The sequence below is a fragment of the Hypanus sabinus genome, chromosome 2 (assembly GCF_030144855.1).
Source record: "Hypanus sabinus isolate sHypSab1 chromosome 2, sHypSab1.hap1, whole genome shotgun sequence".
Taxonomy (NCBI): domain Eukaryota; kingdom Metazoa; phylum Chordata; class Chondrichthyes; order Myliobatiformes; family Dasyatidae; genus Hypanus; species Hypanus sabinus.
In genome coordinates, this window is record NC_082707.1 from 156621661 (window position 1) to 156910018 (window position 288358).

At 40.6% G+C, this 288358-nt stretch overlaps 1 protein-coding gene across 1 annotated transcript; it reads left to right on the forward strand.

Moving 5' to 3' along the window:
* The first annotated feature begins 32760 nt into the window (after positions 1 to 32760).
* On the forward strand, positions 32761 to 34670 carry otx2b (orthodenticle homeobox 2b). The gene is made up of 3 exons (XM_059990521.1): positions 32761 to 32857; positions 33287 to 33438; positions 34047 to 34670. Exons 1-3 carry the CDS (start codon positions 32761 to 32763, stop codon positions 34668 to 34670), a joined length of 873 nt encoding a protein of 290 aa, XP_059846504.1.
* The last annotated feature ends 253688 nt before the right edge of the window (positions 34671 to 288358 follow it).

A 288358-nucleotide genomic window follows, 5' to 3' on the forward strand; every position in this document is an offset into this window, starting at 1 on the left:
CGAGACCCTTCGTTAGGACTAACTGAAAGAAAAGATAGTAAGGGATTTGAAAATAGGAGGGGGAGGGGGAAATCTGAAATGATAGGAGAAGACACGAGGGGGTGGGGTGAAGCTAAGAGCTGGAAAATTGATTGGCAAAAGGGATACAGAGCTGGAGAAGGGAAAGGATCATGGGATGGGAAGCCTAGGGAGAAAGAAAGGGGCAGGGGAGCACCAGAGGGACATGGAGATCAGGCAAAGAGTGATGGGTAGAGAGAGAAAAAAAAGGGGAGGGGGAAAATAGATAAATCGGGGATGGGGTAAGAAGGGGAGGAGGGGCATTAACAGAAGTTAGAGAAATCAATGTTCATGCCATCAGGTTGGAGGCTACCCAAACGGTATGTGTGTTGGTTGTTCCTCCAGTCTCAGTATAGCTTCATCATGGAGGCCATGGATAGACAAATCAGAATGGGAATGGGACATGGAATCTACTTGTGCTGCAGGAAAACAAATTCTGACAAAATAATTGGAATGAATATAAGGTAACCTGATACTAATTGTGGCAAAGGTACCTTTAGTGGAATAGCCAGCTCTGAATGACAAAGTAACACAAAGAAATAGATTGTTTTCAAGAAACACAAGGATAACCAGCCATTACCAGACTCCCTGATAAGATTGAAGTATCCCTTCCTGGTTTGGTCATATGTGAATCACAGACTCTTCTAACTTTCCCTGTAGGCCCAAGATACCCCAGCCCTTTCTTTTCCTGTAGTTGTATTTGGATAAAAGCAGAGTCCTATGCCACAACTGCCAGGTTTAGAAACCTGGATTGATTAGGAATATCCTAAGCATAATCAAGAGGCATTGTTCAGCACAGGGAATCACTGGGAGATATTGTAAGGAGTTCCTGGGAATTCCAATTTGCGTAATGTAGGCTAAATTGGACAAAAATCAGAATGGCATGCTGGACTGTTCTGATCCTTTATTTTCAGCAAAGCTGCTCTAGAAGATGTTATAGAGCAATGTGGTGAGGCAGAAAGTACTGCAGGCATTCAGCATGCATGGAGGAAGGAAATTAGCCAGAAAGGTGAAAGATTCTGGTGTAAAGGTACAGAGCTCAAGGTAAAATTTCAAGCACAGTACAGTGTAGGTAAATATATAACTATGATTGAAGGAATAAAGGCATAGACTATTTTCTAAATGGGGAGCAAATTCAGAAATCAGAGGGGCAAAGGGATTTGGGAGTCCGAGAGCAGGGTTCCCTGAAGGTTGACTTGCGGGCTGAGTTGGTAGGAAGGAAGGCAAGTGCAATGTCATCATTCGTTATAAAAGGAAAGAAGTAATGCTGAGGCTTTATAAGGTATTAGTCAGACCATATTATGGTATTGCATGTAGGTTAGGGCCCCATATCTAAGAAGGGATTGCTATCATTGAAGAGGGTCCAAAGAAGGTTTACAAGAATAATCCTGGGAATGAAAGTGTTAATGTTATAAGCGATCTGGGCCTGCACTTGCTGGATTTTAAAATAATGAGGGGAATCTCTTTGAAATCTACTGAATATCGAAAGGCCTGGATAGAGTGGATGTGAAGAGGATGTTTCCAGTAGTGGGAGAGTCTAGAACCAGGCGCACAGCTTCAAAATAGATAGCACCCTTTAAGAACAGAGATGAAGATGAATTTCTTTAGCCAGAGAGTGGCGAATCTGTGGAATTCATTGTCACAACTGTCCAGTTCATTGGGTACATCTAAAGTGGAGGTGGTAGGTTCTTGATTAGTAAGGGAATCAAAGGTTACGGGGAGAAGGCAGGAGAATGACTTTGAGGGAAAATAAATCACCCACGATTGAAAGGCAGAGCAGATGTGATGAATCGAATGACCTAATTCTGCTCCTATAATTTTCAGTCTTATGGTCTTATGGTAACAATTAATTTATTTACAAAGTAATAACATTTCTTGAAAACATTTTTGAAAATAAATTATGTAATGAGAAATATGAACCTATAAATGTTGAAAATATCATGTTTACAAGATTTATCAGATTGAATGTAACACAGGAAGCAATCTGCAGAGATTAGTCATCTGATCATTTCCCACTTCCAGGTGCTTATAAAGAATGAATAAAAAATTCTCCTGTTGGTATATCCTGGCACTCTTAAGGAGAAGGACTTTAAACCTTTCTCTGAAATATTCAGCTGGCATTTAAAAAAAAACTACAGTAGGTCCTACTGGCATTACAAAATATTATTTTTCAAGTTATATTTCATAATGTATATTTAGTTCCTTCTTCAGGTACTTCACTGATGTTTGATTTGGTTCATGCATTCAACCCAGCCACACTGCACATCTATTCCATAAATTCAGTAGCTTCTGTGTAAGGAAGTTGAATTGAACTCTGCCTCTGTATTGATTTAATCGTGGGCTGTGATTGCATCACCAATATCCCATTTTGGCAACCATTAAAATCCTAATTGTGATGCTGCCTCACTATATTTATCTTTGAAAGTTCATATTGATCAAAGCATCATAGGTTAATTTATTATTAAAGTATACAACTCTGAAATTCTTCTTCTTCAGGCAGTCACAAAACCAAGAAAGAAAAGAAAGGCAGCACGATCATCAGCCCCCAAATCGCCCCTCCACACACAAGAAAACAAACAAAAACAGAATGGGTGCATTGATCCCAAATCTCCCTCCCCACATTAAAAAACAAGAAAGGTCAGGTGAAAAACACAGAATATAAAAACTATAAGACTGAAAATGTCTATAGTCCAGGTGCACATCCAAAGCACAGAAAACCTGGGCAACAATCTCTGGCACAGTGGCAGGCTCTCCCCTCTCCAGTAGCTGAGCAAATCAAAGACAAGCAGCCGGTGTTCACCTTCTGATGCTTTAATCGGTGAAATGGAGTCAATCATCAGCTTGTGTCCCGTCCCACAGTCTGCCTGCCACAAGGTTCGTGCACGCTGTCTCCATTTCCTGGAATCCTCTTGGAGACTGCAGAGCGCTGAAACAACAAAACAATCTCCAAAGTTTTGCATTTTCCTCGATGTTTCAATCTCCCTTGTCATTTTAATTGGCAAACAATGGAAGCTTTAATCAGGGAAATAGAGTCGAACATCAGCTCGCACCCCATCCTGCAGCCTGCCCCCCCCCCCCCATGAGGTGCATGCGCTGCCTCTGCCTCCTAGAACCCTCTCGGAGACTGCAGGCCGCTGGAATACCTAAACAATCCCCAAACAGCAAATCCAACAGTTCCAGAATCACAACCGAGACAAGACAAAAATAAATGTAAAAGACATAAAAGAAGTGAAATATATGGTTTCATGACGTATCTAGAAGATGTCGACCAAAGGATGCAGGCACTATATTGACCAGGAGATAGCCATGTTACTTAGAGTTAATAGGGCTGGCAACATCTTACCAGAAGGTGTTTTTATGATTTTCTTCCTAGAAATAGCTCGGTAAACATTGCAGAGACACCATAATCCTGAGGAAAGCTGCAGCAAGAAACCTCCACAACTCAATGCCAGGGAAGTTACTGATGAACAGCAGATGTACATATAGATATTTCCTCAAATTATTGTTCATAATTTTCCAGTTACTTGTGTTGAGCAGACTGACAAATGACCCCCAGATTTAGCAACCAGTATTGACTCAGAATAGTGACAATTCCTCCCCCCTCCACAGATGTTGCTCGACCCCCTGAGTTCCTCCAGCAGTTTGTTTTTGTGCTCCATATTCCACCATCTGCACTCTCTTGTTTCTCTACTGCTGAAAGCTCATACAAGAAAGCCAGGGAGCACTGCTGACAATGACTTCAATCAAAGCATTTGTGTTCGTTACAAATACAGAAGATATGCGCTGTCTGTGTATCTTGTAAACTAACTATGCTGTCAGTTCTCAGCGTTAGTCCTTCAACCTGCTAAGTAACAAGGTAAAATAGAGAGAAACACACAGTCATTCATTGTACACGGGGTCAAAACTAATTTTTACTAGTATTACCTGCTATCATATTTGAATTCTGCTAAAATTAAGTATAATTTCCCCTAAAATAGATGTAAAAGGACATGCCAACTTGTCCACAAAAGTGAAATCAGTGTGTGGCAAGTAGAAATTTTGTGATTGGTCCTCCTAAAGCAGAATTACAGGACTAAATGTCCAAAGCCTGGGATGTCCCGATAGCATGAGAACAATACCCATGACAAAATACATGAAGGTTAATACTTCTTGAAGAATTATGTACAAGAAAACATGTCTTTTAGAAATGTTAAAGGTTTTGGGGAAAGAGCCAATAAGTTGTAAGTGCAGACAAACATTGTAAAGGTAGGAGGGAAAATGCATAATTGGGGTTAAAAGTATGTGGACCCTTTAACAAATTACACTATAAATCACTAGCCTTTGGAACTGGCAGAGCCTCAAGCTGTAATTTACAGAAATGTAAAAAATAGAGTAAAGGGCAACAACTTCACCACATTTGTGAAATGTTAAATTAATACGTAATTCAAAGTTAACATGCTCTAAATTTAATTTAGATACAGACTATGCAGTTAGGACATCTTCCCCCCAACTATCTTTTGTAATCTGTTTTATGGAAACATAATGAATATTATGATATTTCCCATTTAAAAGTAATGTTTCCTGAAATGTTAGGAAGCCATCCCACAACTCAGCCTTCTGTTTTATGTTGTGAAATCATGATGATTGTTGCCATTGATAAATAATGTAAGTGTATGTCTGAATGACAATACCCCAAGAATTAAAATTCTGGAGATAGATTAATATATTGTAAAGTTGTACATAAGGTTTCTCAGCTTTCTGATTATCCAGGCACCTTAACTGTGTGCTATGTTACATGTCACACTCCAACTGCTTGCTTATTCTCTGAGTTTTATTTGAAGTATTTACCTCCTTTGTAAACTTTGATTTAATATATCAAAACATTTGACATCTTATTCACCAATTACAATGGGAAATATGAAACATGAATGATAAATTCTGCTTGCCAATATTGCTTTGAGCTCCCACTCGTGATCTGTGACACTAGTATAAACCATTTCAGGAGGAATAGCACGCTACAATTAAAAACAATCTGCCTGTGGCTTTGTTCAGTGTCAACTATAAAGACAGAGATGGCCAAGCTCGTGTAAAGGCAACTTTTCATGTTGCCTTGAATTTCTGCCACATTGATCCTGTTGATGTCAAAGGAACAGATGCCATACGTATATACGTTTGAAGGAAAGGTTGGCAATATGTCACAGTATAAAGCAAAAACCATATGTAGGATGGATTATACATCAATGCATTATGATAGCATCAAGCAGACAGCTGCTCTACTCCAATAATGATCAAACCAAATGATAAATCCGAATGATTTTTTCCTTAAAATAAGTAAATTTCACATGAATCAGCATAATTTATGAAAATGCTTATGCAAATTAGTTCACTTGAAATTTGGAAGTTTCTGTGTCTAGCTTGTTGAAGTGAATTGGAGCATTAAACATTAATTTTAAATCATTAACAAAAATAAAATTACAGATTAAGATGTGCCAGATTAAGGGACGATGCAATGTTTTATGTGTGATCTAATTATCACTATATGATCAGTTAATGAATAATATGGCACTTACAGTCCAATTAAGCTGATGTAACAGCATTTAGCTTATTTTCCCATTTGAAAAAGCCAAGAAGAGATCATTGTTAAGGACCATCTTGTGTTTGCTGGATGAAGTCCCAATTACTTCTTGCTGTTTTATATGTGTATTACTGTTGCTATGGAGCTCACTAAAACTAGTTACGCTGCATATAGCTCTCTGCTTGGAGTAAATGTTGTACAGTTCATGGACTATGGCAGTTTGTGACTTTCATTACTTAGTTTAGAACAGAAGAATCAAGCAGTGTCAGCAATCCACCTGATTACATTCCAAGTCTCCATTATTGGACATTGTATTAGTCACTTCATTTTCCACATTTCCTCCCGTAGCTAAAGCCAGATGTTTTGGAAAGGCACTTTGAATTGTTTCCATTAGGTCTATTGCAAGCTGCATAGAGTAGCTTAATAATGGGGCCACCATCCTGAAAGCAGGTGGAGGGGGTCAAGTAAATAGAGCCTGCATGATTTTTCACATAATCAGAATAAAAAAGGTTTCCTTTTCTTTCTTAGTCTGAATCCAGTTCCTAAGGACTCATCAAAAATAATCACTTGCATGCTGATTAATTATATAGTTTGTACAACTATTAAAAGCCTATGTTTTGCATTAAAAAAAGAACAGATTTTAAAGGAAGCAGCAACATTAGTGAATATAATCTAGAATGCTGCCCGAATCAACAATGTCTATCAGAACAAAAATCTGGCATTTAAATTAATTCTGAATAATTTTCCACTCCTCCTATTGTTGCTTTACATTTATGATCTTTCTTTGAATTTAAGTATGGTCAAGTGACCATAGGCATGACAATAAAAACTTTATCACAACCTTGTGGTACACAAGGGTTAAGTAGACTCTGCTGCCAAGAAGGAAGCACTGGATGATATAATCTTTGTGGAACATGTGATTTTAGTTTTAAACTGTTCTTCAGTCTCATTCACACACACACACACACACACACACACACACACACACACACACACACACACACACACACACACACACACACACACACACACACACACACACACGGAGTTTAATTTGCGTAATTTAGAATCTTAGGTATTTGTACTATTTAAGATTTTAATTAGTGTAAAACTGATAAAAAACAGCTGGATCTATAATTGTCATTTCAAAACAGTGGGCTTCTTGGGCAAGGTCGAGTTATTAGAATCCTTATTTACACCCCCAGGACCTTTTTGTTCCATTGGGGGTGTCTATCATTTGCCATTAAGTGTACATGTTTAGAAATTGCATGCAGAGTATCAGCAGTCTTGTCTGAGATTCCCCACTATCCCAGCCAAGCTAGTACTGCCCATGCATTTTCTTCATCATTTCAGTGAGTTCTGTATGTGAGCCAGCACATTCTTAAGCAAATGATCCAGTAAGCATGGTTACTGGCTCCTGAGCGCAGGCTGTCTGAGTGTCAGCTCTTGCTACTTAGCGGGAGTTTTTGAGTAACTGAAAGCACGAGTTCAGGTTATCAGCTTGATCAGAGTTGTTGGGGTAAATTGCAGTTTCATTTAGGTAGCTGATGCATTCAAGGAAGAAGCCATGTTCTTTAAATCTTCGGACTGGAATTGTTGACGCCTCAGGTACTCTGGCTTTACAATGAACGACTGCTGTGTTGACTTTGTCTAATTATAGGGGAGTGGCAACAGAAGCAATGATGGGCAGCGTCACACTTGGTGGGATAGTTGAGAAAGTCTGCCACAGCCACGGAGAGCGAGACAAGACAGGCCTATGACTGACATAAAAATGGCTCTTCACTTGGCAAAAAATGTAGACAAATTGGCAGTGTTGCATGATGTTGCTTTGCTTTTAACTGGGACTTTGACTGATGAAACAATTGCCAAAATGTCTGTCAGATTTAAACGGTTGATATACAGTGCTGGTTGGCATTAGTGGCTGAAGTGAAAGATAAATATAATGGTAATGATTCTAAAATATCAAAGGATAATATTAATGAGTAAAATCTCACTACAATTAAAGCCACCTTTGACAGGTAAATGTATTCATATCTATAATCACTATCCAGAAGTGATTAATTAAAAAATAAGAATAAAAGCTGAATTGAAGGAATAAAAGAACACAATTTGTTGAAAGGTATATCTGTGTCTTTAAGCACACATTGACTGGGCACCACAGCAACAATCTAAGATTATAGGAATGTTCTTTGAGTAGAGACAATCTACATCAATGAACAATGTAAGTCCAATCTGACTTCCCAAGATCATGTACAATGCAGTATTAATCTGCCACTACGTACAAGTGTCGGATTAGTCAGTGCAGTTGGACAACGTTGGACCAATCTCTGATCATGAGCCATGTGGTATCAGTCTGCAACTATACTGCGTATGAGCAATCTATCACTCATAAGACTCCAGGTTTAGTCTGTGATAGTAAATGCTGTAGGAGAAATCTATCCCTATGTGCAGTGTAGGATCAATATGTAAGTATTAAAGACCAGTCTTTGAAAGTGCACCAATCTGTGACTATAAATAGTGTTGAACCAATTTCTAACTTTAATGTAGGATCAATCACCTATGTGTGATCAACTACAACTATGGGGGTCATAGGATTAACCATGCATATTGTACAATTGGCATTTTGTAATGAAAAGTGTTATCCAAGTAGCAACTACACTCCATGCCACATTATTAGGTGCACCTCGACACCTGCTTATTAATGCAGATACGTAATCAGCCAATCATGTGGTAGCAACTCAATGCATAGAAGCATGCAGACATGGTTCAGTTGTTGTTCATGAGAATGGGGAAGAAATATAAGTGACTTTGACCATGAAATGATTGTTGATGCCAGATGGGGTGGTTTGAGTATCTCAGAAACTGCTGAAAATAGTCTCTAGAGTTCACAGAAATTGGTGTGAAAATAAAAAAACATTCAGTGAGTGGCAGCTCTGTGGAGAAAAACAGCTTGTTAATGAGAGAGGTCAGAGACGAATGGCTAGAATGGTTCAAGCAGACAGGAAGGTGACAGAACTCAAATAACCAAAGTTACAATAGTGCTGTGCAGAAGAGCATCTCTGAATGCACAACAGGCCAAACGTTGAACTGGATGGGCTACTGCAGCAGAAGACCATGAAAATACACAGTGGCCAAATTTTTAGGCACAGGAGGTGCCCAATAAAGGAAATCAGAACAACAGGTTTCAGGACATATGCCAGTGATATTAATCCTGATTCTGGTTCTGATAAAGTGGTCACTGAGTGTATATATCTGTAATAAAAGCAGCAAACAACAAAGCAGATGTATCTTTGGTGTAGGATCAATCTGTGCATATAAATAGTGTAAGATCATTGTAGGACTATGTACAGTGCAGAATTCAGATGTGACAGTGATTCAAGAGCAATGGTAATAGAATATACTGCAGAATCATTCTGTGACTATGTACATAATTTGTGATGATGTTCTAGATCAATTTGTGACTACATGCAGTATGGATAGGCTGACAGTAGCATATGAAGATGCAGAGAATACAATAATAATCAAGTGCAGAGTCAGACCATACTATGACCATAAATACTGCCTGAACAAATCAGAGCTATGTATACTCCTTCATAAATTTATTACTGTGGTACAGTGGAATTAGTCTGTAAGGGTAAGATCAATCCTTGAGAATGAACACAGTAGAATTAACCAGTACCAATGCAGAACGTAGGATCAATCAGCAACTGTGAATACTGCATCAATCTTGACACTGCACAGTTCCTAGTGGATTGCCACAGGGATCAGCGGGGCCTCAAGTATTTATGATTTTTATTAATGACCTGGATTAGGTTCTGTACCCACAGTTGTCATTGATACCAAGATACGTGGGTTAGCAAACAGGGAGAAAGACTCAAGGAGTCTTCAAAGGAATATAGGTGAATTAAATGAATGGAGAAGTTAGCAATGGAGCACAATATAGGAAAATGTCAGATTATCCACTTTCGAAGGCAGGATGAAAAAGCCAGCTATCATTTAAATAGAGTGATACCATAAAACATAGCCGTACAAAATATTTTGGGGAATATACTTTCACTGGCAGTACAGAAAAGGCTCTCTGTGGCCATTGTTGGTATAAAGGGATTAATGTATTAGGAATGATCAAACAATTTGAGCCTATAGTAATTTCAGAAGAATGAGAGGCAATCTTATTGAAACATAAAATTTTGAGAAGGATTGATAGGGTGGATGTTGAGAGTATGTTTCACACAATAGGTGTGGATAGAGTAACAAGTGTAACTCTTGTTAAAGAATCGAGAGTTAGGATAGGAGAAGAAGGAATTTCTTCTTTCAAATGACAGTGACTCATTGGAAATCTTCATCTCAGAAAGCTGTGGAAGGAGGGTCATTAAATATATCCGGAATGAAGAGTGATGGACATTTGAATTGCAAGGGCTCATGATATGAGGAGGAATCCAAGGGTGAATCAGTAATGATCTTACAGGATGGAGAAGCAGGCACGGGGAACCGATTGGCCTACTCCTGCTCCTGTTGCTTATATTCCTTTCTTCACTGTAAGGTCCATGCTGCTATGAAGATTTTACCATTAAGATGTGATAATGAGCAGCATGAAGACAAATGGTACAAAATGAGCTTCTGTTTGCTTCAAGCTGCTCTGCTATTTAGCAAGAACATGTTTACTACCACAACATCCTTTACCAACATCATCCCAATATCCATTGATATCTAAAATGGTGTCAATCTCTTTTCTGAATGAAAGCATTGACAACATCCACAATCCTCCTGAGTGGAGAATTCAAAAGTGAAGAAACTTATGAATGAAGAAACTTCTCCTCATTTCTGTACTAATTGGCCTACCCTTTATTTTGAGATTGTAAGCTTTAGTTGTTACCTCCTCAACCTGGGAAAACATCCTTCTTCTATCTATGCTTTCAAGGCCTTTAAAAAATCTGAAGCTTTCATTGCGGTCTTCTCTCATTCTTTTAAATTCTAAACAACAGAGGTCCAGCATTTGTCTGTCATATGAAATATCACTCTTCATATGACAGATCTACCATTCCTGGAGCCAATCTAGTGAATCGTCACTGCACTCCATATTTTATTCAGGTAAGAAGACTTGACTTCTACAGCCCTATACCAATCTCTGACTGTGACTGCTCCAGGATTAAGCTGTGGGAAGAGTACGGTGGGAATACTGTTGTAGACTTTCCAGGATCAATGAATACTTTAGTATCAATCTGTGACTGAAAACTACAGAAATAATATATGAGAATGTGTAGCATGGCATCAATCTGCTATTGTCCCTCAACTTGAGCCCTTCTTTTACAATCAGTTCTGTACTTTATACGTTTGTAATTTGACGTCTGAGTACAATGATTTCCGTGCCTATCAATACTGAAGGATCAACTTGTGACTATGTATACTGAAGGATAAATCCAGGACTACAAACACAGTAGAACCTAAATGTCTGGAACCAGTCTATGTTTGTGTGTAATTTAAGGTCCTTCTGCAACGATGAATACTTTAGAAATAATTTAGCATCAACTGGTGATGCCACAGTTCTGCATCAAGTGAGCTCTAAATACTTTAGGATTAATCTGTAACTATGAATATCATAAGATTTACAGTAACTACTGTATATACAGTATTGGATTCATTATCAGTTGAGCAAGCTGAGTTATCAACCTGTAAATACATAAAATGTAGAATCAGTCTCTGATTGCAAATACAGTAGGACTGATTTATGACCATGTGGAGTATAGAATTAATCTGTAGTTTTGTACTCGATAGGATCAATCTGTGACAATGTACATGGTAGGATTTATCAATGACAATGCACAGTGTATAATCAATCTGCCACTAACTACTCCAGGTTCAGTGTGAGACAAGGAAGACTGCAGCATCAATCTGTGAGTATGAATGTACCAGGATGAGTTCGCCACTATTAATACCGTCCATCTGTGGCTATGTACGCAGGATCAATTTGCTACTATGGGTAGCAACCACAAAATCTGCAGAACTGAGACTATAAATTCTGTAGAATCAATCTACAACAGTTCATTCTGTGACCATAAACTGTACAAAATCAATCTGTGAGACAGACCATATTATAATCAACATGTGAGTATTTGTTGTTCATGATCAGTTTGCCTCCATAAAAGTGGTAAGATCAATCTGTCACTCTGTCTACGTACAGTGCAGGATCAATCTAGACTAGGACAACACATAACCAAGATAAGTGAGATGTGACCATATAGACTGTAGTTTGAGTCTGGCTATAAATAGTCTCAGATCATTGTGATAAAAAGCAGCGTTATCAACATGTGACCATGTACAGTATGGAGTCAATCTATTACAGTATAGTCTAGCATCAGTCTGCAACTTTGTTCCGTGCAGGGTTGAACTCTGACCCTGCATTCCTCAGAGTGAAATCTGCCACTATGAACAGTGTAACTTAAACTGTGAATTTAAATTTAAAAGATCAATTGTTAAATTAAAGAGGAGGTAGTGACGATGTTTTGGGCCGAAACCCTTCATCGGGAGAGATGAAGGAGAGACGTTTCAGCCCGAAACGTCGTCACTACCTCCTCCCATAGATGCTGTCTGGCTTGCTGAGTTCTGCCAGCATTTTGTGCTTTTATTTTTTTCTAGCATCTGCAGATTCACTCGTGTTAACTTAAAGTGTTGGATGATCTGTGACTTCATATTATAAGATCTACCTGCAGTTATACGTACTGTCAGACTCATCTGCGACCATGTCCCAGTGTAGGATTAACTTGTGACCAGAAATGTACATCTTGGAATCAAAGTGTGATCACGTAGTATGTCAGATAAACTTATGTCAATGAGAGATCAAACTGTATTTATAAATAACATTATTGGCTCAATCCACAATAGTGTACATTGTTCTTTCAACCTTTGGCGATGAGGAGCATGCCATCAATTTAACACTAGAAATAGTATTAGATCAACCAATAACAACATACACTAGTAGATGAATCTACTTCTATATAGTGTGTCAATTTAGTTTGTGAATAGGAACAAGGGAGGATTAATCTGTGCCTGTGTTTATTCCATTTAATCTGAGATAAGTAATATCATCAAAGAAACCTGGAAACACTGAGAAATGAAACACAAGTAGGCCATTTGTCCCTTTCAGCTGTTCTGTCACTCAAAATCATCATGGATGATCTTCTGACTTAATGACATTTGAGGTCTCTTGATGTTTTTGCATTCAGCAATCTATCTACTTCAGTCTTAATTATATTCAGAAACTAGATCTCCACTGTTTTCTGTTCTCCTCATCTCAGTCCTCATTCCAGAACCCCATCCGGTGAACTATCCTCCCTTCTTCCAGTCTATTAAGCCATGTGAGAACTTTGTTTTCAATGAGATCACCTCTCTTTGTTTAAACTCTGGTGATTGCAATCTCATTTACACAAGAGTCTTGCCATCCTAGAGATCATTCTGGTGAAATTTAATGCACTCCTTCAAGGACAAGTTTATCCTTTCTTAGATTAGGAGACTGAAACTGCCATCTGTGATCTTGTACAATGTAAGGTCTTTTCATTATTATGAATACACTAGAACCAATTTTCTAACAATAATTAGCATAGGATCTAATTAAGGTTATATCCAGTATAAAGTCAATCTGTGATTGTGAATAGTGTTGCATCAGTCTGTGACCTTGAGAACTTCAATCAATCTGCAACTTTAAGTGATGTAGGAACACTCAATAGTCTTTCAATGCCAGGTGATTCATTTGACTGTGGACATTTAAGATCAGTATGAACCGCAGTGGTTTACTCAGCAATAACATATATTGAGGATTAGCCTAGGAGTGCTACAGAATCATTCAGAGTGGGGTCATTATTGAAATGATCAATCTCTGACTATAAACAACGTAAAATCAATTTATGACCTTTACAGTTTCAATTAGTCCAGCATCAGATCAATCCATTATAATGTATATTGTAAGACCAATTTCTGACTATGCACAGTTAAATTAATCTAAGGCCCTGACCAATGTAACCATTCAACAACACTGAAAGTAACTTTGGAAAATGAATGCTGTGGGATCAATCTGTAATCAAGATTGTTTACAATGTAAGATCTTTAACTATGTGTAGGATAAATCTGCAACTCTGAGTAGCCTGTTGTTATAATCTGTGTAAGATCATCACACTGGACATTGAAGAATCAATCTGCAAATATGATTACTCTAAGATCAGTCTGTAACTATGAACAGCACAGAATCAATCTGTGACTAAAAAATGCCAGATAAATTTGTCACCTTGGACATTCTGGGATCAATCTGTTCCGATGAAAACAGTATTGTGTTCTGAATTCTACAATAATTGAGTTCAGCAAAAGTTTTGCCTTAGTATGACAAGGAATAGTTCAAGAATAATCTCTGAGTCACTGAGCCTCATTAATAAACATTTTGCAACAAGTATATGTGACATTTGTTTTGCCAGAAAAATTTGTAGATCTAAACATTAGAAGAAAATTAAACAGATACTCAGCAGGTCAGATAGCATCTGTGGTGAAAGAAAGGGTATTAACCTGAACTATTAATTCCATCTATCTCTGCACAATTATTATCTGATCTGCTAAGTGTCACCAACATTTCCTGTTTTTTTTTCAGTTAAGAGCAGCTACATGTTCGATATTTAAACATCAGTAGGTTGCATAATGGCATTCTGAGATTGGAACTTGGTAATATCTTGCCTGTGTCCTTGTTGTTTCTTTGGTGCAGAATGTTAACTCATCCTACATAAAATGTAAGGGCAGGTAGGCAGGTGGGCAGCCAGCATGTGTGGAAGCACAATCTAGTCTGATAAAAATGCATGCTGAATTATTATCAACCCAAATTCGGCTGCAAAAAAAAAGGACTTCCAGAAGATCTTTGACAACTTAACACTTGAAGATTTGTGTATATAAGTTCATAGGCTATATTCTTTAACTTGAATAATGTTAAAAGAAGAAGAAATTAAAAAAAAATAGTTACTATTGAAACATTTACATGATGTGTTGATGAACGTTATAACCACAATTTTAATAGTTAATAATCATAATCACAGGCAGCAGAGTAACTTGCCAGTGCTCACCAGGATGCCTGCCTAAGCTAGTCCCATTTCCTGCCTTAGGCCCGCATCCCTCTAAATCCATGTACCTGTCCAAATGTTTCTTTTTAATGTTGTAATTGTTCCTGCCTCTGCCACCTTGTTACTGCCTTGTTCATTCCATACACAGCCTACTCTCTGTGTGAGAAACGTTCTCTTCAGATCGCCTTTAAATCCTTCTCCACTTGCCTTAAATCTATGCCCTCTAGTTTTATACTCTCCTACTCTCAGAAAAGGACAGTGACTATCTATCCTGTCTATGCCCAAAATGACCTCTATAAGGTCACACCTCAACATCCTTTGCTCCATGGAAAATAGTCCCAGCTAATCGAGTCACCTTATAACTCAGGCCTTCCAGTGCAAGCAACATCCCTCTGAACCTTTTCTGCACCTTCTCTAGCTTAATCATGCCCTTCCAGCAGCATGTCCCTGAGCTTAGTCTCTCCAGTACCTTGTGAAATTGCAACATGATGTCCCAAATCTTGTAGTCAGGGCCCTAACCAATAAAGGCAAGCATGCTCTGCACCACCTTCTCTGTCTCCAGTGCCACCCTTATCCCTTTGATTAACAACACTCCTGGAGCCCTGTCGTTCACTGTGTATGTATGTCCTGCCTGGTTTAACTTCCCAAAATCAATTACTTCACACTTGTCCGATTTAAATTCCATTTGTCACTCCCTTGCCTACTTTCCCAGTTGATCCAGATCATGTTGTAAGCTTAGACAACCTCCTTCACTGTCCACTCTACCGTCAATTTTGCGGTCACCTACAAACTTGCTAATAACATCACCTGTTTTGTATTCCAAATTGTTAATCGATATGAAAAACGAGATCCAGCGAAACCCCCTGTGTGGGACCACTGGTCACAGGCCTGCAGTCTAAGAAACAACCCCTACTACCATTACCATCCTGCACATCCTACCTTCAAGCTAACTTTGCACCCCAGCTCTCTCTGGGCTCCATGAGACCTAACTTTCAAATTTGAGGGACACAATTTCTCATGCAAAATTCCATGTTAACTATCTCTCATCAATCCATGCCTTGCCAAATACAAATATATCCTGTTCCTCAGAATCCCCTCCAATAACTTTCCCACCAGTTCACAGTCTATAGTACCTGACTTATCCTTCAGCCCTACAAATAAAGGCACAAAGTTAGCCTCCCTGCAGTCTGCCAGTATCTCACCTGTGGTTAACAAACTTCTGCTGGGTACCCAACAATTTTTTCCCTTGCTTCCCACACTATCCACAATGAAACTTTTGTTCAGCTTATGGTGTTCTTCATTGCCCCAAACTATTTGTAAACTGAACAAAAATAACAGAATGTATTATTGTTGCATTTTATACCATGCACATATGTAAATGTAAATCTGTGACAGTGAACTATGTAGAAATTATCAAAACCATAATCGGCATGGGAAAGAATTATGCCTGAGAATAGTTAAGTTATAATATGTGACTGCTTTTAACATTAAGGAAACTTACATCAATCTGCAAAACATGAGCAATTTGTGGACTTAAAAGTAAGCTAAACAGATTGTTGAATTAATCTGCAATAATAGATTTTAATATGTACAGTTGCACTTAAGAGCAAACTATAGCCACGAACAATATATAATATTAATCTTATTATAGTGGTTAATGCCTACTTCACTAGAGACATTACCCCATTTAAAATTTCAAACAATAAATTGACCTACTTATATTTCCAAGACAAATTTTGAGATTTCTTATTATTTTCTGACTGGAACACAAACCATATTTCCTCTGAAAAATACTTAATTGTGTATGTCACTATGTAGTTAAATAATGTAACATAAAATGGATTGTGAAGTATGAAATCTGATCACCATATAGAGCCAGTATCCAAATTGGCACTAATGAATCCATCCGATGCATAATAAGGATAACCATTTAGCAAGGCAAGCTAAGGATACACTTGTTGTTCCTAAATTAAACTAATATGGTCAATAAAACTGTTCTCATATAATTCCTGAGACATTCAATTTCCTTAAAATATGCTGAACAAAGCATCTGCAAGTAAAATAAAACAAAGACTCTTATGTAAAGTATTTTCGAGTAACATAGTATTACTTCGAGTGAACTAACTGGATTAGCAGTAAAGAATTTGTAAATCTGGACAAAGTCGAAGTAGGAGGTTCAAAATTCCTTTCTAACGATAGAATCATGAAGTCTTCAAGAGTTATAATATATTTTGCCAGAATGTGAAAACCTGTCCAAAGTACCAGTTTGGTGAATTCAGGAGTCTGCAGGAACAAGCTCTTAACAAGCAGAAGCGTAAATACTCTTGTATGTTTAAATGGAGTTATTATTCTCCTGTTTTCCTGATATACCCAAAGAAAGAATATAGTATTTCAGATTTACTCTGAAATTTGTTGTTTATGTTCTGATGAGTAAACCATGTTTAAAAAATATCCATGATTTAAAATAAATTCTTAATTCAGTCTTTCCAAATGTTAGACTATTAACACAGTAATTTCATCCTGAAAATTACAACACTGGTGTAATTTCAGGAATTTTATCTTGCTTCACATGAAAATTCATTTCATCCCTAAAGTAGGATTTTGCTTTAGTATGCCTCAGAACTTGATAACTTATAGTATAAATTTTATATTTAGATACAATAATTTACTTGAGTAGCTTTCAACATCTGAGGAGATGTTTAAGAATATATTATTATTGCATGCCATAAATAAGACTGGCACAAAATATTAATGCAGCATTTTATACTTGTAAAATGCTTTGCACATTTACTTTGAAAGTAAATATTCTGTATAAATCACATTTTCATTGTGTCATTGAAGTTTTCTCATGTGGCAGTTTCATATTTTGTGAATACAAAATTGATTAACCTTCAAACTATAATAGATGTAATGATAACAACTATACATTTTCATTTACAGCATTAAATATAATTTTAATAGGGAATCTTTTGGAATGAAACACATAATGATATTGATTCTCTAGATTTAATTGGCAAGATCAATGATAAACCTACTGATTGGGAAGAAGCTATAAAAAGTTAATTTTAAGCTGAAATATACAATATCCAAAAGATTTATTGAAAAAAATTATAGATAGATGCATATTTGGCTCTTAATGAATAGATGTAATAATTTTTGTGCTGTATGCATGCATTTTGCCAACTAATTGAAATTGTTGTTTTGGGTGTGTTCACACTATCTGGCTGAAGAAAAAATTGGAAAAAGAAGTAATATTAATGTCATTTATTAAAAATCAATGTCTGAAAACTATTATCCTGTGCATTCAATAAGACTTATGAAAGTTAGAAATAATGAAATGTCTTTTTTAAAGAACATGTAATTGTTTCTGGCTGTAGCATTATTTTGGTTTCTCAAAATTATGCCAGTGATGTGGGTAAATAAAAATATATAAAAACTTCTACAAAAATTAGAAAGATCTCTGGCAAATTGTACTTGTAGAATTAAAAATATGCCCAAATATATCCAAACTCTTCCAACTTTCAGCAATACCGCAAATCTGATTTTTTGTATGATGCAAGCCATATTCAAGGATACCAGCTGCAATTTTTTTTGGAAGACTTATAAGGCACAAATATCAGTATGCAGAAAGATTTGGTTTGGTGGCCTCACAATGTCCTAAAAGACACCTATTTATTTTTCATCTATTTTTTTAACATTACATTTGCAAATGCATTTGAAGAGAAATGCAACCTTTTATTTGCAGGAAACCTATGATATTTAATGTATTTGTAGCAATTGTGCATCATAATATGAGATAATATAAGTGACTCCAAAGATTTGACAAGACAAAGTGGGACATAGTTTAGAAGTGTTTCAGTTTTAGCCAACGGGTATTATATCAAACCGTGATGTTAAAATCTGGTTGTGTTTACCTTAAAGATTACAACTTAAGTTTCTCAAGGTCGTTCGCATGAGCCAGGGGGACACTGGGAGAGAGATTTATTAAACGTAAGATCAAATCAAAATTACAAATGTATTGGTTCTCCAATCATGAGATCACCAGTTTATTGCAGGAATTATAGATGAATGAACTAGTCCAAGTCCAATAGCCCTCCCATATGCTTTGTTTCTGAAACAACTATACCATTTGATTTTCCGTAAATGAAAATGAAGGGGAAAGTCATTGCCTTCAAACTGGTCATCTGAGCCCCCTGCAGGCGTCCCTTACCGTGATGTCCTAGGCATAACCATTTCCAGCTGTATGAAAGACATTCTCTCCATCAGAGGTAGAAGTGTTCACTAATGAATGCACAATTCCATATAAAAGTCACCAGGTAATGCAATACTCTGCACCCAAGACAACCTGGGCTGATAGGCAAATAGCACTCAACCAAATGAGTGTGACACATTGACTACCTAGTAAAAGAAAGGGAATATAGCCATTTCCTCATAGTCAATACCTGGGGGCCACTGTTGACCAGAAAGGAAGTGGACCAGCAAGATCAAAGTAGTGCAGCCATTAGTGTAACACTATTACAGCAGCAGCTCCGGGGGTTCATTTCCACTGCTGTCTGTAAGGAGTTCGTTTGTCCCTTTTGTAACTGTGTGGGTTTCCTCCTGGTGCTCCGGTTTCATCCCACCTTCCAAGGATGAATGAGTTAGTAGGTGTAATTGGGCAGCACGTGCTTGTTGGGCCAGAAGGGCCGGTTACTGAGCTGCGTCTCTAAATAAATAAGATCAATCCTGCCCATCTCTTCTCTCCAAACCCTTCATAACCACTTGGCTGGACATGTAACCGTGAAAATGGGAAAAGGGGAAATGAAAGGCTGTGATGAATAACTCTTGATGCAAGGGGAATGGGGGTATGGGAATGTTAGTTCTGGATGTGGATGAGCTAATGGATCAACTATAACTACTAAAAGGCAGGTCATGCTGAAAAGCCTAGGTGGCTAGCTCCTGCTCCTCTTTCTTAGTTCTTCAGTTCTTTGACAAGTTGGAAAATTACCTTTCAGAACAATAAAGCAGCAAGTGTTCAGTAAATGTGTTCTACAACAGTTGACGAAGATCATATACATCATGGATGTGGGTCACAATAATGGACATGACTAAGAAGTTTTAAATTAATTCTGAAGTCTATTGGGATTTTTTCACTCCTTTTCTCTGCACTTGTTTAGCAAAGATTTGTTATTTATACTGAGGGTTTTCCTGCAATACTTCAGAGGTATTCTTTATAATGGTGTGAATAATATTGAAGTCTGCAAAACAAACGCATCTTTATTTCCCAATAAGCACTAAATATTGAATGGTTGTACTAGTCAGCTAAAGTCGGAATCAGTTTGATGGAATGAATTAAACATTAGTGATTTGTGTACTGCCTGGAGTGTAGTAGTTTATTTTCCCCACAGTTACTTTACACATGTGCAAGCATGCATGCTGCATTAATTTTTTAGTAAATTATTTGTCGAGCTATTGAAATAGCCTAATTTTCTTTCCTTTCTGCTGACGCTACACGCTTATCTTAAAATGCGTGCAGGTGATGTACTCTCCTTTATGGCTGGGAAAAAAATCTTTATTTGAAATTTAGTAAATATATGTCCAATATTTTCAGGTGTGTCGCCTGTAAAAATAAGAGCAAGTTTATCAGGCAGCATTACTTGAAAATGCCTTTATGAAGCTTTTGGAAGTCGGTCGTTTCACTGCGGCGTCTGTCTTTGCAATAAATTACGTATTTCGTCGATATCTGAAACACCCTGTGATAAAGTTGCAGCACTGGGCTGCTGGAAAATTTTTAATTGCCTCATATAAACTATAAGTCCTAAATCCGTTGGATTTCGCGTCCTTCTTGTTTCCAAAATAAAGGTCCGGAATAGGTATTTGCAAGTTTTTGTTTAAATGCCTGCAATTATGCATGCGAACTAAAGGAGAATGGGTGGGGTAGAGGAGCTGGTGTGGAGCAGACCTTTATATTCTCTCCATCTGCACCATGAACGCAGTGCGGTTGCAGAAATCTATTTAGAACAGTTACTAATACCTGAAAGGGCTACTTTTTAAGGCGTGTTTCGTTCACAATATTGTACACTAGGGATTGTATTTTAAAATAATGGCGGAGGAGAATAGCATTACCATTTGCAAACAGTTGTGATGCCAATAAGGATGTACAATTAAATATTACCCAAATTTTAATTTTCACTTCATACACATCTCTATTTCAAAAAAATCACAACTATAAGCAGGTAATGGTCTTCACAATAAATCACACAAATTGTTGTTCAGCCCTATTTCCTGAGTATACTAATGAACAATGTCCTCGACCAATGATAGATCTTCATTGCCTGTATCCGAATGTAGTAGCTAAGGAGAGCTTGTATTTCTTTCCCGGCACAGTTTAGTAAGTCATATCGGTTGACAGAGGTTTCTAAACATTTTGGCTATTATAATCTCACCAGCAGCATTAGACACTTTGAATTGATTAGTTGCATTTTGAGCTATTTTAACAGAAATAAATGTTGAATCATTTCTTTATCACAATTTTGCACAGAATGCTTACACACAGTTTCTGTGAAAAGTAAATCGAACGAACTTAAATAATGAAGATTAAATTTCGACCGGATTTGTAGATGTAGTTATAACTTGTTCAGATCAATAGAGTACAACCATGCCGAAACCCTAAAGTTTAGAAATATGACTAACAAGTTATGTACGATATATGAAGATACATTTGAAATATATTATGTATACGAAAATATATACAGTAGGTCTTCATTTCCTGAAAGTCGAATTTTGTGTCAGCCGAAATCTTCGTGGATAGTTAGTGTTTTAATAGTAACCTCAAACCGATGAGGAGAAATAACTTTTGTTTTTGGGCTGCTTATAAAAGTATATTATGAATATTTTAATCATCTCTCTTCACCACTACAATTGCTAATAAACTTTGTTTCAGCAGCATGGTAATGTTACTCAGGCTCTATTTAATAATGACAAGTAATAAAAAGAGGTTTCGAGTCAATTGTGGTACTCTGGGTTTGTTTTCCTTTAAGTGCTATTGATATTCCAAGCTATTCCTGTTGCCAGATAGGATGGCAAATTCCCAGCTACAGACCACTCCAGCGACGCCTCAGACGTTGTTATTCACTGGTCAACATTGTCGGGACCTTTTTTTTATTATTAGTAGAAGTGTTGGTCACGTCAGATAGCTTTTTAAAAGTCGCTTACTATTTTAATTCAATGTGGGACAGTTTCCAGCAAAGTAACTTAGACTAGATCTGTGTTCTTCAGCCTCGAGCTGGATATGGAGGAAGATAATATAGGAGGGGATAAATAAAACCAATGTTGGGATAATGGATGTTTTCAGCAGTACCGAACATCCACGTAGAGTGAAATCATCAGGATGTGATCTGTGAGAATTCCCAAGCTCCGATTTCTGTGTTGTCCTCTCTTCTGTCTAAATTTCATCTTGTAATGCATTTCACAAGCATCACTGATAACATAGTCCGACTTAGAGTAAATCTATCTTAAAATATCAAGTTTTCTGTGCTGTTCACTCGCCTGCAACTGGCTGTGCCACTTAATTCCTCCAAACTTAACAAATCTGCACTGATTTACACCAAACCTTCCAGACTGCATTCAATGCAGTGAGAAAAGGTTTACTCTGGAGATCTGCTTTAATAAAGCTGCCTTTCAAAGTTCAAAGCAGACACGTACATACTTTACATATAAAACCTAACTTTTTATTTAAAACATTAAGGATCAGGTTTAATCATCCCAAATAAATTGATTCTATTTAGCTCATCCGTTTCAAGAATCACACGGCCTCGACTCATATTCGAAATGCTTTCCTCAAAGTTTATTACTGCCCTGGTCTTGTAAATACTGTCAAATCATTTATTTTCTAAAATCAGATTTGGCCAGCAATTACGATATTAACCTGGTATATTGAAGTTAAAACCTTCTGATGTTTGGTTGGTATGCTCAGTAATAGTGAGAATGTTTGGATAAAGTATGTAATCTTCCGCTGCATACTATTGAAATATGGCGGATTTTCAATTAAAAGCTTTCTTCAGCTCAAAAGTCAATGTTCATAATGAAGACATGTCAAAAATGAGTTACGTTTATTTTCTAATTTTAGTGCTAAAAGTCCGATCGAATGAGTCTGTAAGATACAAAGCTAAATATTCGTATAGGTTACGATCTCACGCAGTAATACTATCAAAATAAATCCCGAAGTACTACAAACAGCTGGGCGCTTTTTGGTGTTACAAGGAAAGTTAATTATTTTTGTACCAGACATCCTAGGCCGAGAAAATCACCAGATTAGCAAAATATTGTTTATTTAAAGTGCCATCAGCTAATCTGCTATTTTAAACTATTGGCGGATTTGTGGGCTGGAATTTTAATAAAGCGTCGCTCACAAAAGTGCTATCCAATTGCTACAACTTACTAATATATAACAAACCTCTGACATGTAAGTATAAAAACCAAAACGCTAGAAATCCTCGCAGGCCAGTCAGCGTCTGAGCGTCTGGAGAGATAGATAGATAGAGATAGATATATAGAGGTAGAGAGAGGGAGAGAGATGTTTCAGTCCACTGACCTATCTGAAACGTAATCTCAACAGACGCTGTCTGATCTACTAAGTATGTGCACTATTTTCTGCTTTTAATTTCAGATTTCCTGGGGTCTCAGTTGTTCTCTTTGTTAGTAAAGTGCCGTCGCTTGCTGTTTTTATTTGCACTGATTCCATGCATGTGTTATTAATAATGAACGTTAAATGTAACAAAACGAGTTACTGATGGCCCAAATTACAAATCAACTTCACCGAGATGGCCAATTAATTAAGGAGGAATGTATGCCAGTAGACTAAAATCGAGTGTTGGGTCTTTGAAAAGCTCCTCGAAGGAGTTAACTTGTTTCAAAAGAAACAAAAACAACAGTGCAAGCGAGAATGCTGGAAAATGGGAAACTGGCAAAGCAGGAGAATGAAATTGGCAAAAGGTGATAAGGCAACTGAAAACACTAGTATGGAGTAGCCGCACGCACTCAGCCTCTCTCTTACACGCACACACTCACTCACACTTGGATCTGCTTTAGATTGCTATTTTTCCACTGAGCTCGTGTTTCGTTCCTTTTTTGTGTTGGCAGCCCGCTGCTGTGAAGGGATTAAACTGTATAATTTGGAAAGCAGGCATCTGCTCCAGAGCTGTGTCAGAGGCTGATTGCAGCGCCGCGCTGTTCAGAACACAACTTTATCCCGATTAAAGCAATGAAAAATGCGTCCTGGCAGCTGATGCCACCGAGTCCCTACCTACATCTCGTATTTTGTGTGGTAATACTTTACAAGACTGTATTTTTCCTATTTACTTTCCTTGAAGACTGATACATTTTTTTTTCCGAAATATTCCTGTGAAATTTTGGGAATAATTCTTACAACTGGGGACTTCCTTCTTTTTGCTCCAGGTGAGGTGGGAGGATTTTTTTTTGTCTCTGCTAATTAAATGGCGTCTGATACTTGGACTAATTAACTAAGAAAAATACCCGTTCCATTACCGGAGGAAAAAAATGATCCTGATTTAATCCGTTTTAATGCTTCTGATCGAACGGCGTTCGATGTCTTTACGGTCCTTGAGTTCTTACTTTGACCGCCGGTGAGATGATAGCCGATTTAGACGTAAAACTATCCAGATTTTCATTGATTTATACGACTCCTCCTACTTTTCTTCAGTTCGCGAAATGCAGTCGGTCTAAAGAGTACATCTGGACCACGAAATAACAGGTGCCGGCAAATGTGATCGGATCTACTTAAGGACTGAACTATCAATTTTATTTAATGTGGGGCAGAAGATTAACATCTGTAAGAGTAAATCATCAACTGAACTACAATTGATGGCAATTGACTGGGTGTAAAGCACCGGGTAAAACGACATCTTTTCATTCTATACTTGCTAGTTTGTGACATTTCTTGTCAAATATATCAAACTGATCTGCATTCCTATGGCTATATAAGAAATGCTAGTAAATACAATATGTTGTAGCGACATAAAATCTAGTTGGAATAAATACTGTCTGGTAGATTTACAATTTTCAATAAATATACACGGTCAGTACTTTGTATGGTTTCGTTTTAACAGGTATAAACAGTGTCAATATGATTAGTTTTAAATGGTCTTAAAACGCCTCAATTGCATAGGATCCAGGTTTAAATATTTCTTCCGACTTTAATTTATTGCACTTTGTCAACAGGCTAAGAAAGTTAACTTAAGCAGTCAATCAGATCCATTACTTAGGAAACTGAACATCGGCACCATTGTCACTGGCATTGGAACCTTTCTGTTCTCACAAATACAACGTTTGAAGGCTCGCCGAAAGTAGAATTAGTTTTCTGTAGAAGATGTAATCTGCATTATGGCAGTGAAGATACTTCCAAAAGTACTTCGACAGTAAACCACTTCGGGAAGTCCAGTAAGGCGCTATATTAATGCATTACTTTGTTTTCCTTTAAAACTCTTTCTGATACAATCCATAGCTCAAAACTATGATCTAATTCTCCCAAAGCCGTGTCTGCACCTATTCCTCGACACCAGTTCGTAAAACCTTTATTCTATAATTTAAACATTCCAGTTGCCTATACTAATGTGAATAAACACACTTTTAAGAATTAGTATATTTATATTCTAATTAAACGGTTAAAGATTTTAAGTTTATAAAAAGTTCGTGAAAGTTTAAAAAAAAACAAAGACTTTTGATTATTAATTTCACCGTTCTACAGGGGAAAATATGCCCACACGGTTTCGCCGACGTAGGAACCTTTATAAAGATTTGATTCAGTTCCAATAAATTAAAGCAACACAAAAATGTATTTCAAATAAAAGTTATCCTTAAATTATCTATCAAGTGGTGACTTTTGAATTTTTAGTTAAAAAAATCATCTGCAAATGGAAACAATTTCAAAGTGATCCGTCGCACTCTAATATACATCATGGAGTAGGTGGCGATTTATAATGCAGGAACGTTAAACAGCCACAAATGCATATTTATATAAAATAGTATTTAAAAGTGTTTTCGAATGGGACATTTTGAATCCTATCAGAATAATTGTCGGTCGTGGTGGTACAGACAACACACAAAGTAACATTTCAGAATCGATTCAGTCGTGTTGTAGCTTTTGTTAAAATTTACAGTTAATAAGGAGAGGGGGCATTGGGCACGCTAAGCGAATGGATCGAAAAAGAAAGAATGATAGATTTTGGTGAAATTGGATTATAAGTCATTCGATAAAAGGTAATAGCCACTTAGATCCATATTAAATAGAATTCGATACGTTGTGGCGACTAAGTACTTAAAACATCGTTTGTAAAATGAAGGTCACAAAGTTCGTAAATGTAGAAAACACCGGAGAGTAATACAACAGTGCTGGTAAACGCACTGTTTTCCAGCTTTCATAAAATACACCAAGATGCTAAACCAAACTGTGTTGACCTCCGTTGTCATTTTAAGCATTTCAGTTGTCTATCATATAATATTTCTCTGTGCATATCGATGTTATGTAATTTGTATTTGGTGTGCCACCGTGTTGAGAACAGTATACGAACTTTATATCTAAGCGTTTACGCCTTCTGCATTTAAGCGGCAAATCTTCGAAACTTGTCTCTAGCAAAGTTTCCAGTCGCTAGTACGCCAAGTTTTGTTATTGCCTTTTGCATTGGCTCGGACCATCTGAAGTGATCTTGACCGGTGTGGCGCTGTTGTGCTTTTTATAGATTTTAAAAAATAGACGATGTTGCTCCTGCAATGACTTCGGAACTATTTCGTTACCACTGGAACATAATGCGTGTAAAAGTAAAATCGGAGGCGAGAATTCTTGGTATGGTTTGGTGGTAATTGAATGCATGGTTTTTGTCATCCTTGCCTTTTTAACATCCTTTACTCCTAACTTTGAATGTGTGTGTTTCAATCCATTTGTTATCGCTTTTATTTATTGCTAAGGAGATATGGTGAATTGCTTGTTCGAGAAACTTTCCTTTAAAGGAAAAACAATACATTAAATGGTCCTGGGAGTCGTATAGTGATCGATTCTGTACGCAGCCTTTAAAATATCCTGGTGGGTTAGGAAATGTGTTGGCGGTCTTACAGGGAATACTGAGTCGGAAATGAATCATTTCGTATGCAAAAATTATTATCAATGATACACCATGTGTAGAATCGGTGCTGAGCAGAATGCGAGAACAGCATTTGCACAGGTGGGTAATTCGACGCTTTGGTAGGTCAAATCCTCCAAATAGACAACATTTTCTTCAATGTCCTATCTCCCATGCCACTTTCTGACATTCTTCCGCCTCTTGAACAAATTGCGTGAAGTAAGCGATACTTTTTGCCTTTATTCAGAATTAATATTTGACCCCATTCAAAAATTCGATCTGTCTGTATTTAGCGTATTTGTTAACGATCATTTTCTAAACGTGAGACTTCTTTTTTCCAATCTTGTTTAGCGCCAGGAAATACGTGGGCCCACTTGCAGTTATTTAATAAGCAAGGATTCTGCAAATGGGGACCATACATAGGAATATGATAATAGTAGAATAAGGAATGGTCTGTCCTACTGCAGTTAATCAACTTAAGACTGTTATTATTTTATTAAGTGGAACTAATTTATTTTTGATCCAAATTTAAGGAGTATTTGTTCTCTGTTAGTGCTTGAACTGCTATTCTTTTATTTGTAAATGTGTCAGTCTACTTCAAAACACCTGAATTGTATCCTAGGGCACAGGTCATTTTATTAGAATGAAACTAGCAAATTCCCCTTCGTTTACCTTTTTATCTATCTCTCTATGTATCTATGTACCTACTTATCCGTGTGCCTGTGTATCAGCGTGTTTACCTCTTACTTTGCCTAACACCTGATTTACTGCGACGTAACTTTTCTAAAACGCTACCATTGTTATGTGTCCGTTAATATCTTTGTCTCTGGAGTTAACCCTCTCTTTTGCCAATCCTTAAGTGTGGTTCTCTTACCTTGCAATGAGATGTTCCATGTATATATATGAGTTCTTCACACTCTGGGTCATCACTGGTTGTTCCCTGGCGCTATTTGTACAATGACATTTGTAGCCGGATTCATTTTTCTCCCCCTCTGCGCCAGCTATCCTGAATTGTTCTACTTAATGCTTTTCTCGCCATGTTATTCCTGCTGGCCGCTCTGGTTTATCCTTTCGAGATTCCTTGCCCTTGCTGGTTCAGCTCAGAATCACTAACTTGATTGCTCCCTCTGTTCTGTTGGTTAATGCCTCACGATTATTCTCTCTCTCACCCTCCTTCCCTCCCCTCCCTGCTTTATTTCCCCTTTCCATCACACATTCTAAATTGTCCTTGTTTTCCGTCTGTCTTCGTGACTTAAACCTGATTTTTTCTTTAATCTGTTTCGTTTTGGTAATATTTATTTTAATCTTAGACTATTTACGATGATCGTGGTTTTTTTGACATGTTATTCTGACTGGCTGGCTGATGCGCACAAGTTCAGTGTGTCATCTTTATTACTTTCTTTCGCCTGGGATGCTCGTTCCTATTGCTTGATTATTTTTTTCTTACGTTCTTCCTTTGGGTTACTTCTCCCTGTTTTCCCTCTTGGAGTAGGGCTTCTCTCTTCCTGCTGCGTGTTATTTTCTCCCTGGTTCTGCTGAGATGTGTCAATCATTCTCTCTTTGCCATTGGCTGCGGAGTTTGCGTCAAAAAGTTACCAGAGAGGCGCTTTCTCAGCAAGTCTCAGAGAAGGAGAGAGAGAGAGAGATCAGTACAACTCAGCAATCTCAACCATTTTCCATTCTCAAACACCACACACCGCCTTTAAACAGGTCTAGCCTAATCTTAAAATCTAAATATTATCATAGCTGCTATTGAATCAATTTCATGCGAAAATATTTTAAGAATCGTTAATGTGAAGAGTTCTAACATATGTCTTTTATTTTTGTTTTCAGGGACAAAGGCCGCCAGGAACGTGGACGCCTGAATTTTGGGGTGTTTTACATCGACCTGAGCCCCATAAAACAGGTGACTTTTTGACAAACTGTGCTTCCTTGTTGACTCAAAACCGAGGACAATATTTTTCTACCGAAATGGAGATTTGGTGCCAGGTATTGCGCAAAACGTTTTACCGAAGGGGGAAAAAACTGCAAGTATACGCCCGGGAATGAAAACCGTTTGATATTGTCAAGCGTGCATGAGAATGCTTCTCGCTGGTTCCAAATCTTGATAAGTCTTCCGTTTCTTTTTCCATCCAAAGTGGTTGTAACTAATCTGCGATTTTGATGTTTGTTTGTTCTTATGTTTTTAGTTGGGGGGGGGTAGTGTGTGTGTGTGTGTGTGTGTGAGGGAAGATGTGTTGTTGGCGGTGGTGCTGGGGGCGGCTGACAGAATTCGCAGCTGAGCACATTCGAGTTAGGTGAAGCTTTCGCCGCTTTTTGAGTTGTCTGAAGGCTTGGATATAAATATGTTGCAATTACCGGTTTCTCCATTCCTGTGTGATTGAGCCAAATCTCTTTCATTTTCGCCTGTGTTATGCTTGCTGTTAAATCCCAGTAAATTTACCCTTCCCAATGAATGTTCAAACATAAGGATAATTGAGGAGGCGTGGATTTCTCTAGGTTCCCCTCACCCCACCCCCTTCATGTCGTTGATCAGTCCTTGCAATCACATCCTCATCTGGGGAGCGCTGGCTTGCAGATGTTTATTGTCAAAGATTTATCAGTTCAAATAAACTAGAATGAAATCGATCGCTTCCCAATTATTGACCAACAGCTTTTCTGGTAGAGGAACAGTTCAATAGTCCAGAGAAGGGTCTTTGCTGGACAGAAACCAGACTATTTTCTGCTCCACTTCGAAACAATATTTTTTACAAGTCAGAATATATTCAAGCAAAATGTTTTCAAACTTAATTTAAAAAGAAATAGGGCCTCAAGATTAGATTTTCTAACAACATTTCTAACCAAACAGTACAGAAAGTTCAGCACGTATGCAAAATGCACAGGCTTCTTCGCTCGCCTTAGTTATGGAGCCGTTTGAACGTTGCAAAAAAAAGTTTAATCGACCCTGTCCTTTTTACTAATCGCAGGAAAGTTTACAAAAATGTTTTCCATAAATGTTTCCCCATTTAACGAGACTAAGAATTAATTCGAATGGAATATTTTATTGGATTAAAATGAAGAATTTGAATTTTTTAAAAAAACGAGCATTCGCTACAAAGTTCAAACTAGAAAACTATTCGGCGTGGCTACTTGTGTGTTTCGGACAATATCTGAGAATCTGAATTTTGAAACAACATACTGCATTAAAAAAATTAACACATCCCCAGTCTCTTTTTCATTTGAATTTACCTTGTGTTATGAAGTTTTAAGCATTTCTCCATAGCTATTTGACCAGATATTACTGTTTAAATAGTTGTATCACATTTTAGACCAAATAATAAACAACGTAAACGTAGTATTCCATACCTTTATCACAAAGATATTCTGAAAATACGCTTGAAATTAACAAGTGCAAACATTTTTTTTGGAAGTCTGTAAAATTAGTATCGGCTTCCTGGTATAAATAAAACAAGAGTTCAACAAGACATGGTTCAGCCCATGTGCGCGAACACTGTGATTTACGAGGCACCTTCATAGCACTTTCGAGTCACTCATCTTGGCTGCTGAAAAATTAAATTCGAACGAACTGCACCCCTCTCAGACAAAGCTCACAAACTCACAGACACGTGCAGGCAAAGACAGCGCACGTGTGCATCTCACTTTAAGGAAGAATTTTAAGGACAATTGGCATCAGCGGCAATAATACATCAACAATTTCGATTTGTATATAACAGGCGGCAGTGAGGGGAATAGTCAGATGTGACGTAAGATAAGCAACTTACCAGTCATACTTTTAATTGAACTTTTTTTATATGGTTGAGGAGCAACCTTTGCAAGTTGCAAATAAAGCTAAATACTAAAATGTATGCCCGTTGTTTGGAGAAGTCCCACGAGTCTGGAAGTTACAAGGCCAAACCCTATACGAGGTTAATGATGTTTCTTTTAATAAACACTGTTCGACTCTCTAGCTTTGTTTCATTTCCATCAAGCATAAAATTAATCAGAACCATTGCAGCAGGGATGGCGAGAGAAAGCGTTCTTCACCATCCCAGTTTTTGCAGCGTCCTGTAATTAAAGAACGTGTGCCACCCGGATAATCTCGTTAATTTATCAAGAAAACATTTATTATAATTAATTCTGGGCCGCATGCTCGGCGGGTAATTACGATCGACCGAATGCCGAGCAACTGGTAGATAGGATTCTTGCAAAAAGTGACAGATTGTGCTGAGAAGCCGACAGATTCGGGCAGCCCTCTATAAAACTGGCCGCACTTCCCGAAGAGCCGCCAAGAGAACCGATTTCCCGTTAGCGTCAGTCTGGCAGGTAGAGTCAGTGCGACTGGCTGGAGAAGGGAGGCGCAGCTTGCTATTTCACCCCATTGATTGTTGGAGTAAAGTTTATTTTAGGTAAGAATTTACACTTGAAATTGGTGAAGTAGTTTAACCGTGTTTATCTTTAATGTTGGACTGAGACAAGGACGCCTTGTGAAATGCGACGCGCGTAGGGGATTGTTCACTCATTGATTGCGGCGACATGTAGCTTTTAAAGGAGAGGTAGATCGGTGATTTATTACTTTTTTAACCTTCATTTATTTTTGTTACGTTTAACAGGTCATATTTTAAAGCAGACCGTTTCATATTGACCAAAGTTTGTCATTACAATCCAACTTCCGCCATTTTGAAGGTGTGCACACTTCTGTTAAATAGTGCAATGTAAAGTGAGATGTAGATCACCAATATTATGCAATCGCTTTATTTTAAACACAGTAAAATATTTTCAATTTTGTTTCCACGCGGGGGTTATCTGTTACTCCTTGGGCGTGTAATCAGGTGAAAATATGTGACTTCCGCAGCTAAACAATATGCAACGACAATGTGCAAAGTTGTGCAATCAACAAGGGAACCTGGCTCTTGTTTGTGTAATCTACACTCTAAGCTCTTTATTAAATAATGTTGGATTTTACATTTAGCAGCAATACAATTAGGCGCAAATGATTTGCCTTCTCGGTGTTTTTTTTCCCTGACGTGTGAATTATTTCCTTGTTTGCTTAGCCCTATTGGCTCTGGGGCACGTAGTTTCAACAGGCACAGGGGTACCGTATTTTTATCTTAAAATACAGATAACCGGAGTCACCTATTCGATAGAGCTCGTGAAATGTTGTACTTTTGCTTCAAGGTGAATGGGTCTCTTCTTGTTCAGAAACAATCTCAACGCTCATTTATAAAACGTGTAATATGAAACTACAAACTTCATCCGTGTTCGAGCTGTAAATTATTCACAGTATCGTTTTTCGCATTGTGCCTTTGTTTTTGTCTCCCCATTGTTACCCACAGTTTGCCGATTTTACTCTTTCCCTCTTCCACCAACCCCCTCCCGCCTGCAAACACATTGTCTTTGCAAAAGGTCCCAATCAAGTTTTTTTGTTTGAGTCAATTAGCGTAATAACGGATTGATTCTAACGAATGGATCTATGCAAATTGATTTCTAACAATGTGATGTTTACATTTGAATTTGCGTCTGTGTGAGTGTGAGTGTGAATGTGTGTGTGAGTGTGAATGTGTGTGTGAGTGAGTGTGTGTGTGTGAGTGTGTGTGAGTGTGTGTGTGTGTGTGTGTGTGTGTGTGTGTGTGTGTGTCTGTATGTATGTGAGCGTGTGTGGAAGGCGTGCTGGAAGAATGGGTGTAGCACGTTTTTGGGACATATTTATCCGGTCAGCATCCCTTAGTTCAAGAGGCAGCTGGGGGTCCCCGGATGCTTTAAAGGGACAGGCTGAGATCTATAGAGGGATCAGATACTTTGAGTAATCAGAGATACAACAGCTCTTCCGGATCCGTCCTCTTACTACGCTTTTTCACTCTGAATGTAGATTTAACCCGAGGCCTTACAAAGTCACCAGAGGATCGAAGCAAACCAGAGTCCGCAATTTTTACTTATTTCTCGCACATTTGTTACTCGGACCAACTTTAGCATGATGTCGTATCTCAAGCAACCCCCATACACAGTGAATGGGCTGAGCCTCACCACATCGGGTATGGATTTGCTTCACCCTTCAGTCGGGTACCCCTGTAAGTATTGATTCACTTTTAGCTTCAATCCGTGAAAACAAACTTAAAGATTTGGCAAGATTTCGTCTTGACATAGAACGTCGAACAAAATTGACGACTTTCAGTAAAGTATATCGGCATGTTGTTTAACAGAGATTTATTTGGGAGCAGACACATTTGCACATCACATTTTCTTGAAAGCGAAGTTTCGTCACAGCAAAAAAAACTTGGTACGAGATTACTCTGCCATTTTGAAATTTTCCCGCGTACTAACTGGCCGCTCCTTCCCGCAGCGGCAAACATTAAAAGCGAGAATGGCATTAGTTGTAGACAAGAATTGAAGTAAAAGCATTTTGCTTATCGAGCGTGGGGGTGGGTAGCACAGATCGTCCCCTGAGTTTACTGTGAAGCTCCCAGTACTAGAAGATTTGGCTTGTTTTTATTTTTAAGCTACTCCGCGGAAGCAGCGGCGAGAGAGAACCACATTTACAAGGGCGCAGCTGGATGTCTTGGAGGCGCTTTTCGCCAAGACTCGCTATCCGGATATCTTCATGAGGGAAGAGGTGGCCCTGAAAATCAACTTGCCCGAATCTAGAGTGCAGGTGAGCATTAGGCAGCAACAGCCCAGAAGCACGCCAGTGCTCCTGTACCGACGCGAATCGGTTTCGTTGGGATGGAAATTCCAAGTGGGACCAGACTAAAGCAGGATCAGGGGCTGTGCCGGAGACTAGTCGTAGCTCACAGCGAACCGCCTGCTGGGACCTTGGTCTGTACTTTGCTGCAATGGATTGATGATGATCGGCCGTAAACTCGGCGAGATTATTTTGAAAGCCGAATGTCATATTGCTAGATTTCAACCTGTAAATTAAATCATTAAGGGTGAAGTTATAGCGGAACTTTTCCCCCGATATGTAAAAAAGGGAACTTGTTAATAGTTAAACAAAAATATGCGGTAAGAGATCCAAGAGAGAAAAAAAGCCTCCTTGTAGATTTCCAAACTGAATAATATTAACAAGAAAAATCTGTTTAGCGAATTGAAGAGTTACTTCAAAGCGGAATACCTACTGCAGCCACAATTAGGAAAACATTTAATAGAATATATTAGTTAAATACCGCCCGCATATGAAATCTTTATCCCACATTACTCCATTAATTTTATATTTGTTTCAGTAAAAATTATTACAATTGAACGTATTTTATTGTTTTTAAGGTATGGTTCAAAAACCGTCGAGCGAAGTGCCGCCAACAACAGCAACAACAGCAGAACGGAGGGCAGCATAAAGTTAGGCCAACGAAGAAGAAGAACTCTCCTGCTCGGGAGATGGGCTCGGAGAGCGTGGCCAGCGGCCAATTCACGCCGCCCTCCAGCACCTCGGTGACGGCCATATCGAGCAGCACCGCCCCAGTGTCAATTTGGAGCCCGGCGTCCATATCTCCGATCGCCCCAGATTGCCTCTCCACGTCCTCGTCCTGCATGCAGCGTTCCTATCCCATGACCTATACCCAGGCCTCGGGTTATACGCAGGGATATGCCGGATCCACGTCCTACTTTGGGGGAATGGACTGCGGCTCATACCTGGCCCCGATGCACCACCAGCTCCCCGCCCCAGGGACAGCGCTCAGTCCGATGGGCACAAACGCAGTCACTGCGAGCCATCTCAACCAGTCTCCGGCCTCCCTCTCTGCCCAAGGCTACCCAGCCGGCGGATTAGGTTTTAATTCCACCGATTGCTTGGATTATAAAGACCAGACAGCATCATGGAAACTCAATTTCAACGCTGACTGCTTGGATTACAAAGATCAAACGTCCTCGTGGAAGTTTCAAGTTTTGTGAAGTGCTGGGACTGTTTGAAACTGAACAAGTCATTCCCATGTTAGATCTTCGGAATGGAGAGTGCGAAACGTCATCATTCCAGTTCTTCTAGCCAACTCTGGAGGTTTAACACTTTGGAATGGACAGGACAATATTTGTGATAGTTCCAGTGTTAGCCATTTTTAAAGTTGGCTTTTAAAAGCATAAAGGACCATCAGGGCTGTGTGAATTGTGCGATTGGTTGTCACAGATGCACTACTTTATTTAAAAAAAATGTTTATTAGGGTTCCATATGTAGTCCTGAGAGACAATCAGTGTGCGTCTTATATCAGTGGTACATCTGTGTTTTTATTTGTGTTAGACTCAAAACAAGTATGATCTGCTGTACTGTATGCAAGTCTGTGAACCGCTTCATGCTGTTGAACAAGAGAGGCGGGCTGCTTTTGGGGTGATGGTGATGGTTCTGATGTTCTAAAATGGAGCCAAATACTGCTGGGGGAAAAAATACCCGCCATTGTTTGAAACGAGCGCCTTCAAACATAAACTGAACTGCGACTTCGTAATTCTGACTACAAACTTCACACGGACGCTAGAGATCTGTCACACCCTTGCCAATATCTTAAAATATGATCAGTTGTATTGATCCTGTTGTGGATCAGGTATTCAGAAATTAGCTCTATTGTTTGCATATGTTAATAGAGTGATGTTATATATGCATAAACATTAACCATACTGGAGTCGACAGATTCGTATGGCTACATTAAAGTCATTCTAGCACAATTTTGATTTGTCTTCCACGGTTCAATCACAATCAATATCCGATAAAATAGAAATCATGCGCTTGATAGCACTTACAATGAGTGTGTACAAAACTGCGCGACGTCGAGTCAGCCATTGGGGTCCATTAGTTTACCAAATAATGTCTGTTCAGGTAATCTCACTCCTTGTTCCCTCTGCACCTTTCCATACCCGCTATACCCCAGCCCCATTGCCCCATCATAAAACATAAGGGTGAGAATGTCTTTTATAGCTTGCAGCCAGTCTGTTATATTGGAGTGGCGAAAATTTGCACTGTACCAGGTCTTTATTTTCATTTTTGTTTTCCATTTTAGAGGCACAAATATAAGCTGTCTGTTTATAAATTTTAAAACGAGAGGTAAACAAATTCTTGTAGTAAATGATGCACAGGGGGAATGCCTGAATTAAGAGTGTGTATATATATTTATATATGTTATACATACTCCAACCTGCAACTTCAGAAGCTACACAGACGCTAGGCGCTTTACTTGTCTATTTTCCTTGAAAGTTCTGAAATTTTATCGATTTTTTATGTACAGGATACTTTTGTAATTAGTATTTCTTATTATGTAAAAAGAATGGGCTTTGATCTGGAAACCAGTCTCTACAATATACTTTCCTTTTTATTAGGTATTGTAAGTGTTTTCAATGTAAGTGTAGGTAAGGTAAAATGATTCATAAATTGTGCTTTTTACAAGTGATTTTTTTTTGTCCATTTCAAATATTTATTGTCCAACTAATTCATATAAATATTCGGTTATGTACAGTGTTTATTTTATGATAGATAAAAAGGTCTTGTGAAATTTCGATCATTTCTTTATAATAAATATTACTTTTGCTGCTAAACTGGTTAGTGATAACTCCCCATGTCCATTCTCAGAGTAATTCCACAAACTGTGTCCCATCCATTATTATGTTACTTCTCTGGTTTAGTTGTTCATTAAGGAGGGTTTAGTGTGACCTCCGGGTGCTAGATATACTTACTAACATGTAATAATACAGACTTAGCCTCAGTCTTGACTTACATTATGGTGACAGCACATATCAAGTGTCTGAAGGCACACTATGTAACTTGACGCAAAATCTCGTTCAAACTAAATTATAGACATTGATATATTTCCTACCATGGAACCTAATTATACCCACGCAGTACACTGCGCATACCACGTTAAAAAGGGTAAGTCTCCTTATTTCCCGTCCAAGGGTACTGCACTAACTTTCCCCAAATGAGGAAAGGATCAGGGAGTTTACAGAAATATTCCGAAAGTGTACAACTGTTACAGCAAATCTCCCTTCTCCGGCAATGTCAGCTTAGCCTGCTTCAAAATTCATAGTTTGCATCATCACTACAGTACTTCTTGAAGTAACTATATTCCAGTACCCCATCTGAAGGATGTGAATCATAAACAGTGTTCTGAAAAGATAAATATTACATATAACGTGCTTTGCAAAATATAAAATAATCATTCGGGCATGGTACTGGAACTCAAATAAGGTCATGACCTTTTCCTATTACTATACATTCTAGAGCTAGAAATCAAAGCAAATCAAACTGATTATAAATGTAATTAATTAAAGAACACTTTTCCTCCAGTTCCGCAAGTCTGCATCTGTGAAATCTTTCTCTTCCTCTCCGATTCCTGACCAGTTAACTCAGAACGTTTCTTTTTGATCTATTTCCTGGTAGTCTGGGAGATGGCGGGTGGGGAGGGGGTGGTGAGGGCCGAAAACTATCTGATTAATGCAAGTTCATAATAAAAGATGAGAACTAGAAATTAAGACTAGAGTGCACTGCAATTTTAAACTGCTCAGTTAAAACATATTCTCTGGTCGGTTTGGAGCCCTTACTGAATCAACGCAATCCGTGCATTTGGAAACATTTTACTGTCAGTCGTAGTTTCAAGTTTAAGATCGCTTTTGTAATCTTTGGAATTAGAAAAATGCGTTTAATTCGCAGAAATAATCTTGACGATCATTCTTACAAATAATCGCCAGGAGCCTGACATTCGGTGAATATAATTTACACCAGGCCTCGATCTTTAAACCAGGTCAGACAGACATACGAAGCCGACATTCAGTTTACACTGATAATTAGTTTTAAATAAAACAGTTTTATTGTTGCTGTTGTCGATACGTCAACATGATATAAATCACTGGATGCACTTTCGCAGGAACTGTCCGCTCCTATCATTATTCTTGTCATTCCTCGGCTTGCCCCATTTTCATATTTTTTTCTCCTCAAAAATTTGTCCAATTACTTTTCGGACAACAGAGTCTGCAACAACAAACTCGGAGACAGAGAGCTGGAACTTGTAATCACCTGTTGTATGACATTTCCCGATCTCCACCCTCCTTAGCCCCGCATATGTATGCACATGCTTGCGCCGCTGTTCGTGTGGTTGAATGTTGGCCAACCTTTGAAAGAATAGTTTGGGCAGGTGAGTTTCTGAATTCGTGTCCGTTTGTCTCTTCCCTTCATCTCACCCCTCTCGCCACAAGTACTCGCACTCCAATATATACTTGTAAGGCGTTGGTACATCTGGGGCTTAAGACTCTTTTTTTAACGGTATCGTATCAGCTGTGACTGACTTCCGGTTCCTTTCTGGCCTGCAACCTACAGCTCCAAAGTGTACAACAACAACCTGAATTTAGATAGCACCCATAGAGTAAGAAAATACCCCCAAGGCATTTCATCTGATCGCTTGAATGTAGAAATCCCGATGACTAGTAGATTTTGCCTTTACAGTAATCTATTAGTTATTCATGGTATATTCGACCTGCGGAACTGGGAATTTTGACATAAAATTCGCAGAAGGAGTGATATAATCGAAATTATATGATGTCGTTTTACAAATTGCCATTTCCCTCAGCTAAAACCCGTTGCTTGTATTGGAGTAAGCACTGACAATGAGGCTTTGCAATGTGCAACCTGGTGCACTCAATAAAGAGGGGTCTATTGCGTCCAATAAAACAAATACGCAGAATATTAAATAATCTTAAAGTATTCTCACAACATCTTGAATAGTTTAGTAAGTAATGATTTCAACGTCCGTGGAAAACAGATCGTAGACATGGGTTATTTAGCTGGAGGTGAATTCGTCATTGCTATTATTACATTCTACCTTGGGGCTAGATCAGGTGTAACCGTCGAGAATCTGATGACTAAACCCCACACACAAGTAATATACCTGTGTATGCGGAAATACTGGGTACCATAACTTTCCTGAATTTCGCACGGTTGACTGGTCTCGCGAGACGCAGTTTTATATATCGGATATGAGGAAATGTTCACTTATTACTCGAATCAGATTATTTCAGCCTACATAGAATTGTTCGCTTTTTGGATATCTGTCTGATATTTAGCAGGCAACACGTTTACTGAAATTACTGAAGAAATTGTAGAATATTTCGTAATTAAATGTTTATGTTTTTATGCAAGCAACGCAGGCCATGAAAATCCCCAGGTTGTATATTTGATGATGATAGCGTTACATTTGTCCATGTCTTGACTGCCTTTCCATGAATAATCAAATCTCAGGTCTTATGTAATATGTGATCAAACTGTGCTAACATTTTGCAGAAGATTCATCGCTGTGAATAACGACAGTGAAAGTAATTGGACCAATAGTCGGAGTGCTATCTTTACATGCTTGTGATCTCAGCAATTCCAGCAAACTAATGTTAACTTAGAGCAGCAACCTGTTCAAGAGTTGTCCACCGATCAGTCAGCGCTTAGACCCAGCAGGAGAGGCCAGTGTCACTACAAGGGAAGATGGAAATGTTTCCCCAGTCTCTGAAGGAACAGAAAAGCAAATTGACTTGCAAGGTAAAAACTGAGGGGTTTAAAGTGGATTTGAACATTAAATCTTCATTTTCTATCGGTGCATTTTTGGACTAAAAAGGCCAATTAACAAAAATCTAACCGAGCTCCTGTTCCCAAGCTACAGACCACTAATTCTCCCCCAGAAACATGTATCCTGGAATCTGAAGTTTTGCTTTCCCTCTCTACCCGATAGGCAATAATCGCACACCCAATTCATTGAAGAAATTACAGTGTATCTTTGAGTTCAAAGTGCACAATCACAGAAACATTCGCAGGTATGTCCAACGCTGGCTGATACAATCATAGACTGATTTGTAATGACGGGGTAGTCTAATGTCTGAGAAAATTCAGTGAACCTCAGTTGTGCATGTCTGGAAGGTAGCATGGCTTTCGATAACCTAGTCGGCTGTCATTACTATCCTTCAATTGGGGGACAACGCTGCATAAATCAAATTGTAGCGCAGAATCTGAAACGATATGTAAAAGGTAAGTTCAGCCCTCCAGCTATTGAAGTTGCCAGTCAGTGACAAGAACAGGCACTTCACTGACAGGCGGGAATGGACAGTGCGCGCACATCAGGACCTGACACGTTTGTGGAAACAATGATCCGTACCAACAACAACAAAATCATTCGGGGAATGATGAACTTCCTTTGATATTGTGGAAAACGCAAATAAATGAAAATGAACTGAAAAACGACGCGCATTCACAACACGATAATAGCAAATTGCGGTTAAAAGTTGCACTTTAAAAATCAGTTCTGTTTACGATGAAATGGAAGGGCTGCTCAGAATGTATCATCTCATTCACCTTTTCAAAAAGCCACTTGGCCAACTAAATATTCCTTAAACAGTACGTCTGTTAATCCAGACGGCGGCAGAATAGCTCATTTAATCTTATTTTCCCCACGAATATTCGACGTTAACTCTTCAATCACAAAAGTACGCAAGCACCCGCCTAACGTGTGCACGGTCTTTATATTTAAACTGGCATCACTTGGCATGTGTGGGTACCTTGCCACACCGACACACGAGCGCCTAACGGGAGATGTTCATGCATTTTAACACCATTATGTAAACACGTCATCATGCTTCAAATCTTGTCTGTATTTTATATGAAAGTACGTTACTTCCGAATTTTGCAATGATATTTGATCAAATTTTGCATGTGCGTTTAAATTAAATATATTCCGTTTTTGTTAGTGGCCCAGCCAAATTCGGCAATTTGACATTTCGGAATCAAACACATCGGCCGGTTTTGAACATTTTCGTTTAATCGGGAAACGAATATTTTAATAAATTTTATTTCCATGAACCCGATAAAGAATACTGTCCCTCCTCTCCCTCGGCACGGCGAGGAAGACGGCAATGGTCGATGGGTTGCAGCTTCGTTATCGCAATGCATCAAGGCTCTCCATTACCCAATTCCCGTCCCAGTCCTATCAGCCCGCCACAACTCGTAATCTCGGTCTGAGTTTTAAAACTATAACTCAACTGCCCGATGATCAGCGTGACTACCGAAATTATTCTCCGTCACTACAGCTCGAAAGAAACCGACGCATCTGGGGAACGATGAGAATATTGTTAACATGATGTTAGGTTGCTCAGATTTGCCGGACTAATCCACATGCAAACGCACATGACATCTATCATTTTATCCAGCAATATTTTCTAAACAAAAACAAGTACGAGGTATCGAGGTTTAATTTTCAGTCGCTCGTACAAAGAACGACACCTGTCCGTTAACAAGTTAATAACATGGACAGGCGCAGCTTACTTCATTTCTTCACGATTTCATAGCTTTAAAAGTTATGTATCAGAATAAAACTATCAGCCATTGGAATGTTATTCATCCCCAGTTATAAAACTATACAATACTCTGACTCTGAATTAAATAAATAGACTGGAAACATATATCGCCGCCCATATTTAGCGGTAGAAAAGCGTTAATTCTAACCAAATATCATAACTCCTTGTGGGGCTTTGATTCATTGCCGGTTTGCTGATATTCCGACACCGCTTTTCCATTTATTGGTGCAAACTAAATCCGTAACTGATCGAATAATCACGAGAAACGCCATAAACAAAATAACTCGCAGGCTCGTCCCGTGCAGATAATTAAGTGGACATTTCTTTTGGAGCAATCTCCCCGCAGTTGTCTAATTGCAGGATAGATCTTCGTCGAGAATCTATACAGGAGAGGGGCAGTCTTGTAATGGATTCTCGCCAGATGTGTTGTCTAAGAATTGTGTCATGGCATTTTGATGGACCGTAATCTGAATTCATCATTTAAGCATTTGCTGCCCAAATCACATAATAGTCAAAGATGTGTTACATGTCGAAGAGTGTATTTGGTTAATTGTTTGAAAGTACGAACGACTTATCAGAGCTAAAATAATGTATTTCACAGAATATTTTATAATCAAGACAAAACGGTTTCTTTCGTTTTCAGTATCTGAAAACAACGCTTTTCAGTCGAGTTGACGAGTGAAATGGGACGGCTTATTTTAACCTGCACTTGTTATCCATGTTAATTGTTTTTAATGTCCTCACGGGTCATAACTGATAGACAAGTTATTTCATTGCATTTTTATCGTTTGAGTTAGGATTGGGTAGGCAAAATGAAGAACGTGTTACCAGTGTGATTGCTATCTTAGTGATTACGATTTAACTCGCCAATCAAGAGAATTATTACTACGATTTGACAGAATTTTAGTACTTTCAATGCATAAGTATTTCGATTTCAAATGAACATCGCGAATAAGAACCCTTCACGTTACACATAACACGGGGAGCATTCTGGGCACCGGGGTCGCATCGGTTGGCCCCGCATAGTCTCGCTCATATAATTTCCAGTAAAGTTCATCTTGCTGTAAATGCACCATTTCCCCTAAGAAATTAAATTGACTTGTCACTCTAAGTGCATTTGAACAAACAAAGGTGTGGCGTCGCGAGCTATAATACATCTATAATCAATTTTGATGCGTTGTAAATTCGGAAATAACACTTTCTTTCTTGACAGTTGAAGTGTATCCCTGTCGAAGACGACGTTTTGCAGAGTGTATTGCTTACTTAAAACAACAACCCTCTTGGATGATCAAATTTTAGAAAAAAATATAACACACCCCGAAATTAACACAATGCACTTATGTTCTTACTCTATGAGATTTTACTTAAAATACAACCATGTATGTAAATCGTTGTAACCTACTTTGATGCGGATTACAAGCTTCTAATGGTGTATGGAAAAAATATTCTCTTGAACCATACAGAAAGTGGGAGTGCTTAAAAATCTGCTTGTTTATCAGTCTGCCGCAATTTAAATCCAGCGTTCTTAATCGATCTTGGATTTTATTTGTTGTTTGTGCCAGTGAATGCCCAGGTTCCCGAATAAACCCCGAAACTGGAAAGTAGGTTTTGTTTTGCTAGATGCTAGCTGGTAAACTATAACTATTAAAAAAGGATTTGATCCATAAAATAGCAAACAACGATTACACAGAATGCCTGCTGTTACACAATGTTGTTTGTACCAATTGCAGTGTCCCGAGCACGAACACAAAGGTGAATTCAACGGAATTATTTTTCAACCATCTTAATTAAAATATTACGAGCCCGATGCGGCAAAACATATTTCTTTGAAATGTATAATTTCTTAATCTATATTTAATCCGGCATCCGTGTAAATTAAATCACAAGAGATTCTGCAGATACTGGAAATCTAGAGTAACATCGGCGTAAATCCAGTGTAAATCGACGTTTTTGTGCCAATAATCAATGTTGCTTGGTTAGGAAATATTAAATCAAGAGCCTGTTTAAATTACGGATTCTTTGGTTAAAGTTTGAATAAGAAGGGCTCCGGTACTTTGTTGAGTTGAACATATATTTTTTCTCATATGGTTTACGTTTGTTACTGCGACATCGTTGACGGATGGAAACATTTGCTCAGTTAGATAACCAACAACTCTGAAACAAATGAAACAGTTTAACTCGTACTCTAATTCCTGTTAATTGTATAGATAATCTTTAGTTCATTCAAAAAGTAGATTCGATTTAAGTGACTCACTAGCTAGTGCAAAGTAATTATTATGGAGTTTGATGAAATTTAGTAAACATCAGATTATTTTCATTATATGGAATTTTAAAAGTAAAGCTGCGATCTCTGATGTGAGGTGGTGCAGTGTTTGTGCATTTGAAGGATTGGATGTTTCAGAGCGGTAAATCTGTGAGCATTGGGAGGTTTGTTTCTGCAGCGTATTCCGCCGAGACACTTCATTAACCCAATTAGGCAGGTGGATGGAGAGGGGCTCCGATCATTTACACCTTGCTAATGAAGTGTGCGACTCCTAATCTCCTTCAAACAAGATACAATCATGAAATGCTGCTCTATAAAAGAGAAATTAATTAGGTGGAACTATAGGATTAGAGCCCAGGCGCTCCCCAAAACCCAGAGTAACCTGCCTTGTTGCTTTTTGCCTTAATTTCATAGGCAAGATTTGCGGAAGAACTTGACGCGTATCTCTTGTATTTACGTTTGAACACCTAAAAATACCCGACGAGGTAAACATGCCTATAATATGTAATGCGCCAATATCTCTTGACCATACGTGTGAATAAATAATCGTGAACGTGTGCATCTTGGACTCGGTAGTATATTGGAATTTTATTTTGCTAATAATTAGAAAATAATTTGCAATTTACACTTGCTATTTTGCGTACATTAAAATACCTTGAATAAATAACTATGAGAGCTGAGTAAAATATTGGGCTGTTCTTGAAGGAGGTATACAAAATATTGAGTTGTATTACTAAAAAAGATACAGGTGATTACAGATTTATGCTCATCATTTCAAATGGTGCCACACAATGCCACACATAATTTCTATTTTGCCAGTAATTTTTTACCCATAGAAATCAAAACAGCTTACAACAGAGGGAGAGCGATATATATTTCCAGAGTGAAAATACTTATTGCAAGATTATAAGATGTATGATAACGCTTTGATGGAGATAAATCTGATTACTTGTACCACTCTGCACTGAGAAATGTTGCAACAGAACTCTGTAAAATTATGTTATTCTGTTCTGATTATTTCTATTTTAAATTTTAGATTATTGCAATTTTTAAAACATCAGTATCAAAATTATGAAATACTGTAACATTTTCATAATGATATACATTTAAAATTGATATACAAATTTCTGCTTTCCTGGTATAAATTATGAATGATCAGTTCTATAGATATTTTATTGCATGTGATATAGAATTGGTATAGACTTTTCAAAGGATATACAAGCTACTGGTCATATCAAAAGTGAATATAAATATTAATTCAGATATAATTTGGGTGAATTACATAAATTCCATGTGAAGATCAAGAAAAATATAACCAGAGGGGAAAGAATTATATATTGTTACATACGTACAATCTGTCTTAATCTGTGTTATTTCTAATATATGTTCTGTGTGTCTCTATCAAGTAGATATTTTGAATAAAATGTTAGTTAATATTAAAGCAACAACTAGGTACCTTAAAAGATAACTATCTCACATAATTAAATACAAGAAATTCTGTAGATGCTGAAAATCAACATAAAATGCAGAAGGAACTAAGCACGTCTGGGAGCATGTGTGAAGGGAAACAAACAGTCAGCATTTAAAGCTGAGAACATCAGGACTAGACATAATTAAATAACGACTTCTGTTCATTGCAATTATAATTTTTCAGCACTTTTACAATTTAAGAGAAATCTTTCAATGATTTTCAATCCATTTGGCATATATTCCATGAGGTGCTTGAATGTTGTCTTTTCAGTTATTAATTTTATTGAAAAATAACAGGTAGTAGTGGCATTACTTTTAAGCTTTTTCTGTTAAATTGAATATTTAAAACATGACAATAATAAATTATCTAGGAGTTAGAAAACCTTACCGTATGTGGTATGTTTCAAATCCCAGTTGAGCATCATAGACACATATGGATAGGAAACAAAGATATCATCTGTGAGAAGGGTTGATTATTCAGAAAGCAACTCAAACCACATGATTTTACAAAGCTATTAAGGCCACGTTTTCAGATTATCTTATTCTACTAAAATCAAACTCCAGCAACAATGTTTGGTTATGAATGCTAGCCATCCTGGCAAGAAGAGAATTCTTCTACCAATATACCAATATTCTACCAATATACATGGAAATGGTGGCTGCAGAAGTCGTTTGGAATAATGAGAGAAGAATTAAGATGATGTTGATGATTTCAGAGTCATTTTCTATTCATAAACATTATATTAATCAGTGGAACACTTAGACCAACTTAATGATTTCTGCCTCAGGAATAAATATTATATAACCACCTCATTCTTCTCTAAATTAGGAGGTGACACATTACCTAGCAACATACTCTATATTCATATAAATGAATAATTGATGTAAGATGTAATATTATTCTTGGTAGTTGAAAATGACACAGAAGCTCAAACTGAAACATTGATTTTTGATTATATCAATTGGTAGTTTCTGCCCTATGATGAAACTGAATTCCAAGTTTCTTTGAAGCATACTGACAAAATGTCAGCAATGCATGTCAAAGTTTCCATTGCAATCTTACTTGACAATTAGTAACATTTTGGTGTCACCCCTGTCACTTAGAAGGAAGTCTTCAGTCAATTTGCTTTGTGCCACATGATTTCAACCTGCAGTTGAGTATACATGAAACAACAGAGCTTACTAGGGCCAACAATATTCCAGCTGCTGACATTGTAATGTGTTCCAGGTCCCAAACTACCTCCAGCCAATCTGATCTATAATATCAGTGTAATGGGAAGTGCTATCATCAATAAGATTATCAAAGGCCAATTCCTTATCAATAACTTGTGAGCTGATAATCAATTTAGGTTTTGCTGTCACTAATTAGGACAATGAAAGCCATGCTCATCATATGAACAAAAGATACTTGAAGTAAGAATGACTGGCCTTGTCAACAAGGTAACACTTGATTAATTGTGGAATCAAGCAAACAGAAGTCAATGGAAATTAAGAAGGCATTTCTTCTTTAGGAGTGATATATTACATGTAAGAAGATGGCAAATTTTTTGAAAGTCAGTTATGTTGGCCGCTAAACATTGCTGAAGGTGCCTTCGGCCTAATTTCTTTATCAGTGCCCTGACCTCCTTTATCCCATTTTGGCTTGTTCATTGATGATTGTGCAGAGCGCAGGTCCATTTGCAGCTCTTCAGAGAGCAAAGCGGTTTGTTCCCACATACAGAAGGACCATGATATCATTTAGGAGCAGGCTTTGCCATACCAGAAAACTCCACCATTACAGTCTGATCACTTTCACTTGAACTTCATCAGCATCATTATTGCCGGATTCTTTAATAGCAGCGTATTGACTGGAAAATTATCTAACCCAGCCAGAGAAATAGAAGCAAAGTTTTTGGTAATCAGGGATTCGTCTGACATCTTAAAAACTCATCATCATCTACAAGTGTCAAATCTATTGCAATATTAAATATCCTCTATTTACCTGGATGAGGGAAGATCCAAAAAGACTTAAGAAGACTCAAGATATTCAACAGAGTTCAGGGTAAAGAAGCCTGCTTAATTGGAAATCCCCCCTTGTCCTTAAATATCAACTGTTCTGGAAGAACTGAAATAGTCAAGTAGCATCTATGGAAAGAGCAACCATTTAATTTTTCAGGTCAATGACTCTTTCCTGGAACCGTGTTTCTGTTTCGATGTTCTTCAAAAACGGCATTTCTGTTTGTTTTGAAATTCCAGCATGTGCAGTTTTACTTGTTTCCAACCATGTCTTGAATGATCACACAACACTCGACAGATTCATGTCTGTCACTGATGGGGTGAACTGAAGCATCTTGCCAATTATTCGGTGACCGATGTCTAGTGTGGGCAATATAGCTACACAGGAACACCACCACCTACATTGCACCCTCAACTTACAACCCACTCTGAACTATTTTACCATTTCTTCATTGTCAGTTGTTAAAGCAAGTTCACCAGAAGGACTGAAATTGTTTAAGGAGGTGGTCAACCATTTCTTTCTTAAAGTCACCCATGGATAGTTTTGACAGCGAGTCCCACATATTGTGTAAGATTTTTAAAAAATGTATTAAGACAGATGGGCTGAGGTAATTTCTGGTGCAGCTTGACCTATCTGTTAAATCTTCACAGGTTTCTCTCCAGCAAAAAAAATCCTTTTCCAGCAGCATGTACTTGCTTCTACAGCCACGGAGAACATTGGCAGAACTAACTAAAAGGCTTCTAATTAATCAAAAGACAACGGCAAAAATAAATTCAGGAATTATAGACCAGTGAGTCTTATTTCAGTGGTTGGTAAGTTGATGGAGAAGATCCTGAGAGGTAGGATTAATGAACATCTGGAGAGGCATAAAATGATTAGGAATAGTCAGCATGGCTTTGTCAAAGGCAGGCCATACCTTACGAGCCTGATTGAATTTTTTGAGGATGTGACTAAACACATTGATGAAGGTAGAGCAGTAGATGTGGTGTATATGGATTTCAGCAAGTCATTTGACAAGGTATCCCATGCAAGGCTTATTGAGAAAGTAAGGAGGCAGAGGATCCAAGGGGACATTGCTTTGTGGATCCAGAACTGGCTTGCCCACAGAAGGCAAAGAGTGGTTGTAGACAGGTCATATTCTGCATGGAAGCTGGTGACCAGTGGTGTGCCTCAGGGAACTGTCCTGGGACCCCTACTCTTCGTGATTTTTATAAATGACCTAGATGAGGAAGTGGAGGGATGGGTTACTAAATTTGCTGATGACACAAATGTTGGGGGCATTGTGGATTGTGTGGAGAGCTGTCAGAGGTTACAGTGGGACATTGATACGATGCAAAACTGGGCTGAGATGTGGCAGATGGAGTTCAACCCAGATATGTGTGAGGTGGTTCATTTTGGTAGGTCAAATATGATGGCAGAATATAGTATTAATGGTAAGACTCTTGGCAGTGTGGAGGATCAAAGGGGTCTTGGGGTCCGAGTTCATACGACACTCAAACACTGCTGCGCAGGTGGACTGTTTGGTTAAGAAGGTATACAGTACATTGGTTTTCATCAATCATAGGATTGAGTTTAGGAGCCAAAAGGTAAAGTTGCAGCTATATAGGACCCTGGTCAGACCCTACTTGGAGTACTGTGCTCAGTTCCGATCACCTCACTATAGGAAGGATGTGGAATCCATAGAAAGGGTGCAGAGGAGACTTACAAGGATATTGCCTGGATTGGGGAGCATGCCTTATGAGAATAGGTTGAGTGAATTTGGCCTTTTCTCCTTGGAGCAAAGGAGAATGAGAGGTGACCTGATAGAGGTGGATAAGATGAGAGGCATTGTTCATGTGAATAGTCAGAGGCTTTTTCCCAGGGCTGAAATGGATAGCACAAGAGGGTAGTTTTAAGGTGCTTGGAAGTAGGTACAGAGGAGATGTCAGAGGTAAGTTTTTTACACAAAGAGTGGTGAATGCGTGGAATGGGCTGGCAGCAATGGTGGTGCAGACAGATATGATAGGGTCTTTTAAAAAAACTCCTGGATAGGTACATGGAGCTTAGGAAAATAGAGGGCTATGGATAACCCTAGGTAACTTCTAAGGTAGGGACATGTTCTCCACAGCTTTGTGGGCCAAAGGGACTGTGTTGTTCTGTAGGCTTTCTATGTTCTAATTGCCCTAGTTATTTGCTTTCAGATAAATGGCTGATCTTGCATGAAACCATGGAACCATGAGCACTTTCCTGCTGAGGACAGGGGGCAAGTTTTGTTCTTCATGGAATCATCAATCCTCACAGTCTGTAAACTATGGCTCTGGCAGAGGTACCCTAAAGCCCCCACTGGCATCCAGATTCATGGTGCCCGTAGTCTGAACTCTCGAGGCATAAGCTTAAGGTTCCATAGCAGCAACACAGTATCAGGTAGCCTCCGTAGGGCTGGAATCTGGGGTGCTGGCCATTACGTTTGGGTGTGGAAGCAACCAAGCCCACTACCTATAGATTCTGAATTGCTTATGGAATCTTTGGCAGGGCCACTAATGAATCAGGCACTTTGCTGAGTATACGTATCAGCTGAACCATCTGCAGGAAGAGCTGTGTGATATTTTGCCCTGTACCTAATAAACTGGCCATTGAGTGTATATTTACCATCTTCTGTTGCTGTAGCCCATCCACTTCAAGGTTCGATGTGTTGAGCATTCAGAGATACTCTTCTGCACACTGCTGTTGCAATACATTGTTATTTGAGTTACTGCTGCTTTCCTGTAAGCTTGAACCAGTCTGGCCATTTTCCTCTCATCTTTCACCCAGAGAACTGCTGCTCACTGGATTTCTTTTTTTGTTTCTTGCACCATCCTCTGTAAACTCTAGAGATTGTTGTGAGTGAATATCCCAGGAGATCAGCTGTTTTTGAGATACTTAAACCACCCCATCTGACACCAAAAATCATTCCACGGTCAAAGTCACTTAACTTACATATATTCTTCATTCTCCTTTTTAGACTGAACATCAACTGAACCTCTTGACCATGTCTGCATGCTTTTAGGCTTTAAGTTGCTGCCACATGATTGGCTGATTAGATATTTGTATTAACAAGCATGTGTATAGGTGCACCTAATAAAGTGGCCACTAAGTGTATATTCATCATCAAAATTCGCTGTTCTATGACTTCCCAAGAGGCCACAGTCTTTGGATCTGAAAGGAAAAACAAATCACAAAGAAAAATAAGAATTGCTTCCTTACATCACTTATTTCTTGTGTGTATGCAGAAATAATATGGTGACGGAGAAGTGGTTATAATAAGACCAAATAGAGATGAGAATACCTTTAGTTTGGGGATGGTGGCATTGGGGCAGGAAATCTGGCTTGAGGCAGCAGATCAGCCATGATTTTATTAAAATGATTGAGTAGGTCCTAAGGGGTGTAAGTGCTAATCTTGCCATTTCTTATGCTTTTCTAATGTCCGATGATTTCAGTCTGACTACTTAATCTCAGTAATTATTTAAATATAGTGTATTCTGGTTAATTGGGATACAATGGGACCAGTACATTTTGGCCCAATTAAGCAGCTGGGCCAGTTAACTGAAGTTTCATGGAAATAGTTAAAAAGATATAAAAAAGACAAACTGAATAACAAAATATGTATTTAAATGCAGTACAGAACTAAGTAGAACAATACCAATCCTTCTACAGTACTATAAAATCTTATATTATTTGTTTTCTTTCAACTGTAATTGAACAAAATTAGCATAGATGCCTAGTGCAGATAATGGACTGCCTTCATACAATGCCTTTATAACATGGCAATGATTGCATCCTCCAAATTATTGTAACATTCAAGATGATTGTTGATACCTTTAAATTCTTCATAGTCCCTAACTTTTTGAAGTAGTGAAATTGTTTCATTTTCACTCCCGACTGTTTCTGACATCTGCAACCTAAATGCTTGAAACTGTAGTGAGCAAAACAGTTCTGAGTTGTCTAACTGCTTATTTCTTTCTCACTAACTCTCAGTGACAATAATCACTGCTTTTTGAACACAAAACATGCACCGACACTGGTTAGAAACCATTCATCAACAGTCTCCTGCCTGAATTGAGTGGCATAGTGTCCCAAATAAACTCTGGGAATCCCAGCTATTTTCTTGATTAGTTTTTGTTCTTTGAGTTGTTCCAAATAAGCAGCTGCCTCGATTAACTGATTGCCCAATTAGCTGGAATCCACTGTATATAAGGATTAAAAAAATTAACCAAAAAAAGCAGCTTTATTTGTCACATGTTCATTGAAACATTGAAATGTACAGTGAAATATTTTGTGTGCCTGCGACCAACACAGCCCGAGGATGTGCTGAGGGCAGCCTGCAAGGGTCACCGTGCTTCTGAAGACAAATTGGCATGCACATAGTTTACTAATCCTAACACGTATATCTTTGGAATGTGGGAGAATATTAAAGAACTCAGTGAAAATCCATGTGGTAACAGGTAGAATGTACAAATTCCTTACAGACAGCGGTGGAAATGAACCCAGGTCACTGGCACTGTAACAGTATTTTGATAACCGCTACACTACCATGCTGCCCGATCATGCAAGTACTGCCTTCTTGATGATGGTATGAAAATCAGGAGAGATAAAAGAAGGTGTGAGGCTGCCCTAGCAGACAAGGTGAAGGAAGAGCCCAAGGGATTTTACAGATAGACTAAGAGCAAAAGGATTGCAAGAATCAAAATTGGCACTCTGAAAGATCAGAATAGTAATTTATGCATGGAGCCAAAAGAGTTGAGGGAGATCTTAAATGAATTCTTTGCATCTGAGGAGATAAACAAAATCTATAGAAGTGAGGCAAAACAGCAATGACTTCATGGACCCCATACAGATTATAGAGGAGGAGGTGTTTGCTCTCTTGAGGCAAATTGGGGTGGATAAGTCCCCAGGGCCTGACAGGATGTTCCCTCAGATCCTGTGGAAGGTATGTAGAGAAATTGAAGGAGCCCGAGCAGAGATGTTTAAATCGTCCTTAATGACAGGTGAGGTAGCAGAGGATTGGAGGATAGCTAATGCTGTTCCACAGTTCAATTTAAGAAAGGCTCTAAAATTAAACCAGGAAACTATAAGCCAGTGAGCCTATCATCAGTAGTGGGAAAGTTATTGGAAGGTGTTCTAAGGGACCAGATATTCAGATAGATATGGACTGATTAGGAATAGTAGGCCGGACTTTGGGTGCTGATCAGTCATGTCTAACCAATCTTATTGAGTTTTTTAAGGAAGTTACCAGGAAAGTGGATGAAGGCAAGGCAGAGGATATTGTCTACATAGACTTTAGCAAGAAATTTGACAAGGCCCTGCATGGGAGCTTGGTGAAGAATGTTCAGCAGTTCAAGATAAGGTAGTAAATTGGAATAGTCATTGGCTTTGTGGGAGAAGCCAGAGACTGGAAGTAGATGGTGCCTCTCTGACTGGAGGCCTGTAACTAGTGGAGTGCCGCAGGGATCCAAAGCTCTGGATGATAATGTGTTTAACAGGATCAGCAAATTAGCAGATTACACCAAAAGTGTGGGTGTAGTGGACAGCAAGGAATAGTATCACGTCTTGCAATAGGATCGGGACCAGCTGGAAAAATGGGCCAAAAAGTGGCAGACAGAACTTTACGCAGACAAGAGCAAGGTGTTGCACTTCAGTAGGACCAACCAGGGTAGATAATACACAGTGAATGCTAGGACAATAAGGAAAGCTGTAAAACAAAGGGATCTGGGAATACAGGTCTATAATTCATTGAAAGTGGCTTCACAGGTAAATAGGGTTGTAAAGAAAGCTTTTGGCACACTGGCTTTCGTAAATCAATGTATTGAGTTCAAGAGATGGGATGTCATGTTGAAGTTGTTGATGATGTTGGCTGATTAGATATTTGCATTAATAAGCAGGTGTATTTGGTTACCTACCTACCGGAAAGATGTGAATAAGGTTGAAAGAGTACAGAGGAAATTTACAAGGATGTTGCTGGGACTGGAGGAGCTGAGTTATAAGGAAAGATTGAACAGAAAAGGACTTTATTCCTTGGAAACATAGAAGAATGAGGGGAGATTTGATAGAGGTGTACACAATTATGAGGGGGATAGATAGGGTTAATGCTTCAAGCTTTTCCACTGAGGTTATGAGGGACTATAACTAGAGGTGAAAGGTGAAAGGTTTAAGCAGAACATGAGGGGAATCTACTTCACTCAGGGTCGTGAAGGTGTGGAATGAGCTGCCAGCACAAGTGGTGCGTGCAAGATTGATTTCAACATTTAAGAGAAGTTTGGATAGGTACAAAGATGGTAGGGGTATGGAGTATTATGGTCCCAGTGTAGGTTGATGGGAATAGGCAGTTTAAATGTTTCAGCATGGACTAGATGGGCCAAAAGGCCTATTTCTGTTGTGTTCTTTTCTATGACTCTATTATGCAATGATACCTGTCCCTCACCAGTCAACTGGTATTATGCAGTTGAGACAATTACCATTTGTTATCTGTGAAATATAGGTATAACAATTCCGAATGTTTAAAGCAAATGAGTATTCAGTGCACATTTCACTTCATAGAGTTCATTGAGTGGCCATCAATCATTGGTGGAATCACCGCCACTGATAGAATATGATTTTGAAGATCGGTTACTAACTTTGTGGGACCACATTCTGACTATGATATTGTAACCCTGATGAAGCATGCAGTCAACAAAGATTATAGCTTGTGCTGGCCGCACGCGGGAATTCGGTAAATGGATGCCACAGTGTGAAGTTAGACTGCATGATTAGTTGCTAGTCACCATCAAATCTTGCTCTCAGATTTAGTCTCTTATTTCTGCTGGGTTATGAAGGATTATTAATTTAACATTATAACTACGAGAGCGAAGAGATGCCAGAAGAACATCTACTTGTTCAAAATTTGTTGGATCATGGAATGTTTTGGTATTCTGACTTGCTGAATAGACATCAGTGCATTGTTGTACAGTAAGTGGGACTAATACTTGAGGCACTATTAGGGAGTTCATGCAATAAAGTTGGACCTGGCTTGTTCTAGCAAAGAAATCCTGCACATACAATGGTCTGATATTTCTCCTATTTTGTACATAACAAAAATATATGAATCGCATGTTGTGTTGTTTTGGTGTTTATGCTTTGAAAGCACATTGTGGCAATAGAAGGGGAGTTTACATGGCACATATGGTAAGAATATAATAACCAAAAAGAAATTTATAGTATTATTATTACTTTACATACACGCTAAAACATATTAACCAAATTACTGGATCATTGAAATAAAATGCATTGTATTCAGGATGACAAATTCTTTTGGAAGTAACTTAAGCATCCATCTAGATTCTTTCTGTTAATGCCCTCTCACCTCCAGTTTAATGGTTATCTTATAATTTTGTTAAAGCCTGTAAGTATTTTCATTGTCATGTCGCCAGGTCTCCCCATGGATTGGAAGATTTAGAATACATCATTAATTAGGCTCCTTAATCTTTACTGTTGGGAAAGGGGTCAGCTTTTGTCTTTGTGCAGATATTGTGCAGGTGAATTAGGAAAGTTGTCACACGTAGCCCAGATCTTACAAGGACTGGATCCACCTTTGTTGCACATAAGAACACTGACATGCCTTGTGACATCAAAAGCTCAGGAATTGGATTTGTGGAACCAAAACTTATGAATATATTGTTAAAATTTAAGTTTTGTGCTTTACTTGACAGATTTTTTTCTATAAGCATAGCAGAATTTTATTATACTGAAAAACATGAGACTGAAATTGACCATAAAGCACTGCATCTTACTGAGCAAGGAGATTGGAGAGAGAGGCCTTAAAGGGCAATCTACCACCTTTGCCTTAGAGTGACATGATAGCGCCTATGAAATTGGATTGGCTACACCATCTGTATAAGCTGGTGTCACTGGGTTACTGATGTTTTACTGATTTTCTATGAGAACAGCCGATTCTCATAATCAAGGAATACACACAAAATGCTGGTGGAACACAGCAGGTCAGGCAGCATCTATAAGGAGAAGCACTGTCGACGTTTCGGGCCGAGACCATGTCTGTATTAATTCAGGAAACACAGTGACTTCCAGGCACATTTCTTCCCACAGTGTGTCATTCATGGAATTAAACAATACAATTGTCCATATCTTTCTTGGACACTGCATGTGGTGTTTATTAATTTTAATGCAGAAAGATTAAAGTTAAAGACATACAAAAAAACTGCAACTAAATGTAATTTACTTAATACTGAATCATTGGTTGATAAAATTAAGTCTTTCAAGTTCATAAGTAATATGCCATTTAGATATTCGTGAATGTCAAAATGATCAGTCAACCTGTCATGTTAGAGAAGACCTGACGAAGGGCCTCGGCCCGAAATGTCGACAGTGCTTCTCCTTATAGATGCTGCCTGACCTGTTGTGTTCCACCAGCATTTTGTGTGTTGTTTGAATTTCCAGCATCTGCAGATTTCCTCGTGATTGCTCATAGTCAAGGAAACTGACAGATACTGTCTGCATTGGGAAAGAGTAAGTTACCTCCCTCTCCTGGAGGAGTGAGAAGACAGTATGGATATTCAGCTTTGCTGGGAAAGCTGGCTTTCCCATGGTCTAGGGGCAGGGGTGGGCAAACTTTTTGACTTGTGGGCCACAAAAGGTTCTAAAATTTGACAGGGGGGCCGGACCAGGAGCAGATGGATGGAGTGTTTTGGTAATACACCTCATAAGAGAAAATAAAATATCATGGGATATGTAGAAAACATGTGCTTTAATTTCAATTGAAAATGAACAAATGCATTACAACAAAATATCTGTCTTTGAAGTCCCATGGTATTTAGCTATTTATTGAAATGACTTTTAAAACACTGAAAATTAAATGAATAAAATACAGCTTTTTTAATAGTAACAGTTATTATTTTAAAGCACTGAAAATTCTGTTATCCTTCAAGATATTATCATCATCACTCTCCTCCTGACTGTCTTTATTTCAAAAATGGTAGGAGATGCAGGTCTACTTGTCCTGCTCCTTCTTATTCAATTGTCCCCTGTGCCAAAACTCAACAACGACCAGCACAAAGACAGAACAATGACAGCGCGCCAGTATGCGGAGTGCATTATTTGATCTGAAGCGCATTTTTTATTTTGAGAACGTACGTGCACCTGTGCACTACTCATGTCCATCACTTAACAGAAATGACATGTAACATGTAAGGCTTATTGAAAAAAATATTTTCAAATGCATTTTTTACATAACACAACAAAGAAACTTATTTTTAATCTCAGTGGGAACAGTGTTGTTGGTCTTCCTTTTTAGCCAGCGCATCAAAGTCTGGATTTAGTTTTGTTGTGGTGATTCTCAGGATGGATCTGAAGTGTTGGTCAGTTAACTTGGATCTGTGGCTGGCTTTGTTGATGTTCATGACGCTGAACGCCTATTCACACAAATAGGTCGAGCCGAACAAAGAGTAAAGCGCAAATGTGGAGTAATACGCTGCACCTCAACAAAGGTCAATGTATATAAAGTGCGTCATCTATTGGGAAAATGCCAGAATTGCGGGGAAAAACGTTAACAAAGTTTATTAATATAATTTCATCAAGTTCTGCGGGCCGGATTAAAAAGCTTAACGGGCCGCATATGGCCCGCAGGCCGTAGTTTGCCCATGCCTGGTCTAGGGGCTGATTGGTTAGATTGTGAGACACAAGCTTACCTATCAATTATCAAACACCACTAAAGCAGATGAGAAAATTGTGCGTGACCACACATAGAGAAACATAAATCAATGCACTAAGGAATTTGTAATGGTTTGTACATTCTTAGGGAGTCAGTTAAACCCTGATGCATCAACATGATACATGGAAGGGAGTTTTCCATGTGGCTAAAGAAGTTGCATCTGTCTTCTGTGGAGTTTAGAAAAATGAGGGGTGAAAACTCTAGGATCCCAAAAAGACATGATAGGATTTTTCTACATGGGAAAACCTCAAAGGCTTATTGTTTCAAGATAAGGTTCTGGGACCTGAAATGTTAACTGTTTCTCTTCCCACAGATGCTGCCTGACCTGCTGTGTGTTTCCAGCATTTTCTGTTTTTTTATATATATACTTCAGGGCCAGGGGGAATATTGAGTCATGGGCTGCAACATTTGGATACAGAATTAAGTGCTGACCTTGGTTCCTTTGCTCTCTGAGCTGTGTAGCAACTTCACAGCAGCAACCCGACCATCAATGAATTTTATCTTACAAATGAGAAAACCAAACAATAGGCCATGTCTGTATTAATTCAGGAGACCCAGGGACTTCCAGGCACATTTCTTCCCACAGTGTGTCATTCATGGAATTAAACAATACAATTGTCCATATCTTTCTTGGACACTGCATGTGGTGTTTTTGAATTTTAATGCAGAAAGATTAAAGTTAAAGACATACAAAAAAACTGCAACTAAATGTAATTTATTTACTACTGAATCATCAGTTGATAAAATTAAGCCTTTCAAATTCATAAGTAATATGCCATTTAGATATTCGTGAATGTCAAAATGATCAGTCAACCTGTCATGTTAGAGAAGACTCTGACAGTGATTAAGAAATCAAACATTCCAAGGAACATACCGTAGTATTCCCTAAAAGACTCTTGGGATAGCAAAACAAAGTTGGGGGATGGGGAGTTAAGACTTTTGCTGAAATAAATGATTGTGTTATCCACAAAGCTGTTAATTTCAAAATTTTCTCTAAGTTAAGTTTTAAAATGATGATATAGTATGAGTAAGTTTCACATTTTGTTTAGAAATTTCAATGCATTCATTTTCTTGCAGTACTAATTCTATAGAGTCTGTGGAATAGCCATAGACATTACAGGTCTTACACATAGGTTAGACTCCTTCCTGCTGGCTAAGATATTAAAATGTATTTTTACAATTAACACATGGCAACAAAAGATATTTCTATCATGAAATCAAGCTCAAAGATTTCCTCTGAAAACAGTAAGCATTCTTATAATTAAATGTGTCATTAAACAGAAAGTTGTGCCAGTCAAGTTGAACCTTAGTTTTGTTAATTTTAATTCATTTAATTCAAATGGTGGAATTTAAACATAGATCATTCTTCTTTTCCTATCTGAAGCTGAGACTTTCACCTCGGCAAATATTCTTACTTGATATAACTGAATGGACTATTGAGACTTTACATTAAAAGTGGTATTGTGAGCAATATCTGAGTAATGACAGACATTTTATAGAAATGACCAGGAAGGAAAAGTGGGCATCTAGATGTTAAATATGAAAATTAATAGTTCAGACTAATCAGCTTCCACATTCTTGTCAACTCTAATCAGTTCCTTTTAAAAGATGATATAAAATGAAATGGCTGTTTGTAGTAAGGAGACAGCTTCTACATTTTCAGTAACACATATCTTCTCAAACAGCATTGATAGTTCTTTGAGGGTTTACAACATTAGAAGTAAATGATGTGCACATGAATGATAAACTTAAAATATCAATATTTTAAAGCTCTTTAAGGCCTTATTAGTCATTTTAGTTTTACATTATTCCAAGTAAAAGGCAAAATATCATAGTGTATTTTTTCTTCAGCATTTTCTTTCTTTAATAGATAAGTCCTTTACAATTTCTGGCATGTCTCTTTGATTGTTGGCATTCTGGCTTTCATATGGATTTAAATGTCAGTTGAATTCCCTTGGTATTAAAGACATTTTCTTAGAAGTAATAATTAATGGAAAATACTTATCCCCTACATTATTCTGCTACGCTGACATTAATGAGGCTAAAACATTGAGTTGATTTATCTTTAGAAACTTGTTTGAAAGTGGTGTGAGTAATAGGGGGTGGTATGGTAGTGTAGTGGTTAGCGTGATGTTATTACCCTGCCAGTGACCAGGATTCAGTTCTGCCACTGTGCACAAGGAGATTATACATTCTCTCCATGACCACGGTGGTTTCTCTGGGTTCTTCAGTTTCCTCCCCCATTCCAAAGGGGTATGAGCTAGTAAATTAATTTGTCATACGGGTGTAATTGTGTAGTGTGGCTCATTTGGCTGACAGGACTTGTGTTCTCGCTGTAAAAAAATTAATGGTATAAGCAAACCAATGTCCATGTCCTTTCCCAGCTCAATATCGGCAGCTCTGAGTCCTGGTCATTTTACTTGGCTACACCAGGTAGGCCTCATCTTTTACATGCCTGACACCTGACTCCCACAACAGACACAAGCTCTGTCACGAGAAGACGTTACCAGGTTAGCAGATGAAAATATTCAACAATGTGCTGAAACTTTCTTGAAAAAAATTGTACTATTGCCACTGATTCCTTGGAACCCCTGGCCCACAACTGTTCAATGTGGTGAAGGAGTACCTGGTTTAGTATTGAGGACCTTGGCTCTGAGCTTTGGGAGCACACAGGGGGCTGTCATGAATGGCAAAAGTAATGCACTAAATTTCTCCCAGTTTCATACTATGGGAGTGGAGTGGCAGGGGATGAAAATTCCATGCTAGTTATATTTAGTTCCATTCAGAAATGATTGTTAGGGGTGCTGTGGGTAGTGGACTGAAAGGCTGCTGCTGATGATGGAAGAGGTGAATATTAAATGTCTAGAACAGACCGATGAAGTGAGTGAATGAGGGCAGATAATTTCTTGTGCATCTTATTCATTTACTTGTTTAGAGATATAGCATGGTAACAGTCCTTCTGGCCCAGGAGCCTGTGCCACCCAATTACTTCCATGTGTCCAGTTACGCTACTAACCTGTACGTCTTTGGAATGTGGGAGAAAACCAGGGCCCCCAGAGGAAACCAATGCAGCCAAGGGGAGAATGTACAAACTCCTCATAGGGAGTGGCGGGAATTGGACCCAGGTCATTGGTGCTATAATTTCAAGATTGCTTAATGTCATTTCCTGCACACAAGTGTAAGGAGAACAAACTGTTACCTTGGATCCAATGCAGCACAAAAACCCACAAGAGGATAAAGAACACAATGATGATGATGATAATAATAATAATAATAAAAATTCAATAAATATATATACATAAGATACCTTATATACATAGATTGATTGTATGTCCATAAAGTGACACTAGGTTGTACATAAGGTGACTGGCAGGAAATAATAAACTAGTGGTGGAGTTAGTGGGTGGAGGTGTTGATCAGCTTTACTGCAAAGGGAAAGCAACTTTTTTTGAGTCTGGTGGACCTGGCATGGATGTAACATAGCCTCCTCCCTGATGGAAGTGGAACAAACAGTCCATGAGAAGGGTGTGTGGGATCCTTCATGATATTGCTGGCCCTCTCCCTGAACCTTTCGGTATATATGTCCTTGATGACAGGTAGGCTGGTGCGGGTGATACATTGCCAGCAATAATGTAAAAGCATTACCCTAACCACTATGCTACCATGCTGTCATATATAAAGGCAACTTAGGAGTTAGTAAACATAAATAACTGCAGAAGTGAAAGAGTTATGGAGGCAGACTGAGGTACTGAATGAAAACTCTACTTCCACTCTCTGTCAAAGTAACACATAAGAGAAAGTGACAAGAGAAACTGGGTTGGAGGAAATACAGTAGGTGGAAAATTTTACCCACCACTTGGGTTTTGGGATGACTATTCTTACTGATATATTAGTGACCTGGACTTAAAGAGCATAATTTCAAAGTCTGAAAATAAAAGAAAAAAATCAAAAATTAGCCACCAGCGAGTTGAAATGTATCAGTCTTCAGATGGGCATAAACAGATAAGTGAGATGAACAACCACATACCTGATAGAATTTAAATGAGGAGAAATGAGTTTTGACTTATTTGTGGTACAAACGACATGGAGACACAGTAACCTGATAAATGTAGGACACACAGGGGTGTATACACACATGCCGTTGAAATTGGCAGGATGTAACTGAATTGAAGAAGTTATTAATTATTTGTTTTTGTTTTAGAGGTTTAATATTGAATAACACCTAAAACACACAAGATGATGATAACGTGTGATTAGTCCAAACAAAGACTTTCCCATTAATAAATAACACTGCCTGCTTGTTCCAACTTCAGCATGCTGGCATTGCAAACAATGGCATTCATTGGCAAGGAGTGTCAGGACAGCGAGGAGGGTATTGGTGGTAAGAATGGGGGATTTTGTGGCATCAAACTAAAAGATTAGGTTTCTCTGGAATCGCTTACTGATAGCAATAAGTTCATCACAGTAGAAACATTGAGACCAAAAGACTAATGTCGTATCATACCCATCTTACACTCTTTTCTCTGTAGATTTTCCCAGCACTAGATTCAGCTTCTGATCTTGAAATCATGGTCCTGATCTTTGTTGAAGTGCATGTTGTTCTAATTGGGGAAGTGGGGGTGGTGCAGTGACTAAACTGAATGCGATATGCTTGTCTGTTTGAACCAAGTGGAAAGTCCCAATTAAAGCTAATCAGTCCCACTTAAAGGATCGTTGCACTGTGCTGAAGTACAACATGGCAGATATTCTGGTACTTCAGCCAGCTGGGAAGATGACCCTGTGTGGGCTCCATGGCTTCCGTATTTTGCGCTGAAGATCCTAGTTCAGGAGACACTGCTCTTTGCAAAGATTCAGGTTTACACTCAAAAGCTGCCGGTGGTTGAGGTCCTATGGGCCAGGAGTAACACTGTAAGTATTTCAATGATCTCACAGGCATGGTCAAATGCCATACAAGCTAACTAGTTTGTTCCTGTTCAATGTGTAAGTTCCATGCTGAAAAGGACTAGTTTTGCAATATTAGGATAAACTGATGTACCTATTCTTTCTGCCTGGCTGTGGTTGTCTCCTGCTGTCCACCATCTATTTGGCTCAATGTTGTCCTTCAAGGAAGGAAATCTATTGGATTTATTTGGTCCAGTTTATTTGCATTCAGATCTATTAATGTGTACACTTCTTAGTGTCCCTGAAATAGCCTCATAATATACTCAGTTCAGGGGAAAATAAGTATGGACAATAAATTTTAAAAATGCTGGTGGATCAGGTAGCACCTGTGGAGGGAATTGGACAGCTAACATTTCAGATCTGGATCCTTCATCTGGATCGATAAAGATGAAGTCCAAATGTAGGGTCTTGGCCAAATTTGTCAGCTGTCTGTTTCCCTCCACAGATGCGGCCTGACCTTCTGAGTTCCTCAGCATTCCGATTTTTTGAACCAGAATCCAGCATCTACAGTCCCTTGTGTCTGTGCATTAACAATAAATGCTGGACACATCCCATAAATGAACAGAAAACATCCTTTGTCCTGTAAGAGACAATGAAGGGAGTCAATGGAAGTTGTGCAATATATTGGATTTGGTGTTTGTTAATGGTGTCTGGTGGCATGATGACATTCAAAAGTTGAAAGCCTGAAGTAAATTTATTATCAAAGTATGTGTACCATGTACATCCTTGGGATTAATTTTCTCGCAGGCACTCACAGAAAAATAAAGAAACACAATCGAATCCATGAAAAGCAAGCCCAAAAACATCGAATGTGCAAAAGAGGACAAATCGTGCCAGTAGTGGAAAAACAAACACCAAGAACATGAGCTGCAGAGTCACGGTCCCTGACAGTGAGTCCAGAGGCCGCAGAGGCAGTTCCGCGCTGAGGCGTGAGGTATCTGTGCCAGTCCAGGAGCCCAGGGCGACAACTGTTTCTGAACCTGGTGGTGGGAGGCCCATGGCGCCTGCACCTCCTGCCCAATAGTACTAGTGAGAAGAGAGGGGGACAGGCTGAGCTCAGGTGAGGGGAACTTGTGGGGCAGAACACTGGTTTCTTTTTTGCTCTCAGGCCGCGGTGTGTGCCTTGCAGCAGCAGTGTTAAGTGTGGTAGTGTAGGGTAAATTTGAGCTTTAGGAATGAAGTTTGAAAACCAGTGAGGGAAGTGAATGAATGGAGCGGGATGAAGTCAGCGGAACCTGAGATTGTGCTCCATTTGATGAGATGTGGCAATTACAGGAGGATTCACTGACCTCAACTTTCTGCCTTTGTGGTAATTTAACTTCTTGCACCCATGTGGCCAGATCTTCTGCTTCTTCCTCAACTGTTATGGCTTCCCAGCACCCTCAGAGTCTTGGTTCCTGCAGATCCAGTCCACTCATTGTGCACCAGATATAGACCTCAGAGCCCACTTTAACCAAACAATGCTATTCTTCACTGCATCCCAGATCAGCTTTCCATGTGAAATGCCTGCAGGCACCTGCTCAAGGCACAGTACATCTGCCCTTAAAGAGGTGCAGGCCGGCTTTAACTAGTTCTAGCCACTCAGGATATTGGCACCCCGCTGAATCGTCCAGTGCAGTCAGCACTGTCTGGTCCCTGCAATTATTAAAATTAGCAGTCCGCACAAAGTTGGCATGCTGCCTGCATTACACCGAATATGCTTGGGTTAATTGCACATTGCAATCTCCTCTCTCCTCTTAGGGAATTATCGAATTTAGCTCCTGTAGATGTTTAATGTCACTACAAATACTCAATCTAAATCTAACTAGCTTTTTGGTTTTAGTAGAAGAATATTTACATAATTTAAGTACAATCTACTCATTTGCAGCATTTTGATGTCGTCAGTAAATTTCTTACAAACTTTTTGACAAAATGGCATTTCTCTGATGTAAAACTTAATTGAAAAGCCTTGATATTCCTCCAATGATTATGTATTTATTGTTTAATTATAGTTAGTAATACAGTACATTTGTAATGGTTCAGAGAAAAGGTCAAATACAAAAAAATTAATTAGTTTTTCAAACAATATTTTTTAATTATGAGTGATCTGTAGCCCATGTTTACATGAGAAGCTCCCAGCTGTCAGGTGTTCATTGTCTGTCACAGAAACTCTCACTAAGCCATGCTGGGCTAAGATAGGATTAGAAATGATGAACCATCATGTTCTGTAAATCTTCTCACTCATGAGCCTGTGAGGTGGATCGTGGTACACTTGATTGGCAGCATGCTCCACACGGCCAGTTTGGTCTGCTATTGGCTTATTCAATAGGACTCTGTGGTTGTATTGAATGTCACCTGCTGTGCCCAGCACGTGCTCAGCCGTCAATTTCCTCACTCGCCCCTTGTAGTGGTGCAGGTGCTCAAGCTATGAGGGGAGGCAAACCAGTCATCTGGGTGGCACGTGCAACATTTAGGGCATATGGCACCCTAGTTGTGTGTTGAGAAGGATAACTGACGCCAAGCAGAGTCATCACTAACTTTACAACAGATGGGAAGGAGCACTTCATTCAATATTCAGACAGATGTCCCCTCATTCCACCTGTCTTATAACTGGGGCAATGTACAGTCAAAAATGTATTCCTGATAATCATCCAGACAGAAAGCAAAATTATAAACTCCAGAGCAGCATAACTTTAAGATGCATATAATTGCTATGCAAAATGTCCTGTTCTAGCCATTTCAAAATGTCACTTTACCTTAGATTCAGAAATTCAATGTAACAATTGCCTAAACTAATCTGCTCTATTGCATAGTTGTAAATAAATCAACTAAATATAGAAAGGAATTTTCCTTTTAATATTTAACATATCAATGAAGACAAACCTTGTAATGAAGAAAATGCATTATAGAGGTTAATGCAATTAATTAGGAAATAAAGCAATTATAATTGTTCAAGCACAAGTACCAATAAATATTTTAAAGTATATTTTCATGTTGCTAATATTTCCATATTACTAAAATACATACATATATGCTTTGGCTATTTTAATATACATTTTAACAGTGGTCTTAACGAATTAGTTTGCTTACACATTTTTAAAGGTAGCATTCACATCGGTATTAGTTAAGCAATATATTAAAGTGAGAAATTATACAAAGCTAGCCATTCTTTGAAATCAAAATTAAGCCATCAAAATATTTAATCAAAATAACAATAATCGACGTTTTCCTCAAATTCTGTGAAAGGTACATTTTATACGATGTAGTGATTTAAAGCCTTGGACCAGCCGATTTAATTTTATTTAAAGATGATGAAAATAAAGAAATTAAGAATATTGTGACAGCTGAGAAAAGACATATGGATGGAATGGGGGTTACCCCCAGCTTAGCAGCAGAGAGCTCTCAAGGTTAATTACAGATATTAACGCTGCTGTTCTTAACATTCTCACCGTCAAGAAGCTTTCAGCTTCCAAATGACCTGGCTGCAACAATAAGACCCTCTTTAGCCCATTAACTAATTGATAAAATGTGAGTGTTTGGAATGAGTCTAATTAAATCACAGAGCTTGCAATTAGTGCCCAATTTGGTAACCGTCGGTAGATGACAAAACTATGCTGTGTCGACTGTGGATGTCATAGGAAGCTTTTATTTTAAACTAGCATATATCAAAAAGTAATAATTAGGAAATAGTTTCAGCAACAAAAAATGTGAAGACTACATGAATGTTTGCTCCAGCGGCTTGTAGGTGAAGAAGTACCAATAAGTAAGGTATATTCATTCGTGTGTGCCACTGTAGACAAGGATCCCAGATGGATTGTCAGAGCTTAGGCTGGGATGATGATGAGGCAGTGGGTAATTATTGAGTTGCAGTGCCTGAGCTGTGATTAGTGTCTGCAAGCTTTTCACTTCCCTCAGAAGAAGGATTGTTGCTGCCTGTGTTACCCTGCGTCTCTTACCAGTGCAGAACATATTTCAATCTGACAGGATCGGCTCTTCCCTTTGATTGCAATCTGTTACCTGTATGTTCCTGCAAATTAATCAGTCGTCCCGGTATGGCTGCACTATCATTTTATTCTCATAATGTAATAAATAAACACATATCAGTCTGTCAGTGTACAAAGCATAGGCAGTCATTAAATTCAATTGTGCATTTTGTTCATAATGACAAGAATAGTCTTTTCAAAGCTGGGCTTCATTTGCACAAAGCAAAACAAAAATCATTCTATTGCTTTAAACCTATTTATATGAAAATCAGTTAGGCCAGTGTTCAATATTTCAAATCTTTGAAGTGTAGAAGTTGTAAACAAGTGTTACAAATTAGATTTTGTTCCTCAACAGGTAAGTTTATTTCAAAGAATCTGCATAATTCTGCACATTTTGTCTTGCATTGTGCACAGCTAGCTACAAATTAGTACAATCACCTTGGAGCAGTACAAATGAGCTCCTCAGTTATCTCATAGGGGAATTCTAAGAACTCGCTAAAGCATTAGTCTAAGGATCTCCACAAGTAAAGAAGCGAATGACTATATCAGCATCAGGGAAGATAAAGTAAGGATATCATATTTTATGCAGTTTCGATCCGGTTGGTCACTTTCAGTCATAATACAGAAAATATTAGAATACAAAATTACTATGCACACCCTTTGAGTTTGAAAAGGCCAATATTATTGCATCACTTTTTTTTAAAGAAATAAACAATCTCTCTAGATTGATCATCTCTAAAAACAGTAGCATTGTGGATTAATAAAAAAATTGTGCCATGTTGTAAATGGGTACTTTGAAAATATTACATACATCTTGAAAAATCAACCATTACACACAATTTTGGCCCTGAGTCGATTGGCTGGAGTGTGAACCTGCAGTTTAACATTGAAACAGAAATCAGACAAGATTTTCATGGGGCTTCATTCATCCATTGCTAGCACAGGAATGGAGTAAGCTTGCCAGCATGCTAAGTTCTCGCAGACATAGTTGGGGGTTCTGGTGGATGACGTCCAGGGGGGAGTAGAGGATCATTCATCTCTTCCGACCTCATGTTCCTCTCTCTTCCTCAAAGTCTTTTCTTCTTCCTCTTCTTGAGGCTTCTGAGCTTCACCTCCTGCCCAACATACATGGAACACCATGTATGGTCTCCCATAACCACCAGACTGTCAACCACAGAGCAGGTCTCCGGTGCATAGACAACCAAGCGTTGAGTCCTCTCCTAGGTTCATCTCAACATCTTGACAAGACTGCAAATTGACACACTGGTTCATTTGAGAACTATTGCATAACTTCAGACGGTGCCACTGCACGACACCCACTTCCCAGTGGCACCAGATCAAACTGACATAGATCCACCATGCAGCACCATTGTACAACAGGCTTTTACTATGGATTAACTTCTTTGTAAAGAGATTATCATATGCACCCATTCAGTACCAATCTTAACAAAATCTAAGTGGCATCTCTGATATAACTGACATGTATCTTAGACCATCCGGGTTAAAAATGTTAAAACATAATAGCAGTACAGCTCCTTCTGGTTGGTTTGCACTGGGCTTGGCATATGATCCTTTGGCTATTGTGATAGGCTTCAATGATTTAGATAAATTTAGGTTTGGTTAGGAGACAAAGAAAATGGGCTGTGCAGTTGATAGTGGGGAAGAAAGCAAGAAACTACAGAGAAATAGTAATTGACCAGTCAGCAGGGTGTTCAGAAAAGTGGAAATGGAATTCAGTTCAATGTTCAAAGTACATTTATTATCAAAGTATGTATACATTACACAACCTTGAGATTCATCTTTTTACAGGAAGCCACAGAACAAAGGAACACCAAAAAAACCCATCAGAAAAAGACCATCGAGCACTCAATGTGCAGAGTAAAAAAAATCATGCGGACAACAAAAGCAAATAAGTGAATAGCATACAGAACTGAAGTTTTACGAAAGATGCAAAGCCAGGCATCAGTTCTATAGGTATATGAGCTAATGCATTTGATATGACCAATCAAAGCAATAGAATTTGTTATAATTAGCAGACTAGTGAAAAGGAACCTGGCAATGCCTGTCCCAAGATCCCTGATACAAGATAAAGTAGATAAGTAGAAAAAAGACATGCATCTGTAAGACTTTCCTTTGATAGGCAGAGCTCAGATTATGAGAAGAAGAAGAAGATTATGCGAGAACTATTTAAGCTGCAGTTAATTTCCTACAAATAATTCTGATCAAGACAATGAAGGAAAGATGCAATTGCATTTTGCAGAATTGGGGACATCACTGGAACTAGAGAAACCTAGCCAAAGGGCAAGGTTGGATGTGCTGTGATTTCTTTGTAATAGAGATGGCTAAGGGGAGATTTCTATGTGTTTGGGTGGTGTTGGTGATGATGTTGGTGACATTGTGTGTAAAGGAAGAACATAGTCCTCCCCCACCCCCCAGTGGAGGGAGGGCTGATGAGGAGGAGAAATGGGATATGAGTTGGTATGGTCAAAAATCAGAAACATAGTCTTAAAGTAAGCTGTAGAAAATTAAAGAGAAGATGACAAGAAATATTTTCCCTCAAAGTACGATGAGTGATAGAGGCTTAAATATTGCAAGGATTATAAAATTTTTGAGTATGCTATTTAAGTGATGTTCTCTAAAATATTTCAAGCCTAGTATTAGAAAGAGTAAAACACACGAATTGCTTGAGGAACTCAGGAGGTCAGACAATATCTATGGAAAGGAATAAAGAGTTGATGTTTCAGGCCAAGCCCAGCCATCAAGTAGAAAGTGAGATTGTGGGATAACAGTTTCCATGGACTTATGTGTTGAATGGCCTCCTTCTGGGGTTCAATGATTCTATCTTTTATTTCATCTTTACATTTCTTTTTAGTATCACATGAAGTGATGATTGATTCTAAAGCTACATTGTATTACCATACCTAACAGGCATTGTGAGATACCAGTGTTCAAACTAGTCACTCAGTAATGGTGACTGACAGCCACTATGAACACACTAGAAATGAGAATTGCAATTGTCATATAAATAAAGATGTCAATTAGCAAGGATAATTCAGAGTTCAGTCTATGGTCTCTTGCAACTCTAGCTTCTCTTTTTCACTGCCATTTGAGTTCCTTAGTTTAATTACAGGTTTGTGGTTACATTGCAAAAAAGTATTATCCCTTATGTTAATCATTTTTCCTACCTGGCAAGTTTCTACCGATCATTCTTCAGAAAAAAATTGCTCAACTCAAAAATTCGAGGACACCAGGATTGGGTTCTGGGGGAAGTGGTTAGGTCTTCATTGCAACAATCCAGTCAGTAGTATGTATCCAGTTCTTTGGCTCCTTACCTGTTTGGGAGTGGGAGATTAAGTTTTATTGACAATCAGCAGCTCTTAGCAAGATGATTCACTCACTGTAGACACCAATGAAACTTGAAAAAGAAATTAACTTGGTCCAGACTAAGCTCTCACATCCTCTTAATGGCTAAGTAGGATGAAAGGGTCATGAATTCTACCAGGAAACCTTGCATGGAATATTTGATGCCAACTCAGTGGACTTGCTAGAAGAAGATGCCACATATTGATAAGGAGCATTGGAAACATAAATGCAGTTCATGGAACCCAGGAAAGGCCTGACCTACAGCTGAAGCACTGTGTTGTCTTTCTCGATGTTGTAAACAACCAGAATGAAGACACAATTCCTTGTGGGTCAGAAAGATTGTGTGAACTCCCAAATTAAGTTATGAGTTTCAGACATTGAGATGTCAATAATATGCTTCCTGGAGCATTAAGATAAATGGCAGTGGTGACTTTGACAGCCATACACATTACTGCTCATGCCTTGCGTTGTATTGTGGTCGCACCTTTGCTGGTAGACTTGATAAAGTGAAGATGCCTAGGCTGTTGCACCTCAGTAAACTTCAGCTTGGAGAAGATCTCCCTGATATAGATACAGATTTGAATTTCTACGCATGCTCTCATCCTCCTTCTCTCAGAAAACTTCTGTTCTGTGCGGTGTGTTTGGGTCCTTTTCCTCATTATCAAGACCAAAAGACCATGCATGATTGCAGTAATGCCATTTGGAAGCATCAAAAACTTCTCAGAACTCAGATATAAGCCACAGTGGCAAGAAAAACACATACTGAAGTTAACTGACAACTTCAACTGACAAAGCAGTAACCAACCCATGAGTAGCGGATGAACTGCTTAAAATACCATGGTAGACTCCTGGCAGTGTGTTTAAGTTATTATATGCTGAGCATGATGAGTCATCACTTGAGCAGCCCAACTTCCCCTACAAAAATTCATAATTTTATCTAAATATTTGAAATGTCATGTGGAATAATCCCATTATGCTTCCTGAACACCTACAGATGAGATTGATTTAAGATATTGGGTGATGCATATCTAACAGAGAATCAATGCATTGACTAGGTGCTGAGGCACCAATGCTAGACTTGTTAGTTGGAACCATATTCTCAACCAATGTCGCTAATGCTTTTGAATTTTTTTTTGTATTTGCATTTCTCTTTGTATCCCAAGGCACATGTCTATTTTGCCACTGATGCTCCCACTATGTAATCAAACACTGTAGAGTCTCAAAATGATAAGTTTGATTCTACTGTGACTTATTCTTTACATGCTGCAGCAGTATTTAAATACTGCAGGTCGTGATAACAAATTCCAAGGAAAGCAAACAGGATGTCATATAACAAATATGACTCAAATCTCCAATTATTTGGAAACAAAAAAAAATTGCTGCTGTCATTTACTACAATTAATGTGGAACCTTTGCAATGTAATTATCTAAATTAGTCAAAATATATCAGGTGATGCACTGCAAAACTTCATGAAATAAAGTATATTTTCTGTATATATTTATACAATAGCTGTGACAGAAGTTATGTATTGAAATATAGGTTCTGAGTGTGAAACTGCACTTTGGATGAATGAGATTGTGGTGAATGGCACAGGAGGGGTGTTTGAGGTTCACCTCTCTAACAGTTGCCACAAAAACTTCAGGTTTCGAGCAGAGAGAGATTTGACGTCCTCTGATCCATTGTTGCTTTCTACCAGAACTAAGGTGCATGTGTAAGCATGTAGATATGTTCATGCGAACGTGTCTATGCATGTGTACATTTACTGTGTCTGTTTGTGTGTGTGTGCGTGCGTGTGTTTATGTGTGTGTGTGTGGTAAGAGAGAATAGATAAAGCAACATACAGACTCTACAACCAACTTTCATTAGGTATATAATTGAAACGACAATTTAAGTTTATACATGTAGATTCTCATTAGTAACACAAAAGCAAAATTATAAATTAGATTTAAATCACACTTGTTATCTGAAATTCTGACCAATATGCACTATTAGCACAATTGTTACTTCCAGTGCAAATTCCAAGTTAATGCACATCATAAGATTGGCAACTCTTCTGTCACAGTAATATTTAAAATCTACCTAGAGTATATCCCTCGAATGGTTCTTAGGGCAAATTACAGGTTAAGTAGTTAGTTGGAGATTGAGCACACAATGTATAAATTACAGGGAAATGTTTACATAAGTCAAAAATCTTTCAGGATTATTTGGATAATAGGTGAAAAATATATACGAGCTATTATATTTGTTGAGCCAGACAAAAGAAGTATTCCTTTTCCTGACACTCTCAATTACTGAACCTGCATTCTCATTACATTGATGGGATAAAATACCATCAAACAATTGTATTGTATAACCAATTGTATTTTACAATTGTATTGTAAAACCTATGAGATTTTTAGAGAATTATAAAGGTGGTACAACATGAAGAAATATCTTTCAGTTCTTTATTTCATTATGTTAGTCTACAGCAATTGTAAGCACAAGTCACAATCAACAAATACAAAATCAACGATTTCATAGCACATATTAATGGACAAGGTTTTAGAACAATTTATCTCTCAGAATGTTTGATTTTGTCAACAATTCCATAGGAGATTTGTAAGATATAGCAACTCTCTCTCAGTCAACATACCTTAGAAATCAAGGAAAATTCCAACATATTGAACATTCTTTATTTACCACGTGGAACATAGAAACATAGAAAACCTACAGCACAATACAGGCCCTTCGGCCCACAATGCTGAGCGGAACATGTCCTTACCTGAGAAATTACCTGGGGTTACACATAGCCCTCTGTTTTTCTAAGCTCCATGTACCTACCCAGCAGTCTCTTGAAAGATCCTATCGTATCTGCCTCCACCATCATCACCGGCAGCCCATTCCACACACTCACCACTCTCCGTGTAAAAACTTACTCCTGACATCTCCTCTGTACCTACTTCCAAGCACCTTAAAACTGTGCCCTCTCATGTTAGCCATTTCATCCCCAGGAAGAAGCCTCTGACTATCCACACAATTAATGCCTCTCATCATCTTATACACCTCTATCAGGTCACATCTCATCCTCCGTCACTCCAAGGAGAAAAGGAGTTCACTCAACCTATTCTCATAAGGTATGCTCCCTAATCCAGGGAACATCCTTGTAAATCTCCTCTGCACCCTTTCTATAGTTTCCACATTCTTCCTGTAGTGAGGGGACCAGGACTAAGCACAGTACTCGGAGCGGGGTCTAACCAGGGTCCTATATAGTTGTAACATTACCTTTCTGCTCTTGAACTCAATCCCACAGTTGATGAAGGCCAATGCTTTCTGAACCACACAGTCAACCTGTGCAGCAGCTTTGAGTGCCCTATGGACTTGGAGCCCAAGGTCCCTCTGATCCTCCACACTGCCAAGAGTCTTACCATTCTGCCATTCTATATTCTGTCATCATATGTAACCTACCAAACTGAACCGCCTCATACTTATCTGGGTTGAATGCCATCTGCCATTTGTCAGCCCAGTTTTGCATCCTATCAATGTCCCACTGTAACAACAGCCCTCCACACTATCTACAATGCCCCCAACCTTTGTGTCATGATGGACATTTTACCATCCTATTTTTACTCACTGTCCAACTTCTTCCACCTACAACAAAAATCCTCTGATTTTTCAGTTGTATTGACAACCTCATAGAGGTCTTTTACAGCAAAAGGTCATTTAAAATATCCTGCAGGGCAGTCCAAGTGAATGGTTTTATCCAGCATTGACCACCAAGTAATTATATTTAATAAATGTTAACCTTGATTAGATTCATATCAAGATTGATGAATGAGTAATGCAAAATATTGTAAGAAACAGTTGGAACCAAGATTGGTTATTAGATAAAATTTATCAACCTCTTCACTTCATCCCCATCTCTGAGTCACTGTGGAGGCTCCTTTGTATTTCAGAAACATGCACAATCATGTCCTTCATTAAATTAGTGTTTATGGAAGCTCTTCAGATGTGCAGGATGATATTTCATCAAGCAGGAATTTGTTGCTAATGGATCCTAACCATCTAAACTCGGTTACAGCCTCTAAGACATAATTGTTGATGTTGAAGGAGGAGATGCTGAGACTAGGCAACGGTTTTGTTCAGACTCATGGAGAACTACATGTTCTAACATACATGGGGAAAATGAGTGGATGAGGTGCTGTAGGTGTTCCTCTCAAGCTTAATATTCATCACAACATCAACAAGGAGAATGTTTTTGAGAAGGACTGTACACACTTTTGGTTTTGTCCTGAGCCTGCTGGGGTTAAATAGTTTTCCATTTGTCCTTGTGAAGCAGTAAATTCCAATGATGTGTTGAGTAAAGGCTCCAGGTTTGGAGCAAGGTTGTAACCTGACTGCTCTTCATATGTTGCTCTACTGTTTTGAATGGTAGGACTTGATGAAAGCAAAAAGCTCTGGGAAAGGGCCATTATAAATCTTTCCAGCATCAAACACACTGTGCCTGTATTCATATCAAGGCATATGGCCGCAATGCTCAGCAATTTTGTCTGTTCTCTGAATTTCTCCTGTATTTGCTATGAGGAAAGATTCCATCACGATTTCATTGCCTTCAAACTGTTACAGATTAAGGCAAATGAGCAGGTTTAACAAAGAAGGTGCTGGACATTTCATCTGATCCAGAATCAGAATCAGATTTATTATCACTGGCATGTGACGTGAAATTTGTTAATTTAGCTTCAGCAGTTCAATGCAATACATAATCTAGCAGAGAGAAAAAATAATAGTAATAAATAAAATAAAACCTACTATTAATAAATAAACAAGTAAAATCAATGATGTATATTGAATAGATTTTTTAAAAATGTGCAGAAACAGAAATAAATGTATATTTAAAAAAAAGTGAGGTGGTGTCCAGAGCTTCAATGTCCATTTAGGAATTGGATGGCAGAGGGGAAGAAGTTGTTCCTGAATCACTGAGTGTGTGCCTTCAGGCTTCTGTATCTCCTTCCTGATGGTAACAGTGAGAAAAGGGCATGACCTGGGTGCTAGAGGTCCATAATAATAGACGCTGCCTTTCTGAGATACCGCTCCCTAAAGATGTCCTGGGTACTTTGTAGGCTAGTACCCGAGATGGAGCTGACTAGATTTACAACCTTCTGCAGCTTCTTTCGGTCCTGTGCAGTAGCCCCTCCATACCAGACAGTGATGCAGCCTGTCAGAATGCTCTCCACGGTACAGCTATAGAAGTTTTTGAGACATGACATGAAATTAACAGAAATAAAAACCTATTGCTTCAGAAAATTGCAATGCTGCCCCAGTAGCCCATATGTCAGTTGTTGGGCAACATATTTCTAACGCAGATATGTAGTAAAGAACGGGGAAGTTTTATCCCTAGAATCAGGTAAGCTCAGAACCAGGAACAAGAGGACACCATGTGCTAAAAGAGACAGTAAATCTGAAACCTGACACCAACTCACACTGATTCCTGTATTTTATCCATCCTTCTCAGGAAATCCCATTGAGAGAACTAGGCTGGTGAGTTCATTTGGGTAATCACTCATTAAATGCAATATTAACAAAAGGTTGGGATGTTAATGGAATGTGTACAGATTTCCCAAGCTTCCAGCAAAACCAAATCTAGAGCACAGCCGCAATGGGTAGGAATTGAAAGGCAAATTTGTCCGTAAATTCTGCAATCTCACAATTGCTTTCTTGAAAGATTCTATGAAAATGTATCACTGGAAGATTATTTAACAAATATTAGAATTTTCCATAAGTTCATGATCAATGGTACTCACTCTCCAGGCTAGAAATGCAATAAACACAGGGGATTCTGCAGATCACCACAGACAAAATGCTGGAGGAACTCTGTAAGTCAGACAGCATTTATGGAAATGAATAGATTGTTGCTGGAAGTCCAGAGTAATACGTACAAAGTGCAGATCAGACAGCATCTATGAAAAGGAATAAGCAGACAATGTTTTGGGTTGAGACCCCTCACCTTGCATTTCATGACTTTCATTTACCACATAATTCAGGGCAATGTTTATGTTACAATTCTGTAGATCAAAAGGAGGAGAATAATGACAAAGAGCCTCAAAAACCACAGAAGTTATTTGCACCACACTGGATTTACAAACAAATTTTTATAACATTAATGACTCAGGAGTCTCCAAGAATTGCAGCATGCTGGAGCAAAACTGTTGCCTGCTAGTCTTAATGATCTTCAATCCATAAAATTTCATGCTTGTAATATCCCTTTAGATAGAGCAGCTGAAGATAAATTAGATGAGTCCCCCATGATGCTGACTTGGTCAAATTGTTCAAAATTCCTAGAAGTGGTACAGTAATACCTTGTATGTGTCAAAGTAGCTCTGAGAAACATGCTGTACAAAATTTCAAATCTATTACCTTTTATTGGGCACTCTCTCCCAAGGAATTATACAGCAGTTGAAAAATTAAAGATCTCATAGGAATAACAAAAGTGCATAAACCATTTTATGTTTTGAAGAAAGGTGACTGGATCTAGGAATTCCATCATACTTTTGATGCGTAAAAGCAAAATTGCTTTTCATATGTCAAAAACAGGATCACTCAATAATTACAAGAAACATGGGATTGATATCTGCTTCATTTTAACAGCTTTAGCCAGACACAGCTGTATCAAGTGTAGCATTATAATTTGGCATCATGGTCTCACTATAAAATAGGGCATTTAAGGATATCATATATCTTCTTCAAAAAATTTGCTAGTTTAGAACATATGACCTAGTTTAGCTTGTAAATCAAAAGTTGTTTGGTATATGAAAAATAATTTTTCTGTTTTACTTTATCTGTATTATGAGTATAAGTCTACATCAGGGCTTGAAGTGAATATCTCAAAGATAGCCTAACCTGTGCTATTCACTGACTTGTGCAATCAATCCAGTTCTATATCCTTCTGGTATGCAATGAAAATATGTGTACAGGTCAAAAATAGATTTAAATGGAGTAATTTTAAATATGTAAAAGTAACCCAATTTAATCCAAAATCATAATTTCTGGAAACTTTCCAGTAAATACTGTGAATGGTGAATCAAACACTTCTGCCTGAAAATGGATATGTATTTGCAACTTGCTATATTAGGGCATCAGTAGTCCAATTCAGAAAATAAGTGCTTTGAGGTTGACTCACTGAACTAAGGGTTGGTTGCAGAAGGGTAATATTGTCTGGATTTGAGGTAGTGCACACCAGATCTGAAACATGTTCCCAATGTCTTAAATACAATAGCTTGTCACAATTTCTTAAGCTGCTCCTGTGACAGTTCAAGTCATCAGATCTTTTCTCAGCAGTGGATAAGAAAGATTTTGACTAGAAAATATTCCAGAATACCAATATTTGCATTTATATCATCTTTCTTGACTCGCAGGTCCATATTACATTGGACAAGATATCAGATTTGAGCTTTTCTTGCCTTTGTGACAATATATCTAAAGTTTAAGTTTGCCGGTGTGTCTGATTAGGTCCTGATGAAGGGTCTCAGCCTGAAATGTTGAATGTTTATTCCCATCCAGAGATCCTGCGTGACCTGCTCAGTGCCCCCAGCACATTGTGTATATATTGCTTCAGATTTCCAGCATCTGTGGTACCTCTTGTGTCTCTGATTAGGTCATCCCTTCTATGGTTTAGTAGCTAACGAAGCTAACTATGCTCTAATTATAAAACTATTGACACCCACTTTGAAATGGATTTCATCAAATAATTAACCTTAATTCACTTTTCTGATTTGCACATCAGGAAAGAATGTTGAATTTGTGGAGTATCCATATAACTGTTTTTAAAAGTACCTGCCATGATTGGCAGCCAACACACCAAGTTTGTGCACAGAGAGGCTTGGAGCAATATCAGGCCCAACGAAACATGGGCCAACAGTATCCTTGAGCATGACTTTACATGGAGCTCAGTATCCCACCCTTTCCTGCATGCAAGTGGTAACCCAACACCTGCAGACCCAATTATCATAATTGTTTCTTTTAAGCTCTTTTCTTCTGTTATAACATGGGCATCTTCTCCATTACAGACTTGTCTTCCTGTAGCACTTACTATGCTGCTAGAGGAGAAACAACGATGTAGGTAAGGTGAGCGAGGGGGTCCTGCTTAGAGAGTTCAGGGAGTTAGGAGTGAAGCTGAAAGGCAGGACCTCCAGGGTGACAATCTTGGGATTGCTACCTGTGCCTCGTGCGAGTGAGGTGAAGAATAGAATGATTATGCACATTTATACGAGGCTGAGAGCATGGTGCAGGAAGGAAGGGTTCAGGTTTTTGGATAATTGGTCTTTGTTCCAGGGACGTTGAGATCTGTTTCGAAGGGACGGTCTACATCTGAACTGGAAGGGTACTAACATTCTTGCAGGAATGTTTGCCAGTGCTGCTCGGGGGGGTTTAAACTGTGCAGGGGGCAGGGATCCAGAATACGAGAGAAGATGATATGATGAAGGATAAGGGACAGGTGGGGAATACATGTTTCCCAAATATTAATTGTGTAAAGGAGAAAGGTGAGACAGAACATGTGTTGGAAAAGTACAGAGGGTTGGTCAGAAGGAGCATGGGGTTAAATGTGTAGAATGTTTGGGTGATCTTGAGAAGGTCATCAAAATTCAAGGTACAATTAGCCCGATGGAAGTTCAAGGAGCTGGGTTAGGTACAATAGACAGTGTTTTAAGCAAAGAGAGGAGGAATGGGCTAAGAATTCTATACTTGAATGCGCATAGTGTCAGAAATAAAACAGATGAGCTTGAAGCTCAGATGAAAATGGGGAACTACGATATTGTTGGGATAATGGAGACATGGCTGCAAGGGGATCAGGCCTGGGAATTGTGTGTACCAGGGTATACGTGCTATCATAGAGACAGAAATATGGGAAGAGGGGGTGGGGTGGCGCTGTTGGTGAGGAATGAGATTCAGTCCTTAGCAAGGGGTGACTTAGGAACAGGGGAAGTAGAGTCTGTGCGGATTGAGCTGAGGAACAGTAAGGGTAAAAAGACCCTAATGGGTGTTGTGTACAGGCCCCCAAACAGTAGCATGGATATTGGGTACAAGTTGATTAGGGAGTTAACATTGGCATGTGCTAAAGGTAATGCAGTCGTTATGGGAGATTTCAACATGCAGGTGAACTGGGAGAATCAGGTAGGTGCTGGACCTCAGGATAGGGAGTTTGTGGAGTGTCTGAGGGATGTATTTTTGGAACAGCTTGTGCTTGAGCCAACCAGGAATGAGGCTATTTTGGACTTGGTGATGTGTAATGAACAGGAATTGATAAGTGATCTTGAAGTAAAGGAGCCATTAGGAAGTAGTGATCATAACATGATAAGTTTTTATCTACAATTTGAGAGGGATAAGGGCAGATCAGAGGTGTCAGTGTTGCAATTAAATAAAGGAGACTACGGAGCCATGAGGGAAGAGCTGGCCAAAGTTAAATGGGCAGATGCCCTGGCAGAAAAGACAGTGGATCAGCAGTGGCAGATATTCTTGGGGATAATACAAAAGATGCAAAAGCAGTTCATTCCAATGAGAAGGAAGGATTCAAAGAGGGGGAAGGGGCCACAGTGGTTGACAAAGGAAGTCAGAGATTGTATAGCATTAAAGAAAAGGAAGTATGACAGGACTAAGATGAGTGGGAATACAGATGATTGGGAAAGTTTTAAGGAACAGCAGATCTTAACTAAAAAAGCAATACGGAGAGAGAAAATCAGGTATGAGCTCAGTCTAGCCAGGAATATAAAAGGGGATAGCAAAAGCTTTTTTAGCTATGTGAAGAGAAAGAAGATAGTTAAGAACAATGTTGGCCCCTTGAAGAATGAATTGGGAGAAATGGTTATGGGAAACAGGGAAATGGCAACAGAATTTAATGCGTACTTTAGATCTTTCTTCACCAGGGAGGACACAAGCAATCTCCCAGATGTATGGATGGGCCAGGGTCATAAGATATCAGAGGAATTGAAACAGATTGACATTAGGAAAGAAACTGTGATGAATAGACTGATAGGATTGAAGGCTAATAAATCCCTGGGTCCAGATGGTCTGCATCCGAGGGTTCTAAAAGAGGTGGCTCAGGAAATTGCGGATGCATTGGTAATCATTTTCCAATGTTCCTTAGATTCAGGATCAGTTCCTGAAGATTGGAGAGTGGCTAATGTTATCCCACTTTTCAAGAAGGGAGGGAAGGAGAAAACGGAGAACTATCGCCCTGTTAGCCTAACGTCAGTCGTGGGGAAGATGCTTGAGTCCATTATTAAGGACAAAATAGTGGCATATCTTGATGGCAGTAATAGGATTAGGCCGAGCTAGCATGGATTTACCAAGGGCAAATCATGCTTGACTAATCTGTTGGAGTTTTTTGAGGGTGTAACAAGGATGTTAGACGAGGGTAAGCCAGTGGATGTAGTGTACCTAGATTTTCAGAAGGCATTCGATAAGCTGCCACATAGGGGATTGGTGAGTAAAATCAGAGCTCATGGCATTGGGGGCAGGGTTTCAACATGGATAGAAAACTGGTTGGCAGATAGAAAGCAAAGGGTAGCAGTTAATGGGTGTTTCTCAGACTGGCTGGAGGTGACTAATGGGGTACCACAGGGCTCTGTATTGGGACCACAGCTCTTTACGATTTATGTCAACGATTTAGATGAGGGCATTGAAAACTATATCAGCAAGTTTGCTGATGATACTAAACTGGGTGGCAGTGTGACATGCGAAGAGGACGTCAGGAGAATACAGGGAGACTTGGATAGGCTGGGTGAGTGTGCAGATACTTGGCAGATGTCATTCAATGTGAATAAATGTGAAGTTATCCACTTTGGAAGCAGGAACAAGAGGGCAGAGTATTGTCTGAACGGTGTAGAGTTAGGTAAGGGAGAAATGCAAAGAGACATAGGAGTCCTAGTTCACCAGTCAATGAAGGTGAATGAGCAAGTGCAACAGGCAGTGAAGAGGGCAAATGGAATGTTGGCCTTTATTACAAGGGGAATTGAGTACAAGAGCAAGGATGTCCTTTTGCATTTGTACAGGGCCCTGGTGAGACCACACCTGGAATATTGTGTACAGTTTTGGTCTCCAGGTTTAAGGAAGGACATTCTGGCAATTGAGGAAGTGCAGCGTAGATTCACTAGGTTGGTTCCTGGGATGGCAGGGCTGTCTTACGCAGAGAGATTGGAGAGATTGGGCTTGTACACACTGGAATTGAGGAGATTGAGAGGGGATCTGATTGAAACGTTTAAGATAATTAAAGGATTTGATAGGATTGAGGCAGGAAATATGTTCCAGATGTTGGGAGAGTCCAGTACCAGAGGGCATGGATTGAGAATAAGAGGTCAGTTATTTAAAACAGAGTTGAGGAAGAGCTTCTTCTCCCAGAGAGTTGTGGAGGTGTGGAATGCATTGCCTTGGAAGACGGTGGAGGCCAGTTCTCTGGATGCTTTCAAGAAGGAGCTGGATAGATATCTGATGGATAGGGGAATCAAGGGATATGGGGACAGGGCAGGGACTGGGTATTGATAGTGAATGATCAGCCATGATCTCAGAATGGCGGTGCAGACTCGAGGGGCCGAATGGTCTACTTCTGCACCTATTGTCTATTGTCTAAACCACACCTGTTCTTCCATCTCTCTCACCAGCTGCATGTTGTGAAGCTTTCCCACCAGTCAGGGGTTTTAAACCGTCTTTTCAGGCAATGGACTGACTCACTTGCCTTTCAACGTACTGCATTTGCTTCTCACAATGTGGTCTCCTGCACCTTGGGATTGTTCACAAGAAAGACACCAAGCTTGCTTGCCATATTAATTCCTCATTCCAATCCCATTCCAAACTCTCTGTCTTTGCTTTCTGTGATTGTTCTAATGAAGCACACCATGGTTGGCAAACCATGGACACTTTACAGCCGTCTGAAGTTGGCACTGCATCCAACTATTTCAAGGAAACATTAGTTCCAGGATTTGCATTTATCATTTTGAGCTTATGCAACTTTTTTCTCCTCTGGTAATTTCAGATAAAGGAAATTACCTGATAATCTGTTTTAACTATATTGATTAATGCCAATTATTGGGCAGGACACCAAAGAGAAATCCTATACTTTTCCTCCCATTGCCTCCACTGATCCCGAAGAGACTGGATCCCAGTTCATCATCTCATCAGGAAGGCGGAACCTCTGCTACAAAAAGCTCACCATCAGTGCCTTCATGTCTCGAGAATAGACATGGAATTCGTGAGTGTGCTGAGACCGTTACAAGGCTTGATAAGACTATTACAAGCCCTGATAAGACCATTGCAACTGTGCAAAATGCCACTACTACATTATTATGATGCATTATATTTCAATAAAACCACAAGGAATCAGATGGAAGTGGTGCTATTACAAGGCCAAATTTTCTAGCTCTGTCCCTGAAAGAAACTAATCAGTAGTATACACTCAGTTGCCAATTATTAGGTACATACTGTATTACAGTACCTACAGTAGGTACCTAATTAATTGGCCATTGAGCGCACACACGTGGTTTTTGCTGCTGTAAACCATTCACTTCAAGGTTGATGTATTGTACATTCAGAGATGCTCTTCTGCAGTCACTGTTGTAATGGTTATTTGAGCCATCCTGTCAGCTTGAACTAATCTGGCCATTTTCCTTTGATCTCTTATTAACAAGATGCTTTCACCCACAGAACCGCTGCTCACTGGATGTGTTTTGTTTTTTTTTTTGCATCATTTTTGTAAACTCTAGAGACTGTTGTGTAAAAATCCCAAAAGATCAGCCGTTTCCAAGATATTCAAATCACCCAGTCTGGCACCATGGTCAAAGTCATTTAGATCTCATTTCTTTCCCCCAGTCTGATGTTTGATATGAGCATCAACTGAGCCTCTTGACCATGTCTGCATATTTTTATGCATTGAGTTGCTGCCACATGATTGACTGGTTAGATGTCTGCATTAATGAACATGTGTACCTATTAAAACAGCCACTGAGTCTGGTCTCATATCCATAAAAGAGATAGAAAAGTACTCTCTTCCAGGGTTTTCACTACTATTTGTATAATTGTATGAAAATTGTCCTGAAAACAATTGTTCTAGCCCCAGGTAGTACCATGCTGTTGCTTTCATAAAGAATTATGGAACAATTATGGTACGTCATTCTAAATAATATCATCTGTGTTCTGTTCTAAGCAACCCCTTATTTTGGGACTGATTCCTGGTTCTAGACACTCCAGTTGGTAAAAACTTAATTTCCACATCTACTTTGTCAAATCCTATGAACTTCTGTGCATTTCAAAGAGATTACCATTAGAACATATGAGTCTGTAAATTTCTTGTCTTGAGACAGTGATAGAATGGGTCCCTATCGTGGATTCTCTATGCACTCTTAGTGGTTGTTCAGTTGTACAGCTTAGCCTGGATTTTGCATGGAGATAACGTCACAGCCACCTAGATTTCTAGAGTAAATCTGAGTATCGCTAAAGACTGCACATGCATGATTAAACAGAGAAAAAGAGAACTGCGGTATTTCTCTACAAACCTCACTGCCCCAGTACCTGACTTTGGTGCAGAGGATTGACAGATGCAAAGCTGTTCTTTTTACACACTGGATACCTATTAAATAGTTAAAGATTGTCCATTCAAAGGAATTGGATTCTCAATAGCATGGTGAATAAGAATTATTGCTAAACAAGCTGCCCAGAACTGAAAATTTATTTATTTTGACGATTCATTCCTTCATTGTTTTTGGACATACGGAAAGATTAATGTGAGTTTTTGTTTACACTTTGTTTTATCATAATGTTGAAAACATTTTGCTTCAATTGCTCAGTTCCTTAAAGAATCCATAAGTGTGTATCAAGTACGCATTTTATCTTGAACATTTTCAAACACAAAACTGTTCATCTGCCAGAACTGGGCTGAGGGGAGATTTTCTCCTTAATCCATCTGATCCACCTTCATCAGTTCAAAACGTTGATGATGAAGGTTTTATTTTTAATTAAAACTTGTATTTCGTGATTTTTCAAAATCCTATTCTAGAGGACAGATTAAAATCACCATATCATTTGTCATGAGTACCTTGCCACTAACAAACCAAAGAACCATCTGATTTACTAGCGACTAACATCCTATTATCATAATAGACGGGAGGGGTGGGGGCACTTTTATTATTCTGAAATTCCACTTTGCTGATCATTTGTAGGAATATTTTGTCTTGCAACCAGTTTCAGAAAAAAAGCAGTCACTTCTGTCCCTCTTCATACGTGAGTGAAATAAGTACTCTATATGAGAATAATTTTAGTTCTTCAGAAAAAAATAAGGTTATGGTACTGGAAAGCAGGAGATCAGAATTTGCAGTGCTTTTGTAAAAATTCTGTAGCATAATATTTTGAAGGCAAGTCACTGAGAAAGGTAATTTCATTGATTAGATGGATCCTCTCAAGCTAAAACTCTGTGATACCACACTCAGTAGCTAAAATGTCATATTGGTGAACTGTAGAACAAAATATAGAAAAAAGATTTTCTGATTTAATACTCAATTTTCTGCTACTATCAAACATGGAAAAAAACAAAATAGTTTCAATAATTACAATGCCTATGCTGCTTACTTAAAAGATATTGAAAATGGCTAAGCTATTTATATTTCTGTTATCTTTATATTTATTTTAAAAGTTCTTCAATTTGAAGTTACTACTCCTTTTGGTTGTTACATTGAAATTGTGCACTATAAAACTTCCAGTTACAGCGTAATCTAACCCTCTTTAATTTTTTTATGTTCCATTAATGGCTATGTTGAGTGGCATTCAATATAAAGTACACTTCATTACAAAATGCAAAGTGCTTGGTTCCCAAGACCATGTTATAATGGAGGTTTGTTCCTATTCTGCCTTCTTCAGAAAATGATGTGAAACTTTGAGGTTGTTTGGCACAGAAATGAGAAAATCTGCACGGAGCTACTCAAGGAATAGTTATTAAAACTAAAATAAATGTCTTCTATTATCCTGATATCCCCATCCTTTGGGATTTTGACAGTTATCACAAATGCAATTGCGAAACATTCACTTCTCAAAATTGTTAATCGCTGGTAGCAAGATGTTTGCTTTGTGAGTTTCTCCTTAGTACCATTCACTGCCGTTGGGACTGGTTTACTTTGAACATTCTATCTTATTGTGAATCTAACTCCACATTCGCAAATCAAGAAGTTGTGTCCTTGCCATTTCCAATTATCCTAAGTTTAAACCATTTCAGAAGCAATTTTTGTTCAGCTGTTGTGGATAGTGCATTATCCTTCCTGCTTTTGCATTTCTTCTTCATCCTTCCCGCCCTTCTTTCCTCTTCCCTCTTCAGCAGGTTTCCATTTTAGGTACTGATGCCCATTGACAGGCATACTATCACTGGCTTTATATCACAACTACTTTTTTGTGGCTAAAAGTGCAAATGCTACTGAATAAGAGAGTTGTACAGTAAAGAAGGGCACTGATTCCATGTCAGAGTTACTCCATCAGAACTTGCTGGAATTTAGAAGAAAGGGAGGAAGACCTCATTGAAAACTTTCAAGTGTTGAAAGGCCTAGTCAGATGGATGTAGAGAGAATGTTTCCTATAGCGGGGAATTCTAGGACCAGAGGGCCTCAGAATAGAAAGATGTCCTTTTAGAACAGAGATGAAGAGGAATTTCTTAGCTAGAGGGTGGTGAATATATGAAATTCATTGATGTAGAAGGCTGTGGAGGCCAAGTCTTTGTGTATATTTAAAACAGAGGTTGACAGGTTTTTGGTTAGTCAGGGCATTGAAAGTCACAGGGAGAAGGCAGGAGAATGGGGTTGGTAGGGATAATAAATCAGCCATGATGGAATGGCAGAGCAGACTCGATGGGCCTACTTCATATAGCCTGCTTCTCTCCTTGTTGTCTTAAGGTCTAACTTGAAATGAGAATGAATGGAAACAACAAAAAATAAAGAAAGGGTTAAAATTAATATTAAAGTAAAATATATTGTCACTTAAGTGCAATTTAAGAAGCATGTTATAAATTCTGATGACAAATTTTATTTCTGAGAAAGCTTGATAATATTACGTTTTCAAAGAATCTAGAAATTACACTTAAGCCATAACAAATTTGGACCAAAATTAAAACATAACTTCCCCTCAAAGTTGGAAATGGTAAACTTTCAAAGTAATTTCACTTAAAAGGTTCTAGTAATTAAGCAGCACTGATAGGACCAGAACTTGATTCACAAAAATTCCAATAAACAAAGGTATTATTATACTATAATTGTATGTTTCTTTAATGTCATATTACCTAATATTTAGATTAAGATCTGATGATATGAATTCTCATTCTCTACCTTTTGTAGATCAATACACTATGTTAAAGAACTTTTCCCTGTGGCTTCCTATGTTAAGTATTCAAGCTGCAAATTCACAGTGAAGGTATGAGACTGCATATTTTCTGAAATTCCTTCAATTTGTCGCGTAGTCCTCTTGGATAAGGAGGAATGTGCTTCACAGATGTCTGACACAAAGTGACTTGATTGTTATATTCCTAATGTTACAATATGTCTGTTTAATTGTAATGATCACTTAATATTTAAGAAAAAAATCTGAAATTCCTAAAATGACTGACTATTAAGATGCTAGGAGATAAAGGCATATACATTAGTTCTCAGTTAATGCTTTTATATAGATCATTCTAAACTGTTTGGTATAATATGTGGTTATTCAGGAAAAGAAACTCTTCTTGCTTAAATTATTGGCATGAAATGGAGGTTAAATGTTTTATATTATAAATCCAGCTTCCTAAGATATTATTTAAATGATTAAAGAATATATTTAGAGTTGCAACGTTTGGAAAAAAAATGATTTTACATTGATTTTTCAAGCTTTTTTCAAAGTAAAGCATAGGTGAAGTATTTGAAATTTATTAATGGGATTTATTTTTCCTACAGTTATATTTTAATAATTTCATTAATTAATCAAATCTGTACACTGTGATGGATTTGTTTTCCTTCGTCTGGTGAGAGAATTTGTTTTAATCTCTTTCCAGTTTGCCTGATAAATTATATCTGGCTATTATTACTTTGCTACATAAATAATCCATTGGTACAAAGCACATTCCCCAATTTTTTGAGCCAAACATACTATGGATTTGCTGTTATTCTGGAATTCTTTGTCAATAAATCCTATTGCACAGCACAAGAAGCAGAATTTAAAATGTATAAATGATCCAACATTGTATTAAGGTAATGCCATTCAAAATCTAGAAACAATTCTATTGTGTTAAACAAAATGGTACTCCTTTTGAAATCTTCTTTAGATAGGAGATTAATGAAATTATTAGTTGTCCTCGTGGACACCAGTCTTCTGTTGTGGCAAAGGTAACTGGCTGGAGCAGGTCAAGGTTGGAGGTTTCCTTATCAAAGCCATGCTGCTGGATCCCAGCCTATTCCTTGCTTTATTTCCATCTAACCCCTGACACTTGATTGCACAAAAGGCTTTTTTAACTAATATCATCTTTTTACAGATTTTAATGTAATAAAATTACCTCACAAAATAGTAAAGTTTACCAAAGGTATCATTTTCTACCCGTTCTCTGAATACACTGGATAAGAATGCAGCAATTTCAGCAAAAATCCAAGCCACTCAGATCTAATCACTGTTTAAGCCGGAGCTTTGTTCAACTGTATCTCCAGTATGGCTTGAGATGTAAATGAAATGCAAAGAAGAACAAATCTTTAAATTCTATCATAGCAGTCCCTTAGCCATTTGATGCTGTAGTCTTATCAGTCAATTAAATGCATACTAAACTTTAGTGGCAGCATCAGTTGAACAGTATGGTCTAATGGTGGCTGCAATCCCACGCATTAACCAAACAAAAACTGCTTTCATTGAGTTACAGCAGACTTAATATGAGACCAAGTAAGGTCAAACCCAGCCAGCTTTACTGACTAAATCCTGAAGATCTATTCTCATTTCTACAGAAGGATCTCCTAAGCAGTTTTGGATGCTCTTTATGATACATTGATCCAAACAGGCTTCCGTTAAAACTTTGATGCTTTTATTTTTAAACTCAATAGCTTCCAAGCACTGTGTTACTCCTCAAAAGTGGCGATTCAGCTTTCAAGCATTAAATGGTTTTTGTTTTCTTTCATCTGCACGTGTTCTTCTGAAAAGTAGGCGGAATGAGTCTTCTGTATTGAACATCATTTCCTTGGTAAAGTCAGCAAAATCCAACTTGTTATTTTGTCCTAAGGTTGTGCTGTCTGTGTAATGAGCTTTCAAACAGATATTTGCAGAAGCAGGCCCACGCTCTGTTAATTGTTTATATTTTGGGAGGCTGCTGTCTTTGTGGTGCGGGTTTTTTCATGAATTCTATTATAATTGTTTTTGTTTTGTGGTTGTCTGCAAGAAGATGAATCTCAAGGTTGTATACAGTATACATACATTGAAAATAAATATATTTTGAACTTTGAACTTCAATTAGGGATGTGTGATATCCAGGCCTTTAATTTCAATTATTGAGGAGTATAAATCATTCTCCTGGATGAGGCAGTAAGTAGATAGATGTATAACATTTACACATACTGGGATCAGGATGAACTTTCACACTTTTCCATCTCCTCTGGCAAATGGAAATAATAGTTGAACATATGGTATATGATATGCAAACAGTTCACTTGAAGAAGTTTGCTGTAGGACATAAATAGTCCTCTTGCATTCGATATTTGCAAAACTCCTGACAGTTCAGAACCTGAATCATTTGATGTTCTCTTCCTTACCAACTACCTTTATTAATCTGCATTTGCCTCTGCAAATCTAGAGCTGAAACCTTCATTTGTTGTCTCTCCAGAATCAGCTATTCTAAAGCCGGGTCAGCACCCTGACCTCCAGCCTCCTTCGTACCATTTTATCGAAACCTCTAATGTCTATATCCTAGCAAATCTTGCTCCCCATCATTGACATGCAGAGATTTTGATCTTCCATTTTAAGATTAGCAGGACAGTGATCGAATGCGAAGTAAATAGATGATGGTGCTTTCTAACTGAGCAGAAATATCAGGAGATAACCAACATGCTGCATTTTCAGGCAGCTTGATGGATACAAATGGACTCATACGTTGGTCCTGAATATAGAATGAATGGAAATATTTTTGTGAGGTTGATATCATTAAGGTCCTGGGGAGGATACAGAACAGAGAAGGGCAGCTGTAAGTGAGATGTAGGCTACAGTCATGTTCTTTGTAGGGCTGGAGACATTGGGGGCTTTGATGAGCCTATCAGTGTCACAAGCCAACAGTAACATTTCACCATGAAGACATAATGAAAACTTCAAAGAGAAATTTTAACCAAGCACAGCTAAAGGCACTCGAGAGCTATAACTTTGACATGTGTTGGTAAGGACCCAAGCAAATGGTGCATATGTAGAATTCAGCAAAAGGATTTGATATCCCAACATTTTTAGATCATGCTTTGCGGAACTGCTTTGCGCATGGACTGGCAAATGAGAGAATTTCAGGCGAGATTCTATCTCCAACCTTCTCTAACAGAGAAGCGGTGGGATCAAGTCTCATCAGGAGACTTGGGTACCAAAATGAGGTGAGCGTAGATAACTTCACTCACCTCAAAATGAACTGATTCCACCTACGGACTCACTTTCAATAACTCCAGAATTAATTTTCTCAATATTTTTATTACTTATTTATTATTATTATTTGAATTTACACAGTTTGGCTTTTTCACTTTGGTTGTTTGTTTGTCTTTGTGTGTAGATTTTCATTGATTCTTTAGCGTTTCTTTGTGCCTACAGTGAATGCCCACAAGAAAATGAATCTCAGGATGATGTAGAAACATAGAAAGCCTACAGCACAATACAGGCCCTTCGGCCCACAAAGTTGTGCCAAACACATTCCTACCTTAGAAATTACTAGGCTTACCTATAGCCCTCTATTTTACTAAGCTCCATGCACCTATCTAAAAGCCTCTTAAAAGACCTTATCTTATCCACTTCCACCACCGTTGCTGGCAGCCCATTCCATGCACTCACCACTCTCTAAGTAAAAAACTTACCCCTGACATTTGCTCTGTACCTACTCTCCAGCGCCTTAAACCTGTGTCCTCTTGTGGCAACCATTTCAGCCCTGGGAAAAAGCCTCTGATTATCCACTCGATCAATGCCCCTCATCATCTTGTACACCTCTATCAGGTTGTCTCTCATCCTCCTTCCCTCCAAGGAGAAAAGGCCAAGTTCACTCAACCTATTGTCATAAGGCATGTACCCCAATCCAGGCAGAGTCCTTGTTAATTTCCTCTGCACCTTTTCTATGGCTTCCACATCCAAGTACCCATGACTTATGAATACTTTGATAATAAGTTAACTTTGAACTTTGAAAAGTTAAGCTGCAACTACAGTGGAGAACTGATGGAGTGCTTCACCATCAGGTGATTTTCTGAAAGTAATATTAAAACCATCTCTCCTCTCTAGCAGATAAGCAAGATTTCAAGGCACCCTTTAAGAAAAAGTGCAGGGCATTTATCAGTGGGGTCTTCTTCACACATATTCCTCATGCAAGATCACAAAATACATTAGCTAATAATTATCACATTACTATTTGTGAGAACACAGCATGCTGTTGCTTTTTTAGACTACATTTCAAACAGACTTCATTAGCTGAGAAGGATGTTGTAACAAGCTGATGATATATAAAAGACCCTACATCAATACCACCATTTATTTTCCTTAAGTTCTGAGTTGTCAATGAAATCAACCAGTTGACACGAGAACAGCCCTCAGTTTTGGACTACCATTTATTGCTAAGTTCAAGAATACAGTAGTGTTAATTTTTGTCGGAAGTGTTTTAGGATTTATTTGTATGTACATTAGTGGCTCCTTTCATTGGCTTGGATTTTGCAGTCAGCATTATACAAAGTCGACTTGTGATGTATTCCAAAATTAATTCAGACCAAAACCAATATAATTATCTCAGTGGGGACTTCTGGAAACATAGGGATGAATCTGTGATGGTACAAAGCTGCATCATGTAAGAGCACCCTTGCTTATGGACTTGAACCATTTGCAAACAATACCTGATGATGGCTATAGAAGTAAGAGTGTTAGGGGTGTTGAACAGCTAGTGATTTAATGTTCAATTTGTATCATTTATGTTGGGCTTCTGTCTGCTCTTAACTCAATCCATCTTCTCCACTTTGAGTTGTCATGGGCTGGTGATTCTGAGAAGTCATTGAGGATGTTGCTTCCTTTTAAAAGGAGACCTTCTGCCCATCCTTGAATAATTTACCCTATCCACCCAGTAATGTCACTTCACAACAGAGCACAGTAAAGAGTACTTGTTGCAGGCATGTAAGTGACGTGGCTGCATAATATAGCTGACCAAGCCTCAATTAAGCAGATGTTGGCCTGGGTCAAGGCACTGATATTGGTTTGCTCATCCATCGTATGACAAGACAATAAGGAATGGACCAATATGGAACCCTTGGAAATTCTCTGAACCATCCAGGCGATCAAAACATCTCCAAGTTGTGATCTCTCTGGCTTCTCACAAACAACTAACTCAAGTAAAAGGTAACTGCCCCAGTACTAACCATGGTGACGGGATAGTGGCATGATTAATATCTAGCTCATAAGATATGGAGCAATGAGTTTGAAGTGAACTGAGGTTGGTGATGGATATAATTAAAATTGATCGCAATGCATCTGTAATTTTTGTCTGAAGCAACTTGGACATCCCCCGGATCATGGAAGATGCTATATAACTGCAAGTCTATCATTTTTCTTTTTATGTATTTTAACAGTAACTTGCTGATTTGAACAGTGGCAATTTGCACTGGGCTACTGTGGAAATATAATCAAACTTGTAACGTTTTCATTTCTGTTTCCCACTGAGAAAAAAGATCCATTTTTATTGGCACCTGCTGTAGCTTGTCATTAAATTACATGCGGCAAGCAGCAGTAAGTGGCACAAGGAGTTCCAATGTGAAAAGGGGGATATTATCAGTTTTAGCACCTAGTGAGGTCTCCACTTACTGGTACTGGCCACGTAATGACACTGATAAGAGGGGAAAGCAAAATGGAATAAGATCTTGTCCTTGTCATCAACTTTCACAGGATATCTTTCTTTTGCAGTGAAATGAAGACTCACAATTTGGCTGTGTGTTGCAAGTTCAATGTATGTAATGAGGGATAATATGTATTCAACATGAAGTTCAACATGGGTGAACATATTTGTAGTATGTGTTGCGATTTCTCTTCTCCACCGCATGAGGAAGAACACTATCACGTGATGCCCACATACAGCAGGAATGTACAGAGTGGGGAGGACCAGATGTCCATCAATGTGAAATGCTGACCTGCTAAATTGCAAGTCATGCCATGTGTTAAACATGCAGGGAGAACCAAGAGATGAGCAGCAGGAGCAGCTCTAGCAAACCCAGGAAGGCCCTCCAGAGGATTAAACCAAGTATGGTAGGGGCGTGGGAAGCAGAACACCATGTGAGAAAGTGGAGGCACTGAGAGGAATGGGGACTGACAGTGGGACAACAGCGATAACAACACCTTAAATTTTGCGACAGCTGTAGTTAAGAATATGTACGGACCTGGTGTGGGAGAGTATTAAATTTGAGCAGGGCAAATTACGATAGTATTAGACATGAAATTGGTAGCATTAACTGGGAGCAAATGTTAGTTGGGCAAATCCATATATGACATGTGTTTAAAGTCATATACCTGTTGTACTCTGCGTAGCTGGTCTTTAAACACCCTCCATTAGGAGGGTGCTTAAAGACCAACTGCACAGAGGACAGGACAGGTATGATCCAGTAAGAAGGAAGGACAAGGATGGCAAGATAAGTTCTTTGGCTTAAAGAGAATCCCAACATACTCTATGCATACACTCAGAGCAATGAGCAAGTAGGAGTACTCAAGGAAAAAGCAGGGAACAAGAAGCAGAGGATGTGAGTGAGGTCCGAAATGAGTACTTTGCATTAGTATTTACCAAGGAAAAGTACATGGAGGACAGAGAGATCAGTGTGGAGTGTGCTAATGTTCATTTTGAGATTAAAAAATAGACAATGTGGGATATCTTAAAGAACATCAAGGTAGATAAGTTGCCAGGGTCTGATGGGATATAGTCAGGTCACTGGGAGAGACAAGAGATCAGCTTGCTGGGGCCTTGACCAATACCATTATATCCTCACTAGTCACGGGCAAAGAGCTAATGCTGTTCCATTATTCAAGATTTGAAACAGAGAAATCTTGATAACTACAGTCCCATGAATCTCACATCAGCGATAGGGAACTTGCTGGAGAGGACTGTTAGGGATAGGATTTATGAGTATTGGAAGAACCATGGGCTAATTAGGGACAGTCAGCGTGGCTTTGTGTGGGCAAGTTGTTTCTTACTAACTTGACTGAGTTTCCAAGGAGGTGAAGAAGGTAGAGCTGTGGATGTAGTTTACATGGATTTTAGTAAGGTGTTTGATAAGGTCTCTCGTGGGAGGCTCATTAGATTAAGATGGCTGGGATAAACAGTGACCTGGCCATTTGGATTCAGAATTGGCTTCCCCATTGAAGACAAAGTGTAGTCATCCATGCAACAACGTATACTAAACTAATTCTGGCCGGAGGTCTGCAAATAGTAGTGTTCTGCAGGGATCTATTTCCTGGGGCCTCTGCAGTTTGTGATATAAAAAAGTGACCTTGACGTGTGTGTTAGAAAGTTTGAAAATTGGTGGTGCTGTGGATAGCATAGGAAACTGACAAAGGATACATTGGGATATGTATCAGTTGCGGATATGGGCAGAGGAAATGGCAGATGGAGATTAACCTAGCCAAATTTAAAGCATTGCAGTTTAACAGATCAAATATAAGGTGACAGTACACTATTAATAGAAAGACTGTGTCGATGTGCAGAGGAATCTTGAGGTGCAGGTTCAAAGCTCTCTGAAAGTAACTAAACAGGTTGATATGGTGGTAAGGAAACTATATGGAACAATAGCTTGCATTAGTCAAGGAAATGGGTACAAGAGTTAGGAAATTATGTTACAGCTTCTCTTTAGTTAGGCTGCATTTAGGGTATTGCATTCAGTTCTGGTGCCCCATTATAAGAATTGAATTGAGGCTTTGGAGAGGATGTAGAAGAGGTTTACCAGGATGCTTCTTGGATTAGAAGGCATGTGCTTTGGGGAGAAGTTGGACAAACTTGGGTTGTTTTCTAAGGAGCAATGCAAGCTGAAGGGAGATTTGATGGAAGTGTTTAAGATTGTGAGAGGCATAAATAGGTAGACTGCTTTTATTTTTTTCCTATGGTTGAAATGCTAATATCAGATGGCATGTATTTAAAGTGAGAGGGGTTCAAATGAGATGTGTGGGGCAAGTGTTTTGGTGGGTGCCTGAAATTCATTGTCTAGGGTGGTGGTAAAAGCAAATTCAACAGGAGTATTCAAGAGGTTCTTAGATACGGTCATGATTGCACAGGAAGTGGAAAGATATGAAGATAGTGTAAGCAGAAGAGATTAGTTTAGTTGGGCATTTGATTACTAATTAAATTTGTTTGGTATAACATTGTGTGCTGAAGGACCTGTTCTTGTGCTGTTCCATGAGAAGTTGGCCACCTGTATTACTTAGAATAGTCGTTAGTCATAGAATCATTTATGGCTCAGAAGAAGACTATTCAGCCCATTGAATTTTGCTGGTTTCTTACAGAAAACTCCCATTGTTCCTATTCCACAATCTTCCTACAAAGCTCTGCAAATTATTATCTTGTGATTACATCTTGAAAACCCATTGTTGCCACACTCACAGGCAGTGAGTTCCAGATTGTTATTATTGTCCATATTAAAAAGAATAATTTCCTCGAATCCCCTTGCATATTTTGTCCCATGGTCCTTGCAATTTCAGCAAATGGGAACGGCTTCTTTCTATTTTCTCCATCAAGATTTTGTATACCTCTATAATATTTCTTATCTTCTTTGCACAAAGGAGTATAAACATGATTTCTCTAGTCTAACGTTATGGATGAAATCCCTCAACCCTGGAATGATTCCAGTAATATTTATCTGTATTCTAACTGCATTCTCTGCATCCTTCTTAAAAGGAGGTGGTCAGAATAGTGAACAATACTCCAAATCGCCTACCTGGTGTTTGATAAAGATTCACCATAAGCCTTCCTTCTTTTGTACTTTATGAATCCCAGTATCCTACATGTTTTATGAAACACTTTCTCAAAACTTCCAATGATTTAAGCACAAATACATCTAGATTATTCCAGTCTTATACTCACAAATTAGTTGTTAATTATAATTCTCAAGCCAACATTTAATAGAAATCAGTGGTTCCAGTCCCCTTTAAGAGTCTGTGAAACCTGCCTAGAGTTCATGGAATTTATGTTGACCTCAGCCATTGGTTCCTAGATATGTGCACATCGATAACCATTCTTTTATAGTGAGGGTTAACATTGGGCACACACATCAATGGAGATGCATCTCAGTCTGTGAATATGCACATTGATTTTGACTATGCACATGCTCAGGAAAATAAGAAGCTGCAGATACTAGTGGACTCAGCCCAGTACATCCTGGGCACATCCCTCCCCGCAATCAGTAGTGTCTGCACTGCCTTGAGAAGGCAACATCAATCATCAAAGATCCTCACCATCAAGCCATGCCATTTTCTCACAGCTACCATTGGAAAGGAAGTACAGAAGCCTGAAGTCCCATGCCACTAAGTTCAAGAACAGCTACTTCTGTTCAAACATTTGGATTTTGAAACGACCAGCACCAATCACTACCTCTGTGTAGCAAGGCTATGAGCATTTGGCACTACACTGATGTTTATGCTTTTTCTTGTGAATATTGCATACCTGGGTGCTGTGTGTCTGTGATGCTGCTGCAAATAAATTTTTCATTGTGCCTGTGCATGCATGTACAATGTGCGTATGACTGAATACTTGATTTTGACTATGAGGTGGATCTCAGCTTGTTAACATGCATATGCATAGGCATCATCCATGTCCTGCAGCTCAGCGAGTGAAGTTGTGATGATCTTGGTTCTGGAGCTGAGCTTCCATAGAATGAACAGTTTCACATAAAGATTAGTTACACTTTAGTGGGAAGCTTGTTGGTGATGACAAGGTTGGGAAGAAGTATTCAGAGTGATGACATGACTTTCCATGACTCCAGTCTGCCCTGAGGCTGGTGGAGGATTTGGTATCGAGAAGTTGTGCAAGACTACAGCTTGCTTACTATCACAAGGCAAATATACAATGGAGGCACATTTCCAATTGTCCCCATGTTTGAGACTGATAGCAAAGGCTTTTGTGAGGACATGAAACTCCTTGTATAGTGATTTTGATGTTGCTGCACAGTGAGGATTATGCTCATTGTGTTCTAGATGGAAGGGATTCACATGGTGAACTGGGGAGCAGCTCTTTGGTCATTGGAAGGCGTTAGTTGTAGGTGTCCCAGTGATTATTGACACAGATGGCAAGAAGACATCTTTGCAGATAATACAGGTAGATTGGTCTCTTTCTTGAAGATGGCAACATTCTGAACTTGTAACTTAAGTTCCCCTCTACTCAAGTTTTCCACCCAAAACCGCTTTGCTCCTGGCCATCAAACCTACCCTGGTAGAGATCCCAAGTTTTACAATCCCTATTTCTGAGATCTTGTTGATTACAGCTGGCATATAGCCTTGTCGATCAGGAATGGTAGCAAGGTGGACAGAATAGTTTGCTGTGAAATGGTATCAATGACTGAGTCAAGCTTGAGAAGAACTTTGACATTTTTTTTTTCCCGTGGACCCTGGTTGCTTCTCTGTGTTTCCTGAGTTCACCTCCATTCTTGTCTCTCAGTGAGGCTGGGCCCTTGGTTTTACGGGCTGTGGATGCCTTTGACAGTGGTAAAAAAATCACTGCATGTCATAGATCCTTGCCTTCCTGCACTCTGGGAAAAGAGTATCTTCAAGTGGGTAAAATTGAAGTAAATAAGGCCAAGCAATGCAATTCCCTGTCTATTAGTTTGAATTAGCTGCACATTTCTTCTGAGATTTTCAACTGTTTCTTCTCATCAAACTCTCCAAACATGTGCTGCTTAAGTAAACAAGTTATACAACGCAGACCCTTTGGCCCACCATATTTACATCCACAATTAAGCGCTCATTTATACCAATCCCACCTCTCCTTGCATATCCCCCTTCTACAGTTGTCAGTTAACAAACAAGGGAAGAAAGTATAGTACCTGGGGAACATGCAAACTCCGCACAGACAGCACTTAATGATCAGGATTTAATCCAGGTTTCTGAAGTTGTAAGCAACAGCACTAACTGCTGCACCACTGTGCCATCTCTGTAAGTCACTACACTACACAGAAGATAGAATATTATAGCACAGCACAGGCCCTTTGGCCTGTGATGTTGTGCTGACTTTTTAGCCTACTCTAAGATCAATCTAACCCTTCCTTCTTACATGGCCTTCCATTGTTCTATCATCCTTGTGCCTATCCAAGAGTTTCTTAAATGCCTTTAATATGTCTGCCTCAATCACCCCTAGCTGGCTGTTCATGCACCCACCACCGTGTGTAAAAACTTATGTCTAACATCCCTCCTATAATTTCCTCCAATCACTGTAAAATTATGCCCATGTATTAACCATTTCCAGCCTGGAGAGAAGTCTCTGGCTAAGAGGACACCAGGACATTCTGGATCTTGAATAGTTATGATGCCAAACATTGTCTCGTCCAAAATTCGGAAATTACCAAGGATGCTCTAACATCAGAGCAGGCAGCATTGTCCAGAAGAATCCAGACAAAGGGTTGAGGATAACACATTAAATGTCCTTTTCCCTCCACAGATGCTGCCTGACCTACCGGGTTCATCCAGAATCCAGCATCTGCAATCTCTGGTGTGTCCATTTTGCACTATTGTTTCTGAATGGATTGTGTGCACAACTCTGCCTTCAACCAGCTCTTAAACTTTAGCACACCGATTCTGCACATTTTGTCGTGAAAACTGGAGGATGAAACTCACTCCCCCAAGTTTTTTTTTGATTAGTACAGTAATTATAATATTGAATCATTATATATTGTGAGAAAGGAATTGGCATTTTCCTACTTTCTTGCATCATCTACTTCGATTGAAAGTACTTGTATTTATGTTGTATTCTGAAAGTAACACAATATTGCAGATAATGACCGTAGCCCACAAGGAGTTACTTGGGAGAAAGATGATCTTTAAAGTTTGTTTAGTAACGACAGAGAGAGGGCATTCTGGAGCTTGGAACGCTGGCAGCTCCATCAGATGCACTGCTTTTACTTAATGGCTGTAGGGTTTCGGGAAAACTGCGGTGGGCTTTCAGTAGACGCTCCACGCCTTTTTATTCCACGGCCTCACAACCAGAGGGAGAGCGAAAGCACACTCACAGATTGACCCAAAACAAAACTCCCACATTCCGCAACGGATTTAATATGTTGGCTGCACAAACAAACACAAGCACGCAAGGCAGCAGAACGCACCTAATAAAGTGCACCCGATAGCGACAAACAATACCGTATGCCACCGTAGGCCATCATTTTGCAGCAGAGTTTGTGTCAGAGGAGAAAGGCCGGCGCTCTCCTTCTCAAAGTTGCAGGAAAAAATCTACCCCTAGATACAAAGCAAACGCTGGCTTAAAAAATCGCAGTGGAAAGCTAACAGACCGGCCATCAATGGTCTCACAGTGCTATCAGTGTGAAGGTAAGTCATGTAAGCAGCGCTTTCCATTTCCCTCCCAATTAATTTCCTTTGATGCTCTCTAATGATCTTCGGTTACACGGCTTGGAAAAAGCCAGCGGTCACCCGATCGCCACAGATCTCCTTGACTGCCGCCTCACAACAACGTTTTCTTCTTTCTCGCCGTTCCACACACCTCAGATGATCTCACAGTAAATCCTGTCAGATACCCACCACACAGAAAGTGTTGTGATATCAGATGTGAAGAATGCCACCAAGGGCTTTGTACGGGGGGGGGGGGGGGGTAGAGGAGGGGAACAGCACCAAAGCCGGGTAAACAATAACGGTCTTGTCTGCTAATGCCCGCTCTACAGCTGAGTGGAAATGCTACTTCCAGCGCTAATCTACAAACAGAATTAAACTTGTTGAAAGACGCCAGATAAACAGAATTGCCGCTTTCCATATATAAAAAAAGAAAACTTGCTTTGTAGCTGGCCACCTAATAGAATAAAATTGTTTTCGAATAGCTTTGGTAGATTTTTGAATAGGATTAAAATCGACCAAAATGCAGCACCTTGTGAGTGCACTGGTGCGGCGGCAGCCTATAGTTTAATGAGAAGCCACCTTGAAGTAAGCCGGATATTTAAGAAATCAACCCATTACACTCCAGCACTGATTTCCACTGGGGACAAAAAGAAATAAATGTTTATGTTTCTAAGTGTACGCTGATGTTTGGTCCTGTATTATGTTAACGTTCAAATAATCCAGTATCAGCAATGTTGAAAAATCTTGACTTCGACAGTTACATTTGCACGCAAGCTGCTTAAGAATTATACAACATTAAATATGACTTCAAGTTGTGAATGGGTAAGAATTGTCTCCAATTTAACCCCAGAATGATTGAAATTGCTCTATTCAGCAATAAACCTGCAACCACTCACGAGATTTCTCCACTTTTATTCTCCCAGGCTGAGTACTCGGCTCATCGTTGTGCAATGCAAAATTGAATTCTTGTGTTTCATATGATCTGTAAAACCAAAACCATTTATTTCCACTCATTCAAAGCTATCTGTTCCTTCTTCTATTTCTCCCTCTTGCCACACTTAGATTTGGATTTTGGCTCCATTGAAATGCCATTGATCTGAAAAGTTAGCTTTATATCTCTCTTCACAGATGCTGCCTGACCTGCTGAGTAGTTTCGACAGTGTCTGTTTCCAGATTTCCAGTAACCACAGTTCTTTGCTTTTCAATATGGCATTTTTAAAGCTGTTGTCATCATCTCCTTAAACCTCCAGTTGATTAAAAACCGTATTGCTGTCACCATTTTCTGCAGAGTCCTGTTCCCCTACAACTCCTTCCTTCCTGACTTCCACTGACTCTCTGTCCTTCAGCATCCATGGTTTAAAATCTTTGTCCAAGGCCATTGCTCTAGATCTGTGACCTTCGCCTGCCTTTAAATCAACATGCTTCCTCAGCCACTCAGGAAATGGAATACTTTGTAAATCCCTTCCTCACTGTTTCCCCTTTAGTTAAAGATGATTCTGTTGTCTTTATCCCATTGTCTAGAATTCTTGATTTATGATCCCTCTGTTCCTACAGAAGTTTCCTAACAAGTTTCCTTTGTTCATGCATGGAATTATATTCCTGAACACTTGATATAGCTAGAAACAATTTGGGTGCTGGGATTAACTTCTCAAGTTCACAAAATCAGGTTTATTACCACTGACAAGGCATGGTGGAGTAGAGTGCCAGTGACTGGAGTTCAATTCTTGCTGCTGGCTGTAAGCAGTTTGTACATCCCTCCCATGATGGTGTGGGTTTCCTCTGGATGTTCCAGTTTCTTCCTATACTCAAACGGCATACGGGTTAGGATTGGTAGTTGTGGGCATGCTATGTTGAAGCAGGAGGCATGGTGACACTTGCAGGTTACCCCCAGCCCGTGATCAGGTTGTGTTGCTCATTGATGTAAAATTACGCATTTCACTGTATGTTTCAAAGTTCTGATATACAAATAAAGCTAATTGCTTTATCTCTTTATACATGTATGACATGTTGTTTTGCAGCAGTACAGTGTGAGACATAAAATTGCAATGAGTTACAAAAATAAATGAATAATACACAAGATGAATAATGAGGTCATGTTCATGGGTTTCCTGGGGTTGTGCTGGTTGATCTATAACCCTTTGCAGGATTTTTTGATCTTGTGGAGCCTTCATAGCAAGCAGTAATGTGACCAGTCAGAATGCTTGCCGGCATAAAGTACTGTGCAAAGGTCTTAGGTGCACATAGTTGGTATGACATGTTGTAGCTTCCTCCGCATTTGTGAGACCCATTATCAATTGGGGGACTTCTTCATCGAACATCTCCGCTCCAGCCGCCAAAAGCGAAACTTCCCAGTGGCTCAACATTTTAATTCCATTTCCCATTCCAGCATGTTGGTCCAAGGCCTCCTTTTGTGCCACAATGAGACCACCTTCAGAGTTGAAGATCAACACCTTATATTCCACCTGGGAGCCTCCAACCTGATGGCATGAATATCCATTTCTCCCTCCAATAAAGAAAAATTTCCTTCCCCCTCCCCTATTCTTCCTTTCCCCACTCTGGGCTCTTTCCTTTTCTCACTTGCTTCACATCTCCCCCAGACCTCCCCCTTGGTCCTCTCCTCCTCCCTTTGTCCTATGGTCCACTCTTCTCTCCTACCAGATTCCTTCCTCTCCAGCCATTTACCTTTCCTACCCACCTGGCTTCACCTATCACTTCTAGCTGTCCTCCTTCCCCTCCTTCGACCTTTTTATTCTGGCATCTTCCCCCTTCCTTCTCCACCCGAAACATCAATTCTCCATTCATTTCCATAGATGTGGTCTGTCTTGCTGATTTCCTCAGCATTTTGTGTGTGATGCTTTGGATTTCCAGCATCTGCAGAATTTCTCATGTTTATATATAGCTAGGGTGCCTAAGACTTTTTACAGTATTGTACTAATTTTATGTATTGCACTGTACTGCTGCCATGAAAGAACTACATTTCATGACATATGTGAGTGATGATAAATCTGAATGGGACTCTATTGTGGACTGAGAGTGGGAAGGGGGCAGAGAGAAGAGAATCATGGTTGTGAAAAGGGAAAGGAGAGGTAAGGGAGAAGGAAGCTCCAGAGAGTCATTCTGTAATCATCAATAAACCAGTTGCTTGAAATCAAATGATCTTACCTGGTTTCTCAGGGCCGTACATGTCTGTACCTGCACCAATCCCTGCCCTGGCACTCCATCAATGCCTTCGGTCTGACACTCCTCCTGCGGCACTCCACCCTCATTCTCAATATTCTTTGCTCCCGCCAGATTTACAAACTCGCTCTCAACTCCATATTGACAATACAGTACTTAGCTACCCTACATGTGCCTGAGACTTTCACACAATACTGTGCATCAGTGGAAATTTACAATTGTGGTTTATGCTCATATAGCGATCTCCCTCTCTTCTGTGGACAGTCAATTTTTAATACCTTTGTTTTGCTTTTCGTGTTTTGCATCCAGCTTTCTTGACAACTTAACTAATGTGACAGTGAGAACCAAACTCTAACCATTCCATCAGTACAGAGGTATCCCCTGCACTCTGTACTAATTTATCAGTGTCTTACATTTATGATTTCTCATTCCGATTTCCTCAATAATGGAACCATTTCTACATCTAATATATCAAAGAATCTATATTAACACATCAGATTATTATTGAAACACTCAACAGTCTTCTCTTCTTTAGAGTATAGAACATGTTTTCTGTACTTCCTGTAAGATATATTCTCTCAGTAAGTCCCAGTAAATCCTTTTGGGATGCCTTTTTGTACTTCTTATCATATGGAGTCCAAACTTCTCCAAAATCAAGATTCCAAGTGGAATCTAATCAAGATTCTATGTGATAATAATATAATTCCAATCTAATTTATAGTCATAGAATCATACAGCACAGAGGTCCACCATATTTCTGTTGATCACTGTAATCTTCATGCCAACATTATGTTGACAAGGCTTTTGACAAGGTCCCACACAGGAGATTAGTGTGCAAACTTAAAGTACACAGTATTGGGGGTATGGTATTGATGTGGATAGAGAATTGGTTGGCAGACAGGAAGCAAAGAGTGGGAGTAAATGAGACCTTTTCAGAATGGCAGGCAGTGACTAGTGAGGTACCGCAAGACTCAGTGCTGGGACCCCAGTTGTTTACAATATATATTAATGATTTAGACGAGGTAATTAAATGCAGCATCTCCAAGTTTGCGGATGACTCGAAGCTGGGCGGTGGTGTTAGCTGTGAGGAGGATGCAAGGTGACTTGGATAGGTTAGGTGAGTGGGCAAATTCATGGCAGATGCAATTTAATGTGGATAAATGTGAGGTTATCCACTTTGGTTGCAAGAACAGGAAAACAGATTATTATCTGAACGGCGGCCAGTTAGGAAAAGGGGAGGTGCAAAGAGACCTGGGTGTCATTGTACACCAGTTATTGAAAGTGGGTATGCAGGTACAGCAGGCGTTGAAAAAGGCAAATGGTATGTTGGCATTCATAGCAAAAGGATTTGAGTACAGGAGCAGGGAGGTTCTACTGCAGTTGTACAAGGCCTTGGTGAGACCGCACCTAGAGTACTGTGTGCAGTTTTGGTCACCTAATCTGAGGAAAGACATTCTTGCCATAGAGGGAGTACAGAGAAGGTTCACCAGATTGATTCCTGGGATGGCAGGACTTTCATATGAAGAAAGACTGGATCGACTAGGCTTATACTCGCTGGAATTTAGAAGATTGAGGGGGATCTTATTGAAATGTATAAAATTCTAAAGGGATTGGACAGTCACAGTTTAAGGATAAAGGGGAAGCCTTTTAGGACCAAGATGAGGAGAAACATCTTCACACAGAGAGTGGTGAATCTGTGGAATTTTCTGCCACAGGAAACAGTTGAGGTCGGTTCATTGGCTACATTTAAGAGGAAGTTAGATATGGCCCTTGTGGCTAAAGGGATCGGGGGTATGGAGAGAAAGCAGGTACAGGGTTGTGAGTTGGATGATCAGCCATGATCATACTGAATGGCCGAATGGCCTACTCCTGCACTTATTTTCTATGTTTCTATGTATTCATCTCTCCTAATCCCATTTACCAACACTTTCTTCACTGCCTTTTATGCCTATCGAAAAGACAGATATTCAGAGGGGGTGGGGTGGCTCTATTGGTAAAAAATGAAATCAAATCTTTAGAAAGAGGTGACATGGGATTGGAAGATAATCGAATCTCTATTCGTAGAGAAACTGCAAAGGAAGAAAGGACCCTGATGGGAGTTATATACAGGCTTCTGAACAGTAGCCAGGAGGCGGGGTACAAATTGTGACAGGAGATAGAAATAACATGTAAAAAGGGCAATGTTATGATAGTCATGGAAGATTTCAATATGCAGGTAGATTGGGAAAATCTGGTAGTGTCGGATCCCAAGCGAAAAAATTCATTGGATGCCTACAAAATAGCTTTTTTAAAGCAGCTTGTGGTTGGGCCCTCTCAGGGAAAGGCAATTCTGGACTGATTTTGTGTAATGAACCAGATTTGATTAGTGAGCTTAAGGTAAAGAAATATTTAGGGACAAGAGATTATAATATGATAGAATTCATCCTGCATTTTGAGAGGGAGAAGCTAAAACTGGGTGGATCAGCATTACAGTTGAGTAAAAAACTGTAAAACAAAGGGATCTGGGAGTACAGATCTATAATTCCTTGAAAGTGGCATCACAGACAGGGTCAGAAAGAGAGCTTTGGGCACATAGTCCTACATAAATCAGAGCACTCAGGAGGTGGAATATTATGTTGACATGACACTGATGGGGACACATTTGGAGTATTACGTGCATTTCTAGTCACCAACGTACAGGAAAAATATCAATATGGTTGAAAGACTAAGGAGAAAATTTACAAGGAATTTGCTGGGATTTGAGGGCCTGAATTATAAGGAAAGGTTCCCAGGAGCTTAGAAGAATGGACGGAAGATTTGATAGAAATATACGTTATTGTGAGGGCTGTAAATAGGGTAAATGCAAGCAGGCTTTTTTCCACTGAGGTTAGGTGAGACTAGAACTAGAGGTAACAGGTTAAGGGTGAAAGGTGAAATATTTAAGGAGAACCTGAGGTGTGACATCTTCACTCAGAGGGTGGTGCATCTATGAAATGAGCTGACAGCTGAACTGATGGATGCAAGTTTGATTGCAAACTTTAAGAGAAGTTTGGATAAACCCATGGTTGAAAGGGGTATGGAGGTTTATGGTCCAGGTGTGGATCAATGGGACATGACAGAATAACAGTTTGGCACAGACTAGATGGGCCAAAGAGCCCATTTCTGTGCTGTTGTGCTCCATGACTCAGACTCTAAAGGTAATTACTGAGACATGAGAGAGGAGGTGATCAAAGTTGATTGGAAGGAGACCCTAGCAAGTATGACAATAGAGCAGTAACGGCAGGAGTTTCTGGGAGTAATTCAGAAGGTCAGAATCATAATCAGGTTTATTATCACTGAAGTATATGGAATTGTTGTTTTGTAGCAGCAGTACAGTGCATGTACTGTACTGATGGGATGTTTTGTTGAAGTTGTATAGACATTGGTTAGGCTTAATTTGGAGTATTGTGTGTAGTTTTGGTCACCTACCTACAGGAAAGATGAAAACAAGGTTGAAAGAGTACAGAGAAAATTTACAAGAATGTTGCCAGGTCGGAAGGACCTGAGTTACAAGGAAAGATTGAATAGGTTAGGGTTGTATTCTTTAAAATATAGAAGATGGAGAGGAGATTTGACAGAGTTATACAAAATTATGATGGATATAGACAGGATAAATGCAATAGGCTTTTTCCATTGAGGTAGGGCGGGTCTATAATGAGATCATGGCTTAAGGGGGAAAGGTGAGAAGTTTAAGGGAAACATGAGGAGAAACTTCTTCATTCAGAAGGTCATGAGAGCGTGGAATGAGCAACCAGCACAAGTAGTCCATGCAAGCTCAATTTCAATGTATAAGGGAAAGTTGGATAGATACAGTACATAGATAGTAGAGATATGGAGAGCTACGATGCTGGTGCAGGTTGTTAAGAGTAGGCTGTTTAAATGGGCTAGATGGGCCAAAGGACTGTTTCTGTGCTGTACTTCTCTATGACTCTACAATTCCCTTCATTTATTTGGGACATTGTGCCACTTAATTAGACAGGAGACAGTTGCTGAACAAATTCCAACTAATGTCAGTCACTTGTATTGGTGTAGCTGTTAGACACTACATCATTCTTAGAGCAAACTCTCTTTAAAATAGCATCAGTTGCATGTGCTTGTGTTCAGAAAAGAGTGATTTTTGTCACTGATAGCTGGTTAGAAATACACAGGAAGACAATTTGGAATTGTTTAGCTCACTGTAGTTTCAAGCATTCCAGCTTGGAGATGCCACAAATGGCTGGGTGTGAAAATAAACCATCTCACTACTTCAACATGTTAGGAACTACGAAGTTCTTGGGATTATCAGCAATCATGTTGAAAGTCACAATGAAAGTGAAGATTTGGAACATGTAATTGTCAAAAGCATTGTACGAAGGCAGTCCATATCTGCACCGATTTTGCTCATTTACAATCAATCAAAAGAACACAGCAGCATGCTCTGGATGAATTCCTTCGCCAATAACTATTGGAGACTAATACAGTTTTATAGTACTGTAGTAGTATTCTAATTTATTTTGTATTTCATTTAAATGTATAATTTGTTTCTCAGTTTGTGTTTTTTATCCATGAAACTTCAGCTAATTGGGGCAACTGGGGTAAAATGTACTGGTCCAAATGTGTCCTTATTAACCAGAATCTACTGTAAATAAATAAATAAACAAACAAACAAATAAATAGATAAATAAATAGTGCGAAAAGAGAGCAAAATAATGAGGTAGTGTTCCTGGGTTCATGGACTGTTCAAAACTCTAATGATGGAAGGGAAGAAGCCATTCCTAAAACGCTGAGTGTGCTTCTTCAGGCTCTTGTGCCTGATGATACAGGAGAACCACCACTACTATTACCACCATGATAAGACCATTAGAGCATAAGACTTTGGTCTATTTTATCATGTTTCCCTAAGTACCCAAAACCTCATCCTTACTAATGGACTTCAACATCTTCCCAACCATTGATGTCCGGCTACTGGCCTATAATTTCCTTTCTTCTGCCTTCCCTTCTTAAAGAGTGGAGTGACATATGCAATTTTCTAGTTCTCTGTAACCATCCCAGAATCTAGTGATTCTTGAAAGATTTTTACTAATGTCTCCATAATCTCTTCAGCCACCTCTTTCAGTACCCTGGGGCATAGTCCATTTGGTCCAGGTGACTTACCTACCTTATTATCTTTCAGCTTCCCAAGCACCTTCTCCTTAGTAACAGCAACTATACTCATTTATGTCCACTGACACTTCCAAATTACTGCTAGTATCTTCCACAGTGAAGACTAATGCAAAACATTTAATATGTTTTTCTGCCATTTCTTTGTCTCCCATACTACCTCTCCAGCATAATTTTTCAGCAGTCCAATATCAACTCTCGTCTCAGTTTTACTCTCTATATACCTGAAAAAGTCTTTGGTTATACTCTTTTATATTATTGGCTAGTTTACCATCATATGTCATCTTTTCTTTCCTTATGGTTCTTTTAATTGCCTTCTGTTGGATTTTAAAAGCTTCCCAATCCTCTAACTTCCCAGATTTCTGCTGTGCTATATGCGCTCTCTTTTGCTTTTATGCTGTCTTTATTTTCCTTGTCAGCCATGGTTGCGCCAACATCTCTTTAGAATAATTCTTCATTTTTGGGATGAATCTATCCTGTGCCTTCCAAATTGCATTCAGAAACTCCAGCCTTTACTGTTCTGCCGTCATCCCTGCTAATGTTTTCTTCAATCAACTTTGGCCAGCTCCGCTCTCATGCCTCTGTAATTTCCTTTACTCCAGTGTAACACTGATGTAAACATGAGGAAATATGCAGATGCTGGAAATTCAAGCAACACACACAAAATGCTGGTGGAACACAGCACGTCAGGATCTGTTGTGTGTCCTGACAAAGGGTCTCGGCCCAAAACGTCGACAGTGCTTCTCCTTATAGATGCTGCCTGGCCTGCTGTGTTCCACCAGCATTTTGTGTGTGTTGCTTATAACACTGATGTGTCTGACTTCATCTTCTCCCTCTCAAACTGCAGGGGGATTTCTATCATATTATGCTCACTGTTTCCTAAGCGTTCCATTACCTTAAGCTCCCTAATAAAATTTGCTTCATTACACAACAAGCAATCCAGAGTTGCCTTTCCCCAGTGGCCCCAAACACAAGCTGCTCTAAAAATCCATTTATAGGCATTCTACAAATTCCTTCTCTTGCAATCCAGCACCAACCTGATCTCTCCATCTATCTGAATATTGAAATCCTCCATGATTAACATAACATCGTCCTTTTTACATCCCGTTGTAATTTGTGTCCCACACCCTAGCTACTGTTCATTGGCTTGCGTATAACTCCCACGAACATAGTTTTACTCTTAGGTTTTCTTACATCTACCCACAAGAATTCTACATCTTTTGATCCTGTGTCATCCCTTTCCAAGTATTTGATCATAGTAGTGAGAAGAGAGTGGGTTCTGGATGCAGAAGGGCCCTCATAATGAATGCCACTTTCTTGAGGCATCACTATTTAAACCATAAAACATAAGAGAAAAATTAGACCATTTAGCCCATTGAGTTTGCTCCGCCATTCAATCATGGCTGACCCTTTTTTCTCCTCCTCAGACCCACTCCCTGGACTTCTCCCCATAACCTTTGATGCCATGGCCAATCAAGAATCTACCAATCTCTTCCTCTTAAATACACCCAATGACCTGGCCTCCACAGCTGCCAGTAATAACAAATTCCACAAATTCACCATCTTCTGGCTAAAAAAATTACTCTGCATCTCTGTTTTATATGGGTGCCCCTCTACCCTGAGGCTGTGCCCTCTTGTCCTAAACTCCCTCACTATGGGAAACATCCTTTCAACATCTACTCTGTCAAGGCCTTTCAACATTCGAAAGGTTTCAATGAGATTTCCCCTCATCCTTCTGAATTCCAGCGAGTACAGGCCCAGAGCCATCGAATGTTCCTTCCATTCCTGGAATCATCCTTGTGAACCTCCTCTGGACCCTCTCCAATGCCAGCACATCTTTTCTGAGATGAGGGGCCCAAAACTGTTCACAATACCCAAGGTGAGGCCTCACCAGTGCCTTATAAAGCCTCAGCATCACATCCCTGATGGTATATTGTAGACTTCTTGAAATTAATGCTAACACTGTATTTGTCTTCCTCACCACCAACTCCATCTGCAAGTTAACTTTTAAGATGTTCTATACAAGGACTCCCAAGCAGACTATCTTGTCCTGTATCACCAAGTACTCCATAACCTTATCCTTAACAATTGACTCTAACATCTTCCGAACCACTGAGGTCAGGCTAACTGGTCTAAAACTTCCTTTCTGCTTCCTCCCTCCTTTCTTAGAGTGAAGTGACATTTGCAATACTCCAGTCCTCCGGAACTATGCCAGAGTTCCGAGAATCCTGAAAGATCATTACTAATGCCTTCACAATCTCTACCGCTACCTCTTTCCAAACCCTGGGGTGTAGTTCATCTGATCTGGGTGACTTATGCACCTGCAGGTCTTTCATCTTTTTGTGCACCTTCTCCCTAGTGTCTTCCACTGTGTAGACTGATGCAAAATACTCATTTATTTCACCTGCCATCTCCTTGTCCCCTGTTATGATTATTTCTGGCTTCATTTTCTAGTGGTTTTATTTCCACTCTTATCTCTCTTTTATTTTTTATATACTTGAAAAAGCTTTTTCTATCCACCTTGATATTGTTCACTAACTTACTTTCATATTTCATCTTTTCCTTCCTAATGATTCTTTTAGTTGCATTCTGTAGGTCTTTTAAAAGCTTCCCAATCCTCTATCTTCCCACTAATTTTTGCTTTGTTGTATGCCCTCTCATTGCTTGTACATTCCCTTGTCAGCCACAGTTGTACTATTTTGCCATTTGAGTATTTCTTCAGTTTTGGAATACATCTGTTCTGCACCATCCTCATTTTTCCCGGAAACACACACCATTGCTGCTCTGTTGTCATCCGTGCCAGCAGCTCCTTCCAGTTTACTGTGGTGAACTCCTCTCTCATCCCACTGTAATTTCCCCAACTCCACTGAAATACGGCTACATCAGACTTTACTTTCTCCCTATCAAATTTGAAGTTGAACTCAATCATACTATGACCACTGACCCCTAAGGGTGCCTTTTCCTTAAACTCACTAATTGCCTCTGGTTCATTACATAACACCCAATCCAGTACAGCTGATCCCCTAGTAAGCTCTAGAAAGCCATCTCAGAGGCATTCAACAAATTCACTCTCTTGAGATCCATTCCTAATCTGATTTTCCCAATCGACCTGCATGTTAAAATCTCCCATGACTATCATAAAGTTTCCCTTTTAAGACGCCTTTTCTACTTCCCATTGTAATCTGTAGTCCACATTCCAGCTACTGTTTGCAGGCTGTTATATTACTGCCACCAGGGTTCTTTTACCCTTGCAATTTCTTAACTCAACCCACAAGGTTTCAACATCTTCTGATCCTATGTCACATCTTCCTAATGATTTGATTCCATTCTTTACCAGCAGAACTACACTACCCACTCTGCCTGCCTTCCTATCCCTCCAATACAATGTGTAACCTTGGACATTTAGCTTCCAAGTACAACCATCCTTCAGCCATGATTCAGTGATGGTCACAACATCTTACCCAATAATCTGTAAAAGTGCAACAAAATCATGTGCCTATGAGTACTGTATTGGCTACCTTTTTTGATTCTGCATCCCTAATGCACTGATACTCATCCTGTAGGCTGCAATTTTGTCCTATCATCTGCCTGCCCTTCCTGAGACTGACTGCATGCTATCTTTGCATTTTTACCATCTGTCCTATCCTGAGTCCCTTCACTCCGATTCCCATACCCTTGCCAAATTAGTTTAAACCCTCCCTGACAGCTCTAACAAGCCTGCCCATGAGAATATTGGTATCCCTCAAGTTCAGGTGCTTTAGTGCAGGTCATACCTCCCACAGAAAAGATCCCAATGATCCAAGAACCTGAAGCCCTGCCCCTTGCACCAGCTTCTCAGCCATGCATTTATCTGGCAAATCATCCTATTTCTACCCTCACTTTTTGAAAAAGTCCTTAATGGTAGGAAGGTTAGTGTCCATGATGGAGCTGGCTGCGCTTGCAATCCTTGGCATCTCCATACCAGATGGTGGTGTAACCAGTTAAAATTCTCTACATAGTACAGCTAGAGGAATTTGTTAGAGCCTTTGGTGACATACCAAATCTCAAACTCCTAATGAAATATGTTAGGTCCAGGATAGATCTTCAGAGATGTTGACAGCAAGAACATGAAGCTGCTCACCCTTTCCACTGCTGACACTTTGATGAGAACTATTGTGTGTTTTCCTGATTTCCTCTTCCTGAAGTCCACAATTAGTTTATTGGTCTTACGAAGTTGGGTGAAAGTCAACAAGCCAATCTGCACTCAGTGGCCACTTGATTTGGGACAGGAGTGAAGCCCCATGGGGTCCTCCGCTGTTGTAGACTATTTACTTCAAGGTATGTGTTGTGGGTTCAGACATGCTCTTGTGCACACCACTGGTGTAACATGTGGTTTTTTTGGAGTTACTGTCACCTTCCTGTCATCTCCAGCCAGTCTGGCCATTTTCCTCTGACTCTCACATTAGTAAAGCATTTTCACCCACAGAATTGCCACTCACTGGATGTTCCTTTGTTCTCACACCACTCCCTGTAACCTTTAGAGAATGTTATGCATGAAAATCCCAGGCGATCAGAAGATTCTGGGATCCTCAAACCATGAGTGTAAGAATGAAGAGAGCAGTGGGCTAAGCACACATCATTGAGGTGTGTCGGAGTCGTTTGTCAACAAGGAGTTCCAATCTACATTGACTGTGGTCACCCAATGAGGAAGTCATGGATCCTTTTGCAGAGGGAGGTACAAGGGCCCCGGTTTTGAAGCTTGTTGATTAGTACTAAGGGGATGATGGTGTTGAATGCTGAGCTACAATACTAGCGTGGCTAGAAGAATATCTGATTAGCAGAAGACAAAGAGTGGGCGTAAAGGGGGCCTTTTCTGGTTGGCTGCCAGTGACTAGTGGTATCCCATAGGATTTGGTGTTTGATTTGCTGCTTTTCATGTTATAAGTTAATGATCTTGATGAAAGAATTAATAGCTTTCTGGACAAGTTTGAGAATACTGCACAGATCAGTGGGGGGAGGTGGTGGCAAGTAGTGTTGAAGAAGCAGGAAATCTGCAGAATGACTTGATCAGGTAATGGCCAAGGAAGTGGCAGATGGAATACTGTGCAGGGAAATGTGTGTAATGCACTTTGGTGGAAGGAATAAAGGCATAGCCTACACAAAGTACACTGCAGATGCTGTGGTCAAATCAACGTAAAACACGTTGATTCAGCAGGAATTCAGCAGGTCGGGCAGTCCTGACGAAGGGTCTTGGCCCAAAACGTTGACTGTTTATTTTCAAGGCATAGACTATTTTCTAAACAGGGACCAATTCAGAAATCAGAGCTGCAAAGGGACTTGGGAGTCATAGTGCAGGGGTCCCTGAAAGATAAGTCACCAGTTAGGAATGCAGATGCAATCTTAGCCTTAATTTTGAGAGAACTAGAATATAAAAATGAAGATATAATGCAGAGACTTTAGAAGGCATTGATCAGACCACAGCTGGAGTACTGTGAGCCCTTTTGTGTCACAATGTATGCTGGCAATATCAGAACCCAAGTGCAGAGGAAAGACAGACTCCAATATAGAGACAGTGATGAGAGTTTATTCATAATAATTCCAAAAGAACACCAGTGGCTCACCCCAGCGACATTACGAGAAATAACATTCTCAAAGCTAGGACTCTGCAATTAGTGCTAATCAGTATCCACTTAAATAATACAGGTAACATGCAGTCTCTGTGCCTATCAAAATAAATGTAACAAGTTGATGCACCATCAATAACTCACTCTGAGACGTAAAGGTGAGGCTTTTATTGACTGGAAGAAGGAACAAGCAGTGAGTGACCATCATACTACATCCTGGAGACTGAGAGGCCGGGCTCAGGCCTCAATCGCTTTTATACCGGGGTCTGTGGGAGAAGCCACAGGAGCAGTCAGCAGGGGGGGGGGGGGGGCGGGGGAGGTGTCCAGACAGGTATATATAGTTCACCACAAAAGTTTAAACAGAAAGCACCAGGAGACCATGTTACAAAGAGAGAGTTGCTCAAGATAAACACAAGGAACTCTGAACAATTAACAACTCTCGTCAAGCAACAATTAACCAATCCAGGTCCTCTGAAAACCTCAGAGCTCAACACTCTCCGGCGCCCCACACGTCCAAAGAGCTCGTTACAGTGCCACCCTACCCCATGACCAGGGAGAGCTGAAAACTCAAGATCCAGGGCAATTCGAGAGACTGCAGGAAGGAGTAATGGGAAACTTTGAGAGGGGTTCCTGTGACACCTGGAGATTGGGACCCTCCAGAGACTGAGGGACCAGGGAATCCCGAGAGACTGAGAGACCAGGGAACCCCGAGAGACTGGGAGACCAGGGAACCCCGAGAAACTGAAAGACTAGGGAACCCCGAGAGACTGAGAGTCTGGGGGACCCTCCAGAGACTGAGGGACCAGGAAACCTCGAGAGACTGAGGGTCTGGGGAACCCTGAGAGACTGAGAGTCTGGGGACCCTCCAGAGACTGAGGGACCAGGGAACCCCGAGAGACTGAGAGTCTGGGGAACCCTGAGAGACTGAGTCTGGGGGACCCTCCAGAGACTGAGGGACCAGGAAACCTCGAGAGACTGAGGGTCTGGGGAACCCTGAGAGACTGAGAGTCTGGGGACCCTCCAGAGACTGAGGGACCAGGGAACCCCGAGAGACTGAGGGACCAGGGAACCTCGAGAGACTGAGAGTCTGGGGAACCCTGAGAGACTGAGAGTCTGAGGAACCCTGAGAGACTGAGAGTCTGAGGACCCTCCAGAGACTGAGGGACCAGGGAACCCCGAGAGACTGAGGGACCAGGGAACCTCGAGAGACTGAGAGTCTGGGGACCCTCCAGAGACTGAGGGACCAGGGAACCCCGAGAGACTGAGGGGACCAGGGAACCTCGAGAGACTGAGAGTCTGGGGAACCCTGAGAGACTGAGAGTCTGGGGACCCTCCAGAGACTGAGAGATTGGGACCCTCCAGAGACTGAGGGACCAGGGAACCCCAAGAGATTGAGCGACCAGGGAACCTCGAGAGACTGAGAGTCTGGGGACCCTCCAGAGACTGAGGGACCAGGGAACCCCGAGAGACTGAGGGACCAGGGAACCTCGAGAGACTGAGAGTCTGGGGAACCCTGAGAGACTGAGAGTCTGGGGAACCCTGAGAGACTGAGAGTCTGAGGACCCTCCAGAGACTGAGGGACCAGGGAACCCCAAGAGATTGAGCGACCAGGGAACCTCGAGAGACTGAGAGTCTGGGGACCCTCCAGAGACAGAGGGACCAGGGAACCTCGAGAGACTGAGAGTCTGGGGAACCCTGAGAGACTGAGAGTCTGAGGACCCTCCAGAGACTGAGGGACCAGGGAACCCCAAGAGATTGAGCGACCAGGGAACCTCGAGAGACTGAGAGTCTGGGGAACCCTGAGAGACTGAGAGTCTGAGGAACCCTGAGAGACTGAGAGTCTGAGGACCCTCCAGAGACTGAGGGACCAGGGAACCCCGAGAGACTGAGGGACCAGGGAACCTCGAGAGACTGAGAGTCTGGGGACCCTCCAGAGACTGAGGGACCAGGGAACCCCGAGAGACTGAGGGACCAGGGAACCTCGAGAGACTGAGAGTCTGGGGAACCCTGAGAGACTGAGAGTCTGGGGAACCCTGAGAGACTGAGAGTCTGGGGACCCTCCAGAGACTGTGAGATTGGGACCCTCCAGAGACTGAGGGACCAGGGAACCCCAAGAGACTGAGCGACCAGGGAACCTCGAGAGACTGAGAGTCTGGGGACCCTCCAGAGACAGAGGGACCAGGGAACCTCGAGAGACTGAGAGTCTGGGGAACCCTGAGAGACTGAGAGTCTGGGGACCCTCCAGAGACAGAGGGACCAGGGAACCTCGAGAGACTGAGAGTCTGGGGAACCCTGAGAGACTCTGGGGACCCTCCAGAGACTGAGGGACCAGGGAACCCCGAGAGACTGAGGGACCAGGGAACCTCGAGAGACTGAGAGTCTGGGGACCCTCCAGAGACTGAGGGACCAGGGAACCCCGAGAGACTGAGGGGACCAGGGAACCTCGAGAGACTGAGAGTCTGGGGAACCCTGAGAGACTGAGAGTCTGGGGACCCTCCAGAGACTGAGAGATTGGGACCCTCCAGAGACTGAGGGACCAGGGAACCCCAAGAGATTGAGCGACCAGGGAACCTCGAGAGACTGAGAGTCTGGGGACCCTCCAGAGACTGAGGGACCAGGGAACCCTGAGAGACTGAGGGACCAGGGAACCTCGAGAGACTGAGAGTCTGGGGAACCCTGAGAGACTGAGAGTCTGGGGAACCCTGAGAGACTGAGAGTCTGAGGACCCTCCAGAGACTGAGGGACCAGGGAACCCCAAGAGATTGAGCGACCAGGGAACCTCGAGAGACTGAGAGTCTGGGGACCCTCCAGAGACAGAGGGACCAGGGAACCTCGAGAGACTGAGAGTCTGGGGAACCCTGAGAGACTGAGAGTCTGGGGACCCTCCAGAGACTGAGGGACCAGGGAACCCCAAGAGATTGAGCGACCAGGGAACCTCGAGAGACTGAGAGTCTGGGGAACCCTGAGAGACTGAGAGTCTGAGGAACCCTGAGAGACTGAGAGTCTGAGGACCCTCCAGAGACTGAGGGACCAGGGAACCCCGAGAGACTGAGGGACCAGGGAACCTCGAGAGACTGAGAGTCTGGGGACCCTCCAGAGACTGAGGGACCAGGGAACCCCGAGAGACTGAGGGGACCAGGGAACCTCGAGAGACTGAGAGTCTGGGGAACCCTGAGAGACTGAGAGTCTGGGGACCCTCCAGAGACTGAGAGATTGGGACCCTCCAGAGACTGAGGGACCAGGGAACCCCAAGAGATTGAGCGACCAGGGAACCTCGAGAGACTGAGAGTCTGGGGACCCTCCAGAGACTGAGGGACCAGGGAACCCCGAGAGACTGAGGGACCAGGGAACCTCGAGAGACTGAGAGTCTGGGGAACCCTGAGAGACTGAGAGTCTGGGGAACCCTGAGAGACTGAGAGTCTGAGGACCCTCCAGAGACTGAGGGACCAGGGAACCCCAAGAGATTGAGCGACCAGGGAACCTCGAGAGACTGAGAGTCTGGGGACCCTCCAGAGACAGAGGGACCAGGGAACCTCGAGAGACTGAGAGTCTGGGGAACCCTGAGAGACTGAGAGTCTGAGGACCCTCCAGAGACTGAGGGACCAGGGAACCCCAAGAGATTGAGCGACCAGGGAACCTCGAGAGACTGAGAGTCTGGGGAACCCTGAGAGACTGAGAGTCTGAGGAACCCTGAGAGACTGAGAGTCTGAGGACCCTCCAGAGACTGAGGGACCAGGGAACCCCGAGAGACTGAGGGACCAGGGAACCTCGAGAGACTGAGAGTCTGGGGACCCTCCAGAGACTGAGGGACCAGGGAACCCCGAGAGACTGAGGGACCAGGGAACCTCGAGAGACTGAGAGTCTGGGGAACCCTGAGAGACTGAGAGTCTGGGGAACCCTGAGAGACTGAGAGTCTGGGGACCCTCCAGAGACTGTGAGATTGGGACCCTCCAGAGACTGAGGGACCAGGGAACCCCAAGAGATTGAGCGACCAGGGAACCTCGAGAGACTGAGAGTCTGGGGACCCTCCAGAGACTGAGGGACCAGGGAACCCCGAGAGACTGAGGGACCAGGGAACCTCGAGAGACTGAGAGTCTGGGGAACCCTGAGAGACTGAGAGTCTGGGGAACCCTGAGAGACTGAGAGTCTGAGGACCCTCCAGAGACTGAGGGACCAGGGAACCCCAAGAGATTGAGCGACCAGGGAACCTCGAGAGACTGAGAGTCTGGGGACCCTCCAGAGACAGAGGGACCAGGGAACCTCGAGAGACTGAGAGTCTGGGGAACCCTGAGAGACTGAGAGTCTGAGGACCCTCCAGAGACTGAGGGACCAGGGAACCCCAAGAGACTGAGCGACCAGGGAACCTCGAGAGACTGAGAGTCTGGGGACCCTCCAGAGACAGAGGGACCAGGGAACCTCGAGAGACTGAGAGTCTGGGGAACCCTGAGAGACTGAGAGTCTGGGGACCCTCCAGAGACAGAGGGACCAGGGAACCCTGAGAGACTGAGAGTCTGGGGAACCCTGAGAGACTGAGAGTCTGAGGACCCTCCAGAGACTGAGGGACCAGGGAACCCCGAGAGACTGAGGGACCAGGGAACCTCGAGAGACTGAGAGTCTGGGGACCCTCCAGAGACTGAGGGACCAGGGAACCCCGAGAGACTGAGGGGACCAGGGAACCTCGAGAGACTGAGAGTCTGGGGAACCCTGAGAGACTGAGAGTCTGGGGACCCTCCAGAGACTGAGAGATTGGGACCCTCCAGAGACTGAGGGACCAGGGAACCCCAAGAGATTGAGCGACCAGGGAACCTCGAGAGACTGAGAGTCTGGGGACCCTCCAGAGACTGAGGGACCAGGGAACCCCGAGAGACTGAGGGACCAGGGAACCTCGAGAGACTGAGAGTCTGGGGAACCCTGAGAGACTGAGAGTCTGGGGAACCCTGAGAGACTGAGAGTCTGAGGACCCTCCAGAGACTGAGGGACCAGGGAACCCCAAGAGATTGAGCGACCAGGGAACCTCGAGAGACTGAGAGTCTGGGGACCCTCCAGAGACAGAGGGACCAGGGAACCTCGAGAGACTGAGAGTCTGGGGAACCCTGAGAGACTGAGAGTCTGAGGACCCTCCAGAGACTGAGGGACCAGGGAACCCCAAGAGACAGAGGGACCAGGGAACCTCGAGAGACTGAGAGTCTGGGGAACCCTGAGAGACTGAGAGTCTGGGGACCCTCCAGAGACAGAGGGACCAGGGAACCTCGAGAGACTGAGAGTCTGGGGAACCCTGAGAGACTCTGGGGACCCTCCAGAGACTGAGGGACCAGGGAACCCCGAGAGACTGAGGGACCAGGGAACCCCGAGAGACTGAGAGACCAAGGAACTTTGAGGGAGACCAAAGAACCTTGAGCAGGCCTAGGGACCTCAAGCATGTCTGGGAACCTCTAGAGTCTAGGAGAACTTCGACTGGGGCCTGGGAATCTTGAGAAGGGCCCTGAGATGGAGGCCTGGGAGTCCTCGAGACAGAGAGAACATGAGAAAAACCATGGAAAGACTGAAAATACTTGGAGACCTTGAAGTCTTTGGGAAACCTGGAGAAATTTGACCGCCTTGATAGCCTTGAAATGTGATGACAATAAGAACCTTGAGAACCCAGGACACAGACTGGGATGCTTAGACCCAGAAAATGCCTTGAGATTCGGAAAGCTGAGTCCTTGAAAACATGAAACTCAAAATCTAAAGCAGGATCCTGGAAGTGTTTTACACCACAATTTTCCCAAGACAATTAGGATACAGAAAGCTGTACTCTCAATTTGACAGACTTATACAGCATATGCAGGTTCTTTTTATCACTGAGCTTGTCCATTCACATCAGGTCTGATGACTTTACTCAGCCTATGGCCAAAACAAGTAACAGAAGATACAGAAAGAAGAGTTGACGGGTATCCTTCAAGGACATCGGGTCTTGATTTACTAAAATTAGTGGGAGTGGAGAGTGAACAGGTATGAGAGTTGGAAGACGCCAAACTCAGGGGACATTGCAGGGGAGGGGGAGGGAATGGAAAAAGAAAATAAAATCTTGTAAAGCAAAAAGTAAAGCTCAAAGTCTTAGAAATGTGCTTTTTTTGGAAGTTGTGCAACATATTGAGCGTAGAAAGATGAGGGGGGACTTGATAGAGGTATTTAAAATTATGAGGAGGATAGAGTTGACTTTTTCTATTGAAAGTAGGGGAGATTCAAATAAGGGGCCATGAGTTGAGAGTCAGGGGGCAGAAGTTTAGGGGTAACATGAGGGTGAATTTCTTTACTCAGAGAGTGGTAGCTGTGTGGAATGAGCTTCCAGTAGAAGTGGTAGAGGCAGGTTCGATATTGTCATTTAAACTAAAATTGGATGGGTATAGGGACAGGAAAAGAATGGAGGGTTATGGGCTGAGTGTAGGTCAGTGGGACTAGGTGAGAGTAAGCATTCAGCACGGACTAGAAGGTTCGAGATGTTCTATTTCCATGCTGTAATTGTTATATGGTTATATGAGAACCCAAGTGCAGAGGAAAGACAATTAGATGCAGAGACAGCGACAGGAGTTTATTCATAATAATTCCTAAAAAACATTCACAAAATGCTGTTGGAACGCAGCAGGCCAGGCAGCATCTATAGGGAGAAGCTCTTACTATCTTTCCTTTCAGTTAGTCCTGACGAAGGGTCTCAGCCCGAAATGTCGACAGTTCTTCTCCCTATAGATGCTGCCTGGCCTGCTGTGTTGCACCAGCATTTTGTGAGTGTTGTTGTTTGAATTTCCAGCATCTGCAGATTTCCTCGTGTTTGCCAAAAAAACATTAGTGACTCCGCTGAGCAACACTGTGAAAAGTAACATTTTCAAAACTAGGGCCCTGCAATTAGCGCTAATCAGCATCCTCTTAAATAATACAAATAACACAAATTACTTGAGCCTATGAAAATAAACTTCAGCTTAAACAGTTTAAACTGAAAGCACCAGGAGACTGCTTTACAAAGAGCAAGTTGCTTGAGGAAAACACAAGGAACCCTAAAAGATTAACAGCTCTTATTAAACAACAATTAACCAGTTCGAGTGCTCTAGAAATCTCGGCATCCTGCCTTCTCCGGGAACCCCCACAGGCCCAAAGGGATCATTACATGTTTGAGCCCCATTTCTGAGGAAGGATGTTGGAGATGGTCTTGAGGTTATTTACAAGAATGATCCCGGGCATGAAAGTGTTAATGTATGAGGAGCGTTTGATGGCTCTGGGCCTAAACTTGCTGAGTTTAGAAGATTGAGGGGGGATCTTATTGGAACCTTCTGCATATAGTAAGCCTGGATAGAGAAGAAGTGGAGAGAATGCTTCCCAGTATTGGGAGGATTTAGGACCAGAGGGCAAAGCTTTAGAATAAATGAATAAAAGAATATAAATGCTACGGAGGCCAAATTAGTGGATATAGTTAAAGTGGAGGATGATAATTTTTGATTAGTAAGGATGTCAAAAGATGGCGCTAAGATGGTAGTGCGATATTAATACCCAGCAGCCTCTCCGGACTCTGGATTGGGGATTGCCAAACGTTAAGTGGATTTTCTAGTGTAGTCTGTTTTGTCATGTGCGTTTGTGATATCATTCTGGAGGAACGTTGTCTCATTTTTTAACTGCATTGCATTTGTGTTTTCTAAATGACAATACACTGAAACTGAACTGAACTGAACTAAGATGAGAGGTATCAGTGTTCTATAAGGGAAGTGATTGTGGGATTAGAATAAAATTAAACTCGTTAAACTTGTTGTTGCAAAAGATACAGGGAGAAGGCAGAAGAATGGGATTCAGCAGGAAATGCAAAGCAGCCACAATCAAATTGTGGAGCAGACTTGACAGGCTGAATCACCTAATTCTGCCCCTATGTCTTAGACTTTTATAGCACAATGGAAGAACCTTCACCAGAAGAATTGCAGTGATTCAAGGTGGTACTCACCACCACAATCTCAATGAAGATGGACAATAAATGTTGGCCTTCTCAGCCATGAAGAGATGGGTAACAAAATTCCACCTAAAGCTTAGCTGAGTATCTACTTTTAACCCTAGGATTACAATTTCTGGACTGTATCAGGCCATATCTATTCTGAGACCTCTCTCCTGACCCTGCATGTAATGACCAGAGTTATGTACACAATGCAATCTATTATTATTAAAAATCTTTTCAATTTCCAAATAAGTGATGTCTATTTCATTACTCTGATGCATCCTGAATTTGCTCAGATTTCACTCTTCACACTCAATCTCAGTTGCCACTTGCACACAGTACAATATAGTGTTTCGTTGTCTGTGTTGTCACCTCTTGGATGTATTTCCAATTTTAAATCTACTCTGCTTGTTCAGGTGAACATGAAAAATCAATATAAAATTTAAAGGAGGTCATTGAATTCTTCAAGGGACCTGGCAGGGTACTCCCACCAATCAATTCCATTTAGCTTTCCCTCAGGGCTATTTGTAAAATCTTCTTGTTTTGGTTTTGGTTCCCTTTTTCATCTGCATAACTGTGACAACACTTCCTTGGTAATGAAGTGGCATTAAAGATAAAGATGATCTTTATTTGTCACCTGCACATCGAAACTGACAGTGAAATGCATTGTTTGTGTCAAGTTAAACCTGCCAGGATTGTGCTCGGCGGCCCACAAGTGTGGTCATATTCTCGGTACCAGCAACTTACTAACCCTGGCTGTACACCTTTGGAACATGGGAGCAAACCCGTATTCTTATGGAGAGAACACACAAACTGCTCAGAGTCTCTGGTGGGAATTGAACTGGCCCTGTAATAGCGTTATGTTAACAACTACGCTATCACACTACTACAAGGATGTCTATAGCCAAAGGGTGCATAAGTTTGATGCAGCTTTGTTTTAGAAACTTTCTTATGGTCCCATACAATTACAAGCTCTTATGAATGAACAACTGGAAGAACCAAGATTTTACTCATCCTGCACCATTTCTTTGTGAAGTAATAGCCGGCTATTGCTTAGACTAGAGGCACCAGCCTAAATGCTGACAGCAACTCTTCTTTCTAACAGTCAGCCTCATAAAGGGATGGAATGTGAAAATGTCCATTGTAATTCACTATTTAAGCTCACGAGACCAGCGACGATGATGAATGTATGAAAGATACACATTTTAGATTCCACAACGGTGAAATGTTAGAACTGTCTTTAGGAATCATAGCTTACTGTAGGCAGTAAAAGGTCACAGAGTAGTGGAAGCAGAGTCGCTGACCGCACTTAGGAGGCATCTAGACAAGCACTCGAAACACCTTGGCATTGACGAATACAGGCCAAATGATCAGATTAAAATGCAAGGGTGCCCACTAGTCAGCATGGATACAATGGGCCAAATGGCCTATTTCCAAGTGGTACAGACTTCCACTCACTGTTCAGTGATCTGTGGGGCAAGTTCCTTGAGAAATCGCTGGCTTGGCTGAGTGGATGCTCCATTCAGAGTGCCACTGTCTGTTGACATAGACTATCCACATGATGAACAACTGGAAGAAGTGAGCTAAGGAAATGCGCCCTCACAGAAAATACTTCGTTTCATTCACTGTATGTCTCCAACATTTTTGTACTTACCATCACAAATATAAGAAACATTATATTAATGGAAGTCACAGACACACGTCAAATCCACGTTTGGCTTTTAATGAAAAGTAATCACAATAAAGAGACAAATAGTGATTACTATCTTCATGGTTACGTCTAACATATCCGAAGCACATGATGGATTTAATTGTATTTGAGTTACCTGGTGAGATAAACCCTGCAATAAATTTCATATCCCACTGGTGCTCATCTTGTGTAATTATCTGTTGCACTTTAATAGTGTGGTATCATTTGAATTAAATATCTAATGAGCATGCATGTTGATGTTAGTTGTGTTGGTAAAATATATTAATAAAACATGTGCTTAAATTTCCAAGTAGTTTTTTTTAAATTTTAGGATACCTAGATTTCATCAACGTATGAAAGGCAATAGATTTAAAGTCCCTTATATATATAGATATTTGCACATCCAGTTAAAAGTCCAGTTTGTGGAATAAAATCTGTGTTGGAAGTGTTGGTTCTTAATGATTCACCATGCTGGTCCAATGAGGATTACTCATATGATGCAAATTTAAAAATAAGATGTGTGTATGTGTCCACAGCATTTCTTTCATCCCGCATACACGCGTGGAAAAATGTGTACAAGCCAAACTGCGGCAAATCTCTGACACCTAACATTTTTTTTCAAAAAAAGAGGTTGTCAAAATTTTTGACTGTCATGCCCTCTACTGGCTGTAAACAAAAGTGCATCGAAATATTGACAATTTAGTTGGCAGTCTTGATTATTTTTTGTGCCCTGGGAGTTCTATTGTTCTCTCTGAAAACTGATTAACTGTGAATCTGCCATCCACTTGACATTTCAGGTGATCAAAAAAAACTCTTAGGCCTCAATAAGCATTTTGTGATTCGGGTGGTGAAATGAGTTTGTGTATTCAGGGAGTGCAGGAGTCTGCTTGCACTCAGTAGATAATCAGTAGTGTGTTTTGACTGAAACTCTCTCCCCAGTAAAAGTCACAGGTGTCACCCTTTTGAAAAAAGTATGTGAAGAATAGACACTGTGGTTGGGGCATGGAGAGTCCAGGGATTTCATCAAGATATACTTACGGTGAGTATTAAATGTCTCAGGTGTGTAATGCTTCCATTAGAATATGGAACCTTATTAATGGTGTTACAGGGAAACATTATCCTGCCAGCACTGAGGGGGTCATTCTTAATCAGCCCGAGAACAGCAGAGAGGTGAAAGTGTGATATTGTGCTTTTCTTCGTGTGGACAGCAAAGCCAGGCAATATTTATCATTCATATGCATGTACAATGAGGGAAATGCCATGGATCATTCTGTGAAACCATGCTATTTAATCACATAAGCATAGGATGTAACTTGTCAATTTGCCTAGCAGGCAGTTAGGTAATGTCGATCTTGCCCAGACCTAACTTAGGCAAAATACATCAAAACTGAAGATTCAAAATATGAAACATTGCCATATAGTGACTCCCAAAAACAATCCTGAATATTAAGCAATAAATACAGATTGCATATATGGACCATTGCTCTATTTATATTGCAGTGATTTCCACATTTTAAACCAGAAGGAAAGTAAAAATTTAAATATATGAGTTATATCAAGCAGTTAGGAAAGCAAAGAATGGACCCTGTGGTAGGGGCATGGAGAGTCCAGGGATTTCATCAAGATATACTTAAGATGTACCGAAGAAGTTTTTTAAAAGTTTCCCACCCATATCTTACTCAAGCGATTCCATCAACACAAGGCACTATGTGACATTTTCTTCCCACATTGTGTGTGTTATCAGTGACAATGCATGAAAATCTGAACCAACATCCGCAATGCAGGTTAAAATGCAAATCACTGAAGGCAATTATGACAAATCTCCCTGAAGATCTGACAAGACACGTTCCAACAGAAGAGCAAGAAATTATGTTATTTAACCTCAAGCGAGAAAACAATGATCAGCGTGTGAAAAGCTTTGTAACTGGAAATGATACAAGGATGAAGTGAGACCATTAGAAGTGGAATTAGTTTATTATTGTTACATGTGCCAAGGTTCAGTGTGAAGCTTGTCTTGTATACTGTTCATGCAGGTTAATTCAATGCACAGTGCATTGAGATAACACAAGCTGAAACAACAACAGAATGCAGAATTAAGTGCAACGGCTACGGAGGGAGTGCAATCCAGAGAGACAATAAAGTGGAAGATCATAACAAAGTAGTTTGTGAGGTCAAGAGTCCACCTTGTCATTCAAGGGAACAATTTAATATCCTTAGGGGTAGAATCTGTCTTTGAGCCTGGTGGCACGTGCTTTCAGGATTTTGTTACTTCTGGCCGGGTGGGAGAGGGGAGAAGGGAGAATGCCCAGAATGGGTGGGGTCATTGATTCAACTGACTGCTTTACTGAGGCATAAAGAAATACAGACATAGTCCATGGAGGGGACTGTAACATGCTAAGCTGCATTCACAACTCCACTGCTTCTTGAGGTTGTGTGCACAGCAGTGACCATACCAAGCTATTATGCATCCAGATAGGATGCTTTCTATGGTGCTTTGATGAAAATTGGTAAGGGTCAATGAGGACATGCCAGATTTATTGTTGTTGTTGTTGAGTAGTTTGCTGAGTTGGCTTGTTAGCTTGCAGAAGTTTTGTTATCCAGCTAAGCAACATCATCAGTGCAACTTTGAATGAAGTGGTGGTAATTGTTCATCTTTTATGTGTCCTGCAATTAGTCCGTTTGGGGGTGTGTGTAGGTATATGTGCCAATTCTATTGGTTACCGAATATGTAATCCGCGATTGGTCCGTTAAAATCCTTACATGTCAGAGTTCCTGAGGAAGAGGAGGCAATGTATTTTTGAAGGTTACTTCAAAACATGTCATCCTGAAGAATATTTCATCACTGCTTCTATGGAAGTTGTGAAAAGAAGCAGTTTCATAAACTACCATCATTTTTGCAGGTTGTAATTTGCATTCAGATAACAAAACTGCTTTTAGGTATTTTAAGGTTAAGTCCAAGCAGAGAGATCATTTATAGAGACAGAATGGATAAAGCTTTTTGGTCCTGCTGCATGAACAATGAGCTTTACAAGCTCCCTTGGCATTGCAACAATGATGTGATTTTGCTGTAATATTCAGACAGCTATTTTTCCTTGCCCGAACTAGAATGACAGATCAGACTGGGACATCGAGGCTGTACAACTAATATAATGCAGGAGGACTGTATTGCCTGGGACCAGGTAGAAAAACAAGAGGAAATTTCTCTTCAATATTATCTAATACCAGTTGATATTCAATGAGGAAAGCACGTTGATTGTGTTTGTATTATTTTATCCTGTTTTTGTAAGTCATATTAAAACTCACACTATAAATGATGAACTTTGGATCAATCACTTCCAAATTCTCAAGGACTGCTGGAAAACAAGCTCTTTATCTTCATGGGGAGAAGCACTGTCGACATTTCGGGCCGAGACCCTTCGTCAAGAGTCTCGGCCCGAAACGTCGACAGCACTTCTCCCTATAGATGCTGCCTGGTCTGCTGTGTTCCACCAGCATTTTGTGTGTGTTGTTTGAATTTCCAGCATCTTCAGATTTCCTCGTGTTTGCTCTTTATCTTAATATTGCTTTGAGAGCTGAGTGAACATTATGACTGGGCCTCAAAAAGTACAAGAGAACTACCCAGGCCGTTCCCTGGAAATCTCTCACTCGGCTGGCTGTGTCAGAGCTACCACCATTGTTTGAGGTTGACCATGGATGTTGCATCCTAGCTATTTATGTGCTACACAAGCCAGGGCAGTAAAATGTGGAGAGCAAGCTTTTGCCCATTCAGCAGGCTGCCCCCTTTATGCATGTACAATGTCCTGTGTATGTTACTCAAAATGGCCTCTTTGGTTTGTTACAAGTAGGAATGCTTCTTTGTCGGGTAAGTGTTTCTCTCGCCGTTGTTTCACTTTAGAATGGCTGATATGGTAATGGTATTCATTTGTTAATCAATGGGGAATGTTATTGTGTCTTGTGATGCTGGGAACTTGGGGGAGGGGTTTTCGCGGGTTTTTTGATGGGAGGAGAGTGCGGGAGGAAGACGTCGAGGAAGGTGGACGTGCGCTGCACTGCTCGGAAGACCCCCGGGCGTGGTCCTAGGGGCGAAGACGTGAAGGTCGGAGGCAAGCGACGAGGGGTCGAATGGTTCGTTGATTGAGCTCCAACGAGTGCACTAAACAGACTGAACTTTGATAAGTTGGCGCCTTTTGTTTTTTTCCTTGTATATATATATATATATATATATATATATATATATATATATATTGTATTGCCTACTACTCTTTTAATTTTAGTAAACTCTTTAAAGTGTATTTCATAACGGTATTTGTTGTGGGTTTGATACTGTTGGTGGGCGCGAGGCATAAAACTCGATTCTCACAGCACCTGCGCGTACGGGAGGTGGGTTGGTGAGTGGCTGGATCTCCTTATTCCCCTAGCCATATACCAGACTGTTTGGTAAGTGTTGCATTTGTGGGGGCTCGTCCGGGATTGGATTGTCAGGGGCTGTGGAATCGCGCAGGCAGCAGAGCGGAGATGGACAGAGATAAGATTTTTTGTTGGTGCCAGTTTGAAGATGTACCAGTACAGTATGCATGCGTAGTGAGCGGAGTGGATTTTCGAGTTTCGGGAGACGCGATAGTGAGGGGTTTAAGTTCGGTGAAGGGTATTGGGCAGGTAGAATTGGTAGCTAGACGGTGTGGTAAAGAGGTAGAGTCTAGCTGGGTGTTGGTTCGTACGAGTGCTGAAGTCAGGACGGTGGAACTGCCGGCGACGGTCAGTGTACCGGGGGAGGAGGGGCCGTGGGGGCTCCACTCCTACAAGGATGAGGCTGAGGAGACATCGGAGGAGGAGTTAGAGCTAGAGGTGGACCACAGAGAGGTGCCCGGCACTAGTAAAGGGAGGTGGGAGGAGGGAGTCGTGACTAAGCCCCGCTCCCCAGGTAGGGTGGAAGCCTCGGAGCTGGCAGCCGCACTTAATTCCCTGGTGGGAGTGGCCGAGAGGCCACGGCTGAAGCTAGGGGTGTTCTCCGGAGCCAAGCCTATCCCGGACAGGGAGGTGGACTATGAGACCTGGATCGAGCATACGTCTTTGATGTTAGAGGAGTGGCCAGGCTCGGAGGAGGAGAAGAGGCAGCGATTGGTGGGAAGTTTGAGGGGTTTAGCAGCCAAAACCATCCGGGAGTTGAAAACTGAGAAGCCTGGAGCCTCAGTGGAGGACTGCCTAGAAGTTTTGGAGGGAGCGTTTGGGTTGTCTGGGGAACCCTGGCTGCTTTTAGCAGAGTTTCAACGCCTGGAACAATGGAGAGGGGAAAAGCTCTCCGAGTACATATTTAGGATGGAGGGGATGCTCTCGGGGCTGCGGCGCCGGTGGGGGTGGGGGGGGGGGTAGTGAAGGCGACTGACGTGGCTGGCGTGAGGATGAGTCAGGTATTCAGTGGCTCTCTGGAGGAGGACAAGGTGGCGTGGACTATCCAGCAGGCTTATAGGAAAGGTCCCCCTCCATCGTTCGGGCAACTGATTAGAGAGGTGTGAGAGGAAGAGAGAGCATTGGGGCGGAAAAGGGGCACGGGCCTACGGGAGCGATCCTCAGCGATACAGGAAGTGGTGGCTGGGTGGAGGAATGACAAACCCCCGAGGAGTAGGGAACCCCCTTTGGAGGGGAGGGACAGGGGAGTTACCTACTCTCAGGGCGATCAGTGCAGTGGATTGGGAGCAGGAGCCGTCCTGGGAGAGGAGGGGTGGCAGGCAGCATGTGCTTTAACTGTGGGAAAGAGGGGCATTTCAGGCGGGACTGTGGAAGGCCGAGGGTGTGCTATAGCTGTGGAGAGGAGGGACATTTTAGGCGGGATTGTGAGAGACAAGGAGCCCTGCGGAGGACAAGCCCCCCTATGACTAAAAAAAGGAGAGGTGTCGGGAAACTTAGGAGAGGCTCAGTGAGGGAACGGACTGGAGCCTCTGGAGGAACACGTTCCCAGAGATCAGCCGGAAGACCACCGGGTGCCCACGCCTCTATTCCGGATGGGCTGGTAGGACCCCGTGCCAGTGTGGGTCTACGGATAGGGGGAATTTACGCAAAAGCCGTTCTTGATACGGGATCGCAGGTGACCTTATTGTACCGGTCTTTCTACAATCAATATCTAAAGCATTTGCCCATAACCCCATTTGACGCCCTGCAGATTTGGGGTGTGAGCGAGGGTGACTACCCGTACAATGGGTACCTATCGGTGAGATTGGAGTTCTCGGAGGACGATGTGGGAGTGTCTGAAGCTATTGAGACGTTGGTGTTGGTGTGTCTTTGCCCGGTGGAAACCGGTGGTGCTGCCCTCCTGGTGGGGACTAACTCCCCTGTGGTGCGACGGCTCCTGGGAGCTTGTAAGGAGAAAGGGGGGAAGACTTTCTGGAGACCCTCTCGGTGCATCCAGGGTTTCGAGCAGTGTTCGAAGAAGGGGTTGCCTCTCAAGGGCTGGACCCAGAGTGTAAGCGAGGGACGGTGTGGTGTACGCAGGCGAGGCCCAAGGTGATCCGACCCAGGGAGGTAGCCCTAGTGATGGGGACCCCTAGATTCCCAGGAGTGCCGACGGGAGAAGCCCTGTTAGTAGACACCCCAGACGATCTTGAAGGGGAGACACGATTTCTGGCGGGGGTGCTGGTGAGGCCCGAAGTGCAGAGACCAGGGGTGGTACATGCAAGGCGTATAGCTATAAGTGTCAGGAACACCAGGGCAAGAGAAATCACCTTTAAGAGGGGAATGCCGCTGGCACATCTGTTCCCGGTGACGGTAATGTCTAGCGCACCAGTGAGGACCCCTAACGGGGAGGGATCGGACCATCGAAGGGAGCTGACCGCTGAAGCCTTTAACTTCGGGGATTCCCCTGTGTCGCCGGAGTGGAAACACCAGCTAGTGGAGAAGATGCTGAAGATGGAAACTGTTTTTTCTCGGGGCGAGTTTGATGTTGGCTGCGCCAAAAGCACTCGCCACACCATCCGGGTGACGGAGGACACCCCGTTCCGAGAGTGATCCCGGCGACTGGCTCCGGTAGATGTTGAGGACGTGCGACAGCACTTGTGCAAGTTGAAGGAGGCCGGAATCATAGCTGAGTCTCGAAGTCCTTATGCGTCCCCAATAGTGGTGGCAAGGAAGAAGAATGGGCGAGTGCGCATGTGTGTTGACTACAGGACGTTGAATCGGCGAACTGTCCCTGATCAATATACTGTCCCAAGAGTCGAGGATGCGTTGGCCTGCCTGAGCGGTGCGAAGTGGTTCAGTGTGCTGGATTTAAGAAGTGGGTATTACCAGATCCCGATGAGTGCGGCCGATAAAGAGAAGACCGCTTTTATCTGCCCGCTGGGGTTCTTTCAGTTCAAGCGAATGCCCTAAGGCATATCCGGAGCCCCAGCCTCCTTCCAGAGGCTCATGGAGAGAACTGTGGGGGATATGAATCTGCTGGAGGTGCTGGTGTACCTGGACGATTTGATAGTGTTTGGATCGACTTTGGAGGAACATGAGGAGAGGCTGTTGCAGGTGTTGGGCCGGCTTAATGAAGAAGGGTTGAAGCTTTCCCTGGACAAATGCCAGTTCTGCAAGTCGTTGGTCAGCTACATTGGCCATATCATTTCACAAGAGGGAGTGGCTACTGATCCAACCAAGATAGAGGCCGTGACCACCTGGCCGAGACCCCAGAAAGTGGGTGCTCTGCGCTCATTTTTGGGGTTCTGTAGCTATTACCGGCGATTTGTGAAAGGTTACGCCAAAGTGTGTCACCCGTTGACTCAGCTGTTGTGTGGCTATCCCCCGGTGGGAAAGAAAAGGAAGGGGGACCAGAGGCAGGATACTGGAGGATACTTGAACCCGGCGGAACCTTTTGGCTCGAGATGGGATGATCAACGTGAAGAGGCGTTCCGATCTTTGAAAAGGGCGCTGACCCAGGCCCCGGTGTTGGCTTTTGCTGATCCCCAGGAGCCATATGTGCTGCACACAGATGCCAGCCGAGAGGGTCTAGGGGCTGTTCTGTACCAGGAGCATGGCAAAGCATTGAGACCAGTAGCAATTGTCAGCCAAAGCTTGTCGCCATCGGAGAGAAACTATCCCACTCACAAGTTGGAGTTCCTGGCGCTGAAGTGGGCGGTGGTGGACAAGCTGGGCGATTACCTGTACGGAGCCAAGTTTGAGGTGAGAACGGATAACAGTCCCCTCACTTATATTTTGACTTCGCCGAAGCTGGATGCCACAGGACATTGGAGGCTGGCGGCCTTGTCGGTATATGATTTCAGCCTGAGGTACCGCCCTGGAAGCAAGAATGTCGATGCGGATGCTTTGTCTCGTCGGGAGCCGGGGGAGGAGGAGAGGGACGAGGAGTGGGAGAGTGTCCCTGCCCCTGGAGTGAAGGCGATGTGTCAGTTTGCTATCACCGTGAAGGCCGAGGGAAGAAGAAGGCTGGAGCGAGCCGTGGACCGTTTGGGGGTTTTTGACGACGTCATACCCCTAGCTTACTGTGACCTGACTGCACTGCGGACTAAACAGATGCCAGAACTGAGTCCGGGGGAAGTGGCAACTGCTCAGCAGAATGACCCGGGCATTGGCACAGTGTGGAGAGCGGTCGAGAAGGGGGATGGGGCGTTGGCTGAGAAGGCGAAACACCTATGCGTGCCTCTGTTGTTGAAGGAGTGGCCTCGGTTAAAATTAAAGAACAAAATCTTGTACCGGGTAACGACGCCTCCGGACCAACCCCGCCGTTGGCAACTGGTCCTGCCGGAGGAGTATCGGCAGACTGTACTCCAGGCCTTGCATGATGATTCCGGACACTTGGGGGTGGAAAAGACCTATGGATTACTCAAAGACCGGTTCCACTGGCCCCGGATGAGGGGGGACGTCGAAGAGTACTGTAGGGGATGCAGTCGTTGCATCCAGAGGAAGACCCTGCCAGGGTTGGCGGTTCCACTGTCGCACTTGCAGAGTGCGGGACCTCTGGACCTGGTATGTATGGATTTCCTGTCGATTGAGCCTGACACCAGCAACACCGCGAATGTATTAGTCATCACCGATCATTACACTCGCTATGCTCAGGCATTTCCCACCAAGGATCAGAAGGCGACGACAGTGGCGAAGGTGTTATGGGAGAAGTATTTTGTGCATTATGGCCTTCCCAGGCGAATCCATAGTGATCAGGGGCGGGACTTTGAGAGCCGCCTTATCCAGGAATTACTGACTATGCTTGGGGTTGAGAAATCCAGGACTACCCCTTACCACCCACAGGGAGACCCTCAGCCAGAGAGATTCAACAGGACCCTGTTGGATATGCTCGGGACGCTGGAGATTGGGCAGAAAAGCAGGTGGAGTCGTCATATTGGACAATTGGTTCACTGTTACAATTGTACTCGCAATGATGCTACAGGGTATTCGCCCTATTATCTGATGTTCGGGTGGGAAGCGAGGTTGCCCATTGACGTGTGTTTTGGAGGTGGAGTGGGTGAATTTCCCGGGAAGTCCCATCTAAAGTACGTGTCCGACATGAAGAGGGAGTTACAGCGGGCGTACGAGTTGGCCGAGGCGGCGGCTACCAAACAAAATCAGAAGAATAAGATGCCGTATGATCGAAAGGTGAAGTTTGTACAATTATTACCGGGCGACCGGGTCCTTTTACGGAATTTGGGACTCCCTGGTAAGCACAAGTTGGCAGATTGATGGGCGGCCAGCCCCTATGTAATAGAGAGCCAGATGCCGAACCTGCCAATTTACCGGGTGAAACCTGAGGATGGGAAAGGGCCTATCAAGGTACTCCATAGGAATCACCTGCTGCCACTGGGTCAAGCAGTGCAGGTGGATAAGGAGCCCAAGAGGGAGGTTGCGCCTAGTACAAGGACTCTGCGAGGGCGTGGAGAACGGGAAGAGCCCGCTGCTGAAGAGCGGGGACGGGTCCCTCACCCGGGAATGGCTACCGATTCAGAGGAGGATGACTCAGATGAATGGGCCCTGTTCCCATTTGCTGGTGCTCCAGTACCAGGAGAGGAGACTCCTGGCCCTTCCCATACTGAATTGGGTGAGAGGAGGGAAGGTCTTGAGGGTCAGATGGAGAGGCAGCCTACATTGGTGGGAGAGAGGGTGGAACCCAAGCGTGAGCCGGAGAGATCTCAGGTGAGGGAGGACCCCTGTGAGGAAGGGGGTGCGGGTCTGTCAGGTAAACCTGGGGTGTCCGAGACAGTGGGTTCGCAGGTGATGAGGGAGCCCAGTGGGGCAGAAGGGGTATGGAGATCTCAGAGGATTAGGCGCCCCCCGGAGCGGTTGACATATGTGGTGCCAGGAGAACCGAGTGTGATTTCTACTGCTCTGGGTAGTTATGTCACTGCTTTCTGCACCTGGGTTGGGTTTTGTGTGTTGCAAGAAGCTTTGGGGAACTCTAGTAATGCCATGAGGGCATGACATTTGCTGGTGGGGAGAGAATGTACAATGTCCTGTGTAGGTTACTCAAAATGGCCTCTTTGGTTTGTTACAAGTAGGAATGCTTCTTTGTCGGATAAGTGTTTCTCTTACCATTGTTTCACTTTAGAATGGCTGATATGGTAATTGTATTCATTTGTTAATCAATGGGGAATGTTATTGAGTCTTGTGATGCTGGGAACTTGGGGGAGGGGTTTTCGCGGGTTTTTTGGTGGGAGGAGAGTGCGGGAGGAAGACGTCGAGGAAGGTGGACGTGCGCTGCACTGCTCGGAAGACCCCCGGGCGTGGTCCTAGGTGCGAAGACGTGAAGGTCGGAGGCAAGCGACGAGGGGTCGAATGGTTCGTTGATTGAGCTCCAACGAGTGCACTAAACAGACTGAACTTTGATAAGTTGGCGCCTTTTGTTTTTTTCCTTGTATATATATATATATATATTGTATTGCCTACTACTCTTTTAATTTTAGTAAACTCTTTAAAGTGTATGTCATAACGATATTTGTTGTGGGTTTGATACTGTTGGTGGGCGCGAGGCATAAAACTTGATTCTCACAGCACCTGCGTGTACGGGAGGTGGGTTGGTGAGTGGCTGGATCCCCTTATTCCCCTAGACATATACCAGCCTGTTGGGTAAGTGTTACATGCAGATGATGAATTCAAAGGAATGGCAAAGACTAATACTGTTTGGCACCAGCGGTGTCAATGTCGAACTCAATGTAGGACTGCCTTAGGGCCTCCAGCTCCAGATTTTCCTTCAGGGTTTACTCCCAAAGCCTTCCCCGTGAATAGGCATAAGTGCAAGGCAGCAGAGGCATGGGACCAGAGTTCTCCTTCTCCTGGATGAGCTGCCAAACATGGCTGACAAGCCCCATCTGCCTGAAGCAACTGGTTTTAAGGCACCTTTGCCCTTCAGCTGTCAGGAGAGATGGTTCCAGCAGGCTCAGTAGTGAAGCCCCATGTGAAGGCCAGGAGCTGGACTTGGTTGTCAGAGGTGCCTGCCAATGGGAGCTTTTCCCTTCCAGCACACCTAGCTATAACAACCTTAAGGAACCCCAGAGTTACAGAAAATGTAGAAGTGCTGTCAAAATTAACAAAATAAAACCAAAATATAATGAGGGAAATCTGTGGTTATTCACTTTAGTGGAGAAAATTAGCAAGGCTGCATATCTCTTAAGAGGTGAGAGGCTGAAAAGTGTTGGTGTTCAGAGAGATCTGGGTTTCTTCGTACCTTGATCATAGGAAATTAATGTGCAAGCATGGTGGCTTTTATAAAAAGAGCATTTAGAGTCACAGTATGCAGACAGGCCCTTCAGCCCACAAAGTCTGTGCTGACATCAACTATTAACAGTGTTCCCATTTTATTCACCCCACCTTCTTATCAACTGCCCACATATTCTACCTCGCACCTTCACCACAACAGAGAGCAATATACTATTGACCAGCATATATTTGGGAAGTTGGTGGAAACAAAATGTGCATTAGAAACCCACAGACGTTCCACAGACGTTCCAGCGGTTAATGGACGCGGTGGGACGGGACCTGGACTTCGCGTTCATCTATTTGGATGACATCCTCATAGCCAGCGGCAGTCGTCAGGAGCATCTGTCCCACCTCCGTCAACTCTGCGCCCGACTGAGTGAGTACGGTCTTACAATCAACCCTGCCAAATGCCAGTTCGGACTCGATACCATTGACTTCCTGGGCCACAGAATTACTAAAGACGGGGCAACCCCTCTGCCCGCTAAGGTAGATGCGGTCCGCCACTTCCCCCGACCCACCACGATCAAAGGCCTTCAGGAATTCGTAGGTATGGTCAATTTCTACCGCCGCTTCCTCCCTTCAGCTGCCCGGATCATGCGCCCCCTGTTCGCCCTGATGTCGGGTCCGAGCAAGGACATTACCTGGGACGAGGAGTCCGCCGCCGCTTTCGTTCAAACGAAGGAAGCTTTGGCGGACGCCGCAATGCTAGTACATCCCAGAATGGACACCCCTACCGCCCTCACAGTGGACGCATCCAACACGGCAGTCAGTGGGGTGCTGGAGCAGCTCATCGCAGGTCGCTGGCAACCCCTGGCGTTTTTCAGCAAACACCTGCGGCCACCCGAGCTCAAGTACAGTGCTTTCGACCGGGAACTGTTGGCGCTCTACCTGGCAATCCGGCATTTCAGGTACTTCCTAGAAGGTCGGCCCTTCACCGCGTTCACGGACCACAAACCGCTTACCTTTGCGTTTACGAAAGCATCCGACCCCTGGTCATCCCGCCAGCAACGCCACCTGTCCTACATCTCTGAATACACAACGGATGTCCGGCACGTCTCGGGTAAGGACAATGTCGTGGCGGATGCGCTCTCTCGCCCTACCGTTCATGCCCTTTCCCAAGGGGTAGACTTTGAGGCACTGGCAGAGGCACAGCAGGTAGATGAGGAGATTCCGAGTTACAGGACTGCAGTCTCCGGTCTGCAGCTCCAGGACCTCCCCGTGGGCCCAGGTGAGAGGACCCTACTCTGTGACGTCGCCACCGGCCAGCCCCGTCCGGTCGTCCCGACAGCCTGGCGGCGACGTGTTTTCGACTCCATTCATAACTTGGCACATCCCTCCATCCGGACAACTGTCCGGATGGTTTCCAGCAGGTTCGTTTGGCACGGACTCCGCAAACAGGTCAGTGAATGGGCCAGAACGTGCATGCACTGCCAGACGGCCAAGGTGCAGCGGCACACCAAAGCCCCACCGCAGCAGTTCCATCCCACCCACCGGCGTTTCGACCACATTCATGTGGATATCGTGGGCCCCCTGCCAGTGTCGCGCGGAGCGCGTTACCTCCTGACTATCGTGGACCGGTTCACAAGATGGCCAGAGGCAATCCCGCTCACCGACACCACCTCCGAATCTTGCGCCCGAGCCCTGATCGCCACCTGGATATCCCGCTTTGGTGTACCAGCCCACATTACCTCCGACAGAGGCGCCCAGTTCACCTCCAGCCTGTGGTCAGCTATGGCCAGCCTTTTGGGGACTCAGCTGCACCACACAACTGCCTACCACCCACAGTCGAACGGGCTAGTGGAGCGTTTCCACCGTCACCTGAAGTCGGCCCTCATGGCCCGCCGGCGAGGAGCCAACTGGGCGGACGAGCTTCCCTGGGTCCTACTCAGCATCCGCACAGCGCCCAAGGACGACCTGCACGCCTCGTCGGCCGAGTTGGTATACGGCGCGCCCCTGGCCGTCCCCGGGGAGTTCCTACCAGCCCCGAGGGGGCAAGAGGAAGAACCCGCTGCAGTCCTGGGCAGACTTCGCGAGAAGCTCGGTAACCTGGCCCCCATACCCACTTCACAGCATGGGCGGCACCCGACCTGCGTACCCAAAGACCTACAGAACTGTAAGTTTGTGTTTGTACGAAGGGGCGGGCATCGGCCACCGCTGCAGCGGCCATACGAGGGGCCGTTTACGGTGCTCCGGAACAACGGGTCCACGTTCGTGCTGGACGTTGGGGGGAAGGAGGAGGTTTTCACGGTGGACCGCCTCAAGCCGGCCCATGTGGACCTGGCGCAACCGGCCGAGTTTCCGGCACCTCGGCGCAGAGGCCGACCTCCCAAGCAGGTTCTGGCCCAGACTGTGGACATTGGGGGGTGTATCGCCGGTTCTGGGGGGGGGTTATGTGGCGACTCATTTCCTAGCGTATCCGAACCGACTCACAATTAGATAGCCTACGGGGGTTTGCGAGCACAGAGCTTTGGAGCCTCTTCGCCATGGGGGGCCGGTTGACAGAGGCTTAAAAGTGAGGCTGAAGTTTTCGAATAAAGTTTTTTCCTTCGACTGCAGTTACCGACTCCGTGTCGTAATTTTAGCGCTACATGGAATGGGGAAACTCTGCACAAACAGCACCAGAGGTCACGATAGAAACCCGGTCACTGGAGCTTGAGTCAGCGGATTTATTATCTGTGCCTTTGCGTTTCCTGTACCCTAAAGTTCAAGAACAGGGACATCTTGCTCCAATTCTATAGTGTCTTCATGAGGTCAACCTGGAATATTGTGTACAGCTTTGGCTTTCACACTTAGGGTCCAATGAGGGCAAAGGTTCACCAGAACAATTGGCAGGTTTGTCACAGAAGAAGATGTTAAGCAGACTACGCTCACACTTCCAAAGGTTTAGAAGAATGAGAGGTGATTCCATTCAAGGGCTCAAAGTTTTATGAAGCTCGCTGTCGAATTAACGTGTCCCCTGACTGACAAATCTAGCAGCAAGGGTCCTAATCTCAAAAATGGGATCAGTGACTCAAGCGAAATATATCACAGTAGATTTTAGAACTCACAGTGAAGGCTGTGGGTGCTCAATCGTCAAGAATAGTCAAATTAGATATCAATAGAGTTTTAGCTATTAAACTAAATTAAGAGATCAGGACCAAAATCACATTTATTTTCACTGACTGACAGGACATGATATTTGTTGTTTTGTGCAAGCACATAAAAATTATTATAAACTACAAAATAAATGTAGTGCTAAATAAATAAATATTCAGGTAGCTCATGGGGTCATGGACTGTTCAGAAATCTGATGATGGAGAAGAAGCTGTTCCTAAATCATTGAGTATGAGTCTTCAGGCTCCTGTACCTCCTCCTCCTCCTCCCGAACAGTACAAATGCGAAAACTGCACGTCCTGGATGACAGGGTCGTTAATGATAGATGTTGCCTTCTTGAGTCACCGTCTCTTGAAGATGATGTTAATGTAGGGAAGTGGAGCTGAGGTAAGACATCATCCAGGATCTTATTGAACTGTTGATACAGGCTAGAATGACTAATGTAAGTTTTAACCCCAGAAATTGATGGTTCCTTTCTGCTCACAAGTGCTACCTGAGTTCCTCCAGCAGAGAGATTTTTTGTTGAAAACTGGAAAGAATAGTCCAGGTAGAGCCACACCATCACTCCGGACAATTGTATAATTCAGGGATGAAAGTGTCTTTTGGTTCACTTTACAATAATTTAGAGTAGCAAGCTAACTTCGAGGATGTGAGAAGAAACTGGTCACAGTACGAGTTTCACACAGAGAATACTGGTGTTCGAGCTCGAACCTGAGCCCCTGGAGCTGCAGGGCAGCAGCATTTAACTGCTGCACTCCCACGGTGCCCATTTTTCAGCAGATATTGGGAGGATATCTTCTGCTAGCTGCTGCATTTACAATGGATATACATTATTTTATTGAGGTTTGCGGTGGCTTTTGATGTGGAAGTTCTGATCCATATTTTAGAAAATTCTGGGAGGTGATTTTTGTGGTGGATGTTGTAGTTGTGATGAATAATTTTTGGCAACTCTCAATGAGGTTTAGGAAGTTAACTTCTATTATCCCATTCTGCAAGTGTAACCTACTGTTTATAGATGTCATAGAAGTAAGTGAGATGTACATTATGGAAACAGAACATTCATTCCACCTCATCCAAATTAACAAGTGGGTACCCTTTCTGTATTAATCACAACTCCTAGCACCTGGTCAATGGGCTTCGATCCCTAAGAGATCAAGGAGTTCATCTAGACACTTTCTAAATGCAGTACCACTCCAGGGGACCCATGAATGGCAACTGTCCAATTGGTTTTAAGAAATGTAATAGAACATTACATAACACATTGACAATGAATGTAAGAAAAAGAGGCATTGTACAGTTTATTCTTGTAAATAATATGTTATTAAAATAAAGTTTATTTTGACATGCAAAAAGTGCTTCAACCCAGCTTCACCCATTCTCTCTGGCAATCAGGTATTTCTCAGTCTTTGTGTGAAGAGGGTCCCTTCATGTCCCCTCTGAATATCTCCTCGCTTACTCCAGATCTTTGTTCTCTAGCTTGTTATGGAAAAAGATTCCTGCAGTCTACTCTACCTGCACTGTATATCCTAGAATATTTTATACCTCTGTTCATTTTTGTACTTTTTAAAATTTACTCCTCGGAGCCTACAGAGAGAGAACAGAATTCGCTTCTCCGGACTCTCTGTTTATCTGAGCAGCTCTGCCCCGGGCACCATCCAGGTGAATCTCACCTTCTCTCGCACAATCATATCTTTCATATAGCATGGTGACCAGACCTGCACGCTGCACTTCTGCTGAGGTATGACCAAGGATTTATAAAGCTGGAGTTTAACCTCCTGTATTCTTCCGAGTCGGATCTCAGGAAGCATTAAGGAAATAGGAGGCTTGGACTACAAGTCATAGACACTTGAAGGTGGCAACACTGTTAGATAGTGTGGTTAGCAAGCCATATGGGATACCAACTTTTATTGGTCGGGATATTAAATATATCGATGAACAGAATAATCCTGGGGTATAAGTCCATCTCTCCCAGGATATTGTTTATTAGGTGTGAGTGGAACTTGGTGGGGTCTCCTGCTGCTGCAGCCCATGCACTTCAAGCTTCGATGTGTTGTGGATTCAGTAATACTCTTCTGCACACCACTGTTGTAGATCATGGTTACTGTCACCTTCCTGTCAGTCTGGCCATTCTCCATTGACCTCTCTCATTAGTTTGCCCCAGAACTGCCCCTCACTGGATGTTTTTTTGTTTTTCGCACCATTCTCTGTAAACTCTAGAGACTGTTGTGTGTGGAAATCCCAGGAGATCAGCAAATTGTGAGCTAATCAAACCTCCGCGTCTGGCATCGACAATCATTCCACGGTCAAAGCCACTCTGATCACATTTCTTTCCCACTCTGACGTTTGGTCTGAAAAGCAGCTGAATATGTGAGAGACGTCTGCACGCTTTTATTCATTGAGTTGCTGCCGCATGATTGACCCATTAGACAGTTGCATTAATAAGCCAGTGTACAGATGTACTTAATAAAGTGGCCAGAGTGTAAGCAGGTATAGCGGTAAAGAAAGGATACGTCATACTTTCCTTCATCGTTCAGGTGTTGTGTACAAGAGTCAGGAAGTCATGTTGCCGCTGTGTAAACTTCGGTTCAGTTCTGTTTGCTATTGCAGGAAGGACATGCAGAACAATTTCTCTTGGATGTGACCTGGATTAGAGAGTATTAGCTCTAAGGAGAGGATGGACAAACTTGGATTATTTAGTCTGCAGTACCAGAAGCTGAGGGGTAAACGATGAGAGGTAAAGAAAGAGTAGATAGTGGTGTTGTGGGGTGTGGTGGTGGTGGTGGGGATGTAACAGTAATGGGGGTGTGGTGGTGGTGGTGGGGGCGTGACGGTGGTGGGGGGTGAGTGTGATGGGGGGGTGTAACGGGGGGTGGTGGGGGGGTGATGGTGGTGGGGGGGTAATGGTGGCGGTTGATGGTGGGGGTGTGACGGTGATGAGGGTGTGATGGTGGTGGGGGTGTGACGATGGTGGGGACGTGAGACTGTGATGGGGGTGTGACAGGGTGGTGGGGGGGTGATGGTGGGGGGTGTGATGATGGTGGGGGTGTGACGATGGTGGGGGCTTGAGACTGTGATGGGGGTGTGATGGTGGTGGGGGGTGAGTGTGATGGGGGTGTGACAGGGTGGTGGGGGGGTGATGGTGGGGGGGGTGTGACGATGGTGGGGGCTTGAGACTGTGATGGGGGGTGTGACGGTGGTGGGGGGTGAGTGTGATGGGGGGTGTGACAGGGTGGTGGGGGGGTGATGGTGGGGGGTGTGACGATGGTGGGGGTGTGATGGTGGGGGGTGTGACGATGGTGGGGGTGTGACGATGGTGGGGGCTTGAGACTGTGATGGGGGTGTGATGGTGGTGGGGGGTGAGTGTGATGGGGGGTGTGACAGGGTGGTGGGGGGGTGATGGTGGGGGGTGTGATGATGGTGGGGGCGTGAGACTGTGATGGGGGGTGTGACGGTGGTGGGGGGTGAGTGTGATGGGGGTGTGACAGGGTGGTGGGGGTGTGACGGTGGGGGTTGTGACTGTGGTGCGGTTGTGACAGTGGTGGGGGTGTGACGGTGATGATGCTTGTTGTGACGGTGGTGGGGGTTGTGATGGATGTGGGAGTGTGATGGTGGGGGTTGTGACGGTGGTGATGGGGGGTGTGACTGTTTTGGTGGGGGGTGTGACTGTTTTGGTGGGGGGGTCTGACAGTTTTGGTGGGGGGCTGTGACAGTTTTGGTGGGGGGTGTGACTGTTTTGGTGGGGGGGTGACAGTTTTGGTGGGGGGTGTGACTGTTTTGGTGGGGGGGTGACAGTTTTGGTGGGGGGTGTGATTGTTTTGGTGGGGGTGTGTGACAGTTTTGGTGGGGGTGTGACTGTTTTGGTGGGGAGTGTGACTGTTTTGGTGGGGTGTGTGTTAGTGACAGTATTGGTGGTGGGGGTTTGAGTGTGCTGTGGTGGAGGAAACAAAGTGGAATCTCTGTGACAGGATCGAGATCATGGTTTCTCAAAGGACACACATGCTACCCATGCTGTCTCCGGGAGAGTGAAGAATGCCTGTAAATCACAGGTGATGTTTCTTGAGAAGCATAAACACAAGGAGATGAATAACAATTGTAGGGAGAGAAAAGAAAACAATGCCTGAACTGCCAGACGAAGAGCACAGTGGCCTCAGGAAGCTGAGATAAAGGGAGATGCTGGAAATATGCAGCTGAACAGATAGTGTGAATGGCAAATTTCCAACCTGCTCTCACAATCATATTTTTTAAGTAGTTACATAGCACGGATACCCTTTATCATAGGTCTCTTGCAATCTTCTTAAAGTGCCCAATGCAAGCTTGAGGAACAGCAAATAACCTTACTACGTCTGGATATATTGCAACTTCTGAGACATGATTCTGCACAATTTTATATAATGAGTTTCTCTGTTTGTATCGAGCTGGCCAGTCTGGTGTCAGGGCGCCCATCTGTAACATCTATTTATTTATTTAGCGATGCAACACGGAATAGGCCCTTCTGCCCCTTCAAACTGTGTCGCCCTATCAAACCCTGACAACCCAAATTTAACCCTAAGCTAATCAGAAGGACAATTTACAATGACCGATTGCCCAGTACGCCTTCGGACTGCGGGAGAAAACCAGAGCACCTGGGGAATACCCACGCAGCGTACAGATGACGCTGGAATTAAACTCCAGACTCCGATGCCACAAGTTGTAATAGGATCGTGCTAACCGCTATGCTACCGTGGTGCCCCAAACCACTTAGATCCTCCGTCACCATTGGTGCTTCCTCTTCCTAAACTCCTAAGAAGTTGCAACGATCGCTTTCATCCCGAATTTCCGAACTGCTGTGTAGTGAATCTCACTGTGGCAGGATTCTTTGTTCCTTCTCCAGTACCTGCATTCAATGCCCAGCACCAAATGTCAGTCAGTCATTCACGACAGAGGTGAATATAACTTTTGTCACTCAGAATTGCAATTCAGTCACTCGGAAACTCACTCACTGAGTTAAAGACGGATTTTTCATATTACAGGAGTCAAGGGGTAAGTAGGACTTTGAGGCTAGCTTTTGGTATGCGATTTGTACCGCTGTGGAGACATTAATGCTGTTTTCACTGAGTTTAGGAATGATATCTTCTACTAAATGCTACAGTTGCAATATCACTGTCTTTTGCAGAGGAAATAGTTAAAGGCAGGAGACTAATGGATTTTGCATGGTGGAGGTTCAAGTTCTTCTCATTCACAACCAGGGTCTTGCTCTGCCATTTTGTCATTCATGAAGTCAGGAGGGTTTGTGCTGCACCAATCCTTGATTTCCCATCACTTCCTTCATTTCTTCATTTTAAATGATTACAAGAAGATCATAGAGAATCTTCTTTGTTTCCTTCACAATATTCCAGAATCAGTAAAGTGGTTTTAGAACTACTGTTGTCATGCAGTCGATAAAGGCTCGCCATTGGCCAGAACTCAGGAGTAAATTCTCTGAATTAATCTCATTCTATAATCAGTGCGTTTCCGAGCAGAAATTTCTACAGTGTCACCGGGGATTGCTTCTCCAGCCTATTTCCAAGCACCTCATCTGTGTTACCATTTCTACCTGTGCTACCTTGGTCACAGTTTTCTGAATAAATATGGAATAATGGATACTACAGGACTCCTGGTTTGATGTTTGATATTCTATGTGTTGTTCGCTCGCTTTTTACCGTTTGCACAATTTGTTCTTTTTTCACATGTTGGGTGTTTGTTGTTTTCTTGAACGGGCTCAATGGTGTTTCTTCATTTTGTGGCTGCTGCGGGAGGACAAATCTCACAGTTGTATTCTGTATACACACTTTCATAATTAATGTGCTTTGAATTTATTTCATCTATTATGATTTGAATATGAGTATATAACAACTTTTATCCCTCATGTTTTTAAAAATCTTCTGAATGTTCTTAATTGGTCCTTTTACAGGGTGCCTAATTGGCATTCATTTATTTCAGCTAGTCTGTCATTATTGAAACAGCAATACACTGTATATTCAATGTTAATATCTTATACCTAGAATTCTTATCACAGAACTCAAACAGATTCTGATAATTGTTTAATTCCTCAAGCAGTTCCTTGAATGCTGGCAGCATTTTCTCTACCTCATTGTGATTAGTTTCACCCTTTCAGTTACACTTTGAAATGTTCATTGACATCTTTGTACTTCTTCAAGCTGCTAATCTTCCCCGATACTCCGAGTTGTATTATTCTGTTTAAAATGTCTGGTTCAAAAACTTTCCTCATCTTTAATCCCAAGCTCGCTGGTTGCTTTTTGACAAGTTTCTGGTACAAGATCAGACTGCTGGTTTATGTTCTGAGGTGAGAGCCTTTCTGCCCCTTAATACTTGCATTGCAGCTCCTGACTCAGTCTGAGGCCTTCCGTGAGTGCGTTTGCCAAAGCTGTGGGGAGCTCATTACCACCAAGCAAAATCTGCAGCAACAACATTGCCTTCCAAAATCCCATGACGTGTTTTCATTACAGAATGAGCAATGTAAGACAAACTGAAAGATGCTGGTGGAAGTGCTTTGCTTTGATGCTGACATCAGAATAGCAGTCTGTGCTTTTGTGAATCAAGAATCACCCACTGATTTGTCCTAAGGAGAACATTTCTGAGAACTACCCCATGATCCAAGGATGATTGCATATCACAGTCCCAGAAGTTACTGCATATGACAGGGTGCTCAGAGTCACAATTTACACTTGCTTCACCCTTCTTGTACTCTTACTGTACTGTAGGAGGACAAGGGGAATGATCAACAAAGTTGATTGTGTACCACAGCAGGATTTTAGTGGAAGACAGATATATGACCAACATATTGCTTCTGTAGCTTGCAAAATCGTGTCCTTTGTGTACAACATAGAGGTGACAGGATATGCCTGGTGCAATCCAAAAACATACATTGAATATTTATACGTTACTTATAGTCTACCGTCATAGAATTGCACAGGACAGAAACAGGCCCTTCTGCCCAACTCATCCATGCTGACCAATTTGCCAATCTGAGCAAATCCTGTTGACCTGTGTTTGACCCATATCCCTTTAGTCCTTTTCTATTCATGTTTCTGTTCAAATACATTTTGAATATTGTAGTTGTACCTGACAGCTTGTTCCATACACAGACCATGCTCTATGTGAAAAAGTTGCCCCCACAGCTCCCATCTAAATTTTACCCCTCTCAACTTAAATTATTGCCCTCTGGCTTCAGACTCCACTGTCCTAGGAAATGGACTGTCATCATCTACCTTACTGTTCCCCCCATGATTCTATATACCTCAATAATGTTACCTTTCAGCCTCCTACACTACAGGAAAAAAGTCCCAGCCTAGCGAGCCTCTGCTAACCACTCAAGTGTCATTATCATGAATCTTTTCTGGACCTTTTCCAGCTTAATGACACCTTTGCAACAGCCCGCCAGCAGAACTGATCACAATATTCCAAGTGTGGTCTCTCCAATGTCTTTCACAGTTGTAACTTCTGAGAAATTCAGTTGCACATGGACCTCTCAGGCATGTGCAGACTTTGAATGGAAGACCAGATTAATTAATATTTAATATGAATCCTCCTCAGGAAACTCTCCCCAGGCCATAATCCATTTCTTTGCTCATACCGCAATGACCTCTGTACCTGTTAGACTTACAGGACACATTCTGTGGTTCACTGGTCTCTGCCTCATGCACTGTAACCTTGTAAAGCAAGGGCACCATGAATAAAATATGGGCGGCTCACTGTGCCTTGCATGTGTAAAACTGCTTTTGTAAGTCACAGGTGTTTATTTGGTCAGAGATTCATACAGCACAAACATAGGTCCATCAGATCACCGATCAATGCCAATCATGAATTACCCATTCTCACAAATCCCATTTACCAACACCGATTTACATTCTTGTCTAGATACACCACCAACCACTAAGTTGATGCGATCCAAATTTTAACCTTAAAAAAATCTTCATCTGAACTTCTCACATCTTATGCTAAACCTTTGCTCTCTAGCCCTGGCACCTCTGTTCTGGGAGAATGTTTGCTAACAACTACCATGACTACAGCCACATAATTTTGGATTTATGAGAAGTCTCCCCTATATTGCAAGGGAAGCAAACCTCGCCCATCCAATTTATTTTCATAACTGAAGCACTCCATTCCACACAACAAGCTGGTGACTTTTCCCTGCACTCTCTCCAGTGCAATCACATCTTTCCCATAGTGTGTTGACTGGAATTAGAAACAGTATTCCTAATGTTTTATAAACCTGCACTATAACCTCCCAACTCTTGCATCCTATGTGCTAGCTAATGAGAACAAATATCTCATTTGCCTTTTTTACCATCTCATCTGCTCCTTCAAGGACCCTTGGACTTGTACATCAAGATCCCTCTGTTGCTCAATACTCTGGAGAGCCCTCCCAATCATCTTATGTCCACCCTTTATTCATCTCCTGAAGCTGCATCACCTTGCATGTACCAGGATTAAATTTTATCTGTCTTTGCTCCATCCATTTTACTAATAGATCAATATTTTCCCATAGTGCCAAACTATACTCCTCACTATCAACAACACCACAAATCTTCTATGTAAATGTTCTTGAAACATCCCCCTTTTAAAGTAACTCACCTACAAGATCTGGACCCAATGACTCCAAATTCATAGGTGGTTTTACTTTCAATGCCACACTCTTCTGCTTCTGGAGAATGGCACAACATGTAATCCATTGAGAGGAATAAGCGAGGAAAACTCAGTACAGTGATAAGCAAATCTATTTCAATGAAGCAGAAATGGAGGGAAATCAAGAAGGGTTTGATGGATATAGAAAAAGCAGATTTGTCTGCCTTCTCATGGGCCTTTCTGACCACTGTACCAGTTCTGGTCATCGAAATTTCAAAATTTAAAGTAAATTTATTATTGAAGTATATACATGTCACCATATACAACCCTGAGATTTATTGGACATACTCAATAAATCCAGAATAGAATAATAACCATAATAGAATCAGTGAAAGACCACAATAACACGGGTATCAATCAGTGTGCAAAAGACAACAAACTGTGCAAGTACAAAGAGAAAGAAATGATAATAACACATAAATAAGCAATAAATATTGAGAACATGAGATGAAGAGACCTTGAAAGTGAGTACATTTCAGGGTTGGGGCATGTGGAGTTGAGTGAAGTTACCCCTTTTACTTTAAAGATCCTGATGGTTGAAGGGTAATAACTATTCCTGACCCTGAAGTGAGTCCTGAAGCTTCTGTACCTTCTTCCTGATGGCAGAAGCGAGAAGAGAGCATGCCCTTGGAGGTAGAGGTCCCTGAAAGTGGATGAAGCTTTCCTGTGACAACACTTCGTGTAGATGTACTCAATGGTGGGGAGAGCTTTACCATGATGGATTGGGCCATATCCAGTACTTTTTGTAGGATTTTCCAGTCAAGGTGGCACCAACAAACAATGAATCCTTGGGTGACATCTTTCAGACTGTCAATTATTTAACTTAGTTCAGTTTTTCTACACCTTATGCTTATTCTTTTTATTTTAGTTGCGTTTTGGAAATTCTAGGAGCCTGTGACTTACAGTTTGGAGTTCAATTGAGTGCTCTGCTATCCCCAAGAAAATTCCAGGAGAGGACCGTGAGTACGAGCTACCTCAAGCAGAAGACCAGAGATGGAGAGTGGGGCCGTGATCGACTCCATGTCTCGCCGATTGAAGTGTCGAGGTAGATTGAAACAACAAGGCAAATGTGGAGAAGACCAGGTTGGTGGTCGCTCTCAGTGGGAGAAATGACTTCAAGCTGTCACTTTCCTCGATGCTGACATTCGGAGGGGGGAGGGTTGATGTCTTTTCTTTCATGACTTCCATGATTTTTCTGTATTTCATAGCTATCTGGAGAAGACAAATCCCAGAGTTGTATTCTGCATGTATATTTTGACATTAAAATGAACTTTTGAAATTTTGGATCTTTGGTTTTTCCATATCAAGCTGTAATGCAGCCAGTCAATATGTTCTCCACCACACATCTATAGAAGTTTGTCAAAGCTTTAGATAACATGTTGAATCTTCGCAAACTCCTAAAGAAGTAGAGGCGTTGCCATGCTTTCTTCATAATTGCACTTACGTGCTGGGCCCAGAAAAGTTTGTCCAAAATAATAATTCTGAAGAATTTAAAGTTGGTGACCCTCTCCACCTCTGATACCCCGATGAGGACTGGCTCATGGATCTCCAGTTTCCTCCTCCTGAAGTCAATAGTCAGCTCCTTGGTCTTGCTGACATTGAGTAAGGGGTTGCTGTTATGGCACCATTCAGCAGATTTTCAATCTCCCTTGTATACACTGATTTGCCTCCGCAGTGGCATCATCAGCAAACTTCAATATGGCACTGGAGCTCTGTTTAGCCACACAATCATAAGTATAAAGAGAGTAGAGCAAGGAGGTAAGAACATAGCTTTTGTGGTGCACTTGCTCTGTTGGCTATTGTAGAGCAGATGTTGTTGCCAATTTGAACTGACTGGGGTCTGTAAGTGGGGAAATCGAGGATCCAGTTGCACCAGCAGGTATTGAGGCCAAGGTCTTGAAGCCCATTGATTAGTTTTGAGGGGATGATGGTATTGAGTGCTGAGCTGAAGTTGATAAAGAGCATCCTGGTGAGCACACCTTTACTGTCCAGATACTCCAGGGTTGAGTGAAGAGCCAATGAGATGGCATCTGCTGTGGATCTGTTGTTCTGGTAGGCAAATTGCAGTGGATCCAAGTCCCTTCTCAAGCAAGAGTTGATATGTTTAATCAACAACCTCTCAAAACTGTGGATGTAAGTGCTACTGAGCGATAGTCACGTTCTTCAGCACCAGCTCAATTCCCTCCTGGTTGATTCAGGTGGGTACCTCAGACTGTTAAAGTGAGAGGTAAAAGATCTCAATGAATGCTCCAGCCAGTTGATCAGCACAGGTCTTTAGTACTTGGCCAGGTACCTCCCCTGGGCCAGATGCTTTTCATAGGTTCACCTTTCTGAAGGCTATTCACATCAGCCTCAGAGACTGAAAGCGCAGGATCATCAGGGGCTGTGGGAGTTTGTGATGGTCCCTCCAAATTCCCTGGTTCCTCCAAATTTTGACAATAAGAGCAAGCATTGAGCTCATCTGGAAGCGAAGCCCTGCTGCCCCCCATGTTGCTTGATTTAACTTTATAAGAAGTAATAGTATTCAAGCTCTGTCACAAATGTCGAGCTTTCTTCGTTGATTCAAGTTTAGTTCAAGATTGCCACTTCGCCCATGAGTTGGCTTTCCAGAGATTGTACCTGACCTCTTGTAACTTTCTTAATCACTAGCCTTGGATGCCTCTGATCTGGTCCTCAGCAGATTGCTGATCTCAAGGTTTATCCAGGTTCTTCTGGTTGTGGAAAACTCTGGATGAATACTATACTATAATTCTATTCTCCAACACTTGGTTCAAAGCCTTCTCTGGCATGGTGCTTCAAGCGTTCATCTAAACATTTCTTAAACCTCATGCCTCCATTACCTTTTGAGGCACTGTATTAAGCCTTTTCATGTATGTTGCCAATGACCAAAAGATAAATATTACAAGACCCTCTCAAGATATGTAAAAGTAGTTAACATTCTATTCAAATTCACAATCAAATCTGAAATTCAATTAACAGGCCAAATGAAGGCCGCTGACAGCTGTAGCAGAACTTTGAAGAGAACCACAGAAGATAACCTTCTGCCCATGTTACATGGTACATTGGCTGAAGCTCAACTTCTGCCCTGCTGCAAGCAATAGACTCAGTTTTTAAAAATAGATTGTCATTAAACAATGATGCACCATATAATTATACAGATCGGGTGTATTTATTCTGTTCTGAATAAACCATTCTGCAAGGATCTGCAGGGGAGACTAATCTGCAACTAGTTCATGGCCCACAAGAGGGAGAATAGGACCAAATTCTCATTGCTGATGCATAAGCTACGACTGCTGTTCAATGTATGCATGGAAATGGCCACTGACAAGAACTGCTCAGGCTCGGTCTTGTCACACTCTGCAGAGATACTAGCTGGCTGGAAAACAGTTCAGGGCTTTCCGAGGTTGTGGAATGTATTGTGCAAATTAATGTTACTTAATTTATGTAAACAGACATTCTTAAATTCAAGTAGTAGTCAAATAGATTTTGTCCCATTTATTCACCACCTTCTGAGATTTATGCTGTGTATTTTTTGATAGTTCTGTTGCTTCTTCCCACAATTATTTAGAATGCTGTTTTTCTTTTACCTTCTAATATCTCAAACAAGTAGCCATTCTGAATATTAGTGGGTTACTCAATTGTTGGAGGCTAAAATCCAAGGAGAATTTAGGTTAGATGTTTAAAGAAAAATTAAAATATACATTGTTCTATAAGTGGTGTTGGAATATTATTCTTCTACATAATTGTGAGGAGTTTCAAGAGTAATAATCACAAATATTTTAAATATAAATATCAAAATGTAAACGATAGATGAAGGTTGATCAGCTGTTCACAATATTTATGTGTATTCTATAAGAAGAATGTCTTGCCTGCTTTCCAAGAGGGAAGAAGTACCTTAAAACAGAGCCACAGCCTGAAACTGGAATATTCCCAAACTTGTCACTTAGTCTTCAAAAAAGTTGGCTGAGCTTCAGCTTATAAACAAAGGCCATGGGAAGTCCAAAATTAGCCACATAAAAGAAAATTTAAAAATTAATGCAGTACCTAGAACATTTTCTGTTAAAATAGGATATAATTAATGTTTTGTGATAATATATGTTTAAACAATTATTATGTTTGTTGTCAACTATCTTACAATTTTTGGGGAAAACTTATCTTTAGAATGGGTGTTGTGAAAATTCCATGAAAATTCATGTTGCTCACCAGACAAAAAAGTGGCTTCACATCCATCTTCTGCCTTTGTGCTTTTTTTCAAATGGTAAAGTCAGTTAATCAACCCTGAACCGGCAAATCTCATTTTATTAGCGGTACTGCAATGCCAGCATTAAATACCCATCCCTAACTGACCTGACGTGGGGCTACCCCTAAAGTGGACTACATATGGACCTGACTGGGTGAGGATGGTGGTTTTGTGCTCATTGTCTTTGGGCCTAGCTTTTCTTTAAATGCAGTATTTATCAAATCGAGGGGCTGAAAATGACTATACAACACATGAAGGTGCTCTTTGAAATTTGCTCAACCATAACACAGCGGTGTTTTCACTGTTGCTACCAAAGATTTAATGTTGTACTAGGATAGGAATTACAGGAGTGACAGTAATCTTGCATCTTTTGACTGACTATCCTTAATCTGCTGTATACCTACTAGTGCAACAAATTATAACCTCCATTATCACTTAATCTCATGCCTGCTATTAACACAGAATAGAAGAAAAAGTTGCAGATCCAGTTTAGTGTACAGCAATAGAATTTCTTTAATGTTAGCAACATTTCTAAATTCAGTCATATTGCCAGCAGTTGGTTAGTACTTGGTTCAAAAAAAAATTGGGTCACACTAAATACGTTATATGTAAATGAGTATGATTCTATGCTTTCTTTAAATGTCAATTAAGAAAGGTACTAATGTTTACCTAGTTTATCATTCTAATAATATTCACATATGATAATCTGAGATAGCAGTGGTGTTTTATAATCTCCACTGTACTTCAATTGATGTTTCTTTTTACAGTATTAAACACAAGTGTGCCATTGTTTCTGAGAAGTCTCCAGCCTTCACCTGATTCCTGTGGAGTGTTGACTTCCAGTCAGAGAAAGTTCCTGAACTTAATGATTTATGGCCTTCCCCAATTAGTACTTAACAACAACAATTCATGTTTTTTTATAGTCTGAGATGAGTACGAGCCTAATAGGGCTGTGATAAAAGGGCAAAAGGCACTAGAAGAGCCAAAGGAGGATTAACAAGCTTCTCCATTTATTCTCCTTCCTAACAGCTGAACTGTTACAACTATTGACACTCTTCAAAAGCTCCCGCTCTGAACTCTGTCCAGACTCTGCAGGCTCCAATGGACATCTTCTAATGCAAACAATAGAGGAGCAAGAGCTTCCCCTGTGTGATGCCAAAACCAACAAAACCTCTTGGATCAGGTAATAAAACTTCAGCTCGCCTCTTTGAGTTTTATTTACTGGCAGCTGACAGCGCAATAGCAAGGGGTGAATTCAGCAAGAATTACACAGTCAAGGCTCCTGTCAAGCACTAGCAGGACCCTTGTCTACAAGCACCTTCATGACTGGCATTATTCTCAAAGCCCTCTTGCACTGGCCCTTGACAGCTGATGACATCACAAAGGACACTCCAGACAGATGCCTACATGGCATCCTGCAGCAGTTTAAAAGAGAGTTAGTAGTTTTAATTATGGTTGTACTATGAAAGGAAACCATGCAAGCTCCGCGGGAGACCTTTGATCAGGACCTTTTGCTAGTACAATGCCACGGAACTGTGACTATTCCTAGTAAGGGGTCCTTTTCTGGTGAATGACTCACCAGTGATCTTTGAATGTAGACAAGCTTCTACTCCTCCCTCTTCATTAGTGAGCATTTCTAAACAGCACTTGAAGATTGGGAGCATACAACTAAAAAAAATCCCTGCTGCTTTTGGTCACTATTTAGGAAGCCCTGAAGGACTCTGAGTGACTTTATTCATTAAAACAGGTTGCCATTAATTAAATGTCATAATAAAATAATTGAAAGCACCATTGTCTGAACGGCCTATTATATTTTCCACGAACAATTCCGAGTGCGATGTAAAATTGTTCACTAAGCATTGAGTAAAAATAGAAACTACACCTAATTTGAGGTGACTGCAAATTGCAGGATATTTTTGTTTTTGAAAGAAAATCACAAGTGTAAGTAAGCAACAGTAGAATATTACTAGTTATCAGAAAGGAAGCCAGTCATGTGATTTATATTCCCACAAGTTGAGAAAATATCAGAATTCGCTATTCTTGTTCTGTAATTATCCATGCCAGGTCTTTTCCTTTACACTTACTCCTAAATGCTCAAACCAAAGCAGACAGCAGAATATAAATTCACAGAAGCAATGTCAGTTTAAAATCATTATTACTTATTATGCCATTTTGCATAGAAAAATAATAGGTAAGAATAGAAATGACTTGATATTCACAACTATGCAAAACCAGATGGATTACTGCAATAATCTCCACTCAAAGGAAAAACTAAACTGGATTATTTTCCTTTTCTGAAATTCCCACCAAAGCATCTCAGATATTTATAGAACATGTTGGCATCTCACCACTGCAGACAACATGTTTACTCCATTGTATTTCAAGCAACTTCCAGCAACATTAGCGTTTGCTTCCTTTCTGAAAAGTTTCCATAATAACTCTTTGCAAAATAAGTACCCTGAAGTCTTGTTAGAGTAACATCCACATAAAGTGAAATACTGTGGGAGAGAACAAAAAGAATGACCCAACCTCTTACCATCCCCCACGTGGCTGTTTCTCTAAGCTTGCTTAACATGGGTTTAACACTAAAGGTGGACAGCTTTGGGCTTTTTCAGAGAACATATGTCAAAGGGACGAATGAAGTACTGATCTGAATTAAAGCATTTGTTAAACTGCACAGAAACCACTGCCAAGGACACCAACACAGTATGTTAATTGAGATGAATTTCACTTAAAATTCACATGATTAACTTCCTTACCTTTGTAAACATTTTCCAACTGTACTGGGAAAAAAATAGACAAAAAAAGTATAAATGTGAAATGGCACGGAACAATATATAATAGATTCAGCTCTTTTGTTATCTTTATCCTTTGGATTTAACATCAGAAACTAAAATTGCTGTGATAGTAATTAAATCCAAGTCACTTTATTAATACTAAAAATGTTAGAGAATGGTTTAAATTACAGTCTCAGTTTCCAACGGATTTTTTACCAACAGCATGGATTGCACAGCTCACACAGAAACACAAACTGGTCCTCATTTGCTTCGGAATGCTTCTTAAAGCAAAACATTTGCTACTACACTGAAGGGATAATTTTGATTTTGGATGATAATGTAGAAAGGACAGGATTGATTCAGAGAGCTATTACACATTGCTTCAAGATTTCAGTGGGAGGACCTGATCCACCTAATTAAAGTTAGACTGGGCTTCACGTGAACCAATTAGATCTTTTATTGAATTTATCTGTGAGGTAGCCGGATGCATTTGTGATTTTAATCATCTGTAGAGAATGGAGGTTGAAGTTGATTGTCCCTGTTTTCATTGGTTTTCAGTAGGTGGACTTTAAAATCGGGGCTACGTCTTTCCAATTAATAAACAGGTACAGTAACTTACATTGTGAGGCAGTTTTCCCAAGATCAAAGGACATAATTGATAGGGTCCTTGTTGCATTAGCATTTCACAAATCACTACAAACATTACTGAGAAAGAATTCCACTTCATCATGCATAGTTTGTGTCCAGCCAGAGAGCTATCATCCTATACATTAAAGCCCATCACTTGTAAGCCATCATTTTTTTTCTTATTCTGTACGAATCCAAGATACTGGTAGGAATTCAAAATCATTTGTCCAGTTGAACTGAACATTTGATCACTGGCCTACCACGGTTATGTTTCAAAAGCCTTTGCTAATGACTCTGAGTAAAATCCTCTTTTGTCGTAGGATTCAAAATCAGTGTCATCTTCCTGCTTCAATCTTCTATCTTAAGAGGAGTGGGGGCTAGGCCTGGTTCAAGGAGCTACAAGAAGAGTGACCTAGACTGAGAAATACTCTCATTGTGAGTCGCTTCCGGTAATACACCCCTTTTACTCTTCACAAACTTTGGTTAACAAAAGAACTGTGATTTTGTTTTCCTCTAAAGAACACATGATTCTTTTCTTTACCAAAGTTGTTTTCTCCCGTCAGCTGGGGCAGTTCAGCGCCACCTATTATAAATGTTGTTCCTGAAATGCATACTTTTTATAGGTGATCATTGTCCAAGATCTATGTGTAACCTTAGTCTAATGTACTGACTAATGTTTCCTCTTGTGGAAACATTTCATTTCCTGTACTGATGTTCCCTAAAAATGCCCAAGAAGCTGTTTAAAACCCAGGGCACCTCCTTTCTGAAGCCAAACTTTTGTCACCATGTGGAAAACCTTACTGGCCCCCATTGTCCTCCAACTTTACTTTTATGAAAGAGTTGGATGAAAAGGGGGAAACGAGTACTTTGTGCAATTACTTCCTGAAAGCGCAGAGGAGAATGATATTGGTTTGGGTCCTGAAAACATTAACAAGGAACAAAGGTGCAAATTCATTAGTTCCCTACACAGCAGAAAAATCATTCCTCATTCGCCCTGCAGTGATGTTGCAGTTACGTGGAACTGCCTTTATTTCGCCTGTTAGCCCCACCCTCATAGTTGGCACCTCCACAGCAGAGTGACATTTCATAAAGGAAACTATTACACCCACCATTTTACATGAGAGCTTTCAAGTCGTGGCTAGGAAATTAGTTACCTTTGCAACCTTATCCTCACATAGCAAGTAGCTTAGCTTGAAGTGATAACCTCCCTCCCCTTTGCTTGTAGCAACCCTTCAAAATCATCAGCAAAGGTTGCTCCAGCTTACACTCTGCAGTTACACTAATGAAAACGTGATTCATCTCATCAAATTCTGTCAAGTCCACTTACTCCTGCGTACAAACTAGGTATACTACAAAACTCTAAATTTCTGGTCCAAGGAAATCAGGGTTTGCCTCCAGATACTGAGAGGGCTCTTCCCCTTTTTTTCGCCTGATTCTTTCCCATCGCCAGGCACAGTATTTGGAAGAAAGTGAGGCGAGGAAGGAATACAAGTTGGCAACTGTTGATCCCATTTTCTAACTACATAAATTGGAAAAAAGCAGGGGAGTGTACGTTGGGAAAGTGTAACAATTCTTTCTCAAGTTTGATCAGTGTGACACAGTTTGCCAATTAACTTCCGTTAGGAAGTTAATTTTATACACTTTAAGTGAAATTCATCTAAATTAACATACTGTGTTGGTGTTCCTGGCAAGAGTTTCTACCACTGTTTTGTGCAATTTAACAAATGCTTTGATTTCAGAACAGTGCTTCATTCGTGGCTTTGACATATGTTCTATGAAAAAGCACAAAGCTCCAATGTTGGTGTTAAACCCATGTAAAGCAAGCTGAGATCAACAGCCACGTGGGGGATGGTGAGAGTTTGGTTCATTCTTCTTGCATTAATGAGAAGGTTTAGCCCTTTATTTGCAGTCATTTTCTTTGTTTCATTTTAGGAGCAGATAATGGTACCAAGTTGTCTGCCTGGTCATGTCATTAGAGTTCAGCAACTGCTTTCCCTGAATTACAGAACAATTTCAAAATTAGTGAAAGTTTTATTGCATGGGAAGTATGGATCCAGAAGCCAATACTAGCTTCAATTTTATATATTGTGTCTATAGACGCAAGTCTTGCGTTGTAGGCCTTCCCTTGGGCACTAGGTGGCATTCTCTTGCTCAACATTACTATTGAGTTCATTGTTTAAACTGATCACAAAATACCATTAAATGGTGAAAGCAATTATGTCCCATGGGCAAATTTCTTCATGGCACTTGCAATAAGCATGTTCAACTGCACTGCTCAGTTTTAAGAATATCTTGGATCATATTTCAAGATGATAAGAGGCAGACTTTTGAAGAGATAAGATAATGTCAAAATTCAAAATATAGTATTAAATGTCCTTCACCTGCAGTGCAATGCAAAAGTTTGGGCACCTCTGGTCAAAATTTCTGTTACTGTGAATAGCTAAGTGAGTAAAAGATGACCTGATTTCCAAAAGACAAAGTTAAAGATGACACATCTCTTTAATATTTGAAGAAAGATTACTTTTTTATTTTCATCTTTTACAGTTTTAAAATAACAAAAAGGTAAAGGGCCTGAAGCAAAAGTTTGGGCACCCTGCATGGTCAGTACTTCGTAACACTCCCTTTGGTAAGTATCACAGCTTTTAAACACTTTCTGTAGCCAGCTAAGGGTCTTTCAATTCTTGTTTGGGGGATTTTCGCCTATTCTTCCTTGCAAAAGGCTTCTAGTTCTGTGAGATTCTTGGACCATCTTGCATGCACTGTTCCTTTGAGATCTATCCATAGATTTTCGATGTTGTTTAGGTCGGGGGACTGTCAGGGCCATGGCAAAACCTTCAGCTAGTGTCTCTTGAGGTAGTCCATTGAGGATTTTGAGGTGTATTTAGGATCATTATCCAGTTGTAGAAGCCATCCTCTTTTCACCTTCAGCTTTTTTACAGACGGTGTGATGTTTGCTTCCAGAATTTTCTGGTATTTAATTGAATTCATTCTTCCCTCTACCAGTGAAATGTTCCCTGTGCCACTGTCTGCAACACAAGCCTAAAGCATGATCAATCCACCCTCGTGCTTAACAGTTGGAGAGGTGTTCTTTTCATGAAATTCTGCACCCTTTTTTCTCCAAACATACCTTTGCTCATTGCGGCCAAAAAGTTCTATTATAACTTCATCAGTGCACAGGACTTGTTTCCAAAATGCATCAGGCTTGTTTAGACATTCCTTTGCAAACTTCTGATGCTGAATTTTGTGGTGAGGATGCAGGAAAGGTTTTCTTCTGATGACTCTTCCATGAAGATATTTGTGCAGGTGTCACTGCACAGTAGAACAGTGCACCACCACTCCAGAGTCTGCTAAATCTTCCTGAAGGTCTTTTGCAGTCAAATGGGGGTTTTGATTTGCCTTTCTAGCAATCCTACGAGCAGTTCTCTTGGAAAGTTTTCAGGGTCTTCCAGACCTCAACTTGACCTCTACCATTCCTATTAACTGCCATTTGTTAATTACATTACAAACTAAGGAAACAGCTACCTCAAAACACTTTGCTGTCTTCTTAAAGCTGTCTCCTGCTTTGTGGGCATCATTTATTTTAATTTTCAGAGTGCTAGGCAGCTGCTGATTGTTGGGACAAGGTTTGAGGAGTCAGGGTATTTATGAAGCTTTGAAATTTGCATCACCTCCCTTTCCTAATGATGACTGTGAACAAGCCACAGCCCTAACAAGCTAATTAGGTCTGAGACCTTGGTAAAAGTTATCTGAAAGCTCAAATCCCTTGGGGTGGCCAAACTTTTGCATGGTGCTCCTCTCCTTTTTTTTCCACTCTAAAATTGTACAAAACAAAAATAATGCACTAATCTTGCTTAAAATGTGGAGAAGAATGTTTTATCTTCATGACTTCATGACTTTTGGAGATCAGTTAATCTTCTATTTACTTAACTATTCACAGTAACAGAAATTGACCAGGGGTGCCCAAACTTTTGTATGCCTCTGTATTTCTAGTAGGATCATTGGTCATTAAATCCAAATTCCATTTAAAAATGGGATTGTCCTCTCTTCCTCTAGATATCAGTGATATTAAAAAAAAGGCTCATCACTACAGTCATGCCAAAAATTGGTGTAATGTAAAATCACTGTTAATCCAGCACAATTAGGACTTTATCAGACCTGAGCTGACAGTTTTTGCAGACTATTGGATATTATTCCTACAAACATCTAAACATGCTTTTAATTCAATAGCTTTTAGAAATTACACATAGAATAGTAAACTGTCATGTGTAAACTCCTGGGGCCCTTTGAGTTTAAATTCAGCAAAGTAACATGGGCTCCAGGAGTTTAAATAGAGACAGTATCTTGTGCCCCAGGAGTTTAAATTGAGCTCAGTAACTGGGGTCCCATGAGATTAAATAGAGATAGTGACTGGGGTCCCATGAATTTAAATTGAGACCAATATCTGGGGCCCCATGAGATTAAATAGAGATAGTGACTGGGGTCCCATGAATTTAAATTGAGACCAGTATCTGGGGCCCCATGAGATTAAATGGAGATAGTGACTGGGGCCCCATGAATTTAAATTGAGACCTGTATCTGGGGCCCCATGAGATTAAATGGAGATAGTGACTGGGGCCCCATGAGCTTAAATGGAGACCATGACAGGGGCCCCATGAGTTTAAATGGAAACTGTGACTGGGGCCCCAGGAGTTTAAATGGAGACAGTATCTGGGGAACCAGGAGTTTAAATTGAGACAGTAACTGGGGCCCCAGGAGTTTAAATGGGGCATGGGAATGTGCCCTGGAAAATCTTGAAAGGACCACATTAGTTGTGAGCTCAGTAAAGTTACATGTGGAAAGGGAAATTGGGTGCAGCAAGTTTAAAGGGAGTACACCTGGTGTACATCACCTGGTGAGCCAGATACTGAACCACTGTCATTTCTAAATAATAGTTTAGCAGATTTTTGTAGCTTTATTGTAACAGTGAACCAAAACCTCACCCCTACTGCTCATCCTTTCTTACTTGAATATATTTAATGTTTGACATTTCCATCTCCTACTCAAATATTACACATTTCTGAGGCAGTTTTACCAGCTGCTTCTTTACTCTGGTTCCCTTTAATCACAGCATAATACAGTGTTGCTTTACTAATCTTGTTTAATCCATAACCTCATCTTTCTCTACTCCTAGATGGAACCTAATTAACTTGCGGTCACAGCTTCTTGAATGTTCCTTTGCTCATTGTCTGCTTGTTCCCCTCCATCTCATGGAATCATCCAAGCCTTTGGACTCACTTGGTGAGGAAATAGCTATATGCTGGTTGAGGATACAATTCAAAGTATACCACAAAGTAACTTCTCTAAAAATAGTTTCCCTATATGGACTGCTTTTGGACAATTAAAATCTGCCCTTCTAAGTCAACATTCAGTGCAGGTCAAAGTCACAGTTTGACAAAAAGCTACTGCAATGAAATAGGCACAGCAGCCCACTGAATCTACACCTACTATCAAGCTCACATTTACAATAATCATACATTAATTCCAACAATTTTTATTCTCTCCATATCCTTGTCAACTATCCCCAGATCCTACCTCTCACCTATACGTTAGGAGCAATTTTACAGTGGTTAATTAGCCTACCAAGCTGCACATCTGTGGGATCAGGGAGGAAACCTGCACATCTGCAGGAAATCCATGCCTTTACAAGGGCAACTCCACACAGACAGTACCTAAGGGCAGGACTGAACTGGGATCCTGGCTTTGTGAGGTGATGGCTCTCCCAACAGCCTCATTATGCTGTAATGCAACTGAGCATTTGCTGTTCCTCAGTCAATTCAGAATGGACCTCGATCACAGTGGTACAGCAGCGTAGCAGCTAGTGTAACACTATTACACTAGCTGCTCTATTGTCTATTGTCTATTGTCTATTACAGCTCAAACAACCGCCACTGTCTGTAAGCGATACAGGTTTGTTGGGCCACAAGGCCCCGTAACTGTGCCATATCTCTGAAAAAAAACTTAAAGTTTTCAAATCCTTACGCTTTCGTGCTATAATATCTATATGGAATTTCCACATGAACATTCAGCATAACTTGAAGATATTTCTGTGATTAAGCTCAGGGAAACAGAATAATAGCTCAATGTTCAGAATACATATTATTCTATTAATTCTAATATGCTGTCCCTCTCATGATATTAGCATGGACTGGCTGACTGACAGGAGACAAAGTGGGGTAATAAAGGGGGCCATTTCTGGTTGGCTGCCAGTGACTAGTTGTGTCCCCTCTGGGTCCATGTCAGTGATTTGGATGATGGAGTTGATGGCTTTGGGATTGCTGGTTTGCAAATGATACAAAGACAGATGGAGGAGCAAGTAATGTTGACGGAGTCTGCCAAAGAACTTAGATAGATTAGGAGAATAAGCACATGGAACGTAATGTGGGGAAGTGTGTGGTCATGCACTTTGGTAGAAGGGATAATGGCGTAGATTATTTTCTAAATGGGGAAAAAGATCAGAAATCAGGTGCAAAGGGTCTTGGGAGTCCTCCAGAATTCTCTAAACATGAATTTGAAAACTGAGTTGCTGGTAAGAAAGGAAAATGCAATGTCAGTATACATTTCAAGAAGACTAGAATATAAAAGCAAGGATGTAATACTGAGGCTTTATAAGGCATTGGTCAGACCACACTTTGAGTTTTGTGAGCAGTGTTGGGGACCTTAACTAAGAAAGGATGTAATGGCAGTAGAGAGGGTCCCATGTTCCCAGGAATGAAAGTGTTAACCTATCAGGAGTGTTTGGTGGCTCTGGGCCTGTCCTTGTTGGTGTTTAGAAGAATAAGGAGGGATCTCATTGAAAACTATTGGATATTGAAAAGTCTAGTTAGAGTCGATGAGGAGAGGATGTTTCCTATCGTGGGAGAGTCTAGAACCAGAGTACACAGCCTCAGAATTGAGGGATGCCCATTTAGAAAGAGATGAGGAAAAATTTCTTTAGCCAGAGGGTGGTAAATCTGTGGAGTTCATTGTTACAGAAACCTGTGGAAGCCAAGTCATTAGGTATATTTAAAGCGGACATTGATAGATTCTTGATTAATAACAGCATCAAAGGTTATGAGAAGTCAAGAGAATAAGGTTGAGAAGAACAGTAAAACAGCCATGATGGGAAGGTGGAGCAAACTCAGTGAGCTGAATGGCCTAATTCTGCTTCAATGTCTTATGGTATTCGAAGATTTAACCCATTTGCAGCCATGGTGGAATTCATAATTTACTGAAATGATTTCCATTTAAATGAAAGAGTAATACTTGTAATTTTCTACTGTGAGGTTATTACCATTTGTATTTAGTTTCAATGTTTTAAATCTTTGTAGATTTCTTTTTGAAAAGATCGCTATTTGTTTTATGATCAGTAACCAGGCATATTTCAGGCAATCAGTTCCATTCAATTAACAGTATAATCGTTCCTTATGTTGTTTGCATATTTAAACCAATCCCATTCCTTGATATTCCATGATCTCCAACCATTTATTGATAATTTATAGATTGAATCAAATTGATTGGAAACTGGCTTCTTTTTGGGATCCCAGGAGATAGCCAAGATGGATCAGCAGTCCTGGCCAAATACTTGCATCAAGTCTTTCAGCTTTTCTTTTAGCATCACAGGCTGGGTCCTGCCATCACTGAGGATAAGAATGAGCCTTCAACCTTCTCTTTCTATTACTGGATTGATTATCCATCCCAATACACAACAAAAGATAGTGGGAATGTAACACTACAAGCCGTTTCATTTATTTGTCTATTACATGCACATTTGCACTGTTTAATACACAAGCAGCCCTGTAATGCAGTTTCATTGGGGTGCCACCTCATTTTTAATTTTGCCTGTTCTTGCAGTTATTTTACAACTGTGATCTGTTATATTTAATATTTCTTGTGACCATAAATTTATGAATTAAATTCTAATTAAATAAGGAAATGAAAGGTAATCAACTGCAATATAAATAAAAATCTCTCTTTAATAGTATAAGAATTATGATCACTTTTATTATGTTGTTGCATGTTGAATATTCAAAAGCTTAAGCGTCATGCAGAATGCATCGCATTTAAAACAAGGAAAGTAGTCTGGTAGTCTGAGAGTTGTGTCCACAGCAAGACCTTACTTTTGCCCCTGTGCATGCACTTCAGTGAGTTCCATGCCTGCCGTAATGTCAAGCTTTTCTTCCATTACCTCCATCTACTATTCTATTTCTTTAGCAAGGGTTCCTGACTCCCCACTGTTGACCCCTTCTCCCAACTTCATTCCTCCTCCTCCTCCTTTTGATCATGCTGCTCTGGCCTCCTATCTGCTCTGGATCTTTTCATCTCCAACAGCCAGGACATCAACTGGATCAACTTCATCACTCCGCTAACCCATTCCAACCTCAAACCCTGTGAAAACACTGCCCTCTACTCTCTCCATATACCAATCCTAACCTCACTGTAAAACCACAGACAAGAGTGGTGTCTGTAGTACTCTCCCAAACTGACCTCTACCTTGACAGCATTTCTTGGACACCTCCTCTTACTTATCCTTTAACCAGAACCCCACTGAGAAGCATCAGGCCAATATCCCTCACACTATCATCAACCTCATCACCTCTGGAGAGCTCCCATTTACAACCTCCAACCTCATGGTTCCCATACCGCATACTGTCTGCTTCTACCTCCTACCCAAGACGTACAAACCTACCTACCTCAGTAGGCCCATTGTTTCTGACTGCTCCTGCCCCACTGAATCCTATCTTCGTACCTCAACTTCATTTTGACCCCTTGGTTCAATCCCTTTCTGCCTACATCTCTGACAATTCACATGCTCTCACTTCACTTCAATAACTGTTAGCATCCGAACCACGATATCCAATACCTGTACACTTCCTTCCCCATCATGAAGGACTTTCTTGATAATGGACCCAACCACTTCCCCTCCACCCCACCCTCCTCCTCCTCCTGGCAGAACAGGTACTCACTTTCAACTGTTCCTCTTTTGACTCGCCCCCAACATTCTCCAAACCATTCTATTCAGGACATCTGAGATGCCCTCCTTCAATGCTGTCCTCATGCAGACATGCTCCATTTCTCACACACCTTCCCCTAACACATCTACCTCTAAGATAACAGGGGTAGTGACACCTTGTCCTAGCCTACCATCCCATGAACCTCTGCATCTGACACATTATTCTCCACAAGCTCCGCCATCTCCAACACGGTTATTACTGCAATGACGCAAAGTGCTATACCTGCCGCTACATCTCCTACTTCACCACTAGTAAGAGCCCTAAGTACTCCTTCTAGGTGTGGATTCTGGGTCAGTTATTTCACCTGGTGCTCCTGGTGCAGCCCCTTCACATCAGTGAGACCTGACACAGATCGAGGGAATGATTTGTTGAGCATTTTCACTCTGTCCGCCACAACGGTAAGGATGTCCTGGCGACCACCTGTTTCATTTCTACTTCCCATTCCTACACCAAATATTTGTCCATAGTCTCCTCTATTTTCATGATGAGGCTAAACATAGTTTGGAGGAGCAAAACATCATATTCCTTCTTGGCATCCTACCTTATTGCATGAACATTGATTTCTCTTCCCACTCACTCTCTCCCTTGTTTTTCCCATGTGGTAGCCCTCTGACTGTTTCTATTCCCTTCCCTCCACCCTCGTAACCTGCCCATCACCTCCTTCTGGATCCTCATCTCCTTCCATTTATTCAATGGTCTCCTATATGATTCCTTTTTCTTCAACCCATTTCCTCTTCCATTCTCCACCTCCTAGATTCTTGCATTGTTCCCTTTCATCCCCCCTCTCCCACCCATCTATCTTCCCCCTTATCTGGACTCAACTATCCCCTGCCAGCTTGTGCTTCTCCCACTGTCCCCTCACTTCTTCATTCTGAATTCTGGTCCATTGCAGCCCTGATGAAGACTCTCAACCCAAAACAATGACTGTACATATACTCCCAGAGCTGCTGTCTAACCTGGAATTCTTCCACCATTTTGTGTGTGTTGGTAGTCTATCCATTGTTATAATTCCTCCCTTCAAAAATTCAATACATTTTACTTACTAAATCCAATATTGTCAAGGATCAAAAGAAAAACAAGGAAGTATATGAAAAAAAAACAAAAAATATTCAGGACTTAGAGAGTGAATCCCATTGTTCTAATGAAAATAGTACTAGAATTAGGTAGATTAAAGTTAAAACAAGCCATATAGTTTAGTTCATACAAGGGCTAAGCTGCGTCATTCAAAATCCTCCTTCTGGATGGTCTGAAAACAGCTCAGTGAAATCACTTTGATTTTGTATATTTTATGCTGTCTTAGTTATAACTCTGCAAATCCTACCATCTTTTAACTTACCAAAATGCGATATTTCATACTTGTCTGAGGTAATTTCCACTTGCCAGTCCTCAGTCCTCTTTCCCATTTGGTCTAGATCCTACTGTAAACTTAGATGACCTTAATCAGTACCCACTATACCATCATTTTAGTGTCATTTGCACTTTCACTTACTATGGCAACGACAGTCACACAGAGTCAGATACATTACTTCAACCCATCAAATCTATGCCAACTTAGCGCCCACCATTTCTTCTGGCAGCTCGCTCCATGCACTCACTAGCCTCTGCATGAAGAACATATCCCCTCAGGTCTTTTTTAAACCCTCACCCTCTCAACCTAAGTTGTGGACTCCCCTTCCCTGGAGAAATGATTGCCAACATCTCCCTTATCTATGCCTCACATAAGTTTAATCATTTCTAAATGGACACTCCTTGTTCTCTTACATTCCAAGGAGTAAAGACCTAGCCTGGCCAGCATCTCCCTAAACCCAGGCGCGCTAATCCTGGCAACATCCTCATAAATATTTCGTACATTCTTTCTAGTTTAACCATGCCTTTCCTATAATAGGATGGTGAAAGATGTACAGTGCTCCAAGTGTGACTTCACCAACAACTCACACAACTACAACAAAATATCCCAACTCCTGTACTCAGTGCCCTGACTGATGAAGGCCAGTGTGCTCAAAGCCCACATTACTTTCAATAAACTATGCATGTACTTTTAGTTACCTCAGTTCCATTACATTTCCTAGTGCCCCGCCATTCATTGTACAAGTCCTACACTGGTTTGACATTCCAAAGTGTATCATCTCACACTATCTGTACTGAAATCCAGTTGCCCCTCCTCAACCCATTTCACTAACTGATCAAAGTTCATTGTTACCTACGAAAATGCTGTGTCATCTACAAACTTATTGATCAAGCCTTGTGCATTCTCATCCAAATCAGGGTTTCAGTGCCAGCCCCTGAAGCACGTCATTAGTCAATTGCCTCAATTCCAATAAACAACCTTTGTCCACCAACCTCTGCTTCCTTACTCTAGACCGATTTGGAATCTACTTCTCCTTGGATTTCCTGGGACATAACCTTCCAGACCAGCCTACCTTGTGGGACCTCATTGATGGCCTTGCTAAAGTCCAAATGGATAAATTCCACTACCCCATCCTCATCCACCTTCTTAGTTATCTGGAGTTGCAGCTGAACAACCTATAGATCACTCGGGATAGCTAGGAGCTACAGAGAGGTAGCCACACTTACTTTGCAGGAGGCAGGTAGCTGAGTGACTGTTCGGAAGGGAAATCAAATAGGCAGGCATTTTGGACACTGTTAGGGGCAGATGACCTAACAGGAAAAGCTGCATAAACCAGGTATTAGAGTTTGGTACCTTGGCTCAGAAGGAAGGGAGGAGAAATAAAGTAGATTAGTGATAGGGGATTCAACAGTTAGGGGAATAGACAAAAGATTTTGTGGCGCAAACTCCAGGAAATCTGCAGATGCTGGAAATTCAAGCAACACACACAAAATGCTGGCGAAATGCAGCAGCCCAGGCAGCATCTATAGGAAGAAGTACAGTCGACATTTCAGGCCAAGACCTGACAAAACGAGGCCCGTACTTCTTCCTATGGAGGCTGCCTGGCCAGCTGCGTTCCACTAGTGTTTTGTGTGTGTTGCTTGAAAAGATTTTGTGGGTGTGAACGAGGTATCTTGATTGCATGTTGCCTCCTAGGTGCCAGGGTCAGGGACGTCTCAGATCAGGTCCAAAGCACTCTAACATGGGAAGGTGAGCAGCCAGAATTTCTGGTTCATATTGGGACAAACAGCATTGGTAGGAAAAGGGATGAGGTCCTGAAGAGCATATATAGGGAATGAGGTAGGAATCTAACAAGCAGGACCTGAGGGGTAGTAATCAATAGATTCTTGCCTTTGCCACATGTCAGGGAGGGTAAGAATAGGATGATTTGGTAGATGAATGTGTGGCTGAAGATTTGGTGCAGGGACGGGGTTTCAGATTTGAGGACCATTGGGGTCCCTTCTGGGGAAGGTATGACCTGTACAAAAGGGACGCCTGTACATCTGAACTTGTGGGGTGGGGGGGGCAATATCCTTGTGGGCAGGTTTGTTGTGGAAAGTTGAAACTAGCTTGGCAGGAGGCTGGGTACCAGTGTGAAAGGTCAGAAGATGGGGCAGTTGGTGTACAGGTGGATGCAATGTGTAGGGAGTCTGTGAGGAAGGGCGAAAATGGACAGAAATGTGTCTATTTTAATGTGAGAAATATCAGAATCAAGGGTGATTAGTTTAGAGAACGGGTCAGTGCATGGAACTCAGACATTATAGCTATTACAGAGACTAGGCTGTCAGTGGGGCAAGAATGACTCCTGGATACTCTGGGTTTAGATATTTCAAAATGAACAGAGTTAGAGATAAAAGGGGTTGGGCAGTGGAAGACAATGGAGGGATCATCTACTGAGTCAGTGTGGGTGAAAGTCAGAAACAGGAAGGGAGTAATCACTCTATTCTGTAGACCCTCCCCCAATAGTAGCACTGAGGGGTAAATCAGGAGGCAGATTTTGGAAAAGTCCAAAAATAAGCTATTTGTTGTCATGGCTGACTTCAATTTCCCTGATACTGATTGTCACCTCTTTAGTGCTAAAGGTTTAGATGGGGCAAAATTTGTTCGGTGTGTTCAAGAAGGATTCCTGACACAATCAGTGGACAGGCTGACTATAGGAGAGGCCATAACGGATCTAGAACTAGGGAATGAACCTGGTTAGGTGTCAGATCTCTCGTCAGGTGAGCATTTTGCATACAGTGACCATAACTTCTTGACCCTTACCATAGCCTTGGACAGAGGTAGGAGAAAACAATATAGAAAAGTATTTAATTGGGTAGGGTGAATTATGTTGCCATTAAGCAGCAACTTGGAAGAATAAATTGGGAATAGGTGTTCTGGGAAATGCACAACAAAAGCGTGAAGGATGCTCAGAGAGCTCTTGCATGGGGTTTTGGATAGGTTTATCCTACTAAGGCAGAGAAAAGATGAACCATGGATAACAAGAGCTGTGGAACATTCAGTCAAGTCAAGTCACTTTTATTGTCATTTCGATCACAACTGCTGGTACAGTACATAGTAAAAATGAGACAATATTTTTCAGGACCATGGTGTTACATGACAAAGTACAAAAACTAGACTGAACTACATAAAAAACAACACAGAAAAAAGCTAGACTACAGACCTACCCAGGACTGCATAAAGTGCATTAAACAGTGCAGGCATTACAATAAATAATAAACAAGACAATAGGGCTGCAAGGTGTCAGTCCAGACGCTGGGTATTGGGGAGTCTGATAGCTTGGGGGAAGAAACTGTTACATAGTCTGGTCGTGACAGCCCGAATGCTTCGGAGTCTTTTCCCAGACAGCAGGAGGGAGAAGAGATTGTATGAGGGGTGGATGGGGTCCTTCGTAATGCTGTTTGCTTTGTGGAAGCAGTATGTAGTGTAAACGTCCATAATGGTGGGAAGAGAGACCCCGATGATCTACTCAGCTGACCTCACTATCCGCTGCAGGGTGTTGCGATCCGAGATGGTGCAATTTCCAAACCAGGCAGTGATGCAGCTGCTCAGGATGCTCTCAATACAACCCCTGTAGAATGTGATGAGGATTGGGGGTGGGAGATGGACTTTCCTCAGCCTTCGTCAAGAGGAAGGAAGAAGCATACTTAGATTTAGGAAACAAGGATCAGATTGGGCTCTGTAGGGCCATGGGATAGCCAGGAAGCAGCTTAAGAGTCTTAGGAGCACTAAAAAGGGACATGAGAAGGCTTTGGCAATTAGGATTAAGGACACCCCGACATTCTAGACGTATGTAAAGAACAGGAGGATGATTACTGTGAGCATTGAACTGATCATGGATGAAAGAGGAAACGTATACGCAAGAGATTCTGCAGATGCTGGAAATCCAGAGTAACACACACAAAATGCTGGAGGAACTCAGCAGGTCAGGATGAATAAACAGTCAATGTTTCAGGCCAAGACCCTTCATCGGGACTGGAAAGAAAGGGGGAAGATATCGGAATAAAGAAGATGGAGGGAGAGGAAGGAGGACAAGCAAGAAGGCGATAGGTAAAGCCAGGTGGATAAAGGCAACAGCCTGAAGAAGAAGGAATCTGATAGGAGAGGAGAGTGGACCATGGGAGAAAGGGAAGAAGGACGGGCACCAGGGGGAGGTGAGAAGAAGAGATAAGGGGCCAGAGTGGGGAAATGAAGAAGAGGGAAGGGGAGGGGAAAAGGAAAAAAAGGGGAGAAATCAATGTTCATGCCATCAGGTAGGAGGCTACCTATGCCCTGAGAGGCTCCTTCACTCTGAGAGTGGCCTCATCTTAACCGAAGAAGAGGTCATGGAGTTAGAAGAGGAAGGGGGTTCCTTAATGAATCCTTGCTTCAGTATACATCTGCAAGTGAAACCGCAACAGCATAGAACAGGCTAATACATTGGAGCACATTGACATTAAGAAAGAAAATGTGCTGGAAATTTTGAAAGAACATTGGGGCAGAAAATTCCCCAGGGTCAGGTAGGATATACCTCGGGTTACTATGGGAAGCGAGAGGAGAGATTGCTGTGCCTTTGGCAATGATCTTTGTGTTTTCACTGGCCTCAGGAGTAGTACCAGAAGATTGGAGGATGGCAAATGTTATTCCTTTGTTCAAGAAAGGTAATAAGGATAATCCTGGGAATTATAGATCAGTGAGTCTTGCATTAGTCGTGGGCAAATTATCGAAGGCGATTCTTAGAGGCATGATTTTCGAGCATTTTGAGAAGCATAGCTGATTAGGGATTGTCAACGTGGCTTAGTGAAGGGCAGGTCGTGCCTCGTGAGTCTGATTGAATTCTTCAAAGAAATGACAAAACAAACATGAAGGTAGAGCAGTGGTTGGTGCATATGGATTTTAGTAAAGCGTTCAACAAGGTTCCCCATGGTTGGCTCGTTCAATACGTTAAGAGGCATGGGATGCAGGGAAATAGGCTGTGTGGATTCAGAACTGGCTTGCCCACAGCAGGTAGAGGGTGGTAGCAGATGAAGCACATTCTGTGAATAGTGCTGTCCTGCAGGGATCTGTTCTGGGACCCCTGTTCTTTGTGATTTTTTAAAATAAATGATTTGGATGAGGTAATGGAGGAGTGAATAAGTTTGCAGATGACACAAAAGTTGATGGTGTTGTGGCTAGTGTAAGAGGTGATTATAGATACGATGGGACATTGATTGTATGCAGAGCAAGGTTGAGAGGTGGCAGGTGGAGTTCAATCTGAAAAGGAGTGGAATCACGCACCTTGGAAGGGCAAACCTGAAGGCAGAGTGTAAGGTTAATGGCAGGATTCATAGCAGTGTGAGGGAACAGAGGGATTTTGGGGTCCACATCTATAAATCCCTCAAAGTTGCTGCATAAGTTGATAGGGTGGTTAAGAAGGTGTATTGTATGTTGGCCGTCATTAGTCAAGATTTGATTCAAAAGCCACAAGGTAATGTTTCAGCTCTATAAAACTCTGTTTAGACCATACTTGGAGTATTGTGGTCAGTTCTGGTTGCTTCATTATAGGAAGGACGCAAAACATTTAGAAAGGGTACAGAGGAAACTATGTTTTATGAGAAAAGGATGAGTAGGGCTTTTCTCTTCTGAGCAAAGGAGGATGAGAGTTGCCTTAATAGAGGTGCATAAGATGATAAGAGGCATTACTAGAGTGGACCGCTAGCGCTTTTTAGCCAGGACAGAAATGGCTAATTCAAGAAGGCATAATTTTCAGGTGGTTGGAGGAAATTATAGGGACGTCAAAAATAGGTTTACAAGGATGTTGCCTGATTGGGAGCGTGCCTTATGAGAATAGGTTGAGCGAACTTGGCCTTTTCTCCTTGGAGCGACGGAGGATGAGAGGTGACCTGATAGAGGTGTATAAGATGATGAGAGGCATCGATCATGTGGATAGTCAGAGGCTTTTTCCCAGGTCTGAAATGGTTGCCACAAGAGGACACAGGTTTAAGGTACTGGGGAGTAGGTACAAAGGAGATGTCAGGGGTAAGTTTTTTACTCAGGGAGTGGTGAGTGCGTGGAATGGGCTGCCAGCAACGGTGGTGGGGGCGGATATGATAGGGTCTTTTAAGAGGCTTTTAGATAGGTACATGGAGCTTAGGAAAATAGAGGGCTATAGGTCAGCCTAGTAACTTCTAAGGTAGGGAGATGTTCGGCACAACTTTGTGGGCCGAAGGGTGTGTATTGTGCTGTAGGTTTTCTATAGGTTTCTTTTCCACAGAGAGTAGTAATTGTGTGGAATATACAATGAGGGGTGGTGGTAAAGGCAGATACACTGGGGACATTTAAGAGACTCCTACTTAGAAAGGCACATGGATGAAAGAAAAATGGAGGAACATGTAGTAGGTTAAAGGTCAGTACAACATCATGGGGTAAAGAGTCTGTAATGGCCTGTACTGTTCCACGTTCCATATTCACTAGTTCAAATCCCACTCTGACCTCTTACCTCCCATCTGTGTACTTATCCAAATTTCTCTTAAATGTTGAAATCAAATCCACATCCACCACTTCTACTGCAACTCGTTCCACCCTTTGAGTGAAGAAGTTCCTCTTCAGTTTTCCATTAAATATTTCAACTTTCACTCTTAACCAATGGCCTCCAGTTCTAGTCTCACCCAACCTTAGTGGGAAAGCCTGTTTACATTTACCATACCTTTTAAATTTGTTCACCTCTATCAAATCTCCCCTTATTCTTCTATGCTCCAAGGAATGAAGTCCTAACCTATTCAACCTTTTCCTATAAATCAGTCGTCAAGTCCAGACAACATCTTTCTAAATTTTGTCTGTACTTATTCAATCTTAGTGATATCTTTCCTGTAGCTAGTGACCAGAACTGCAGAAAATACTCCAAATTGTGTCTTGCCAATATCCTATACAACTTAAACATAACATCCCAACTCCTGTACTCAATACTTTGATTTATGAAGGCTGAAAACTCTCTACCTACGTTTGACACTACTTTCAAGGAATTATGGATTGTATTCCTAGATCCCCCTGTTCAATCACACTCCTCAGTGCCCTATTGTTGAATGCATAAGTTCTACCCTGATTTGACCTTCCGACATGCAACACCTCACATTTGTCTGCATTAAGTTCCATATTCTATTTTATAGCCCATTTTTTCAGGTAGTCCAGATCCTGCTGCAAGATTTGATAGTATTCCTCAGTATCTACTATGCCCTCAAGAAGATTCTGGTGATTTATCTGCTGAACCACCGCTGCCCATCTGGTGAGGGTACTACCCAATATTGCTGGGGTGGGGGGAGTTCTAAGGTTTAAGCCCAGTGAAGGAATAGCAATATACAGTATTTCTCAGTCAGAATAATATACAACTTGGAACAGAAAATGTATTAATTCCCATTAATCCTGAAAGCATTTGCCTTTCTGGCACAATAGAGCACCCACAACTTGCAGGTCACACGTGTGGGAGATGATGGTGGTATTACTTGACAAGCTACTGCAGTGCATTTTGCAGTTAGTGTACAATTCAACTCTGGGCTTGTAATGGTCAAATGTTTATGGCATGCATTGTTTTCTGGATGGTGTTGTGCTTCTTGAGAGCTTTTGGAGCTACATTCTTCCAGGCAAGAGAGTGTCCCATCCCACTCTAATGGAATGACTTTGGTTGTCAATTTCAATCAAAAGTTGGAACATGCCACGTGTGTGAAGTTAATGGTGTGTGAAGTTCTCTGGGAATGTTAATATAATCAAAGATATTGATAATTATTTAACTGAAGGAAGGAATCTCCAGGACTAATTCACCACAGGGTGAACTAGATCAACATGTCATGAGGGACAATACCCCATTGCAGCCATGATGAATTAGAAAGTTAGTCTACCTTGCTAAGATTCAAGGTTGCAGAAGCATAATAAATTGGAAGGAACAAGGCTAGCCATCGAGTTAGAGTGAGGTAAAAAACAATAAGTTCCAATCTAAAACCACCCAAGGCCTCAATACAGGCAGAAGAACTGGTTGTTACCATGGTAATAAGAGATAACTGGAGCTCTAAGTTAAGGCAGCAGAATATTGAAATGAAGCTGCTTGGTCATGAAACAAGCATGAAGAAAATTTCAGTAGAAATCAGTTCCTTGCTCCTTTGTACTTGATGGGTGTCAATGACAATAACTAGGACATCACATGATTAGTGAAGTGGAAAATAGAAAGATACTCTTAGACCAGTAAAACTGACTGGTCTGAGAGTAATCTTCTTCTAAGATTTTCTTCTCTCCCTTGCTAACCTTAACTGAACAACCACAGAGGAGTTCTTTCCATAGGACCAAAATCATTCTTTAAATTTAAATTCAAAATTGCCTACCTCTTTATGGCTTGCAAAATATTGGCTAAAATAGATGTCCTGAATGTATTTTAGGAGTTCTGTGTTGTCTGTACATTAAATTAACATGGTGGTAAATTAAATCTCCCATTATTGCCCTAGCATTTTTGCACTTGTGATATGCCTGGTTTTGTTCATCTAATTTTCCCCAGACTGTTAACATCCTAGACTGTGATCGCCCCTTTTCTGTTCTTTAGCACAGCTCATAAAATCTGATTTAATGATCCTTCTAACACAGATTATCTTTTCAGCCTTCAAAATAAGCTCTATGCACATGCTCCAATTTTGACTCATCTCTAGCCATTGTCTCTGGCTGAACCATAACCCTTCCTGCCTGAGCTGAATTCTGACCCGTACATGCTCTCCATTGTAAAGGGAGCTCACTTTCATTGATACAATAACATAAAAAAACAGTTTCACTCATCTCCACTCTAGCCTTGGTCCATATTTGCTCAAACCTTACTTTGGTCAACTCTGGATTTGACTACTCCAGTTCATAACAAATCCTCAACATTGCCTGTGTTCCTAATTTCCCAGGACTTTACAATTAATATCTTCTTCTGTAAATCACTCCATGGCTTCACCCTTCTAGATCTTTATGTTCTCTTCCTACCCTTTAACCGTTCCCCCACCCCCCTCCCATCTCTATTTCTTGGTACTTGCATCATTCACTACTTGCCTTCAACTATTCCCCATGATAAGGTCTTCAAACATTCAAGTCTTCCACACTGGAAATCCTACCTTCAACTTATCTGCCTCCCCATCCACTAAATTCCACATTCATCTCTTTGCAGAAATGCATCTTACATGCTTGCTAATATTTGGCTCAGTTTCCACTTTTTGATCTAATGTTTTTAACTTTCGAGGAGAACATTATGTCCAGCAGTCCCATTCTTCCTTCTTCCTATTTCCCTCTGGTCCTACAATTTAGTCTCCCTTTCACATGTTCATCAAATCCACTTTGATTCTTTTACCACTTAGCTACAGGAGTAACTAGCTAACCTACCAACTAATCTCTGAGACAGAGGAAGAAACACGGCAAGAAGCACACATTCAAACCCAAGCTTCTAGAGCTGTTTGGTAGCAGTGCCAACTGGCACACCCATGCCCTATATAATATTTTTCCCCATTGAGAGATTTATTTATGTGTAAGTTGCTTCTGCTGATAAATCTCAAATCAGCAAAGAGAGGTCCATGAATATTCAAACATCAAGAGGCAAACAAATTACCCAAGATTTTGATTCAAACTTAATATGTGATCTTTAGGCACTTTGTTAAAAACCTATATATTATGTGAAGACAAACGAATTGGGACACCTTTGTTGTGCTGCATCTAAGAGTGGAGCAAAGAATCAGCAAGCCAACAATGGCAGAAAGGCTTGAGTGACAATTACCCTGGGACTTGAGCTTACAACAATCCCTTTAGGAGGCAGGTGCTGTGCCCTGCCACCTGTATATTAGCCTGTCGTTGAATCACCTTATTCTCAGAACCATTGAGAATGCTGATTTCTTTCCATCATGGAGTTCGAGCAATCTAGTCCTGAAAAAGTTAAAAATTACTTGTGCATGGCACCACTGGATTCTCAAGTATCTGCATTGCAAAATAAATGCAGCACTATTTTCTTCTCTGAAACCAGAGAAAACTAAAAGCAATTCAAATTTTGAAGTGAATTTATAATACCACACATGAAAAACAGCTCTATTTCCAGTGGCAGAAACTCAACAAGGGACCGATTTATCAATTCAAATGTTTTATGAGTTTTTGTAATTGAGAAAACTTTTAATAATCTGACATTTGTTAAAACCAGTTATTAGAAATTATGCTGCACAGTAGCTCTCGAAATATGAGCCAGCTTCACAATTACAAAAGTCAGTCTGCACAACCCTTTCCCATTGTATGAGGTGGCATAAACCCCATAGCGGCCTATCAGCTAACTAGCAGGCAGGGGGCTGCTCTATTCAAAGCTAGAGATACAAGCTGCAGGGCAAAAACCTGGCAGCTCCCATCTGACCCCACAATCCCCTGCTGGTGACAGCTCCAAGCTCCATAGCAAATTAGCCCTTCTCATATTACAATTGGAGAAGACAGATTCCATTAGCAGTATCTGAAATTGAGTGGAGAGCTGCAGTGTTATCTGACTTGACTCATAAGCACTGCTATTAATCACCACTATGATAGCATTTATATTTTTTAAGCTATCTGCTGCTGCTGTGATATTCTGCTACAAAGGGTTGATGAGACTTAGGAAGCCAAACAATAGAGCTTTCTGGGAAAAGCAGGGTAAATCAAGAAAGTCTATGACTTCCGCACATACTGAAGGGATTGCAGTTTACATAAATTTTCTCTCGATTGGAGACTGAGCTTTTCCACATTTTACACATGGGATTTAGTTGTCACTCAATGGTAACAGCTGTGAAAAGGTGACACAGTCCACCGTTCAGAATATTGCCTCCGCTTTTAAAGCAATTAACCCATGAACAGGAGGTACCTGACGATATCAAAAGGATTAGACTTGGAATTGCATGATTAACATTTTCTTGAACTAATAAAAAATGCAGTTGTCATATAAGAGTTGTCCATTTTATTAAGGAATTTCTCTTCACTGTTGCTGAACTGAATATGGCAGATCAAACAACATTAAATATGCCAGTTATGTATATTTCAAATTCTTGAATAAAATGTTGCTGTTTTAAAATGCTCGATACCATAATAATATTTCAGTGCACACTGCCTTATATATCAGGTAAGATAAGGAGTTCTAAATAAAGTGATGTCTTATTTCAATATGAATATTTTTAAAAACACTCATATCTGGTCAAATGGGCACGTATTCCTTTGTAACATTTATTATTTATTGAGATTGAAAATGGATGAAAATTTTAGAAGTTTTCTAGAAGTTTACTATAAAGGAAGAAAATTTGTTTAACTTAAAATCTGTTGGCCTTTCCTCTTACGTATATCACCACAGCTCAATATGGCAATGTAATATGATTCAATAATCTAAGATACCTAATTTTATTCTGTGTCCAGTAGTCAGCTCTTTGAGCTCTTTTAGTTGTGTCTATTTCAACAGAAATGTCAGTTTATTCATAAAAACGCATGGCTTAAATTAATTAGTAATATTTAAGATTTACCTCAAAAGGTGGTAAGTAAATTCAGGGAGAACCATCTTATTACAATAGTACTTTCAACATATTAAACAAGTAATCAGTGTGACTTGTCTGGAGGCCGGAATGATAAAATAGATGTTTGAATGCACGTTTCAAATACAATTACTTTCACTCCAATATATTTAACACTCAAAAACAATTTATATTCGAGAATTCATAAAGGTGAAATTGATTAAGTTTCATATCCATTTTCTTTCCAGACAAAACACACATACTAAAGTAACATTTATAAATATATAACTACTTTTATCATATGAAATGCTGAGGAATTTCTTTATTTTTGGAATAAATTTTAACACATGGATTTAAAATATTACTGAAATTTTGTCATAATATAGGTGAGATTATTTTAGCAAAATATGTATTAGTCTAGGAAATAGAAAAATCAGCGAGAACTTTAAAAAAATTATTAATCCTATTTGTTTCATTTTATCATTTTCCTATTATAAAATATCAATGAAAACTTTTAATTTTCTTTGCAGAAGATGATAAATTAAAATTCAAGAGAGACACAAGGTTTTCTTTGATTCTCTGCATTGTTTCCTAATTAATTTCCTACTCTTCATTATTTTCTTAAAAGGCTATCAATTTTTTATGATGAAGTGCTTTTAACCATTACATTTCCTTGTATTTTTCAGGGCATGTAAAAGAGAAAATAATTCAGGACATCTCCATTACATAATTCAATGGCACCTTCATTAAAGCAGGTTTATACATTTCTCTCCTGTTGACTAGATAGCCAAGTTCAACCAATCAATGACTTAAGTACAATCTCGCTTAATATAATCTGTAACAGCCATCTGTGGCACAGCAATGTTGACCAGGGAGGCTGCTATTTGATCTCAGGTCTTCCTGAGCATGGCACAACATGCTAAAGTGTCGTGCAATTGAATTGACAGTTATTTTCTTTCTTTCTTTGATTTCCTATGTAACTACATTTTTTTGAAATATACAAAACGGAGTAATTTTTAAAAATGCATTTCTATGCTGACACGTTTCAATTGAGTCTTTTGAGTGCACAGTCCCTTCAATTACGTAAAATAATCTGTTACTAGTACTTTATCTACTGGAGTACAGATGATCTAAATATCATCTTTGTAAGCTCCTTAAGATGCACTAAACTTTATTAATTGTAAACGTAATACAACATTTTTACAAATAAATTATTTTTTAATGTTTACTTTACAAATATTTACTTAAAAACGTAATTCTGTAGCTGTAAGACAAACAAAAGTCAGTTTTGTAATTACCAGCACACTTCATGGATGAAACTGTGGTAAGTTAAATTCTATTTACCGTTAGCTCTAGTTAGTTAAACCTGGGAGAGAGGTGCCTACTCTTAAAGTAATTTGTCATGTTGACCAACAAACTAACATGATTGAACATTACCTAGAACCAAACTGACAGAGCTAGAAGTACAAGTGAAAGGTTCTTAAGGTTAATTCATGTCACGCAGCAAATTAAATTTGAAAGACCCAGCTGATATTGTACAATGCCTTGTACCACTCAATCAATAGGTCAATGTTCAGTCCATTACCATAGACAGGGTTCACTTTGTATACCAGTCACAGTCTCTATTGTCAGCAGCATGAATCTGACACTTGAACTGCCATGTTCCCTGGAGGCATGTTGTTCATAAATTATTTACATTATTTGTATTCCGACATGCTCATATTTAAATCTTTCCAATGTCAAAAATAAATACATTTAAAATTAAATCAAAATGCTACAAATTTTATATAATACCAACATTACTAAAAGACCATTGTACTTACTCAAAAGCTTTAAAATATTTTCTGTTTCATGTTGCCTATGTAAAGGAAACATACCATGAGAACAGAGCGGTTAGGTACAAAATGCTTGCTGCTGGTTTTTTGTTTAAGCTAGAGGATTGTTTTAGCAAAAAGAACCCTGGATACTGGATATGCTCAGGATTAACAAAAATGCAGCTTTCAAAAAGGTGCAATATTACAATATTCTTTTAGAACATAATTGGATCGTAATTTTAAGGTGAATTCCAAAGACGCAAGAATCCAATTTAACAGTGAACATTTACAGTTACTTAGTACACCTCAAACAATCTCTGATAGTACCAAAATGAATGAATCAAAATATTATTTCTGTTCCATTCTTAACTTTACAGAAGTACATTTATAGAGGGTTGAAATCAAATTATAGAAACCATAAAAACAAAATGGAGGGAGAATCCAGCTTTTGCTTTTGAAATATTTCACTTGCTGCCAAATCCCAAATTAAAATACAGAACTTTAATATAAAACAACTATTAGTTAGAGATCTGGTAAAAGCATAACAAGCAAAGAGAATGTGATCAACAGTTATTTAACTAACGTATCACACTGTGTATAGAAATTAGTGAAAGGCCTCAGCACATTGATACTAGAAACCAATAAACCCTAAAATAAGCAAGAACAGTAGATAATATGAAATTTAACATTACATCATGTAATTCTTCAAATTTTTAATTTTAATTTTACTTTAATAACTGAGCTTGGAATGCCCTTGGTTTTAGATTAGATGTCACAGCATCAGTTTTGGTCTGCCTCTTGTGCCTTAGTAATAATACAAATGAAGCCATGTTAAAGAAACTCTGGCGATTCACATTTATATAAAAACGTTAACTCTTCAAGGATAGCACAGGACATACAAAATATTGCTATCCAGAGATTTTAAGATTTATGGCACAGAAAGAACGGGGATCAAAGAGCAAATCATATTTGTGCTACTGTTTGTTCACCGCTTGACAAGGATGGCTATTTCTTGAACAATGGGACCAAAGCCTTCAAAGAAATGTAGGTAAAATGAAAGTCTTTTGCCACGCTAGCAAAAATCCCATCTAGTACATGCATAAGATCTATTTAACTGAATGTATTTTACTTAAAAAACACTGAATAATATTCCTTGACAGTGTGGTTCATTGGAAATCAGGCCAAGCAATATTATAGGAGGTTATCAAAAAATTGAAGGTTTAGCTAATCTTCCATTGATAGTGATTTTCTTATGGAAAATTCATGATTTTTGTATATTACAATGCAATAGTTTGTTTCATGATGTGTTTTGTGAAATACAATTGAATCAGAGTAAATGAAAGATCATCATTTTAGACAATATATAGTTTTGTTCACAAGGAGAAGTGTTACAACCTCTTGTACTTTTGAACTGGCCTTACCAATAAGAAAGTAAACTAAATTCTTAGATAACATGGGTTTGAGTATCTGTTACTGAAGGTTAAATATTGATCAGAGTAATAACAGCTAATTCACAATAATTGCTCTATAAAGGTTTAAAGACTTCATCCAATTCATCCCTTCCATTGAGAACATCTACATTGAGCATTGTTGCAGGAAAGCAACATCCATCAGCAGGGACTCCCACCACCTGGGTCATGCTCTCTTCACCCTGCTGCCAACAGGAAGAAGGTACAGGAGCCTCAGGACTCACACCTCCAGGTTCAGGAACAGTTATTACTCCTTAACTATCAGGCTCTTGAACCAGTGGGGACAACTTCATTCAACTTCACTTGCCCATCTCTGAACTGTTCCCACAACTAATGAACTCACTTTCAAGGACTCTTCATCTCATGTTCTCAATATTTATTGCTTATTTATTTATTTATTTATTTATTAGTTTTTTCCTCTCTCTCTTTTGTTTTTGCACTGTTTGTTGTCTTTTGCACACTGGTTGTTTGTCCAACCTGTTGGGTGTGGTCTCTCATTGATCCTATTTTGGTTCTTGGATTTACTGTGTGTGACTGCAAGAAAATGAATCTCAGGGTTGAATATGGTGACATATACGTATGTATCATGATAATGCATTTACCTTTAGACATGTATATAAAACATTATGCATTTGGACGGAAGCGTGGCATTAAAGTTCCTATTATAAAAGGTCAGCAAGTAAATTTTGATCAAAAGTGTCATGTTTTATTCTTGGGATAATATCTTGAGATCTTTTATGTTCCCACCTCCTCACCCCTAACCAAACCATTAACTTCAATACTTCATCTAGTGAAGACTTCTTAACAAAATAGCATTTACTATTTGCTATTACAAAATAGCAATTCCAGTGTAAAAGCCTAAATTAGTGAGGACATGAGTCAGCAACAATGGTGCCTCCACTAGACCAAATCTAATGCCTTGCATTTAAATGAATGAATACATGGATGCAAACCAATATGTGTTCCCTAACTTTTAGCTCCAATTTGGTGTTTGAATTCTGTGTTGCTTTTCAAATCAATATTGAATGGTAGCAACGCTATCATCAAATGGATTGTTTATTTCAGGTTAAAAAAGCTAGAACCTACCTTTTCCTCTATTTTTAACTTTTTGTATTTAGTTTATCGATCAGAGTATATTATTACTTTTCATCTTGGCCCATTGAACTTTGTGCAGAGGCAACAATCGATCTTTCAGAAGTTATGAGAACATTCCATGCAATGTGATTAATGGGCAAAGGAGAAATGCTGTTTTCAAACCCTTATATGAGTAATTCAGAGCCATAGTTTTAGTTACTCTGTGTAGATTAAACAGCTCATAAGATTTGAAAGAAAGTGAATAAAGAATAAAAGAGGAAATAGGATTCTCAGGAAAGAAGATGCACTTCCAAATGATGCTTGTTCAAAGTACTTCACATTATGTGCAGTATCAAAGACTTGAATTAACTATGTCTCCAGCCAGTCACACCATGACCATGCATTATTGAGAGTACTGAGGCATTGTCATGTCTCGTTCATGAAAAATGCAAGAGAATCTACTCTGGCTAATTGTCGTGCCCCCTCTCAATCAACAGCAAAATGATAGAAGCTATTGTTGACAACATTATCAAGCAGCACTTTTTTGTTAATAACTTTTCAATGCTCATCACATCCTTGGTCCAAATACAGATTAAAAACCCAAAAATGGCTACACAAGGCATCATATGATCAAGTGTGGTATCAAGGAGCCCTTGAAATCAATGGACATCAAAAGTAAACACTTCCATGATCGGAGACATAATTTGCACAGAGAAAGAGAGTTATGTTGGAAGTCAGTCATCTCAACACCAGGACATCACTGCAGGAGCTCCTCAACTAGTGTCCTAGAGCCAATATCTTCAGTGTCTTCCACTTTTTACCATTCTGAGGTCAGAGGTGGGGAAGTTCACTGATCACAACTCATCAGCAAATTTAGCTGTTGATACCTGCACGAAAAAAGATTTGGACAACATTCGGGCATAGGCTCATAAATGGCATGGAACATTCATGCACAAAGTACCAGTCAATGGCTATCTCTGATAAGAGAGAGCCTAGTGAAACTCTTGATAGGTATGACTATTGACGATGTCTCTGCATTAACATCTTACGGGACATGGCTCATCAGAAACTCAGCTGGAGCTGTTAAACATTCTTTGGCTATAACAGTAGATCAGGGACGGGTACCCTGAATGAATGTACTTTCCTCCTGACATCCCAATAACCTTTCAACCATGAGACATACCTTGAGCATGATGGAATATTCTACAATGTATGAATGAGTCTCATGCCAACAACTTTTGTTATGCTAGGTAAATACAAAACATTAAACTAATTGGGGGAAAAAAAGCAAGAGAGCCAGGAATACGAGTCTAACTTCATTCTTTACTTTAAGTGAGACGCACACATATCCTGTGGTAGCAACATGGCATTTACAAGTCACTTATTTTTACATAGAACCTGTGGTAGTGTCACAGCAATAACCTTGCATTCAGTGTTAGAAAGACTAAAGAACTGACTGTGGACGTTAGAAAGGGTAAGGTGAGGGATCCTCATCTAACCCTTTCATCAGTCCTCATTGTGGAATCAGAACTGGAAAGAGTGAGTAATCTCAAGTTTCTAGATATCAGTATTTCTGAGGATCTAACCTGGTCCCAACCCACTGATGCAGTTATAAAGAAAGCAAGACAGCAGCTATATTTCATGAAGAGTTTGAAGGGATTTGGTTTGTCAACCAATACATTCAAAAACTTCAATGGTTGTATCATGGAGAGCGTTCTAACAGGCTGCATCACTGTCTGGTAAGGATGGGGGGACTACTACACAGGACCGAATGACGCTACAGAAAGGTATAAAATTAGTCAGCTCCTTCTTTAGGTACTAGCCTCCGTAGTGCCCAAGACATCTTCAAGGTGCAGTGCCTCAGAAAGGCAACGATCATTAATAAGGACCCCCATCACCCAGGCATGCCTTCTTCTCATTACTACCAGGAAGTACAGATGCCTGACGGCACATACTCAGTGATTCAGGAACAGCTTCTTCCCCTCTGCTGTATAATTCCTAAATGGACTTTAAATCCATGAACACTACCTCACTTTTTAAATATATATTATTTCTGTTTTTGCACTATTTTAATGTAGTCACTGTGCATATATATATACTTAAGGTAATTGATTTATTTACTTATTTATTTTGATATTATCATGTATTGCATTGAACTGCTGCAGCTAAGTTAACAAATCTCATGACACGTGCCAGTAATAGTAAACCTGGTTCTGAATCTTCAAGGACTGATGCCTCAAAAGAGCAGTGTCCATCATGAAGGACCCCCATCACCCAGGACATGCCTCTTGCCATGGCTACCATCAGGAAGGAGGTACAGAAGCTTGAAGGCACACGCTCAATGATTCAGGAACAGCTTCTTCCTCCCTGCCATCCGATTTCTGAATGGACACCACCTCACTACATCTTTATTTCTGTTGTTTGTACTACTTTCTAATTTAACTGTTTTATATATATCTCTATATATATATATATCTATATATATATATACTTACTGTAACTCAGTTTTTTTCTCTATTATTATGTACTGCTGATGCAAAATTAATGAATTTCACAACAAATTCCTTTGATATTAAATCTGATTCTGATTAATGAATTACTTAAATGAACAAGAATGTTTAATCAAACAATATGTTTACAGTATTACACAACTACCACCGAAATATTAAATATACAACAGCCTACAAGAAGATTAGCATTATCCTTGAATACTTTCTTGGCACACTAGCATCCATTCTAAATGTTCATTTCATCCAACATCTGCAGTGGGTACCACCCTCAAAAAGCACCGCAGTCACTGGCCCAGATTACTCCAAGAGTACCTCTGTGATATGTGGCCATTACCATCAGAGGGAAAAGGGGTTTAATGCATGAAGGTTCCCTCTATGTTGAAAACTATTCTGATTTGCAAATATATATCAACAATCCTTTATCATAACTAGTCTAAATCCTGGAATTCCCTATTCCAGACGGACTGCAGTGGTCCACGGAAAACAACTCACAACCACAATCATCTCAGCTACAACTAAGGATAAGCATTAAATGTTGATCATGTCAGAGATCCCCAGAGCCTACAAATGAATACATTTTTAAAAATCCTTGACTTTCATTGAAAATTTAAAAGCAAATAGAGGTCACCCATGTTTTTCTCTCTGAAACATTCTGCATTTTTCTCCTTTATATTTAAGATAAAGTGCACCCTTCAAATCTGTCCTTTAGTGCAATCACTGTCACACTTTTAAGCATTCTGCTGCAGTCTTTGATTTCAGCAGGCTGCCAATGTTTGATGCTGCGTAATGCATCAGCTGACACCATCACTATTACTGTGTTTGTACTTAATCCCGGCTCAGAATTCAAGTTTTCTCTGCAGAGCTCCTCAAAATTGCCCATCTACAACCTCAGCTCTCAGCTGTGCATCACAGTAGCCATTCACTAATCTCTCTTTTTCTTTAAGTCCTAGGCCACAGAATTACGCTGGTAAGCACCTTTATTAAATGGACTTAAGGTTAACATCTTGTTTATTTTGTTTCTTTCCTAATGACCAATTATTATTAAATTAGTAATGATATACTCCATCTCTTCCCTCGTTCCATTCTCTTTCCATTAGTTATGTTGAAGCTGGCAGCATGCCACTTGCTTAGGATTTAAGTAATTACCGAGTACTGTAGCATTTTTTTCCCCATAATCAGATATTTATACACTTCCTTTCTTGTAATTTAGTCAACATTTACTATGTGTATTAATTGTTTATATCTCATACAAAAGCAGTCTCCAACAAAGAAATTAATGCTTTTTGTATTATGTATGATCATCTACCCTGGCATTGTGGTGGAATTAGTGCTTTAGCTCCCTTGAACTCACGGCAGTACAAGGCCTATGCCTGAAGTAGCATTACGGAATGCTGGATGAGCTTGGGCTATGCAGCTTTAGGGCAGGTTTCTATTGTGGAGATTGGTATGTAGTAATACTAGTTTTGTTTTAGCATGAAGGAATCAGTGTAAACAGGGTATAACTCAGCCACTTTTCATCTGTCGACAACAATGCATCTTACTATCCCATGGACTGGTACAATTCATTGAACTGCTTTAATTCTTTCAGCACTAAAATACATCTCCAGTGTTCAGAAAATAAAGGCAAGCAAAAGAAAATCTGCAGATGCTGGAAATCAAAGTAATACACACAAAAAATGCTGGACGAACTCAACAGGCCAGGCACCAACTAAGGAAACTGTTGATATTTTGGGCCAAGGCTCTTCATCAGGACAATCTGAACTGTCGACTGTTTACTCTTTTCCATAGATGCTGCCTAGCCTGCTGAGTTCCTCCAACATTTTGTGGCATATTAGAGAAAATAAAGACCCTAGTTTTCATATCACCAGCAAACCATTACTTTCTTTAAATTTAAACTAATAAACAGAGTTAGCTAAATTTATAGCTGCAATTGGAGTATTTTTTTCATGATTAGCAATATATGTAAATTGCTTTTTTTGCAAAGCATTGTGATTCATAATATGAAGCTATTTTGGAAGATGAACTCTTCAAATGTAATATGAAATTGCCTAATTTTTAATAGGGTTAAAAAGTTTACAGTTAAGGATTCTCTCAAAATGATACACATATGTAAAACCCTAATTCCTAACTGATGGTAAGGAAGGAAACAAATGGACCACATTATAAACAAAGACAGAAGTCCCAAGAGGAGCCCCCTTCTTTATGTTTAGTCCACATTATGAGGCTTTTCATTACCACCATGGGTACATTTTTCCCTGAGTTATAAAGCAGGTTTCCCATAGCACCAAAATCTAAATCATAAAACTCATTAAAACTGTTAACCTGATTTATTTCATTCTTTACAGCTTTGTGAAAATATGTCCACATCATAAGCTGTACATACACTAGAAAGCTATTTCTTCATAATTCTATTTAATTGGATTAATAAAATGAAATAAATCTTAGCATATTTTACTGAATCAAAATAAGTGAAATTTGTGATTGGAAACCATATTAATCCATATTAGTCCATGCCTAATTAATCATCACTAATGCCTTAAATGAGTGCATTTTTTAAACAATACAGTAATACTTACCCCAAGCTCAAATGTAGCTGTGATCAGTTCCCCTGTTAAAATCATAAATGTTAATACCAATGATTACTCTTCTGAAAAGACAGTCCTCCAAAGGTTTAAAATCCAAATACTTGCAATGTATTTTTACTTTGACTGGATAAGACTACAAGTAATCTGCTAGGATTTAGCAGCAGGAAATGTTCTAAGTATATTTTAAATGTTTCATCTCTTTACACTGGAAAATTTAAAGGGCTATAACAATGTAAGCCTATGTTTTTCTCTGTCTAAATCTAGATAATTTTACAGAAGAACATAACTCTAATTGACATTTTGCTGCTTAGATTTCTCCAACTTTAATTACACTTAAGAGAACTGAAAAGTAAAAATCTCCAATTTGCTCAGCTTCCATATCTCAGGATATTATGTCTTGAGTCTGGGTTGAACCAACACATTATAGGTGTTGTGTTCTTTATATTAATACATACCATGGGTTTCTAACAATGAACCATATTCAGGAAAAAATAGAACTTTTATTTAACAACAACAACCACATGTGTCTTACAATGCAATGCTTCCAGATCTTTCTATCTTTTCTGCGTATGCTCAGAACGCTCTCCAATCACATTCTTACACGTGATATCACCACATCCTCCTTTTCTTAAAATAAAAAACAATTAGCAACATTGACCAGAGCAAATGCTTAATTTAACGTTTCTCCATTAATCTCTCTGGGGGTTTATGAACATGAGTAGACCTTCTAAGTAGTTCACACAGTTCTTGTGTTTCGTTGTTAAATTTCCACGTTTTGTCTGGTCTGTATCAGTTAACTGAAACTCTGAAGTTGGCTCATTCTTAAGGTCTTTGCGGTTTCTTCTTAACACTGCTGCTTCTTCTGTTTGGACAATGTATGATCGGGGTTGTACGTCTTAAGGTACTGTAGCTTTCTGTGTCCATGTGTTCATTTTGTCTTGTATCATAACTTCATCTCCTTGGTGCAGTTCAGTTAATGGATGAGAACATCTGTCAAAGTATATTTTCTGCTTTACTTTGTGTTCATCTTTCCATCTTTTCTCTTGTTCACCTCCCTCTGTTCTCAGAAGGCTCTCATATTTTGGCTGATTGGATCTCAAATGGCGTCCCATCAAGAGCTGAACAGGTGAAAATCCAGATTCAAGTGAAGTACTGTGATAGGCTAACAAAGATTTATAAAAAGATACGAAAATACAACTGCAGATGCTGTGGATCAAAGAATACGAACACAATGCTGGAAGAACTCAGCAGGTCAGGCAACATCTGTGAGAAAAGAGTAGCCAACATTTCGGGCCGAGACCCTTCATCAGGAGACGGACGAGACCAAGACCTGATGAAGGGTCTCGGCCTGAAACGTTGGCTACTCTTTTCTCACAGATGCTGCCTGACCTGCTGAGTTCTTCCAGTGTTGTGTTCATATTCAAAGATTTATAAAAATCACCTCCACTATCTTTTGCTCTGTGCATCAGTTTCTTGATAATTCCTGCCGACTTCTCAACTAATCCATTGGACTGAGGGAAAATGGACTAGATGTTGTATGAACAAAGCCCCATTCCTGAGCAAAATGTCTCATGCATTCACCATTGAATCAGTGGACCACTGTCTGGAAAAACTTCATCAGGTACACCATGTCTGGGAGAAAACAAATTACAGGCATGTAATTACATTCTCTGCCGTTGTTCTGCTCAGATCACACACTTCAAAATACAATGAGTAGTAACCTGTTTAACCTGTTATTATTAGATAATCTTTGTTGTCAGTTTCAAAAAAATCAACACCTACCCTCTGATAAGGTCTCTGAGGACCAGGATGTGGATCCAGTGGCTCCCTAGGGTTGCTAGGTTGATATTTAAGGCATATTTGACAAGAAGACACCAATTCTGCAATTTCTGGATTCATGCTGGGCCAAAACATCACTTCCTGTGCCCTTCCCTTACACTTTTCAATACCTAGGTGGCCTTCGTGAATTTTCCCAAGCATTTCTTTTCGGAGACTTTTAGGAATCACAATTTTGCTACCTTTCTACAATATCCCATCACAACAGAAAGTTCTGATCTGTGGTTCCAATATTCCTGTACTTCTCAGGTACAGTCATGCCTATTATCTGGCCATCCTTCCATCACCACTTGTATTACTTGACTGAGAATTTTGTCCTTCTCTGTCTCAAGACACAGCAGTCCCAACTTTTTGGGAGCAACAGGTACTATCTCTATAATCATATCAACAAATGCCTGAAAGTCAATAGCATCCCTGTGACTGTCTTTAGTTGTTGGATTCACAGCTCTGGAAAGTGTGCCAGCCGTGTACATGAACTTTCCAGGTGTGTATGACACATTCAATGCATATCTTTGGAATTTGATCATCATTCGCTGAATTTGCAAAGGACAGTCGCTTAAAGGTTTGTTAAACAATGCAATCAAAGGATTATGATCAGTTTCAACATCAATAGATTGCCCTGACACAAACCGATGAAATCTCTCGCAAGCAAACAGAATGCTGAGCAATTCTTTTTCAATTTGGGCATACCTTGTTTCTGGATCAGATAATGCACGAGATGCAAATGCCACTGCTAGCCATTCCTGATCATGTTTCTGGAGTAATACTGCCTCTAAGCCTGCCTGAGATGCATCACCTGAGATTTTGATGGTCTCTCAGCATTATAGAATTTCAAAGAGGTTCTTTAATGAGCACTTTCTTGAGATTTTGCCATGCCTTCTCTTGATCATAATTCCAGCTCCATTCGTTTTTCTTTTCTGTTAGCTGCCTCAATGGAGCAAGCTGCTCCGAAAGATTGGGTATGAATTTTCCCATGTATTTGACCATTCCCATAAACCTCTGAACATCCTTTTTACATTGCAGCCTGGCATATTCTCAAAAGCAGAAACTTTCAATGGATCAGGATGCACACACTCTTTGCTGATGATACCACCCACAAAGGTAAGTTCAGTCACTCCTAGCTGACATTTGTCTTTATTCAACTTCAGGTTTGCCTTGCGTGTTGCCACAAAGACTTGTCTGAGTCTGGCGTCATGCTCTTGTTTAGATGATCCCCAAACAATAATGTTATCCATGGAAGTATCCACGCCCTCAATGAGCTCATATAGCATGTGAATGGTTTTATGGTACACTTCAGGAGCTGATGCAATTCCAAATGGAAGCTGAAGAAAACAGTATCCGGCAAAAGGAGTGTTAAAGGTACACAACTTTGAACTCGGTTCATCTAGTTTAAGTTGTCAGAATCCAGAGGATGCATTTAATTCACTGCAGTACTTTGCATCAGCAAACTGTGACGTAATATCTTCACGAGCAGGCAATTTGAAATGTTCTCTTTTAATGGCTGGATTCAAGTCTCTGGGATCCAAGCAAATCCTCAGTTTTCCATTTTTCTTATCAACAATGACAAGCAAATTAATCCATTCAGACGGTTCATCAATTTTTTTTATGACTCCTAGCCGTCCCATTCTGTCAAACTCTGTTTTCAGTTGATGATGTCATGCAAAAGTACTTTTCTACACGGATGTACTATGAGTGGCACTGTGTTGTCAATTTTAATCGTGTACTTTCCTGGAAGACAACCAAGCCCTTTGAACAAGTCCTCATACTCTTTCATCATGTCACTGTATTCTGACTCTGTGTCACAGTCCAGGACTAAGACTATTTTCACCAAATTCAGTCTCTCACAGGCAGATAAACCCAGTATTGACAGTACATTCCTTGGCACCACCACAAATGAAAGCGAGTGCACAATATTTTTGGGTGATACTTTTGCCACTCATGTTCCTTTAACTGGAATGTCTGCACCTGAATACCCAGTCACTTTTATATTTGTCTTGTATAAATTTGGTCTTGGCTTTAATGCATTAAGCTCAGATTCTGCAAGAACATTTACTTGTGCTCCAGTATCAAGTTTAAACAGAATATTGCTTTAGTTCTCTTGCAATGGCATTGTCCAGTCATTCTTACTTAGTTTGTTTTCACAGAGCACATGGATATAAAACTCCTCACGTTCATTTTCAAGCACTGCATTTACTTGCTTTACTTCCTTTCTATTTCTGCAACAGCGTGAAAAATGATTACTCTTATCACGGTCGTTGCACATTTTCCCATATGCTGGGCACTGTTTTGACCGTTGCTGCCGCCCACAGTGATCACATAACGTTTTTCTCTCAGATGATGTCTTGCTCTCTGTCAGTTTTGTTGTTGTTTTATTATTTTTTCTAATATGTTGTCGCTTTCTCATGGTGTAGACTTTGCAGTTCTCAATGAAAAGTTCTTTAGCCTGTGACATCATGGTTTCCGAAGCTTTGCAGAGCATCAAAGCTTTTTCCAAGTCTAAGTCTTGTTCTCTTAACAGTCTTTCTCTCAGACCATTGTCCAGAATGCCGCAAACAATTCTGTCTTTAATGAGAGAGTCTGTCAGTTCTCCAAACTCACATGTTTTACTCCGGTGTCTCAACTCAGTAACATATTGATCAATAGTATCACCAGCTCTCTGCATACATGTAAAAATTTGTATCGCTCATACGTCACATTACACTTTGGTATACAAAATGCTTCAAATTTGTCCATTACTTATTTTTGCTTTATATTATCTCCATTTTCAAAAATAAAATGATCATATACCTCAATTGCATCGTCATCTATTAGGTGGCGTAGAAGCGCAGCTTTTGTTTTTCTCTGCTTGTCTATCTGGTTCGATTACCGATAAATATGATTCAAAATGTTGCTTAAATTTTCTCCAGTTCTCAGCTACGTTCCCAGGCAATTGAAGTGTCGATGAGGTTTGCAGCCCTTCCATTTGCAAAACTGTTAGCATACCAAAACAGTTCAAACTCTTTTCGATTATCTTCAATTCTCCCATGTTAGGTAATATATTATTCTTCCAGACCGACTTCTGATACCATGTTGTGTTCTTTATATTAATATCTACCATGGGTTTCTAATAACGAACCATATTCTAGAAGAAATAGAACTTTTATTTAACAACATCAACTACATCTCTTACAGTGCCATGCTTCCAGATCTTTCTATCTTTTCTGTATATGCTCAGAACTCTTACACATGATATCATCACATCTTCATGGGAATAAAAAACATGGAAATAACAACGAAACACAAGAACTGTGTGAATCACTTAGAAGGACTACTCGTGTTCATAAACCCCCAGAGAGACTGATAGAGAAACGTTAAATTATGCAATTGTTCTGGTCAATGCTGCTAATTGTTTTTCTTTTTAAGGAAAGGAAGATGTGGTAATATCATGTGTAAAAATATGGTTGGAGAGAGTAAGAATGTAAACTCTGTCTGCTAGTAAACTTAACTGGCAATTGTGGATAGGCATTGCTTAAGTCTCTTAATGAGCAAACACAATTTAGCACGAAAAGGTGGTATCAAAATCAAAATAGCATTATTCCTTAATAAGGTACGTTCGACAGAAGCTGGAAATCCAAAGCAACACACACAGAATGCTAGAGGTCAGGCAGCAACTATGAAAATTATAAACAAAGTCAACGTTTTAGCTCAAGAAGCCTTCTTCAGGACTGAGAAAGAAGGGGAAGACAGAATAAAAAGGAGGGGGGAGGGGAAGGAAGACAGCTAGTAGATGATGGATGAAGCCAGTGGATGGGAAAGGTATGGAGTTGGAGAGGAAGGAATCTGATAGGAGAAGAGTGGACCTTGGGAGAATGGGAAGGAGGAGGACCAGGTGGAGGTGATAGGCAGGAGTGAAGAGGTAAGAAACCAAAGTGGGAAATAGAGGAAGAGGGAAGGGGGAGGGAAAAAGCTTTTTACCGGAGGGAGAAATCGATGTTCACACCATCAGGCTACCCAGAAGGAATATGACGTTTTGCTCCTCCAGTCTGAGTGTGGCCTCATCGTGGCACAAGAGGCGCCGTGGAGCAACATGTCAGAATGGGAATGAGAAATGGAATTAAAATGGTTAGCCACAGAGAGATTCTCCTTTAGGCAGATGGAGTGGAAGTGCTCAACAGACGGTCCCCAAATTTATGACAGGTCTCAGCAATGAAGAGGAGGCCACATCGGGAGCACATTGGGATGACCCCAACAGATTCACAGGTGAAGTGTTGCCTCACTTGGAAGGACTATTTGGTGTCCTGCATGGAGGTGAGGGGGGGAGAAGAATGGGCAGGTGCAGCACTTTGACCACTTGCAAGGATAAGTGCCTGGAGGGAGATCAGTGGGGATGGACAAGTGGATAAGGAAATTGCAGAGAGAGTGATCCCTGCAGAAAGCAGAGAGAGGGGGTGAGGGGAGGTAAAGATGTGCTTAGTGGGAGGATCTCTTTGGAGATAGCAGAAGTTATGGAGAATGATATGTTGGATTGGGAGACTCATGAGGCTATTCATTATTAGTTACCTTCCAAGAACATTCTAGAAAATGACTTTATTATATTCTTACATGTGGTTTGATGAAATTTGTATGCTAATCCCCTTATTTCAGGAATGAAATAAAAGTAGCCTTTTGTATCTGCATATTCTCTTTATAAATCACAATCCAGAAGCAAAAATTCAACTATATGTAAGTCTAATATTTCATACTTGAAAATGGAAATGTTATTTGTTTCCTCAAACGTTAAAAATATACATATATACAAGTGCACATATATTCCCACAATTTAATTTTAAGAAATAGTCCAGGTCATATTTTCTTTAATTCTATAGATACTATAATGGCAAACACTTTCCTTCCAATCCAAAAAGAGCAATTTCATCCATCCTGTACTGATTGCTTCTATCCCCCTCTATGGGATTAGCCCTGTAGCACTTCTCTATTCTGTTTCCACAGTTTGACTGTCTCTCATTTCCAGTATTTTGCTGCTTCTATTACTGACTGCATTAAATTGTTTGAAAATATTGAGTATTGACCAACCAAGACTTTTGATACTAAGTGTATTGAGCAATTAAGAGTTTTAGGTATTAAATAAATCAAGGGATATGGAATTAAAAAAAGAAATGCTCTACTCCGATAAAGATTGACTATGATGTTATCAAATGGTAGAGCAGTCATAATAGGTTGACTGGCCTCATCCTGCATTTTTTCCTAATTATCCATTTCAAGTTCATTCCTTTCCTAGGAACAGTATTTTGCTCTTAGTATTAAATTACGCTTGGCATTGTTTTGCCTATGGCTTGAACATACTTTGTTCAATGTGTTGATGAACTTCTGAGCTTTCACTGACCCTGTAATTTGATATCAGCAGCTAATGATTATTTAGCACTGAGATTTTCAATCCAGGTCATTTATGTAAATTACAGTGCTTTGCTCAGTGTCCAGTGACTAGGTAATCTGTTTAGTACCTCTCTTCCTCCCATCTCTGGCACCGATTTTCCAATAAGTATTTACTGCTTCCAGCCCTTCAGTTTGTGATTTGAGGTTAACTAATAGTGTGCAAATTGGATTTTCACTTGTTGCAAATTTGCTTATGATATGGTACACCGGGTTCGTTGGATTCCTGATGATCATCAATTTTTCTCATTTCCTCTAGAATATCAAGAGTTAGTCATAGGAAATCAATGTAGGATTACTGCCACGCAAGCTTATTACTGATAATCAATCCCATTCCAACCATTGTTTTATTTATTTCATTTACTCAATACAATCATCTCATTAGCCTGTTTCTAACAAATAAGTAGCTCTTTAGCTCTTTGTATTCCTGAATGATTATCAATACCATGATTAGCTTTAGAACTCTAAGGTAAATATTGCACGATCCTGGGAATCTACTTATTTTAAACTTATTTTGATTATGTTGAACATCAGTTAAAATGAAGTCATCAGATACGCAACTGCTATTGGAACAGGCAAACTGCTTCTGCAATTTCTTAATATATAGTTTAACTTACACATATACAAATGACAAAGTTGAACAACAAAAATGACAGAACTGAAGAAAAAAATTTAACACTGTTATGTAACACTAGATCTATACTGTTTAATAGCTCTGGCCCAATTTATTTGAAATTGATAAAAGGTACAAGCTGAAATTTAACATCCAGCTATCAAAGTTATTTGAAAATCTCCCGTGCTCCTTACCATAATGTGATAAGGCCCTCAAACTTCAAGAGGCTGAGCTTTGTATACATGATTTATACCTATCTCAACCGATACCACAGTGGAATACAATTGATTCGGGTTAATTTGGCAATCAGTTAATCAGGGCAGCCGTTTAATTGGGACAACTCTTAAAGACCAAAATTAATTGAGCAAATAGAAGGGATTCCCTTTGTTTATTTGGGACACCATGCTGCTTAATTGAGGCATCAGACTGCTGCTGAGCAGTTTCTATCTAGTATCAGTCACCTGCACGTGTGACTGTTAGCCACTACACTATGCTTTAAAGTGAGCAGTTTTTAAAATAGTGTTAGGTGTGCATATTGTACTTGTGTTCAAAAAGCAGTGATTTCTGTCACTAATAGCTGGCAAGAAATAAGCAGTAAGACAATTCAGAACAGTTTTGTTCACTACAGTTTCAAGCATTCAGGTCTGGAGATGCCAGAAACAGCAAGAGCAAAAATGAAATGATTTCAACAAGTTAGGAACTACAAATAATTTGAAGGTATTGACAATCATCTTCAATGTTACAATGAAAATGAAGATTTGGAGGATGCAATCACCAATTGTATTGTATGAGGGCGGTCCATTATCTACACCAGGTGTCAAAAGAATACAGCAGCTAGTTTAGATGAATTCCTCCAATGATAAATACGTTTGTATTAGGAACTAATACACAGTTTTATAGCATGGTAGTAATATTGACAGTATTATCACTTGCTCTATATTTCATTTAAATGCATAATTTGCTACTCAGTTAAATGGTAGTTTGTCTTTTTATATAGTTTCTATGAAACTATAGCTAATTGGGGCAGCCACTTAATTGGGCCAAAATGTACTAGTCCTGATGTATCCAAATTAACCAGAATCCACAGTTTATGACTATTCTTTATGACCACAGATCACAAAACGGGATTGGGAAGGTGAGAGTAATGTCAGTAAGGTATTAAGCTCTTAATTACATTCCCTGTGATCTCCTGTATATTGAAGCTTCAGCATGGATGAAAGTCGCAGAAGACATGATTAAGTTGTTCACAATTTCCTTTGTGATTTCCACATATATCCACAGTGTGTTAACCCAGTCACTCAAATGTACATCTTCACTCATTGCAATTGTCTATACTGGCAAGATTCTAGCACATATCAGGGTTTTCAGAAGAGGAATGAAGAAAATTGCACGGGAACTTTTTCAAGCATGTTACTGATTACTTTATAGCCCTGAATGTTACCAAGTCATCCACACGGATATGAATAATCTATCTGCACTATATTGATCATTTGAATGTTTTATGGTCACTGAACCCAATTCACAATAGTTAGAAAAAAGATTTAAAAAACGTAGTTGGCATCCATCTTATCAGTTTTACCCAGTAACTGAGTAGAATTTCATACATTAAATAGTACATGGACAAAACTTTTGGCATGCCCAAAGTTCATTGACTGTTGCCATCAATGAAAGTTTGCATGTGAGCCTAGGCAAGAGACAATCAGCACCAGCAGATTTCCATCTTAGCAAAGAGACATCCCAAGGATGGTCAGGAAGAAAGGACAAGGTGAAAAAATCTGAAATGACATGGCCACTAATTCAATTGCCACATATGCTGTTTATGATTGACTGAAGAAAGATTTTTCTGGTAGGTTACTGTTCTCCTAGGAAAGCAATTAAAATTGCAGATGTTTATTAAATTGAAGGAAAATTAAATGAGATCTTTACCATTCATGAGATTCATGCATACTTTGAAAAATGGCAAGTATGCCAAACATGCAAGAAGTCCAACTAGCAGGTTCTTATAGCAACTTATAAAATCACAATTTAACAGGAATTTTTGAAACATCAAAAGAAAGTGAGAAATGAAAAGAAAAAGTAAATAAATTGAAATTAATTTGCTTTTATATAGTTTTTCACATCTATTTCAGGTTGGCACAAGGTACCTTACAGGAATGAAGTCCTTGAAAAATGTTATCAGTGCTACAATGGAGGAAATTTGACAAATGGTTTAGGCCAAACCATCTCGCAGATAACCTGTTCTCTAATGTCCAGCACAGGATAAATAATGGGGAAAGAAAAGTGGTAACTCAAAAGCTGGATAGAGCAACAGATGAAAATTTTGACCAGAAACAGAAAATGCTGTGAGGTCTGTAAGAAGAAGCAGGGATAAACTGAAATATTAACTCTTTCCTCCTCCATTGATTCTGCTTGACCTGCAGAGTATTTCTAGCATTTTAGCTGCTTTGTTCTTCATTGAAAAGGTGTTCTGGGGTCATTATTTAAGAGATTAGATGGGATTCCACTTGCACTCTCAACTTAAAGTCGAATCTGCAACAGTACCTCATTGGAATGTTAGCCTACAACGACACTCTAATTTTTTGCCATCAAGTCTCTAGTGTGGAACTTGAACCAAAATTTTCTGATTCTAATGAAAAACTGTCAATTGAAAAAAGCAAGTGAAAAAAGCCCTTTAGAATGATTCCAAATGTTGGCCACTCTGGTTCCTTTTCACCAGTTCACCCCATATAGATTCTGCCTCACTGAGATTCTGCTCCATGAAAAGCCCACTTGAATCTTCAACACCCACTCCACCAAATGTTCTTTCCAACTCAATGTTGCTGTTATGGAGTTTCATTATATAAAATGTAAAGAATGTTTGAAAAATGCTCACAATAGCAGCCTGCCTGTAACTATACCAACCAATCAGAAAAGGTACCTAGAAAATTTAAATAGTGCATTTTTTTTAAAAGTTTGTAACAAATTTAAACACATATCATTCACACTTCATTCAATCATTAATTTCTCAACAATTCAGCTTTGAGTAAAGATCAGGACTCAGTCAATGCAAACGATTAAATATGATTGTAAAATTGCTTCTTGTTTCAGAAGAATGAGAAAAACAATCACTGCTCTGAGATCTGCTGAAATGCGTGAGAGTACAAAAATTCTCAAGCCTCATCTCAAATGCATAAGAATAGAGCTCCCAATGTGGTTTAATTACATCAAAATAGAATAAGCAGCCAATGTGAAATACAGAAGATTCGGTCCACCCGTTTTGTAGTTTGTCTCTAAGCTTTTAACTTTAAATTACAAATTCCATGTTTAAAATACATTGTAGAATCTTGATGTTTAATACTTAGAGGATTGTTCAAGAAATGAGGATGAGTTCATTGTAAATGCAATATTAATGGTCACGAATTCATCTTAATAACAGTGAACCTTCCAAGCAATCATTGAAAGAATCAGACCAGCATTCTAATTCTAGTTTGTTTCAATAGGAGGAACTAAATTGCATTTATTTGTTTACATTGCAAGTCAGCTCATACATCTGAAAAAAATGCTCTGTTATTCAGTTGAAACAAATATGATGGTTAAATATATGTATGTAAATTTTCTTTCGTTATCTAAGAGATGAATTTGGATTACATCTTCGAGAAATTTTGCAAGTAAATTGAATGAAAACATCACAATAATCATGTCAGGTAACATGAAATGTGGGTGCCTGTGGTGTGAAGGCAGGCTTCTCTGCAAAAGAACTGTATACGCCAAGCAATGCATAATAACAACTTGATAATGAAATGTCAAGGATGTATAGGCTCACCCTATACTGCCACAAGCTTCAAATGGCTGCTATGTCTTCAAAACATAGCAGAGCTTGGTTAATGCTGGCACTACCGAGCCATCTTTAGTGATGGATATTGAGGCACCCCACCTGGGATACATTGTTTCCTTGCTACTCCCTGTATTTCTTCCAACTTACTGCGTAATGGGTATTTGCAACAATTTAATGGTTTTGTGGTCATCGTTAGTGACTGGCAGGTTATTCATCACAGTTAAATTCTCCAGGTTCATTGTCAGGATATGAACAGTGCTCTCAGTAAATCAGTCACTGAACCTGCACTTCACTAGCCAGAGGCTGAGAAATAGAGTCCTACAGTATGGCAGCAGGCCTGTGGGCCCAATTTGCCCAGTCCAACCAAGGTGCTCACCACATTAGTCCCATTTGCCCAGTCCAACCAAGGTGCTCACCACATTAGTCCCATTTGCCCAGTCCAACCAAGATGTCCACCATACTAGTCCCATTTGCCTATATCTTTGGTCCATATCTTTCTAAACTCCTCCTAGCCATTGTTGAGATGTGAAAATGTGAGCAAAAGAGAGGGCATATAATATAGCAAAATAGATAGGGAAGCTTTTGAAATCCAACAGGAAACTAAAAAAAATGCAATAAGAAGAGAAAAGATGAAATATGGAAGTAAGCTAGCCAATAATATAAAAAAGATACCAAAAGTTTTTTCAGATATATAAAGAGTAAAATAGAGGTGAGAATGGACATTAGATCACTGGAAAATTACTCTGGAGAGATTGTAATAGGGAAGAAAGAAATGGCAGACACACTTAATCAGTATTTTGCATCATTCTTCACTGGCAGTATGTCAGAAATTCAAGAGTGTCAGAAGGCTGAAGTGAGTGTAGTTGCTATTACTAAGAAGGAGGTGCTTGGGAATTTGGACAGTTTCTCAGGGTTCTGCAAGAGGTAGCTGAAGAGATTGTGGAGGCATTAGTAGTGCTACTTCAAGGGTCATTAGCTTCTGGAACAGTTCTGGAGGACTACGAGATTGCAAGTGTCATTGTACTCTTTGAGAAGGGAAGGAAACAAAAGACAGGAAGTCATAAGCCAGTTAGCCTGTAAGGGGAAATTTTGCCTGACCAATCTGTTGGAATTCTTTGAGGAAATAACAGGTAGGATAGACAAAGGGGAGTCAGTGGATGTTGTTTACTAGGATTTTCAGAAGGCCTATGACAAGGTGCTGCACATGAGATACATGAAAGATACTAGCATTGACAAAAGATTGACTGACTGGTAGGAGGCAAAGAACAGGAGTAAAGGGGTCTTTTCTGGTTGGCTGCTACTGACTAGTGGCACTCCATAGAAGTCAGTGTTGTGACTGCTTCTTTTCACTTTATACATACATCAATGACTTGAATGATGGAATTGATGGCTCATCCAATTGATGGACTGTGGATGATACAAAGGTAGGTGGAGGGGCCAATAGTGTCGAAAAGTAAGATTTCTGCTAAAAGACTTAGACAGATCAAGAGATTGGGCAAAGAAGTGGCAGATGGAATATATACTCAGAGGCCACTTCATTAGATACCTCCTATACCTAATAAGGTGACCACTGAGTGTATGTTTGTGGCCCAATCACTTCAAGCTTTAATGTGAGATGTTCTTTTACACACCACCATTGTAATGCATGCATATTTGAGTTACAGTGTCTTTCTTGTCAGCTTGAACCAGCCTAGCCATTCTCCTCTGACCTTTCCCATTAACAAGACATTTTCATCCACAGCACTGCCACTCACTGGATTATTTTTGTTTGTCACAGTATTCTCTGTAAGATCTAGAGCGTTGTGCATGAAAATCAGCAGTTTCTAAGATACTCAACCCACCCAGTCTGGCACCAACAATCAATCCACGGTGGAAGTTACTTTACTCACAATTCTTCCCAATTCTGATTCTTGGTCTGAACAACAACTGATGTCTGCATGCTTTCATGCATTGAATTGATGCAACATGATTGGCTGATTGGATATTTGCATTAACAAGCAGGTGAACAGGTGTACCGAATAAAATGGACACTGAGTGTAGTGTAGGGAAGTGTATGGCCATACACTTTGGTAGAAGGAATAAAAGCACAGATTATTTTCTAAGTGGGGAGAAAATTTAGAAATTGGAGGTACAAGGGGACTTGGGAGTCCTCATGCAGGATTCCCTAAAGGTTAACTTGCAGGTTGAGTTGGTGATAGGGAAGGCAAATGTAATGTCAGCATTTATTTCAAGAGGACTAGAACATAAAAGCAAGAATATAATGCTGAGGCTTTATAAGGCACTGGTCAGATTGCACTTGGAGTATTGTGAACAGTTTATTTAAGAAAGGATGTTCTGGCTCCTGAGGATCCTGAGGAGGCTTATAAGAGTGATCCCAAGAACGAAAGAATCTGAGGCGCATTTCATGGCCCTGGGAATGCACCAACTGGAGTTCAGTCGATGGGGAGGGGGGATCTCATTGAAACCCACAGGATATTGAAATGCCTAGAGTTTTGTTTTCCTATAGCGGAGTGTCTAGGAGCAGGGGGTGCAGCCTCATAATGTAAGTACATCCCTTTAGAACAGGGGTGAGGAGAAATTTCTTCAGCCAGAAGGGTGTGAGTCTGTGGAAATCGTTGCCTGGAGTCACTGGAATTTAGAAGATTGCAGAGGGATCTCATTGAAACCTACCAAATGTAGAAAGGACTAGATAGGGTGGACGTGGAAAGGATGTTTCCTATGGTGGGGGTATCCAGAACTAGAGGGCACAGCCTCAAAACTGAGGGGTGACCCTTTAGAAAAGAGCTGAGAGGAATTTCTTTAGCCAAAGAGCAGTAAATCTGTGGAATGCTCTGCAGTGGTGGAGGCCAAATCTGTGCAAATACTTACGGGGGAAGTTGTTCATTTCCTGATATGTTGAGAAGGTAGGTGTATGAGGTTGATTGGGATCTGGGATCAGCCATGATGGAATGATGGAGCAGACTCAAATGGCTGAAAGGCCTAATTCTGCTGCTATGTCTTATGGAGGCCATATCCTGTGGCATATCTTAAGTGGAGTTTCATAGATCCTTAATTATTAAGGGTGTCAAAGGTTGCAGGGAGAAGACAGGAGAATAAGGTTGAGTGGAATAATAAATCAGCTAGGCATGAAGGAATGGTAGTGTAGACTCAATGGACTGAATGGCCTAATTCTGATCCTACAGTATGTCTTCTGATCTAATGTAAGATGAGTGAAATCTAAGAACCATTCTAGTTAATGGGGAACACTGCTTGTGGCAAGCAACCCATACAATTATGTTTATTGTTCATGGATGAACTTTCCAGGAAGATGCAGTTTGCATAGCCTGCTCCTTTCCCCCTCTTCCACATACCATGTAGATGTTCAACATTCAAATAGTGTAGAGACTAAGGCTGCATTAGGCAAAGTTCTGCAGCATGTACTAGATTACTACAAATCACGAGACCTGTTATTTATTGACCTCATTATGATATTGAACTGAATTTGAATTGAAATTCAATTCAATTGAATGATCTTTATTGTCATTATACATAGGTACAATGAAACTCTGTTTGGCTTCCTCTCAGGCAATCAAACAAAGTGGTAGACAAAAACAAGACAGAATAGAAAAACAGTATGAAATACATAAGTAGCAGAAATTAAGTTGCAGCAGCACCAGAATGTCACAGTAATGCACAAAGTGCCATTAGTGCAGGTATTTGAGTCCCTGTGTGTGCTCAAAGTTTCAGTCATTGTTCTGTGGAAGTGGAGTGATGGAGGCCACAGCTCTGGGATAGAAGTTGTTCCTCAGTCTATTTGTTCTGGCTTTTAATGTCCTGAACCTTTTGCTGGACGGCAGCGGGTCAAACAGGGAGTGACTGGGGTGTGTGGTGTCTCTGGTTATGCTGATTGCTTTCCTCCTGAGTCTGCTGGAATAGATGGTGCCCAGTCCTGGGAGCTCCATCCTGACAATTCACTGGGCCACCTTCACCACGCGATGCAGGTCTTGTCGCTCAGCGGCTGTGCAGCTGGCACACCGCACTGTGGTGCTGTTGGTCCAGGTGGTATTCTAAATTCTGTTAATGTTACGTTGCCACTGTGTTGTGTTCAAATGATAATTCAAAGGGTATCTTTTGTCTCAGATACCAATGGCCAGCTGCCTGAGAGAAACAAAAGCGTCGTAACTACTCGCCAGGTTAATGCATCGGTGTGATACAAATGCAGTAAGTGGGGCCCCAGCCATGGGTACGGTGACAGTCCTTGTGAAGCCACATTGTTATTTTACCTGGTGTACTGTTGCATCATGGTTTGCAGCCAGATGGAAAGACAGGAAATGTCACAGGAAGCTTAAAACATAGAAATCTACAGCACGTTACAGGCCCTTCCACTCACAATTATGTGCTGGCCATGTAACCTACTCTAGAAACTGCCTAGAATTTCCCTAGTGCATAGCCCTCTATTTTTCTAAGCTCCATGTACCTATCTAAGAGGCTCTTAAAAGACCCTATTGTACCCGATTCCACTACTGCTGCCGGTAGTGCGTTCCACACACCCACCACTCTCAGTGTGAAAAACTTAACCCTGACATCTCCTCGGTTCCTATTTCCAAGCACCTTAAAACAATGCTCCCTCACTTTAGCCATTTCAGCGCTGGGAAAAAGCGCCTGGCTATCCGCACGATCAATACCCCTCATCATCTTATACACCTCTATCAGGTCACCTCTCATCCTCCGTCGCTCCAAGTAAAAAAGGCCAAGTACACTCAACCTGTTCTCATAAGGTACACCCTCCAATCCAGGCAACATCCTTGTACATCTCCTCTGCACTCTGTCTATAGCATCCACATCCTTCCTGTAGTGAGGTGAGCAGAACTGAGCTTAGTACTCCAAGTGGGGCCTGACCAGGGTCTTGTATGGCTGCTTCAGCTCCTCGTGGCAATCATCATATTTCCAGCCATTGGTAAAACAGTCCTTATAGCGTTCTGCAGATGGGGTTGTGGCTATAGCAAGTAGCAGATCTCAGTTGGGACTCCTTGAGGGTAACACACATGCATTAGCAGCATCATTAGTGTCTAATTTGGTAGAACTGGTTCCATATCAATATTGCACCAGGACCTGTCAACACTGCACGTGTGCTGCATTAGAACTTAAGTAATAGAAGCTGGAGGAGACTATTTGGTCCTTCACACCTACTATCCCATTCAATAGGACCACAGATAGTCTTTTATGTCAGCCTTTCTTTCCTGCACTGTCCATATCCTCATATCCATTGGCATGCCAACGTCTTTTGCAATATGGAAACCAGCATAACACCTTGCTAATATGCCCAGCAATCATAATGCCAAGTCAAGTGCTCTGTGCAGTCAAATTTTACTGTACTTAAGTTGTATTTCATTCCAAATTGTAATAAAAATATTAATAAGTAAAAATATGTAATTCTCTGTTTTAGGACAGCTTGTTAGCTCTAAATAGTTAACAAAATAGGAACTTATCAAAAGCTATCAAGTAATTTTTAAAAGACATTTGAATAGGTACATGTAGGAAAGACTAGAGGGATGTGGGGCAAACCCAAGGAAAGGAGACAAGCTGAGATTGGAATCTCAGTTGGCATTGACCAGCTGTGGCAAATGGTCTGTGCTAAATAACTCAATTTGAATAATACTGCTACTGTTGGATGTGAGGAACACCTATCTGATACAGAATACAGTATCATTCTGCTTTATAATGGACTCCATCATATAGTAAAACAGCTCATTTTCATTATGCTGGCAATGGAGAGTGTCCAGTGGATGATCACAAGAATGACCCTGGAGTGGAAGACCTAATGTATGAGAAGTATTTGATGGCTCTGGACCTGTACTCAATGGAGTTTAGAAAAATGGGAGGGATCTCATTGAAATCTAATGAATATTGAAAGGACAAGATGGAGTGGACATGGAGGGGAAGTTTCCAATAGTGGGAGAGTTTAGCACCAGATGGCACAGCCTCACAATCGAAGGATGAGGAAGAATTTCTTTAGTTAGGTGGTGAATCTGTGGAATTCATTGCCACAGAAGGCTGTGGAGGCCAAGTGTTTGGGTGTATCTACAGCGGAGGTTGACAGGTTCTTGGTTAGTAAGAGTGTCAAAGGTTACAGGGAGAAGGCAAGAGGATGGAATTGAGAGGGAAAATAAATCAGCCCTGATCTGATGGTGGAGCAGACTCAATGGCTTAAATGGCGGAGCAAACCCAATGGTGTAATTCTGCTCCTATGTCTATGCTGTCTTTTCACGGCATAGAAACACTATTTACTGATGAAGAGTGAAATACTTATTCAAATAATACCTTTTAAACAAAATAGATACCCCATGTATATGATGCAACAGTGTCATCTACTGGTAAAAGGCATGAATCCTATCCTGTTTTTTCAGCCCCACATGCTGTTATTTTCTACATCAGCTGCTTATATACTTCAAAATTCTGTGTGATCATGTGATTTTGGAGTATCATAGTAGAAAAGTAGCATAAAAAATATGGCAACCATTAGTTCCTAAACTGCATCAGTTAAGTTAGTCATGCAAATACATTATGAGAACTTAAGGAAAATTAATCAAAAAGCAGTTCCATTCACCAGGGAGAAAAGCTGTCAATCAGTTTTCAACAACTGGCAGCAACCTAAGCAAATCATTCATTCCTTTATATGCCTTTTCAGTTTCAGACTTCATAGAATGAAATTTCCAATGTAGATCATGGCATGCCATATTAACATAGATGTAAATCTACATCGAAATTCAAAATCCACAAGTTAATTGTGATTTGGCATAAATCTTGCAGGGCAAACTTTGTCCCACATCTCTTGAGTCATTGCGAGCACCAGGAGTAAGAAATTCTACCACGGCAGAACACAAAGTAAAATACTGCTGATGAAAGACCTGGAACAGTTCAGCAAATCACAGATAATCTAAGCAAGAGCACATAGATTGGCCTTTCAGCGTCTGGAGCACTTCCAGGGGACTTGGGCACCTTAGAGAAAAACACTTCCAAGCTAACTTAGTGGGGACCATTTGAATCACTAGAGAGTCTTAAGATAGCAACACTGGATTTATGCGGAGGTGACCATTCAGCCCACTGAGACTTCAGGTAGAGAAATCTGTTCAGTCCCATTCCCCTCCTCTTTTCCCAAATCTTTGAAAATTATTTTCTCTCATCCATTTCCAATATGAAAGCATGATTAACTCAACTTCTACCATCTATATAGGTGGAGTTCCAGGTCATAACTACTCTCTGTACATATGATAGCTATTTTCTGAAAAAAATATAACTGTCCCTGTGTAAATCCTAAATATTCCACAAGCAGACCATGGCAAGATACTGCATTCATTTTCCTGTGTTAATGTGAATTCTACTGACCGAATAGCTGCAGGATGTTTATTTTTAAAATTTCATTTGTTCTAATCCATTTGAAGTGCCGTTAATCTGTAATATCCTGCATAAAATGTTTAATAGGTTTTCCCTCTGACATGGGGAGTGTTTCCAGTGTTTTCTGCTGTTGTTTAATCAGTCCATTAGCTCTTTTTTTCAGAGATTTGTGATTTAAACTCACCTAATCAGGTCACAAGCAGATCTGTAAAATAAAATGCAAACCCGGGAAGAGTAGAGTAAAAGAGAAAATGTAAAGACTAATTCCTTACAATTTCATCTGAATAAACACTACAGCTTGATGGTATATTAAAAGCAAATGGTTTGTCAAAACATCAAAATCTGCTTTATTTGTACATTAATCATTGTATAATCTCTTTGAGGCACACATAAGGGAGAAAAAACCTTTTAACTAAGTGAGACCTCAAGTCTTCATTGACCTACACGTAATTATAATCCACAATCAGGCCTGCTGCTGACTTAGAAGGATTGCTGGTTTCAAATTACTCATTCTGGGTAGGATAAAAGACCAAATATTAAAAAAAAACAATTTCATTTTCAGTATTTAATAAATGATACCATTATTTTAACAAAAGATGATACTTAAATACCTTTTGACAAGATCTCTATTTAGAATTAACTAAACATTTAGTAGCTGATTATGTTTGGATTCTACTTCTCAATTCATACAAAGAGCTGCAAATAGCCACTGCTTTTAATGCTGTGTCCTTGAGTATGTAGTAAATACATTTTTTCCTCATTTTTTTCCCCCTCCTTTCCCAGAATGTTCGGCATTAGATGATAAGAGTACCAAAGAGATTATTTAGAGCGGGATGCCCTTGTTTATAAAGGAGAGTAGGAATAAGCTTGGTAGCCACAGACCAGCCAGTTTAACTTCAGTAGTGGGAATGCATTTAGAAATAATAATAATGGGAAAGGGTATTAGTCGCCTACTGTAGAGATTGTTGAATTTACAAAAAGAAGCTAGTGAAAATTAGTAAAAGGCCAGATGGCATGGAATTGAATTTCACATCATTTTGCTGCCCTGCACATTTGCAAAGTGATGCACATCTCAGCATATCACGAATGCTCATTTTTGGGAAGGGGGTACTGCAGCCTTCCCCCAGTCTTCAAAGGCAAATCTATGGAGTGGTTAACATATGACGCTCATAGCTAAAAGCAGTTAACCTTTCCCTTTCCAAAAGTGAGCACCTGTGATGTGCTGTGGAGCAGCAGAATTTGAACCAGCACAATCTGTGACCTATCACCCCGATTTATTCCCAACATAAATGTAGAGTATTTAAGTTGGATGTATATGAAAGATCGCCAAGGCATGACCCAGCCTCAAAAACAGGTCAAACAGGTCAAGGGTGAGATAGTGGACCGATTCATCAGCAGTGACACCTCACCAATAATCTGTTTCATGAATCCAAGGTCTGGTTCCAAATGATCTATTGAGTTCCATTCTCTGTCACAGCTTAGACCTTCCAGCTGGATATGTGTAGTCACAAAATTAGCTGCTCTTCTTTGTCAAAGTAGGCTTCAGAAAAAATAATGAGTTAAAAGAAAAAAAATTCAGTTGCTGGAGTGATAAGTAACACAAAGGAAGATGGGCATGATCTGTGGAGGCCAGGACACATCGCAGCTGTTAGTTACAACCCTCCTTCCATCGCGTGGTCACAAAAGCCCAGTATCCATTATAACTGGTCCCTGCTCTGCTCAGTGCACAGCTCTTTTACAATGAGTCATCAATCTAAATCAGAACTTGAATGACAGTAAAATTTTAACATCAGGGTAAAGAAAGTTATCAGATGAAGTGGTTGCAACAATTGCAACATTTAGACAGATACATGGAGGGGGAGTGTTTGGAGGTTTATGGGCTGATTGGGACTACTGAGGAGGAGGCCATGGTCAGCATGGACCAGTTGAGCCAAAGCGCCTGGCACTCTATGAAATGACACACAGTTCGTAAGTACCAGCTAATGCTCAACATCAAGAATGGAAGCGCAGAAGACACTAGTCATCCCTTAAAAACAAACTCAATTTGTCCAAAATTATAGATTCAAGTTGAACTTTACAAACATGAGCACACAATTTAGGAGACATATTTGTATAACAGCTGGTGAATGCTGCACTGCTGAAGGTTCTGTCTTTTGGATTAGCCCTTAAATCAAGGATCCATCTTCCCACTTGGATGGACTTAGGTGATCCAGTGACACCTCTGTGTAAAAGGGGAATTAGTCATTCTCTAAACCCGCATCTTAAACAGGCAATCTGACCATCACCACAAGGTAGATCAGTGATTACTTAGACTGCGGCAGGGACAAAACTGTTCAGAAGTACCTTATTGGCTGTAACACACTTAGCAGTAGCCTGAAGCTGTGAAAGGAGCAGCTCTTACATTGCTAATTCATGAAGTAGCTGAGCCCCCGCCACGTACATGAATTAACAAAGTCTGCACTGGACACATCAACACCATAGCTGCAAGAGATGCTGGCATCACAGAGTGAAATTAGGACAGCTTGTTCTGGCTGCTGTATTTTGTTCACAATATTTAACAGTTTAATTTTTACACAAGGTGCTTGACAGAAGTCCAATTATCAAAGTAAAGCGAGTAAAATGGATGGAAGAGGATGGGCAGCAGCGATACTGGGAATTAATCCTACAACAGAGGATTATTGATTTATCACAATCTTTACTACATTTTTCTGCGTACATCTTGTCAGAAACATCTAGCAAATGAACATTATTTTAGGCAACACACAGAAAATGCTGGAGGAACTCAGCAAGATAGGGACCCAAAACGGACTGGGACCATGAGCTGATACGTGAAGAAGGTCATGAATGACCCCATTTCGAAGCGTTGAGGTACACTGAAGCATTGAGGCGAATGAAGAGGGAGTCAGCGATCGTTCCCAATAGAGGCCACCGGGCCACCAATGGTCAGCAGCATTCAGATACAGCAAGGCGGTCACTCTTCATGGAAGGACTGAGTTTGTGCAGCCGCTCTCCTCATACGCTGTCGGAAAGATATTTTTAATATTCTGATATGTGATTATCGGACTGTTCTTTTCATTGGTCTCCTTCAGTTTTTCGATGTTTTCCTTCTTGTAGCTGTTACGCCTGTGCTCCCCCCCTCCTTTTTGAGAATCGCAAGATCGCTATTAAGTCAGGGCAGGAGACCCAGGAAATGAGAGAGAGACGTTTGCATTGTCCTGGCCCCAGCGATACAAAGCCACGGAACAGGTCATTGTCTCTTGGAGACGGAATTGTGTATTGAATACTGTACTTCATGGAAGCCCTCAGGCAACGTGGGCTGGTTGGGGGATGGCATCATTCCACCCTGATTGACATCTGAGACCCCGTGAGTGGGGATAAAAGAGGGTCTGGGGAACAGCCCTGGACACGCACCAGGAGAAACGCTAGAAGTCCCGTGACAGCGTTTAATAGCGACAGCCGGTGGAGGGCCCACGAGTGTCCTTTCCCGTTGCCTGGGATTGAGGCCCTACCACGGAAGGCGGTTTAGTTAAGGAAGAGATCACCACCGATGCCATTTCGAAGGATCGACATCATAAAATGGAAAACGGGCAAGTTCTAAACCGTCTCTCTCTCCAACCAAAAGCTGCAGCTTGAATGAACTTGAGTGACTTATATATTTCCATCGGACAATACATTATCCCCTAGACAACGATAGAGCTATTTCTTATTGATTATTATTATACCCGCGCTTTTAGATTTAGTATTGACGACGTATCTTATCTGTATGTTTGCATTGATATTATTTTTGTGTATTTTATCAATAAATACTGTTAAAAATAGTACCATCAGACTTCAACGGACCTCTCTATCTTTGCTGGTAAGTGACCCAGTTATGGGGTACGTAACATAGCCAATAGACAGGTGGATGATCTGCTATCTTCTGTGTGTGAGGGGGGTGTCGGGGATTTGATGCTACTGTTGCTGTTTTTTTTGCAAGTGAGAGGTGAGAGGTTGATGGGGTTTGTGAGTTTTGTTTTATTTTCCTTTTCGTGGCGGGGGAGTTGATGTCTTTTCTTTCAAAAACTTGCATGGCCTTGCTGTATTCCCTGGCTATCTGGAGAAGACAAATATCAGAGATGTATTGTACATGCACACTTTGACAATAAAATGAATTATCTGAACCTTTGAATCTTTAAACTCAGGCAGCATTTATGGAGGAGAATAAACAATCAACATTTCCGGCCAAGACCCTTCATCAGTACTGCAAAGGAAAGGGGCAGAAGCCAGAATAAGAGGGTGAGGGGAAGGGAAGGAGTACAAGCTGGCAGGTGAAACCAGGTGAGGGGTAGGTGTCTGGGTGAGGGAAGGCTGATGAAGTAAGAAACTGGCAGGTGATGGGTGGAAGAGCTAAAGGGCTAAAGAAGAGGTAGGAATCTGATAGGAGAGGACAGTGCACCATGGGAGAAAGAGAAAGAGGAGCACCACGGGGAGGTGATGGGCAAGTATAAAGAATGGGTGAGAGGGGACATACTTGGTTTGCTGCTGGAAACATAATTTGACATAAGATTATGTGACATGCCCTTGCAGCCTACAATGAAACCGTTGAATATTGTTCTGTGAAAGCAGCTAAACTGCTCACCAGAAAGCAGGCAACTAGTTAGAAGAGACTGACATTCAATGAAAATCAACGTTCAAAGTAAATTTATTATCAAAGTACATATATGTTACTATATACAAACCTGAGATTCATTTTCAGAATAGAATAATAACCATAATAGAATCATTGAAAGACCACACCAGCTGGGCATTCAACCAGTGTGCAAAAAACAACAAAAATAAATAAATAAGCAATAAATATTGGGGACATGAAATGAAGAGTTCTTGAAAGTGAATCCATAGCTTGTGGGAACATTTCAAAGATGGGGCAAGTGAAGTTGAGTGAATTTAGTTCAAAAGCCCGATGGATGAGGGGTAATAATTATTCCTGGACCTGGTGCATTGAGTTCTGGGACACGTGTACCTTCTTCCTGATGACTGTAGTGAGAAGAGTGCTTATCCTGGTTGGAGGGTATCCCTGATGATGGATGCTGCTTTCCTGCAACAATGCTTCATGTAGATGTGATCAATGGTGGGGAGGGCTTTAACTGTGATGGACTGGGCTGTATCCATTATTTTTTGTAGGGCTTTTCATTCAAAGGCATTGGGGTTTCCATACAAAGTTATGACGTAGCGCACACACGCACACACAATTCTGGCAGATTTTTATTTTATGAAAGAAAATTTTTTGTTGTTGATCAATTGTGTGAATGGACCAGAGATACAACAGTACAATGAATATTCATACACTCCTGATGATACTACAATCCAGTTAAAAATCAATATTTCTACTAGATCAAACTTTTCCTTCCCTATTCTGTAGAAAGTATACTGATCTTGAACCAAAGTAGAACAGACTATAGTTAACATTAAATAGTCCAATGCCAAAGGGAAGAGTTTCTGATACCAAGAGGTCAGTTAATATGATGGGATCCTGAAAAAGAAAGATGGAGCCCACTCAACAACGAACTTTGACTAAAAATGTAAAATTGAATAATGAGCATGGATCCTCTGATTTTGTAAGGTTTAATTAAATGGAATTAATAATTTACTTGATGATATACTGCATGTCCATCTGTATTATTAGAGGATAAAGCTCTAGTTCATCTGTTGTTGCACTATCTGACAGGTGATCAGCTCGACACTGTGTCAATGAATAGTTTCTAAACACAGAAAAAAGCACCAAGCTGTCTGGTGCTACATATAGATGCCTTAAACATCAGTATTTGCCATTCAACTCAGTGCTTTCACAGCTAAACAAAAGAAACCATTAGCTAAAACAGCCAAGGGAATTATTTGTTAGTGCTTTGACAACCACACTATCTTGTCAAACAGTAGCAAATGTCCCCAAAAACAATGAACACTGAATCAGCAATATGAGCTCTTTTATTATCCAAACATGCTACATACTCAAGGGAGTAGTACATCACATTGAGAAGGTGTAACCATTCTGACTGAGGGCAGCTGATATAGTCAGCCCCTAGTACAATACCTTCAGTCCATAATCTCATCTCGGTTGGGTAACATCTAATTGCTTTTAAATGCTATCATTTCATGTCATCAAATGTATTTTCTGAAAATTTCAGGGGTGGTGCTCAAAAACAAAGCCACACACCCTTTAAAAATATAATTCCCAAAATATCATAGCTCTGTAAATGTCTAAAATTACATTTAGTCACCGTGATTTTCATGTAAGCAAGAGAAACTGAATGAGATCGTGATTAAAAGTCTATCTAATCAAAGAGATAAAATCTACCATGTGGAAATTAAACTGGCAAGACGAAGGCAATGTCAATCTAACTGTCTGGCTCCAGCCCAGCTGAGAATAACAAGGGCCTATTTTCCTGAATCACCAGCCAAAAACAGCACTGACCCTTTTCTGCACAGCCATCTCCCTACCACTAGATGCTGCCTTTGCACTTTCGCACACAAACTAGCAAAGCAAGAGAAAGCTTATCAGCAAGAGATCAACTGAGGCAATCTTCCAAGCACCATGTAGATCAGATTTTCAAGATCAGTCCATGAACATGTCTTAGCCAAATGTTTTCTCTGGTCACTGGTTACATAAACCTGGTGAATAGCTCCAATTTTCTGTAGCTCACGGTGTTAGTAGACTTACCCAATCTCTTGTGTGCTCAGTCCTATCACTAGCAACAGTTTTGCCTTTCTCTTTCAACATACATCTGTGTTCCTCTGTTCTATGTATACTTTTGATCTCTTTAGGAAAGGGCATGCTCGTGTTGGGGGTGGCCCCAGCGACAGTCTTGGGACTAATTCCTGGAATCCTATCGAGAACAGTGAATGAAAGAAAACATTTATTCCTTGGGGTTGGGAAGAATGAGACATGATTTTGTTGAAACATTTATAAGGGGACAAGACAGGTTAGATGTTGATATGCTTCCAATAGTGAGATCATCCTGAACAGCTGTACATCTCTTTAAGGTAAGAGGAAAGTCATTTAAAACAGAGTTGCATAGGAACATCTTCTCATTGAGGGTGGTGAATCTCTGGGATTCTCTAATCTGGAGAGATGTGGAGGCAAAATTATTGGAGATTTCGAAAAAGAAGGTAGGTAATTTTTTGAAAGAATGTGGAATTCAGTGGCATGGGGAACTGGCACGGAAGAGATTAGGACTGTGACAGATCAGCCACGGCTATGTGGAATGGCAAGGAACCTTGCGAAGCCAAAAGCCCTACTTCTGCTATGATCTTATTTTCTTTATGCCCCTGTGCTTTTAAGGTCAACAAAATTGCTCGTCCACGAGAACATTACCATTCATTCCGTACACAGTAAAAATGTTTGCATCCACCCATACATCATAAGCTTGCCAACGTATCTAGCATTTCCACCATCATTCATCTTTGCTTTGCTTGTTAAGACCTGCTCCATAGTAGTAGTAGACCATTGGCCTGCTACTCCCTCAAGCAGAACATCCCACCCTCGTCACCAGTAGCTCTTCAGTATTGCTTGGATTGGAAAATGGCAGGGCTACAATGGAACTTTCCTACTAAAGCTCCCTACTAAAGCTCCCAACTAACAGCAGCTAAATGTATCAAAGCCATTGAGACATACCAAATACACTCAATTCTTAAAGATCCTGACTACATTCAGGAAAACAATCAAGAGAAACAGATTTACTCAGACACATACTGATGTAATTATTTGGTTTAGTTATTTGTTGACTGTTGTCTAACCTTCATTTATTGGTTAAAATTTATTAGGGTACACTAGAAGATTATATTTGGGTCTCAGCATGCCTCTACCCATTGGCTAACTGATTAAAGTTAGGAGTAGTCCATTGTTGACACTTTTTAGGATGAAGATAAGAAGAAAATGAAAGCTAGAAAAAAAAAACAATGAAATAAGAGTACATCTGACTAAACAAAATCAGAATTCTGTCTCCAGATTAGATAAGTGACTAAAGGATGTAGATATAGCCTTAATGGCTTTTCATAATTTTCATAAAACGGTGCTGAAAAGTAAACAGTAATGAAATCTATGATCACTTTCTACAAAAATATCAAGTTTATTCACCTTATATTCAAGATTTTTATTTGACTTTATAAATCACAACCACTATCATGCCACACCTTAAACATACTGTTTATGAGCTTTTCAATATAAAGTACTCTGAGTGAAAGATGTTCTTTCAGATAGCTTCCTATAATGGTTTTTATGTTGCTATCAAAGACAATATTATTAAAGTAATCCTACTATTCAATGAAAGAAAATGGCCTGCATTTAAAAAGAACATTTGGCATGAATCTGTGACAGGCACGTAAATCTCATCTGTCTGTCGAGGCAAAGAAGAAGTCTTCGCCATGTTCCCAAGTGGCTGTGCAACACTTGGACAGAACCCATGCTAGTCAGACAGATCCAATTACACACTTCAGTGGCCCTTACAGAAGGGCACACCAAATTGTCCTAATTTGGAACTCCTCACACTCTGCACATAAATGACACGCAACCTGATCCTCTCTGGGGCTAAGGCATATAGTTTTTAATGTACAGAGTACCAAACAATGCAAGTTAATTCAGAAAATGAGGGAGAGAAATGTGCAATGACCCATTGGTTAACAGTCTATTCCTTAGGGTCAAAGGTAATAGACCACCAGTGTGGCTAGTTACTTTGAATAAACCTGTGAACACAGAGGCTGCTTTGGATAAAAGTGGCCCAGTCCTGTCAGCCAAATGAGCTGAGAAGGGCCATCCTCAGTTATTCTGAGCACTGTGTGTGGTTTATTAAAATCTTTGTGAACCAAGATTGGTGCACCGAGTAAGCAGCTGCTTTTCTTTTCGCCATATGACGTGCACGGTGCCAGTTGAGGTGCACATTCTTGTAGCTGGCAGTATCTGCAAAATAAAGCTGCTGGATAAGTGAACACTGACAATGTTCACAATGTGTAGCAGCACACAGCCTAATATAAAAATCTCAGCTTTAGGGGGACTTGTAACTCCACTTATTAAGTATGACGTACACAGAACATCAAACTCAGACCAATACACATCAAGTTCAGGGGGACCGCAGATAATGGAATATTATTAAGAGACCTTGTCAAAATTCCACTATAGCAACTAAGGAATTTAAACTAAAATAAATCTATCTAGAATAAAATGTTAGTATCAATAGCAACAACTATTAAACTACCAGAGTGTATTTGAAAGTAATTTCCATCAAGGCAGGAAATCTAACATCTTCACCTGGTCTAACTTAACTTGTGACTCCAGACCCACAGCAATGTACTGGATTCTTAATTGCCCTTTGAAACGATCTGAAAAAATATGCATAAATTAGAAAGCATATAGGAATAGATAGTAAATTCTAAGATTATCAGCAATGTCTGCATGCCATTAAGGAGTTAAATGTGAAAAAGTTGCTGAATAATCATCATAGACGACAGTCGTCATCCTGTCAACTTTCCCATATTTCCAGCACCAAAGTGTTGCAAAATTGTTTTCTAAAAGGTTGCTTTTATTTTCATTCACATAAACCACATACTGTATTATAAACAAAACGATCAATATTGTTCTTTGTACACTGTGTTGCCATGGATATATTTTCCCAACAACTTCACTTAAAAAGTATCATGTACATAGAACATAGAACAGTACAGCACAGGAATGGGGCTTTCACACCACAATTTTGTGCCAAACTCAATAAAATTAGTCATGAAATGGCTAACTAAACTAATCCTTTCTGTTTACACTATGTCCATATTCATCCATTTTCTTCACATTCATGTGCCTATCTAAATGTCTCTTAAAAGTCCCTGATGTATCTGCCTCTATTACCATCCCAGGCAGTGCATTCCAGGCACCCCCCTACTCTTAGGGTAAAAACCTGCCCCTCACATCTCTTTTGTAATTACCCCCTCTCACCTTAAATGTGTGCCCTCTGGTATGAGATATTTCAATACTGGAAAACAGCTACTGTCTGTCTATCTGCATGCCTCTCGTAATCTTATGAACCTCTATCAGATCTCCCTTCAGCTTCTACCGCTTCGGAGAAAACAACTCAAGTTTGTCTGAGCTCTCATTATAGCTCACACCCTCTAATCCAGGTAGCATTCTGGTATGCATCTCCTGCACCCCTCCAAAACCTCGATACCCTTCCTATAATAGGGCAACTAGAACTGTATGCAATATTCCAGATGCGGCTCAACTAGAGTTTTATAAAGCTGCCACACAACTTCCTGACTTTTGAACTCAATACCTTGAGTGATAAAGACAAGCAAGCCATATGCCTTCTTAACCACCCTGTGTAGCCACTTGCAGGGAGCTATGAACTTGGATGCTAAGATCCCTCTGCTCATCAACTTTGTTAAAGGTCTCACCCTATTATTGTACTGTCTCTTTACATTTGATCTAACTAGGTGCAACACTTCGCACTTGACTGGGTTAAATTTCATTTGTCATTTTCCTGCCCATACCTGTAACTGATCTAAATTCCACTGCATTCTTTGCCAACCTTCTATCCTACCCACAACACCATCAATCATTGTATTGTCTGTAAACTTAGCAACTCACCCATCTACATTTTCATCCATGTCATTTCTCGTTTATACACCACGAACTGCAGAGGTGCCAGTACAGATCCCTGCAGAACACCACTAATCACTGATCTCCAGCTAGAGTAAGTCCCTTTGACCACCACCCTCTGTCTTCTATGAGCAAGCAACCAAACATCGTTGATCCCATGCATCTTAATCTTCTGGATGGCCCTCCCATGAGGGATCTTGTCAAATGTCTACTAAAGTCTTATAAGTAACATCCACAACTCTACCTTCATCAATCTCCCTCATCACGTTGTCCAAAAACTCAGTCAAATTAGAAAGACACAACTTGCCCTGCACAAAGCCATGCTGATTCTAACTATCCATAAGATTTTCCTTTAAACCTGCATTGGTCTGCTCTATGTGAGCCCCTGTCACAATGGTACCACAATATGTTCAGCAAGGCAGGCTTCTGTTTAGATGTTGCAATTTTGTTAACAATCACAATGCAACTCAATTGTCTCTCTGCTGGCTGTTTCCAATGATACAACAATTTCAACTGTTCTTTTAAATGTGAGTTGTGCTTCAGTTAAGAGCTGTTTTTGAGTGCTTTCTTGTAAGATTTCACAGACTAAGTGATCTCTCAATGCATCATTAAGCCTATCACTGAATTGACAATGCACAGACAATTTCTTCAAATCAGCCACATAAACTGAAATGGACTTCCTTTTCCCTTGATTCCACTTATGAAACCCTCAGCATTCTGCAATCAACAATGGTTTCAGTTCCTAATGTTCCTGCATTACATTCATGATATCAGCAAAGCTCATTTCAGCTGGCTTGATTAGAGAAGTTAAATGTCTAAGCAAACTGTATGCCTTTCCACCTATAGCATTCAGCAACACTGACACTTGTTTCTCATCGGCTGTTCCATTTGCTTCAAAATGCTGTTCAATTCATGCAGTACACATCATTCAGATATCTGTTGTGCAATTGAACATATCTATCTATCTGATGTAGCTAGTCATTTCTGCTTTTTGTCATTTTTATTACCATCACCCAGTACTCACTGTTTATGAACCAATAGTTGCATATGTTGCTTGTTAATTTTGTCCATTTTCTGCCTTTTTAAAAAAAACTCGATAGTCTCTCTCCCCTTCCAAAGAAAAAAAAAACTTGCTCCGCTTCCACAAGTTGGTAGTCATCTTGATTTCTCTTTAAAACTTCCTCGTAGCTACTGTTATGTTTTGTAACTCCAGAAACTAATCAAAAGAAAACACAGGAGCCCAGAATAACCTGTGTACTTAGTTTTTCTTCAGTGAGGTGCTCACATATGATGTGGTGGTGCAACGACGTGTTCTTACATATAACTTGTAAACAAACAAAGAATGCTTAATCAAGCAATATATTTACAATATTACTTAACTATTACTGAAATATTAAATTCACTACAACTACCTCCTCCTTTACTTTGAAATGCCCTATCATATTAATACTCTTGGCACTGATCTCCCTATCCTTCACGTCCCTTTTCTTGTAAAATACTGATATTCTCATTAAGGTCCTCACCCACATCCTTCGCATCCAAACAAATGTTCTCCCTTTTATCCCTGAGTGATCCCACCCTCTCTCTACTTATTCTCTTGCTCCTGAAGTATGTTTCAAATGCCTTGAGGTTCTCTTTAATCCGACTTATCAAGGATTTCCCATGGCCCCTCCTAACCTTCCTAATTCCCTTCTTGTTCTTTTCTGGCTTCTTTATAATCCTCCAGGGCTCTTTTTGATTCTAGCTTCCTAAAGGCTGATTTATACTTGTGCGTATGGGTTACACTGCAGCCTACGCCGTAACCCTGATTTTTCACCTCTGCGTCGCTCTACGCTGTAGCGAACATGCGTTGGTGTGTGCCAAAACGCTAGTTGGTGGTGGAGTTTCTATGTCACTGTTTTGAGTTTCCTTGTGAGAGACATGGACAAGGAAATGCATTTCAAACATTTTTGCATGTTGGCAGGTAGATTTGACGATTTGGTTCATCTATTTCGCATCAGTGTATGCACTGTGTACAAACATGGCGGAGAAGAAGCAACCGGAAATGCGTAGGAGGAAATGCGATGCTACCAAGCGGACCAATCACAGTTGTTGTGGTCTGTGTTGCCACAACGCGTGAGTAACTTTTCTGGAGAGGTGAACATCACCCTACGGCGTAGGGTACAGCGTAGGTACTGTGTAGGGTATGTGTTTCCTACAGCATCGATGCAATGCACAAGTATAAATCAGCCTTAAGTTTTGCAAACTTTTCCTTTTTCTTCGTGGCCAAATTCATCACCTCCCTTGACAGCCAAGGTTCTCTTACCTTGCCATCCTTGTTCTTCCTTCTGACTGAAACATACCTGTTGTCTACTGTGTGCAGTTGGTTTTTAAAACCCTTCCACATGTCAGATGTGGACTTGCCCAAAAACAGCTGTTCCCAATGATCACTCCCTAATTCCTGCTTAATGCTCTCATAATTTGCCCTGCTCCAGTTTAATACTCTCCTGCAGGGTCCATACCTACCCTTCGCTTGGGTGCTCCAGTGCTCTGCAGTCTCCGAGAGGGTGCTGGGAGCAAAGGCAGTATGCACGAATCTTGTAGCAGGCAGGCTGCAGGACAGGGCCCAAGCTGATGTTAGACTCCTTTTTACTGATGATTAAGGCAATGAGGGAGATTGAAGCATCAAAGTGAGTGCAGAGGGTGAGCACTGGTTGCTTGCCTTTTGATCAGAAAGCGTGCCACTGTGCCTGGAGAATTTTTGTCCAGGTTTTTTCTGCGTTTTGGAATTGTACTTTGGACTACAGACTTTTTTTTCTAGTCTTATAGTTTTTATATTCTGCATTTTTTCACTCAATCTTCTCAGATTTTTTTTGTGCAAGGAGGGGTATTAGGAGGTCAATGTGCCTGATCTGTTTTGTTCAGTTTTTTGTGCAGGAAATGGGATTTAGGAGTCGATTAGCCTGATCGGTTTTGTTTGTTTTTCTTGTGCAAGAGGAGGGATTTGGGGGTCGAAGTGCCTGATCCATTTTTTTCATTTTTGTATGGGAGGGGAAATTGGTGGTTGATATGCCTGACCCATTTTGTTCATTTTTTTGTGTGGCAGGAGAGATTTCGAGGTCGACGTGCATGATCCATTTTCGTTCATTGTTTTGGGGAGAGGTGCGGCTTGGGGGTTGATGATCGTGCTGCCTTTCTGTTCTTTCTTGGCATTATGGCTATACGGAGAATTGAAGAATTTCAGAGTTGTATCATTTGATAATAGATGAACCTTTGAACCTTTGTAGTACAATTCCATTGGAGTGATTGCACCCTCCCTATTTTTGAGTACTACCCATATGGATTCTGTGGACATCGATTATGTCCCCCCCTAAGTGCAGCAGTGAGTTTGTCCCTGATTAATAGTGCAAATTCTGCCCTCCCTTTTACCTCCCTCTCTATCTTTTCTAAAACATTGAAACAGTGGGGCATTAATCATCCATTCCTATCCCTCTCTCTGTAACGTAATATACGTTGAGAGCACAGAGGCATCAACTTGCCAGTTAATCTCTAAGCCAGTCTACTCCATCTCTTTGGATGAAGAAATCCTGCTCTTTCCTTTCATTCAGAATTCCTTGCAGAACAGCTAACCTACTTGCAAGCACTGAAAGCTGAAAATGCTGGAGATGCTCAGCAGGTTAGGCAGCATCCATGGAGTTAGAAACAGAAATAGCATCTCAGGTTGACAATCGTTCCTCAAGATTCTTCTATTGTTGATGAATTCACTGTTGCTTCCAGGGAGAATTTGATTTTGTTGGAAAAGGATAAGAGAATAAAGACACACAGGCCAGAATGAGAGTGGGAGTGGGATGGACATGGAAAGTAGGGAGAAGTTAGTGTAATGTGGAAGGAGAAGTGAGTAAACACATGGTGGGTGTGAGAATGGGTGGGAGAAGGGTAAGGGCTTGTTCTGCTGTTGTTGTTTTGGTTTTTTTTGTTGTTAATGTTGCTTGTCTTCTGCTGAACATTATGGGCATGCTACATTGGTGCTGGAATGTGTGGCGACATTGCGGGCTGCCCCCGACACACCCTTCTATTGGTTGTTCATGCAAATGACACATTTCACCACAAGTTTTGATGTACGTGATAAATAAACAAATTTGAATCTTATCTGAGTGGAATTGGGAACTAAAATGACAGGCAACAGGAAGCTCAGGGTCACCACTGCAGGCTGGATAGAGCTGTCCTGCAAAGAATTAACTAATCTGTATTTGTTTCTCCTCTGTAGGAGAGATAAGACAATGACTGTAGGACTCATACCTGGAAAGAAGTGCAAGTGCATTTCTGCCACAGCTGATAGGGGTATTATGGTCTCTGAATGATGGTAATGGAAGAGTTAAAAGACCAGGAGCTGCTTCTCCTGCAGTTGCATGTGAATGTGCCATGAAAGGCTGTGGGTAGAGATGAGAGTGAACCAGGAATTCATGGGGTGAACAGTATCTTTAGAACCACACTGATTAAAGATCATCAGCTCTGTTTCATCCCTCTGGATAGGCAGCATGACCTGATGAATAATTTTGGCCTGTTCTGTTTTATTTCATATTTTGGTCAACTGCAGGTTTTTGCTATTTGATTACTACTTGAATACAAACCTTTTAGCATCATAACACATGGTACATGAAGCAACATGAATGAGTCGGGTCACCTCTACAGCTGTACCGTGAAGGCCATCATCATGATTGCTTTGGCATTTTAGCAATATGAGAGAAGAAACTGGATGAGAGTATGGGAGAAGGGAAAACTAGATGATGGATGAGTGTGTCTAAGAGGGAACCAGGACTTCAACAAATCTTTTGCAACTACAGATGCTGCTTGATCTGATAAATTCTTCTAGCATTCTGTTTTTTTTCTTATTCTATATTCTAGCATCAGCAACTGTTTGGTTTTTGATGTTTTTATCATTAGGAAGTTTGAGAATGAAGGAGTCATTAAACCTATTTTATGCTCTAAATTCCCAGCACCCCCACTGCAGGGTCCTCCAATGCAATAGCAACTACACACATAGGAATGTTATCCAAACTTATTAGTGTATTTATGCTAATATCTGCATCACATTTCCAAGGACCTTGTAAAATCATGGTAAAGCTATTTGCCTCAGGAAGATTGAAAATGTTGTGTGATGGTCTAGATCCCTACCTCAATGATCGCAATCCTTTGCATGCTTCTTCATGCTGAAATTGCTTTTTTATATAATTGATTACCAGAGTACTTTAATCTATTGCTTTTAAAAATTATTACCTACAATTAGTAAACTATGTTGCAGCCAGCACCTCTACCTAAAGCAAATCGAAGTGCCAAGGATTGGTTTTGGAGGAGTACTTGTAGAACACACTGTGATGGAGTATGTGACCCTACCCATCAAGTGTCAGCTTGATTCAGTAGGTCCTAGTCTCAGAAGACTATCATTCGAACTTCTGCAGCACTGAATCTGGGGAGATATTACAGAGCAAAAGCAAAGGAATACATTTCTTCTTTAGTTATACGGATATATATATCTTTAGTGATACAGATGTATATAGTGATCCATCATAAATAGTAAAGAACCTTGCTGTGAACAAATTTATTTCTATGCTATACAACAATAAATGTTCTCCAAAGCAAATTATTGGCTTTGAAGTGATACAAGATGTTTTATAAATCCATGTTCTTTTCTTCAAATAGTTAAAGTTTCCAGTGAAATCCTTTACTACAATCAAGTGATTTGCACGGGCAATTTGACAACGCAGCAAACCTTTGGTCTATGTATTGCTTAGTCTGTGTAAATCCCATAGGTTTTATTTGTTGCCTCTCACAACACTGAGGTTCAGGGAGAAAGCCAACAATAGCCTACTTTTTAATAAAAGTAGTCAATCGTCACGTAACAACAAAGGCTGGTACAGCCATGTGTCAAACATACATCACAAAGAACCCTCTGTTCTTAAAGGTATGTTTAGAATCATAGATACCGCAGTCTGTTCTTGATATATTTAATCCATGAAAATAAATGCCCTATGATTATTGGTTCAGCAGCCACGAAGCCGTTTATTCCAATGCTCCAACAACCACTCTAACAGGCATAATTAGCAAATGGAACATTAGAGCAGAATAATGACTTATTTTATAAATAAACTGGGATTAGGACACAGCACGTGGTTTGTAGAATTACAGCTTGGATTGTTCAATTTATAAACCTCTAACAAACTGTGTAGTTGCAATCATTGTAGAAAATCACTTACAAAAAATCAATATTTGACACTAAAACAGTTTCAGCAAAGAAACTGATCTTAACAGATTTCACAGGAAAGAAGATTCATTGTGACTGTGCTGATGACTTACACCAGTTGATGCAGAATTGTTGGGTGGGAGATAGGTCCAGACATTTCACTTAAGGTAGGGGCTGATGCTGAGTTTAGTTCTGGGTGAGGAGATGGCAAGGATATTGATTGTTTCTGCGGATCAAGGAGATAATAAATTAAAATGACACAGGCTCTAATATATAAGTCACGTGCTATGTATCAGAAACACAGCTTACATTTTTTTTAAGATCAGTAATAATTTAAGTAGTTGGTTATTCATCTCAGACAACAGTCCAGATCCAATTTATGACTTCTCACACAGTTGTTGGAGTTTTTGGACACTTAAAAAATGGCTTTTGAAGGATGAACTCGATGAATTCAACGAATCATGACCTATATGCATTTTTGGTGGAGTTTAGTGCATTTGTATTTATGTACTCAGACATTCGTGGAGTAGATGGGTGAACACCGAGAGAGGTAAAGGGAGAAAGAAGTCAGTGGAGGGTCCCCCTGTGGCCATTCCCCTAAGCAACAGATACACCCCTTTGGATACTGCTGAGGGGGGTGACTTATCTGGGCAAGGTAGCAGCAGCCAGACCAATAGCACTGTGGTCGGCCCTGAATCTCAGAAGGGTAGGGTGAAGTCAGGTGGAACAATAGTCACGGGGACTCAATAGGGGGACAGATAGGAGATTCTGTGGCAGGAAAAGAGACGCCAGGATAGTGCATTGCCTCCCGGGTGCTAGGGTCCAGGATGTCTGTGAGTGGTTGCAGAATATTCATGAAGGGGAGGGTGAGCAGGCGGAGGTTGTGGTACATGTTGGTACCAACAACATAGGCAGGAGAGGGGTAGAGGTCTTGCACGGTAAGTTTAGGGAGTTAGGAAGGAGGCTTAAAAGCTGGACCTCCAAGGTGGTAATCTCTGGAAAACTCCTGGAGCCATGAGCTAGTGAAGGTCAGAACATGAAGGTAGAGCAGATGAATGAGTGGCTGAGGAGATGGTGCAGGGGCAGGGTTTCAAATTCTTGGATCATTGGAATCTTTTCTGGGGAAGGGATGACCTGTACAAGTTGCACCTGAACTGGAGGGGAACCAATTTCTTGGGAGGGACATTTGCTGATGCTTTTGGGGAGAGTTTAAACTAGATTTACAGGGGTGTGGGAACTGAAGTGAAGAGGCAGAGGATGGGGTGGTTGGCACACAAGCAGTGACAGCTTGTAGGGAGTTTATGAGGAACGACAGGCAGATGATAGATCAAAGAAGCACTCAGCCAGATGATTTGAGATGTGACTATTTTAATGCAAGGAGTAGCATGAACAAGGCAGATGAACTTAGAGCGTGGATCAATACGTGGAACTATGATTTTCTGGCCACTACAGAGACTTGGATGACTCAGGGGCAGGAACGGCTGCTGAAAGTGCCAGGCTTCTGATGTTTCAAAAAGGACAAGGAGGGAGGCAAAAGAGGTAGGGAATGACATTGCTAATCAGGGATAGTATCACGGCTGAAGAAAAGGAGGAGGTCATGGAGGAATTGTCTACTGAGTCATTATGGGTGGAAGTCAGAAACAGAAAGGAGGCAATAGCTCTATTGGGTGTTTCTTATAGACTACTCAATAGTAACAGAGATATCAATGAGCAAATAGGGAGGCAGATTCTGGAATGGTGCGATAATAATAGGATTGTAGTGATTTTAACTTTCCTAGTACTGACTGGCATCTCCTTAGAACAAAGGGTTTGGATAGGGTGGAGTTTGTTAGATGTGTTCAGGAAGTTTTCCTGACATAATATGTAGACAAGCCAACTCGCGGAGAGGCTGTACTTGATCTGGTATTGGGAACTGAACATGGTCAGGTGTCAGTTCTTTTGCTGGGAGAGCATTTTGGAGATAGTGATCACGACTCTATCTCCTTTACCATTGTGCTGGTGAGGGATAGGAGCAGAAAATTTGGGAAACCATTTAATTGGTGTAGTGGGAAATATGATGCTATTAGGCAGGAACTTTGGGAGAAGATGTTGTCAGGAATTGCATGGCAGAAATGTGGCAAATATTCAGGTAACATCTGCATGGCGGTCTGCATAGTTATGTCCATTGAGGCAGGGAAAGGATGGTAGGGCAAAAGAACTATGGTGTAGAAAGGATGTAGAGAATCTAGTTAAGAAGAAAAGAGAAGCTTACAAAAGGTTCAAGAAACTAGCTACTGCCAGGAAGAAGTTCAAGAATGGAATTAGGAGAGCTGGAAGGGGCCATGAGAAGGCCTTGGTGAGCAGATTAAGGAAAACCCCAAGGCATTCTACAAGTATGTGAAGAGCAAGAGGATGAGCCCTGTGAGAATAGAACCAATCAGGAGTGAGAGTGGAAACACGTGCATGAAGCCAGAGGAGGTTACAGAGGTACTTAATGAATACTTTGCTTCAGTATTCACCAGTGAAAAGGACCTTGGCAATTATGGGGATGACTTACAGCAGACTGAAAAGCTTCAATATAGACATTAAGAAAGAGGATGTGCTGGAGCATTTGAAAGATATTGAGTTAGATAAATCACTAGCACCAGATGAGATGTACCCCAAACTACTGTGGGAAGTGAGGGATGAGATTGCTGAGCCTCTGGCAATGATCTTTGCATCATCAGTAGAGACAGGAGAAGTACCAGAGGATTGGAAGATTGCAAACGTTGTTCCCTTGTTCAAGAAAGGGAGTAAAGATAACACAGGAAATTGTAGACCAATGAGACTTACTTCAGTGGTGGGAAAGTTGTTGGAGGAGATCCTGAGAGGTAGGATTTATGAGCATTTGGAAAGACATAGGGATAGTCAGCATGGCTTTGTCAAGGACAGGTCGTGCCTTCCGAGTCTGATTGAATTCTTTGAGGATGTAACAAAACACATTGATGAAGGTAGAGCAATGAATGTAGTGTATATGGAATTCAGTAAGGCATTTGATAAGGTTCCCATGTGATGCATGAGATCCAAGGAGACCTTGCTTTGTGAATCCAGAATTGGCTTGCCCACAGAAAGCAAAGAGTGGTTGTCTGCATGGAGTTTGGTGACCAGTGCTGTTCCACAGGGATATTTTTCTGGGACCCCTCCTCTTTGTGATTTTTATAAATAACCTGGATGAGGAAATAGAAGATGGGTTAGTAAGTTTGCTGATGACACAGAAGTTGGGGTGTTGTGGATACTCTGAAGGGTTGTCAGAGGTTACAACAGAACATTGATAGGATGCAGAACCAGGCTGAGAAGTGGCAGATGGAGTTCAACTCAGATAGATGTGAAGTGGTTCATTTCAGTAGGTCAAATTTGAAGACAGAATATATTAATGGTAAGATTCTTGGTAGTTTGGCTGACCAACAAGATCTTAGGCAGTTGCGCAGGTTGAGAGTGTTATTGAGAAGACGTATGGGGTGTGTTGGCATTCGTCATCTGTGGAAGTTGAAGAGCTGGGAGGTAATGTTACAGTTATATAGGACCTTAGTTAGACCCCACTTGGAGTACTATGTTCAGTTCTGGTCGCCTCATTACAGGAAGGATATGGATACTATAGAGAGAATGCAAAGGAGATTTACAAGAATGTTGCCTGGGTGTGGTGCTAGTTTACCTTATGAGAATAGGTTGGCCTTTTCTCCTTGGAGCAATGGAAGATGAGAGGTGTCCTGAAAGAGGTGTATAAGATGATGAGGTGTATTGACCGTGTGGATGAGGGAGATGAGGCAGAGTACAGGGCTGCATTGGGAAGCTTTGTCACATGGTGTGAGCAGAATCATCTGCAGCTTAATGTGAAAAAGACTAAGGAGCTGGTGGTGGACCTGAGGAGGGCTATGGCACCAGTAACCCCTGTTTCCATCCAAGGGGTCAGTGTGGACATGGTGGAGGATTACAAATACCTGGGGATACGAACTGACAATAAACTGGACTGGTCAAAGAATACCAAGGCTGTCTACAAGAAGGGTCAGAGCCATCTCTATTTCCTGAGGAGACTGAGATCCTTTAACATCTGCCGGACGATGCTGAGGATGTTCTACTAGTCTGTGGTGGCCAGTGCTATCATGTTTACTGTTTTGTGCTGGGGCAGCAGGCTGAGGGTAGCAGACACCAACAGAATCAACAAACTCATTCGTAAGGCCAGTGATGATGTGGGGTGGAACTGGACTCTCTGACGGTGGTGTCTGAAAAGAAGATGCTGTCCAAGTTGCATGCCATCTTGGACAATGAATCCCATCCACTCCATAATGTACTGGTTAGACACAGGAGTACATTCAGCCAGAGACTCATTCCACCGAGATGCAACACTGAGCGTCATAGGAAGTCATTCCTACCTGTGGCCATCAAACTTTACAACTCCTCCCTCGGAGTGTCAGACACCCTGAGCCAATAGGCTGGTCCTGGACTTATTCCCACTTGGCATAATTTATTTATTATTATTTAATTATTTATGGTTTTATATTGCTATATTTCTACACTATTCTTGGTTGGTGCGACTGTAACGAAACCCAATTTCCCTCGGGATCAATAAAGTATGTCTGTCTGTTTGTCTGGGTAGTCAGAGGCTTTTTCCCCAGGGCTGAAATGTCTAACACAAGGGGGCATAGTTTTAAGGTGTTTGGAAGTAGATACAGAGGGGATGTCGGGGGTAGCTTTTTCACATAGAGAGTGGCAGGTGAGTGGAATGCACTGCCAGCGACAGTGGTGGAGGGGGATATAATAGGTTCTTTTAAAAGACTCTTTGACAGGTACATGGAGCTTAGTAAAATAGAGGGCTATGCACTAGGGAAATTCTAGGCAGTTTCTAAAGTCTATTACATGGTCAGCACATAATTGTAAGCCAAAGGGCCTGTAATGTGCTATAAATTTTCTATGTTCTATGTTTCTGTTACTGGTTGTGCAAATATTTTTTGCCTCCAAACTGAGTGGCTTGACCAGCTTTTCCAGAGGTTCACCATGTAGCAAAGTGTTTGGAGTCACCTGTAGTCAAGGCCAGGCTTCTTTCCTCAATGGATTCCGGTGAATCAGATGAGGTTTTACCCCATAGAAACACAATTACTAATACTGACATTAGTTTTTTTCCCCAGATTATTTAATTAACTGAATTAAAATTTACCAGCCAGTGTAACTTGAGTCTCTGAATTCATGATTCAAGCGAAAGGAAATTATTGTGGACTTCAGGAAAGTGCAGATGAACCACCCCTCTCTGTGAATACATGGCTTCTCTGTAGACAGGGTTAAGTGCACCAAGTTCCTGGGAGCTCACATCATGGATGACCTCAACTGGTCCCTCCATATCCCCTCCCTGAACGAGAAGGCACAGAGGAAAGTGAGGCTCCCTCCCCCACCCCATTTAAACCACATTTTATAGGAACACGATTGCGAGCATCTTAACAAGCTGCAGCTGTATCTGGTATGGGAGAAGCTGAGAATCAGCCCAGAAGTCCCTACAAAGGACTCTGAGAATGGCAGAGAGGATCATAGGGGTCTCCCTACCATTCTTTGGGGACATTTATCAGGAGCATTGCAACTGCAGGGCCCTTAGTGTTATTAAGGACCCCACCCATCCATCCAGCATCCTCTTTGACTTTCTACCATCAGGCAGGAGATTCCAATGCATAAACACAAGAATGGTTAGCTTGGGCAACAATTTCTTTCCTCAGGTCATCAGGCTTCTGAACTCCCTCACATTCAAAGTGCCACTGGTTAATCTGTTCTGTACTTCACAATGTCTTTAATTTATGCACTTTAGTTTACTTCTTTATATGTAAGCCATCTGTAGATTTCATCCTTACTCTCACAAGTTATTATGCGTCATGTGTGTTACATTTACACACTGGCTCGGAGAAACGTTGTCTCGTTTGATAGTATAGGTGCATTGTATACAGTTAAATGACAATAAACTTGACTTGACTGTTTATAAGTTCAGTAACTCAACCACTAGGCTAAAATTTATTCCATGAAGGGGGATGCAAGAACAAGAAGAGCCTGAGTTAATTGTTTCTCCTGTGGGGCTGACAATTTGTTGGCAAGGAGAAAGGTAAGCAAATTTAATGCTTATTTGGAGATGGAGAGAAAGTGATGGTTTATTTTTTAGTGATAGTGAATTCTGTAATGAAGGTTCTGGATGACCTCTGTGTAGAGTTATGGGTGAGTAGGGTGACTATGACTAAGTCTGAAATTCAGACCAGGTAGCTAAACCAGAGATTGTACCCACACTTAATTTCAACCTCATTAAATGCTCCCTTTCCCAAAGGTCTAATGTTAGATCTGCTCTTTCACATCCAGTCAAAGTTAGAGCACTGTAGCAACTCAATCTGGTAACTCCGTACACTTTGCACTTTATACAGAATAGTCATATTGACCCACACCCCCTAGGTTTAGCAGTGAAAACGATAATGCATCACGGAAGTGTTCACTGCATTGGAACGGTGCAGGCTACAAGACTGAAATAATAAAAAAGTCATCCTGCTCCTGGGCAAACACACTTGATGTAGTATCTCATGGGTGTATTTAAGATGAAGAAAATGCACAAAGGCCTAACTCAGTTAAGTGCCTGTTTGGAATGTCAGAGATATGATGAGATTTTGTTGGTAACATTAATTAAACTATGAAACGATTTCTCTCTCTGTGGCTTGCATTCTAAGTGAGAGAAATCAATTCACTTGCTCAAACTGATCAAGATTTAATTAACATCTCTGTGTGCAATTACTCCATAATTAAAGTAATTTAGCTCCTTCCTTTGACTCTCAGTGTCACTGAGCAGGCATTCTTAACACCAAGTAGGGAGATAATTAACTAATAGAGCAGCTGAAGGCAGAATCAGTGAAGGCCAGTTGCTTTTAATTATTCCCAAATTTACCTACTGGTCAGATAAGACATCACGTGTACCCGAGCAAAACTACTTGGTGGAATTTGCATTTTTCCCAAGTAAATATGGAAAGGTTTGCATAAATATAACATGCAAAATACCAACTCATTTTACTTGCTAATGTATTTGCGATCATAACACCTTTGACTCTGGAGATGGTCGTGAGAACATCAATTTACCAGCTTCCTAAAAGTAAAAATCCAGCAAAGGTCGGTTAAATATTAACTCAGTGAGGACCTGTACCATAATCTCTCAATTTAGTAAAATAAAAACAGCAAGCATGTTAGACACTCAGTGCCTTAGTTAGCACACATGGAAGGAGAAACAGTTAATGTTTCAGTTCAAAGACCATTTGTTCGATCAGCATTTTCTGTTTTTTAAATCAGATTTATAGCATAACTGTTTTTTAATTAAATCAGCACTCAACACCATCATACCCTCAGTTCTGATCAAAAAGCTCCAAAACCTGGGTGTCTGTACCTCCCTCTGCAACTGGATCCTTGACTTCCTCGCTGGGAGACCAGTCAGCGTGGATCAGAAATAACACCTCCTCCTCGCTGACAGTCAGCACTGGGGGTGCACCTCAACGATGCATGCTTAGCCCACTGCTCTACCAGGTACCGCTCAAACTCCACCTATAAATTTGCCAACAACACAACTATTGTTGGCAGAATTCTAGATGGTGACGAGGAGATGTGCAGGAGTGAGATAGATCAGCTAGTTGAGTGGTGTTGCAACAACAACCTTGCACTCAACTTCAGTAACCTGATTCAGTAAGACCAACAAATTGGTTGTGGCCTTCAGGAAGGGGAAGTCGAAGATACACGCACCAGTCCTCATTGGGAGATCAGTAGTGGAAAGGGTGAGCAGTTTCAAGTTCCTGGGTGTCAACATCTCTGAGGACCTAACCTGGGCCCAACATATTAATGCAATTACAAAGAAGGCACAATGGTGGCTACATTTCATTAGGAGTTTGAGGAAAATTTGTATGTCACCAAGGACACTTGCAAATTTCTACAGATGTTCTATGTAGAACATTTTAACTGATTGCATCACAGTCTGGTATGGAGGGACCACTGCACAGGATCAGAAAAAGCTGCAAAAGGTTGTAAACTCAGTCATCTCCATCGTGGGCATTAGCATCCAGAACGCCTTCAAAATGCAATGTCTCAAAAAGTGATGGGCCATTTTGGGCCCATCACCCAGGACATGCCTGCTTCTCATTGCCACCATCAAGGAGGAGGTGCAGGAGCCTGAAGATGTATAGACAACATTTCAGGAACCGCTTCTTCCCCTCTGCCATAAAATTTCTGAATGCACAATGAACCCATGAACACTTCCTCAGTATTTTCCCTCTCTTTTTGCACTACTTATTTAATTTATTTTTACATATACTTATTGTAATTTATAATTTTCAATCCTCCATATTGTAATAAACTGCTGCCGCAAAACAATAGATATCATGACATTTCCAGTGATATTAAACCTGATTCAGAATCATTCCAAAGATGTTAGTAAGTTGTGGAAATGCAATGTTGGTGATGGACATGTGATACCACTTGGGGGCTGCCCACCACAATCCTATTTTACACCCTCAGCCATGCTGTGACCATCATTCTGCCATAACAGATTTTGCTAATAGCACTAGATAACAAAGATTTTGCTTCCTGAATACTTTTGGGTGTATTTTATGGACTTTGGGCTGCTGATCATGAAAATTGCCATGAAATTTTCCTATTACACACCATTATTTTGAAATCACTGATATTTGTTATTTCAATTTGTAATTCAAGTGAATTAAAATGTTGCCCACAATGTAAGCTGCAGAGTTTTCTATCTGGTCCAGGCATGCTTAGGCAGAGTGGGTGCTGCATGGCAGGACAGGCTTTACAAAGGCTGTAAAAGCATCACGTTTCTATGCATTGCGTTTACGTGTATATCAGTTTGCGATCACGTTGATGTGCACGCTCTATGTGCATGGCATATTGTGTCTACTCATTATAATGAAGTAATTGTACTTGTGATAGAAACATGTCTCGCCGATGTACTTTCTGTTATATTTGTGTGAGAATACGTTTAAATCTCAAAGATGGAGCATGACTCCTCTTATTAGGAAAACCTATGAACTCTACTTTGGGTGTAAAATTGGTGAGCAAGACAAAGCCTGGGCTCCTCACGTCTGTTGTGCCACATGGGCTGTCGATTGCAAAGCTTGGCTCAGAGGTACTCGGAAGTCAATGCCATTCGCTGTCCCGATGATATGGCGAGGGCAAAAAGATCATGTGACAGACTGCTACTTCTGTCTGACCAGTGTGTCTGGTACCTCTGCTAAAAACAAGAAATCCATTGAATACCCCAATCTCCCTTCAGCCATGAGACGTGTGCCACATGACCGTAGTCTTCCAGTACTGAAGCCACCAGAGACAAGGAGTCCAGAGGAGGCAGACGAAGGTGCCACGATGCATGAGCCAGGAATGGAAACCGACACTGATACTGATACAGATTTTGAATCCGTTATGTTGACTGAACCTCATCTGATAACTCAATGACCTGGTCAGAGTCTTGAGTTTGTCAAAGGCAAAAGTAGAATTATGTAATTACTGTGTTCAAGACAGGAAGGATGGAATCTGCTGACAACAGGCACAAAAGTTTCTGTGCAGGATACTGATATTTGAAACAACACACACAAAATGCTGGTGGAACACAGCAGGATGGGAAGCATCTAGAAGGAGAAGGGTCTCGGCCCGAAACGTCGACAGTGCTTCTCCTTATAGATGCTGCCTGGCCTGCTGTGTTCCACCAGCATTTTGTATGTGTTGTTTGAATTTCCAGCATCACCCCGTGTTTGCTGATATTTGAAATACAGGTTTCCCCCACTGTCGGAAGGTAGGGCATTCCTATGAAACGGTTCATAAGCCAGAAGGTCGTTAAATGAATTAGCAATTACCATTTATTAACATGAGAAAAAATTTTGAGTGTTCCCAGACCCAAAAAGCACCTACCAAATCTTGCCAAATAACACATAAAACCTAAAATAACAGTAACATATAGCAAAAGCAGGAATGACATAATTGCAGCACTGTCTAGCATAGCGAAAATCTCACTGCGTAGCAGAAGCAGTCTCACCGGAAGCACCTCTCTTCAGTAACTTTTAAGCTATGAAGCTGCCAAATCATACCATATAATATATAAAAATACACAGCCTATATAAAGTAGAAATAATGTACATACAGTATAGTTTCACTTACCGGAATCGGGAAGACAGTGAGCACACTGATGATGGTGTGTTAGGCTGAGCCGTTGGAAGTTGGGATGTTTCCATCAGGGCAGGCAGGTCACTAATGTCTTCTGTGTCTGCTTGCCTCGATGTCACAGGTCGAGGTTCGTCGTCTGTTGTGGCTGATGTGAAAGGCTTGAAAAGCGATAGTATGCTTGACTGTTTAGCCTCGCGTATTTTTCTGTCATACAGTTCTTTGTAAGCGCTCAAATCATCCTGCAGATATGTCCTAGACCCTACCGACCTTTTCAAAATTAAAGTCATACTTTTCTGCAATCATTGCAGCGTTGTCAATCGCAGCAAAACTCTCGCACAATTGCTTCACGTTCAGTTCCTGGATGACTTCATTTTTGGGCCGTTCGCTACTGCATTCGGTTTCAATTGTTATCCTTTCCTCTTACAATTGTGTCAGCTCTTCATCTGTCAGTTCTTGGTCATGGGATGCCAAAAATCTCTTCAACATCATCTTCATCAATTTCCACAAACCCAGCCTCCTTAGCCAAACTCGCTATTGCCATATTTATTATTGATGGTCTGAAGCCTTTAAAATCGCTCAGTGCTTCGGGACGTAGTTTTCTTCAACCGCCATTTCTCATTGAGACTGTTAGCCTGTAGAGAGCATCTCCAATGTCGGCAATTGCCAGTTTTATATTGTACTCTTTCCAGATCCCTCACAAAGATGCTTCGGAGTTGCCCTCTCTGTCAATGGTACTTACAATAAAACGCATCACATTTTGCGTATAGTCAGCCCTAATTGTGGCTATTAGGCCTTGGTCACATGGCTGCAGCAATGACGTCGTATTCAGCAGTAAGAACGCAACACGAATGTTACCACCATACTCAGTAATGCCAGGTGGATGAGCAGTACTATTATCGACAATCACAAGACACCTATTATCGAGGTTATCTTCTCTACAATATTTTTCAACAAAAGGACTAACATATCCACTCATGCATTCAGACAAAAGCACTTGGGTATTCCAACCGCTTGGATGTGAATGGAACATAACGGGAAGTATTTTCTTATCAACACCTTTAAGTGCCCTTAGATTTTCTGAGTGGTACACTAGTAGAGGCTTAAGGACAGCATCACCAGCGGTGTTAATAATAGGCATTAGGATAAACCTGTCCTTCGATGCCTTGTGCCCCTTAGCCTGCTTTTATACTACCTAAATAAATGTCTTGCTTGGCAATTTTTTCCAAAAAATGCAGTTTTGTCACAGTTAAACACTTGCTTATACAAATCACCACATTCTGTAATTATTTTCTTCAGTTCTGCTGGGACCTTTTCAGCAGCTTGAGTATCAGTCGGAGCACTCTCTCCAGAAAACGTTAAACTACGAAGCTGGCCTCGCCTCAGAAACCAATCAAACCACCAATGACTACCTTTAAATTCCACTTTCGCAACACTTTCATCACCATCATCCAGTGCTTTCTGTTTCAGCTTATTAAAAAGACTGACTGATTTCTCCTTAAGTATAAGATAACTTAATGGAACACCACACTTTGTACACCCATCAATCCACTCAATCAATAGACTTTCCATTTTATCCATTATTGCATGCCGACTAAGGGAGGCCACTTTGCTACGAGCAGAACCAACAGTAACGTCAGCAGCTTTCAAGATTCTTTCTCTCTACGTATAAATAATGCAAATGGTGGACGCAGGCAAGTTCAACACAGGGACAATGTCCTTACTTCGTTCACCACGATCAAAATGCTTAAATATATCCAGCATTACGCTAAGTGTAACACCCTTATGAGTTCTTTTAGGCTTTTCCAATACCTTAGAACTCATCTTGCTAACGGATACACAAAATAAATGGACATAAAGCACAGATGCTCACAGGCACGTGTTTAAGCAATGGCAGCTAGAATGCAGTTCCGGGGGAGGAGCTTGGCTGCCCTGGGCACGCGCTGCCTTTTTATGCGCGCTATCTTTGTCACGCGCTACCTTTTTATGCGCGCTTTGTCACGCGCTGCCTTTTTATGCGCGCTATGTCACGCGCTACCTTTTTATGCACGCTATCTTTGTCATGCGCTGCCTTTTTATGCGCGCTATCTTTGTCACGCGCTGCCTTTTTATGCACGCTATCTTTGTCACGCGCTGCCTTTTTATGCACGCTATCTTTGTCATGCGCTGCCTTTTTATGCGCGCTATCTTTGTCACGCGCTGCCTTTTTATGCACGCTATCTTTGTCACGCGCTGCCTTTTTATGCACGCTATCTTTGTCACGCGCTGCCTTTTATCATAACAGTGAAAACTCCTTCTATTAGCGAAAACAGGTAACCAATGCAGGTCTTTCATAACAGCGCGGTGTCGTAAAGCGACCGTTCGGAAAGCAGGGGCCACCTGTAGTTGTTTCCCAGAATCACTGATGCCAAGATTAAGGACACAAATCAAACAGGTCATCAATGACAGGCAATTCGAAGAACTTCTGGAACACAACATGGGAGGCATTCAAGGATGTTCTTGAAGATTTTCTTGGCGACTACAGAGCACCAAACTACGTGCAGCTGGTTGACAACATGCTTCAAACGTACAAAACCATGAAGTGGAACATGTCACTAAAGATAATTTTCTGCATTCCTATTTAAACTTCTTCCCTGCAAATCTTGGCGCTGCCAACAACGAGCATGGGGAAAGGTATCATCAGGATATGGCAGCCTCGGAGAAACAGTATCAGGGCAACTGGACTCCATCAGTGCTGGCGAATTATTGTTGGACGCTTAAGTGAGAAGCCTCACACACTGAGTAGAAATGAAAATCACCAACAAAACATTTTTAGCTCAGTTGAGCTAATACAAATCATCAGCACCATTATACAATTAAACACATTATATTCAATAAAAATTAATTTCTTGTTTCTCCAAATTCCTGTGTGATACAAGTAGTTGCAATTATATTTGTGTTCAGTTTTCAGTGATCTAACACTCACAGAGATTTTATGAGGAAGCAACACTTTCAAAAAAATTTGCAATCTAGTGTCACCAACAGGAATGGTTTTTATGTAACACAGAGTAAGATGATACTGATGTCAATTTGGCAAGAAGGGAATTAAAAACCATATCATGGACACAAACATTGGCTCCCCATTGGCACACCAAGACATGAACACAGTGGTACTGTGCCAGGGAAAATCAGACAATGAACCCTGACTTCTCACACCTGCTTTTCTAAGTGATCCTGAAAACTTTTCTTTGCAAAAGTTTTATCAAAGGGCTGCTTGTAAATCTTAAAGAAAACTTGTAAACATAAGTGCAAGGGTTGAAGCTTTACAACCCAGCTGCCAAACTTTGCAGATAACCTCTTCTGATGTGCAGTTATAAGCTCTCTATGGCCAAGCCAGCACGAGTGTTGTGTGCACGACCAACTTTCAAAAGCAGAAGAGGACCCAATCAACATCAGTTAGAGTTTCAGGGACACCAGATGGGTGCTCTTCAAAGATCTGCTCTTAAGAGGGGAGGATATTGTGTTCCTCAAAGTGAAACTACAGTTAGTGTTGCAGTGATTCTGACATCTGCGCGTAGTTAATTGCTCTCCCTGAGATCCCCAGAGGTTTCCTCCAGGTCAACACTCACAGAATGCTGGATGAACTCAGCAGGTCAGGCAGCATCTTTGGAGAGGAATAAACAGTCAACGTTCGAAGCTGAGACCCTTCTTTGGGACCGTTCATGGTTTCCTCCAGGTGATTTGCTTTACTCCCACACCCCAGAGATATACCAATAGATTAATTGGCCATTGTAATTTACTGCTGGTGTAGATTTGAAGCTATAGGATCAAAGGGGAGTTTGACAGAGTTGTGAGCACCGCGTATGGGGAATTTAGAGTGGGTATTGGGACTGATGGGATTTCTCTGTTGGGTGCAACCTGGACCCAACAGGCTGAATGGCCTCCTTCTGCATTAACTCTAAATTGCACCACATTTAACAGGATGGCATAGAACCCAAGATGAAGAATAAATGTTCCCTCTGTCTATGGTCCTGGAGTTCAGTGCTGTACCTCTCCTTTGTGAGTGTCCTTGGCATGTCTGAACAGAGTGCCTCAATATTTCTGCAAAGTGTGGTAACACTCTGCTTCATCATTATCATCACAGCCGTTAATCTTCAGGAGAACAGTAGGCTCCTACTGCCTTCAAAGACCACGTTTAAAGGAGTGGCTACATGGAAATGAAGAGTGAACTAAGGAATGAGCAGGTACAAGAGGGTGGGAGAGACAAGAAGAGAGGGGCAACAAACGAGAGCAAGTGAAAGAAGGAAAGTTAATGAGCTGAGCTCACAAAAAAGCAGTGGCTATTTGGAATAAATCACCACAAATGAGGATGAAGTCATAATGTGGATTACAACGTTCACTGTTAACAATGTTGGTTTCCAAAAGTAAACTAATGACCTCCCGCTCTCTCTTGAGATGGAAGAAATGTTCCCCAAAGTGGTTTCCTACTCTTCTGTTATGGAGCCTTACTGTGGAATGTACACCTGCCATTGAAGCAAAAGGAGGCAGAAGAAAGGTTTTGTACTATCCTTCAACACTTAAGATTAAGGCCCAGGGCCAGTGTCCCGCAGCTAATAACAGCAGCCTTGCGATCATTCTGCATGCTCATGAAATATAATCAAATAGCACACCTACTTTCTTGTGGTACAGCAGAAGAAAGTCCAAGCTGCCTCATGGGATATAAAGGGAAACAATTCCCTCACCTAAGATGAGAGGTTGTCAAACCTTTGTACAAAGCGGAGCTGAGGAGGGATTTGAAAGTAAGATTGAGCACAAGTGATCTAGATTGCCTTAGGTATGTTTGTCAACAGTGTGGTTGAAGGAGCACAAATCATTTAAACCTGATCTAAATCATTAAGGGAATTAGTTTAGAGGAGCTATTAAGCTGACAATGTAAAGCCGTTGGTTTAAAAGGCACAAACATATATAGCTCCCTCTGCTGACCTTGTGCATGTTATCCCGTTTCTTTTAAAATACCTGCCTTTTTGAGAGATATGCTAGAAAATATTCATATTGAATAACACCAAGTTCCTAAATTCTGATAAATGTTTATTTCTATCTTGTGTGATACTGTGCCATAATCCTAGACCACACACAGGTGGAGTCAGCTCTATTCCACTAACATTAGTATTGAAATATATTGTCAGTTTACAGCACATGGCCGAGGATGCTGCTGCAGTAAATTGTGTGCATAATGCACTTAGCTGGTTGAAGCATTTACTCTATGTCTTGGGTACTACCAATTAAAAAGATAAATATCTTAGAAATTAATGTATTACTGTCAACTGTTCATTAGGGACTGTATTTCCATTCCACAATATTTACTAAGTGTGACATTAGGAGCAATAAATTTATAAATCTGCACTGTCACTTGGGAAACTTACCAGTTACTTAGTGAGATAACCACACTGCCCACAACTTTACATTCATCCCACAGATAGTGTGACCACGCAAAGTCATCTTTCAGGTTTCTTTGGGGATACCTCTTCAGAAAACTTCTGCGTCTCCTCAGGTACAAAAATTCTTGGCCAAGTCCCTGCAAAAGCAACAATGTCAAATGGTACAATCCCCGCCATTATCCTTTCATCTTCTCTGGTAAACTCAGGCTGCACTCCTCTTCAATGAGTCTAACTCAGCATGTACAACGAAAGCAACGAGCAGTAGATGCAAGAAGTCTGAAATGATCAGAAAAGGTTTAAGTGCACAGCAGCTCCAGCACTGTGTTAAAGCAGAAAAGATAGTTGCTAGGTGGGTGTCAAATCATTTTCTGAATAGTCTTAGCAAAGTACCTAAATTTCAACAATTTTTTAATTTTCTCCCAGAACCACTGTGCATCCCTACAATATCTCATTGAAATTTAATAGGAAACCCCCTACATCCTCTGTGCCAGGAGCACCGACTGTGCGTGGACTTGGGCATCTTTGATTTATAAGACTCCATTCAGCAATCAGTCCTGTGCTTCTTCACCATTGCTAAAGACAACAATGTAGATTCATACTCTTACGGATTGAGTGAAATGAAATCAAAGTGGTAAAATAAAATTGCTAGCGTGGATTATTTCTGAATTCTGTTTCCTTATTGAATCAACTCACGACACGTTGCAGCTGGGTTTGATTTTTGATACAGTAAAATGTTACTCCAGCTTCAGGAACATCAATAGAGCACTGCAGCCTAAAAGCTAATTACATGACCAGGAGAGGTTAACCAATTAATTCTAACAATGTTTCAGACTAAAGAGCCATTAATAATTTGACTCCTTAGACAAATGGCATATTATATCATTGATTTATTTAATTTGTAAAGCCATTAAATCATACAAAACACACAAAATCTTAATCGCAGGTGTTATCAGTTCACAGAGAACAGCAAAAGGAGAAAATATAAAACTAATGAATAGAAATAATATTTTAAACATTATGCAATCAATACCACATAATAGATCAAATTTGCAAACATAAATTGTTTCTCAGGCATGAGGAAATGAAGTACTTTCTATTACTTCAAAGAAGCTTATTCAGTAGTAAATGAGGCCGTGGAAATTCACATTGAATTGCTGCATTGTAATTATCATTTTCCATAAAAAAAAACCATTTTGTTTCTTAATTCACCTCTCAGATTTACATCCTGAAATGGAGTCCCCAGCTGCTTAATTACGAGGAAAATAATTTTGTCACCGGCACCTGAAACATGATGGAAAATTAAAAAAAAATTTCCAGTAGCCTATCTGTGACTGCAGGAGGGAAATTATCTGGAAACAAATAAATCAATTATTTCTAAATATGGGTAGGAACAACTGTGAAACAACAGCTCCAAAAGATAATTAATAGGAGTCATTTGCAGCTCAGAACAGTAGGTAATCATACAGAACGGACAATATTTTTGCATAAAACATTATATGGCTTCCCAGTCAGGAGCTGCCCCTCCTCTTCCCTAAGCCTCCCACCCCCATGAGCTTAATTTCTTTAAGGAATAAATTACTAGTAAGTTCAGATTGGTTGATGTTAATATATTCTATGTATTAATGTTAAAAAGTCTGTCATTTGCTGCGTTAATATTATATTATAGATTAAGCTAACTAACGAGTTGTTCAAATGGCAAGACAAATATATTTTCTTTTAACATCGCACTAATTAATTTAGCAATTCTGTGGAATACTTTTAATAAAATGTAATTGTTTATTCAGTACCTTGGCACTTTATTGCACAAACACATTGGACTTCTTGTGGTGTGAGCAAACTCTTATCTACAGGATGGAGAAATGGATATTCCACAGCCACAGTGGCACAGTTTATGAAGTGCAATAGCGCCATTTACTGGCAGAGAGCAGGACTGCAAGAGTGAAATCGCAACCAAGAGGCATCTTTAACTTCGCCAGGCACTCCACACAAGCATAACCAGATAAAAATTGACATCGGGCCAAAGAGAGGATAAAGACAGATGAGCAAAACTTGGTCAGAATAGTACATCTTATCCTTTATGCAGTGCAAAGATAGAGGTGAAATTAATAAACAAATCGCCTTCTGAATCTGTACCCTAGGTCGGAGGTCGGCAACCCGCGGCTCCGGAGCCACATGTGGCTCTTTTACGTCTGTGCCGCGGCTCCCTGTTGCTTTGGGAAATAATTGGTCAGTATTTAATTAAAATGTATTTTATGTTGGTTTGTTAGTTTTTGAAATGTAATTCTAAATTTGAAGATTATGGTGATCTTGTACAATCTAGATAAGACGTTGTGGCGACCCATTTCCTGACACATCCAAACCGGCTCACAATTAGCCAGCGTTCAGGCTAAGGGAGATAGCCTACGGGGGTTTGTGAGTACGTGTCTTTTGCAGCATCCGCGCCCATGGGGGGCGGGTTGAGGGAGGCTTAAAAGCAAGGCTGTTTAGTTCGAATAAAGCTATCTTTGACTGCAGTTTACTGACTGCGTGTAGCACACCGCTACAACGTGTTTTTATCGCTGGCTGTCCAGAGGGGAGGTGCTGAAATGCTTTGTCGCGTGTCTTGAAGAAGTGAAAACTTTCCTGGGCAGCAAAGGGCTCACCTTTCCTGAGCTGGAACAGCCAGAGTGGCTGGAAAAGCTACACTTCATGGTAGACATGACAGCGCACCTGAACACGCTGAACACAGCTCTTCAGGGGTAAGGACGTACAGCCCTGCACATGTTGGAGGATGTTTTGGCATTCGAGCGCAAGTTGACAGTGCTTGCCAGAGATTTACAGAAAGGCACATTGTCTCACTTCCCCAATTTGAGAGAGTTCAAACAAGGTCACGACATGATAAATTCGGAGTATTTACATTCTGCAATCATCGCAATGCAAACATCATTTGGGAAACGCTTCTGTGAGTTCAGAGAGGAAAAAAACACATTATCCTTCCTGGTCACTCCCCTAAGCATCGATCCATCCCTACTGAATACGACTGCATTGTCAGGTGTGAGTCAACCTGACCAAGTATGATAAATATTTTAATTGCCTATTATTTTACGTATATTCATATGTTTTCATTGTTCAGTGAAATAGTCCTTTTATTTTTCAGGTTGACAGCTGGCTGACGTTATTTTTGGTTTGCTGCTGGCGGCAAATTTAAGTTTGGCGTTTTTCATAAATACAAGAAGGACTCAAATAGACGTTGAGTATTTTACTTCAAAGTAACCTTCAACCCAACGTCTTTTTTTTGGTGTTCAAAATGTTTTTGTTGCATGCAGAAATGTAATTTCGTTTTCTCTGCAGGAGTTCATCAATTTCATAAATGCAACACATTATAGTTTGTTTATACATGGCATAAAGGCAAAACAAAACGTTGTATGCAGTGTTATTTCATTTTAAATGTCAAACGGGTTTTGCGGCTCCCAGTGTTTTCTTTTCTGTGGGAAACGGGTCCAAGTGGCTCTTTCAGTGGTAAAGGTTGCTGACCCCTGCAGGGAATTACCTGGAAAAAAGTTATTTCTTAAGTACGGGGAGTATTGAAACACTAATAGATCAGAGAATGCATTTCAACCAAAGGAAGACCATTGACAAGACCACTGTTCAACCAGAGGCCTTGAAGCTGCCTTAGTTAAATCTGCAAAATCCCCTGACACCAATCTAAGGATTATGAAAGTTCAGTCCAATACTTGTCAATTCATTTTCCACTCAATACTAATAAAAACATTTCTATTATTGCAGTACAGTTTTGAGGAGGCAAAAGACATTGGGACACAATTAGGTCACTTGGCCCATTGGGTCTGCTCCACCATTCCATCATGGTCGATTTATTATCCCTCTCAACCCCACTCTCCTCCCTTTTCCCCATTACTTTTGATTCCCTTACTAATCAAGTACTTATCCACCTCTGATTTAAATACACTCAATGACTTGGTTTCCACAGCCATCCTTGGCAATGGACACCACAGATTCGCCAACCTCTGGCTAAAGAAATTCTTCCTCGTATCTGTTCTAAAGGGACATCTGGGTCCTAGATGCCCCCATTACGGGAAGCATCTTCTCCGCATCCACTCTATCTAAGCCTTCCAATATTCAATGTTTTAAAGACATGCCCCGACTTTCTTCTAAACTCCGGTGAGTACAGGCCTAGAGCCATCAAATACTTCTCCTACGTTAATCCTTTCCTTTTTGGGACCATTCTCATCAACATCCTCTGGACCCTCTTCAATGCCAGTTTTTCCTTTCTTAGATAGGTTCAAAACTGCTGACAATACTCAAAATGAGGTCTGACCAATGCCTTATAAAACCTCAGCATGACATCCTTGCTTTTATATTCTAATCCTCTCAAAATGAATGCTAGCATTGCATTTGCCTTCCTCACCACCGACTCAACCTGCAAATGAACCTTTAGGGAACCCTGCATATGGTTAACTGCAAAATTTCTTACATTTCAAAAATATTACTATGTGTATGTTGTAAATCTGAAATGAAAAGAAACACACAGCAGACCAATGGGAGAAAAACAATGTAATTCATATAAATAATATAATGGTTTCTTAGCAAAAAACTTCTGTCAGAACTCCTAAGTTGCATTTCAATGTCATCAAATTGAAATATTAACTCCCAGCATGCTGCTAAACACCCTTGGAGTGGCAGTTGGTGAGAGGAAGAAGGAAATTCCTGGCATTTCAGGATTGTTTGTTCTGATACATCCTGCAGTTCCTGGAATAGGGGTGGTGGGGTTGATCATGAGACCTTAAGACCATAATATAAAGTAACAGAATTAGGCCATTTGGCCCATCAAGACTGTTTCACTATTTCATTGTGGCTGATCAATTTTTCCTCTCAGCCCCAATCTCTTCCTTGCCTTCCACTCATATCCCTTCATGCCCTGACTAATCAAGAATCAATCAACCTCTGCCTAAAATATACCCAATGACTTGGCCTCCACAACCATCTGTGGCAACGAATTCCACAGATTCACCACTCTCTGGCTTAAGAAATTCTCCCGCATCTCCAGTCTAAAAGAATGCTCCTCTACTCTGAGGCAAAGCTCCCTGGTCTTAGACTTTCCCACCATAGGAAACATCCTCTACACATCCATTCTATCACTCAGAGTGGTTTCAATGAGGTCCTCCCCTCATTTTTCTGAATTCTAGTGAATACAGGCCCAGAGCCATTAAACACTCTTAATATGTCAAGCTGTTTCCTCCTGGAATCACTCTTGTGAAGTTCCTTTGAACCATCTCCAGTTTCATTACAGCCTTTCGTAAATAAAGGGCCCAAGACTGCTCACAGTTCTCCTAATCTGTCTGTCCTTCTTCCTCAAAATGACCTGCCCCTTCACATTAAGCACTCTCATGTGTAGCATGTTGTCAAAAGCCTCCTGAAAATCTAAATACACAACACTAACCAATTCTCCTTTGATTATCCTGCTTGTAATTTCTTCAAAGAATTCCAACAGATTTGTCAGGCAAGAATTTCCCTTGAGGTAACCATGCTGACTGTTTCCTGTCTTACCATGTGCCTCCAAATACCCTGAAACCGCATCCTTAACAATCGACTCCAACATCTTCCCAACCACTGAGGTCAGACTAATTGGCCTATAGTTTCCTTTCTTTTGCCTCTCTCCTTTCTTGAAGAGTAGAGTGACATTTGCAATTTTACAGTCTTCCAGAATCTAGTCGCGATTCTTGAAAGATCATTACTAATGCCTCCACAATCTCTTCAGCCTCCTCTTTCAGAACTCTGGGGTGTACACCATCTGGTCCAGGTGACTTATTTACCTTCAGACTTTCAGTTTCCCAAGAGCCTTCTCCCTAGTAATGGTAACTTCACACACTTCATGACCCCTGACACCTGGAACTTCCACTATTCTGCTAGTGTCTTCCACAGTGAAGACTGACACAAAATTCAGTTCATCTGCCATTTCCTTGTCTCCTATTACTACCACTCCAGCATAATTTTCCAGTGGTCTGATGTCCACCCTCATCTCTCTTTTACATTTTATTTATCTGAGAAAACTTCTGGTATCCTCTTAATATTATTAGCTAGCTTACTTTTGTATGTCATCTTTATCATCTTAATGACTTTTTTAGTTGCCTTCTGTTGGTTTTTAAAAGCTTCCCAGTTCTCTAACTTCCCAAAAAGTTTGCTCTTTTATATACCTGCTCTTTAACTCTTATGTTAGCTTTGACTTCTCTTCTTAGCCACGGCTATGTCATCTTGCCTTTAGAATACTTCTTCTTTGGTATATACATATCCTGTGCCTTCTAAATTGCTTCCAGAAATCCCAGCTATTGCTGCTCTTCTGTCATTCCTGCCAGTGCCCTTTTCCACTCAACTTTGGCCAACTCCTCTCTCATGCCTCTGTAATTCCCTTTACTCCACCGTTGTACTGACTCATCTGACTTTAGCTTCTTCTTCTCAAATGTCAGGGTGAATTCAACCATATTATTTTCACTTTCCTTTAACAGTTCTTTTACCTTAAGCTATCCAATCAATTCTAGTTCATTGCACAGCACCCAGTCCAGACTAGCTGATCCCTTACTGGGCTCAACCATGCATTGCTCTAAAAGGCTGTCTCAATGGCATTCCAGAAAACTCCCCCTCTTGGCATCCCGCACCAACCTGACTTTCCCAATTTACCTGCATATTGAAATCACCCATGATTATTGTCCCTTTTGGCATGCATTTTCTATCTTCTGTTCAAATTTGTAGACCCCATCCTTACTATTATTTGGGCGCCTCTATACAACCCCCATCAGAGTCTTTTTACCCTTGATGGTATACTTTTGAGTAAAGCCTTTGTCCCAACGACATTAACGTGACTTAAATAGGGAATCCCAGACCAATTAGGTTTATTGTCTCTTACACCAGGGTGCAATTCAAGACTCGCCTCACAAGAAGCTCACGGAGTAAACAGTACATACAGTAATAATTAATACAACAATAAATACAGCAAAAAGTGCAAAATAGCAGAATGGTGCAAAGATTGTAGTGCAATCAGATGCTAAAATTACAATAACAGAATAACCAAGGGAGTTCCTGTACTATGCAAAATCTTAGGCACCCTAGATATGTGCCTAAGACTTTTGCACAGTGCTGTAGAATCAAGTGTCTGAGGACATGGCAGTACCATCAGGAAGGTGATGTGAAAGACATCAGTGGTTTGATTTGATGAATTTAACCATATCGCAATTTGGAAAGAACATTTCTGGCTTTAGAAACCAGAAATATAATTAAAATCTGCAGTAACTGCACTTGCCTCTAGAGGGAGATCATACCAGGGTTTTGCAGGTGGAGAGAGAGAGTCAGTGAATAAAATGCCAGGGAATTTCGCACTCCATCCCTTCCCAAAGACCGTCACCATGGAGTTTATAACCAAAACAATGCCTATTCAATAAATTTTCAAAGGCACATTAATTTAAAGTATTTTAATTTGGAATATTGCAAAAAATGATTTTGTACTAAACTCACACTTCCAAAGGTACAGTATACTCTGATGCCAAGCTTCATTTACACAAAGGGAAAATGCTGAAAATTCTCAGGAAGTCAGGTAGCACCTCTGAAAAGAGAAAAGGAGTAAACATTCCAGGTCTAGATCTTTTAACCTGAAACATTCATTCTTCTTCTCTTTTCACATTTGACTGCTGTGTTTCCAGCAGTTTCCATTTGTATTTCCAATTTCCAGTACCTGCGTTTTTATGCCATTCAACAGAAGTGCCAGGTAATTGAAGGTACCTCTTAAACATATTTCATTCAGCAATGAGATTGTACATAGAATGACTCATATTTCCCCTTATGATTGGCTGTATTACACCTAACTGCAGACTATAATACATCTATTTAATTATGGTGCCCCCTGCTGCATCTATATATAAAAAACAATTCAGAACTCATCAAAATGCATTTTATTTAGTTGACTAACCAAACAACAGACAAATATTGCTTTGGAGTCTAGCATATTAATTTTTCCAGTACACAAATGAAATGTGGTTAGGAATAACGGGAACAGAAGGTTATGATGAAGGTCTGCAGACACTGTTCCCAAATTCACTGTTCGGGAAAGCAGTCCACTTGATAGACACTGCCAGCTATATTTGAGCATCAACTACACCACTCAGAAGTGATCGTGGTAAAGGTGGGGAGGTAGTTAACTGGGAACTTCATAACCTGAAATTGGTTTATAACAAAAAAAACACTTACCTGAAAGAAATCTTTGAAATCTAAACTTAGCTCCAATCCCAGAGCTCCCATTAGGAAATTTGAATGTGAATTGTTTCTAGGAGCCAATTTTCAAGGCTGCGGAATGCGAGGATAAGTGTACCTGCAAAGTGAATGGTTTCCTCACTATACTACCAGCTTTCTTCATTTTAATTCTGTCAGTCATCCTGACAGGAAGGAGCGAACAGAATGAGTGCTAAGGCTACATTCAGCTAGTTGCATTTTAAGCAACAAATATTGCTGTCAACTGTAGGTCTCCAGAATAATGGCAGTCTCATTTTCTAATCCATCACTTCACCTCTAGTAGGAAAACTCTCAGAACTTTATCATATTTACAAAGGAACACAAGACTCAGTTCCATTTGTACCTAAATTCAGCTGGACAGGTTAGTTTCACAGCAAAGACTATTGATATAGTATTGATAAAAACTATTGATATAGTAGATATCTAGGTCAACATTATGAATAGCATTAATGTCAAAGATGCAGAATGAAGAATTTGACTAATAGTAGCTTATAAAAAATTTTACATGCAAAGGAGATGATGAGAAACATAAACCACATCCTCCTACTGCAACTGCTGACAAAGCTGAAATGCCTGCTGCATGTAATAATATTAATCACAATTATTTTTATAACCTATCAACTAGGAAATTTTCAGACACTTACACCTTTGGCTTAGACTCCCGATGAAGGATCGACATTCCTATATATTTCAAGCGGTACCAATTTTTATTACGAAATCTTTTTTTGCTAATGTTGATTCAAAAATCTCTTCATATATATGGCAGAATAAAAATCCTAGGTTAGGTAAAATATATTTACAGAAGGCAAGGAAGGAAGGTGGATTGGCATTGCCTAGTTTTAGATTTTATTATTGGGCAGTTAATATCCGATATTTGATATGTTGGTTAAAGGATTGGGATTTATCTTTTAGCCCTCATTGGGTGAACCTGGAAATTAAATCTGGACAAGGATTTGCACTGGGTTCTATTTTAGGGACTACTCTTCCCTTTGCTCTTTCTAAATTGCAGAAATGAATTGACAACCAGGTAGTTAAACATACTTTACGTATATGGTTTCAATTTTGGAACTTTTTTGGGTTGACTCAGTTTGTTTTAAATATTCCTATTGTATCCAATTTTTTTTAATCCTTCTATTATAGACCAAGCTTATTCAGCTTGGAAGACTAAAGGATTACTGCGATTTTCCGATTTATTTTTGGATAATTGTTTTATGTCTTTTGAGCAATTATCTAATAAATATAATTTGCCTAGATTTCATTTTTTTTAGATATTTACAGATTAGGAATTTCTTAAATACTGTACTTCCTACTTTTCCAAATTTTGTGTCTTCAAGTATTTTGGAGAATTTGCTTGAACTAAGCCCTTTTCAGAAAGGGCTTATATCAAAACTTTACAATATAATTATGAAGATACGTTCAGAGCCCTTTTATAAGACTAAAAATGATTGGGAAAGAGAACTTAACCTTACTGTCCCTATTGAGAATTGGGATAAAATTCTACAATTAGTTAATACATCATCTATATGTGCTAAACATTCATTAATACAGTTTAAAGTTGTGCATAGGGCTCATATGTCCAAGGATAAATTGGCTCATTTTTATTCCTATATAAATCCTATTTGTGACAGATGTCATTCTGAGATAGCGTCTTTAACTCATATATTCTGGTCTTGTCTGCTTTTGAAAAAATATTGGAAAGATATTTTTGATATTATCTCTGCGGTATTGAACATTGATTTACAACCTCATCCTATCACTGCTAATTTTGGTTTACCAATGATGGTCTCACTCCATTTATCCTCTTCCGCTTGTCGAATGATTGCATTTCTTACACTAATGGCTAGAAGATCTATTTTGTTGAATTGGAAAGAAATTAATCCTCCTACTGTATTTCATTGGTTTTCTCAAACTACGTTATGTCTAAATTTAGAAAAAATTAGAAGTGTTGTATTTGATACTTCTATTAAATTTGAAAAGATATGGAGACCATTTATTCAATATTTTCATATGATGTAATATGACCCCGTTCCAAGCCTATTTGTTTTTCCAGTTTCGATTTTATATATGTTGAGAGGATCGGAGTTGACGACACTGATGATCTTGTATTTTTGTGAGATATTATAAACAGCCCTTTTTTTTCTTTTTCCATTTTTTCCTTTTTTCCTTTTTTTGTTTTCCTTATTAGTTACTAGATTATTAGATTAGTTTTTTTGCATAATTTTTTTTCTTTTCTTTTTTCTTTTTTTTATTATATATATTATGATATACCTAGGTTTGCCTTGTTTATTTGTATATTGTATCGTCTATGATTTGGGAATACCCATTTATACTGTAATCATTGCTTATGTATTCTTTCATGTGCAGTTAAAATGTGTATTTGTAATCCCATTATCTATGTATCAATTTTATTTTGTTGATATTAATAACAATAATAAAAAGATTGAAAAATAAAGAAGGATCGACATTCCTGATCAAGAGTCTCAGCTTGAATTATCGATAGTCCTGATGAAGGGTTTCAGTTGGAAACATCAACTTTTTGTTCCCTTCCATAGATGCTGCCTGGCCTGTTGATTTCCTCCAGCATTTTGTGTTTGTTATACTTTTCATTTCTTTTGTTTTCTTGTGCAATGTCTTACCTTTCATGCTAAGACTGATTCATATATTTAAGTATCTGAGTATTTTCCTCCTATTGCCTACCTAATATTTTCCATTGCTGATGAAGAATGTTTCCTTGTATTATTTCTAGATATCAGTCAGATCTCCGCAATGTGTAATGCAAGAGCTAACTTCATATTACAGATGATGAGGGAAAGATTGAAGTTGCAAATGCGCTATATAATTGCATATGCTTCTCAAATCCACTACCTTAGGAAATTTTTTCATGGTGGTCAAGATTCCTTCTCTTTCAAGTGCAGGTAAATACTGACAGAGTGCTGTTTTAATGAAGAGCAGGAGAATTGTACCTGCTGTTCTGTTCAATAGTCTTCCTCACTCAGCCTACTCAAATACAAATTGTTTCTTTTCAGATCAAGTTGGTGTATTTCCTACATTACACCATTATTGTAAAGTTCTCTGAAATATTGAAAGGCAAATGAAAAGCATTAGATAAATGCACGTCTTTTTAGGATACATATTGTCTTGTACAATAGACCAAATGACTAGTAATCTAGTATCAGCAACAGATAACAAACTTCCATAAAGTGTATCTCCCTAAAGCCTTTGATGGCTGTTGGGATGAGATGGGAAACAGGGTTGAATAGTACTTGAGAAGCATTATTCTCCAGGCACTATGAATGAGGTAATCTTGAAGTTGGTCTTTACTTGATCAACATTCTAGTATGAATGTCCAGTGTAAATGTGATCACCTGGGAAGGCTTCAAATAATCCTAAATAAGGAACTTTTCCTGAAAAATTGGATCAATCTATTGTAGGAAGCTTAAGAGCTGGAATGTCTGATTGGTTTTTAGTTGAAAAATAATGTGCAATACACCATAACCAAAACAACAGGGAGGTAAATTACTTAAAAATCAGTAGAGGGGTATAAAAGGACTAATTGATTAGGTTCAATTCCTCTTATTTGATAGGGAAAATTTCATGCTACTAAAAATATCTAAAGAAGAGGAGAGGGAATGAGAGGGTAACCAGGGTGGGGAATGGAAGAAGAGAGAAGGAGGGAGGGGGGAGAAATTACCATAAGTTAGGAAGATCAATGTTCATGCCATCAGGTTGGAGGCTAAAAGACAGAATATGAGGTGTTGTTTCCACAACCTGAGTATGGCTCGGAGGTTGAGGTGGCCATGGACAAACATGTCAGAATAGGAATGGGAAGTCAAATTGAGATGGCTTGCCACCGGGAGACCCTACCCTTTACAGTGTACAGAGCAAAGGTAAAATTGGCCGATAAATGAAAGATGGAGTTCCACCTAGATAAATATGAGATGACATATTTTGGGAGTACTAATCAAGCTAAGAGATATACCAAGAAAAGTAGTGTCTTAGGGAACACTATCAAACAGAGAAACCAGTACAGAGTACATATGGAGACAATGACAGCCCAAGTAGATAATGTAGAAAGGCATATGGGATATTGGCCTTTATTAATCAAAGATTTTGAATACAAAAGCAGAGAAGTTACACTCCAACTTCATAAAACTTTGTTTTTGCTTCAAATGGATTATTGCTTGCAGTTCTGGTTGTCACACTATAGGAAGGATTTGATAGCAGTAGGGAGAGTGCAAAGGTGCTTCAACAGGATGTTTCCCAAGAGAGAGCATTTCAGTTATGATGGGAGACTGGAAAAGCTCGATCTGTTCTTCTTGGAGCAAAGAAGGTTAAGAGAAGACATGATTGTATTATATGTGGTTATGAAGGGTAGCCTGCAGGAAACTTCAAACAAGAAGACAGATTTAGGATGGGGGGCAGAGATTCAGAGGGATGTGAGGGGGACCAAAGGTAGATGTGACAGAAAATGGGGTGGCTGGAAGCCTTTAAGAAGTTGTGAAATGAGCACCTGGTTCACAAAGGCATGGAAGGTGTGGGCTACATGCCTGGAGATGGAATGTGCAGATGGATGTCCACTGGTCAGCGTGGATGTGGTGAGATAAGTGATCTGTTCCATGCTGGTCCTCTATATGACTCTACAGCATAAATGCCAGAATGGATTCATTAGGATAAATTACCTGCCTCTGTGAAATGCATCCTTAACAAATTTACCAATCTGTAAAGCTGCTCTTCACAGATTTACAGGATTTAGGTTTCTGTAAATTCATAAATAACCTGAATATTTTCTTCCCTTGCAGCCCTCTGAATTGAAATGAATGGAGTTTTTAAACCAGTGCCAAGACAGTGAAATTGGGAGAACGAGGGATCACTTATATGTTCACATGGTAATTCCGATCTTTCTAGCTATCACACCATCAGACAGGAGTAGAACTAGGCCTTTTGGCTCATTGAGTCTGCTCTTCCATTTCATCATGGCTGATCCATGTCTCTCTCAACCCTATTTTCCTGCCTTCTCCCCATAACCTTTCATGCCCTGACTAATCAAGAACCTACCAATTGATGCCTTAAATGCACCTGGTGACCTGGCCTCCACAGCTGCCTGTGGCAATGAATTCCACTGATTCACCAGCCTGTGGCTGAAGAAAAACCTCCTCATCTCTGATCTGAATGGACATCCCTCCACTTTGAAGCTGTGCCTTCTGTTCCTAGACACCTCCACCCCCCCCCACCTAAGGAGACATCCCCTGCGCATCCACTCTATTTAGGCCTTCCATCATTGATAGGTTTCAGTGAGTTTCCACGCCCCCACCCCCCATTCTTCTAAATTCCAGTGAGTTTGGGCACAAAGCCTTCAATCTCTGCTCATATGATAAACTTTACATTCCTGGAATTATTCTCATAAACCTCTTCTGAACCGTCTCCAATGTCAGCACATCCTTTCTGAAACAACAGGCCCAAAACTGCTCACAGAACAACAAGTGAGGCCTCATCAGTGCCTTATACAGCCCCAGCATTACATCCTTGCTTTTATATTGTATTCCTCTTGAAATTAATGCTAACATTGTATTCACCTTCCTCAAATTAACCTTTAGGGAACCAAGTTCCTTTGCACCTCAAAGTTTTGAATTTTCTCTCTGTTTAGAAAATAGTCTATATTTTTCTTCCTTCTACCGAAGTGCATGACCATACACTTCCCAGCACTGTATTTCATCTGCCACTTCTTTGTCCATCCTCTAATATGTCTAAGTCTATCTGCAGCCTCTCTACTTCCTCAGCACTACCTGCCCCTCTGCCTATCTTTGTATCATCCACAAATCTGGCCACAAAGCCATAAACGTCATCATCCAAAGCATTGACATACAATGTAAAAAGAAGCAGTCACAGCACGCCTATGTGGAACACCACTAGTCACCAGCAGCCAATCCAAAAAGGATCTCTTTAAAGAATTCAAGTACATTTATTATCAAAGTATTTATAAACTATATAACCTTGAGGTTTGTCTGCTTACAGGCAGCCACAAAGCAAGAAACCAAATTCAAAAAAAGAAAGACTAACCCCCAATGCACAGAGAAAAAGAGAAAAAGCACAAATCGTGCAAACACTGGAAGCAAGTAACAGCATTCCGAACCAAATTGAGTCCATAGATCCGAATCCACGGAGCATCCAGAGTAGGCCCAAAGCCTCAATCTCAGTTGATCATATTAGTGGGACAAATTGCTGCGAAGCTCGCAGATACAAAGCACATCAGCCGGAGAGTCTCATAACCTCACTGCCATGGAGAGAGGAATGAACATAACGAGCAAGCATGTGAAATCGGCTCAATCCTCACCTCCAGTCCTGACATTCTTGCCTTTCCAATCTATCTGGGCCAGAGTTTAAATTGTCTAAACATCAGATCTTGCTTCACATTAGGACCTGGGGGTGCAGCGATATACTCTAGGCCTAGTCCTCAGTGCCCAGCCCAATGCTATACTCAATCTTTCAAAACTGACTCGGCGTTTAGAGTGATCAAACCTAGCAACCGGGTTCGGTGGCGGGCAACGAAACTCCTCCACTCGACTCCTCCTCACCGAATCAATCACTCCGATTGTATCTCTGAGAGTGACACCGTGACTGTCTGCGACCACATCTCGAACACATCGTTACGCTTCAACTTTGCAACACACCTGCAAACACACCTGACATCCCTCAAATCAGCTTTGCCTCTGCTCACCTCTTCATTGTTTGTGGTGATAGCTTAACACAATTTACTCCAGAAGAAGTGTTAGTAATAATGTTCTAGTTGCAATTCTTGCCTTTTGAACTACCAGTAAGCAGTCGCTTGCCTTCAGTAGTGCCAGTTTAATCTTTATTCCCGCTCTTTGCTTCAAAGCTTTATACATGCTAGCATCTTTCCTGAAATACAATGGGCTCTTATTTTGCTAAGCAGCCTCACTTTGGCAATGGCCTTTTGAAAATCCAAGTACACAATATCCACCAATTTTCCTTTCTCTGTCCTGCTTGTTAATTCCTCAAAGAATTCAAACAGATTTTTCAGGTAAGAATTTCCCTTAAGGAAACCATGCTGACTGTGGCCTATTTTGTCTTGTGCCTCCAAGCACCCCAACTCCTCATCCTTAACAATTGATTTCCCAACCACTGAGGTCAGGCTAACTGGCCTATAATTCCCATTCTTTTGCCTCCCTCTCTTCTTCAAGACTGGAGTGACGTTTGCAATTTTCCAGAACCATGCCAGAAAATATTGATTCTTGAAAGATCTTTACTAATGGCTCCACAATCTCTTCAGCTACGCTTTTTTTTGGAAACCTGGGGTCTAGTCCATCAGGTCCAGGTGACTTATCTACCTTCAGATCTTTCAGTTTCCCAAGCACCATCTCCCTACTATCAGCAACTGCACTCACACCAACCCCTTGAACACATTTGATCTACCAGCCTATTGTTAGTATCTTACAAAGTGAAGAATAATGCAAAATACTTATTCATTTTGGCCACTATTTCTTTATCCCCCATTACTATCTCTCCAGTGTCATTTTCCTGCAGTCCAATATCTACTCTCACCTCTCTTTTACACTTTATATATCTGAAAAAAACTTTTGGTATCAATGTTTATTTTATTAGTTAGCTTACCTTCATATTTCATCTTTTCCCCCTTATATTCTTTTTAGTTGCCTTCTGTTGGTTTTTAAAAGCTTCCCAACCCTCTAACTTCCCACAAATTTTTGCTCTATTATATGCCCTCTCTTTTGCTTTTATGTTGGTTTTGACTTCCCTTGTCAGCCATGGTTGCATTTTCTGCCTATAGAATACTTCTTCTTTGGGATGTATCAATCCTGTGCTTTCCAAATTGCTCCCAGGAACTCCAGCCATTGCTGATCTGCCTTCATCGCTGCTAGTGTTCCTTTCCAATCAACTTTGGCCAGCTCTTCTCTTAAGCTTCTGTAATTTTCTTTACTCCACTGGAATACTGATACATCTGACTTCAGCTCCTTTCTCTCAAAATGCAGGGTGAATTCTATCACTCTTTCCTAAGGGTTCCTTTACTAATTATATCCAGTTCATTACACAACACCCAGTCCAGAATTACTGATCCCCTAATGGGCTCAACCACAAGCTGCTCCAAAAAAGCATCTCAGAGGCATTCCACAAATTCTCTCTCTTGGGATCCAGTATCAACTTGATTTCCCCAAGCTACCTGCATATTGAGATCCCCCATGCCTAATGTAACTGCCTTTTTAACATGCTTTCTCTACCTCCCACTGTAATTTATAGTCCACATCATGGAATTGGCAGCATTTCTTGGAGCAACCCTGGCCACCATACCTGTCGTAAATTTCCATTGAAATGAATGGTCTGAGAAATATGTTAATAAATACTTCAAATTATTCCTCCTAGCAGCTTTGTAAGCCATATGGACCAGAGAGGTCTTAAATAAATAAATACAAAATAAATTTTGACAAACCAGCAGCAAGGAGAATGAAAGACAATTCAAAGTCATGATTGAAATTATCTCCAGCTTAGCGCATCATGTTAAGCAAGAATTCTGATGATCTTAATGCAGGACCAAAATCACTTTTGCAATAGTTATTCACAGAATCATTGAAGTCCGTGTATTGATCAACACATGGACAAATAGATTTCTGCAGGAATTTTACCTAATGATCTACATAGTCCAAATCTTACTCCTTTGACCAAAACTATCTTGTTATTACTTCCATTTTCCTTTGCAAGTGGGTAAATACATTCTGAGATTCTACTGAAAGAATACAGCACAGATTCAGATTTAACAAGCACCGGGGAACATACTTGCCCCGTGCTTTCTTTGTCTGGAATGCTTTGGAATTGCAATAAGTTCCTCAGCTATTAAAAATGCATGGCATCCACTGACATACTAATTACATCGTGTGTCATGACCCTAATGTTTAGCGTGTCCCCCAGACAATTTGTTCGTGTGTCATTGAGCAATATAGAAACACAGGTGCAGGAGATTTATCACCTCAGCAAATGTCTTTTGGGAATATCAATGTATTTTAAATATGAAGTTACAAGGCTTTTCACTGACATTAAAAACTGCATTGCACTCATGGGGCTTATCCATGGCTGGCAAATATAATGATGTCTCTATGATACTGTTTTCTTCTTAATGATGATTTCCTGTAAATGATCATAATCAAGCAGTGAAAACGTGAGAATAGAATTTACCTTTCCATTTGCCGACTTCATCCCGTGTCATCTGAGACATTCCTTTATTGATACTATTTACGTGAGTTGAGTAATCCATCTAAGAGGGGCTTTGATGAGCACTGTATTTCCAAAATGCTCATCATGAAGAATACCAAAGTGCAAGTAAATGTGCCTTGTTTGATTTGATAATCCAACCCAACTCATTAACGTATAAATTTGCTGCAGCGATTGACCAATCAGCTCTTGAATCTGTGCTGTCATTAAGTTCACAACTGATCCGATTATAATCTCAGCTCAGCATTGCTGTTCGAGAAGGGTGGCACGTTAGCACAGTGGCTAGTGTGATGCTGTTACAGAGCCAGCAATCGGGGTTCGGTTCATGCTGCTGTCTGCAAGGAGTTAGTACGCTCTCCCTGTGACTGTAAGGGATTGCTCCGGGCGGTCCAGTTCCCTCCCACATTACAAAGACATACGGTTAGTGTTAGTAAGTTGTGAGCTTGCTATATTGATGCTGGAAGCATGGCAACACTTGTGGGCCACACTCAGCGCAAACTTGAACTGTGTTGGTCGTTGACACAAAGGACACATTTCACTGTATGGTTCTATGTACATGCAAGAAGTAAAACTAGTCTTAAACATTGGGCTTGAAAATATTTATCAGCTCTGCTTTCTCCTTCTTAATTGGGTGACCTATTATTCTGAACAGCCCTTTGAGGAAATAATCTTACTGTACTTCACTGACCTATAAATGATTCCAGTTTCACACCAACTGGACTGAAGATGACTTGCTTGCCTTCACAGGCAGTCCCTCAGGACTGAAGGTGACCTACTTTCACTCCATTTCTCTGCGTTTACAGGGACGCCATTGTGCTAATTGAAGCCAATGTGTCAACAGTAGACCTCTCCACAGATGGGGTACCGGGTGCCTGATAGGGCAGATGGACAGGTAAATAGTCGATGAGATGAATCACTCCTGCTCTTTATACGGGGCTTCCATATGCTCCTGGTGTTAGAACTCAAAGTCCTCAATGCTATCCCACTTTGAGTGGTCATGGGCCAGTGATTTTTGAGTCATTGGGAATGAGACAAGAAGCACATCCTTGAACCTGTTCCTCTACCTGCCAGGCAAAGCTCAGAATAGGAGTATCTGCCTTGGGAGTCAAGCCCAGCATCATTTTATATAGAGCAACTAAGAACACTAAATGACAGGATTGCTAGTGATATTTTTATAACAAGTTACTAAAAACCAAAAAACTACCAGAAAGCTGATGGGTCATAGAAAGCCATCTATAACATGCTCCATATCAGGTTGCTAAACAAAGCTAAATACAGCAACCATAGAAGACCCAGGTTGTGACGTCTACTTGTCCCAATGGACCCAGACTTCTGAGGGCGAGAGAGTGGAACTGTCCAGTGAATATCTTTTCTATTTTAAAACTCTCCCACACAGGTTTCAGATATGATAGACAACTAGTAGTATTGGTAGTGTTCTAATTTGTTCTGTATTCCATTTAAATACACGATTTGTTACTCAGATATAGTAGTTTGTCTTTTTTTATACCTTGTTAACTATTTCCATGAAACTTCAGCTAATTGGGGCAGCCGCTTAATTGGGCCAAAATATACTGGTCCCGATGAGTCCCCATTAACTGTATTACTTTGATAATAAATTTACTTTGAACTTCGAAGCTTAAAAAAAATAAAATACATCCTAAAGTTGTTTTACAGATACATAGTCTCTTAGGTTAGGATGCTGACCTGTTGAAGAGATTAAGAAAAAACGTGAGGAATCAATTTGCTCAAGGATATAAATTTCAGAGAATCTTAGAGGAGGAGATGTATCTGGGAGACCAAGGCTAAAGAGTGGGAAACTGAAAAAGAGACAAAGGAATGGAAAGTCTAAGAGATTGTTGTGGGGGAGGTGTGGAATTTGTGTGAAGAAGGTGCCTGAATAGAAAGGAATGAAACATTATGCTATTTACAAGCATAGCTAAGAATTTTAGACTCTCTGCAAAGCAAAGGATTATGCTGAATTGTTATTTGGATATTTTGATACAGCCATGCTACTTTAAGATTCAAAAATAAAATGTCTCCATGAAATTGTTTCTGGATTTCTTAGAGTAATAGCTCCACCTGAGATGATTTAAAAATTAAAAACTTTAAGGATGTTGTTCAAATTGAAAAATGGTTGGAAAATGTTTGTGTAATCTTGAATTAAAAATTATATTCTTGTGATTAGAAACATTGATGCATCAAGCTGTTTTTTAAGTCGGTTATTTCCTAGTAAAAATCATGGCATAAAATGAATATTAATCTCTGTAAATTGAAATAATGTCTGTTTTCTTGCAACGTGTGTCATCTTGTGTAGCATCTGTCACACTTACATTCTTCTATATTAGTGTTTTTGTTTTATATTAGTGCTCATTCATTTTGCTCCGTTCTTTTGTTTGCCACAGTTCCTTTGGCCATGCCCCACCTGTGTTAATACCAGCAGCCTTTCCAAATGTAACTTTGAGCCCTGCTATGACACTGAAGATTAACTTGCTGAAATGATCAATGTCGTCCATTTTCTTTCTTCACATTCATAAAGGTAATTTCTGAGGCAGATGCCATACAGAGGCCAACCTTTGAGATCTTAGACCGTAAAACACATAGGAGCAGAATTAGGCCATTCTGCTGTGATATTCCATCATGGCTGATTTATTATCCCTTTCAATCCCGTTCTCCTGCCTTCACCCCATAACCTTTGGTGCTCTTACTAAACAAGAAATTATCACCCTCTGCTTTAAATATACCAAATGAATTGGTCCCCACAGCTATCTGTGATAAAGAATTCCACAGATTCACCACCTTCTGAAATTCCTCCTCATCTCCATTTTAAATAGTCATCCCTCTATTCTAAGGTTGTGCCTTCTGGTCCTAGACTCCCCCACTATAGGAAACATCCTCTCCACATCCACTCCATCTCGGCCTTTCAACATTCGATAGGTTTCAATGAGAACCCGCACCACCCACCCCCAATTCTTCTAAATGCCAGAGAGTACAAGCCTAGAGCTAACAAATATCCCTCATACATTAACTCTTCCAGGAATCATTCTTGTAAACTTCCTCTGAATCCACTTGAGACATCCGTGTACCATCCCAACTGCTCAACAAATGACACTATTGCCACCACCCTCCACCTGGATAAAAAAGACACATACATTCGGATGCTGTTCATAGACTTTAGTTCAGCATTCAACACAATCATCCCTCAGAAACTGACTGGAAAGCTGAGCCTACTGGGCCTGAACACCTCCCTCTGCAACTGGATCCTAGACTTCCTGACTGGGAGATCTCAGTCAGTCCGGATCGGAGGCAGCATCTCCAACACCATCACACTGAGCACGGGGGCCCCCCAGGGTTGTGTGCTCAGTCCACTGCTGTTCACTCTGCTGACCCACGACTGTGCTGCAACACACAGCTCGAACCACATCATCAAGTTCGCCGATGACACGACAGTGGTGGGACTCATCAGCAAGAACGACAAGTCAGCTTATAGAGAGGAGGTGCAGCGGCTAACGGACTGGTGCAGAGCCAACAACCTGTCTCTGAATGTGAACAAAACAAAAGAGACGGTTGTTGACTTCAGGACGGCACGGAGCGACCACTCCCCGCTGAACATCGATGGCTCCTCGGTAGAGATCGTAAACAGCACCAAATTTCTTGGTGTTCACCTGATGAAGAATCTCACCTGGTCCCTCAACACCAGCTCCATAGCAAAGAAAGCCCAGCAGCGTCTCTACTTTTTGCGAAGGCTGAGGAAAGCCCATCTCCCACCCCTCATCCTCATCACATTCTACAAGGGTTGTATTGAGAGCATCCTGAGCAGCTGCATCACTGCCTGGTTTGGAAATTGCACCATCCCGGATCGCAAGACCCTGCAGCGGTTAGTGAGGTCAGCTGAGAAGATCATCGGGGTCTCTCTTCCCGCCACCACGAACATTTACACTACACGCTGCATCCGCAAAGGAAACAGCATTATGAAGTACCCCATGCACCCCTCATACAATCTCTTCTCCCTCCTGCCATCTAGGTAAAGGCTCTGAAGCATTTGGGCTCTCACGACCAGACTATAACAGTTTCTTCCCCCAAGCTATCAGACTCCTCAATACCCGAAGCCTGGACTGACACCTTGTCCTACTGTCCTGTTTATTATTTATTGTAATGCCTGCACTGTTTTTGTGCACTTTATGCAGTCCAGTGTAGGTCTGTAGTCTAGTATAGCTTTCTCTGTTTTTTTTTTATTTCGTAGTTCAGTCTAGTTTTTTGTACTATGTCATGTAACACCATGGTCCTGAAAAACGTTGTCTCATTTTTGCTATGCACTGTACCAGCAGTTATGGTCAACATGACAATAAAAGTTGACTTGACTTGACTTGACTTGACATGACTCTCATGCAATATAATTGAAAGAAAGGTGTAAAAAGTCCCACCCTTGAAATGCCTTCAGACTTGTACTTAGCCAAGACTCTCAAAGCTTTCAAAAGCCTCTGAAATCCCCTCATTTAGAAACAATTAGTTATTAAAGATAAAATAAATAATTAAAAATAAGTTGCTTTAAAATAAATTAGATCATGCAGAACACATCTAAATAATTTAACACAAGAGATTTTTTAAAAAGGATTTATTCTTAACTTTCTTCATCACAATGGTGGATCCTCAATAGACTCAAGGACCACGGACAGTAAATCCCACAGTAAGATCATGTGAACACTTTAATGTGGGAGCTTACTTGTTGTCATTAAATTTGAAACTCTGGGTCAACGAATTCACCTAGTCTCCTATCTGAAAATGGGTCAATGTCTATATGGCAGCCCAGATGATATAACAGAAATTAAGTGATGTGAGTCAGTGCTGAAAAGCATTGAATGTATTGGCCAACTTCACAACAGCATGAGAGAAAGAAGAATATCAGAATCAGAATCAGGTTTATTATCTCTGGCATGTGACGTGAAATTTGTTAACTTAGCAGCAGCAGTTCAATGAAATACATAATCGAGCAGAGAGAGAGAAAACAATAATAAATAAAATAAACCATAATGATAAATAAACAAGTAAATCAATTACACAAACACGGGGAAATCTGCAGATGCTGGAAATTCAAGCAACACACACAAAATGCTGGTGGAACACAGCAGGCCAGGCAGCATCTATAGGAAGAAGCACTGTTGACGTTTTGGGCCGAGACCCTTCGTCAGGACTAACTGAAAGAAGAGATATTGTTACTATCTCTTCTTTCAGTTAGTCCTGATGAAGGGTCTCGGCCCAAAACGTCAACTGTACTTCTTCCTATGGATGCTGCCTGGCCTGCTGCGTTCCACCAGCATTTTGTGTCAAGTAAATCAATTACATATATTGAATAGATTATTTTAAATGTGCAAAAACAAAAATACTGTATATTAATAAAAGTGAGGTAGTGTTCACAGGTTCAATGTATTATTTAGGAATCGGATGGCAGAGGGGAAGAAGCTGTCCCTGAATCGCTGAGTGTGTGCCTTCAGGCTTCTGTACCTCCTACCTGTGGTAGCAGTCACGTCACATGCCAGTGATAATAAACCCAATTCTGAATATCAGATCATCATTGACAATATAAAATGGAGATTGAGGCAGTGACACCATCGGAAGTAAGTAAGGAACAGTTGCCTCTAAGCTGAAATGAATGCTTACATTTGGTCCTCAGATGACCTGTGCTCGCACATGGACGAGGACCATCCTCCATAACAAATACTTCTTCTCCATCTTTGCTTTGTCTTATCCTCCTGTTCATGACAATAACACACATGGGTTTCTGAGAAGTCTTGGCCACAAGGAGTGTCAGTGGTCTCACATTCTCCAAGGTAGCGAACGTAAGCTTTGGTCTGCAAATAATAAATTACCATGAGAACCTTTCCACAGCTGCAGAAATCATTAATGGAAGTCTTCAAACTCATCAGGTTTTGCAGCAAGATACAGGCTTGTTTAGGTTATTCAGGTATGCATTCCCCAAAGAGATTCAAAACATTTATTTATTTTGCAGTTCACCGTTATATTATTTCACTTAATTAAGTCCAGGTGTTCAGTCGTATTGGGCTGGAATTCACTGAGATCCTTTGGATAACTCTGGAGCATGTGGCAGCACTTTCTGCATGTCAGTGCTTACATGAGGAAGCTACAATAGACAATAGACAGTAGGTGCAGGAGTAGGCCATTCAGCCCTTCTAGCTAGCACCGCCATTCACTGTGATCATGGCTGATCATACACAATCAGTACCCAGTTCCTGCCCTCTCCCCATATCCCTTGACCCCACTATCTATAAGAGCTCTATCTAACTCTCTCTTGAATGCATCCAGAGACTTGGCCTCCACTGCCTTCTGGGGCAGAGCATTCCACATATCCACCACTCTCTGGGTGAAAAAGTTTTTCCGCATCTGTTCTAAATGGCCTACCCCTTATTCTTAAACTGTGGCCTCTAGTTCTGGACTCACCCATCAGCAGGAACATGCTTCCTGCCTCCAGCGTGTCCAATCCCTTAATAATCTTATATCTTATGTTATGTACCCCGTAACTGGGTTGTCAAACCGGCAGAAATGGAACACTCGTTGGAGTCTATAATTACTAGAAACTAATAAAGTTTATTAGTAAATTAAGTAATACAGTACACTAAATGCAAGGATATAAATGTAACAGGTTAGCAATGATAATATACATATATACACAGAAATATGGGAAAAAGAATCAGCCTATTGAAGCTCTATCGAAGTCTAGGGGTAAATGATCAGTCTTCAAGTGAAGCAGAGTTCAGTTCAGTTTAGTGTAGTTCGAGGTAATTGTGGTACTGTTGGAGAGAGAGAGAGAGAGAGAGAGAGTGAGAGATACAGCTGAAATTTCAGGCAAACCTTCCGTTGTCTTCTTGTCCCATTGTGGTCACCGACTGTGACCCCTCCATTCCAGATGCGACTGTTCTTCCGTGGTGAACCCATCACCCAGCTAAGGGTGGACACACAACAGGTCCCCACTAGTCATACCTTTACACCCTGTGAGCCTTTGGCCGATTCCCGCGAATCGGTCCTCCAAACTCCCAACAACTCGTGGGGGCACAATGCTCTCTCCAGGGTCTCGTGGCGTGTCTGCCTGTGTCTTAGCAAACCCGTTATTTTATCCCTCCCCGATGGGGTATCAACTGTCCATCAAACTTCATCACTTCCTGTTGTCTCAGCAGAAGTATTAACAAGTAGTTCATGTTCAAAGAAAATGTCCGTGGCCAAAATACTGAATTATGTGTCTCTCTCTTGTTATCTCTTTCTTATTAGCATTTTGAATGGCTCTCCCTTATCTCTCTCTCTCATTAGCAGCATCGTTCTGCAGCTCTGTTTGGCTTCACACGTAACAGTTTCAATCAGATCCCCTCTCATCCTTCTAAATTCCAGTGTATTACAAATGGCTTGACATCAGATGTGTGAGACCTGACATACTGTTTTGTTTCTGGACTCACTTTGAATCTATGGGTATTCCACAAGCTGCTAATCTGAGCAGCCACATACATTCATACCTGGAGCAACACACAGTCTGCTGGAAGAACTCAGCGGGTCGAGGAGGAAATAACTTATCAACAATTCGGGCCAGCATCCTGCATCAGGACCGAGAATGGAGAGGTCCGATGGTTAGGCATAGAGAGGGGAAGGGGAGTGCCAAGAAAGGACTCCAAGGTGATTGGTGAGCTGAGGAGGGGTGTACACTGACAAGCCGGTAGTGCCGCATAGGGGACGTGAATCGGGGTGGAGTTGTAAGACTGTGGTCGGCCAATGATAAATGGAGACAGACAAAGTGAGAGTGGAAACAGAAATAAAAGCTGATGAAACAAGGTGGGGGGAGAGGAATGTGAAGAAGGAAGACAGCTAAGCAGTAGCACGTGCCGGATTTTGGTAAGCAAAGGAGGTGAGAATGGGAACCTTTGAAGAGGGAGGGAGAAGTGAAACACAGTTGGAACCAGATGGGAAGTGGGTTGGAAGGGAGGAAATCTGTATCTGAAGTTGGTGTATGGAGGTGGGGGAAGGGGAAAAAGAGGGTAAAGGGGGCTGAAGGCGAATTTTAGGAAGGGGACAAAACTAAGAGGATCAGAGGAGGAGAGGGAAGATAAAAGAAAAAAGTGGGGAAGGAGAATCTATCACCTGTCCTTCTGTCCAGCTTTTGTCCTCTTCCTTTCTAGTCCTAATGAAGGATCTTGGCCAGAAACATCAACTGTTCATTTCCCTCCATTGATGCTGCCTGATTGCTCAGCTCCTCCAGCATTTTGTGAGCATTGATTAATATTAACACCACTGGGTTAGAGGCTACAGGTGGAATGTATTGCTTCTCCACATTGGAGAAGTTAGTGGGGGAATGTGGAGGGGAGATGGAACAGTCAGCCATTGGGAGTTTGGGATGGACTTTGTGGACTGAGTGTAGGTAATCTGCAGATCAGCCACTGAGTCTGCACTCTCAATCTAGAGGACCAAATACAGTAGACATGGTTGGAGGGGATGCATGTGAACTTTCTCCTCATTTGAAAGGATTGTTTAGGTCCCTGGGTGGTGGTGAGGGAGGAGGAGATTCAAGGATAAGTGCTACATCTGCAAGGGCAAGGGGAGGTGCCAAGATTAAGGGAGGGATAGGTGTATGGAGATGAGTCGGTTAGGGAGACATGAAGGAAGTGGTCCCTGCAGAAGGCAGAAGGAGGTGGGGAGAAGTCATTGCTGGTGATGGGTTCATGTTGCAGCTGGCAGACGTATCAAAGGTTGGCACATTAGGTGCAGAGGCTCATGGGGTAAAAGGAAAGAACAAAGGGAACTCTCTCCCTATTCTCTGTGAAGAGGTAGGGTAAGAGCAGAGAGCTGTGAGACAGGGATACATCAACCACAACAGAAGGGAAGCCACAATTCTTGAAAAAGGAGGACATTTCAGATTTCCTGGAACAGAAGGCCTCATCTTGAGAGTGATGTGGCAGAGATGGAGAAGCAGGGTGGAAAGGAATGGCTGTCCTCACAGGAGTCAAGATGTGAAAGCGTGTGCTCGAAGTAGCTGGGTGAATCAGTGTGTTTATAGCAAACATCAGTGGCTTCCTGAGATGGAGACAGTGAGGTCTATACAAGGGAGAGAAGTATCAGAAATGGTCCATGTGAATTTGAGAGTGAGGTGTCTACATTTCATGTCTGCTTTATACCAGCCAGAGTTGGTACATGTTTTGCAGCCTGGTGCAGATTGTAAGCCGAATGTATAAGCAAATACTCCAAATTTTACTTATTAAGTGCGAATTACTGCAAATATTAATCTGACAATCCCTGAGAAATCCTCATTTTTATGATCAATAATGGATCATAACCCTTCCTTTCATTCTATTTCTGTCTTTATCTAGAAAGCATGTTAGTCTTTTCTTTCTAAGTTTCAGATACTGTGATTCAATGAATCATATCTTTGTTTTTATATATTTTTTTCTTTTTCTTCCTATGGAGCTAGATTTGTAATTGAATCCCCATCCTCCAAATGATCTGTCAGTGATGTTTTTCTTCTTCTTCAGAGATCTCTCCCGGTTTCATTCCTCCAACAATGCACACAGTCTGAGGAACCGATCAAATACAGCTCATGTCTGAGAAAATTGGAAAGGACAAAGCAAACCTACATCTGAATACTTTAGGAGGTTCCTTGGATAGTAGGATTTGCAGGTGGCTTGAGTCAATACTTCACTAGATCCCAGTGTATACAATAAATCTCAAATCTTGTAGTGCATTACAAGCACAGGGATAGAATCAGATGGATATTTACACTTTTTCATTTTGAATAATCCTCAATTCTATAAGGAAGTCCAAAGGCAAATGATGAGATATACCGGAGCATATGCAATTTCCAGAGGATATCATTCTTCACAGATAGAGAATCGATGAACCAATGACACAAGCATTTTTTTCAAGGCCTGAAAGATGATGCTAACTTTTACGTCATTCAGTAAACAGCAAAGATAAAGTTCACAGTGACATCATTCCTAAGCAGACTGCATGATAACCAAAACCAACAGAAATGATATTAATAGACACAAGAGATTCTGCAGATGCTGGAAGTCTTGAGCAACACACGCAAAGAATTGGAGCAACTCAGCAGCATTTATGGAGAGGAATAAGCAGCCAACATTTTGCTCCAAGACCTTTTCCAGTTCCAATGAAGGGTCACTGTCTGAAATGTCAACTATTTATTCCTCTCCATAGAAGCTGCCTGACCTGCTGAGCTTCTTCACACTTTGTGTATGTTGCCCGGAGGTGATCTTATCTAATATCAAAGGTCAAGGCTATTTTATATTTGCGTATAAGGTGGGACATCAAAAGGGTATCTCTGAATCAGCAGCTCATCTCAGCAAGGATCTAGGCATCAAGTGAGAATAAGTAATGTTGACATAATATTGTGAATAAAATATGTGCCTGTTCTATCCTAGTATGTGGGGGGAGGAAAATTGCAGGTGGGGGTTCTTCATTTCTTTGAACATAAAAGATATTATTAATTTTCCATCTTGGGAATACTGGTTGCCTGTGGTAAAGCCCAAGTAAAATAAAGGCAAGGCCAAAATAAAGGCAATCATAAGGGACATGCTTAAGATAGATATATGATAAAAGGCAGTCTTGGACATGAGTGAACAAAGACACAATTACTGTTCTGTAATGTGTCCTGCCACATAAATTAACTAAAAGCTGAGCTCTTCACATGAAGAATGAGCACATTGAGTTATTATGACAGTAAAACAGAGCAAGTAAATTTTGAAAATTGGATGAGCAGCAGTGCAAGTTTCTGAACAACTTCTCAACCATCCTGGAGTGCAATTCAAACTGTAAAACAAACTGCAGGAATGTCCTGTCTTCAGAACCAGTCCCGACAGCTCCCCTTCACTACATTAACACTTCAGAATCAGCTTTAATAACATTGGCATCTGTCGTGAAATTTGTTGTTCTAACAAGTCATGTACAGGATTTTAATTCTTGTTAAAAATTATTAATCATAAGATAACATAAACTCTTAATGGAAACTGCCATACTCTAAAATTTCACAAATGAAAGCACTATCAAGTAATGCAGCCTCTGATAGTAACCCTCAGATTCTAAACAATACTTGTTTTTTTTAAACTTGGAATTCTGCATCATAACAAAGTCAAAGCATTGTCAAAATAGTACCTTTCTTCATCACAACTACAGTATATATTCCATTCAAATGAATGGCTTCGTGGAGCATAGCCAGTGAATCCGGCAGAGTTTGATCAATGAATTCAAGGTTTTCATATTTGAACAGGAGCCCTGACATTCATTATGAAATGCCAAGAAAATCCGTGTCAAAAATGTTGTCATTCTCCAGTATGAAGGGTGACAGTTACCATTGTGACAGGTCAGCTGACACAACAGAGACTATTTGGTAAAAGTCAATGCTAAAAGAAATGAAATGCACCAATCATCTTTACAGCTACACGGAGAGACAGGAGACAATAACAAAACGAAAAATATAATTAACCTCATAATGCAATAAAAATGTCACAAAATTTGCATTTCAATGCAGCATTTATTTTATTGTCAAAAGCAAAATGGTCTTAAACATGCACTGAAGAATTGAACCGAATTGAATTTTTTTTATAATCATCTTACTTACCGAGACACAGTGATGAGAGTGCACATTGTTCATATGGGTCAAATCATTACCCAGTGCATTGAGGCAGTGCTCAGTAAAACAATGACAGAATGACGAATGAAGTGTAGCAGCTACAGAGGAAGTGCAGTGCAGGCAAGCAGTTAGTTGTAAGATCATAATGAGATAGATTGTGAGATCGAGAGCCCACATTATCATTCAAGGGAAACATTCCACGTGGTTCTGAAAGAGGTAGCTAAAGAGATTGTGAAGAATTTAGTAGTGACCTTTCAAGAATCACTAGACCCTGGAATAGTTTCAGACGACTGGAAGATTTCAACTGTCCCTCTACTCTTTAAGAAGGGTGTGAGGCAAAAGACAGGAAGTTATAAGGCAGTTAGCCCGACTCCTGCGGTTGGCAAGATGTTAGAGTCCGTTACTAAGGATGAGGTTTCATGATACTTGGAAGCACATGATAAAACAGGATGAAGTTAACATGGCTTCCATAAGGGGAAATCTGGCCTGACAAATCTGTCAGAATTCTTTGAGGAAATAACAGGCAGGATAGACAAGGGGGAGTCAGTGGATGTCGCTTACTTGGATTTTCAGAAGGCCTTTGACAAGGTGCCACATATGAGACTGCTAAACAAGATAAGAGCCCATGGATTACAGGAAAGATACTTGCCTGCACAGGAGATTGGCTGACTGGCAGGAGGCAAAGAGTGGGAATATAGAGGATCTATTCTGGTTGGCATCCGGTAACCAGTGGTGTTCCACAGGAGTCAGTATTTGGAATGCTTCTTTTCACGTTACATGGCAATGATTTTGATGGCGGTAGTTACAGCTTTGTGGGCACATCTGCAGACAAAGCAAAGAAAGGTGGAGGGGCAGGTATTGTTTAGGAAGCAGTGAGTCAAGGAAGGACTTGGACTGAATAGGCAAAAACATGGCAGATGGAATACAATGTATAGTCATGCAGTTCGGTAGAAGAAATAAAGGCATAGATCATTTTCTAAACGGAAAGTGAATTCAGAAATCAGAGGTGCAAAGGAACTTGGGAGTTCTAGTGCAGGATTCCCAAAGATTAACTTGCAAGCTGAGTCAGTAGTAAGGAAAACTAATGCAGTGTTAGCATTCATTTCAAGAGGACTAGAATATGAAAGTAAGAATGTAATGCTAAGGCTTCATAGGGTATAGGTCGGACCGCACTTTTAGGCCCCTTATCTGAGAAAGGATGGGTTGGTGTTAGGGAAGATCCAGAGGAGGTGAGACTGATGCTAGAGATTAAAGAGTTGACACATGAGGAGTGTTTGATGGTTATGGGCCTGAACTCACTGGAGTTCAGAAGAATGAAAGGGAACTTATTGAAACCAATTGAATATTGAAAGGCCTGGACAAAGTGGACATGGAGAGGATGTTTCCAATAGTGGGGAAGCCTAGGACCAGTGGGCATAGACTCAAAATACAAGGATGGCCCTTTCGATCGGAGATGAGGTGGAATTTCTTTAGCCAGTGGGTGGTGAATCTGTGGAATCCATTTTCACAGACGGCTATACGCGTAGAGTCTAAGTCATTGGATATATTTAAAATGGAGGTTGATAGATTCTTGATTAGTAAGGACATCAAAGGCTATAGGAGAAGGCAGGAGTTTGGGGCTGAGAGGGAAAATAAATCAGCTATGATGAAATGGTGGAGCAGACTCAATGGACCAAATGGCCTAATTCTGCTCCTATGTCTTATGGTCTTCATATCAAAGTGAAACACCTCACACTTGCCTGATTAAACTTCATCCGCCACTTCTCTGTCCATATCTGTAACAGGTATATCCCACAGTATTACAAAAGGGATGGATTTCAATTGAACCCAAGGGGGACCCATGTTCTTGCAGGCAGGTTTATTAGAGCTGTTCGGGAGGGTTTAAAATAAATTGGTGGGGATGGGGGTGGGAACCGGAGTGAAGGGATTCAGGATAGGATGGATGATAAAAAAGCAATGATAGTGTGCAGTCAGGCTGTCAGGAAGGGCAGGCAGGTGATAGGACATAATTGCAGCCAACAGGATGAGAATCAGTGCATTAGGAATGCAAAATCAAAAAAAAGTACCAAATATAGCACTCAAAGTGTTGTATCTCAATGCACAGAGTATGAGAAATAAGGCTGATGATCTTGTTCACTATTGCAGATTGTCAGGTAAGATGTTGTCACCATCACTGAATCATGGCTGAAGGATGGTTGTAGTTGGGAGCTGAATGTCCAAGGTTACATGTTGTATAGGAAACATAGGAAGGTAGGCAGAGGGGGTGGTGTGGCTCTGCTGATAAAGAATGGCAGCAAAGCAGTAGAAAGATGTGATATAGGATCAGAAGATGTTGAATCTTTGTGGGTTGAGTTTAGAAACTGCAAAGGTGAAAGGATCCTGATGGCAGTTATATACAGGCCTCTCAACAGTAGCTGGGATGTGGACCACAGATTACAGCAGAAAAATTAAAAGGTGTGTCAAAAAGGCAATGTTATGATAGTCATGGGAGATTTTAACTTGCAGGTCAATGGGGAAAATCAGGTTGGTAATGGATCTCAAGAGAGTGAGTTTACTTAATTCCAATGAGATGGCTTTTTAGAGCAGTTTGATGTTGAGCCAACTAGGGGATCAGCTCTTCCAGATTGGGTGTTATGTAATGAACCAGAGGCAATTAGGGAGCTTAAGGTAAAAGAGCCCTTGGGAGCCAGAGGTCACAATATGATTGAGTTCAACTTGAAATATGATAGGGAGAAAGTAAGCTCAGGCCTAGCAGTATTTCAGTGGAGTTAGAGAAATTACAGTGGTTTGAGACAGGAGTTGAAAGTAAATTGAAATGCAATACTGGCAGGGATGACAGCACAGCAGTAATGGCATGAGTTTCTGGGAAAAATAAGGAAGGTGCAGGACAGATGTATTTCAAAGACAAAGAAATACTCAAATCACAGAACAGCATAAGCGTGGCTGACAAAGGAGTCACAGCTAATGTAAAAACAAAACAGAGGGCATACAACAAAGCAAAAATTAGCAGGAAGATAGAGGATTTGGAAGCTTTTAAAAATCTACAAACAGCAACTAAAAGAATCAATAGAAAGAAAAAGCTGAAATATGAAAGCAAGCAAGCAACTAATATCAAAGCGGACAGTAAAAGCTTCTTCAAGTATGTAAAAAATAAAAGAGAGATGAGAATGGATATAGGACAACTAGGAAATGAGGCTGGAGAAATAATAACAGGAGCAAGAAGATGGCAGATGAACTGAATGAGTATTTTGCATCAGTCTTCACTGTGGAAGACACTAGCAGTATGCCTGATGTAGTGTTTGATGGAAAAGAAGTGAGTGCAGTTACTGTTACAAGGGAGAAGGTGCTTGAAAAGCTAAAAGACATAAGGGTACATAAGTCACCCAGACCAAATAAACTACACCCTAAAGAGGTAGTGTTAGAGATTGTGGAGGCATTAGCAATGATCTTTCAATGACATAGTACAAATGTCACTCCACTCTAAGAAAGGAGGAAGGCAGCAGAAAGGAACTTATAGACCAGCTAGCTTGATCTCATTGGTCGGGAAGATGTTGGAGTCAATTGTTAAGGATGAGGTTATGGAGTACTTGGTGACCTAGAACAAGATAGGACAAGGTCAGCATGATTTTCATAAGGGAAAATCTTGTCTGACAAGCCTGTTGGAATTTCTTGAGATTACATATAGGATAGATAAAGGGGATGCAGTGGATGTTGTATATATGGACTTTCAGAAGACCTTTGACAAGGTGCTGCACATGAGGCTACTTACCAAGTTAAGAGCTCATGATATTATAGTAAAGTTACTAACATGGTTAGAGCACTGGCTGGTTGGTAGGAGACAGCGAGTGGGAATAAAATGATCCTTTTCTGGTTGGTTGCCAGTGACTAGTGGTGTTTCACAGGTGTTGGTGTTGGAACCACTTCTTTTCATGCTGTATATCAACGATTTAGATGATGGAATATATGGCTTTGATGCCAAGTTTGCAGATGAGATGAAGTTTGGTGGAGGGGCAGGTAGTGTTGAGGCAATAAGTAGGCTGCAGAAGGACTTAGACAGATTAGGAGAATGGGCAAGAAAATGGCAAATGAAATACAATGTTGGAAAATTCATGGTCATGCACTTTGGTATTAAAACTAAATATGAAGACTCTTTTAAAATCTGTGATGCAAAGGGACTTGAGAGTCCTTGTGCAGAACATCCTAAAGGTTAACTTACAGGTAGAGTCTATGGTAAGGAAGGTAAATACAATGTTAGCATTCATTTCAAGAGGTCTTGATTACAAGAGCAGGGATGTGAATGCTATGGCTTTACAAGGCACTAATAAGGCCTCACCTTGAGTACCGGGAACAGTTTTGGGCTCCTCATCTAAGAAAAGATGTGCTGGCATTAGAGAGGGTCCAGAGGCAGTTCATCAGGATGATTCCAGGAATGAAGGGGTTAACAGATGAGGAATGTTTGGTTGCTCTAGATCTGTATTCACTGGAATTTAGAAGGATGAGGGGGGTCTCATTGAAACATTTTGAATGTGAAAAGACCTAGACAGAGTAGATGTGGAAAGGATGTTTCCCATGGTGGGGGAGTCTAGGACAAGAGGGCACAGCCTCAGGATAGAGGGGCATCCATTTAAAACAGAGATGCCGAGAAAATTCTTTAGCCGGGGGGGGGGTGAATTTGTGGAATTTGTTACCACAGGCAGCTTTGGGAGCCAAGTCGTTGTGTGTATTTAAAGCAGAAATTGATAGGCTGTTGATTGGACATGGCATCAAAGGTTATGGGGAGAAGGCCGAGGAATGGGATCGAGGACAGGAAGAAAGGATCAGCCATGATTGAATGGCAGAGCAGACTCAACGGGCCAAATGGCCTAATTCTGCTCCTGGTCTATTCTTTGATAACCCTTTGCACACTGTCCACAATTTCACCAATCTTGGTATCATCTGCAATCTTGCTAATTCTTCCACCTACATTTTTATTGAGAACATTGATGTATGTCACAAACAACAGATTTCTCAGCACAGATCCTTGTGGAACATGACTAGTCACAGACCTTTAGCCAGAATAAAAGCATTCTATCCCTATACTCTGTCTTCTATAGTCCAGCAAGATTGAATCAAAACTTGAAACTCATCCTCATCTCATTTACAGTTTTAAAAGATGTTCTTAAGGACTTCTATTCTCAGATTTGAGATTGTTATTTATTAATTAATTTATTCATTCACTTATTCATTTATTTAGAGATACAGAGTAGAATAGGCCCTACTGGCCCTTCAAGCCTCACCACCAGCAACCCACCTGTTTAACACTAGCCTAATCAAGAGACTACTTACAACGACCAATTAACCTACTAGCCAGTAAGTCTCTGAACTGGGAGGAAACAGAAGCATCCAGAGGAAACCCACACATTCTGCAAGGAGAACACCGAAACTGAACTCTGAACTCTGATGCCTCAAAATATAATAGCATTATGCTAACTTCTATGTGACCTTGGCACCCTGTTTGTAACTCATTTTGAATAGTGGTTTTAGCCTATACTCAATGATTCAGAGATATGATACTTTTCACGGTAAACGCCTCATGCATTTTCCATGTAACAACTAATTATAATCACATTTAATGGTTAGACTTCAGGTATGTTGACTAAAGGCAAAAAACAGTAAAGATTCATTTTGCTACATCACATTAAAGATGCAGTAATCCATTGAAAGAAACAATTACCAAAATATTTACTTGAGAAAGTTATTGAGAGAGCCATTTAACAGCTCCCATTTCAAGAACCATTTCACAGTTAAATAATTCCCTTGTTTTCTTCTCAGCAGAGTTAAGAATTTATTAACTTTAAAAAAAATCAAAGCTTACTGAAGATGATCATAAGACATAGGAGCAGAATTAGGCCATTCAGCCCATTGAGTCTGCACTGCCATTTCATTCTGGCTGATCCATATCCCTCTCAATCCCATTCTCCTGCCTTCTCTCCATAACCTTTCATGCCCTGACTAATCAAGAACCAATCAACCTCTGCCTTAAACACACCCAATAATCTGTCCTCCATAGCTGCCTGTGACAACGAATTCCACAGATTGACCACTCTCTGGCTAAATAAATCCCTCCTCATCTTCATTCTAAATAGCAATCCCTCGATTCTATTGCTGTTGTCTCTAGTCCTGGACTCCCCCACTATAGGAAACATTCTCTCTACATAGACTCTATCTAGGCCTTTCAACATACAATAAGTTTCAATGAGATTCCCCTCTCATTCTCCTAAACTCCAATGAGTACAGTCTCAGAGCCATCAAACTCTCTTCTTACATTAATATTTACACTGCCGAAATCATTTTCATGACCTCCTCTGGACCCTCTCCAATGCCAGCACATCCTTTCTTAGATAAGGGGCCCAAAACTGCTCACAAGTGAGGCCACACCAGTGTCTTATAAAGCCTCTGCATTACATCCTTGTTATTTCTATTCTAGTTCTCTTGAAATGAATGCTAAAATTGCATTTGTATTTCTTACCACCGACTCAATCTGTAAGTGAATCTTTATGGAACCCTGCACAAGGACTCTTAAGTCTGTTTGCACATCGGAATTTTGAATTTTCTCTCCATTTAGAAAATAGCCTTCAGTTTTATTCCTTCTACCAAACACATCTCGACATTCGACACATCTCTTCAGTATTCTATCCAACAATTCTTTACCCATTCTCTTAATCTGTCCAAATCCTCCGCAGTCTTCCTTCTTTCTCAACATATCCTGTGCCACCACCTATCTTTGTATTGTCCACAAACTTGGCCACAAAGCCACTAATTCTGTCATCCAAATCATTGACGTACAATGTAAAAAGAAGCAGTCCCAACACCTGTGGTACACCACTAGTCACTGGCAGTTAATCGGAAAAGGCTCCCTTTATTTTGCCTCCTCTTTACCTCCTGCCAATCAGCCAACGTTCTATCCATGCTAGAATCCTTCCAATAATACCATCGGCTCTTTTCTTGCTAAGCAGCCTCATGTGTGGCACTTTGTCAATTGCTTTCTGAAAATCCAACATCCATCGATTCTCCTTTATCTGTCCTTCTTGTTATTTCCTCAAAGAATTCAAACAAGTTCTTTGGGCAAGATTTTGCCTTAAGAAAACCATGCCGACTTTGGTCAATTTTATCATGTACCTCCAAATACCATGAAACCTCATTCTTAACAATTGACTCCAACATCTTCCCAACCACTGAGGTAAGGCTAACTGGCCTTTAATTTCTTCTCTTCTGAGTCCCTCCCCCCCTTCTTGAATAGTGGAGTGACATTCGCAACTTTCCATTCCTCCGGAACCATGCCAGAATCTATTGATTCTTGAAAGATCATTACTAATGCCTCCACAATTTTTTCAGCGACCTCAGTCATAATCTTTGGGTATATAGTCCAGTCGACCCAGGTGACCTTCAAAGCTTTCAGCTTCCAAGTACCTTTTCCCTAGTAATAGCAACTGCTCTCATGTCTGCCCCCTGACACCCTTTGAACTTCCAGCATACTGCTAGTGACTATCACAGTGAAGAGTGATGCAAAATACTTATTCAGTTCATTCCCTCATTGCTACCTCTCCAGAATCATTTTCCAGTGGTCCGATATCTACTTTCACCTCTCTTTTACCCTTCATATATCTGAAAAACTTTTGATATCCTCCTTGACATTATTGATTAGCTTACCTTCATATTTCATCTTTTCTCTTCTTATGGCTTTTTACTTGCCTTCTTGAGGAAATCTGCTGATGCTGGAAATCCAAGTAACACACACAAAATGCTGGTGGAACACAGCAGGCCAGGCAGCATCTATAGGGAGAAGCACTGTCGACGTTTCGGGCCGAGACCCTACGTCAGGACAAGCTGAAAGAAAAGATAGTAAGAGATCTTACTATCGTTTACTATCTCTTACTATCTTTTCTTTCAGTTAGTCCTGACAAAGGGTCTCGGCCCAAAACGTCGACAATGCTTCTTCCTATAGATGCTGCCTGGCCTGCTGTGTTCCACCAGCATTTTGTGTGTGTTACTTGCCTTCTGTTGCTTTTTAAAAGCTTCCCAATCCTCTAACTTTTCACTAATTTTTGTTCTATTATATTCTCATCACTTTTGTTTTTATCTTGGCTTTGATTTCCCTTGTCAGCCACAGTTGCATCATCCTGCCTTTAAAATACTTCTTCTTTGAGATATATCTTTCCTGTGTCTTTCGAATTGCTTCAGAACTCCAGCCTTTGTTGCTCTGCTGTTATCCCTGTTAGTGACCCCTTCCAGTCAATTTTGGCCAGCTCCTTTGTCATGTTTCTGTAATTTATTTTGCTCCACTGTAATACTGATCCATTTAACTTTAAATTATCCCTCTCAAATTGCAGGGTGAATTCTATCGTATTATGATCACTGTCTCCTAAATGTTCCTTTACCTTAAACTCTCTACTCAAATCTAGTTCATTACACAACACCCAATCCAGAATAACTGATATCTTAGTGGGTTCAACAACAAATTGCTCTAAAAAGCCATCTCAAAGGCATTCTACAGATCTCTCTTTTTGGAATCTAGCACCAACTTGATTTTCCCAATCTACATGCATATTGAAATCACTCATTACTATTGTAACAATGTCCTATTGACATGGCTTTTCTATCTCCTGTTGTAATATGTAGACCACATCTTGGTCACTGTTTGGAAGCCTGTATACAACTCCCACCAGGGAATTTTTACCCTTGCAATTTCTTGCAAACAAACTCTACCCACAAGGGTTCTACATCTTCCAATCTTATACTACCACTTTCTAAGGATTTGATTTTATATTTCCCAACAGAGCCATGCCAACCCCTCCACCAACCTGCCTGTCCTTTTGATACAATGTGCATCCATGGATACTAAGCTCCCAGATATAACCTACCTTACTACATGCATTCAAATATATCACCTTCAGTCCCATATTCATTACCCTTTACAATTTTGTCCCCCTGCAACACTGCAACTCATTCCACTGACTGCAATTTTGCCCTATCATCTGCCTGTCCTTCCTGACAGTCTTACTGCCCCTGTCTGTAACCCAACTGCCCCATCCTCAGCCCCACCACTCCAGCTCCCATCCCCTACCAAATCAGTTTAAACACTCCCCAACAGTACTAGCAAACTTGCCCGCAGGGATATTGGTCCTACCTAGGTTCAGGTGTAACACGGCCCTTTTGAACAGGTCATACCTCCCCCAGAAGAGATCCCAATGATCCAGAAATCTGAAGTCCTGACCTGCGCACCATTTCCTCAGCCACACATTCATCTGCTATATCACCTTACTCTTACCCTCATTGGTGCATTACACAGACAGCAATCCAGAGATTACTATCCCTGACATGCTGTTTTTCAGCCTTCTACCTAGCTCCCTAAATTCTCTCTCCAGGATCTCCTCTCTTTTCTTACCTTTGTCATTTGTGCCAAGACGTATCACAACTTCTGACTGCTCATGCATCCGCTTTAGAATGTCCTTGACCCAACCCAAAACGTCCTGGACCCAGGCACTGGGAGGGAACATACTATCCAGGTATCTCTATCACATCCACAGAACCTCATGCCTGCTCCTCTAACTATGGACTCCACTATCACCACTGCAGCCCTCTTCTCCCACCTTCCCTTCTGAGCCACAGCACCAGAGTAGGTGCCAAAGATCAGGTCACTATAGCTCCCTCGGTAGGTCACACCCCACAAAAGTATCCAAAGTATACTCACTGCACTAGTTATGCACTAAAATATAAAAAATGAATAAGAAGAAATTTACCAGATACTACCTTGTCCAAGTCTGTTCTCGCTGAAGCCTGATGAGCCAAAGCCTCCCATTCAATGTGATGGAAACCGAAGACACCATATAACACAAAGAATGAAAGTGACATTTCAATGTTACAAGTGTTGACATGGCATTAGCAGTCATCAAGTAGAACATGATAAAATCAACCTATTGGATGATAAAGAATAACTCCTCCTCATCATTTCATTTAAGCTTCATAGACACATAGCTTTCTCTAGTGATTAAATTGTGAATTGCTGCTGTTTCAAATGAACTCTTCTCGGACTTCCAGCTGGGTACAGGTATCAATTATAACCGATGTTTCAGTGACAAACTCTGCCATCTTCTGATGAAGCCTGAGAAGAGTTTATTCATCTTACACACCAGGGAAGCACTAGATCCCTTTTCAATATTCAAGTTCAAAAATATTTGAATATTTTCTTTGATTACTTTCCATTAGAAATATTTTCCTCTGGATATACATTGCCAAAACAGTCCATGGAGAACAAATTTATATTACATGCATAGATCTGTTTAATTTCAGCTTTGGATCCTAAAAGTATTTGTAGCTTCTTCCATTTTACACTTTGTATTCTTTAGTTGTACTGGATTTCTGAGAACTTGTATATGAATTCCAAGTTAATGATCATACTATTTAACAAATGGTTTCCATTAGGGAGTATTCTGGAGTTATGTAGATATAGCAGATGTTAATTCAAACAAGAACTTGTCTTCATTTCTCATTATAAATATAAATAAGATCAGGATGCTTGCAATTAGCCTTCAGTTTTTATTGTAAACTGCTAGCAGTAAACTGAATTTAAACTGGTCCCAGAACTAAGAGATTGCATATGCAAGAGCCAAGCTTTATGACAATGGGGTTGTGTTAATTGGCTTGCATCAAACCAGGCAACATGGTCAAGTTACTTGCACCATTGTGACTTGTGTTCAAGCTGGCAGCCTGGACAGATGTTGTCATTCAATATATCAAAGATAGTCACAGGGATAGCCATTCAATAGTTTTATTATATTTGTGTACTCAGAGACAGCCCTGACAACACTAATTTTGGTATCTGGCTCTTTGTTATCAGAAGTTTTTTTTAGAATAATTATGTTCATTCATCTTTCCTGGTAAAGGTGTTTGAACCTTCAGAGCTGTTTAACAATTACTATGTAATTCCTCTGTAAATCTGTTTATCAAAGGAACCATTTGTCAACCCAAAGTATTGAAATAAACAATGCAATTTTAACTTTTGAAATTGTATTGAATCACCTGCTGTTAACTTTGATCTTAAAAATATAAAAATGTGATGTACTTTTGGGTCTGTGAGTCTCTACCAGGAGTATCTCCAGAATGATGCCTGCTTGTTGTGAATGGAAGCTTCAGTATCACCGGCTTTAGTGACTTTAATCACAGTCACAACAGTTTTAATATTGTAATGTGTGGAGGAGAAAATAGCCAGTTTGGTTTGGAATAGAATGCAGCTACATTGTTTAGACAGTGAAGAATGTAGAACAGATTGAAATAATTGGAAAAGATTGGGCATGTTTTAAGATATGGAACTTGAGTAGACAATTTATTTTGCCCATGTCGGAAGGTGAAAGAATTCCTAGCAGTTTATATGTATTTAGACACATTTAGGGCAATGCTTGGCTTTGCTTTATCCCAAAGATTCCACCAGAAAGGTACTCAGGCAGTTCTATCACAGGCAATATCTGCAGGTTAGTACCTAAGTGGAAAATTTAAGTCCTTTTCTTTCTATGACTCCCTGGGTAATCAACAGCTTAATTGCCCTTTGAAGAAGTTAGTTATTCAGTACTGTTCTGATAAGTCATTGATCTGTTAAGTTTGTGCCTCTCTCTATTGATGCAACATCATCTACTGAGTATATCCTGCTTTATTCCTATAAAACAGTTATTCACCTGCAAATCTTCCAAAATTAGATTCCCATAATGAATGCCAATTACCTATGCATTGTTAAGAAATTGCCTCAGGCAAGGAAATTTATAATGTACATAAGATAGTTTTGTATAAAAAGGGAGTCAAAGCCATGCACGTAAGGAAGTTCGTTAGGTTTAATCTCTCACTCATGACGTGCTCTAGTGAAACACAGCGACACATTGCAGGCAATTTACAAAGCTTCAAGTGTAAGCTACTTCAGCTGAACTGCTCTCACTGCAACCTGTAGCCTGTAATTCCCTTTAAATAACATACTTTTGAAGTGTCTTAACAAACTGGTGATTTCACGATCTTCTGAAGGACTTGATGGGCTTAACTCTGTAGACCTCAGGTACGGTACTCGTCAGTGGATGAGTGTACATCGCCATGGCTGAAAGAGAGGGAGTAGGAGAGGAGTCCAAGCAAGATGAAAATGACAGGATATGAAACTTCCTCGACCCAGTATGTTGCTAGCAAATGTACAGTCTGGAGAACAAGATTGGGGAACAAAGGACAAGATTTTTGTATTGGAGGCAAATAAAGGATTACTGCATTCTGTGTTTCACAGAGATATGGCTCATGCTAGACTGCTGATTTGGAGAAGGCAAAAGGCGAGGGTCTGTGTTTCATGATAAACTCTTTGTGGTGGTCATACACAATGGCATTGTAACACTCTTGGTCCCCCAACCTAGCAATTCTGATGATTAAGTGCTGACCATTCTACTTACCAGCAGGGTTGTCCTCTGTGACCCTGACTGCAGTTTCCATACTGCCAAAGGCTGATGTTAAGCAGGCACTCAAAATACTAAGTGCCACCAACAGCAAACAAGAAACAACCTACCTCAGTGCCTTTCAACTCATTGTCAAGGACTTCAATCAGGTTAGTTTGAAGAAATCTCTGCCCAATTATCATCAGCATACAACCTGCAGCACCAGGGATCCCAACTAACTCAATCACTGCTATAACACCATGAGGAATTCCTACTGTTCAATCCCTAGACCACATTTTGAGAATCTGATCACTTGGCTGTCCATCTGTTTGCATACAGGCAGAGGCTAAAGAGCAAGGCTCCAGAAGTTAGAACATTGAAGAGGTGGTCGCAGGAACCAGAGGGGTGGCTACAGGATTGTTTCAAGTCAGTAAACTGGATCATGTTTAAGGTCTCAGAACAGGATCTGAACAAATATATCAGGGTTGTCATGGACTTTATAAGAACAGTCATAGATGAGTGTGTCCCCAGAAAATCATTCTGGTCTTCCCTAACCAGAAGCCCTGCTGAAGGTCAAGTCTGGCAACCAAATAAAATACCAGAAGTCTAGGGATAATCTTTCCAGAAAACCAGCCCACATGCACAGTGGAAATTCCAGACTAAACTTGAATCACTGAAGGATGCTTGACAGCTCTGCCAGGGCTTGATGCCATCTCCTCCCACAAAGTGAAACCAAACGACACAGATGACAACAAGGTTTCCCTCCCTGGTGAGCTCTTTGCCTTTCATATTCGCTTTGACTGTCAGAACATGGAGGCACTTTCATGAACTCCCAGAGCCCCCAATGAACCTGTGATTTCAGTCTCTGTAGAGATGCACTCTCCTTCAGGAGAGTGAGCACATGTAAAGCATCCACCCTAAACAGGATACCTGACTGAGTACTGAAGACCTGTACTGACCAACTGGCAGAAATGTTCACTGATATCTTTAACCACTCACTTGGGCAGGCTGAGATACCCACCTGCATGAAGCAAGCTTCAATTATACCAGTTTCTAAGAAGGATGTGGTAACCTGCCTCAATGACTATTACCCAGTAGCACTTACATCCACTGCAATGAGAAGCTGGTGATGAAACGTATCAACTTGTGCAAGAGAAACAGCTTGGATCTGCTTCAATTCACCTACCATCACAACAGGTCCACAGCAGATGCCACTTTATTGACTCTTCACTTAACATTGGAATATCTGGACAGTGAGGGTGCATATATGAGGCTGCTCTTCACTGATTATGGCATAGAATACAATACTATCACCCCTCCAAACTGATGAAATAGCTTCAAGTCTCAGGCATCAATGTTACTTTGCGCAACTGGATGCTCGATTTCTTCACTTACCGATCCCAGTTCGGCAACAACATCTCCTCCACCATCACCATCAGCACAAGGCTGTGTGCTTAGTCCCTGCTTTACTCACTGTACACTTATGACTGTGTAGCTAAACACAGGTTAAATGCCAGATTTAAGTTTGCTGACAATACTACTAACGCTGGCTGAATTAAATGGGGTAATGAATCCGTACGTAGGAGAGAATCTGAAAATCAGGCTGAGTGGTGCCACAGCAACAACCTTCACACAATGTCAGCAAGACCAAGAAGCTGATTATTGACTTCAGGAGGAGGAAACCGGAGGTCCATGAGCCAGTTCTCATCGGGGATCAGAGGTGGAGAGGGTCAGTGACTTTAAATTCCTCAGTGTTATTATTTCAGAGAATCTGTCATGGGCCCAGCACATAAATGCCATTATGAAGAAAGCATGGCAGCACCTTTATGTTCCTAGAAGTTTCTGAAGCTTCAGCATTTCATTTAAAACTTTGACAACTTCTATAAATGTGTGGTGGAGAGTATATTGACTGGTTGCATGATGGCCTGGTATGGAAACACCAATGCCCTCGGATGGAAAAGCTTCCAAAATGAGGCAGATACAGCCCGGTCCATCACAGGTAAAGCGCTCCCCACCACTGAGCACATCTACATGGAGCACTGTCACAGGAAAGCAGCATCCATCGTCAAGGATCCCACAACCCCAACTCTCTTCTTGGTGCTGTCATGAGGAAGAAGGTACAGGAGCCTCACAATCTACACCACCAAGTTCAGGAACAGTTATTACCCCTCAATCATCAGGCTCTTGAATCAGAGGGGATAACTTCACTTACTCTGTCACTGAGCTGTACCAAACCTGAGGATTTACTTTCAAGGACTCTTCATCTCACATTTGTTTGTTTGTTTGTTTTGTTTTGGTTTTATTTATTTATTTAGTTAGTTATTGATTGATTGATTAATTATTCTATTTTTCTGAGCTCAGGCTGGTAAAACCTGAGGTGTGGGCATAGCCAAGTACGTTCATTTCTCTGTTGCCAGGAACTTTCGTCCTATTTGGGTGGCGTTTAGTATTGTGGTTTTCTGGAGATTTACGTAGATATCGCTGCATAGCCCTCATTGTTTAATGCTGTTGTGTAGTGCCTTTAGGATGATACAAGTTGTATTGGGACAATGTGTACCCTATTCATGTTCCATAGTCTTTCAATTTCCTCCTTTAATTCAGCATATTTCTGGTGTGTTTCATTCATTGATTTCTGTATGTAAGTTTGGAATGGCTAAATCTACTAAATAATTTGTCTTGCTTGTTTATCCTGTATTATTATATTCAGGCAGTTATTAAGGATTGTTCTATCTGTAATACAGATTGGTCATAATATAATTTGTGCAACTCTGGCTCTAAAACTGGACCAGACTTGTATTTATGGTAACGTTTGATTTATTTTCTGAATTTGTATTTTAAAGCAAGATTTTGATGAATGATGTTTGCCACTTAATTGTGCCTGTGTAAATTAGCAGATTGAGTTAAACTGCTGTATGATCCTGTATGTGTTGGATTGTTTCTGGTTTCTCTTGACATTTTCTGCATTTATCATCTTGATTTTGTTGGTCCTTTAACACGTATTTAAAGTCATTTTTCTGTGTTAACCACCTGTTGCTGTATTGCCACGGGAACCCTTCTGTTTCTGGGAAGTCTCCAACTCTGAGCCAGGCGGTCGATGCTTTTTTGTCAACATCTAGTCTGTTCAGATTGTGGGGACGTCTTCCACAGAGTGTCAGGCTCTTCCACTGGTTAACCTTTTTCTTCAATAGTGACAGTTGTTCATTTTTCTGGGTAGTGCTTCCATTTAAGTTTAGTGGTGTGTACTTTTCAGGGACACGTATTCTTGCATGGAGTGCTGAATCTTGTTTACATTAATGAAAGTATATCCTTAGAACTTATACCTAACTGTTGTGTAAATTTTTAATGTCTGTTATTCCTCTTCCTCCTTCTGTCCTAGGTAGTGTTAATCTTAGTGTGTTTGAATATGCATAATATCTTCTGAAATTCGTCATTTTAGTTCTAATTTTTCTTTGTAAATTTTCCATAGTTTTGGACCGATATTATGCCAAAAGATTATGTTAATATGGGTATAGCAAAAGTGATTATTGCCCTTGTTATATTATTATTATTGCTGTTGTTATTATTTCTTCTCGTATTTGCAGTTTGTTGTCTTTTGCCCGCAGGTTGTTTGTCTGTCCTGTTGGCTGAGGTATTTCATCAATTCTATAGTGTAGTGTTGTATTTGTTGTGAATTTCTGCAAGAAAATAAGTAAATAAGTCCTTTTAGGAACTACACACACAATTTAATCATTATTATGCAGGAGAAACATTGGAGGGTAATTGGAACCAATGGAACTGTTCTAATTGGAAATCAATTGCTTCAGAAGAGGTATTTGATAGGGAAGTAATAGTAAAATAAAATACTGTTTGGTTAACAGGCACAAAAGCTGAACTTCTAATTGTACTTACATACATCCTGTTATACTTACCAGGTGCTCCAATCCACCACATTGAAAGCCAACACAGAGACATGAGTTTCTGAAGCTGCACCTGTACCTGCATGGTAATCCTTTGAATTTCAAACCAACTGCTCACTGTTTACAATTTGCTTCATCCTTTTAATGAACATGAAATAATTTTACCCTCTGATCCTGACAGAAGTAGAGAAAAATTAACAGCTGGGTCCATCCACATTGTGTGTTGAACTATCACAAATCAAAGCCAGTTTCCTGAAGTCTAATCAATGACACATAATGACAGCCATTTTATTCAGAGAGATTATTTTAAGAGATTAGCCTCATTTGTCACATGTACATTGAAACATCAAATACATCATTTGTATCAACAACCATCACAGTCCAAGGATGGGCCAGGGGCAAATGTTGCCATGCTTCTGATACATGCCCACAAATTACTAACCTTCACCTATATACCATTGGAATGTGGGAGGAAACTGGAGCACCCAGAGGAAACCCAGTTGGTCATGGGGAGAACGTACAACCTCATTACAGATAGCACTGGGAATCGAATCCTGTTCTTCCATTTGCTGGCACTGTAAAGCATTGTGCTAAATGTTACACAACCATAGTGTCCTTAAATTCTTCAATTATGTACCTCAATGTTAACTCTGCATTTTATATAAGTTTAAATGTTTTCAAAACAAATTCAAAGTGGTGAAGTACAAAATATTCCAACATCTCAGTGTGTAGTGACTTTGGGATGATACCAGTTTTAGATATTCTAATTGGGAAATGTCATGTTCCACAGCCTTTCAATTTCCTCTTTTAATTCAGCATATTTCTGGTGTTGTTCATTTACTGATTTCTGTATGTTAAGGGTGGTTGGAATGGCTATATCTATTAAGTTATTTTTGCTTGTTTATCTTCTAATATATAGAGTTATTATGGATTGTCCCTTTTGTAATAACAGACTGGTTGTAATATAATTCATGGGACCCTGGCTTGAAATCAGGGTCAGGCTTGAATTTACAGTAAGCTTTTATGAGTTTATATTTTAAAGCAAGATTTTGGTAAATGACATTTGCCACAATATGTTGGACTGTTTCTGGTTTTCTTTGGCATTTTCTGCATTTATTATCTTGAATTTGTTGGTCTTTTATTATGCATTCTTGATAATTTTTGTGTTAACCAACTGGCCCTATATTGCCACAAGGAATCCCTTTATTTCTGGAAATAAGTCTCCGACTCTGAACCAGGCACTCAATGCTTCCTTGTCCATGCCCAGTCTGCTTAGTTCATGGGGATGTCCTTCATGAAGTGTCATGCTCTTCCATTGGTTAACTTTTTCTTCTTTACAGATAATTCCTTCATTTTTCTGGGCTGTGCTTTCATTTAAGTTTAGTGGTATGTACTTACTATCAGAATTACATATGCTTGCTTGGGGTGCTGAATCCTGTTTTTGTTGTTGAAAATATATCCTTAGAAGTTGTGTAAAAGTTTTATGTATGTTATTCCGCTTCCTCATTCTGTCCTAGGTAATGTTAATCTTAAAGCCAATTTATACTTGTGCATACGGGCTACGCCGCAGCCTATGCCATAGCCCTGATTTTCACTTCTGCGTCGCTCTACGCTGTAGTGAGCATGCTTTGGTGTGCACCAAAATGCTAGTTGGCGGTGGAGTTTCTATGTCACCATGTTGAGTTTCTTCGTGAGAGACGTGGATGAGGAAATGCATTTCAAACATTTTCACATGTCGGCAGGTAGATTTGACAATTTGGTTCATCTATTTCGTATCAGTGTACGCACAGCCTACAAACATGGTGAAGAAGAAACAACCAGAAATGCGTAGGAGGAAATGCGGTCTGCGTCACTGCAATGCTGGAGTAACTTTACTAGAGAGGCGCTTATCACCCTATGGCATAGGGTACAGCGTAGGTATGGCGTAGGGTACGCAATACCTATAGCGTAGATGTGACGCACAAGAACAAATCAGCCTGAAATGCGATCAAATGTCTGTAGTTTTTTTTTTAATTTGTCATTTTGGTTGTTATTCTTCTTTGTAAGTTTTTCAGATCCATTTTAGACCAAGATATTATACCAAAATAACACGTTAATATCAGTATAGTGAAAGTGTTTACGGCTTTGTTATATTTTTGCTATTAAGCTCTGTTTGGTAAATTTTCTTGAAACAAATTCTGTTGAAGGTTTTCTGTTTATTGCACTGTGATCTATTGTATTTGCTTATTGATAGCGCAGATACTCACAGGTTTCATATTAAATCATTATTATTACTATTTCAGCTGCTTGATTTTATTCCTTAAACAAGGATTACAGGGATCATATTATTTATTTTCCATCTTTGTTGCCATTTATTTTCTAGACTCTTCTTTGCTCCAATGCCAATCTATGATAAGGGTGAAGATGGGAGAAGGAGCAAGAACCAGAGGTTTTTACCTTCTTTTGTAACAAGTGACCCATCAGATCCCAGCATGGGCAATAAAAAACAGAACGTAAAAGTTCATAAAAGGGCAGTAACTCCAAGAATTTCAAATATGATAATATGACTGTAATTTCAGTGAAGTACACAATGTAGATCAGGTTTGATGAACCTTTTTGAGAGCACGTGCCCAAAATGGTGACAATCAAAAAAAAATCTCTCTTCGATCATGAAAATTCTTAGCAGAGATTATCATTGATTAATGAATTAGTAACAATAATCATGAACTTTTTAAAAAGGAAAAATGTTGAATCCTTTTGCTGATTTATGTGTATCTATTGTTTTACTGTCAATAACAGAAACAGATTGAAATTAATGAAGCATTTTACAAAACATGTTCAAAAATTATCAATATTAATTTTTAAAAACAATTGAAAACAATTTCAAAACAACATTGTTATTGTAGCTCAGATATATATAGTAACATGTGAATGTAAATGTGAAATTATAAGCTTTGGTGCATATTTGTTTGGAGCATTTCAAAGTGTATCACCCAGTGTCATATGCTCTCGCAACCATCCAGCTGGTAGCAAGCTGGCATGAGACATTTCCTGAGAAAACATCCCCTTTCTCTTGGGTTGTAAAATCCATTTGCCACTTCATTTGGCAGTAAAGATAGTCATTATTCTCCTTCTCTTGTGAAGGGTTTTAAAGAAACAAAGGTGGCACTGCATGCCACATACCAATAAAATTGTTGTGTGTGCCATGTGGGGCACATGTGCCATAGGTTTGCCACCCCTGAACTGTAGATGAAACCATTTGCTTTCCTTCTCTTAGATAAATGTGAAATGAGTTTATGGTCACTTTAAAGTGTTTCACTTCTGGTGCTGGCAGAATTTCAGCAAAGACTATTACTAATTATTTATAATTAACCTGCAGATAGTACAGAAAACATTGAACACTGGTGAAAATTGGAAATAGCCCTCCATCAACTATCAGGTTTATTTTCTCATTTGATTTTGCTTAATAGATGAAATATTATGAGGCTCCATCAGAGGGTGCTATAGTGTTTGAAGAAATGTTCACATATGAAGACACCAGGGTGTGTTTAAAGGTAGATAAGGTTATCTCAGTCTTTATCATTACTTTATACATCAGATAGGATTTAAGCATGGATAAATCTACCTTGCATTGTTTAGGAAATGGATATTACACTACACTCAGTGGCCACTTTATTAGGTACAACTGAACACCTGCTTGTTAATTCAAATATCGAATCAGCCAATTGTGTGGCAGTAACTCAATGCACAAAAGCATGCAGACAAGGTCAAGAGGTTCAGTTGTTGTTCAGGTCAAACGTAAGAATGGGGAAGAAATGTGATCTAAGTGACTTTGACCGTGGAATGATTGTTGGTGCCAGATGGAGTGATTTGAGAATCTCAGAAACGACTAATGTCCTGGGGATTTCACACACATGGTCTCTAAAGTTTACAGAAAATGGTGCAAAAATCAAAAAACATCCAGTGAGTGTCAGTTCTGTGGGTGAATATGCCTTGTTAATGACAGGTCAGAGGAGAGTGGCCACACTGATCCAAGCTGTCAGGAAGGCGACAGTAACTCAAGTATTCATTCATTACAACAGTGGAGTGCAGAAGATCATCTCTGAATGCACAACACGTTGAACCTTGAAGTGGATGGGCCACAGGTGCAGAAGACAACACCAGATTCCACCCCTGTAGTACCTGATAAAGCAGCCATTACAATCAGTTATACAGACTCAGAAAGGTAGTAACTGACAGTTTATTCCCCCATTCTAAACATCCTTAAACAATGGCTGATGTCTCACCGCTACAAGATGCTGTCACCTGGACTTCCCAAAATTTATCTGTCTGTACTTTAATAATAGACTCCACAAATCTCAGGGGGAAGGAATTTTTAAAGTTATGTATATTTTCTCTGATATTTATGTTCAAGCAAGTCTTAAATAGCTTATGCTTTATTCTGATGCTGTGGCTCCTGTTTCAAGGTTAATCGGCCATGGAAAACACCCTCTGCTCATCCAGCATATAATGCCTTATTTGAATTTGGTGAGTTTCAATAAGATCTCCCTTCTTCTAATCTCCGGAGAATATAGATCTCGTCTATTTAATCTTTGTGTCATAGAACACTACAAAACAGAAACAGATCCTTTGGCCCATCTAATCTATGCAAAACTATTAATCAATCTAGTCCCATCGACCTGCACCTGGACCATAGTCCTCCATATCCCTCCAATCCAAATACCTATATAAATGTCTCTTAAATGTTGAAATCAAACCAGCACCCATAACTTCTGCAGGGAGCTCGTTTTGAACTCTTACCATCCTCTGAGTGAAGAAGTTCCCTCTCATGTTCCCCTTAAACATTTCACCATTAATCCATGACCTCCAGTTCTAGACTCACTCACCCTCGGTGGAAGTAGCCTGCTTGCATTTACCCTATCTATACCCCTTATAATTTTGTATACCTATCAAACCTCCCCTCATTCTTCTATGCTCTGGGGAATAAAGTTCTAACCTATTCAACCTTTCCCTATAACTTCTCTCCTCAAGTCCTGGCAACATCCTTGTAAAATTTCTCTGCACTCTTTCAAACTTATTAATATCTTTCCTGTAGGTAGGTGACCAGAACTGCACTCAATACTCCAAATTAGGCCTCACTTACATCTCACACAACTTCAACATAATATCCCAACTCCTATACTCAGTTCTTTGATTTATGAAGGCCAATGTGCCAAAAGCTTTCTTTACAACCCGTGATGCCAGTTTCAAGGAATTGTGGATCTGTATACCCAGATCCCTCAATTTTACCGCACACCTCAGTGCCCTGCTGATCATCCTGTCAGTTCTCCCAAAGTGTAACACTTCACACTTGTCCACGTTAAATTCCATCTGCCATTGTTCAGCCCATTGTCACAGCAGGTCCAGATCCCTCTGCAACCTTTGCTAGTCAGGTTGGAGGAACAACACCTTATGTACCGGCTGGGTAGCCTCCAACCTGATGGCATGAACATTGACTTCTCTAATTTCCGTTAATGCCCCCCTCCCCATCTTACCCCATCCCTGACATATTTAGTTGTTTTTTTCTCTCTCTCTCTACCCATCACTCTGCCTGTTCTCCATCTCCCTCTGGTGCTTCCCCACCACTTTCTCCCGAGGCCTCCCGTCCCACGATCCTTTCCCTTCTCCAGCTCTGTATCACTTTCACCAATCACCTTTCCAGCTCTTAGCTTCATCCCACCCCCTCCAGTCTTCTCCTATCATTTCGCATTTCCCCCTCCCCCCACTACTTTCAAATCTCTTAGTATCTCTCCTTACAGTTAGTCCTGACGAAGGGTCTCGGCCCGAAACGTCGACAGTGCTTCTCCTTATAGATGCTGCCTGACCTGCTGTGTTCCACCAGCATTTTGTGTGGGTTGTTTGAATTTCCAGCATCTGCAGATTTCCTCGTCTTTGCTAGTCTTCCTCACTTTCCACTACACCCCCAATGTTGGTGTCATCTGCAGATATGCTGATCCAGTTTTCTACATTATCACCCAGATCGTTGATATAGGTGGCACAACAATGGACGCAGCACACCACAAGTCACAGGCCTCCATTCAGGAGCGAGAACCATCTTCCACAGATGCAGAGTAGCCAGCATCCCGATAAGCTGCATCACTGCATAGAATGGAAATGGCACTGCAGTGGACAGGAAGCCTCTATAATGGATAGTCAAAACTGCCGAATGCATCAACAACACCAGCCTACCGGCCATCAAGGACATATATTCAGAAAGTTCTGGATAAGGGCCAGTAACATCATACAGAATCCCACCCATCCTGCTCATAGACTGTTTGTCCCACTCCCATCAGTGAGGAGGCTAGGCTGCATCCACGTCAGGACCACCAGATTCAAAAACAGTTACTTTTCCCAAGCAGGAAGGCCAAACAACACCTCCACCAACTAACTCTATCTTTACTTTGTCATTTATTTGTCAGCCACCTTATGTCCAGCCCAGCATCACTTGATGGGCATACAATCAAAGTATATAAGCAATCTTATGTACTCATATTTATTTTATGTATTTATTATTATTATTAGTGTGTTTTTTTATCTTGTGTTTTTATTGTGCTGCATTGTATCTGGAGTAATAATCATTTCATCCTTCTTTACACTTGAGAACATGAAATTAAATTTAGCCTTCTTGAATCACAAATCTTCTGTGAAGCCAATGAGTAATCGAATTTTCTACCTCATCTTGAATGCCAAGTGACTGAACCCTCTTGATGAATCTCCCATGCGGAACCTTGTCAAAGGCCTTTCTAAAGTCCATGCAGACTACATCCACTGCTTTACCTTCATCAACTTTCCTGGTAACTTCCTCATAATACACTACAAGATTGGTTAGACATGACCTACTAGGCGCAAAGCCATGCTGACTATCCCTAATCAGTCCCTGTCTATCCAAGTATTTATATATCTAGTCCCTTGGAATACATTTCAATAGCTTACTCACTTCTGATAGAAGGCTTATCGGCCTATAATTCCCTGAATTATCCTTAGAGCCTTTCTTAAACAATGGAACAATATTAGCTACTCTCCAAACCTCCAGCAACAACTAACAGGAGGGAGATTTAAAATTTGGCTGAGTGGTGTAATACCAACAACCTCTCACTCAATGTCAGTAAGACAAAGGAACTGATTGTAGACTTCAAGAGAGAAAAACCAGAGGTCCATGAGCCAGTAATCGTCGGAGGATCAGAGGTGGAACAGATTAGTAACTTTAATTCCTGGGTGTCACTATCTCAGAGGACCTGTCCTGGACCCACCATATAAATATTATTGTGAAAAATGCACGACAGCACCTCTATTTCCTCAGGAGTCTCCAGAGGTTCAGCATGTCATCCAAAACCTTGGCAAACTTCAATAAATGTGTGACAGAAAGTGTGCTGACTGGCTGCTTTATGGCCTGGTTTGCCTTTGAGTGTAAAATCCTACAAAATGTAGTGGATTCAGCCCAGTATGTCACAGCTAAAACACTCCCAACCATTGAGTACATCTACATGAAATGTTGCTGTAGAAAAGCAGCATCATTCATCAAAGATCCTCACCACCCAGGCCATGCTCTTTTCACCCTGGTGCCATCAGTTAGAGGGCACAGGTGCCTCAGGACTCACACCACCAGGTTCAAGAACAGATACTATCCCCTCGACCAAGCTCTTTTCACCCTGCTGCTATCAGATAGAAGGTACAGGTGCTTCAGGCTCTTGAACAAAAGAGGATAACTACACTCATTTAAGGGCTCTGTTATATTGTTATTTCGTGCTCATTATTCATCGCTATTTATTTATATCTGCATTTGCACAGGTTGTTTACAGTTTACAGTTCCTAAAATGGACAGTTTACAGTTACTGTCCAATAGATTTGTTAAGTATGCCCACAGAAAAAGACTCAGGGTTGT

Bases quoted from the DNA above. Each gene is read 5' to 3' on its own strand.
- otx2b (XM_059990521.1), top strand. From the start codon at position 32,761: ATGATGTCGTATCTCAAGCAACCCCCATACACAGTGAATGGGCTGAGC. The intron at 32,858-33,286 runs GTAAGTATTGAT...TTTATTTTTAAG, and splicing joins CCCTTCAGTCGGGTACCCCT to CTACTCCGCGGAAGCAGCGG. The intron at 33,439-34,046 runs GTGAGCATTAGG...ATTGTTTTTAAG, and splicing joins TGCCCGAATCTAGAGTGCAG to GTATGGTTCAAAAACCGTCG.